General features: G+C 36.4%; 40 protein-coding genes, 1 long non-coding RNA gene and 4 pseudogenes across 78 annotated transcripts; 19 read left to right on the top strand and 26 right to left on the bottom strand.

Annotated features, from left to right (window-relative positions):
* Positions 1–100: 100 nt before the first annotated feature.
* On the top strand, positions 101–4,116 carry LOC140825017 (protein NDL2-like). The gene is made up of 11 exons (XM_073186487.1): positions 101–302; positions 1,347–1,446; positions 1,899–1,996; positions 2,112–2,200; positions 2,423–2,483; positions 2,566–2,652; positions 2,756–2,833; positions 2,913–2,969; positions 3,077–3,132; positions 3,333–3,468; positions 3,573–4,116. Exons 1-11 carry the CDS (start codon positions 243–245, stop codon positions 3,798–3,800), a joined length of 1,050 nt encoding a protein of 349 aa, XP_073042588.1. The 5' UTR covers positions 101–242; the 3' UTR covers positions 3,801–4,116.
* A 531-nt stretch (positions 4,117–4,647) lies between these two features.
* LOC140825016 (homeobox protein ATH1-like) lies at positions 4,648–8,700 on the bottom strand (annotated as a pseudogene).
* A 4,664-nt stretch (positions 8,701–13,364) lies between these two features.
* Positions 13,365–14,185, bottom strand: LOC140827950 (abscisic acid receptor PYL2-like). Its single transcript, XM_073190914.1, has one exon. The coding sequence runs from the start codon at positions 14,126–14,128 to the stop codon at positions 13,577–13,579; it is 552 nt and encodes a 183-aa protein (XP_073047015.1). The 5' UTR covers positions 14,129–14,185; the 3' UTR covers positions 13,365–13,576.
* Positions 14,186–20,822: 6,637 nt separating this feature from the next.
* On the top strand, positions 20,823–22,764 carry LOC140825015 (uncharacterized). The gene is made up of 6 exons (XM_073186486.1): positions 20,823–21,034; positions 21,343–21,413; positions 21,539–21,591; positions 21,716–22,201; positions 22,275–22,365; positions 22,445–22,764. Exons 1-6 carry the CDS (start codon positions 20,893–20,895, stop codon positions 22,529–22,531), a joined length of 930 nt encoding a protein of 309 aa, XP_073042587.1. The 5' UTR covers positions 20,823–20,892; the 3' UTR covers positions 22,532–22,764.
* Positions 22,765–22,922: 158 nt separating this feature from the next.
* On the bottom strand, positions 22,923–28,399 carry LOC140825014 (glycine dehydrogenase (decarboxylating), mitochondrial). Its single transcript, XM_073186485.1, has 15 exons — positions 26,959–28,399; positions 26,435–26,680; positions 26,278–26,355; positions 26,099–26,199; positions 25,822–26,017; positions 25,586–25,711; positions 25,270–25,455; positions 25,064–25,177; positions 24,761–24,913; positions 24,380–24,568; positions 24,214–24,291; positions 24,013–24,138; positions 23,828–23,926; positions 23,601–23,718; positions 22,923–23,139 (listed from the first exon to the last, which is right to left on the bottom strand). Exons 1-15 carry the CDS (start codon positions 28,192–28,194, stop codon positions 23,045–23,047), a joined length of 3,141 nt encoding a protein of 1,046 aa, XP_073042586.1. The 5' UTR covers positions 28,195–28,399; the 3' UTR covers positions 22,923–23,044.
* A 5,221-nt stretch (positions 28,400–33,620) lies between these two features.
* LOC140825012 (zinc transporter 4, chloroplastic-like) lies at positions 33,621–36,609 on the bottom strand. The gene is made up of 4 exons (XM_073186483.1): positions 36,353–36,609; positions 36,203–36,260; positions 34,479–35,188; positions 33,621–34,140 (listed from the first exon to the last, which is right to left on the bottom strand). Exons 1-4 carry the CDS (start codon positions 36,371–36,373, stop codon positions 33,685–33,687), a joined length of 1,245 nt encoding a protein of 414 aa, XP_073042584.1. The 5' UTR covers positions 36,374–36,609; the 3' UTR covers positions 33,621–33,684.
* A 1,027-nt stretch (positions 36,610–37,636) lies between these two features.
* On the bottom strand, positions 37,637–39,067 carry LOC140825013 (uncharacterized). Its single transcript, XM_073186484.1, has 2 exons — positions 38,008–39,067; positions 37,637–37,967 (listed from the first exon to the last, which is right to left on the bottom strand). The coding sequence occupies exons 1-2, from the start codon at positions 38,956–38,958 to the stop codon at positions 37,947–37,949; spliced, it is 972 nt and encodes a 323-aa protein (XP_073042585.1). The 5' UTR covers positions 38,959–39,067; the 3' UTR covers positions 37,637–37,946.
* A 1,150-nt stretch (positions 39,068–40,217) lies between these two features.
* LOC140828602 (uncharacterized) lies at positions 40,218–41,108 on the top strand. Its single transcript, XM_073191540.1, has one exon. The coding sequence runs from the start codon at positions 40,218–40,220 to the stop codon at positions 41,106–41,108; it is 891 nt and encodes a 296-aa protein (XP_073047641.1).
* A 17,107-nt stretch (positions 41,109–58,215) lies between these two features.
* LOC140827949 (NDR1/HIN1-like protein 13) lies at positions 58,216–59,101 on the top strand. Its single transcript, XM_073190913.1, has one exon. The coding sequence runs from the start codon at positions 58,248–58,250 to the stop codon at positions 59,004–59,006; it is 759 nt and encodes a 252-aa protein (XP_073047014.1). The 5' UTR covers positions 58,216–58,247; the 3' UTR covers positions 59,007–59,101.
* A 1,190-nt stretch (positions 59,102–60,291) lies between these two features.
* On the bottom strand, positions 60,292–62,060 carry LOC140825010 (acyl-lipid (9-3)-desaturase-like). The gene has a single exon (XM_073186478.1). It carries the CDS (start codon positions 61,806–61,808, stop codon positions 60,465–60,467), a length of 1,344 nt encoding a protein of 447 aa, XP_073042579.1. The 5' UTR covers positions 61,809–62,060; the 3' UTR covers positions 60,292–60,464.
* Positions 62,061–63,247: 1,187 nt separating this feature from the next.
* LOC140825011 (putative uncharacterized protein YDL057W) lies at positions 63,248–66,051 on the bottom strand. 4 transcript variants are annotated; one of them, XM_073186480.1, is made up of 7 exons: positions 65,825–66,051; positions 65,316–65,428; positions 65,119–65,220; positions 64,559–64,680; positions 64,055–64,219; positions 63,886–63,979; positions 63,248–63,497 (listed from the first exon to the last, which is right to left on the bottom strand). In XM_073186480.1, exons 2-7 carry the CDS (start codon positions 65,333–65,335, stop codon positions 63,257–63,259), a joined length of 744 nt encoding a protein of 247 aa, XP_073042581.1. In that variant the 5' UTR covers positions 65,336–65,428; positions 65,825–66,051; the 3' UTR covers positions 63,248–63,256. The 4 variants fall into 4 exon arrangements, 3 of the variants coding, with proteins under 3 accessions (XP_073042581.1, XP_073042580.1, XP_073042583.1); XM_073186479.1 differs by having other exon boundaries at positions 65,138–65,220; positions 65,825–66,048; XR_012116569.1 differs by having other exon boundaries at positions 63,409–63,497; positions 63,886–63,987; positions 65,138–65,220; positions 65,825–66,046.
* Positions 66,052–66,361: 310 nt separating this feature from the next.
* LOC140824996 (ATP-dependent zinc metalloprotease FTSH 4, mitochondrial-like) lies at positions 66,362–71,828 on the bottom strand. Of its 6 annotated transcripts, none has more exons than XM_073186452.1 (7): positions 71,594–71,828; positions 70,873–70,957; positions 69,657–69,929; positions 69,230–69,475; positions 69,022–69,146; positions 67,938–68,414; positions 66,362–67,735 (listed from the first exon to the last, which is right to left on the bottom strand). In XM_073186452.1, the coding sequence occupies exons 1-7, from the start codon at positions 71,618–71,620 to the stop codon at positions 66,791–66,793; spliced, it is 2,178 nt and encodes a 725-aa protein (XP_073042553.1). In that variant the 5' UTR covers positions 71,621–71,828; the 3' UTR covers positions 66,362–66,790. The 6 variants fall into 6 exon arrangements, with proteins under 6 accessions (XP_073042553.1, XP_073042555.1, XP_073042557.1 ...); XM_073186454.1 differs by having other exon boundaries at positions 69,657–69,905; XM_073186456.1 differs by having other exon boundaries at positions 69,657–69,899.
* A 457-nt stretch (positions 71,829–72,285) lies between these two features.
* LOC140825003 (pentatricopeptide repeat-containing protein At1g09190-like) lies at positions 72,286–74,328 on the top strand (annotated as a pseudogene).
* A 9,587-nt stretch (positions 74,329–83,915) lies between these two features.
* LOC140828601 (acyl-lipid (9-3)-desaturase-like) lies at positions 83,916–85,280 on the bottom strand (annotated as a pseudogene).
* Positions 85,281–90,579: 5,299 nt separating this feature from the next.
* LOC140828600 (ATP-dependent zinc metalloprotease FTSH 4, mitochondrial-like) lies at positions 90,580–92,957 on the bottom strand (annotated as a pseudogene).
* An 8,929-nt stretch (positions 92,958–101,886) lies between these two features.
* On the bottom strand, positions 101,887–102,413 carry LOC140828599 (uncharacterized). The gene is made up of 2 exons (XM_073191539.1): positions 102,273–102,413; positions 101,887–102,186 (listed from the first exon to the last, which is right to left on the bottom strand). The coding sequence occupies exons 1-2, from the start codon at positions 102,411–102,413 to the stop codon at positions 101,887–101,889; spliced, it is 441 nt and encodes a 146-aa protein (XP_073047640.1).
* A 2,729-nt stretch (positions 102,414–105,142) lies between these two features.
* LOC140825007 (NDR1/HIN1-like protein 13) lies at positions 105,143–106,028 on the top strand. The gene has a single exon (XM_073186476.1). The coding sequence runs from the start codon at positions 105,175–105,177 to the stop codon at positions 105,931–105,933; it is 759 nt and encodes a 252-aa protein (XP_073042577.1). The 5' UTR covers positions 105,143–105,174; the 3' UTR covers positions 105,934–106,028.
* Positions 106,029–107,217: 1,189 nt separating this feature from the next.
* On the bottom strand, positions 107,218–108,976 carry LOC140825004 (acyl-lipid (9-3)-desaturase-like). Its single transcript, XM_073186469.1, has one exon. The coding sequence runs from the start codon at positions 108,732–108,734 to the stop codon at positions 107,391–107,393; it is 1,344 nt and encodes a 447-aa protein (XP_073042570.1). The 5' UTR covers positions 108,735–108,976; the 3' UTR covers positions 107,218–107,390.
* Positions 108,977–110,170: 1,194 nt separating this feature from the next.
* Positions 110,171–113,043, bottom strand: LOC140825006 (putative uncharacterized protein YDL057W). 5 transcript variants are annotated; one of them, XM_073186474.1, is made up of 7 exons: positions 112,748–113,043; positions 112,237–112,349; positions 112,040–112,141; positions 111,482–111,603; positions 110,978–111,142; positions 110,809–110,902; positions 110,171–110,420 (listed from the first exon to the last, which is right to left on the bottom strand). In XM_073186474.1, exons 2-7 carry the CDS (start codon positions 112,254–112,256, stop codon positions 110,180–110,182), a joined length of 744 nt encoding a protein of 247 aa, XP_073042575.1. In that variant the 5' UTR covers positions 112,257–112,349; positions 112,748–113,043; the 3' UTR covers positions 110,171–110,179. The 5 variants fall into 5 exon arrangements, 4 of the variants coding, with proteins under 4 accessions (XP_073042575.1, XP_073042573.1, XP_073042574.1 ...); XM_073186472.1 differs by having other exon boundaries at positions 112,059–112,141; positions 112,748–113,041; XM_073186473.1 differs by lacking the exon at positions 112,748–113,043 and adding an exon at positions 112,546–112,569 and having other exon boundaries at positions 112,059–112,141.
* A 393-nt stretch (positions 113,044–113,436) lies between these two features.
* On the bottom strand, positions 113,437–118,718 carry LOC140824997 (ATP-dependent zinc metalloprotease FTSH 4, mitochondrial-like). Of its 6 annotated transcripts, none has more exons than XM_073186458.1 (7): positions 118,516–118,718; positions 117,804–117,888; positions 116,588–116,860; positions 116,161–116,406; positions 115,952–116,076; positions 114,865–115,341; positions 113,437–114,662 (listed from the first exon to the last, which is right to left on the bottom strand). In XM_073186458.1, the coding sequence occupies exons 1-7, from the start codon at positions 118,540–118,542 to the stop codon at positions 113,724–113,726; spliced, it is 2,172 nt and encodes a 723-aa protein (XP_073042559.1). In that variant the 5' UTR covers positions 118,543–118,718; the 3' UTR covers positions 113,437–113,723. The 6 variants fall into 6 exon arrangements, with proteins under 6 accessions (XP_073042559.1, XP_073042562.1, XP_073042564.1 ...); XM_073186461.1 differs by having other exon boundaries at positions 116,588–116,836; XM_073186463.1 differs by having other exon boundaries at positions 116,588–116,830.
* A 2,679-nt stretch (positions 118,719–121,397) lies between these two features.
* On the top strand, positions 121,398–123,215 carry LOC140825002 (pentatricopeptide repeat-containing protein At1g09190-like). Its single transcript, XM_073186468.1, has one exon. It carries the CDS (start codon positions 121,501–121,503, stop codon positions 122,959–122,961), a length of 1,461 nt encoding a protein of 486 aa, XP_073042569.1. The 5' UTR covers positions 121,398–121,500; the 3' UTR covers positions 122,962–123,215.
* A 110-nt stretch (positions 123,216–123,325) lies between these two features.
* On the top strand, positions 123,326–126,040 carry LOC140825005 (heat shock factor protein HSF30-like). 2 transcript variants are annotated; one of them, XR_012116567.1, is made up of 3 exons: positions 123,326–124,243; positions 124,772–125,719; positions 125,819–126,040. XR_012116567.1 is itself a non-coding variant. In XM_073186471.1 (2 exons), the coding sequence occupies exons 1-2, from the start codon at positions 123,929–123,931 to the stop codon at positions 125,543–125,545; spliced, it is 1,089 nt and encodes a 362-aa protein (XP_073042572.1). In that variant the 5' UTR covers positions 123,326–123,928; the 3' UTR covers positions 125,546–126,040. The 2 variants fall into 2 exon arrangements, 1 of the variants encoding a protein (XP_073042572.1); XM_073186471.1 differs by having other exon boundaries at positions 124,772–126,040.
* Positions 126,041–126,178: 138 nt separating this feature from the next.
* On the bottom strand, positions 126,179–129,317 carry LOC140824999 (IQ domain-containing protein IQM1-like). Its single transcript, XM_073186466.1, has 9 exons — positions 129,158–129,317; positions 128,356–128,865; positions 128,143–128,257; positions 127,972–128,037; positions 127,800–127,888; positions 127,611–127,698; positions 127,266–127,496; positions 127,069–127,170; positions 126,179–126,772 (listed from the first exon to the last, which is right to left on the bottom strand). Exons 2-9 carry the CDS (start codon positions 128,811–128,813, stop codon positions 126,332–126,334), a joined length of 1,590 nt encoding a protein of 529 aa, XP_073042567.1. The 5' UTR covers positions 128,814–128,865; positions 129,158–129,317; the 3' UTR covers positions 126,179–126,331.
* Positions 129,318–131,859: 2,542 nt separating this feature from the next.
* On the bottom strand, positions 131,860–135,258 carry LOC140824998 (U-box domain-containing protein 52-like). 3 transcript variants are annotated; one of them, XR_012116565.1, is made up of 8 exons: positions 135,004–135,258; positions 134,858–134,934; positions 134,290–134,606; positions 133,964–134,165; positions 133,789–133,878; positions 133,264–133,692; positions 132,360–133,191; positions 131,860–132,090 (listed from the first exon to the last, which is right to left on the bottom strand). XR_012116565.1 is itself a non-coding variant. In XM_073186465.1 (7 exons), exons 1-7 carry the CDS (start codon positions 135,161–135,163, stop codon positions 132,427–132,429), a joined length of 2,040 nt encoding a protein of 679 aa, XP_073042566.1. In that variant the 5' UTR covers positions 135,164–135,258; the 3' UTR covers positions 132,323–132,426. The 3 variants fall into 3 exon arrangements, 1 of the variants encoding a protein (XP_073042566.1); XR_012116566.1 differs by having other exon boundaries at positions 134,290–134,578; positions 135,004–135,149; XM_073186465.1 differs by lacking the exon at positions 131,860–132,090 and having other exon boundaries at positions 132,323–133,191.
* Positions 135,259–136,163: 905 nt separating this feature from the next.
* LOC140825000 (peptidyl-prolyl cis-trans isomerase CYP57) lies at positions 136,164–142,415 on the top strand. Its single transcript, XM_073186467.1, has 10 exons — positions 136,164–136,483; positions 137,519–137,697; positions 137,786–137,887; positions 138,039–138,136; positions 138,239–138,380; positions 138,788–139,007; positions 139,645–139,675; positions 140,583–140,775; positions 141,185–141,322; positions 141,851–142,415. The coding sequence occupies exons 1-10, from the start codon at positions 136,264–136,266 to the stop codon at positions 141,989–141,991; spliced, it is 1,464 nt and encodes a 487-aa protein (XP_073042568.1). The 5' UTR covers positions 136,164–136,263; the 3' UTR covers positions 141,992–142,415.
* A 109-nt stretch (positions 142,416–142,524) lies between these two features.
* On the bottom strand, positions 142,525–145,370 carry LOC140825008 (RNA-binding protein 2-like). Its single transcript, XM_073186477.1, has 6 exons — positions 145,204–145,370; positions 144,161–144,273; positions 143,770–144,076; positions 143,351–143,412; positions 143,095–143,176; positions 142,525–142,811 (listed from the first exon to the last, which is right to left on the bottom strand). Exons 1-6 carry the CDS (start codon positions 145,271–145,273, stop codon positions 142,729–142,731), a joined length of 717 nt encoding a protein of 238 aa, XP_073042578.1. The 5' UTR covers positions 145,274–145,370; the 3' UTR covers positions 142,525–142,728.
* A 6,599-nt stretch (positions 145,371–151,969) lies between these two features.
* LOC140824995 (uncharacterized) lies at positions 151,970–159,006 on the top strand. Its single transcript, XM_073186451.1, has 13 exons — positions 151,970–152,223; positions 153,372–153,546; positions 153,813–153,896; positions 154,376–154,617; positions 154,733–154,976; positions 155,661–155,740; positions 156,093–156,177; positions 156,860–156,991; positions 157,060–157,173; positions 157,626–157,673; positions 157,872–157,956; positions 158,337–158,387; positions 158,473–159,006. The coding sequence occupies exons 1-13, from the start codon at positions 152,078–152,080 to the stop codon at positions 158,541–158,543; spliced, it is 1,557 nt and encodes a 518-aa protein (XP_073042552.1). The 5' UTR covers positions 151,970–152,077; the 3' UTR covers positions 158,544–159,006.
* Positions 159,007–161,195: 2,189 nt separating this feature from the next.
* Positions 161,196–162,879, top strand: LOC140824994 (uncharacterized). The gene has a single exon (XM_073186450.1). It carries the CDS (start codon positions 161,743–161,745, stop codon positions 162,712–162,714), a length of 972 nt encoding a protein of 323 aa, XP_073042551.1. The 5' UTR covers positions 161,196–161,742; the 3' UTR covers positions 162,715–162,879.
* A 456-nt stretch (positions 162,880–163,335) lies between these two features.
* LOC140824993 (uncharacterized) lies at positions 163,336–167,916 on the bottom strand. 3 transcript variants are annotated; one of them, XM_073186448.1, is made up of 10 exons: positions 167,455–167,916; positions 167,257–167,371; positions 166,981–167,147; positions 166,717–166,808; positions 166,379–166,528; positions 165,233–166,284; positions 165,015–165,123; positions 164,642–164,901; positions 164,380–164,562; positions 163,336–164,302 (listed from the first exon to the last, which is right to left on the bottom strand). In XM_073186448.1, exons 1-6 carry the CDS (start codon positions 167,774–167,776, stop codon positions 166,144–166,146), a joined length of 987 nt encoding a protein of 328 aa, XP_073042549.1. In that variant the 5' UTR covers positions 167,777–167,916; the 3' UTR covers positions 163,336–164,302; positions 164,380–164,562; positions 164,642–164,901; positions 165,015–165,123; positions 165,233–166,143. The 3 variants fall into 3 exon arrangements, with proteins under 3 accessions (XP_073042549.1, XP_073042548.1, XP_073042547.1); XM_073186447.1 differs by having other exon boundaries at positions 163,340–164,302; positions 165,015–166,284; XM_073186446.1 differs by lacking the exons at positions 166,379–166,528; positions 166,717–166,808; positions 166,981–167,147; positions 167,257–167,371; positions 167,455–167,916 and having other exon boundaries at positions 163,364–164,302; positions 165,015–166,122.
* A 1,862-nt stretch (positions 167,917–169,778) lies between these two features.
* LOC140827948 (protein BIG GRAIN 1-like A) lies at positions 169,779–171,396 on the top strand. The gene has a single exon (XM_073190912.1). The coding sequence runs from the start codon at positions 169,906–169,908 to the stop codon at positions 171,133–171,135; it is 1,230 nt and encodes a 409-aa protein (XP_073047013.1). The 5' UTR covers positions 169,779–169,905; the 3' UTR covers positions 171,136–171,396.
* Positions 171,397–179,444: 8,048 nt separating this feature from the next.
* Positions 179,445–187,037, top strand: LOC140824991 (F-box/LRR-repeat protein 15). Of its 2 annotated transcripts, XM_073186444.1 has the most exons (18): positions 179,445–180,267; positions 181,347–181,408; positions 181,490–181,527; positions 181,614–181,746; positions 182,844–182,943; positions 183,026–183,223; positions 183,297–183,567; positions 183,643–183,741; positions 183,861–183,949; positions 184,027–184,126; positions 184,240–184,410; positions 184,888–185,040; positions 185,313–185,473; positions 185,574–185,772; positions 185,888–186,351; positions 186,448–186,511; positions 186,609–186,695; positions 186,792–187,037. In XM_073186444.1, exons 1-18 carry the CDS (start codon positions 179,765–179,767, stop codon positions 186,870–186,872), a joined length of 2,973 nt encoding a protein of 990 aa, XP_073042545.1. In that variant the 5' UTR covers positions 179,445–179,764; the 3' UTR covers positions 186,873–187,037. The 2 variants fall into 2 exon arrangements, with proteins under 2 accessions (XP_073042545.1, XP_073042544.1); XM_073186443.1 differs by having other exon boundaries at positions 179,446–180,267; positions 181,347–181,527.
* A 298-nt stretch (positions 187,038–187,335) lies between these two features.
* On the top strand, positions 187,336–189,050 carry LOC140824992 (uncharacterized). Its single transcript, XM_073186445.1, has 2 exons — positions 187,336–187,557; positions 188,332–189,050. Exons 1-2 carry the CDS (start codon positions 187,413–187,415, stop codon positions 188,937–188,939), a joined length of 753 nt encoding a protein of 250 aa, XP_073042546.1. The 5' UTR covers positions 187,336–187,412; the 3' UTR covers positions 188,940–189,050.
* Positions 189,051–189,608: 558 nt separating this feature from the next.
* On the top strand, positions 189,609–194,458 carry LOC140824989 (uncharacterized). Its single transcript, XM_073186440.1, has 6 exons — positions 189,609–191,606; positions 192,395–192,828; positions 192,916–193,077; positions 193,424–193,499; positions 193,803–193,958; positions 194,092–194,458. The coding sequence occupies exons 1-6, from the start codon at positions 190,275–190,277 to the stop codon at positions 194,254–194,256; spliced, it is 2,325 nt and encodes a 774-aa protein (XP_073042541.1). The 5' UTR covers positions 189,609–190,274; the 3' UTR covers positions 194,257–194,458.
* Positions 194,459–194,656: 198 nt separating this feature from the next.
* Positions 194,657–196,446, bottom strand: LOC140824990 (ylmG homolog protein 2, chloroplastic). The gene is made up of 3 exons (XM_073186442.1): positions 196,033–196,446; positions 195,125–195,324; positions 194,657–195,000 (listed from the first exon to the last, which is right to left on the bottom strand). Exons 1-3 carry the CDS (start codon positions 196,312–196,314, stop codon positions 194,745–194,747), a joined length of 738 nt encoding a protein of 245 aa, XP_073042543.1. The 5' UTR covers positions 196,315–196,446; the 3' UTR covers positions 194,657–194,744.
* A 6,191-nt stretch (positions 196,447–202,637) lies between these two features.
* LOC140824987 (LRR receptor-like serine/threonine-protein kinase ERECTA) lies at positions 202,638–208,998 on the top strand. Of its 2 annotated transcripts, none has more exons than XM_073186437.1 (27): positions 202,638–203,215; positions 203,549–203,687; positions 203,855–203,926; positions 204,021–204,092; positions 204,201–204,272; positions 204,399–204,470; positions 204,562–204,633; positions 204,715–204,786; positions 204,881–204,952; positions 205,039–205,107; positions 205,189–205,260; positions 205,363–205,434; positions 205,573–205,644; positions 205,773–205,844; positions 205,923–205,994; positions 206,075–206,146; positions 206,259–206,330; positions 206,417–206,491; positions 206,575–206,646; positions 206,740–206,811; positions 206,892–206,960; positions 207,025–207,096; positions 207,229–207,302; positions 207,396–207,524; positions 207,619–207,963; positions 208,034–208,404; positions 208,488–208,998. In XM_073186437.1, the coding sequence occupies exons 1-27, from the start codon at positions 203,119–203,121 to the stop codon at positions 208,845–208,847; spliced, it is 2,952 nt and encodes a 983-aa protein (XP_073042538.1). In that variant the 5' UTR covers positions 202,638–203,118; the 3' UTR covers positions 208,848–208,998. The 2 variants fall into 2 exon arrangements, with proteins under 2 accessions (XP_073042538.1, XP_073042539.1); XM_073186438.1 differs by having other exon boundaries at positions 202,640–203,215; positions 206,420–206,491.
* Positions 208,999–209,679: 681 nt separating this feature from the next.
* Positions 209,680–212,851, bottom strand: LOC140824988 (cytochrome b561, DM13 and DOMON domain-containing protein At5g54830). Its single transcript, XM_073186439.1, has 2 exons — positions 212,719–212,851; positions 209,680–212,615 (listed from the first exon to the last, which is right to left on the bottom strand). The coding sequence occupies exon 2, from the start codon at positions 212,580–212,582 to the stop codon at positions 209,904–209,906; it is 2,679 nt and encodes an 892-aa protein (XP_073042540.1). The 5' UTR covers positions 212,583–212,615; positions 212,719–212,851; the 3' UTR covers positions 209,680–209,903.
* A 1,432-nt stretch (positions 212,852–214,283) lies between these two features.
* Positions 214,284–221,240, bottom strand: LOC140824984 (guanine nucleotide-binding protein alpha-1 subunit-like). 3 transcript variants are annotated; one of them, XM_073186434.1, is made up of 15 exons: positions 220,808–221,240; positions 220,613–220,691; positions 220,459–220,531; positions 219,911–219,948; positions 219,716–219,805; positions 219,467–219,544; positions 219,221–219,328; positions 219,000–219,101; positions 216,265–216,320; positions 215,680–215,814; positions 215,350–215,443; positions 215,184–215,243; positions 215,028–215,107; positions 214,592–214,823; positions 214,284–214,498 (listed from the first exon to the last, which is right to left on the bottom strand). In XM_073186434.1, exons 2-14 carry the CDS (start codon positions 220,670–220,672, stop codon positions 214,646–214,648), a joined length of 1,152 nt encoding a protein of 383 aa, XP_073042535.1. In that variant the 5' UTR covers positions 220,673–220,691; positions 220,808–221,240; the 3' UTR covers positions 214,284–214,498; positions 214,592–214,645. The 3 variants fall into 3 exon arrangements, with proteins under 3 accessions (XP_073042535.1, XP_073042536.1, XP_073042534.1); XM_073186435.1 differs by having other exon boundaries at positions 220,613–220,720; positions 220,878–221,239; XM_073186433.1 differs by having other exon boundaries at positions 220,613–221,238.
* A 187-nt stretch (positions 221,241–221,427) lies between these two features.
* On the bottom strand, positions 221,428–222,885 carry LOC140824985 (uncharacterized). Its single transcript, XM_073186436.1, has 5 exons — positions 222,465–222,885; positions 222,121–222,391; positions 221,888–221,983; positions 221,726–221,793; positions 221,428–221,641 (listed from the first exon to the last, which is right to left on the bottom strand). The coding sequence occupies exons 1-5, from the start codon at positions 222,809–222,811 to the stop codon at positions 221,533–221,535; spliced, it is 891 nt and encodes a 296-aa protein (XP_073042537.1). The 5' UTR covers positions 222,812–222,885; the 3' UTR covers positions 221,428–221,532.
* A 4,086-nt stretch (positions 222,886–226,971) lies between these two features.
* On the bottom strand, positions 226,972–227,716 carry LOC140824983 (copper transporter 5.1). The gene has a single exon (XM_073186432.1). The coding sequence runs from the start codon at positions 227,556–227,558 to the stop codon at positions 227,139–227,141; it is 420 nt and encodes a 139-aa protein (XP_073042533.1). The 5' UTR covers positions 227,559–227,716; the 3' UTR covers positions 226,972–227,138.
* Positions 227,717–228,539: 823 nt separating this feature from the next.
* On the bottom strand, positions 228,540–241,135 carry LOC140824980 (uncharacterized). Of its 5 annotated transcripts, none has more exons than XM_073186426.1 (16): positions 240,708–241,135; positions 240,090–240,304; positions 237,760–237,939; positions 237,286–237,422; positions 237,055–237,194; positions 236,147–236,292; positions 235,843–235,922; positions 234,961–235,218; positions 234,432–234,542; positions 234,193–234,315; positions 233,481–233,602; positions 233,335–233,404; positions 232,736–232,828; positions 229,619–229,746; positions 229,076–229,217; positions 228,540–228,978 (listed from the first exon to the last, which is right to left on the bottom strand). In XM_073186426.1, exons 3-16 carry the CDS (start codon positions 237,896–237,898, stop codon positions 228,883–228,885), a joined length of 1,785 nt encoding a protein of 594 aa, XP_073042527.1. In that variant the 5' UTR covers positions 237,899–237,939; positions 240,090–240,304; positions 240,708–241,135; the 3' UTR covers positions 228,540–228,882. The 5 variants fall into 5 exon arrangements, with proteins under 5 accessions (XP_073042527.1, XP_073042528.1, XP_073042529.1 ...); XM_073186427.1 differs by having other exon boundaries at positions 240,713–241,135; XM_073186428.1 differs by lacking the exons at positions 240,090–240,304; positions 240,708–241,135 and adding an exon at positions 238,095–238,242 and having other exon boundaries at positions 237,760–237,937.
* Positions 229,742–232,719, top strand: LOC140824982 (uncharacterized). Its single transcript, XR_012116564.1, has 2 exons — positions 229,742–229,984; positions 232,374–232,719. It is a non-coding gene; the product is annotated as an uncharacterized lncRNA (long non-coding RNA).
* Positions 241,136–241,278: 143 nt separating the features above from the next.
* On the bottom strand, positions 241,279–245,508 carry LOC140824981 (hydroxyproline O-galactosyltransferase HPGT3-like). The gene is made up of 12 exons (XM_073186431.1): positions 245,247–245,508; positions 245,107–245,170; positions 244,308–244,357; positions 244,000–244,190; positions 243,341–243,401; positions 243,125–243,197; positions 242,630–242,753; positions 242,454–242,541; positions 242,074–242,124; positions 241,905–241,976; positions 241,709–241,821; positions 241,279–241,572 (listed from the first exon to the last, which is right to left on the bottom strand). Exons 1-12 carry the CDS (start codon positions 245,375–245,377, stop codon positions 241,550–241,552), a joined length of 1,041 nt encoding a protein of 346 aa, XP_073042532.1. The 5' UTR covers positions 245,378–245,508; the 3' UTR covers positions 241,279–241,549.
* An 8,495-nt stretch (positions 245,509–254,003) lies between these two features.
* Positions 254,004–259,834, top strand: LOC140824978 (vesicle-associated membrane protein 711-like). Its single transcript, XM_073186424.1, has 4 exons — positions 254,004–254,260; positions 254,831–255,021; positions 259,079–259,242; positions 259,463–259,834. The coding sequence occupies exons 1-4, from the start codon at positions 254,044–254,046 to the stop codon at positions 259,551–259,553; spliced, it is 663 nt and encodes a 220-aa protein (XP_073042525.1). The 5' UTR covers positions 254,004–254,043; the 3' UTR covers positions 259,554–259,834.
* Positions 259,835–261,127: 1,293 nt separating this feature from the next.
* On the bottom strand, positions 261,128–266,425 carry LOC140824977 (UDP-N-acetylglucosamine transporter UGNT1-like). 8 transcript variants are annotated; one of them, XR_012116560.1, is made up of 12 exons: positions 266,143–266,424; positions 265,236–265,312; positions 264,742–264,903; positions 264,500–264,633; positions 264,148–264,278; positions 264,026–264,070; positions 263,836–263,933; positions 262,639–262,746; positions 262,396–262,452; positions 262,199–262,318; positions 261,794–262,083; positions 261,128–261,565 (listed from the first exon to the last, which is right to left on the bottom strand). XR_012116560.1 is itself a non-coding variant. In XM_073186423.1 (11 exons), the coding sequence occupies exons 1-10, from the start codon at positions 266,282–266,284 to the stop codon at positions 262,244–262,246; spliced, it is 1,029 nt and encodes a 342-aa protein (XP_073042524.1). In that variant the 5' UTR covers positions 266,285–266,424; the 3' UTR covers positions 261,128–261,884; positions 262,199–262,243. The 8 variants fall into 8 exon arrangements, 2 of the variants coding, with proteins under 2 accessions (XP_073042524.1, XP_073042522.1); XR_012116561.1 differs by having other exon boundaries at positions 261,794–261,884; XR_012116562.1 differs by having other exon boundaries at positions 261,801–261,884.
* Positions 266,426–274,386: 7,961 nt separating this feature from the next.
* LOC140824976 (G-type lectin S-receptor-like serine/threonine-protein kinase SD2-5) lies at positions 274,387–277,531 on the top strand. Its single transcript, XM_073186420.1, has one exon. It carries the CDS (start codon positions 274,740–274,742, stop codon positions 277,161–277,163), a length of 2,424 nt encoding a protein of 807 aa, XP_073042521.1. The 5' UTR covers positions 274,387–274,739; the 3' UTR covers positions 277,164–277,531.
* The last annotated feature ends 695 nt before the right edge of the window (positions 277,532–278,226 follow it).

Below are 278,226 nucleotides of genomic sequence, written 5' to 3'. Positions count from 1 at the left end.
TCAGAGAGCCCAAATCGTCGGTGACTCAGTTAACGTTGCGAGTCGGCTCACTAATTTTATTGCTACTAGTAATTACAAATAATACAAATTATTCTGCAAATCTCGTACAAAGAGAGAGAGAGAGAGAAGTGGATTGATATATATAAGGCTATGGAGGATGCCAAATCCAATGCGCCTCGAATTTGAGAGCAAAAGAGCTTTTAGAGAGAGAGAGAGATAGATTTTGAGGAGGAGAAATCGCAATGGCGGACTCCAGCGACTCTGTCTCTGTTGACATGGATTCCATTCCTCTCGCGGGGAAGGTCTAAAGTCAAACTGCGATCACTTTTGTGTGGAATTTCTTGATAATGCTTGTGTATTTATGTCCCGTGATACTTATGCGTGTTTACGTAGTTGTGCTGTGTTTTTTTTACAAGAATTTGGACAGGAATGAGTAGTTTTGGCAACTTTCTGTATGCTTCTTTTGCATTTATGTTAGAGGCTGAGTTGTGATCACATTTGGGGAATGGAGTTTATGTTTTCGTAAACTTTAATTCAGCAGTGCTTTTGATTTTGGGCAGCTAAATCTTCTTTCATTCTTTTTATGTACATATTGTATAAAATCGATATATAACTGCAGTTTTTCTATTTGTGGATTCGGATGATGAAAGGAACTTGTTTGAATAGCACTTTGCCGTTTTTAATTTATGAGCATTTGATGTTTGATCGAAGTTGGAATACGCGTTGTATTGCATTTTTTGCAGTAAGATTTTTTTTTCTTTTTGTGTATTCAACTATTTTGTATGCATTTTGTAACTTTCTTAATATTTTGTCTCTGATCACACAGAGGTATACTTGAATATGTACCTGTAGTTGCTTAATGGTTAATCTTTCGACATTATATACCAAAGAAGAAAAGATCTTTTGTTGAAGCATGGGCTGTTGAAGTTCAAGTTGGCAAATTGTTTTAAAAATGCGAATTAGATAAGCATCAACTGTGGAGAGTATCGTGTTTCCAAGATAAAAACTCATAATAAAGCATATATGTAGTGGAAATTATATGGAGATAGTTTCTCCTTTTTATTAATAGTAATCGAGTAGATTCTTTCTGGATGGAGAAAACAACAGGGTTGACCTTTGGTCCACTAAGAAATTGTGCTAATAATGTAGCTGGAATTCTTCAAAAAGTACCCTGCACATGGGAAAATTCTGTTGGGTCTCTTCATTTCTATTCATGAGATAGATCGTTCTTCTCAGGAATTTGGCATCAGAATTTAATTAGCTGGTGGAATATTTTGCCTTGATTGGACCCTTTATTTTTCCTGTATAGCTGTTTGACTAACTAAGCTTTTTATAATGGCTTGCAGGAGCATATCGTGAAAACTAGCTGTGGTTCTGTCTCAGTTTCAGTTTTTGGAGACCAAGACAAGCCTGCTTTAATTACTTATCCCGATTTAGCTTTAAACCGTGAGTAAAACATGCTAGAAATTAAATCGAAAAATGTTAATATTTTACTCATCCTGAGTCAAGGACCCTTGAATCATTTTCGGCCCCTTTGTTGTTCTTATTGAAGCCTAAGTTTCTGACCCTCATAGTTTTGTAGTGCGTCTGTTTGTTTCAACAGAATGCACAAGGTGGACTCTTGTTAATTCACATATATAAATTATAAAAGTATTTCTTCATGAATTCCTTTTTCTATTTTATCCGAATTGGTGCAAGATACCCAAGAAAATGAACCATCAATTATTTGAAATCATTCTATTCAAATCTTGAATTTATTGTTGTTGTTGTAACCCCAAAATTATGTCGCTGGCAGCTAGTTGAAGTATTTCATTTTAGTGGTTGCAAAATGCTTGTTAGATTTGGAAGAGTGGTGTTGACATCTAAATCCTCTTTCGTTTACATGTGCCACCAACCAGATATGTCCTGTTTCCAAGGATTGTTATTTTGTCCACAAGCATTTTCTCTTCTTCTTCACAACTTCTGTATCTACCATATCAGTCCTCCTGGGCATGAGGTATGTTCCCCGATTGCTTGATTATTCATCACTGACAAGTGGTGTGTGGATCATTGCTCCTAAGTATATATAATTGAACTGGCCCTTATATGGTAATTATGTAAAATTATTGCAGTTAGGAGCTGCCGTTGCTTGCCCCGAGGAACCCTTATTATCTGTCGATGATTTAGCTGATCAGATTGCTGAAATCCTTAATTATTTTGGGTAATATAAGTGTTAAAAAATTTCCCCCTCGCTGATTATTCTGCTCTTTGTTTTCCAACCCTTGTTTCTTTATTCAACCTTGTCGCCTGTGAAATTTATTGGAATTATGTTATCTTTTTAGAACATTCAACACTTGATAGGTTGGTTAGTTTGAAGTATATTTTGATATTGGCTTGATTTGATGCGCTGTATATGTTAATTTAACACACACACTCCCCCCAGCCTTGGTGCGGTGATGTGCCTGGGTGTAACAGCTGGAGCTTATATTATTACCTTGTTTGCTGTAAGTCATTCTTCTTCTTTGACTATCTCAATGTTTGTTTCTCTCTTTCTGCTAATCAAGGTTATGTGCCACTTAACTGCAGTTAAAGTACTCTCAGAGAGTTATGGGTTTGATTCTTGTTTCCCCACTATGCAAAGCACCATCTTGGACAGAGTGGTTTTGGAATAAGGTGAATTTTTCATAACATATTCTTAAAAGGAACCGTACTTGTTTCTCGTATTTCTTTGTTAGTGACTTTGCTTTTTCCCCCAACTGGTATATTGTATTGGCAGGTGATGTCAAATTTACTGTACATATGTGGCATGTGTGGCTTAGCGAAGGATTTATTGCTTATGCGGTATTTCAGCAAGGTATTCTCAGGCATCTATTTGATGTGACAGTATTATTTGAGATGTACATGAACTAATTGGATTTTAAATGGTTCCACAGGTAGTTCGTGGCAGTGTGGACGTACCAGAGTCAGATGTCGTCCAATCATGCAGAAGAGTGAGTGCCATGCTTTTTATTATTCCTCTATATTAGATGCAATCAAACTTCCTTAGTTTGGAATTTCTCTAAGTTCTGCCAAATCTTCTATAACAATAATTGTGCAGTTATTGGGAGAGAGGCAGAGTCCAAATGTGCTGCGGTTTCTTGAAGCCCTGAATGGGTACGTTCTTCCACTTTTACGTCAGCATTGAATACGGCAATTACAGAGAAACATAGTGAACTTAGTGAAGCCTTTTCCTCCCTAACATGAGCTCGACATAATCTTGCATGTTGCACCAAATGCATACCCACATAATCTTGCTGCATAGTATTTCTACCTTAGTCGTCTAAAGAATTGATCTTATCACCTTCTGCGGGCAGGAGACCAGACATCACTGATGGGTTAAGGAAACTACAGTGTCGATCCTTAATTTTTGTGGGAGAAAACTCTCCCTTCCACTACGAGGCCCTCCACATGACATCAAAGCTAGACAGGAGATTCAGTGCCCTGGTTGAGGTTTGCGACTCGCCCTTTGAAACTCTACATAACAGATTCCGGGAGCAATTATTTAATATTTATCCTCCAAATTGCACATGGTGTAGTCTTATAAGACCTTTCAGGTTCAAGCTTGTGGTTCAATGGTTACTGAAGAACAACCGGATGCAATGTTGATACCATTGGAATATTTCCTCATGGGGTTCGGCTTCTACAGACCATATCAATTCGATGTGAGCCCACGAAGCCCCTTGAGTCCAACGAGCATTGCCCCTGAACTCTTCTCACCAGAAAGCATGGGCGTGAAGTTAAAGCCAATCAAAACAAGATTCCATGGAGAATTACAGGTATAAGAACGTCGAAGCAAATTTTTGTAATCGATGAGTAACCAAAGATCAGCAAATTACAGGAGGCTTGTAGATAAAAGAGAGAGACAAATAATCTTATATTCATACAGGAGGAGGTACAAAGATAGAGGATGTAAGGTTCCCTAATATTTCTTGAATTTTTTACATTGTAATCATAAGTGTTAGTCGAGAATTAGTAAGTTATCCGTACATTTGTGGAACGATTCAAGTATTTGTTTATTAATATCTATAATAAAGTGGCGGGCGAAGAACATATTATCAGGGGTTGAGTTCAGCTAAATGAATTTAATATTTTGTTTTCCTTTGTCACACTATTGATGGCTCGTCAGTCGTTTTCGTTTGGTGATGCTTATGATGAGGAATGTTTTATTGTTTTTTAGTTCTACGACATCCGTAAATTGGCATCGACTTTCCTGTTAATTTAGGAATTCTTTATAACATACAGATATATTTTGAAAAATGATTGATGGATTTAATTAGAAGAAGTCATATGAAATTCAAATGATTTTTATTTCGAGTGTATTTGAAATTCACGATATTTTTTATTAAAATTGTATAGTTTGACACGAATTCCACGATTTGATCACATCAAAGAAAGACAATTTTAAATTCAGCATCTCAAATTTATACATCCAAACAACACATTTTTTCTTGATTTGTAACCCCTGAAAATATATATGTTCCCAAACACATTCAAATACAAGTTACTCGTATCCTTTCATTTAGTCTTCTTCAACCAAATTTAATTCATATGCAATTATTTCTGAAAATAAATTTCACGACGGCCTCGTTTGTTCACCATATATATCCTCACAAATCCTAGAAGTGGCTTGCCTGTACGATCTTATTGTATTCTTGAGTCATGCACACGCACTGACGCACATGTACACGCACTCTCGACTCTTCACATTGGATATCAGAAACTAAAATTGCAAGTTCTAAATATACAGTAATAACAATATGCTCCAAATTTCTACTGAAATTGATGATAATATCAATATAGAGTCGATCATTTGCTAAAGTATATATATATATATATATATATATATATATATATATATATATATATTTCATCCGTGTCAATTCATGGCAAATCTCCCGTTCTCGAAGAGAACATGACTTGTGCGGGTACCATTAGACTCCGTTGAGTCTTTCTTCTGTTCATCTCTGCATACATTTCCTCTATCATTGGTTTCCACAGCCGAACACGAGCATTTATAAACCAATTCGACACCTTGGAATTTCAACAAAGAAACAGTAAGAAATTCTTCTTTGCCTAAACCTGCTCAAGAGGGGAAAACAAAAAGATGTCTTTGGAGTTAGCATACCTGACTCCTTGTTAATCCGCTTTTCAATGCAAGAAGATGTTTCTCTGTATCTTTAGGGTACCTGTAATGACATCGTTCATCATTTACAGGAATTCGAGTTTTCTTAAAACACGCCATTATAGAAAAGTCTTCATCCAAAAATGCCATTAGGATCTGACCAAACAAAGCTGATGCTGTCAAAATTTAGGTATTTTAGATATCTTGCGAGTACAAAACCCATTCAACATGGCATAAACTTCAGTCATTTAACCATAATTCTCAAGTTACTGAGCCTTTTTCAAGCCTCTCCGAGTACGTGGTATCACATGAGAGAAGTCGCTTTAGGCTTAGCATGTAAACATACGAGAAAGGGGTAGTGTCGAAGATGCTTACGGATGAAGAAAATTTTGAAACATCCATGCCCTCAAAACCGACACAGATCTTTCAGGTAGTCCTCTTTGTGGCCTCCACAGCTGAGGATCTCTCTTCCTTAGCTGCTGGAGGCCCCATTGCTTTTGAACCAACGACATTTCAAATGACTTTTCTTGTAGTTCGCACTCAGTAAAGTTCGCACTAATTTCAAGAATGCGGCAGCTAATTCTCTCCCTAAGGTTTTTGTACATCGAAGCAATGGTAGGGAGAGCAAATCGAGCATGTATATTCGGCTCCAACTGTGTCACTGCGTGAAATGCAGATATTACCTGTGTGAACCTCATCCAAGCAGTGGTTGTATTGATCATCAACCTAATGACAACACAAGATTATACATAAAATCTAAGGGAGGAAAAATATAAATTGGAATGGTACACGAAATCTTGAAATAGTAATGGCTGTTATACCACTTGCAGTAAAGCCAGTAAATGTCTCTTCTTGGCTTCAACCCCTCTTTGTATGAGATTGTTTCGGGAAATGACCCCATACCCTCGGTCAATACCATCGGAAAAATCAAGGGCCGAGAATCCTTGTTCAGATGGACAACTTGAAGAAAACGAAACATTTATTCCATTGCCAATACAGGTGGATGTATAGCTTAAAAGGGCATAACGAGCAATTTCGGCAAGAATTTCTTGCATTGCCAGGAAAAATCTTGATCCAGAAAACAGTGATAGCTGAAGTGGCTTGTCAGAGTTAAAGCTCAACGACGGATTATTGCTGCTACAAGATGTTTGTTCTGATCCCACATGTTTTCTATGCAAAGCATAGCTTGTTACCGAGCTCATTTCGGAGCAATGTTCCCGAATCGAAGTTCCAGGAGCTACAGAACGTTGACACGTTGAAAGACTCGAGCACAACTCACTGTGAGAGGCAAGTGGACTACTGCCATCCATGCCCGCTGTATTTTCAGATAAAATCCATTCATTCGGGGCAGAGTTTTCAGTTCCATTTCTTCCCACGATTCTCCTAAAAAGTTCTTGACTTGTGAATTTATTGAAATTCCATTTAGTTCTCCGGTCAAAGTGTGAACCTTCGTAACCGTAATTCATAGTCTCAAAGGAAGAACTCGCAACATTGGAAGAGTGATTAGGAACAGTACAGTTTGGGTATTCGAGGAGATAAGCACAAGAATCCAGAGTTGTTAGCTTTTGTTGATCCTCAAAGGTGCCATATCTCGCAACTGAAACGGAGTGAAGGGCTGCAGCACCAGAAATAGGGATCCCCTCCATAAATAGCTCTGGACTTCGAAAGTTTCTTACGAAGGGATATGATGTTCCGACGGAGTAATCTCTAACAGCATCCGACCCTGAATGCACATTCCAAATTTCAACAGAACTTGCTGCCGCGGGACGAATCGGTATTTGCCCACAATCAGAATTGGGTAGAGGCAGAGAAAAACCAGTCACAACATTTGGACCTTGTCTATCAACCGAACCAGAATAATTGAGGGGCACTAAGGATGATCGCAGCATGCTTACATCAGCAGCAACAGAATGCAATCCACCAGCGTCTGTCTGCATATTTTTATGATTGGTTTTCTTCCAGTACTGAGTTGCAAGTAATAAAAATCTTGAAATTAAAACCTTTGCAACGATTCTGAGAATTGATATTTCTGTTTCAGATCATCTTGAAAAAAAGCCCATTCTCACCCTTGTGCATAGAATATTCCAGCAAAGAAAAGGGTGAACTAAGAAATAATTATTTCTCTCTCTCTCTCTTTTTTTTTGAAGTCTAACAAACGTAGATTCGTAATATATTCTTGTTATAGCTAAAAGGGAGTCGAGTGCTAAGTACGAAGATAGCATCAAAATCATCATTTCGACTTGTTTTATTCAAGAAATACACGTCAATATAATGAAACATGGAAAAGGAAACAAAGAAGAGGGTTATACGTTTACTTTCTTTGTAAAAGCTTGGAAGATGATTCAGTAAGAAATCATCACAGCTAAAGCAGTGCGGTGGTACGCCAGATCATCTTCAATTACTTTTCATGTACAGCATCAAAATCATTAAAATCGTTAATATTTTCTCGAATAGAGTGAGGTCGAATGCAGATGTAGTAATCAAGAAAATTAAACAAGTTCGATCGTACGTTAATGTTTGGCATTGAAACAGAAGTCTTAACAAATCGAACTTTTTTCAATCACATTGGTATATATTCATCTGAATGCTTTATAAATATAACAAAATCCAGCAATTTTCTCAAGGACAATGTCAAAATGACCAGAGATTACTTACACAAACCTTGTTATCTATCATAGGGGAGAGAGAACGGGCAGCTGGTTTTTCTTCAAGATTTCGCTGATAATAAGATGTAAAAGAGCTGAAATATTGGGCAAGTATAACAAAAATAATACTGACTTTTGGAATAAATAATAATTTAAAGGAAACAAATGATGTGTGCCAAATAACAGAGCCAAAATGAAGGAGAAAGTTTCTACACAGAATAAGAACAGGAAGGAAATCATTGGTTACCCTTTATATCCCTAAACAGGGTAAAAAATAAAAAACCAGTGACAGCGTTGAGGTGCGCTGTTTTTTTTACCTTTGTATAATAAAAAATAAAGTAGTAAGAAAGCTAACAACGAGCAAGTTCCTCGTGCAAAAACCAGTGCAAAGTACTCACCACTCAACCCCACCACTTTCATAAAAAACTACATAACAAAGAATAAAAGGCCAGACGCAAAAGGTGAGGTGCTTAATTTTCATGCATGAAGGAAAGAAAGGAAAAGAAAAAGGAGAGATTTATTTTCATTTTATCAAAGGATTCAAAAACCAAAAAACGGTGTGTTCAGAACCTCAGACCCCGTCAAGAATCATGATCTCCACAAGTACAAGCAATTCAATCTCCTCTCTTTCTTAAAAAGTCTCTTCTTTTCAACATGAAGAAGACTAATTAACCAGAGGGTTTTCATTTTCATCTCTTAAAACACAAAATGGCCATGTAATTGAAAGGACAATCACTATACAGACCAGCCCCATCAAAGGCAAGAAAGGAACTGTTGAAAAGCAGGAAAAAAGCAGAGAAGTAGGCAAATAGGGGGCGGGGGTTTGATAAAATGAATAAATGGACCCATTAAAAATAAGAGACAGATACTAAGAGACACAAAACAATAGAGTTATCGTGACAATAATATATATATATATATATATATATATATATATATAGATATATCGTATGCATGTTTCTACACAATGCCATTAATTATAATGTGTTGCTGCAGTTCCACTCATTTCTCATGTTGCAGCCTTTGGTTTAGAGTCTCCCTTTTTCGTCCCCCCTCTCTCTCCCTCTCTTGCTTACATAAACGCAAAATACGCACTTCTGATCTCTCCTCGTTACAATTAAAGCACACACAGCTCTGCTACCTTTCAGCCAGCAGTAAAAAAAATATACGGATTCCCCACTGCTCAAACCCCTGCACATGCCAGTATTTTTACTTATAGCGGAAGCATTTTCATGGGGATAAAAAAGGGCTTTACTTTTTAACCACAATCAGAAGTTAAAGAGAGCCAATGAGAGTAAATTAAGTTTGGTAAGAAAACAATATACTTTTGCCACTTGAACCAAACAACTAAACCCCTTCAAAGATTGTTGGTTGAAGAAAAAAAGTTTTTCACACTGTTGCACTACAGATACATCATAATAAATACAGTAGAGAAACGGGAATGTTTCAGAGAGAAACAGGAGGAATCGTACGATAGCGATGGTGATGATGATGCTAGCAAATTTGGAGGGGATCTCATCGGAAGTAAGATCTTTGACGAATTTATACGCGTCCATGCAATTAATTAAGTTGGATCGTGCAGACTTCAAAAGCATATGCTTCAACTTTAATGATAGACTCATAAACAGTAAATACGACGAACGTTACAATTTTCTAATTATAACATTAAATATAAATTAAGTGTAAACATATTGTTGACTAACTTATTTTTTATGATAAATAAACAATAATTTATTGTATTAGAACAAGATGACATTATTCGTGTATTCAAGTACTCGATCGTTCTTACAATGACAATGACAAAGACAAATAGCAACACACTATTAGTGTTCATGAGTAAATATATCTACCAGTAAAGGTACTCAACTAGTTACAACAAACTAATTTGTCACTTGCTAGGACCGCTCATATTATATTAAAATAACTCTCGATCGGACAAATATAAATATATTTGTGAAAATCAACAAATCAATCGATAATATATAATATAAATATTGCACATATCATACCAACTCTCATCTAACATAAGATATTTCATCAGTATGTTGTCTAACAACTTTGGTACAAAATGGACTTTTAAAAGTACAAAAACAGTAAATACATTAAATTGCATTTAATGAAAGCGGCGGCATGTAACAGTGATGTGTTCATATTGTCGGACTATAGTGCAAAAAGTCGTTGAACAAGAAAAATTACTCAAATACTTACGTGTATATAGAGAATGCAAGCAAAAAAAGATATATTCGATGAAAAAAAATCAAAAAGAAATCTTGCAAACTCAAAAAAAATTTATCACACTTTTTATATATATCATGAACTACTCACCAGCTTCTTCTTCAAGATATAATCATATCCAACTACAAGGATCACTTAAAGCTTGAAAACAATTACTCAGATCATTTTCTGTCAAAGACAATTCTAGGAGTTACAAACATTTTGAATATTATAATTCATTCTTTTTTATATCCAAGGTGTTTTGGTTTGAATGAAAATCTTAATCGACTGAATGTAAAGTTAAATTTGGATTTGGAGAATTGAAAAAAATTTACCCTTAAAGCAAGCACAACTAATTAAACACTTAAACACAAATTTAATACACAATAAATCAAACACAAATTAAATACCAATTTAAGACAATAAATGAAATACAAAGACAATTCCGACAATACACAACTCATAAATAAACCACTATTTTAAAGGTAATATTAGAACAATAAATTAAACATAATAAATTAAAATTAATACTTATCTAAAAAATAAACACAATAAATCAAACACACACATTTAACATTAACAATAAAATAAACATTAATTTAAGAAAATAAATTAAACGCAAGGATAATTTGGATAATACACAATTCAACTCAAATATATATGCATGCAGTTACACATTCATATTATTAATGATGATACTTATTCGTACAGACTTGAAGGGTAATTTTATAAAAACACAATTGAAAATCATAAAAAATCACAATTTTAAAGGTTACATCAGAACAATATATTAATAAAAAATGAACACAATAAATTAAAAGTAATAATAATATAAAAATAAACACAACAAATCAAACTTAAAACTAATAAAAATCTAAAAATAAACATAATAAATCAAACACTTAAATACAAAGTAGACTTGGAATTGACAGATGTATATTTATTATGAAAAATAATGTTTTTGATATAAAAAAATAATATTTTTTAATGACTTAGATTGAGTCGGATATCTGACGTTTCATAAAATTAATAAATGAGATGTCTTACAAGAGTTTTTGCGAGAAAATAAAAATAAGTTATCTATGTAATTCAAAATAAAAAATATAGATGAGCTCATTTGTTTGAAGCGCGAACTACACGAAAGCAACATTCTCGATCGATGTAAAGACGCACATATAATTTTTGGGCCATCGTTATTTATTTACTTACACACACAAAATGTCAGTTATATTTGGAGTAATATTGACACAAGAGTTATTATTATTGTAATTTTTGGGCCAATTGTAATGATTACGATATTGTATTTGAATTTAGTACTCAGAAAGAAAAAGGTCTTAATGATGAGCCGTATGTGGCTTATCCTACAAAATTAACAGCAAAGCATTAAATATAGAGGCGGCCCAGGTTTGTTGACCAGTCTATTGGGCTTGTTACTATGTAAACGATGAAATCGGAAGCTTGAAGATTTCAGGAAATATGTATCCACCCCACCCACCCCCACCCACCCCAAAGCTATAGCAAAACGTGAATGCCAGCCAGCTCTTCTCTCTCTCTCTCTCTCTCTCTCTCTCTCTCTCTATATATATATATATATATATATATATATATATATATATATATATATATATATATATATATATATATATATATATATTGTGAACATAATCTCAAAGGACACACAATCGTTTGTCTAACCAATAATTTAACCATAAGCAATAATTGAAATGAACATATTAGTGCTCTCCATGATCACATTTTTCATTGATTTAATCGTATCAATGAATGAGGTCAATAGTTCGTTTAATGACTGGGGGTGGGGTGGGGTGGGGTGGGTTGTGTTTAGTCAAATAGAAGAAATTTTCAAATTCACTATATTATACTATAGGAGACATAGCATTTAAAAAATCGGCTCCAAACTCAACTGCCTGATGACTTATTGGTTGGCCAGTATTGTTGAGACGGCTAATTTTTCAAAAAGAAGCCTTAGTTTTTTGTATGAAAGAATAAATAATAACAGCCCACATGAATGGTGATGGAAGTAAAACCAAAGTGGACATGGTGCTCACATGTCCCTCGAGGCAACTCACAAGTTTCTCAACATTTTCATATCTTTTTTACATGCTCTATTTTTTATTTTATAAAAAATAATATCGAGTCGTGAAACATGTGGTATCTCGAGTAAATTGTGATGTTTCAAAGTGTTTTTTACGTTCCGTCGGGATTTAAGATAATTATCTGAATGAATCAAAAAACAACATTCGAAATCTATTACCAAAATTAAAGATTTTTGCTTCTCTTTTGGTTTTCTTATAATTATGTTTAGCCAGCATAATAATGACATGATTATTCCAAAAATATGTTGGGGGTGTGTGTGTGTATTATCACCAAAAAAAAAGAAAAAAAAATCTAATGCAAGTTGCTTGCCCACTTGACATCAAAGCTATAATTCTTTTTCGTTGTTCACACATATATACAAACACCATATATATTACTTGATGAATTCTGTCTGGCACAACACACACTGAAAACAGATTAATTACATGGGAGAATAAAGCAACTTTTTTTTGATAATTTGGAGTTTATCCGTTGTTGTAATTTCTCAGACGGATGTGGTTTTGATATATAATAGGGTCTCGAGCTACTAAATATACATAGACAAAGAAAACAGCTCCCCAAGAGGTTTTGAGACTTACTATAAATAGATTCTCTCATCTCATTCATTCAAATATTATATTATATTATTATTAAAATGGCTCCCCCAACCCAAGTAAGGTTCACGCTCTCATTCTTGGATCTCGACTCTCGAGTCCCACTATTAATTGACCCCATACATTTGAAATTTCATACTACATTCCATCTTGTATTTGGATTTACAATCTATTCAAATATTTTTTTTGGGCTAATTAGATTCATTTTTTTATATTTTTATATAAGATGGATTCGAATTCAAATAATATCGAAAACCATTTGAATGAAATTTGGATAACTAATAGATAAATAAGTAAAATATAGATTTAAGATTTCATTCATTATTAACTATAAAATTATAATTCAAATCCAATCGATCCAAATTGAATTTCCAAAGTAGCTCGTTAAGAACTATGTATAAATGCATCTCGAAGTTAATTATTTTCGAGGTTTGAGAAATATATATATATATAAATTCATGAGCCGCCATAGTTAATTACGCTAATTCAATGGCATAGAGGTAGGATATTAATAATTCAGAGATGTATCTAATCACAATCACGAAGAAAAAGCATGGACGAAGAGATTAATTTTTTTTAATTTATTTTGAAATGGAAACCCTAATTAATGCATCCCACCACACTCATCGAACTACTCTTTAACAGTAACAGCTATACAAAATAAAAGATATATCTAACTCCAATTGCATCTTGAAAGAAACCCATTTGAGTTAATTTCTCACCACTGGATCATCAAGAAATTCAAAAGATAAAGAAGAAAACAACATTATTGTACCTTTAATTTCATAGATTCATTCTCCCAGTCCCAGCCAATCTTTCTTCACACCACCAAACAAAAAAAAAAAAGTTACAAAACTATAAAATTTGATTCAGTCTTTCCCATGCAAAGATGCTGTTGCCACGACTCCGAGTTTCTGAAGATTCAGCTTCACTACTGTATCTGTAAACATCTTTGTGTCCTCCTCCGTATTCCCTTCTGGTATATCTACGATGTACGATTCCAATACGATCGTATACACTTTCCCGTTTTTCTTGAAATCATTTACAGAGGTAACCGATCGATAATTGTTCAGCCTGTGTTCTCCCCCCACGACACGAAAGCTTAGTATGTGGTTTTGATCGTCGAGGATTTCGAGTCTCTCTGTGGATGTGGAGGCGGGGAGGCCGGAGACCACAGTCACCTCGCGTATGCTTCCGACGCCGCCGTCTCCGATGAGTCTGCAGCTCTTGATGAAGTGTTTGTAGCGTTGTGGGTTGTCGAAACGGCGGACCAGCGGCCACACGGCATCGACCGGCGCGTCGATGCGTTGAGTGATGAGGGATGTGCATGTGTTGGGGATTGGGTCGAAGGTGTGGTACGTGCGGATCACGTCCTCCAGCTGCGCGTACTCTTCTGTGGTTAGGCTTTGAGGGCTTTCCATGGATTGAATTAGCAAGGAGGAGTCTGGTGAGGAGAAAATTGTATTAGTTATATATTTATTGAGAGTGTTGGGTTGAGGGGTGGGTGGGAGGGAAATTAGAGAATTTCGCAGGGGTGGGAAATTGAATTAGAAAAAGTACAAGGGTTTTTGGATATATATGTTTTTATGTATTGTAAATAGGAGGAATGGATCAACGTTATGTGGGTAGAACGAACAAATACTGTACTTAAAATTTTATTAATGCAATATCCATCTTTTACCTACGATTTAATTGTTATGGCACATTCAATATATATGTTTGTGATAATGCTGATATTATATATATATATATATATATATATATATATTATATATATATATATATATATAATATAAGTGTGTATGAACATATTTGTATGACTTTTTTAAAACGGCTGTGACCAAAAAAAAAAAAAACAATATATAACAACAAAGAGAGATGATAAGATCAGTACTGAAATTGTGTGAATCATAAAAAGGTGACTTTGGACATTTATTAGCGGCCGGAGTTATTGGAATTTGGTTTATTCTTGGGGAAGACGAAAAAATGGGAGGAAAATAGTTAAAATGGGATAAGTGTGTGAACAAATATTACAAATTTAGAAAGCCTTAGATAATTAATTTAATAATAATAATAATAATGTTTGACGGCGTGAAAGGTTTTGGACTTATTAGCTACAAACTTTCATTCGAAGATAAAGTGGGTGGAATTCATTCTAATTAATTAATGATCTACAAATTTAAAGACCGAAAAATTATAATAAGAGATAAAAACCTAAATATTATCAAAATTTTCGTGTCGTTTCCCTGTCTTAACGAGCTTTATATAGCAGCTATGTGAATATATCACCACGTATATATTAATTGGTTAGGAATGGAAAATATTGATGCTGCAATATTAATTCTTTACTTGTAAATGTCCCATTAGGATCACCCCAAATTATGGGTGAAATAAACTGAAATCCGATGTCTATTCATGATTACTTCTACTTGTACCACTTTTGGTTTAAAATATATAAAATAAATGGTGGTGGGGTATGTTGAAATGGGAAAGCATGTGGTGCTCAAAATTATATTGAATTTGTATGACGTCGGCACTACGTCTCTCCGGGTTGGATATAATAATGGAAACACTCACGCTAACAAATACAAATTTCAAATCATGAAAAATTAGCACTCTCGCATTATAATATTATATTTTTTTATGATTAATGAAATTTCAAAGGTTAACAAGTCATAAATTCAAATTAGGCTTAGTGATTCATATTCGTGGTTGTATCCATGATTTTTTAATATCAAGCAAATACTATTTTTTAGACATCTATTGGTTCTTTTCAAAACAAAGAAGTCGGAATGTGGCACTGAATCAAATGACACACAAGGGAATCAAATAAGTAAGCTAAACAATTAAATGATATTCTATTCCATAAATTGGGAGGTTTTTTTGTTCAAATCACTCATCTTCATACATTATTCAATCACAAAAAGATCAAAAACATAAAGAAAAGAGCTTATATTATAAAGATCATTCAAGCAAGTGCTTAGACAATGAGGTCCATTTGTTAAAACTTTTAACAACAAAATAAAAATCATTGTCTCAGAGATACGAGAATATTTATTATATCAAACAGATAAACTAATACGTTATGTGTAGATTAGTTGATAATGTGACAAAATTTACGGAAACCCCTACCTAATTTAAACTTCACCCAACTGGATTCTTCACCACACCAGGCCCCACTTTGTCGTATATATATATATATATAAAGTATATTGTATTATAAATTTTTGGTGGCTCGCATCATTCCATTCTGGCGGGATTATTTTATATTTATTCACCACTTGGGCATTAAACTAATCCACCAATGAATGGGCTTCAATTGATGCTCTGGTGGGCCCAAGGCACGTGAGAAATTTTGTCATAATTAACGCATTAATTAAATTATTACAACGTACTGACATAAACACCTTAAATTTCTTTTTAAAAAAATTTTCCCACTGACGTGTACGTGTTTTATTTTCCAATATAGTATTTCTATTAATTCGTTTTTAATTAGGATCAGCTGTAAAATAATTATAAAAATATATTCGTAACAAGCGGCAAGTGAAACATATATATATATATATATATATATATATATATATATATATATATATATATATATATATATATATATATTCGGCAACCAATTAAGTCTTGATCCTGGAAGTTTCTAGCAATCTGGAGAAGAAAAAAGAGACGTTTTAATAAATAATTTCCATTATTGACCATCGAAAATGATAATTAATGCAACTAACTTCTTGAAATACTAAAAAACCGATTCTTAATTAAATATTTTAATTTCCTTTGTTTTCAGAAAGATTCATGCACTGACCAAACCCTGCGGCCAAGAGGCAGGCAGACCCGAATTTCATTATATTTATTTACCCCGGAGATCGAAGAAACAAGTTTCATTCTACATTTGTCATAAAAATCACCACCTTATTTTAAAACTTCAAATTTACAACATATACTGACTGACCTATATATCACATGCAGTTTTTTATACAGTTGAATCTAATATTAAGTATCCAATTATATCTCCCATTTACCAAAATTTTCAACGAAAACTAAAATATTTAGGTACATTACATTTAAGATTCTGAATAAACAAATATATGGCCTTCGATCGGGTTCTCAATGACAAATGTAACTAAATAAATCTAGAAATAATAATAATAAAAAAGGGGGGAATAATTAAGAAGACAACCGTCAGAAGCATCCAAGAGAAGTAGAAATACAAATGTATTTTCTTTTCATGTAGATATGATTGGAGTAAATCATGTGTGCTGTAAGGGTAATTTTCGGGAGGGGTGAGAATTTGAATTAATGAATAAAATTATATTGATAGGGGTGGAAATGATCGAAAATAGAATGGTGGCATTGTTTTTTGCTTTAAAGATTGAAGATTTTTTTGTTAAAACAAAAAAATTTGCAAAGTAAATCATATATTATGCAAGAAAGTGAATATCGCGACAATAAAATAAATAAAGATTATAGGCTAAAGATATTAAAATTGTAGCTATCAATGTGAACACAATGTGGACTCCATCAAAATTTAAGCCAATTGTTGGTCTTGTTTTTTGTGATTCCAGATATTTGTTTTTTTTAAATGAATTTTTACTGAAAATATAGCTAGTGAGTTATTTAAAAAAACATAAAATTTAATATAACGATACATGATTATTGACTTTTCAATGTTAAAAAAATAACAGGACAAAAAACAATATTTTGATATTGGGGAGAAAATTAATAAAAACAGCTCAAGAATAAAAATGAGTGGCTACAGATAGGAGAAAAGAAAAGTCATAAATTAATATAAATTAATGCAAGCAAAAGGTCGTCAATAATTTTATTTTTTTTAAAAAAAAACAATATCATGGGAAGTGCCAAAATCACAGATGACCCGTCGGAGATATTATATTATAACACAAAATGTAGTAATTAAATGAAGGAATTGCAAGTTGCACACCTCATCCGAAAAATTACAATTTAAGCAAAAACCAGATCCGAAAAAGTCAACTGCCAGCATGTACTGAAATCACATTCACATCCACTCAAAATAACTTAAAAAGGTCCACAATGCCAATGCCCCATCCATTCTCCATATATATATTAGGAAACCGCAGACGAGGAGAAGACTAAGAAGCCAAGGGGAATTTTATTCATCAGCATTCACCTTATACTGCCTTACTTTTTAATATATGCCAAATTATTAACGAAGAAAAGCGATGAACCATGAGTCTTTTTATCCATGGATCAAGGTCCTAGCTAGCTCCTTTTTTCTATATAAAAATGAAGCCTTTGAAATTCAATAGAATATCGTTTGTCATCCTTCATGCTTCAAGAGATATGTTCATGCGATTCTGGCTCTGATTAATTAGCGCTGTTTGAGGCGCGGAGATTGTCTCCTTTATATCCCAGATAGATGGAGGTCAGAATTATGAGCAGAAAACAATTTAGAAGATGGGGAAAAGAATACCAAAAACATACTATGTATATATGGCTTCAAAGTAAATTCATCTACTTACCTATATATATGACAACAACGAAAGGAGTTTGCATAAAAGAAACGCAAGAAATCAACTTATCGTCTAAAGGGTACAGTCTTTATAAGAAAGAAGTTTTATTGTTGTAGCCAAATCCCTTGACAACCCACTACAAGAAAAATGATTTTCTGCAGCACGTTATCAACAGCGTGCATTAAAAGCACGCTGCGAATAGTGCTTTTAACGACGTGCATAATATGTGCGCTGTTAATATTGTTGTACTTGACAGAAATAACGGCGTGCATCAAAAGCACGCTGCGGAAAGTAATATCTGCGGCGTGCATTTATGTGTGCTGTAAATATTATATACTTTCCGCGGCGTGCGTTTCATGCGCGCCGTTAATCACATATACATTAACGGCGTGCATTAAAAGCACGCTGCGGAAAGTAATATTACATACTATCCGCAGCGTGCCATAATGTGCGCTGTTAATACCCTATGCATTCATGGCTTGCATTGATAGCACGCTGTGGAAAATGTTACGAAATTTTCAATTAGCGACGGTTTTTATATTGCGACGGTATTTAAACCGTCGCCGATCTAAATCGGCGACAGTACAATAAAACACCGTCGCGGTTAGCGACGGTTATCAGTAAACCGTCGCTCCGTGCCATAAATCAGCGACGATTATATATAACCCGTCGCTCATAGCGACGGTTATTTTGGAAAACCGTCGGTAATAGTCGCAAATTGTGTATAAATATCCGATTTCCGTTCCAGTTTCTTACACACTATTTTACCACACTTAGAATTTTTCTTTCTTAAACGATTTTAACTTCGATTTAGGTACATTTTTTTGTTTCGATTTTTGGTTAATTTTTAAGTGTTTTAATTAAGATAATGAGTTTATTTATCATAAGTGTATTGTATTTTTTAAAAAAATTTCTAAATTATAAAAGTAAATTTTTTTTTATTTTTACGCAGATTTTAGCAAACTGTCGCTACATTTAAACACCGTCGCTAATATTTAGCGACAGATTTGTCACAAACCGTCGCTAAGATTTATATGTTTTTTTAACATTAACGGCATTCATTGCACGCTGCAGATAGTGTATTAACGGCGTACATATGCACGCTGTCAATAGTTTAACTATCAACAGCATACTCTGCACGCCGTTAGTAGACTAAACCACAGCGTAAATCGCACGCCGTCAATAGTGTCAAACTTAAGACGGCTTACTCGTTCAAACATATGCTGAGAAAGCTCATTGGTTGATATCATTACTCCAGCAGCAAATTAACCTAACTCTAAACTAAGACCGAGCTTGTCAATACACTGAAACATACACAAATTATGATCTCATAGAGCCAGTCTCTCCAGAGGCCCGTAAATATAAACGTAAGTTATAAATAAATAAATAACAATCAGACTCAAAAAACATGCAATACCACCATAAACGGCAACCATTCTCTTCAAAAAAGACTAACAATACGCATAAGCTGGGTTCTATGTTTCAAATTAACCAACTTCAAATGTTTGATCACGAGTCATTCTAAATTTATTTTGACAGTGTTATCACGGTTAATACACGCATATAATGGCACACACCATAGCTAGGCACATAGAAAGGAGAATGTGGAGTAAGCCACCAAGAACAGCGACAGCAGGAACAACTCGAAGCTGCAATACAATCATATATATATATAGATAATAGATTATTAGCAACTATCCTAGCTATCTGTCAAAACAGATTCATAATTCTAAACCAGAGTATGAAGTATGAATATAGCAGCTGATCTTTCTTGCGGTGAACTCCAAATCAAAGCAAGAAGAAGGAAAATTACACCAAACTGAGCCACCGTTTCAACATAGACGTACAAAATGTGGCAATTACCAGAAATCGTGTGGTAAAAACATTATAACAGCATGGAGTCACACTTTTGCACGAGTTTTTAACTGAAACTAAACATATGCGAACAGTGCATATAATTATGTAAAGCAATTCGATATATTAGACCAAAGGAAGGAACAGTGATATATGAAGTAAATATATATATATAGCGCAAACCTGTTAATCATCTATTATCAGTTGCATGGTTGAAAGAACATAACCAAGATCGATCGAGTGGTAACTCAATTATTAACATCTTATCCTAAGCATTATGACAAAAATAAACTCCCTGCAAGGGATTTGTTCATTATTTGACACAACCGAAGTCAAACATTAAAGACTTATCACCTCTATAAGATACAAAATAACGTGTATATATATATGCACCTTAAATTTTGAGATTCTCCCAATTACATGATATGGTGAAATGTGGATATTATTATCAATAATTTAATAATATTGAGATAAATAGATAATTATCAAGTAAGCCCAAATCTTGCTAGATGATGTGAGCGTTGGTTGGTCTCTGTGTTGGTTGTACCACTAGCATAAGAGATAGTACATTACTTAATCGACATCCATTTGTTAATATGTACGTACATCAAGGTTAGTGTAATGATTGGGTGAAGCTTGCGTTATACCTACACTTTTATATAATTTATTTATTATATGCAAATAATAGCGACAAATCTTAATTTATAGGTTGGTTTTAACAATACGTGGGATTAAATTTTTTAAAGGAAAAATAATGATGATGTTATCACTTTGTAGGTTAAAAAAAAAAGGGTAACACTGGTAAAATATATTTTCCGCGTGAAAGAAAAATGGCAGACAAGCCAAGCAGAGCGTTGTTATTGTACGGAGACGGATTAGCTGGATGGATCGGCCCCGATCACACTCACCTCCATTCCTTCGCTTCTCGGGCATGCTGTGGCTTCTTAGCCCTCCCTCAGGCTCCTCCTTCAGGTCCTGCTGCAGATTTCTTGTTTCTCGTAGATAGATTAATTAGTTGAGCTTCAATCGCTGGAAGAATATTCGATGTTATGAAGTATAGGTGCTACTCGATGCTAAACATAGTCTGTTCCACTGAGATTATTTCAGGGTTGCGGATTATTAAAATTATACCTGAATTTATTGGCCAAGCCATGGTTTTATATTTTTACCAGAATAATTGCTAGGGGTTTCTGGCTTTCCTTTCTCTGTATTTATTTATTCTCGTGAAAGTCCTTTTTTCATTTGTTGTTCGACAAATTTAATTGGAGATTAGATTGCAGGAAATGAGGAAACGAGAATAATTAGGGAGTTTTTAGAGTTGCTAGATGCAAATGAAGCATTTGACAATGAGGTGAGACACTAAGACTGGTCGAGTCTGCTGTTTTATATCTGTGCTGAATTTTACCGGTCGTTGCCATGATGACATAGATGATGAAGCTACGGTGCCTAACAATAATTCCCTTTATGATTCATCAGGATTCAAAAGTGTTATCTCAAGAAAAGTGTGAATTTCTGACCATAAGAGAGAGGTGGAGTACTCCATTCAAATTCCTTCATTTAGCAATGAAATGTGAATTTGTCCTTTATGTTTTCAGTATAACGCAAAAAAAAAACCTTGTTTCCTGGAATTCACTTCTTGGTATTTGATTTTAGGTTCATGGGAATGAAGGCTGCTATGATCACTGACAATTTGAGTTTGAAAACTATTGGAGACAAACTTGGCTTAACTGTGTTCCAGTGGAATGAACTATGCAAAGACTGTCATTCTCAGGCCGGGATACCAGATTTAGCCTCGGGAATACTGGGATTGCTTGGATTCGAAGAAGGGAAGACATTAAATACCAGCCAGTTTGATCTAGTTTTTGCGCATATTGGTGCGAACAAAAAGATTCTCAATTTAAAAGAGATTGAACTTGTAAACAATTTGGCTGGTGAAGTAATGAATATTGCAGAATCTGGAATCGATATAAATTCTCGTTTGCACATGTCTATTATTATGAGCTATGGATCTACCCTTGGGGATGACCCTTTAAATTTTTCCTTACCTTGTGCTGATCCCACAATAAACAGAGAACTTTCATCGGTTGTCCCTCGCCAAAGTTTCATGGTGAAAGGAGGAAAGCCAAGGCAAAATTTTAGGTAAGTGAGGATTACCGAGTTTCATATATCATTTCCTGAGCATTATTTGTCCGTATAATGAAATTATTTACAGGCACCACTCCCCTATGCTGCTTGCTCAGTTTCAGAATGCCGTGACTCGCAAGGATATGGTAGAGATGTTTTCTTTTAGAGATTTTGAAGCGGTACATAGCAAACCTTCATTTGATGTTGGCGCTTGAAAAATTTCTACTTTGAACTAAAATTTGAATTCGTTTAATGCAGAGTGGTGGAAACCTCGTTATACCTGCCGATAGATTGTTACATGAAGTAGCTTTCAAACTTTGGAAGTCGCCAAAGTACGGAGCATAAATGTTGGTTAGGTATAAAGCTGTTGCTGGTAACAAACTTAAGACACGAGCTACCTCGCTGTCTTCACCTCTCCCAGGCCTTCGGTGTTTTTGGGATATTCTGCTGATCAGATTTTTCTCTTGTTTTTCATTTCAATTACAAATAAATGTCCTATGCTTTGAAGCGTGTTCTTAGTATATATCTGTTGGAGTCCCCCACGTGACTCCTATTTGACCTCACACTTTACCAGTTTATTTCCTTTTCATCACAAATCGCCAGGTTTAGGTGCCCTGTAAGAATGGAAAACTAAAAGTTTCCAAACCTGCTGAAACCAAGTTGAAAGCGCGTGCCTCTTTCTAATTGATGCGGCATAATTAGGTTGGATTTGATTCAACGGCATGATTGATTATGATAAAAGAAAGTTGCTATTAGCAACAATTGTATTGCTGATATTGAATGTAAGAGTAAGTATTTTAAACTTCTTATGTACAAGAATAAGACAGAGAAGTGGAACACAAGAATTATTCAATACTCTCATGCAGTGGCTGCAGCTGCTTCTTCAGCCATCTGTGATACTGGAAGGAGAGTGCAGATAAGGTTGCGATCACCGTAAACATTGTCCACACGTCCTGTTATGCAAAACAAAATTGTCATATAGAAATTACAATGCAATCTTGCATTATTAAGTGGTAGAACTCAATTATCTGGGAAACAACTGCCACGCCCCAGGACCCACAAGTTCATTACCCGTGAAGAGGGGATATGTGGGATGGGGTACCACAAGATACTGTATTACAGATTTTATATCATGTTCGTGGTAGGGTTATCAAGCGCTTGTCCTCATGATGATCTCTACCTGTATAAAGCGTGTTGAATGCATTCGAAAAATTTAAGATAAAATTAAAAAACTTTTAGGCATCAGGCATTTGACCATAGATGTATAGTCCTTGGGCCCGAAGTTCATATTTGTTTCATGTTGCATTTTCACTCTTTGCTCTTTCATTATTGTTCAGAAGTTAAAAATAAAGAAAAGAAGGAAAATCCAATCCCAAAAATACAACCAGAAAATACCAATAGCTTCTGGACACACCTGTAGTTGGCCAAAACTTGGCAGTTTTGAGCCATGCAGCAGGGTAAGCTGCGTATTCACGTGAATATGGTTTAGTCCAGGTATCGGCCATGAGCAATGATGGTGGATGAGGAGCCCCCTGGAACAACGACGTATACCATTGAAAACCAGTACCGGCAAACAAATCAAGAAGCTAATATATAAAAATGGATCCCTTTTCCATAAAAGAACCCTAAGTTCAACGATACCTTGAGAACATTGTTGTGGATGTCAGCTTTTCCTTTCTCAATCAGTGAAATTTCTTCTCTGATAGAGATAAGAGCATCACAGAACCTATCAAGCTCTGCCTGTAAATAGAATGAAGCAAATTCAGAATCCCAAATGTGAAAGATGTTCACTGGGAGATAATGATCCGTAAAAACTTTTGTTTCACCTTGCTCTCACTTTCTGTAGGTTCAATCATAAGCGTACCAGGAACTGGCCATGACATTGTCGGTCCATGAAATCCATAGTCAATTAGACGTTTTGCAACGTCTTCAGGCTCAATTCCAGCAGTATTCTACGGTAAAAAAGTGCCACTCTAAATAAGAAATTAAATGGATGCTTTACATGGATGAAGATGAGGAAGAATCACCTTAAATCCTCTCAAATCTACAATGAACTCGTGGGCAACTGTCCCGTTGACGCCTCGGAAAAGAATGGGGTAATGATTCTATTAAGCCAAAAAGGAATTTAATGTTAGTAGATATATATTTAGGGCCAACATTTTACTAGAGATGAAGGGTTCAAGAACCAGAGACCTCCAACCGTTTTGCCATGTAGTTTGCATTCAAGATAGCTATCTTAGATGCATCAGTTAACCCCTTTGATCCCATCATGGAAATATAAGTGTATGATATGGGTAAAATGAGAGCAGAGCCCCATGGTGCGGCAGAAATAGTACCAAGGGGCTGAGATTGAGGCGGTGCTGGTATACCTCCTGTGGGTATCTGCATTTATCATTTTAAAGCATGTGTCAACCATGAGTGACAGGGAACTGAGACGGGGCAGAGGTGGGAACAGTGGTTGGTTTATGTTTGGGATGTGAAAGCATGTATTTTCAAGAAAAAAATCACACTTGATATTTATAAAAAAAATCACGTCACAATGACAGATACTGATCCGTAATGATTTTTACTTACCACAGGATGTGATGGTAGAAATGGTGCTAGGTGCTGCTTCACCCCAATTGGCCCCATACCAGGTCCACCTCCACCATGGGGAATACAAAATGTTTTATGGAGATTGAGATGGCAAACATCGGCACCGATAAATCCGGGGCTTGTCAAACCAACCTGTTTAAGCACAAAAAGGATTGAATAGGTCTGGAAAAACACACCATCTTTTTTGGCAGATACGATAGAAGTTTAATAATAAAGCAAAGAGTTGTCTGTGCTAACAGCTTATGCATGGCGTATGGGCGCAGAACGTAAGGCTTACAGTACCTGAGCGTTCATGTTAGCTCCATCCATGTAAACCTGTCCACCATTGTCGTGAATTATTTTGCATATTTCATCGATGCCTTCCTCATAAACTCCATGAGTTGAAGGATACGTTACCTGTATTCAGGAAGAATATTTATTAACAATACCCATACAAAAATTACAAAGAAGCACATTGAGAGAACTGTGAGAATGATGGTTATCCACACCATAAGAGCAGCTAAGTTTTCTTTATTTGCTTCTGCAGCTTTCTGTAGCTCTTCGATGTTAATATTTCCCTTTGCATCAGTTCCAACTGCAACGATTTTCATCCCACACATGGCAGCACTTGCAGGGTTTGTTCCATGTGCCGACACTGGGATGATACACACGTTTCGGTGGTGGTCTCCTCTAGACTACATCAGAAGTTTACTTTTAAAGAAAGTCATTGATATCAAAAGTGAGGTCGAGTGCAAATAAATCCCAAGATTGACATTGTACACATTCGCTACATTTCTAATGTCTCATGGAGGTAGCCAAAAATACCATGTGATATGCCCGGATAACCATAAGTCCTGCATACTCTCCTGCAGCACCGGCATTGGGTTGCAGAGAGAAGGAATCAAACCCAGTAATTGTGCACAGCATTTCACCCAAATTTTTGAACATTTCCTGAAAGAAGAATATTATAGTTCATCGATGTGTCGTGAAAAGTGATGTATGAAATTCTACTTACTAAGATAAAGATAGAGGAAAGCCATAATTAAAATAGTTAAACTAACTTGGTATCCCTTGGATTGCTCAACTGGGGCAAAAGGATGAAGGTCTGCAAATGCAGGCCATGTCACCGGCATCATCTCTGTCGTTGCGTTCAGCTTCATTGTACAAGACCCCAATGGAATCATGCTGTGGCACAACGATAGATCCTTTGACTGAAGCCTATGAAGGTACCTTAGAAGCTCATGCTCTGTATGGTACCTACAAATTCAACGTAGACGTTAGATTTTCCCTTACAGACAATGATCCCCATGATCGACCCTTCATTTAATTTGGCCTTACGAGTTGAATATAGAGTGAGTGAGGTATGGGCTCCCCCTCACTAGCCCTGAAGGAATTAGATTTTGAACCTCCGATGCAAGAGACTCAGCAGTAAACGTTACCTGTTAATCATGATTATCAACCTTATGTACTAAACTAAAGCTTTAACCCTTGTAGAAGGAAACAAGCATCGCACTTACAGGATTACCACCGGCAAATACTTTAAACAGCTTGTCCACGTCTTCTAAGGTGGTTGTTTCGTCAAATGAAACGGTGATCTGAGTCATAAAGTGGTAGATTTTTTAGAACTAATTATACTTACATATCAAGACACACAATGATTAATGGCGTGCTTACAGTATTATTGTCCGCAATACGTAAGTTTATTTCACTCTTGTAAGCCGCATCAGCAATGGCCTTTGAGTCTGCTGATTTGATCTTCACAGTATCAAAGAAGGGAAGGTTCTGGACTTCTACAGTCCCAAGCTTTTTCAATCCAGCAGCAAAGGTTGCAGCCAGTCCATGGACCCTTTGGGATATAGTTTTAAGGCCTTCTGGTCCATGATAAACAGCATACATGGCGGCCATGTTTGCAAGTAACGCCTACATAAACAGAAAAGGATCTATTCAACGTGAGTATTTGCTGCATATACTTTTAAGCAGGAACTAGATATAGACCAATTTAATCCATCTATAAGCTGGAATAGTGTTATTTTTTCCTATCATCTCACTTTTGAGTTTAGAAGCAATTTCAGTGAAGTTGAAACACTGGCAGTGTTAAAAAACACATCTTTGCATGAATTTGAGGACCAGGGTAGGAAAAAGATTATACACAGAGAAATCTTGAAAAAACAAACACAAGGCAGAGGAAGATCACACACCTGAGCGGTGCAAATGTTGCTCGTAGCCTTGTCACGACGAATATGCTGCTCCCTCGTCTGCATAGCCATACGAAGAGCAGGCTTTCCTGAAGAATCAACACTAACCCCAATGATTCTTCCGGGCATCATCCTCTTATACTCTTGGGAAGTAGCCAAGAAAGCAGCATGTGGCCCTCCATAACCCATCGGTACACCAAATCTTTGAGCCGAGCCAACCGCAATATCTGCACCCAACTCACCCGGTGGCTTCAACAGTGTCAAAGCCAGTAAATCAGAGGCCATGACAACCTTAACCCCATTGACATGAGCATTCTTAATGAACTCCCCATAGTCCAAAATCTCACCCTCGGTCCCCGGATACTGAACCAGCACGCCGCAGACGTCCCCTGACTTATAATCAATCTCGTTAACATCCGAAACGACAACCTTAAGGTCAAATCCATCAGCTCTAGTCTTGCACACATCGATGGTCTGTGGGTGACAATTACTAGCAATGATAAAAGTCTTCTTCTTCCCCTTCTGAATATTGTTACACATAGCCATAGCCTCAGCAGCCGCAGTCCCTTCATCGAGCAAGGAAGCGTTCGACATGGGCAGAGCGGTGAGATCTGTCACCATTGTCTGAAAATTCAACAAGGATTCGAGTCTCCCTTGTGCAATCTCAGCCTGATAAGGCGTATACTGAGTATACCACCCTGGATTCTCCATTATATTCCTCAAGATTACGGGGGGTACATAAGTATTATAATATCCCATTCCAATATATGACTTAAAAATCTTGTTTTTAGATGCCAAATCTGTCATGTGTTCAAGCATCTGTGCCTCTGTCAAGCCCTTGTCAAAAACAGGCAACGCCATCTTATCAATACGAATAGATTTAGGCACAGTTGCATCAATTAGTGAATCAAGACTATTGAACCCCACAGATTCAGCCATTGTGGATTGTTCCTCCGGCGTGGCCGAGTTATGGCGGCGGGGGAAGGTGTCGCTCGGCTTCAGGGCCTCAACAGAAATGGATCGGGTGCTCGTGTAATGCACCAAACTCCTCGGATTCGAATCAGAAAACCTGAAAACATTGCCGCCACCTGGAACACCGCTCGGAGATAACGAGGAAACGTACCTGGAGGATTTGTACATTGATACTGGGCTGGTCGATACGCCGCCGCGTGGCTGCTTGGATTCTGAAACCAGGCGTTTGAGAATGGCCTGGTTCACCAGTTTGCGGGCGCGCTCCATTTTTTATGCAGATTCTCCTTAAAATGGAAAAAGGAATGCAACACCCCAACAAGGGATGGATGGAAGATGGAGAGAAAAATGATCCCCAAAGCTAGCTTGGCTTCGAGCTGTGTTCTTGTTCTAACAGTGTCTCTCTTCTCTTGCAATATGACATGAAAAATGTTTTCCTTTTTATAGTTTTTTTTATTATTATAATTATATTAATGTTCTGAGAGTGCGGAGCTGATAAAGGGTTGCTGAGGTTCTCACTTGTTTGTTTTTTTTTTTTTTCTTTATATATATATATGTGTATATATATATATATGTATGTGTGTGTGCGCATGAATATTAATATAGTTTTGAAAATATTAAAATATAAAATTGAAAAATAAAATTAATGCTTCCACAATTTCAAGATTTGGTGGAATAGGTGACTCGTCTCCAACTTGGGGAAAGGGACAAGGGGATTTTGGGGTGTGGTTTAAATGTCGAGGCTATCGCGGCCAATGGTTTTTTGGTAAAAATCCTGCCTTTAGTGAATTCACTTGTATTACTAAATGCCCAATTGGATATGTAACGAATGGAAGGGAGAGATGGGCAAAGAGATTGAGATTCAATGGATCAAAATGAATGCATTTGGGAATTGAATTTACATGGTTTATACAAATTTCATGTTTCTTGCTTGGCTGATTCTCTTTCACACTTGGCTTATCTTAATTTCTCACCTCACATGAACAAAACTAGGGATGCCAATAAAAAAAACAAAGTTATCATCTTGAATTTAAATTATATCTTATGTGATTTCTGCAAATGTTTCCTTCATAAAAAAAGAACTAATATTGGCCATATAGGATTATTAATCAATTGTAATGGGTCGAAACAAGGCTTCACTATTTGTCGTAAATTATAAGATTCGGGAAAAAAAAAAACTTTAAATTTAAAATTTGTTTTGACTCTTGAAATTATGTGTGCGTGTATAGATTATATACTTGTGTATTTGTTATTTTGTCAAAAGAATACTCATGTATTCGAAAAAAAATTTATTTACATAGACAAAAAGTTACAACATAAGCCATGAATAACTCGATAAAGGGTAAAAACCACATTTACTAAAAAAATGAAATTTTAAATAAAGGATGGATATTGCGCTTGGATACAAAAGCTTTTACTGTAAAATAATTTTTTTTTTTAAAAAAATGTGTGTTAGGTTGTGCTTTTTTCACACACACACACACAAAAGCTACCAAGAAGCCAAAAGACCAAAAATATAAATATTACGCTTTTGACTAAATTATGTGTTTTTTGCCATATTTTAAAAAATATATATATATTTTTAAATAAATTATTTAATATAAAACTGTATTTAATATTTGTTAGTACCAATTAAGAAAATACATGTTTAAATCAAATGCTTTTGCATTTCGATTCTCAAGGTCGATCCTACTAAATTTAATACTTGAAATGAACAACAAGGTATGAATCCTGGATCACAGCGAATTTTATAGACGAAAAGAAAGATAGATAGATATGTAAAAATAAATGAAAGATGTTTAATTTCCTAACTTTGGTTGGTGGCTTGAGAATCAATGGGGGAGTTGGTGGTGAATCTTGTCTTAGGCTGAAATCTGATTCTGGGCCATAGCATCACTTCCTATGAAATCTACGGGTTCCGTTGGAGCAATTTGGATCAATAGAAAAATAAAAATCAAAATCGGATAAAATACGTGTGAAGAATATGTACATAAATAACGATTGTGGTTTTCGAAATTTTAATTGAAACCCGAAAACTAAAAACAATCAGATCTAGACCAGTGTGATATCTAATTTGATTTATAAAAAATTTATCTCAGAATTCGATTCATATATTTACGGATACTAGATAAAAGCACGTGCGTTGCACGTTGAGAAATAGAATAATTTGTATATGATAATTTTATATAAATATGTTTAAATTATTTTTGAAATAAGAATAACTTTAAATAGATAAATAATTAATTATTTGGTTACAATCGAAATCATCACATTTTCTTGTCTTTGATTTGAAGACTTCTTGAAATCTTTTTGTCCGTCGGTTTTATCTTCTTATCTCTTTTTTTTGTACTCGGCAATTGGTTCTTCATCTCGAATCTCCATTTCATCTTCGTCCTCATGGATCTTCATGTTTTTGTTGCTGTTTATTTCATTTGATTTTTCTACATTTGGTGCTACACTGTCTTGTTTAGTTGTCTTGATAATCTTCCGAGATCTCCGTTTCTTGATATTGACATTTGTTGTTGGATAATTGTCATGTATCTCAATAGCTTCTGCCACAATTTTTAACATTTCATCACGTTTTTCCACTGAATTATCCAACTTGAACAAGAATGTGTGGAGCTTGGAGCTTGGTTGATTTAGTGAATCTTTATATTGGTTATTTGGTAAATTCTGCATTGAAAATTTTTATTGTTAGATGCAATATTTATGTAGATATAAAATCATTTGTTTGTTTTATCTTATATATGGTCATGAATTTGAATGAAATCTTCAATAGAACATCCAACAAAAGACGCTGCAACTTTTCCAAATAATGTTATTATTGCGATCTCATTCTCATCTTCAATTGTGATTGTTATTCTATACATGTAACATAAAGAAGTAAAGTAATGATCACATTTTTTTATTGTGATCTAAAACTTGGGTTGTGTATTGGTAATTTGTTTTACATAAAAACGATTTGAATTCATTTTTATTTCTTTTTTTCTATTCATTTGATGTATATGAGTAATTATTACACATAAAACTAATTTAAACTTATTTTGATTCTTTTGAAGTGTTTTTTTATTGTACCAAACAATTATTTGTGTTTGTCATGCATAGGGTTTTACAATTTGGCAAATTGACAGGCACGTCAATGCAATCCTCATTATGTTCACCATTTGCTTAGTATAGGCCTTTGCACGATAAATCACAATTATAATAAATAAATATTGCGTCGTGGGTAACAAATATAACTTTTGACATAAATATTAAGCAATATTCGAACTAAAAGATAAATCTTTCACTATCATTCAGTTTTGTTAGGTTAAGCGTGCAAGAGTGAGAGTAGCATTGGGATGAGTGAACTCCTGTGAAGTTTTCGTGAGTTACGCTGCTGACATTGTGTCGCTTATTTTAAATTTCATTAAAGATATAATTTTTTAAAAAAAAACTGTAAATTTCATTCCAAAAATAAAATTTCATTTTTCTTCAATTATTATAAAATTCATTAATACCTGAAAAGGAAAAAAAAAAGACATTTATTTATTAATATTATTTAACGAAAATAACGACATAAATGTAAACTGACAGTTTTATTATAGTTTTCAATTTTATTAGTCGTGTTTATTTAAGTTATTAATGTATATTAATTTACTCAAGTTTAAAATAAAAATTGCATAAAAACTTCTACGAGGCTGTTTCACAGGAACATGTCTCATATCCTACCCTAATCATGAAAAATCATTGTTTTTTCACTCAACAAATTGACCGGTGACCCATCTGAAGGATATATACTTGAAACCGGCTCTCATAAAACCAATTCAAAAATTGGAGAACTATAAAAATTCATAAAAAAAAAAAGAGAAGTCAAACAAAAAGAATTATTTTTAAAATAAGGATATAATTCATTCTGTGAAAATATATTGTAAATTTTATTATTCTTCTACTCATTTTAAATTATATTAAATATGTATTTTTTTAAAACAAATAAAGTGTAAATTTCATTTCAAAAAATGGTGGCTAAATTTAATTTTGTTCAATTTTATTTAGAATTAATTGATAGTTGGGAAAAAAAAATAACAATAGAATATGTATTTATTATTATTTCAAATTTTATTAAAGATATTATTTTTTAAAAAAAATGATGTGTAAATTTCATTCCAAAAAATGAAGGTTTAATTTAAATTTCATTCTAAAAACTGGTCGCTAAAATTTATTTTTCTTCAATTTATTTTAAAATATATTAAATAATAGATGGAAGAAAACAAACAAGCGAAGAGAAGTATATTAATTATTATTATTTACATTATTCATAGATGTTAATTTATTTAAGTTAAAAATAAAATTGACACAGAAACTCCTATGAGGTTGTTTCACGAGTGAATTTTGTGAAACATGCCTTATATCTTACTTGAATCGTGAAAAAAAAGAGTATTTTTTCACTCCTGAAATAACTGGGTCAGCCCCTCTCAGGACTATATAAATGTCTCATATAAATAGAGTACAAATTTCATCACAAAAAATGAAGACTAAATTCACTTATCTTCAATTTATTTTAAATTACATTAATTAATAGATGAAAAACATATAAAACCAATAATAATAATAATAATGGAGTGCAAATTTCATCAATAAAATGAAGGTTAAATTTCATTTTTCTTCAATTTATTTTAAATTTTATTAATTAATTAATATATGAAAAAAACAAAAAATAAACATGTATTACTGAAGAATGAAGGCTGATGCTAAATTTTTTTAATTTTTTTTCTTCAATTTAGTTTAGATTTAATTAATTAATAGATTAGAAAAGACTAAAATTCATTTCTCTTCAATTTATTTTAATTTCATTTTTCTTCAATTTATGTAAATTCACAATTCACATTTACACACTCCATATTTAATTTTATTTTAAATTTCATTAATTAATAGATGAAGAACATGAAAAACAACAAAAAAATTAAATATGGAGTGTGTAAATGAAGGTAAGGATATTTATGTAAATTAATTTTATATTAATTTATTTTAAATTTTATTAATTATTAATTAAAACAACAAAAAAATTAATATGGAATGTGTAAATGAAGGCAAGGATATTTTTGTAAATTCATTTTATTTTAATTTATTTTAAATTTTATTAATTAATTAATAGATGAAAAACATGGAAAACAACAAAAAAATTAAATATGGAATCAATAAATGAAGGTATGGACATTTTTGTAAATTCACAATTCACATTCATATATTTATATAGATATATATATATATATATAGATATAGATATAGATATAGAATAGTTGAAAAACATGGAAAACAAAAAAAATTAAATATGGAATGTATAAATGAAGGTAAGGATATTTTTGTAAATTCACAATTCACATTCATATATTTATATAGATATAGATATAGATAGATATAGAATAGATGAAAAACATGGAAAACAACAAAAAAATTAAATATGGAGTGTATAAATGAAAGTAAGGATATTTTTGTAAATTCACGATTCACATTCATATATTTATATAGATATAGATTATCTTTCTGCGAGCATTAATAAGTAAGAAGGAAACGGCCTTTTTACATATTTTTATATTTATTTATAGGAGAAGCTCCAGATGCTGTCCGATTCCTCAGCTCGCTCTTTGTCTCGCAAATCTCAACCTGAAAATATTCTTTTGAGTGCAAGTAAAGACAGATGTTGGACTGGAAGCGGGTATTATCAATTATGTCCTTGCGAAATCTGATATCGTCCAAAAACCAAAGATGAAAAGGCAAAAATTAAGCCCACAACGCAAGTAAAGACATCAGTGTGGCACCTATGAACAAAGCAAAATAAGACAACACTTGAAGCCTCACATTGCAGCTCATCCTCTTGCTCAAGAAATCAGCAGCAATCAAATCCACCAAAGCCATGTACACAAGAATTCCAGCAGATATTGAGTCGAAGATTCCTTCGATAACTAGAGCTCGAGGGCTGTCGGAATTATAAATCGAAGAAATCCCCATCCCTACAGAAATCCCGATGGGGGTCGTCAAGGCAAAAAAGCATGCCATTATTGTCGAATGAAGGGTCCTAAAACGAGCCTGTGAAATGCAGCCTCCTAGAGCGAAGCCCTCAAAGAATTGATGAAACGAGAGTGCTCCAATCAACGGTTTAACAGTACACGGGCTGTGTGAAACTCCAAGGGATAGACCGATGATCACAGAATGTGAGACAATCCCAAGTTCTAAAACCTGCAAACGATAATATTTCTCAGAAGCGACGAAAGTTTGTATCAATTCTGAAATCAGGAAATGAGGAACATTTTCTTGTCATCAAATCTCCAAGACTCCTAGTCATATGGATGACGATGGGTAGATTCATGCATATTCCCAAGTCCATCGACACCCCTAGAGAAAATTGTGAAATACAAAATTTATGAATTAAATTACTGGGAAAAAATGGATGGTGATGGAAGCGGTCATTTCAGAAATCAAAACTGACTGGTGGTGAGAACAATCCAAGCGACGAAATTTGTTTTTAAAAAGATAATAAATATTTCCATTTGGGGTGGTGCGGGTTAGTTCCATACCTGTGAAACAACTATGTGTCTAATGCCCGCGTCATCTTCTCCGTTTCCAATCCCATATGAGTGGGAATGACCGTGTGAATGCTCTGGAATGCGCCCTTCACAAGCCCCCTCTTCTTGTGAGTGGCTGTGTCTGTGATGTGCCGCATGTGCATGCATTCCCACAATGTGCATCGCACCACCTTCTTCTTCTCCAAACACTTTACTTTTCCACCCCCTTGGCTCCGCTTGAATGATCCCTGATTCAGAAATCGCATCTAACGAATCAGTCCGAGCAACAATTTGGCTTTGCCTATCCTGTTTCCTCGCATAGTACTGAGTACCGATAAAATCAGCTAATAACGTAGCCAATGCAGCCATCATTGCAATAAAACCAGAAAATGGAAACTTCGACCATGGCATTTTCGGAAGACAAGGGCTCGTCAAGGATGATGTGGCATCGGGTAACATGTGGACAAATCCTGTGGCGAGGATTACACCGGCGGCGAATGCTTTGGCAGCTACAAAGAGATTTGAATCAGTCCTGAGGAACCGGCGTTTCTTGCCAAGTAGAGGAATGGCCACACCACAGACTCCTGCAGTCAGAATGGCTGCAATCGCCACCATTTTAAGGATTAGAGCATAGACTGCATCCCGACATCCTTCCGACTCCTCGTCTTGAGGGCCACATACAGTGTTGGACATGGATTGAGAAAGCTTTTGTTGAAACAAGTCTATTAAAACACCAGGAAAAAAGACATGAGGAAAATTAAACTCGTATGGGAGACAAACGATTTAGATGGCTAGCATGGAAATTGTAACTAACAAGGGACGGAACCAGAAATCCGAGGGGGGAAGATACAAGACTTTAGAAAAATAGCACATAAAATTTCAAACTTTTTTTCTCTTAGAGGGGCCATTGGTTTAGTTCTGTGCGTTCAGAATCCTATAATTATTGGAATTCGGTCTATGAAAAGCATATAAATTTTGGAACCTCGGTAGATCAAAATCAATAAACAGAACCCCTGAGAAAAAAAAAATAGAAATGAAATTGAAACTTCGAGACTGTATAATAACACACAATCTGGACAATTTGTTCGTTGCTCATAAATGGAAAACGGCAAACAGCACATATTTGGCGAAACTGAGAATTCCCAAACAGAAACAAAAGATCTCTCAAGACCTAAATTAAGACAACAGATTTTCAGAAACAAAATCAAAGGTATGAATCCTATACTTGCCACAAACACAAAAGACTGTCGACAAACAACATCATCCGACCAAATAACTAACATACACGATCCTGAATAAGCATGTCTACGAGAAATCATTTCCAGGTGATCATAGGTTCATGTATTTTGAAAGTTGATCGTCCCATACCTGGGCACAACACATAATGCTGATAAGAAACGGGAAAATAGCACAAGAAACCTTCATTGAATCAAATCAATGAAATACAGTCCTAAACTGCTTCGAACACAAACAATTAAGCTGATTATCTTAGACAATTCGAAGGATATGAAAATTCAACCAAAATCAAAATTTGTCAACATGTAAGAAAAAGAGTGGAACTTAAACGACATTATAAAACAGTGAAAATCGAGATATTAGGCAAGTCATACGACAAAAATTTCTCTTAAATAAACCCCATTTCTTGACTCCAAGATAAAATGCAAAACCAAGAATCCAGAGATCAATCTTTTTCACGCATCCACAAACTTTAAGGTAAAAAAATCAAAAAGATTTACCCGAGTAAAACCGTATGTTCCCTCTGAAATTCCCATTCCAGATCACCGGCAACAAATCCTATAGAACAATCACCAGAATTCCCAATTAAAAATGACAGAAAGATCATATTTGAAAGCGAAACCACACTTAATCGCAACAAAAGAGAGAACCTCGAGAAATGACATGGGCATCAAACCCCTCGATTTATTTTCACCCTTTTTGAGTCTTGCGTCAAATTCAGCAGAGTGCCGAAACAAAGCACGAAACTCGAATAAATAGATAGAATCAAATAAGATTGCTGACGAGCTTATATACGTGAAATCGTGGGAAGGAACAAAAAAGGGTCATCTGAAAGAGATGTCGACATTCTTGAATGGCGGAGAGGACGGAACCACATAGTGTCGACACTTCGTGAAACAAAATTGTACAAGTCTAGTCAAAAATATGACAGCACTTTTTTTTTTTTTTTACTTTTTAAATTAAATTGTGCGCTTTGTCAATAATAATTTGTTTATTTTTTTTTAAAGTAAGTTTGTTCTCAATTAACTCAAAACTATTATTTGAGTTTGTCAATAAATATTCTTAAATGTAATATAAAACACAAATAAAAATTAATATTATTCTAAACTTTTTAGATCAAGTTATTTTTCATTATTTTATAGCACGGATTCTTACTTTTCTATAAGTTAAAAAATAATTAATTATAATATCCAATAAAAACAGAAATCTTAAAATAAAATAGCATAAAAATATAACAATTATTGCTAAAGTTATATTTTTAACTTCAGGCTCCCATTCTTATTTTTAACTTCATAGTATTTATAAGTTAAAATATAATTAATTATAGTATCCAAAATAAAACTTATATAAAACATTGTTCCACTTCCTATTTTTAACTTCAGGCTCCCATTCTTGCTAAAGTTTAAATATAAAATACATCCTTATGGGATTCCAACACCTATTTCGATCTTCTTTTCTTTTTGTCTGAAACAATTATTAAAAAGTTGTAATGAAATATCTAAAGCACGACATGTGTGTATTTTGGAATGTTTAGTGCATTGGTGGAGTGGTGGTTTCGGACAAAACAAATTTATCAAAAAATTCTTGTATCCAAGCCCTTGACCCGACCAAATCTTTATTATATATATATAACAGAAATAATTTATCGATAGGATTGCTATGAAACTTTTATTATATGGGTTTGAAATTGTAATCAAAAAATGTTTTTCTATATATGCCACTTTCTATTCAATCATTCTACCACAAGGAGACAGTTTTGGTTCATGCAAATATATAATTGTTATTTTACAATGTAATAGTTGGGTATACATTGAGAACAGCGACACTTTTATTACAAAATTGTTGATCTTCCATGTAAGTTGAGCCTCTAAGCCAACAAATGGATAACTTCTGAAACTACAAAACCAAGATAAAACCCACCAAGAAACAACTGCTAAAAACTGAAATTCCCACTATATTAATGAACACAAACCGCACATGTAAAGCATGCAAAAGTAGATTCAAAGCTGCCAAATATTCAATCAATCTAGCATGTCTCCAATTCACAGTTTTTTCATTATAAAGGAAATATATCATTAGTCATTGGCTACCACAAAATAAGGGGTGGTCGTGTGGAGTTGTCGAATATATAAACCTAACACAGACAAAAGATGTAGCAGCATCTGCGAGTGCTTTCCTTGACAAAAGGCTAATTTGAAATCCATATTGATCCCCACCTCAATACGTTTCACAATGGAATTAACTTTAGGATAATCGACTAGCGGACTTACTCCATTAACTAACTTTAGGATAATCGACTGGCGGCCTTACTACGTGTAAAGTAAAAGGAAGATGCCACGCCCTTGGATTTTGCCTCCTGCTTCCTTTGCTTCTTTCTTGATGGCTCCTGCAAAATATTCTCCCTACCACGGCTAGAAAATGAAAACTTGACGAAAGAAGCTATTTTTTCACACTCTTTGCCATCCAAAGTTACATCTTTACGCCACAATGCCAATTTCTTGACGAGGGAGGGCAATCGCTTGCCATACCCGCCAGCAACAGCAGAATCTTTCATGACAGAAACCAAGTATTGAGCCAAATCGTAATTTGAATCGCATAACGACATTTCATTGATCTCAGTAGTTGGTAACAACCCGGGTACCCGATTTTCATCATCCGAGACTCCGACCCCGAGCGACGCAGAGAGATAACACGTTTCTCGTTCGGGGGTGAAACACAGTGTATCTTGGTAGTTGACAACACATGGAGGAAGAATTTCTCGTTGTTGGACCGGCGAATCCATATGGCGTGGAGAGTCTCGGTTACAGCTGATAAGTGTTTCATGGAGCAGGGTTTCAGAATGAGGAGGAGCAGCAGCAGTTACAGAGTCACTATAGTTAAAGGAAGGCGGAGGCGAAAGTTGAGGAGAAGAAGCAACATTAGCGAGAGAAGCAGTAATATCAGGAGACGGCAGTGGTGAATCGTGAGGAGTAAAATCAGGGCAAAGTGGTGGAGAATGGAGTAGCAAAGGTTCAGGCGAAGGATGGGTAGTAGTAGCAGGGGGTGAATAAGGTATGGAAGAAGAAGGGAGTTCAGGAGACGGGGCATCGTAACAGAGATAACGGGGGAGGAGGTGGTGGGGGATTGGGCCAAAGTGTTCCTCGGGGGGGCAGGGAGGCGGCGGGAGGGAGAGGAGGAGGGGGCGGGGCGGGAGTGAAAAGGCGGCGATGCCGCAGAGATGCGAGAGGTCGGCGTAGGGGTCACTATTCATGTTCATTGCAGAAAATAGGGAAAGTGAAAGGGAAAAGCAATTTAAAATTCACTACTCATCACAAGAGCGAAATCGATGCCTATTTCCAATATATTTATGGGCCCAATATGAAATGAAACTGAAAATCAAGAAAAATGATATTTGTTTGAATTGGGCTAATAGTTTTTACCACTTATGGGCTGACTTTGGGCCCAATTAGAATGAAACCAAACAATGAATGCTATATTATATGGAAAAAAAAATAGGAATGAAAATAAATAATAAATGTGAGTGCCAATGCTGTTAAGAAGAATTTGTAATTGCAAAGATCAAATAAATTGCGAAGCCAAAATAGCTCTATAAAATGAAATTTTAGCGACTCAATTTCAAGATAATTCAGTTGTTGAAAATATAACTAAATTATTCTGGCACGAGGACAGACCATGCCGTGAAAAATGGTACAGAGGTGCATTAACCACGTCCTATGGGAACAGCACTCCCCACTTTGATGTCCTGCTGTCTTCATCGACTCGACTCAAACTCAACTCCCACTATTTTCTATTTTGTCCATTTCTCACTCCCCTCGACACGTTTGATTTAGCAACAAACAACCACATGTTCTAAGATCATTGATGCCCTTTTCAGTAAGCTAGGCTAATTGGCTTCAACAATATAACGTTGACATGTTTTATGCGCAACATTTTCAGTTAATAATCATTTTTGCAACCAGAAAAGCAAGAATTCTTCAATATAATTTTATTATTTTTCTAAAAAACATATGTATATAAAATAATTATTCAATAGGTTAAATTGTTGCCTCATCGTAGATATTAATATCATATATTGATTATCAAATTATAGAGATTAGTTATATCAAGGGGAATAAAACATCCCAAATGTAAGATAGAAAAATACACCGATCACAAAATCACATAGTTTTAATATCATATTTGACAAATCGATATTTCCTAAAAAAAATTAAAAATCGGTACAAGTGTTCGTTAACATCAACGTTTCCTAATCAAAGTCTCTAAATCCATTGGATTTGGATAGGATGCCAAATATGAATTTACATATATTAATGATTAATTAATATACCCAAGTAATAAGTTTGAGGCGCATGGACCTTTCCCTAAATTTTATCATATTTTGGGAGAGACACCAACTCCACCCACCACTCTCATTTTCTACTACCAGGCATAAAACACATTAGTTCCCACTCAAAAAGAACATATATCTTTATTTTTCTAAAAGAAGTGAACCAAACTTTTTTTTTATCACAGACAATGTTTGAAGAATCTGCATCTGCAATACCTTCTTCAATATGGGCAGTCATCAACAGTTGGTTCACTCCCACTGTTCTTTTCGTACTCTTAAATCTCACGATAGGTACAATTGCTCTTACCTCTACTTTTGCCACTCAAAAACAACCCCAAAACTTGCAAGAAAATTCATCTCAAAATGAGCACAACCATCCCAGAATCTCAAAATCATCCTCACTTCTCCAGCGTTTGAAATCTATCAATTTCCACCCGCACTTCTCATCTCACGACCCTCGAAATTTGTCTGATAATCACAAATCTAGCACAGATTCCGACAATCAGTTTCAAGCTCAAGCCTTTGAAACACAGTCCCACTATTTTTTCCAAGAGAATCCCTTAGAAAATCTTGAAACAACCCCCCCGTCGCAAGGTGGATACATTTTCGAACGAGCCCATGTACAGAATCCCCAACAAACGCAAACCCATTTCATTTTTGGGCATAAAGATTCGATCTTGGAAGATTTTAAACCCGTCCATGAAGAGAAAGGTGAAGAAACTGAGTTGCAAACCATGGATGAAGTTTACAGTCACCTAAATGGTGGTCACTTTAGCAGGACTAAACCAGATACGGAACCTGCTTCCGGCGAGATGCCGGCCAAACTTCCCTCAAAAATGAAGAAATCGACGAGCTTGAAATCCCCTTTTCGACATTTTGAAGAAGAGGATACTGTCGAGGCGCGGCGGCCGGCGACTGTGAGGGAGAACGGGAACGCTAAATTCACCGACAGTGATGAAGAAGTGGATGCAAAAGCTGATGATTTTATTAACAAATTTAAGCAGCAGTTGAAGCTTCAGAGGCTGGACTCCATTATCAGGGGCAAGGACACGGTTGGGAGGGCCACCGGAGGGAGGTAAAACGGGGTCTTGTCGATATATTGGGGTTGTTTTGTAATTTTGGATAAATACCGGCACGTGGAATGCTATTCGTGTTAAACTCTTATGTTAGTGGTGGATTAGGGGTGGGTTGTTTTGGGATTAACTTGAAATTTTTCCATGTGTGGTAGACTAAATGATATGTTGCATGTTTTAAGATCTTAATTAAGCTTATTGGATTACACAATCTAGTTCAAATTCACCATTGTTTTTCACAACCAACTTTACCAATTATTTGTTTAAAAACAAAGAAATTTGCAAGGCATTTTGGCAACCTTTCCATATATTTAATCCAAGTAGACCACATGGTAATTGTAATTGTTGGGCATCCAACTCTCTCGTCGGTCGTCAACATTATTTTGTAAACTTTTAAAGTCCGTATTCTGAAGATATTAACAAAAATAGTGGTGGGATCTTTCGAATACATGAAAGGTTACATCTCGAGTTACAATGTATATGGCCTACTCGAGATATTTTTGCAGCTAAAATTGACCTGGATCCGAGAGTATTGGGGATTAAACTAGAGCGGGCCTCAATTATTGAGTTAAGCTACATAATTTTTATAACACAAGTCATAATTTAATGAACAGGCCTTTTGTAAAACGATCTCACGAATTTTTAACGAATAATAATTTTTCATGGATTACCCAAATAAAATGTATATATCACAAAATATTATGATATAATAGTTGTGATATTTAATTAGCATTTATTTTAAAAATAATAATTACTATATAAATAGTTTAGCGTACGTTCGATCAAGAAATGTTGAAGATACGTTGCCGGTTCATTTAAATGTTAACAAATTTGTTGCCATCAACTCGTGCATATCCTTTTTTGTTCTTTTGTCCTTGGAACTCTACGTAAAAATAATTGCGAATTTTACAAAATATTAATAACAATACAATAATTCATTTGTGGTATAAAATTTCTCGAATTTCGTACCGACAGATGCATGTAAAGCTTTAATTTTTTTTAACTATGCTTGGAGATATTTTGTCATTAATATCGATAGCTTTACTTAAAAAAAATATATATACTAAATTTTCAATGATAGAATAAATTACGGGGGTGTGTTTTAAAGTTGAGTGTGTCTCATGTGACACCTTCTCACGGATTTTAATCTATGAGACGGGTCAACTCTACCCATATTCACAATAAAAAGTAATACTCTTAGCATAAAAAGTAATATTTTTTTATGGATGATCCAAATAAAATATCCGTCTCACAAATATGACCCGTAAGACCGTCTCACACAAGTTTTTGCCTTTAAAGTTTCTCTGTTCCAAAGTTGATAATATGATGGGCTTGGGCCTTTATTTAAATAATATACGATTGATCATAAAACGAGCTTGGGCCAGGCTACATCTGATACTTCCATCGAACCATACAAAGTTCAACGATAATACTGTATTATATCTTCCAATTATAAAGACCATCACCTGTGATTAAAACTTTTCCACTTCCAAACTAAAAGATACTTTGTTATTGTACATTAGCAAAATATTATATATATATATATATTTTTCCATAGAAAAATATTATAGTTTAAAATACTATCTAAGCAATATTAAATTCATCCATCTAAACCAAACGGCTGATTCTTAATACCACCCTAAATAAGTTATAATCTTCTTAGATATAGCTTGACTCCTTGGATGATATGATAAAATCAAAAACTTATGTGAGACGATCACATGAGTCGTATTTACTAAGACGAATCTCTTATTTATGTCATACATGAAAAAATATTATTTTTTATGTTAAAAGTATTACTTTTTATTGTGACTATCGGTAGGGCTTGCCCGTCTCACAGATAAAGATTCGTGAGACCGTTTCACAAGAGACCTAGTCTGTGATAAATAACTTAATGATTTATAACTCTAATTTTTTTAATATAAAATTTGAGCCAAACGCTTCTGAAATTAATATCTTATTCTTTACTATGGATGACAATGGGGCGGGCGGGGCGGGGCGGGCGGGGTGGGGGCTCCCAACCCCATACCCGTCCCGATCTCCGTTTTTTCAGGTTCGGGGAATCTCTCAATCCAAAACTTCGATGATCAACCTTTCATATATGCCCACATCCCTGTTTCAAATTTATCAATATGGTTAGATGACGGCAGATTCGAACATTTTCTCAAATAAAAACTTATTATTATCTATTATTATTAGTGATAGTATTAATATTAATAATAATAATATTTTAAAAATTATTATTATTATGGATAATAATAATGCTATTGTTTTATTATTGATATTATTTTCGAGATGAGTTCGAGAATGAGGATAGTAATCTCGTATCCGTCTCGAACTATATCGGAGATTTAAAAAAAATCCCCGAAGGTCGAACTCGAACCCAAAAAAATCGAGGATCCCTATCACCGTTTAGGGTTTTCTATGTGAGACCTCGAATCCGTAAAGAAAGTTATCATTCATATTCTTTACATCAAAGAGTGTATTATATTTCATATATGATACAAATATATTTAGGAAAAAAAGTGGATGAAATGCGATAAACAAAAACTAGCGGGCCATATCTTCAATTACCTGAGCCAATTTTTTTATTAATTTAATTTTACCTGTGTCGGTGACAACCTTGAAAATCAAACAAACAATAAGCTGTTGTTTATTGACTTATTTGTTAGAAGATTGCGGCCGCGTAATGTTTTTTCTAATGTATTAGTAGTACATGTTGTGTGTTTATACGATATTTTCATAATTTATTTATATTTAAAAAATTATCAAAATATAATTATAAGAATTAGTGAAAGGCTGTATTGTAATTTTGATAAATTAATTTTAAAAAATAAATAGAAAAAAAAACACAGTAATAATTGAACTTATAATTTGATGCTTAGGAAATAAATACTCTATCCGTTAAGCTACATATGATTTACATTAAAATTTTAACATTTTATTAATATATATATTTATTAAAATAGATCGTGACACTAAAAAATACGTACTCCAAAAGTTATATATAGTATAGATTTAAATTGAACCGGAATACATTTCTTTATGTAAGAATATGGCAAAAACTTGTGTGAGACGGTCTCACGGATTATATTTGTGAGACGGATCTCCTATTTGGGTCACCCATGAAAAAGTATTACTCTTTATGCTTAGAGTATTATTTTGTACTGTGAATATGGGTAAGGTTGACCCGTCTCACAGATTATGATCCGTGAGACGGTCTCACATGAGACCAACTAATATATATATATATATACTAAAAATTTATATATTATTTGATTATCTAAATTTTTTAAAAAATAAATAAATAATTTTCAAAATATTTAAAAAAAACATTTATTAGATGCAAATTTCGATTAATTTTTTGATTATTTTTCGTACATTTTAACAAATATTTATTCTAAAAGTTTAATTAAATGATAATAATAAAAATATTGATGTATAGATAATCGATATATCAAAAAATTACGATGACCTTGTTAATATATAGTTGAAAAGTTTAATAATATATAAACATTTTATAATGTTGTTAATATTTTAAATAATACTGATATTGCTGAAATCGGTGATGCTAGCTGGGAGGTCAGATCCCTGCTTGGAGAGCTCGGACCAAACGTTTGAACGCTGTCTGGGAGGTCGGATCTTCACCTTGGGAGCTCGGATCAGACACCTCGAAATCCAGAAACACAAACAAGAGTGTTAGAAGGGGGCCGGAAGGTTGTTCCGGCGTAGCCCCTCCGACGCTCAAGTCAGAAAACTGAGAGAGAAAACTGTGTGTGCAAAGAGAATGTGAAAAAGTATGAATGAATAAAATAATGAAATGAACCTGATATTTATAGGGAAACAATAGAGTCCTAGTTTTGGTAGGATTGGATCCTCAGAATCTTCGGAAGATTTGATAAGATATCGTGATAGATTTGCTTAGATCTCCGATGGGCTTTGCCTTTCTGGGCTTTGATCTGGGTGGGCTACGCGCTTATTGTTTGAATAAGAACTCTTGTGGATATGAGTCCGCCTGATGCTGGGACCTCCTGGGAGCTCGGCTCGGGAGCTCGGCCGGAGAGTCTCCAATTGTCCTTCTATCACCTTCTGGGAGGTCGGCTTGGTTGGAGGTCGGCTCGGTATAGGAGGTCGGCTAGGGAGCTCGGGTAATGCATCTCCAATCGTCCCGATATCTCTATGTAGGAGGTCAGCTCGGCTTCACGCGGGGAGGTCGGCAAGGGAGGTCGGCACGGGACCTCAGCCGCCCTCTCTGATCGACGGTCCTGCTGTTTTGGGAGGTCGGCTGGGATGACCTCCCGGATGACCTCCCGCTGATGACTTCAAGTGCTCCTTTGAGTGCTGGGCCTCCCTCGAGATGGGCTATCGGGAGTGGGCCGAGCCCATCCTCCATCCGGGGGTATCACGAGTCCCCCCCTCGAGTCGAGCTGACGTTGAAAACCAGAAGCTCGTAGTGGAGCGAGCTCCCGGTTGCCCATGATTATTTCGAAGTCAAAGTTATTGAATCGTGCTGAGCTTAAGATGGCTGAGCGGCCGGGTGAGCTGACGTTACAAACCCGAGGCTCACCGTCGCCTGATCTTGGTGGTCTTCGGCTGGACTGAGCTTAGAAGCTGTTTTGGCTATGCTGGCCTTTCGTGACATCATGTCGGTATGTCCTGATGTGATAGGCAAACCCTCTAGTCGAGCTGAGTCTTGGGCTACTTCGACTGCCCTGGGCTATCAGATGAATTCCCTTAATTACACCGTCATGCCATAAAAGGCTGTTCGCTGTGCTGATCTGAAATATTCTTATGAGGGCGGAGCTGAGACCAGCGGTCCCGAGCTACACTGAATTACCCATTTATGACATCTGCTGAGCTTGTGAAAAGCTGAGGCACTCCACTTTCAATTTTGTAGGTTCCCGACCTGAATATGAACCGCCACTGCCACCTGTCAAGCCAAAGACTAGTTGCACGATCTTCGAGAACATCCTAGCCGCCCACGTCACCCGAAATCAACGGTCCGATCTCCTCATGGTCCCTCTATAAATACCCTCTCAAACCCCACTCAGTCTCTTACGCTTTGATTCCTTCACCTCGGCTCCGACCCTCCACGCGTTTTCTCATTTTCCAACTCTCTGCCTTATTCCCCGACCTTCCGTAGGTACTGCTTTCATGGTTTCCCCCCGCCCCTCTTCCTTGTCGACCTCCGAGGGGATATTCCGTGAGGTGGATCAGTACGACCCCCTCATGGAAGTCGTTTCGGGGTCAGGTGAGTGTCCTGAGACTGAGGGGGTGAGCTCCCGCCTCGTTCTTGATGATGATGGAGCAGCCCTGAATCAGCTCAGTCTCAGTTACCCCGAGGAGCCAATCAGGACGTCCGACCCCTGGTTCGAGCTCCACCCTTCGTGGCTGGATACCTCGGATGAGCTCCGCATCCGAGCTATCTCGTGCGCCCCTGCCGATTACGATTTCATATTTCCTCACTCTGAGGAGCGAGCCAACAATCCCCCTCCTGGCTACTATACCTTCTATCAGGACCAACTAGAGGCTGGCCTCCGATTTCCACTTCCTTCTTTCTTTCAGGAGCTCAGCCAGTTTTACCAAATTCACCTCGGCCAATTCACTCCCAATGCTTTCCGTACCTTGTGCAATTATGTAGTTCTTTTCAAAGCCTTAGGCTATGAGGTCGACCCTATTTCCTTCTCCCATTTCTACCTCCCTAAAAGGTCAGAGGAGGGTCCCTTCTACTTCTCAGCTCGGCCTAACTGTCAGTTTTTTGAGGGGGCCCCGAGCTCTAACAAACACTGGAAAAACCATTTTTTCTTTGTTCATCCCTCCGATCAGTGGGACATCTGTTCTCAGTGGAGGGTTTCTCTTCCTGAGCTCCCGTGCCCCCTCTCGGGCTTTCGCAAGAGCAGCACCTTTCTGGGACCATTCGGGGCGATCAGGGGTCGGCGTTTCCATACACCCACTCTCTTAGCCGAGGACCTCTTGAGTTATTATGGGCTCAGCTCGGCCAAGGTCACATCCCAAGGCAACGAGGGTATGGAATTTTAGCCGGACCCCTGCTGATCCCCTCACACACACATTTTTTTTTTTTTTTTTTTTTTTTTTTAACCTGAGCCACTGCTTTTGTCTCAGCTGCCAGAGTCATGAATGCCCTTATCAAAAAGGCTGAAGCCCGGAGGCAACAGAAGGCCAGCTCGGCCGGTGCAGACAAAGGCAAAGCCGTGGTTGCTGAGGTCAACGCGGAGGAGGTTACTGTTGCTTCCATTGCTGAGACTCGAGTGGTTCCCCCGAGCTCATCCCGGAAACGCCGAGCTCCCGAGACCCCCCGTTCTCATGGGCAGTCTGGAAGCAGCGGGGAGCTCGGTCCTGTTCAAACTGAAGTCCTGCCCCTTCGGCAGATGAGGTCAGATACGTCCTCACAAGTTCTCCGCTGCCGTTCCAATCTGTACGATATGTATCGGGAGGACCTGCGCATCGTGGGGGCAGGGCCATCCCCTCTTGCTGGGGCCCTTCTCCGGGACATCGCCTCGAAGGCCGATGCGGAATTCTTGGATGGGCTGAACTGGGCCGAGCTCATCAGGAGGTCCACCAGCGCAAGTGCTGAGGTAACGGAACTCAGCTTGTTTCTTTACGCCACTTAAACTTGGCTAACACTTTTCTAATGCAGGCCGCTCTGCTGAATGCCGAGGTGGCATTCAGGGCCAATAATATCCGGAAGCAATCTTCCAAGGAGGCGAGGTCCTTCCAAACTACCTCGGCCGATTTGGAAAGCAAACTTGCTGCCCTCACGGAGGCCTTGGACAAGGAACGGGCCAACTCGGCGAGGAGGGAGGCCGACATGCGGGAGGGCTTTGTTGCCGAGACCAGGAAGCTGAAGAACGAGCTGCGCTTGGCTGAGGTTCGTCTGGATGCTGCTCAGGAAGAAACAAAGTCCGTTAAGGAGGAGCTTAACGTAGCTCAGCAGGAGATTGTTTCAGCCCGGGCTGACCTCGCGAACGGGACTGAGGTCTTCAAAGAGTCTTTTTTGAAGTCGGAGGAGTTTTTGGACATCGTCGCTGAAAAGGCCCTCAACTTCATCTATGTGGGTTTTGATGGTGCGGTGGCCCAATTCAATGACGCTGGCTATCCTCCAGAGGGGACCTCAGCTGACTTCCTGGATGCCAAAAAGGTGGTAGAGAACCTCCCCCCTGATGCCTGATCCCCCGAGTCTTCTTTTAGTTTGAGTTGTACTCTATTTACATTTTATTGTATTATTCTCGAAGCTCATCCAAGCACTGCCAGAATAATGAATTAATGAGACCGAGCTGTGAGAGGTCGGCTGGGCTCATGGAGCTCGGCCAAACACGATAACCATAAGAGAGGTCGGCTGGGCCCTTAGAGCTCGGCCGAACACTTAACAGTAATAACTTGGTAATAATTAAACAGCGATGAGCTCAGCTCGGTCTTAGGAGCTCGGCCAGCCTCTTAACCTTAATAACTCGGTAATAATTAAACAGCGATGAGCTCGGCTCGGCCATGGGAGCTCGGCCAGCAACTTAACCATACTAGGTAAAAATAAAACATCGCTGAGATCGGCTCGGCCATGGGAGCTCGGCCAGCAACTTAACCATAATAACTTGGTAAAAATAAAACATCGCTGAGATCGGCTCGGCCATGGGAGCTCGGCCAGCAACTTAACCATAATAACTTGGTAAAAGTAAAACATCGCTGAGATCGGCTCGGCCATGGGAGCTCGGCCAGCAACTTAACCATAATAACTTGGTAAAAGTAAAACATCGCTGAGATCGGCTCGGCCATGGGAGCTCGGCCAGCAACTTAACCATAATAACTTGGTAAAAGTAAAACATCGCTGAGATCGGCTCGGCCATGGGAGCTCGGCCAGCAACTTAACCATAATAACTTGGTAAAAGTAAAACATCGCTGAGATCGGCTCGGCCATGGGAGCTCGGCCAGCAACTTAACCATAATAACTTGGTAAAAATAAAACATCGCTGAGATCGGCTCGGCCATGGGAGCTCGGCCAGCAACTTAACCATAATAACTTGGTAAAAGTAAAACATCGCTGAGATCGGCTCGGCCATGGGAGCTCGGCCAGCAACTTAACCATAATAACTTGGTAAAAGTAAAACATCGCTGAGATCGGCTCGGCCATGGGAGCTCGGCCAGCAACTTAACCATAATAACTTGGTAAAAGTAAAACATCGCTGAGATCGGATCGGCCATGGGAGCTCGGCCAGCAACTTAACCATAATAACTTGGTAAAAGTAAAACATCGCTGAGATCGGCTCGGCCATGGGAGCTCGGCCAGCAACTTAACCATAATAACTTGGTAAAAGTAAAACATCGCTGAGATCGGCTCGGCCATGGGAGCTCGGCCAGCAACTTAACCATACTTTTGGACCGTAAAATTTATGCCGAGCTGAGGTGAGCTATGAGGCTCCTGAACTGACTGAGAGTGAAAACCCTTCTCATACTTGGCGTGACCAAGATGAGGTGAGCTCTGGGCTCCTGATCTGACTGAGGGTGAAAACCCTTCTCATACTTGGCGTGACCAAGATGAGGTGAGCTCTGGGCTCCTGAACTGACTGAGGGTGAAAACCATTCTCATACTTGGCGTGACCAAGATGAGGTGAGCTCTGGGCTCCTGATCTGACTGAGGGTGAAAACCCTTCTCATACTTGGCGTGACCAAGATGAGGTGAGCTCTGGGCTCCTGAACTGACTGAGGGTGAAAACCCTTCTCATACTTGGCGTGACCAAGATGAGGTGAGCTCTGGGCTCCTGATCTGACTGAGGGTGAAAACCCTTCTCATACTTGGCGTGACCAAGATGAGGTGAGCTCTGGGCTCCTGAACTGACTGAGGGTGAAAACCCTTCTCATACTTGGCGTGACCAAGATGAGGTGAGCTCTGGGCTCCTGAACTGACTGAGGGTGAAAACCCTTATCATACTTGGCGTTACCAAGATGAGGTGAGCTCTGGGCTCCTGATCTGACTGAGGGTGAAAACCCTTCTCATACTTGGCGTGACCAAGATGAGGTGAGCTCTGGGCTCCTGAACTGACTGAGGGTGAAAACCCTTCTCATACTTGGCGTGACCAAGATGAGGTGAGCTCTGGGCTCCTGAACTGACTGAGGGTGAAAACCCTTATCATACTTGGCGTTACCAAGATGAGGTGAGCTCTTGGCTCCTGATCTGACTGAGGGTGAAAACCCTTCTCATACTTGGCGTGACCAAGATGAGGTGAGCTCTGGGCTCCTGAACTGACTGAGGGTGAAAACCCTTATCATACTTGGCGTTACCAAGATGAGGTGAGCTCTGGGCTCCTGATCTGACTGAGGGTGAAAACCCCTCTCATTCTTGGCGTGACCAAGATGAGGTGAGCTCTGGGCTCCTGAACTGACTGAGGGTGAAAACCCTTCTCATACTTGGCGTGACCAAGATGAGGTGAGCTCTGGGCTCCTGATCTGACTGAGGGTGAAAACCCTTCTCATACTTGGCGTGACCAAGATGAGGTGAGCTCTTGGCTCCTGATCTGACTGAGGGTGAAAACCCTTCTCATACTTGGCGTGACCAAGATGAGGTGAGCTCTGGGCTCCTGAACTGACTGAGGGTGAAAACCCTTATCATACTTGGCGTTACCAAGATGAGGTGAGCTCTGGGCTCCTGATCTGACTGAGGGTGAAAACCCCTCTCATTCTTGGCGTGACCAAGATGAGGTGAGCTCTGGGCTCCTGAACTGACTGAGGGTGAAAACCCTTCTCATACTTGGCGTGACCAAGATGAGGTGAGCTCTGGGCTCCTGATCTGATTGAGGGTGAAAACCCTTCTCATACTTGGCGTGACCAAGATGAGGTGAGCTCTTGGCTCCTGATCTGACTGAGGGTGAAAACCCTTCTCATACTTGGCGTGACCAAGATGAGGTGAGTTCTGGGCTCCTGATCTGACTGAGGGTGAAAACCCTTCTCATACTTGGCGTGACCAAGATGAGGTGAGCTCTTGGCTCCTGATCTGACTGAGGGTGAAAACCCTTCTCATACTTGGCGTGACCAAGATGAGGTGAGCTCTGGGCTCCTGAACTGACTGAGGGTGAAAACCCTTATCATACTTGGCGTTACCAAGATGAGGTGAGCTCTGGGCTCCTGATCTGACTGAGGGTGAAAACCCTTATCTGCAATAATAATAATTTCTAACAAAAATGCATAATTTTATTAATGTATCTGAATAAAGCATCAAAACCTGACGTCCTTGCATTGAAAGTAAATGACACAAAAAAAAACTAAAGCTTCTAGCAATATCTAAGCATAATATTTGCGAAGGTGATAAGCATTCCACGGCCTCTTCAATTTCTTCCCTGTCCCGTCTTCTAAGTAGTAGGCACCCGAGCTGAGCTTTTCCACCACTTTAAAAGGCCCTTCCCATTTTGGATCGAGCTTTCCGACCTTCTCTTCCTGAACCTTCTTAAAGACTAAGTCCCCCACCTGGAAGCTCCTCTGAATGACCTTTTTGTTGTAGGACTGGGCTATGCGTCTCTTGTAAGCTTCCATTCTTATGGCCGCGGCTTCTCTTTTTTCTTCCACGAAATCCAAGTCTGCTGCTCGTCTCTCATTGTTTTGCTCATCATAGAATGTGACGCGAGGTGACTCTTCACCGATCTCCGCCGGAAGCACGGCTTCATTTCCATAGACTAGGCTGAAAGGCGTCTCCCCCGTGCCTATTTTTGGGGTGGTCCTGTATGACCAAAGCACGCTGGGGAGTTCCTCCACCCAATTACCTTTCGCGCTCCCGAGTCTGGTCTTCAGGCTCTGCACTAAGGATCTGTTGGTGACCTCCACTTGGCCATTGCATTGAGGGTAGGCCACGGAGGTGAAGTGCTGCTGGATCTTCATCTCTTTACACCAGGCTTGGATCCGGCTTCCTTGAAATTGCCTTCCGTTGTCGGATATCAACTTCCTCGGGACCCCAAACCTGCAGACGATGTTCTTCCAGAGAAATTTGAGTACCTCATTTTCAGTTATCTTAGCCAAAGCCTCAGCCTCTACCCATTTTGAGAAATAATCTATGGCTACGAGCAAAAATTTTTTCTGAGCTGGGGCCGGGGGAAAAGGTCCCACAATGTCGATCCCCCATTGGTCAAACGGGCAAGCCGCCACAATACTCTTCATTAATGCAGCTGGTTGATGTTGGAGCCTACCATGACGTTGGCAGCTGTCGCATGAGATGACGATGGCTAGAGCGTCTTTTAACATAGTGGGCCAGAAATATCCGGCCAAGAGTGCCTTCCGTGCAAGAAAGTAAGGCCCCAAGTGATTTCCACAACAGCCTCCATGTATCTCCCTCAGTACATAGTCAGATTGCTTGGGACCCAAACATTTGAGGAGAGGCCGAGAGGCTGACCTCTTGTAAAGAGTTCCGTTAACCATTACAAATCGAAGGCTTCTTCGTTTCATCCTGTAAGCCTTCTTCGGATCTTCGGGGAGCACCCCATCTTTCATGTAATCCAACAACTCGGCGCGCCAGTCATTGTCTTCGTGTTCAGGAGTTGGGTAGTGCACAGAAGGGCTTAGCTCTACTTGGACCACCACCTCTCTTGATTTCCAGCTGTGGAGCGAGCTGGCCATTTTAGCAAGGGCGTCGGCTCCCTCATTCTCCTCCCGGGGGATCTGCTTAAAAACCAATTCTGTAAAGAGTTCTTTAGCTGCTTCCACTGCTTTTACGTATTCTATCAATCTCTCATTCTTGATGTCGTAGGATCCATTCATCTGGTGGGCCACCAGCTGAGAATCAGAGAAGATGTGGACCCGAGCAGCTCCGACCTGCCGTGCTGCTCTTAGACCCGCTAAGACCGCTTCGTATTCCGCCTCATTGTTGGATGCCCTAAAGTCTAGTCTCACGGCTAACTTTAGTTCGTCCCCTTTTGGAGAGATTAATAACACACCAACTCCGCTGCCTTCATTGGTGGATGAACCATCCACATAGACCTTCCAAAGGTCTTCCATCTCCACATGCAAAGTCTCGGCCAAGAAATCGGCCAAGGCCTGCGCTTTGATTGCGGTTCGAGGTCCATATTGAATGTCATATTCTCCCAATTCGGTGGTCCACTTTACCAACCTTCCTGAGATATCAGCATGAGTCATTATCTTTCCGAGAGGGCTGTTAGTGAGGACCATAATAGGATGAGACAAAAAGTAAGGTCTCAGTCTCCGAGCCGTGGTGATCAAGGCCAAAGCAAGTTTTTCCACTGTCGTATATCTGAGCTCAGCTCCTTTGAGTGCATGGGATATATAATATACGGGATTCTGCTCGGTGCCCTTTTGTCTGACCAGGACTGAGCTCACAGCTGCTTCGGTGGCTGATAGATAAACATACAACTGCTCCCCTGCTGATGGCTTTGCTAGTATCGGGAGCTCAGCCAGATATGTCTTCAGGTCTTCGAATGCCTTCGTGCACTCTGCATCCCATTCAAATTTTTTGGCCTTTCTGAGAACTCGGAAGAAAGGCAGACTTCGGTGTGCCGCCCTCGAAATGAACCGTGATAAAGCCGCGATTCTTCCGGCAAGCTTCTGGACCTCTTGGAGATTCCCAGGAGGTGACATGGATTGGATGGCCTTTACCTTCTCGGGGTTGGCTTCAATCCCCCTCTCTGTTACCATATATCCCAGGAACTTTCCGCTTTTGACCCCAAAAGTGCACTTCTGTGGGTTTAGCTTTAACCCATAAGACCTCAGAGTGGCAAAGGTCTCACGGAGGTCGGCTATAAGGTCCGCCGGATTCTTGGACTTTACCAAAATATCGTCCACGTAGACCTCCACATTCCTTCCTATCTGAATTGAGAAGACCTTATCCATGAGCCTCTGATAAGTGGCTCCCGCATTTTTTAATCCGAAAGGCATCACCACATAGCAAAACGTCCCTTCGGAGGTGATGAAACTCACTTTGTCCTGGTCTTCTTCTGCTAGGGGGATCTGATGGTATCCCTGATAAGCATCCATCAAACATAAGTATTGATGACCTGCGGTGGAGTCTACCAGTTGGTCAATCCTCGGCAAGGGGTAACAATCCTTTGGACAAGCCTTATTAAGATCCCTGAAGTCGACGCACATTCTCCACTTTCCCGAGCTCTTGGGGACCAGGACAACATTTGATAGCCATGTAGGGAAAAAGACCTCCCTAATATGTCCTGCCTTAAGGAGTTCGTCTACTTGTTCTTTTATTACCTTGTCCTTCTCGGGACCAAAATGCCTTTTCTTCTGTTTGACTGGCCGAGCTTCAGGAAGAGTGTTGAGGTGGTGCTCCATTATCCCGGGGCTGATCCCACGAAGCTCTTGTGAGGACCAAGCAAATACATCAACATTAGCTTTCAGACAAGCCAGCAGATCATGCTTAATTTCAGGATCAAGATCAGCCGCCACCCTGACACTCCGTTGGACCCCTATTTCCACCGTTTCTGGCTCCTCTTCCGAGGTGAGCTGAACCTCTCTTCTGGAGGTCATATTTGGTTGGGCCACAATCATCCCTACCTCTGTCCGAGATCTTTTGACTTCTTGCCTTACCTCATCCACATAGCATCGTCGAGAGGATTTCTGATCCCCCCTGATGACTCCTACTTCATTCCCTACAGGATATTTCAGCTTTTGATGATAGGTAGAGCTTACAGCTCGGAAGTCGGCCAGGGCAGGTCGGCCAAGTATTCCGTTGTAGGAAGAGGGGGCATCCACCACAGTAAAACATGTCATTTTTGTGATGCGGTGAGGTCCCGTCCCTAGGGATAAGGGGAGCATGATTTGCCCTACAGTTTGGACCGCATGTCCTGTGAAGCCAAATAAAGGCGTAGAGATATGATCAAACTCGAAACCTTCCACTTTCATTTGGTCCAGGGTTCTTTTGAAAAGAACGTTAACTGAGCTTCCGGTGTCAACAAAGATTCTTGCGACGTCATAGTTGGCGATAGTAAGAGTGACCAGTAAGGCGTCGTTATGAGGTGCCATAACACCTTTCATATCATCTGGCCCGAAGCCAATGACGGGGTCATCTTTGGGGGCAAGGTCTAACCCCATATTTTCCAATCTCCGACCATGAGCTTTACGAGCTCTGCCTGAATCTCCGTCAGTGGCGCCGCCCGTTATCATATGAATTGTACCTCTGGTCGGATCATTAGCAATTTGCTGAACCTGAGGGCCTTGATGTTGCGGGGGGTCATCTCGACCCCCTCGGTTGGGTCGGTTCTCCCGGGTTTGTGGCCTCTGATTCACCCCAGGAGGTCCTCGATCTCGTCTATCATCTCGGTACCTTCCCTCTGGTCGGGCTAAGAGGTTCTTCATGTGAGGGTCTCTCTGCATGATCCTTTGGACCTCCTCACCTAATTTCTGGCAATCATTCGTAACATGGCCATACTCTTGATGGAACTCACAGAACTTATCTGAGGGAGGTAAACGTGGCCCCTTTTCAGCTTGTTTTGGGCGCTCTAACTTTCTTCTTTCTTCGCAAATTGCCATGGCTCTTTCCAAACTCATGGCCAACGGGGCATAAGGGAAAGGTCCAGGACCTCGGCTCCGTTCCTCTGTTCTTTCTGCAGGCCTTTTCCTACTTGGTTCCACTTTCTCTTTGCCCTTATTTTTATCATCGGGTCGGATATCCACTCGCCTTTGCCTTTGTGCATCCTCAAGATTCACGTATTTCTCAGCTCGGCTCAGGAGCTCATCATAACTTTGAGGGGGTTTCTTGACCAAGGAATTGAAAAATTGTCCCCCTCGGAGCCCTTGCGTGAAAGCATTTACCAAGGTTTCTGTTGCTGCAGCTGGGACCTCCAAGGCCGCACTGTTGAATCGTCTAATGAAGTCCCTCAGCGAATCTGTATCTCCTTGTTTCAAATTGAATAGGCCCAATGAGGTTTTCAAGTATTTCTTACTTGTAGCATACTGGTTTATGAATAGGGTGCTGAATTCTCGAAAGCTGGTAATGGAATGTGGCGGGAGCAAATCGAACCACCTCTGGGCGGGTCCTACTAGGGTGGTAAGGAAGACCCGGCATTTGACCCCATCTGAGTATCGATGAAGCAAAGCAGAATTATTGAACCTTCCAAGGTGTTCTTCGGGGTCAGTACTTCCATCATAATCCTTGACGGTTGGTTGGCGGAAATTAACGGGGAGGTCTTCATTCAGTATCTCGAGGGAGAGTGGGCTTTCTCTGTCCAATACGGGAGGTCGGCCCCCCATTCGCCTGCCAAGCCTCCTGACTTCCTCCCAAATGGCTTCCATATGGTCGGGAAGAGGGGGAGGAGGAGGAGGAGGAGGAGGAGGAGGAGGTTGTTGTGGCGGTGGTGATGGAGTACGATTTCGACGGAGGGCCTCATTTACAGACCTATTAATTAACTGGGCCAATTGGTCTAGACTAAGATCAGCCACACCTCGGCTTTGGCCACCTCCGGGAGCCCGGTCACCATCTGCATGACCCTGGTTGCCACCTCCGCGACCTCGGTTACCACGTGCAGGGCCTGTTCTTATACCTGTTCGTCCCCACATGTCTACGTCTTCTCAGTATTCCCACAGACGGCGCCAATTGATATTGCTGAAATCGGTGATGCTAGCTGGGAGGTCAGATCCCTGCTTGGAGAGCTCGGACCAAACGTTTGAACGCTGTCTGGGAGGTCGGATCTTCACCTTGGGAGCTCGGATCAGACACCTCGAAATCCAGAAACACAAACAAGAGTGTTAGAAGGGGGCCGGAAGGTTGTTCCGGCGTAGCCCCTCCGACGCTCAAGTCAGAAAACTGAGAGAGAAAACTGTGTGTGCAAAGAGAATGTGAAAAAGTATGAATGAATAAAATAATGAAATGAACCTGATATTTATAGGGAAACAATAGAGTCCTAGTTTTGGTAGGATTGGATCCTCAGAATCTTCGGAAGATTTGATAAGATATCGTGATAGATTTGCTTAGATCTCCGATGGGCTTTGCCTTTCTGGGCTTTGATCTGGGTGGGCTACGCGCTTATTGTTTGAATAAGAACTCTTGTGGATATGAGTCCGCCTGATGCTGGGACCTCCTGGGAGCTCGGCTCGGGAGCTCGGCCGGAGAGTCTCCAATTGTCCTTCTATCACCTTCTGGGAGGTCGGCTTGGTTGGAGGTCGGCTCGGTATAGGAGGTCGGCTAGGGAGCTCGGGTAATGCATCTCCAATCGTCCCGATATCTCTATGTAGGAGGTCAGCTCGGCTTCACGCGGGGAGGTCGGCAAGGGAGGTCGGCACGGGACCTCAACCGCCCTCTCTGATCGACGGTCCTGCTGTTTTGGGAGGTCGGCTGGGATGACCTCCCGGATGACCTCCCGCTGATGACTTCAAGTGCTCCTTTGAGTGCTGGGCCTCCCTCGAGATGGGCTATCGGGAGTGGGCCGAGCCCATCCTCCATCCGGGGGTATCAAATACTAAGAACTAAATATATAAAAGTAATATAGAACATAAAGCTTCAATCCGAAAAATAAAAATAAAAATTTAAGCTAGCAAGGAAATGTCGATAATTTATTGCTGGATATACGACTTTAAATTTTTTTTTTTGCAAAAAACTAAAATATGTAGTTTATTGAAGAATTAGCATAAAACTAATAAATGAAATTGAAATAGTCGAATTTGAGACGATAAATTTCAGTATTTTTATTTGAAATAATATTCAGATCGGACTTGAGTGTGTGGTTCCAATGAAACCTGTATATACTACAAAGGTCAGAGATTGAATTTACTGGAAACTCAAAAGCTGTGTAAATTATTCACATTTATATTACACGTATACCTACCATCATATATAACGTGAGTTTTTTGTAATAGATTATTTCACTTTGATTAACGTATATAAATTACTTTTTTAAAAGACAACATTATTTCTTGGTCCAAAAAAATGTTTGTAGAATTTAACATTTAATAGTTGGTAAGGAGTTGATGATACCGAAAAATTAAATTCTGGGGGCTAATAAATTAAATGAACTTTTTCTATAAAGAAATTGCGACTTGTTAAAAAAAATGAAATGATGGATAAATTGGTTGTTTGTTAAGAAAATACTTTTAAAAAAAATGAAAATGAAAATGTAATGCAAAATTTGTCATTCCTTTAAATGTGAAATTATAATGCATTGCTCACAGCAGATTAATTCGTCCAGCCACTACAAAATGACCGACAAAGTTCACCCAGCTACCAAGCCAAATGCCGCCGCCGCCGCGCCACCACCCCCAACTAAGACGCAGCTCCACAACCCAAAACGCCACCCCAACCGGCCTCCTCCCTCGTCAAAGCACCTTCGCAAGGACGTACGCCGCTACTTGTGCCTCGCTTGCTTCTGGTTCACCCTCCTCCTCCTGGCCATCCTCATCCTTGCCTCCGTCGCCGCCGCAGCCTTCTACGTACTCTACCAACCCCACTATCCTTTATTCTCCGTCACCTCCCTCAAAATCTCCTCCTTCAACCTCACCACCACTCCCTCCGCCTACCTCACCACGAAGCTCAACCTCACCCTGTCCGCCAAAAATCCCAACAAAAAGATCGCATTTCTCTACGGCCCCATGTCCATCACAGCACAGTATGACTCAGTAAAATTATCAAACGGGTCTTTCGCAAAGTTCACCAATTCGCCCGACTCCACGTTCATAATTCACACCACAATGGGGATGAACTCTCAGGTTCTGGAAACAGAATCCGCCAACACATTGAGGTCGGATCTTAAGAAGAGAAACGGGTTACCCATGAGCATTGTGGTGGATACGATGGTGGGGATAAAGATTGAGACGTCGAAAACGAAGAAGATCGGAATCAGAGTGAAGTGTGTAGGCATTCGGGGAGTGGTTCCCAAGGTAAATTCAACAGCTGCCAACGTCTCCAAAGCAAAGTGCATGGTTGGTCTTAGAGTCAAGATCTTCGAATGGACCTTTTGAGTAATATTATATAATATATAACATCTTCCTTGTCGGGCAATTTTTTGGGTTGTATTTAATCATGTTTATCACAAAATAAGTGAGATTTTTATGGACTCGTTGTGACTCGAAAATTAGATACATATGTAGTCAAAAAATCAATGATTCTCCCATTTTTAAATGAAGTGAGGGATGGGACCTTCCCATTCAATTTGTGTGTGAAAAGTATGATTTGGTTTGATACAAGGATCTTAAATCATTTTGCCTCCATATTGAGCATTTTTTTTCTATTTTTTTTTTTCTATTCACAGCATTTCCGGTTTTTTTCTTCTTCCTTCGGCATTAAACATATGCAAATCTTGATTTAGTACGACCAATGTAAAGAAAGATGATTGCTGTCCAAGGAAATAATAATAACAACGAGAGAAAAAGCCACTACAAATTTTGAATATGTCTCAACGGCAACGTCTATTATTATTAATATCATATTTTTTTCCTCCGAGTTGTCCGAATGTTAAAGTCATTGCCCACTCATATGATTGTACACTATTTTTCCACGTTTAATTTAATAATATATATAAAAGAAAATTGAAAAGGTTATTGATTGATTGATTGGACCAAGACAACACCGGCCCGTTATCCTGAAATATGTTTTTGATAGTTTCAATTTCAGAATTAATTATTGACAAAAATGATATTTATCGTTATTACTTGTTATGCATTCTGAATTAAAAGATTTGCAACTGTGCCTGCAAGGCATATTGAAGAATATTCTTGTTTAAGTTTGCTTGACATTCTGTGAAGGCTGAAATTTATTCTACTAATCCAATATATGTTAGAATCCAATTTCTGCTTGACAAGTAAATATCATCACAACATCTCCTAATGTTTTACGTTGGATTTGGACCACATTTCTCGGTGTACTCACAGCTGTATTCATTATTAACAAAGCAGCGGGAAGCATGTTTAAAGAAAGATTTTTTTTTTTCATCAAAGTTTATCATGTACAGGCTGTATCGGATGGAATTTGGTTAACTCTGTCCACTGCCATTGTCTAAAGAAGTTTCCCATAAAAATGCAGCCAAACTAAACTTGAACTTAACTACCAAATACTTGTTGGTGACTTACTGTGGGTCTGTAGTTGTTTGACAGAGAGCTTAAACTTAGTAGCTAAATAAAATTTGCTCAAACTATTCGTCTACTGCAAGAAAGAACTAATGAACCCAGATTATATATGACATATGATGCAACATATGATAAATTGAGAAATGTGTTCTTCCATGCAATCAAGATCAGACAGCATAGCTAATTATTGAAACAAACATTTCGAAGCTCTCAAAGTACTGAATAAAATGTTCAACATTGTTGGGCAAACAAGGATGATGCATCCTAGAAAATATGGAAACAGACTCATACTTAAAAATTGTTCAAGAAACAACGCAAGCCAATTGTGAGAAATGTGGATAGCATTCCTTGGATTCAACCGTGAGTGTTGACAGCTTCCCAGACTAGATTTTTTGGAACCGGTTTGGAGAAATCCCGAGCCTGCAGCGCAGCATTTCTAAGTGTTTGCACAGTCATAACATTTGCCTCCAAGAACGATGCACTGTTATAAGGAAATCCATGTTTCTTGCAGAGTTCCCTCACAAAGGGCGAGATTTTCCGGAGTTGGCATCGAGGCAGTCTAGGAAACAAATGATGTTCAATTTGGAATTGCAATCCACCGTGGAACCAATCCATCCAAGAAGAGCACGATATATTGAGAGTTCCAGTCGTTTGCTTTTCGAACCAGTCTTTACCATCAGGCAATCCAAGATAAACATCAGATGAGAAATGGTTCAAACAGAACTGAATATGTTGAATAGACGTGACCGTGAAGCTCGCTAAGACAAACACCACCCTTTCTCCCCAACTGGGTAAACAAGAAACAAGTAAAGGGTACCAAATCCAGAACACCAGCAATCCTAATAGCTCCTGCCCTCTATTGGGCACTTTTCTCTTAGATAACAACAAGAAGAATGATTGTGCATACAAATTAATCCTAGCAAAACACATAACGGGATAAAATGTCCAATGCTGGTAACTAACCAAGAATCTTGACAAAGTGTCAAATTCCATTTTTCTCTCGTAAAAGCAAGAAGTGATTGAGTTATATAACCTGGAAGACACGGCGAAGAACGGCATGTGCTGAAGATCTGGATCGTGGTCGAGGCTGTTGCAAGCGATGTGGTGAGCGTTATGGTTCCATTTCCACCAAGCAATGCTGATTCCTGAGAGGCAATTCCCAGACAGAACCTGGGCAACTCTGTTGAGTTTTCGAGTCATCATCACTTGATAATGACCAGAATCATGCCCAATCCAACCACTCTGAATCCAAAGGCATCCCACCAAACCACCACAGAGCAAATGCAACAGCACGCCCTCAGAGAAAATCACTCCATAAACACTGACAGCAAACAGCAAGGCCATAAAACACATTGAAATCAAAACCCCGTGGCCTTTCTTCTCGAAAAGTCCCAGTTTAGAGAACTCATACACTAGTTTTCTGTAATCCTTGGACACCTCGGACACAGAATAGTCTTCCAAATAAAACCCGTTAAAGAATTTGTCAAGATACTGCCAGGCTGTGCCTGGATGATAAGCAACAAATGCATCGGTTGCATCTAGGCCCGCAAGATTCAAGAGCGGTGACTCGCCACCAGGATGATCTTTCGCCCATTCTGAGACATCGTACACTTTCCCTTGAATTGAGATCCAAAGATCCCCTCTTTTGTCGTGGGTTTTGAGCTCATCTGATGTAATGTACCTCTTCTGGACACCCATTTTCCACTCAAAATGCAAGAAAGAGAGATGGAGGAGAGAGTGAGGGATCTGAGTGAAGAAACCCTTTTCTTACCCTTGTCCCTGTTCTCTGGTGGAGGAAAAATTTCTCTTTTTTATGCCATTGAAGTGGGCAGAGATTGATATTCTGATCCCAAAATGTGTGTTTCTGTGTGCGTGAAATGAATAGGTTAAGTAGGAAGAGCGGCGGAACTGGTTATTTTGTTTACTCGTAAACAAACAACAAGTCTCTGGCGACGTGACACGACACGGATAATACTATTTTTTAGGATATCGTTCACACATTTTTTTGTGTAAAAAACAAAAACAAAGATATCTACTTTTTTCACAAATTTATTTTTGTAAGATATGTTAATGACTGTCATGTGATTCATTCCCAGAACAATATATATATATATATTATTTTTTTGAAACGATAATATTGCGTGTGGTTGGATGATGAAAGGCGAGCATGGGTAGGGTAACTACACAGACTGCCAGTGTTTTACTCACTGTCACTGTTCAAATGATTATCATTATTATTATTATTATTATTATTATTATTATTATTATTATTTATGTTTAAATGTACAAATCCAATTATCAGTCAATGTCATAGAAAAATGAATTATAGGGATTATTATAGAATGAAATGGAGGCACTACTATTTCAGATATTTTTATGTGCAACACCATTTATTTATACTTGGATCCGAATATGCGCAAAGCATGACACCATATTCTTTCTTGTAGTCGTAGACTCCAATAATTAATAACCAAATATCTTTATTCGTATAGAAATGTGAATGAAGAATAAAGTTTCTAAAGAAGATGTACTAAAATGAGAGAAAAAAATATTGTAAGTATCATCAATAATAGACTAATGTTGTTAAATGATATATATAAAATTTCGAAAATAACAAGTCCTACATATAAAATCAAATCAACTTTTTATTATTAATATATAAATATCTATTTTTCATATCAATATCTTTATCTGAAATCAAATTAATTTGATAACTTAATATATATCTACATCTATATTTAAAACATAAAATATAACATGAATAGTAATATTTTTTAATGATACAAAAATATTAATCTATTATCAACGATGAGTACACAATTAGTGGTAAAAAAATGTCGCCTCTATTCTTTAAAAGTTTTCATAAATTTTACGGACACATAACAAATTTTTTTTTATTTATATTCATTATCATCGAATAAAGAGTGCTTTTTTTTTTCTTTTCCAACGTTAGTTTTTTTCCTGTCCATTTTGTTTTAATTGTCAGTCCATTTTATTACTACATCGAGAAAATTTCTTCTTTTATTGATACATTACCTTTTAGGAGATCCACATTCATTCATCCTCACATAAAAAATACGAAGAACCATTTCTTAAACAAGTGTTTCAATGTTCAATAATAGAGTTAGTATTTATATACGAAGAAACTAGAGACAAGAACCCGAAGCTTTACTACTTCCGCGGCAAGAGGATGTGGGGTTTGGCTTAGGCATGGATTTCTTTTTCACGAAGCCTACAACAATTGATGCTAACTCCGTCTGATGTTTTGAGTATTCGTGATCTGCTCCTTCAACTATATGTAGAGTATGGTTTTTTATTTTGGTTGATAATTCAACAGCATCTTCGATCGGTACAATTTCATCTTCCGTCCCATGTACTGTCAACACCCTACAAATAAGAGAAACATATTATTTTACTCATTAGTCCATGAGCACACACAAATGATTATCTTGTTTTTCATTCTGGATTTACCCCAAACACATTTGAGGTGTGTGCTCAAGAGGTCCCTTGAACTTAAATGCGTAACAAGATTGTCGTTTCATGGTCTCTCCTTGAGACAAGGTACAAGGATTAAGCCTCACCGAGACTTGAGTTGAGAGGTGCACGTGTTGCGAGCTTTTAATAACATTGATCGTGCATAGTTTGGAAAGCATGATTTTCTCGATATTAATTATCCAGTCAATCCAAGCTAAGATCGATATATGAATGAAACAATGTTCAACTTATTGTAAGATCAAATATGTCATCAAGTACAAGTAACACGATAATTTCCAACCTGCAGCTTAGTGGAATGGTTCGGCATGCAGCAAGTATATCCGTCTTTAATCGGTCCATCAGACTTCCCTCACTCACACGATATACAATCTCTCCTAAAGAACTTACGAAAATAAAAAAGTAAAAAATAAGCCATCACGTGGAACGGAAACAAAACATAATATACATACCTTTTCGGTTGACAACATCAATAAATCCATGTAACTTAATCTTTTCTTGGAAGTCTTTACCGAGGCGACCTTCAATTCCTCTCCTTAAATTAAAGCGGCCAGCAATATTTACTACTGTTTCTACGTAGTTATACCTCGAAGCATATAGAAGCACAGCATTCCCTCCTGTAAGATTCTCATCCAATACCAAAGAAGTTGATTAATATTTAATGATCACCAAATTTAAGCAGAAAAAAATTTAGTCCAAAGTAAGATACTGGGTGGTCAAGACATATGTAGTAACATGTGCTTGACAGCTAGTTGTTTGCCCAAATGCAACTAAAATATTTTAAGCCATAGAGCCATCCGAATGCATCGTAGGCGAATGAACAAGGCAGTCGGGGCAATTGTTACTACTTAACACAAATCATGCATCTTTTTATGCAGTTCCATGAAAAAAATATTCGGAAAGCATAAACATCGCCTCAAGCAACCTTACCAGTTAGTTAGTAGGAGGCAACTTACCTTTACTATGTCCAACAACTGCCGTGACAAAACGTTTCGCTGCACGAAAATGCTTAACCACATCACGTAGATCTTCAGCTTCTCGGTTGTAATTTCCATACTGAAATGAACCTTCACTCTCCCTGAATGCCGACAAGATTTTGAATTTTTTTAACATGAATATAACATGATGGAAGCTTCGAGCATCAAACTCCCATTACAAAATAATTTGGGATAATATGGTAGAAAATACTTCCTATCCATATAGAATTTATTTATTTTTATTTCTAAGAACAAGTTTTATGGATAGACAATCGGCCCAGGAAAAGGTAAGTAAGTACAGATAATGTCTAAAGCACAGTCAAGTATCATGTCTATTAACCATATAAGTTGTTTTAGAAAGTATCAAAGTACTTATACTTCACTTTCAATTAGATGCTTCATTAAAAAATAACTCAACTAAAATGTCAACACCGAAAACTCAAATCAGCTTCATTCAAATAAACTAAAGCATCACAAACAATTACGAAGAGATACATCATAGATTCACCAAACCGTTCATGCCTTCCTGCTTGGATTACCTGATCAGCGAACACTTACCCATTGCCGGTAAAGTCAAAGCGAAAAGCGCTGATCCCCTCTCTTTCAAAAGCAAAAGCAAGGTTCGCCATTGGGATGCGATCCTATTAAAAATCCAAAAATCAAATAAATTAAACAGGAACAAATTTTTGTAAAAAGTGAAGCCTTGATATGGTGCAATTTGACAAGATTCACAGACCTTAGAGGATCGAAATCCATGGCATATAATTACAAGTTCCTCGGACCTAGTTTCATGCAATATCCCCATCAGATTCTCTCCATAACTGTTGTGTATAATCACTCTCTTCAGCTCTATAACCGGTGAAAAAAGAAATAGAAATTAGTCAACTAACTAAATCCCATAAAATTATCCATGATCACAGGACCCATACATGAAAAAAAAAAATCTGGTTTTTTTCTTCAGTAAATAAATTCAAAATACTCAGAAAATCATAGGAGAAAAGGTACGAAACAAGATCAAATCCGTGAGCTTCAAATCAAACCCACGTCAATTTACAAATAAATTTGAGAAACAGATCATCCAAAAACCCCAATAAAATGAAGAGCGTGGGATTTTCGCTTTTTCCCATTCACTCCACTCACCATTGCTGTGAAGCAAAGTACAATGATATTTATTCATGCTGCATAAACAAAATTTGCAAAGAAAATACTGTGAGCAGCAGTATATACTGTTAGATGGAGACGCACCCGTTAATTCATTTAGTATATTTCCTGGCTCGCGGCGCGCCTTCATCGTTTCCAGGATTTGTTCGGTGGTGGCCGTTGAATGTAAGTATCAGACCTCAGACCTGTTTCAGTATTAACCTAATTTTGGAGGGTTTTGTTCGTGTCATCATTGACACGTTACATTGTGTTTTTATTGTTTTGTTTATTGAGGGAGTAAATCAATTCTCCTTCCAAGCTAGAAAATCGATAAGAAAACTTAGGGTTCTTCATAAATTCCAATCTACTCAAGAATTGTCTTCGATCACTCACACGTTTTTTATTTTTCTTAAAAATAAGATGAGTTAACTTTCTTCCAAAAAGTATTTTTCACGGAGCTGCTACAATGACAATCTAATCGGATTTGATGGAAGAAATAATTGTTCGGATTATAATTTTGGAAAATGTTCAAAAGTGATGGTAATTTTCTCTAAAAATCTTTCCCCTTGTTTTATTTAAAGAAATTTCACTTCTAAAAAACCTGCTTAATAAATAATTTGTGAACCAGCGATTGTGTGTTCATATTCGGCGCAAATCGTCTCTGTACATTGTTGTCAATGAACTGGTCCAAAATATAATTGGTAATTCAGTAATTGTTTCTAAAAAAAAAGTTTTAAGCCATTCTAATTTTAAAAGAGTGTAAAAAGTTGATTGCAAGGTTAACAAAGAGGATAAAAGTAGTTCCATGGCGACTCTCGACAAAGCGTATTCATTGCCATTTGCCTTTACGAATTTCCCCTTCATATAAAGGCTGCATATAAATGGCCACATTGGCAGGAATACGAACTGCAATTAGTGTTTACAGGACAAATAAATTTCATGCAAATAACCAAGGATATGCACATTATAACTGCTATACCAGTAAGCACTTTTTGTTGAATCGAGTTCGGCCAGAATCTTCCAAGTACAAGCTCTTCTTTCCAGGACTGCTACTATTGAAGCACGTGCATGCTAAGATCCTACAGGGGCAATCCCTTTTGCTTTGGCTGCAGCAGTTGCAGTTGCAGCTGCAGCGGCAGCCGCGGCGGCGGCGGCCGCAGCAGCAGCAGCAGCAGCAGCTGCATTTGGTGTCGTTGGGGGAGCTGTGGACTGTGAATTACTACCGTTCTGTGTTGCAATGATCTGCTGCTGTTGAGTTTGCTGAGAGTTCACTTGGTTAATTAAAGTCTTGATTTGACTTCCTGTAAGAGTCTCATGCTGGAGCAATGCGTTGGCGAGAGCGTGAAGCTCATTGTTATGTGTGGATAGAATCGTTTTGGCATTGTTGTATGCTCTCTCCAAAAATTCCTTGACTTCCTGCTCAATTAGGAGCCGAGTTTCCGTGCTCATGCTCTTACCATTATCATCATAGTTGTGAGTAACGACACCCACCTGTTTGCTCATGCCGTACTTGGTTACCATTGCTCGAGCAAGGTTTGTTGCCTGCTGAAGATCACTGGACGCACCTGAAGTCACTTCGCTTTCCCCAAAAATGAGCTCTTCAGCTACTCTGCCACCCATTGCAACATCAAGACGAGCGAGCATTTGTTTACGAGATATGCTCGTTTCGTCCTTCTCTGGCAACTGGGAAACCATACCTAGAGCCATACCTCGTGGAACAATAGTTGCTTTGTGTACTGGTAACGCACCATCCGTATGAACGGCTACAAGGGCGTGTCCTCCCTCGTGGTATGCCGTTAGTTTCCGCGATTCTTCAGAAATAACTGCTGATTTCCGTTCGCTGCCCATCATAATTTTGTCCTTCGCATGCTCTAGATCAAACATGGTCACTGCTTTGGCACCATCCATTGCAGCTTTTAGAGCAGCGACATTGACTAAGTTTGCAAGATCGGCACCTGAGAATCCCGGTGTTCCTCTAGCAATTATCATCAGATCAACATCATCAGCCTTGAGTACCTACAAGACAGTGTGAAAACTGAAGCATTGAATTTTCCGATATTTAAAATCAAACGGATGTTATCAGCAACTCATTAACTTCATCATTAAGTTGCCAATAAGTGAGACCACACAGAGCTAAAAAAAAGTCTCGGTCAAAGCCATGCATGGTAAAAACTCCAATGGTACTCAAGAAACAACAATCTCCATGGGAAGCAATTACCTTCGACATGTGAGATTCTAAGATCTGCCTCCGGCCCTCAACATCAGGATTAGGGACAACGATATGGCGATCAAACCGCCCAGGTCTCACCAGTGCCTTATCTAACGACTCTGGAAAATTAGTAGCAGCAATCACGATGATCCCCTCATTCTGTTTGAATCCATCCAGTTCAACAAGCAACTGATTTAAAGTCATTTTCATGTATTGCTGATCCTTTGGATTTCGGCTTCCTCCTATAGCATCAATCTCGTCGATGAAAATGATACAAGGTGACCTCTTTTTTGCAGCAGCAAAGAGATCTCTCACCCTCCGAGCTCCAACACCAACAAACATTTCTTCAAATTCACTCCCACTGCAAGAGAAAAATGGCACACCAGCTTCTCCAGCTATAGCTCTTGCCAACATTGTCTTCCCAGTGCCAGGTGGGCCAACCAGTAGAACACCTTTTGGAAGCTTTCCACCCAAACGGGTGAAACGCTGCAATGACAAGCTAGCTATAGTGAATATATATATTTCTATTCCTTTCGCAAACCCATATACAGGAGTTTGTTAAGAAATCCAAGAAAGGAAGGATGTGATTGGATGAAGGTGCAGGGTGTGGCACAACTTGTTTATTTTCAAGTGCTTTTATTCCATGAAAAATAGTCCGAACAACACTCATTCCAGCGCTAAATCCGCCCTCGACCAAACCCTCCCCAAATGCTTTCTCCCATTGAAGAGTTGAAAAGATTTGTGCAATGGAGAAAGAAAGCAAATGCAGGTAAAACCATAACACGGAAGCAGTGTAAAACTAAAGCCATTTTATATAATCATGGTAGCAGTGGATAAAGAAAGCCAATGCGGGTAACATCATAACATGGAAGCAGTGGAAAACTAAAGCCATTTCAGAGAATCATCTAAGTATAGCCATATACAGAACTTATTTGGAGTAAACACACAAGCGCTAAAGTAAAATCCCTTGACATCATGTTAAATGCAATTGTCCAAACCAACATTTAAATGGCATAGTGTTCAAAAGTACTTCATTATTTTTTTGGGTGTGTATTTGAGGGTTTACAAAACAATAGACCCATAAAGTCAATACCTTGGGATCGCGAAGATAGTGAACAATTTCTTCCAGTTCAGCTTTTGCCTCGTCAACTCCCTTCACATCACTAAACTTTGTATTAGATTCCATACTAGGCTGCACTTCTTCATGTAAACCAAGCCCTGTAAGGAAAATGAGAAGCATATTATTTATCATTTAATTAGACACAAACTGAATCACAGGCCAAGAAATCTGGTTGCATAACCTTTGCCGATTCCTCTATCCTCAATTAGAGCCCCAATACCAGATATTAAAAGGAACGACAAACCCAAAGCACGAACAGTCCGCCACAACTGCTCTTTGAAGTGCCCTCCTTCCGCAGTCACCATATGTATAGGTGCATTTGCGGTACCCAGAGTTCCATCTTTGGAAGATTTTCCCACATTTCTAAAAGCTGAAAGTGCTCCAACACTTTCTTCATCTACTTGCAAGCTAGTAGCACCCGAGATCCCTACATAAAAAGCCCAGTCAAAATAAAAGTTCTCAAGAAACAAACAAAATCCGTAATCACAGAAGAGGAGTTACAAAACACTGGGAAGTAGTTCATTCGATATAGCTATACCGAGGTAGGAATATATTCATCAAAAGTAGCAAGTCTTACAATTGGAAACATTTTTCTCATTGATTCTCACCTCGGTGCAAAGTTTTGAGAAGCTCACTTTCATCAAGCCTATCAACCTTCACCAAAGCCTTGACGTATTCAGCAAGAGCTGCTGGGTTAGAGTGTAGTGAAGGTTCACTCTCAAACACCCTTATGACTGACTCCGGATCATTTCGACGATATAGCTCCTTAAGATATGCAGCGTCACTTGATCCATCTGTTTCACGCAATCTACGAGCTAGACTGCTAAAGTAATTGGGCCTTCCAATCGAACCTGCTCCTGGGGTAGTAGAAAGTTTGCGCACTACATGAGAAAACTAAGGAGTGACAAGCATGAATGCAATATATTAGGTAGGAACCGACTGTAATCAAGGGAGTAGCATGACATTACTGAATATTCTATGATAAATCAATCACGTTAGTCTTGAAGTTAATATGACAACAAAATAAGGATGCGGTAGATTAAATTAATTTCAAAGTGCATTTGGAACAAAAGAGGATAAAGAGGCACTACTAGAACTCAAAACACGTAAAGGACATGGATAGGCACTGTCTTTAATAACCTACAGACCTTTTCCCCTTCTATACTCCGTTGACCAAATGGTTTTTATAAGTTTTGAGTCAATCTCAAAAGGGACATCTCCCTGGCCCAGGATTGTCAGGTTCCTACAAATCCCAAGTGTTTTCATGACGTGCATGATCTCGTTCAGAACAAGGAAACTATGTTGATATAAAAGACATAATCATTGCACAAATAATAAGTAAAAGTATCACGAGTGTAAACAGAGCTTGTCGGAAAACCTGAATGCTTTGATGGGATACAAGGATGTGCAATTTGACACATGATGCAAGCTATGGATAAAAAGCTAGTTGGCTCATTCTAGGCCAATTAATATTTACATATTCAACTCTTATGCTAATACGACCAAGTTCATGTTACCCACACATGTGGTGAGATATAATCATCATATTACACATTCACGATCAATTAGCATAGCTAAGTATTACTATAATGCAACAGAAAATCACAAGAAACAAATACTAGAAAACAAACTTTAAAGAGTACACAATTATCAGAATCCAGTTAAATTGAATCGATCAACCTAAAATGCTGCACTTCGTGTGCTACCATTCGACAAAGTCGTGAAGAAGAAAGCATCACAATCAATTTAAGCAAAATAGTGAATATTAACACATTTGCAACGAGCTGAACATAAGTTCTTAGCTGGGAAAAAAAGGTCATTTACCACCTCCTCTAGTGTATGGTGGAGTTCTGTAACTTCGAGCAGCTAAATTGCTAAATTGCCTCAGTTGACATTGTTGCCTTTTTACCTACAACAGCAATGCAAAGGGAATCACCAAACAAGAACAACAAGTTGAAGCATGCTGAATCTCAAACATCCGAAAGATACACGTGATTAATCGGTCACTTCAATTGATACACTATTCAGGTAACAAGTTGAATATTAAATAAGCTGCCACACTAAGAACCACTTGAAACCAGATAACAACATACTGATAATAAAAAGGAGAAGAAAAAAGGAGCTAAAGGGGAAGACAAATCTCAGACTTGGAATCTTTATTTACATTGCCTGGATGATGCTGATTAAATAATTAAAAAAGTTCGATGTATTCATCCTCCAAACAGCTGTCTTTCAAAATAGCCAGACTACTTTCCCCACACACAAACACACACACACAAACATACACACACTAACTCACGAATCTAAAGCAATCGACTCAGCTAAATCTACAGATCTTGCACCGAATTAAAACAGAACCAAAAAAAGAATCACAACTTGTCACGGGAAACGCATAAGAAAAGTTCCAAGATTAGGGCTTTTGCAGCCGTACGCATTTCTCAACAACAACGATAAACAGTAGGGCTAAATCGTGCAAAATTAAATTAATTTCATATAAATAAATATTAGACATGGGATTTAAGTGATTAAAACTTCGCCAACTGACCTGATAGAGAAGACGTCGCAACACCATCTTTATTTCCAAAAATGATGATATTTCTATCTTTCCGTCTGTACCTTGTGAAGCAGTTTCAAAACTATAACTTTTGAGTGATCAATTGGAAATTGTTGAGGTCGGAGGTGATCGGAACCGGTAGGGGATATGGGTTGACGAAAATAATCTGCAGGGGAAAATGGATAATTTTAATACTTAATTAATAATTGTTGTCTAAATCTTGAAACACGGATTGGAAAAGTCCGACCCGAGAACATTGTAATATAAACCAATAGAGGATTCAATGTACGCATGTTCAAACTAGGTTAAAGCAAAAAAAAAAAAAAAACTCAACCAATCTATATCTATATAATATTTAACATTCAATTTCCATAACTCAATTATTTAAATATATGAATTTTAATTAAACTAATGTTAGGGAAAAATAGATCAAATATTGAAAACTTAAAATTTGTAAAATCCATAATTACTCGTAAAATTAAGAAAAGAAAATTTTAACTCAAAAATTACATAACATGTTAATTTTGTACGACATATCTTCGGTCAGAATCAATTCATGAAAATATATTATTTTTTTATTTTAAGTAAGAATGGACGAAAATAAATCAACTGACTTTGTGCCATAATAATATCAATTCCTTGTATATAAATTTAAAACGTCTCCCAATGACATGTTTGAATCGGCCATTTATGCTCCTTCATTCATAAGAAGAAAAAAATTGAAAAGATACGGATGTTGTGGATCATCGGGCTTGCAATGGTGAGGTTTCAAAGTCAAGAGGGCTATCTTTCATTTAGACAGCGTGCTTCGTGAGAATGAGGCTACCTATCAAATTTTGAGAGGGGAGCTTGACTACTCCGAATGCCATGAGTCGAGGAAGTAGGCAAGAGGTGGAACGGAAGCTTCTCCGCCTTCTCCATGCTCGTCATACTAGAACCCGATTTGGAGAAATACATGGATACTTCCTTCGCCACCATCTCCACTACTCCAACCAACTCCTCTCCCACTTCATTTCCATATGCTCTTCGCTTAACAAAATGCCTTATGCACATCGTGTTTTCCTTCAGTCCCCTAATCCTAACATCCTTCTCTTCAACTCCGTGATCAAAGGATACTCCCTTTGTGGTCCTTTCATTGATTCCATAACTATGTTTTCCAACATGAAACGCCGTGGCATTTCGCCTGATGAATTCACATTTGCACCTCTCCTCAAAGCTTGCGCCAATCTCCGGAAGTTAAATTGGGCCTAGGAGTCTACAAAGAAGTTCTTGTGTTTGGGTCGAGAGATTTGGAAGTATAAGAATTGGGTTGTTGGAGTTGTGTGTGAATTGTGAGCGAATGAGGGACGCGAAGAGGGTGTTTGATGAAATGTGTAGCCCGGATGTGATCTCTTGGAACTTGGTAATTCGTGGATTTTGTAGGTGTGGAGATATGAAAATGGGTTGAGTTTGTTTAGGGAGATGGGTCAGCAGAGTATGTTTCTTGGAATACAGTAATCTCTTGCTTGGCGCAGAGTGGCAGACTTACAGATGCTTGGGTCTTTTCTGTGAAATGTTGGATAAGGGATTTGTACCTGATGAGGTGACAGTTGTGACAATTTTGCCAGTATGTGCTCGTTTAGGCGAAGTCAACATCGGAAAGTGGGTTCACTCTTTTGTTCAATCGAGTGGCATTTATCAAGAAATGTATCTATCGGCAATTCTCTGGTCGATTTTTATGCAAGTGTGGGGATCTTGAGAGAGCTCTCGTGGTTTTTGATGACATGCCTAGGAAAAATGTAGTCTCATGGAATTCAATAATTTCAGGTTTGGCCCTCAACGGAAAGGGTGAACTCGGAGTTGAATTATTCGAACGAATGACGAATCATAACAGCGTAAGCCCAAATGATGCCACGTTTGTTGGGGTTTTAGCATGTTGTGTCCATGCAGGCCTGCTGCAAAGAGGTCGAGATTTCTTTTCTTCAATGGTCACGAATCATCATATTCAGCTGAAATTGGAGCACTATGGGTGCATGGTGGATCTGCTTGGTCGCAGTGGTTGTGTGGAGGAGGCATATGGAATGATGCAAACGATGCCTATGAAGCCAAATGCCGCAATATGGGGTGCATTGCTGAGTGCTTGCCGTGCAAAGGGCGAAATGAAGCTTGCTGAGTGTGCAGTTAAGGAGCTTATTAATCTTGAACCATGGATTCAGGAAACTATGTAGTGTTGTCCAATATTTATGCCGAAAGAGGTAATTGGAGTGGGGTTGAGGAAATGAGAATGTTGATGAAACAGAACCTTGTCTCTAAAACAGCGGGGCAGAGTTTGATTCGATGATTATGTGTACCTATTGGCAATGCGACATGAACTGAAACTGATGGGTGTAGATAGGTCTAGCATGTTGAAGAAATGGTCAAACGTCTGGTGGATCAAGGGAATCTTGTAAAAAACTTGTCTTGTTCAATCGGGTGGTTGGCTTGGATCCTAGTTGATGGGTGTTATATCTATACATGTAGATCTCATTCAGGCAGGGTCGTGCCTATTAAGAGGCAAATGAGTCCAATGACTCAGGCCTATCTTTTTTTTGGGCTCAAAAAATTTTTTAAAAAAATTATTATATATAATACTAATTACTAGATAGCTCAAAATCAAGTATTTATTAACTATAACAGTTGCTTAGCCTGTTAACGATTTATTCCCTAATCTTCCCCAATATTCATCTGCAGACAAGTCTTAATCGACTCCAGTCGTTGCGTCGTCTCTAGGTTTGATTGAAAGACCCGTGAGAAGCTATAAGTCTATTTTCTTTGTATTTGCTTTGTTCGGGCTTCTAATTTTTATTGTAGTTTTTTACTTTCTTCGGGGCTTTATGTGACATCTATAACCTAAGCTTTTTGACCTGAAATTTCGATGGAATGTAATGCTTAATCCGGCTTTCAAATGCTCATATTGCTTATAAAATCTTGTTGACTTGTCCCGATCACAGTAGCAAGTGCAGAGCGAAGGTTTCTCAAAGATAAATTTCATCAAAACTTTTCCTCCGATCAACCATGTCACGAAAAATATTGAATGGATTGACTATGTTATCGATTGAGAAAGAAATTATTGAACAACTTGATTATACAGACTTGATTAGTATTTTTAGCTCTAAAACTGTTAGGCAGGTTGTTTTTTAGTGACATTTAGACATGTTGATATTTTTATTCCTTAGTTTTTTATATTGTCTTCGACCGTTATTTATTTAATTTAAAAAATTGTCATGGAACTAAAAAAATATGAATACATATTATGATTCAGAGATCTCTTTTTAAAGTTAGATTTAAGCCCCAAATATTATTAGGATCGATCTGCATTCATTCAGAGGCACCATAAAAGTGATATCATTTTGTTGATGTTTGTTTTATGATATACCACTTTTATTGATTGACCCATGCGTTAAGCAACTGTCCCAGGAAGGAGCGTTTGCCACAGATTTTCTTTGGGTTTTTTGTCGTCCACCGCCTGTTGGAATTTACATCTTTTGTTAATTTTGTCATAAAAACACTTAATAATATTTTTAAAAAATTGAATCTTTTTTTCATTTATTAGTAATCTCCCTCTTACTTGAGTTAATTTTAATTTCCTTTTAAAAATACTTTAGTGTGAGGTTTTTTCATGCATGATCCTATCTGCATACAGCATCTACAAAATCGATCGAATCAAAAACAAAAATTAGTAGTTTAATTTTTTGCAACCCAATGGTCCGGAATTTTACATTAACAAATACTCTGTTCTATAATTTTATCAATTCTCTTATTTCACCAGACAAATACTCTGTTCTATAATTTTATCAATTCTCTTATTTCACCAGACAAATACTGACAAGCAAAATCTTCCTTTTACAGCTTTAATTAAATAATTTAATAATTCCCTTGATCACAAGAAGTTTCTAATTCTAGAAATTGAATATTTAGAAGGTTCTAGACTATTTCCTAAATTGTAGCAAGCTACGTTGGAATCCCGAAGAAGCACTAGGCCCACTCTATGTGCTGACAAACCCGCTACAAATTAAATCCAATAGTTCTCTAAATCTCGAGAACTTTCTTTCCCGCACTTACACCCTTATAAAAGTTACTCTCACTAGAATCTACAAAACTCAAAAGAAATATCCGGCCAAGAGGCCTTCCGTGCAAGAAAGTAAGAGAGAAAGTAAGGCCCCAAGTGATTCCCAAAGCCTCCATGTATCTCCCTCAGTACATAGTCAGATTGTGGGACCCAACATTTGAGGATGAGGCCGAGAGGATGAACCTCTTGTAAAGAGTTTCCGTTAACCATTACAAATTCGAAGGCTTCTTAGTTTCATCCTGTAAGCCTTTTCGGATTCGGGGAGCACCCCACTCTTCTGTATCCACAAAACTCGGCGCCCAGGCAATTGTTCTTCGTGTTCAGGAGTTGGGTAGGGCACAGAGGGCTTAGGCTCTATTGGACCACCACCTCTCTTTGATTGTTCCAGCTGTGGAGCGAGCGGCCATTTTAGAAAAGGGCGCGGCTCCCTCATTCTCCTCCCGGGATTGCTTAAAAACAATTCTGTAAAGAGTTCTTTAGATGCTGTCCACTGCTTTTACGTATTCTAGCAATCCCTCTCATTCTTGATGGTCGTAGGATCCATTCATCTGAGTGGGCCACCAGCTGAGAATAGAGAAGATTGTGGAACCGAGCAGCTTCTCCCGACCTGCCGTGCTGCCTCTTAGACCCGCTAAGACCGACCTTAGTATTCGCCTAATTGTTGGATGCCCTAAAGTCTAGTCTCCGGCTAAACTTTATTCGTCCCTTGGGAGAGATTAATAAACACACCCAACTCCGCGCATTCATGGTGGATGCAAACATCCACATAGACTTCCAAAAGGTCTTCCATCTACAAATGCAAAAGTCTCGGCCAAGAAATCGGCCAAGGCCTGCGCTTTGAATTGCGGTTCGAGGGCCATTAATTGAATGGTAATATTCTCACAATTCGGTGGTATCCACTTTACCAAACCTCCTGAGATATCAGCCATGAGTCATTATCTTCGAGAGGGCTTGTTAGTGAGGAAAATAATAGGATGAGACCCCCCCCCCCCCCCAAAAAGTAAGGTCTCAGTCTCCGAGCCGTGGTTGATTACAAGGCCAAAAAGCAGTTTTCAACTGTCGTAATCTGAGCTCAGCTCCTTGAGTGCATGGATATATAATATACGGATTCTGCTCGGTGCCCTTTTGTCGGACCAGGACTGGAGCTCACAGGCGCTTCGGTGGCTGATAGATCAAACATACAAAACGCTCACACTGCTGATGCTGTGCTAGTATCGGAGCTCAGCCAGAATGTCTTCAGGTCTTCGAATGCCTTCTGCACTCTGCATCCCATTCAAATTTTTTGGCCTTTCGGAGACTCGGAAAGAAAGGCAGACTTCCGGTGTTGCCGCCCCTTCGAAATGAACCGTGATTAAAGCCGCGATTCTTCCGGGCAAGCTTACTGGACCTTTGGAGATTTCCAGGAGGTGAATGGATTGGGATGGCCGTTTACCTTCTCGGGGTTGGCTTCAATCCCCCTCTATGCTCTGTAACATACTATCCCAGGAACTTTCCGCTTTTACCCCAAAAGTGCCACTTCTGTGGGTTTAGCTTTAACCCATAAAGACCTCAAGAGGGCAAAGGTCTTCCCGGAGGTCGGCTATAAGGTCGCCGGATTCTTGGGACTTTACCAAAAATATCGTCCACGTAGACATCCACATTCTTCCTATCTGAATTGAGGAAGGACCTTATCAGGAGCCTTCTGATAAGTGGCTCCCGCATTTTTTAATCCGAAAGGCATCCACCACATAGCAAAACGTCCCTTCGGAGGCGGGATGAACTCAATTTGTCCTGTTTCTTCTTCTGCTAGGGGGATCTGACTGGTATCCCTATAAGAATCCATCAAACATAAGTATTGATGACCTGCGGATGGAGTTCTACCAGTTGGTCAATCCTCGCAAAGGGTAACAATCCTTGGGACAAGCCTATTAAGATCCTGAAAGTCGACGCCAAACATTCCACTTTCCCGAGTTTGGGGACCAGGACAACATTTGTAGCCATGTATAGGAAAAAAGACCTCCTATATGTCCTGCCTTAAGGAGTTCGTCTACTTGTTCTTTTATTACCTGGTCCTCTCGGGACCAAAATGCCTTTTCTTCTGTTGGACTGGCCGAGCTCGGAAAGAGTGTTGAGGTGGTGCTCCATTATCCCGGGGCTTGATCCCACGAAGCTCTTGTGAGGACCAAGCAAAATACATCAACAGTAAGCTTGCAGACAGCAGCAGATAATGCTTAATTTCAGGATCAAGATCAGCCGCCACCCTGACACTCGTTGGACCCTATTTCCACCGTTCGGCTCCTCTTCCGAGGTGAGCTGAACCTCTCTTCTGAGAGGTCATATTTGGTTTGGGCCACAATCATCCCTACCTTGTCCGAGGATCTTTTGACTTCTGGCATTACCTCATCCACATCGGCATCGTCGAGAGGCTTTCTGATCCCCCCTGATGACTCCTACTCATTCCCTACAGGATATCAGCTTTGATGATAGGTTAGAGCTTACAGCTCGGAAGTCGGCCAGCGGCAGGTCGGGCCAAGTATTCCAGTTGTAGGAAGAGGGGCGGGGGCATCCACCACAGTAAAAACATGTCATTTTTGTGAGGCGGTTGAGTCGTCCCTAGGGGATGAAGGGGAGAGCATGATTTGCCCTACAGTTTGGGACCGCATGTACTGTAGCCAAATAAAGGCGTAGAGTATGATCAAACTCGAAACCTTCCAACTTGCATTTGGGTCCAGGGTTCTTGAAAAGAAACGTTTACTGAGCTTCCGGTGTCAACAAAGATTCTTGCGACGTCATAGTTGGCGATAGTAAGATTGTGACCAGTAGGCGTCGTTATGAGGTGCCATAACACCTTTCATATCATCGGCCCGACAGCCAATGACGGGGTATCTTGGGGGCAGGTTAACCCCCATATTTTCCAATCTCCGAACCATGAGCTTTACGAGCTCTGCCTGAATCTCCGTCAGTGGCCGCCGACCGTTATTCATATGAATTGTACCTCTGGTCGGTCTTAGCATTGCTGGAACCGGAGGGCCTTGATGTTGCGGGGGGTCATCTCGACACCCTCGGTTGGGTCGGTTCTCCCGGGTTTGTGGCCTCTGATTCACCCCAGGAGGGTCCTCGATTCGTCTATCATCTCGGTACCTTCCCTCTGGTCGGGCTATAAGGAGGTTTCTTCCATGTGAGGTCTTCTCTCTGCATGATCCTTGGGACCCTCATCACATAATTGTCTGGCACAATCATTCGTTAACATGGCCATATCTGGATGGAACTCACGAACTTAACTGAGGGAGGTAAACGTGCCCCTTTTCAGCTTGTTTGGGCGCTTAACTTTCTCTTTCTTCGCAAATTGCCTGCTATTTCCAAACTCATGGCCAACGGGGCATAGGAAAGGTCAGGACCTCGGCTCCGTTCCTCCTGTTCTTTCTGCAGGCCTTTCATCCTCACTTGGTTCCACTTTCTCTTGCCTTATTTTCATCGGGCTCGGATATCCACTCGCCTTTGCCTTTGTGGCATCCTCAAGAGTCACGTATTTCTCAGGCTCGGTCAGGAGCTCATCATAATTGAGGGGGTTAGTTGACCAAGGAAATTGAAAATTGTCCCCCTCGGGCCTTGCGTGAAAGCATTACCAAGGTTTCTGTTGCTGCAGCTGGGACCTCCAAGCCGCCCACTGTTGAATCGTCTAATGAAGTTCCCTCAGCGAATGTATTCTCTGTTTCCAAATTGAAAGCCCACCCAATGAGTTTTCAAGTTATTTCTACTTGTAGCCATTACTGGTTTAGGAATAGGGGGTGCATCCGGAAAGCTTGGTAATGGATGTGGCGGGAGCAAATCGAAATCACCTCGGCGGGTCCTATAGGGGGGTAAGGAAGACCGTGGCATTTGACCCATCTGAGTATCGATGAGCAAAGCAGAATTATTGAACACATTCCAAGTGTTCTCGGGGTCAGTACGTCCATCATAATCCTTGACGTGGGTTGGCGGAAATTAACGGGGGGTCTTCATTCCGTATCTCGAGGGGAGAGTGGGCTTTCTCTGTCCAATACGGGAGGTCGGCCCCCCATTTCGCCTGCCAAGCCTCCTGACTTCCTCCCAAATGGCTTCCATATGGGCGGGAAGAGGGGGAGGAGGAGCGAGGAGGAGGAGGAGGAGGAGGTTGTTGTGGGCGGTGGTGATGGAGTACGAATTTCGACGGAGGCCTCATTTACAGACCTATTAAGTAACGGGGGCCAATGGGTCTAGACTAAGATCAGCACACCTCGGCTTTGCGGCTTTGGGCCACACCTCAGGAGGCCCGGTCACCATCTGCATGACCCTGGTTGCCACCTCCGCGACCTCGGTAACCACGTGCAGGCCTGGTCTTATCCTTGTTCGTCCCCACATGTCTACGTCTTCTCAGTATTCCCAACCAGACGGCGCCAATTGATATTGCCTTGACAGGTGATGCTAGCTGGGGAGGTCAATTCCTGCTTGGAGAAGCTCGGGACCAAACGTTGAACGCTGTCTGGGAGCGGATCTTTCACCTTGGGAGCTCGGATCAGACACCTAGAAATCAGAAACACAAACAAGAGTGTTAGAAGGGGGCCGGGAAGGTTGTTACGGGCGCGTAGCCCCTCCGACGCTCGTCAGAAAACTGAGAAGAGAAAAACGTTGTGTGCAAAGAGAATGTGAAAAAAGTAATGAATGAATAAAATAATGAAATGAACCTGCTATTTATAGGGAAACAATAGAGTACTAGTTTTGGTTTAGATTGATCCTCAGAATCTCCGAAGATTTGATAAGATATCGTGATAGATTTGCTTAGATCTCCGATGGGCTGCCTTTTCTGGGCTTTGAATCTGGTGGGCTACGCGCTTATTGTTTGAATAAGAAACTCTTGTGGATATGAGTCCGCTGATGCGTGGGCCTCCTGGGAGCTCGCTCGGGGAGCGGCCGGAGAGTATCCAATTGTCCTTCTATCACTTCTGGGAGGCGGCTTGGTTGGAGGTGGCTCGGTTATAGGAGTCGGCTAGGGAGTCGGGTTAATGCATCTCCAATAGTCCCGATATCTCTATGTAGGAGGTCAGCTCGGCTTCACGCGGGGAGGTCGGCAAGGGAGGTCGGCACGGGACCTCAACGCCCTCTCTGATGACGGTCTCTGTTTGGAGGTCGGCTGGATGACCCCCGGATGACCTCCGCTGATGACTTCAAGTGCTCCTTTGAGTGCTGGGCTCCCTCGAGATGGGCTATCGGGAGTGGGCCGAGCCCATCCTCCATCCGGGGGGGGGGGTATCCAAATACTAGAACTAAATATATAAAAGTTATATGAACAGAACTTCCAATCCGAAAAATAAAAATAAAAAATTTAAGGCTGCAAGGAAATGTCGATAATTTATGCTGGTATACGACTTAATTTTTTTTTTTGCAAAAACTTAAAATATGTAGTTTAGTTGAAGAATTAGCATAAAATACTAAAATGAATGAAAAATTGAAATAGTCGAATTTTAGGACGATAAATTTCAGTATTTTATTTGAAATAATATTCAGATCGACTGAGTGTGTGGTTCAATGAAACCTGGATATACTACAAAGGGTCAGAGATTGAATTTACTGGAAATTCAAAGCTGTGTTAAATTATAACATTTTATATTACACGTATACCTACAATCATTATAAACGTTGATGTTTTTTGTAAAATTAGATTATTTCACTTTATTAACGTATATAAATTACTTTTTTTAAAAGACAACAATTATTTATTGGTCCAAAACAAAGGTTGGTAGAATTTAACATTTAATAGTTGGTAAGAGTGATGATACCGAAAAGAAATCTGGGGGCTAATAAATTAAATGAAACTTTTTCTATAAAAAATTGCGACTTGTTAAAAAAAATGAAATGATGGATAAATTGTGTTTGTTAAGAAAATACTTTTAAAAAAAAATTGGGAAAATGAAAATGTAAATGCAAAATTTGTCATTCCTTTAAAGTGAAATTATTATAATGCATGCTCACAAGCAGATATTCGTCCAGCCACTACAAATATTGACCGACAAAGTTCACCCAGCTACCAAAGCCAAATGCCGCCGCGCCGCGCCACCACCCCAACTAAGACGCAGCTCAAACCCAAAAACGCCACCCCAACGGCCCTCCTCCATCGTAAAAGAACCTCGCAAGGACGTACGGCCGCCGAAAGCTACTTGTTGCCTCGATTGCTTCTGGTTCACCCTCCTCCCCTGGCATCCTCATACTTGCCTCCGTCGCCGCCGCAGCCTTTTACTACTCTACCAACCCCAATATCATGTATTCTCCGTACCTCCCTCAAAATCTCCTCCTTCAACTCACCACCACCCATTCCGCCTACCTCACCACGAAGCTCAAACCCTCAACCCTGTCCGCCAAAAATCCCACAAAAAGATCGCATTTTCTACGGCCCCATGTCCATCACAGCACAGTATGACTCAGTAAATTATCAAACGGGTCTTTCGCCAAAGTTCACCAATTCGCCGACTCCACGTTCATAATTCACACCACAATGGGGATGACTCTCAGGTCTGGAAAACCGAATACGCCAACACAGTGAGGTTCGGATCTTAAGAAGAGAAACGGGTTACCCATGAGCATTGTGTGGTTGGAACGAGGGTGGGGATTAAAGATTGAAGACGTCGAAAACGAAGAAGATCGAATAGGAGTGAGGTGGAGCATCGGGAGTGGGTCCCAAGGTAAATTCAACAGCTGCCAAACGTCTCCACCCAAAGCAAAGGCATGGTTGGTCTTAGAGTCAAGATCTTCGAATGGAACCTTTTGAGTAATATATATACTGATATAACATCTTCTTGTCGGGCCAATTTTTTGGGTTGTAGTTAATCATGTTATCACAAAATAAGTGAGATTTTTATGGACTCGTGGTGATCGAAAATTAGATACATATGTAGTCAAAAATCAATGATTCTCCCATTTAAATGAAGTGAGGGAGGGGACCTTCCCATTCAATTTGTGTGTGAAAAAGTATGATTTGGTTTGATAACAAGGATCTTAAAATCATTTTGCCTCATATTGAGCATTTTTTTCTATTTTTTTTTTCTATCCACAGCATTTGCCGGTTTTTTTCTTCTTCCTTCGGCATTAAACATATGCAATATTGATTGAGTAGGACCATGTAAAGGAAAGATGATTGCTGTCCAAGGAAATAATAATAACAACGAGAGAAAAAGCACACTACAAATTTTGGAATCGTCTCAACGGCCAAACGGCTATTATTATTAATAGTCATATTTTTTTCCTCCGAGTTGTGTCCGATGGTAAAGAATGCCCACTCATATGATTGTACAATATTTTTCCACGTTTAATTTCATCATATATATAAAAGAAAATTGAAAAGTTATTGATTGATTGATTGGACCAAAGACCCAACAACGGCCGTTATCCTGAAAATATGTTTTTGATAGTCTGATAGTTCCATTTCAGAATAATTAGGAACAAAATGATATTTATCGTTTTAATTGTGGTAGCTTCTGATAAAAGTTTGCAACTGTGCCTGCAAGGCATATTGAAGAAGAATATTCTTGTTTAAGTTTGCTGACTTCTGTGAAGGCCTGAAATTTATTCTACATAACCCAATATATGTTAGGAATCCAATTTCTGCTTGACAAGTAAATATCATCACAACATCTCCTAATGTTTTACGTTGGATTTGGGACCACATTTCTCGGTGTACTCACGCTGTCTTCAGTATTAAAAAAGCAGCGGGAAGCATGTGTAAAAGAAAGATTGTTTTTTTCATCAAAGGGTATCATGTACAGGCTGATCGGATGGGACTTTGGTTAACTCTGTCCACTGCCATGTCTAAAGAAGTGTCCATAAAAATGCAAGCCAAACTAAACTGAACTTAACTACCAAAGACTGTTGGGACTTACTGTGGGTCTGTAGTTGTTGACAGAGAGGCTTAAACTGAGTAGCCTAAATAAACATTGCTCAAACTATTCGTCTACTGCCAAGAAAGAAACTATGAACCCAGATTATATATGACATATGATTGCAACCATATGGATAATTTGAGAAAATGTGTTCTTCCATGCAATCAAGATCAGACAGCATAGCTAATTCTTGAAACAAAACATTTCGAAGCTCTCAAAGTACTGAATAAAATGTTAACATGTTGGGCAAACAGGATTGTGATGCATCCTAGAAAAAATTGGAAACGACTCATACTTAAAAATTTTCAAGAAACAAACGCAAGCCAATTTGAGAAAAAATGTGGATAGCATTCCTGATTCAACCTGTGAGTGAGGGTGACGCTTCCCAGACTAGATTTTTTGGAACCGTTGAGAAGAGAAATCCCGAGCCGGCAGCCGCGAGCATTCAAGTGTTTGCCACAGTCATAACATTTGCCTCCAAGAACGATGCACTGTTTAAGGAAATCCATGTTTCTTGCAGAGTTCCCGCACAAAGGGGGATTTCCGGCGGGCATTATCGAGGCAGTCTAGGAAACAAATGATTTCAATTGGGAATGCAATCCACCGTGGAACAATCCATACAGAAGAGCCATATATTTGAGAGTTCCAGTAGTGTTTGCTTTTCGAACCAGTCTTACCATCAGGAAATCCAAAGATAAACATCAGATGAGAAGAAATGGTATTCAAACAGACTGGAAATGTTGAATAGACGTGACCGTGAAGCTCGCTAAGACAAACACCACCCTTTCTCCCAAACTGGGTAAACAAGGAAACAAGTAAAGGGTACCAAATCCAGAACACCAGCAATTCCTTAATTAGCTCCTGCCTCCTATTGGGCACTTTCTCTTAGATAACCAACAAGAAGAATGATTGTGGCATACAAAATTAATCCTAGCAAAACACATAACGGGATAAAATGTCTCCAATGCTGGTAACTAACCAAGAATCTTGACAAAGTGTCCAAATTCATTTTTCTCTCGTATCACAGCAAGAAGTGATTGAGTTATATACCTGAAGACACGGCGAAGAAACGGCATGTTGTGCTTGAAGATCTGGATCGGGTCGAGGCTGTGCAAGCGATGTGTGTGGAGCGTTATGGTTCCATTTCCACCAAGCAATGCTGAATTCCCGGAGAGGCAATTCACAGACAGAACAGGGGCAACTCTGTGAGTTTCGAGTCATCATCACTTGATAAATGACCAGAATTCATGCCCAATTCCACCACTCTAATCCAAAGGAATCCCACCAAACAACCACAGAGCAAATGCAACAGCACGCCATCAGAGAAATCAACTCCTAAAACAATGACAGCAAACAGCAAGGCCATAAAAAAAACATTGAAATCCAAAAACCCCGTGCCTTTCTTCTCGAAAAGTCCCAGTTTAGAGAACTTCAGACACTAGTTTTTCTGTATCAGTTGGAAACCTCGGACACAGAATAGTCTTCCAAAATAAAAACCCGCTTAAGGAATTTGTCAAGATACGCCAGGCGGTGCCTGGATGATAAGCAACAAATGCATCGGTTGCATCTAGGCCCGCAAGATTCAGAGCGGTGACTCCGCCACCAGAGATCTTTCGCCATCTGAGACCTCGTACACTTCCCTTGATTGAGATCCAAAGATCCCCTCTTTTGTCGTTTGGGTGTTGAGCTCATCTGATGTAATTGTACTCTTCTGGACACCCATTTTCCACTCACAAAATGCAAGAAAAGAGAGATGGAAGGAGAGAGTGAGGGATCTGAGTGAAGAAACCCTTTTCTTACCCTTGTCCATGGTCTCTGGTGGAGGAAAAATTTCTCTTTTTTATTGCAATTGATAGTGGGCAGAGATTAATTCTTATCCCCAAAATGTTGTGTTTCTGTTTTGTGCGTGAAATGGAATGGTTAAATCGTAGGAAGAGCGGCGGAAACTGGTTATTTTGTACTCGTAAACAAAAACAACAAGTCTCTGGCGAGTGGACACGACACGGATTAATACTATTTTTTAGGAGATCGTTCACACATTTTTTTTGTGTAAAAAACAAAAACAAAGGATATCTACTTTTTTCACAAATTATTTTTGTACGATAGTTAATGACTGTCATGTGATTCATTCCCAGAACAATATATATATATATATATTATTTTTTTGAACGATAATATTGCGTGTGGTTGGATGATGAAAATGAAAGGGCGAGCATGGTAGGGTAACTTACACAGACTGCCAGTGTTTTCTCACTGTCACTGTTCAAATGATTATTCATTATATTATTATTATTATTTTTTTTTTTTTTTTTTTTTTTTTTTTTTATATTCTTTTAAATTATTATTTATTAATTTATGTTTAAATGTACAATCCAAATGATCAGTTAATGTCATAGAAAATATGAAATTATAGGGATTATTATTCATAGAATGAAATGGAGGCACTACTATTTCAGATATTTTATGTGAAAACACACCATTTATTATACTGGATCTCGAATATGTCTGCAAAGCATGACACCATATTCTTTCTTGTAGTCGTAGACTCCAAAGAATGAATAACCAAATATCTTTATTCGTTTATAGGAAATGTGGAATGAAGAATAAGTTTTAAAGAAGAGTACTAAAATGAGAGAAAAAAAAATCAGTGTAAGTATCATCATCATAGACTATGTTGTTAAATGAATATATAAAATTTCGAAAATAACACGTCCTACATATAAAATCAAATCAACTTTTTATTATAATATATAAATATCTATTTTTATATTCAATATTTGATCTGAAATCAAATTAATGTTGATTAACTAATGATATATCTACATCATATTTAAACATAAAAATATAAACTGAATAGTAATTTTTTAATGATACAAAAAATATTAATCTTTATTCACGAATGAGTACACAATATGGTTTAAAAAAATGTCGCCTCTATTCTTAAAGTTTTCATAAATTTTAAGGAACATAACAAATTTTTTTATTTATATTCATTATCATCGAATAAAGAGTGCTTTTGTTGTTCTTTTCCAAAACGTTTTTTAGTTTTTTTCCTGTCCATTTGTTTTATTGTCGTCCATTTATTGGCCTAACATCGAGAAAATTTCTCTTTTATGATACATACCTTTTAGGAGATCAAACATTCATTCATCCTCACATTAACAATACTAAGAACCCTTTCTTAAACAAGTGTTTCAAGGTTCAAAATAGAGTTAGTATTTATATACGAAGAAGAAAACTAGAGACAAGAAACCCGAAGCTTTACTACTTCCGCGGCAAGAGGATGTGGGGTTTGGTTTAGGCATGGATTTCTTTTCACGAAGCTACAACAAATGATGCTAAAAACTCCGTCTGCTGTTTGAGTATTCGTGATATGCTCCTTCAAATATATGTAGAGTATGGTTTTTTATTTTGGTTGATAATTCAACAGCATCTTCGAGCGGTTACAATTTCATCTTTCCGTCCCTATGTAACGGTCAACCACCTACCCAAATAAGAGAAACATATTATTTTACTCCATTAGTCCATGAGCCAAACAAAATGATATCTTGTTTTTCATTTGGATTACCCCAACACATTTGAGGTGGTGTGTGCTCAAGAGGTGGTCCCTTGAACTTCAAGGCGTAACAAGAATGTCGTTCATGGTCTCTCCTTGAGACAAGGTACAAGGATGAAGCCTCACAGAGACTTGAGTTGAGAGGAGGTGCCCACGTGTTGCGAGATTTTAATAACATTGATCGTCATAGTTTGGAAAGCATGATGTTCTCGATATTAATTATCCAGTCAATCCAGAGCTAAGATAGATATATGAATGAACAATGTTCAACTTATTTGTAAGATCAAATATGTCATCAAGTACAAGTAACCGATAATTTCCAACCTGCAGCTTAGTGGATGGTTCGATGCCGAGCAAGTATATCCGTCTTTAACGGTCCATCAGACTTACCTCACTCAACGATATACAATCTCTCCTAAAGAACTTACGAAAATAAAAAGTAAAAAATACGCCATCACGTGGATGGTGGAACGGAAACAAAACATAAATATACAGACTTTTCGGGTTGACAAACATCAATACATCCATGACCTTAATTCTTTTTCTTGAAGTCTTTACGAGGAGACCTTCAATTCCTTCCTTAAATTAAACCGCCAGCAATATTATACTGTTTCTACGTAGTTATACCTCGAAGCGAATAGAAAGCACAGCATCCCTCCTGTAAGATTCTCATCCAATACCAAAGAAGTTGATTAATAGTTAATGATCACCAAATTTAAGCAGAAAAAAAAATTTAGCCAAAGATAAGTACTGGGTGGTCAAGACATATGTAGTAACATGTTGCTTGACAGTAGTTGTTGCCCAAATGCAACTAAAATATTTTTAAGCCATAGAGCCATCCGAATGCATAGTAGGGACATAGAAACAGGCAAGGCGGTGGCAAGTGTTACTACTTAACACAATCATGCATCTTTTATGACCAGTTAGCATGAAAAAAATATTCGGAGAAAGCATAAAACATCGCCTCAAGCAACCCTAACAGTTAGTTAGTAGGGGCAACTTACCTGGCTATGTCCAACAACTGCCGTGACAAAACGTTTCGTGCACGAAAAGCTTAACCACATCACGTAGATCTTCAGCTTCTCGGATTTGTAATTCCTACTGAAATGAACCTTCATCTCCCTGAATTGCCGACAAGATTTGAATTTTTTTACATGAAATATAAATGATGGAAGCTTCGAGCATCAAACTCCCATTACAAAAAATTGGGATAATATGGTAGAAAATACTTCCTATCCATCTAGAATTATTTTATTTTTATTTTATAAGAACAAGTTTTAGGATAGACAATAGGGCCCAGGAAAGGTAGTAAGTACAATAATCTGTCTCTCTAAAGCCACAGTCAAGTATTCATGTCTATTAACCATATAATTGTTTAGAAAGTATCAAAAGTTACTATTACTTCACTTTCAATTAGATGATTCATTAAAAAATAACTCAACTAAAATGTCAAACACAGGAAAACTCAAATCAGCTTAATTCAAATAACTAAAGCATCACAAAACAATTACGAAGAGATACATCATAGATTCACCAAACCGTTCATGCCGTCCTGCTTGGATTACCTATCAGCGAACACCTTACCAGTTTGCCGGTAAAGTCAAAGCGAAAAGCGCTGATACCCTCTCTTTTCAAAAGCCAAAAGCAAGGTTCGCCATTGGAAGCGATCCTATTAAAAATCCCAAAATCAAATAAATTAAAACAGGAACAAATTTTTGTAAAAAGTGAAGCCTTTGATATGGTGCAAGTGGACAAGATTCACGACCTTAGCGGGACGAAATCCAATGGCATATAATTACAAGTTCCTCGGACACCTAGTTTCATGCAATATCCCATCAGATTTCTCTCATAACTGATTGTGTATAATCACTCTCTTCCGCTCTATAAACCGGTGAAAAAAGAAATAGAAATATGTCAACTAACTAAAACCCATTAAAATTATCCATGATCAAAGGACCCATACATGAAAAAAAAAATCTGGTTTTTTTCTTCAGTAAATAAATTCAAAATACTCAGAAAATCATAGGAGAAAAGGTACCGAAACAAGACAAATCCGTGAGCTTCAAATCACAACCCACGTCAATTTACAAATAAATTGAGGAAAACAGATCATCCAAAAACCCCAATAAAAGAAGAGCGTGGGATTTCGCCTCCTTTTTCCCTTCACTCCACTCACCATGCTGTTAAGCAAAGTTACAAATGATATTTATGTCATGCTGCATAAACAAAATTGAAAGAAAAAATACTGTGAGCAGCAGGATTATGTTAGATGGAGACGCACCGTTAATTCATTTAGTAGTATTTCCTGGCTCGCGGCGCGCCTTCATCGTTTCCAGGATTTGTTCGTGTTGGCCGTTTGAAGGTAAGATCAGCACTCAGACCTGTTTCAGTATTAACCTATTTTGGAGGGTTTTGTTCGTGTATCATTGACACGTTACTTGTGTTTGTATTGTTTTGTTTATGAGGGAGTAAATCAATTCTCCTTCCAAGCTAGGAAAATCGATAAGAAAAACTTAGGGTCTTAATAAATTCCAATCTACTCAGAATTGTCTTCGATCACTCACACGTTTTTATTTTTTTAAAAATAAGAGAGTTAAACTTTCTTCAAAAAGTATTTTCACGAGTGTACAATGACCACATATAATCGGATTTTGATGGAAGAATAATTGTTCGGATTATATTTTGGAAAATGTTCAAAAGTGATGGTAATTTCTCTAAAAATCTTCCCCTTGTTTTATTAAAGAAATTTCACTTCTAAAAAAACCTGCTTAATAAATAATTGTGAACCAGCGATTGTTGGTTCATATTCGGCGCAAATAGTCTTGTACATTGTTGTCATGAACTGGTCCAAATATAATTGGTAATTTCCGTAATTTGTTTCTAAAAAAAAAAGTTTTAAGCCATTCTAATTTTAAAAGAGTGTAGAAAAGTTGATTGCAAGGTTAACAAAGAGGATATAAAAAGTAAGTTCCATGGCGACATCTCACAAGACGGATTCATTGCCATTTGCCTTGTACGAATTTCCCCTTCATATAAAGGCCTGCATCTAAATGGCCACATTGCAGAAATACGAACTGCAATAGTGTTTACGGACAAATAAATTTTTCATATGCAAATAACCAACGGATATGCACATATAACTGCTATACAGTAAGCCACTTTGTGTTTGAATCGAGTTCGCCAGAATTTCCAATACAAGACTGCTTCTTTCCAGAACTGCTACTATTAGAAAAAAGCACGTGCATGCTAGATCCTACAGGGGCAATCGCCTTTTGCTTTGGCTGCGCAGCGTTGCAGTTGCAGCTGCAGCGGCAAGCCGCCTGGTCGGCGGCGGCCCCGCAGTCAGCCGCAGCAGCAGCAATTGTCTGTCATTCAGGTGTCGTTGGGGGAAGCTGTGGGACTGTGAATTACTACCGTTCTGTGTTGTCAATGTGCTTGCTGTCTTTGAGTTTGCTGGAGTTCCTTGTTAATTAAAGTTTCTTGATTGACTTCCTGTAAGATCTCATGCGAGCAATGCTTGGCGAGAGCTGTGAAGCTCATTGTTATGTGTGGATAGAATCGTTTTTGGCATTTGTTGTATGCTCTCCTCAAAAAATTCCTTGACTGTCCTGCCTCAATTAGGAGCCGAGTCCGTGCTCAGCTCTTTACCATTATCATCATAGTGTGAGTAACGACACCCACCTGTGTTGACTCATGCCGTACTTGGTTTACCATTGCTCGACGAAGGTTTTGTTTGGCCTGCTTGAAGATCACTGGGACGAACCTGAAGTCACTTCGGCTTTCCCCAAAAATGAGCTCTTCAGCTACTCTGCCACCCTATGCCAAACATCAAGACGAGCGCCAGCATTTTGTTTACGAGATATGCTCGTTTCGTCCTTCTCTGTCCTGGGAAACCAGACCTAGAGCCATACCTCGTGGAACATAGTTGCTTTTTGTGTACTGGTAACGCCACCATCCGTAAGAACGGCTACAAGGCGTGTCCTCCCTCGTGTATGCGTTATTTTCCGCGAGTATTCAGAAATAAACTGCTGATTTCCGTTCGCTGCCCATCATAGATTTGTCCTTCGCATCTCTAGATTCAACATGGTCACTGCTTTGGCACCATCCATTGCAGCTTTAGAGCAGCGACATTGACTAAGTTGCAAGATCGGCCCACTGAGAATCCCGGTGTTTCCTCTAGCAATTATCATCAGATCACACTCACACCTTGAGTACCCATACAAGACAGTGGTGAAAAACTGAAGCATTGAATTTTCGATATTTAAAATCCAAACGGATGTTATTCAGCAACTCATAATGTCATCATTAAGTTGCCAATAAGTGAGCTACCACACAGACTAAAAAAAGTCCTCGGTCAAAGCCATGCATGGTAAAAAACTCCATGGTACTCAAGAAAACAACATCTCCATGGTAAAAGCCAATTACCTTCGACATGTGAGATTCTAAGATCGTGCCTCCGGCCTCACATCAGGATTAGGGACACACGTTTTATGCGATCAACACCGCCAGTCTCACCCCAGTGCCTTATCTAACGACTCTGAAAATTTTTTTTTAGAGTAGCGCATCACGAGATCCCCTCATTTCTGTTTGCATATCATCCAGTCAAACAAGCAACTGATTTAAAGTTCATTTTCATGTCTTGCGATCCCTTTGGATTCGCTTCGCCTAGAGCATCAATCTCGCGATGAAAATTATACAAGGTACCTCTTTTTTGCAGCAGCAAAGAGATCTGCCACCCTACCGAGCTCAAACACCAACAAACATTTCTTAAAATTTCACTCCCACTGCAAACGAGAAAATGGCACACCCAGCTTTCTCCAGCTATAGCTCATGCCAAACAGTTGTCTTCCAGTGCCAGGTGGCCAACCAGTAGAACACCTTTGGAAGGCTTTCACCACATACGGTGAAACGCTGGCACATGACAAGCTAGCTATAGTGAAATATATATATTTCTATTCCTTTCGCAACCCATAATACAGAGTTTGTTAAGAAATCCAAGAAAGGAAGGATTGATGGATAAGGTTGCAGGGTGTGGCCACAACTTGTTATTTCAAGTGCTGTTTATTCCATGAAATAATAGTCGAACAACACTCATTCCACGCTAAATCCCCTCACCAAACCCTCCCCAAAATGCTTCTCCCATTGAAGAGTTGAAAAGATTTGTGCATGGAGAAAGAAGCAATTCAGGTAAAAAACCATAACACGGAGAGAAGTTGTAAAACTAAAGCATTTTAATAATTCATGGTAGCAGTGGATAAATAAAGCCAATGCGGGTAACATCATCAACATGGAAGCAGTGGAAAACTAAAGCCATTTCAAGAAATCATCTAAGTATAGCCTATATACAGAACTTATTTTGGAGTAAACACACAAGCGCCCCTAAAGTAAAATCCCTTGACATCATGTTAAATGCAATGTCCAAACAACTTTAAAGGCATAGTGTTCAAAAGTACTTCATTATTTTTGGGTGTGTGTATTTGAGGTTTACCAAACAATAGACCATACAAGTATACTTGTGATCGCGAATGAAGATAGTGAACAATTTTCAGTTCAGTTTGCACTCGTCAACTCCCTTCGACATCACTAAACTTTTGTATTAGAATTCCTCTAGGCTGCCTTCTTCATGCTTGTAAACCAGCCGCTGTAAGGAAAATGAGAAGCATATTATTTATCATTTAATTAATACAAACTGAATCACAGGCCAAGAATCACTGGTTGCATAACCTTTGCCGATTCTCTCACCTCAATTAGAGCCCCAATACCAATATTAAAAGGAACGACAAACCCAAGCACAACAGTCCGCCACAACTGCTCTTTTGAAGTGCCTCCTTCCGCAGTCACCATATGTAAGGTGCATTTGCGGTACCCAGAGTTCCATCTTTGGAAGATTTTCACCACATGTCTAAAAGCGAAAGTGCTCCAACACTTTCCTATCATCTACTTGCAAGCTATTAGCACCGAGGAGTATCCCTACATAAAAAGCCCAGTCAAAATAAAATTCTCAAGAAACAAACAAAATCCGTAATCTACAGAAGAGGAAGTATAAAACACTGGGAAGTGAGTTCATTCGATATAGCTATCACCAGGTAGGAATATATTCACCAAAGTAGCAAGTCTTTACAATTGGAAACATTTTTCTCATTGATTCTCCCCTCGGTGCAAAGTTTTGAGTAAGCTCCCAACTTTTCATCAAGCCTATCAACCTTCACCAAAGCCTTGACGTATTCGCAAGAGCTGCTGGGTTAGATTTATGACAGGTTCCTCTCACCCACCTTATGAACTGACTCCGGATCATTTCGACGACTAATAGCTCCTTAAGATATGCAGCGGTCACTTGATCCATCTGTTTTCACGCAATCTCCGAGCTTAGAAGTCTAAAGTAATTGGGCCTTCACAATCGAACCTGCCTCCTGGGGTAGTAGAAAGTTTTGCGCACTACATGAGAAAAAGGAGAGTGACAAGCATGAATGCAAATATTAGTAGGAACCGACGTTAATCAAGGGAGTAGCATGACATACTGAATATTCTATGATAAACAATCACGTTAGTCTGAAGTTAATATGACAACAAAATAAGGATGCGGTAGATTAATTAATTTCAAAGGCATTTGGAAAACAAAAGAGGATAAAGAGGCACTACTAGAACTAAAACACGTAAAGGACATGGATAGGCACTGTCTTTAATAACCTAACAGACCTTTTTCCCCTTCTATACTCCGTTGACCAAATGGTTTTATAAGTTTTGAGTCAATCTCAAAAGGGACATCTCCCTGGCCAGGATTGTCAGGTTCCTACCAATCCCAAGTGTTTTCATGACGGCATGATCTCGTTCAGAACAAGAGGAAAACTATGGTGATATAAAAGACCAGAATCATTGCACAAATAATAATAAAGTTATCACGAGTGTAACAGAGCTTGTCGGAAAACCTGAATGCTTTGATGGGATACAAGGATGTGCAATTTGACACATGATGCAAGCTATGGATAAAAAGACTAGTTGGCTCATTCTAGGCCAATAATATTACATATTCAACTCTTATGCTAATACGACCAAGTTCATGTTACCCCACATGTGGTGAGATATATACAGCATATTACACATTCACGATCAATTAGCATAGCTAGTATTACTATAATGCAACAGAAAATCACAAGAAACAAATACTAGAAAACAAACTTTAAAGAGTACACAATTATCAGGAATCCAGTTAAATTGAATCGATCAACCTAAAATGCTGCACTTCGTGTGCTACCATTCGACAAAGTCGTGAGAAGAAAGCATCACAATCAATTTAAGCAAAATAGTGAATATTACACATTTGCAACGAGCTGAACATAAGTTCTTAGCTGGGAAAAAAAGGTCATTTACCACCTCTCTAGTGTATGGGTGTAGTTCTGTAACTTCGAGCAGCTAAATTGCTAAATTGCCTCAGTTGACATTGTTGCCTTTTTACCTACAACAGCAATGCAAAGGGAATCACAAACAAGACAACAAGTTGAAGCATGCTGAATCTCAACATCCGAAGATACACGTGATTAATCGGTCATTCAATTGATCACTATTCAGGTAACAAGTTGAATATTAAATAAGCTGCCACAATAGAACCACTCTTGAACCAATTAAAACTACTGATAAAAAAAGGAGAAGAAAAAAGGAGCTAAAGGGGAAAGACAAATCTCAGACTTGGAATCTTTATTTACATTCCTGGATGATGATGCTGATTAAATAATTAAAAAAGTTACGATGTATTCATCCTCCAACAGCTGTCTTTCAAAATAGCCAGACTACTTTCCCCACACACAAACACACACACACAAACAACACACACTAACTCACGAATCTAAAGCAATCGACTCAGCTAAAATCTACAGATCTTGCAGCCCGAATTAAAAACGAACAAAAAAAGAATCACAACTTGTCACGGGAAACGCATACTAAGAAAAGTTCCAAGATTAGGGCTTTTGCAGCCGTACGCATTTCTCAACAACAACGAAAAACAGTAGGGTAAAGTCGTGCAAAATTAAATTAATTTCATATAAATAAATATTAGACAGGGATTTAAGTGATTAAAACTCGCCAACTGACCTGAGAGAAGACGTCGCAACACCATCTTATTTCCAAAAATGATGATATTTCTATCTTTCCGTCTGTACCTTGTGAAGCAGTTTCAAAACTATAACTTTTTGAGTGATCAATTGGGAAATTGTTGAGGTCGGAGGTGATCGGAAACCGGTAGGGGATATGGTTGACGAAAATAATCTGCAGGGGAAAATGGATAATTTTAATACTTAATTAATAATTGTTGTCTAAATCTTGAAACACGGATTGGAAAGTCCGACCCGAGAACATTGTAATATAAACCAATAGAGGATTCAATGTACGCATGTTCAAACTAGGTTAAAGCAAAAAAAAAAAAAAACTCAACCAATCTATATCTATATAATATTTAACATTCAATTTCCAAACTCATTATTTAAATATATGAATTTTAATTAAACTAATGTTAGGAAAAAATAGATCAAATATTGAAAAACTTAAAATTTGTAAAATCCATAATTACTCGTAAATTAAGAGAAAGAAAATTTTAACTCAAAAATTACATAACATGTTAATTTTGTACGACATATCTTCGGTCAGAATCAATTCATGAAAATATATTATTTTTTATTTTAAGTAAGAATGGACGAAAATAAATCAACTGACTTTGTGCCATAATATATCAATTCCTGGTATATAAATTAAAACGTCTCCAATGACATGTTTGAATCGGGCCATTATTGCTCCTTCATTCATAAGAAGAAAAAAATTGAAAAGATACGGTGTTGTGGATCATCGGCTTGCAATGGTGAGGTTTCAAAGTCAAGAGGGCTATCTTTCATTTAGACAGCGTGCTTCGTGAGAATGAGGCTACCTATCAAATTTTGAGAGGGAGCTTGACTACTCCGAATGCCATGAGTCGAGGAAGTAGGCAAGAGAGGTGGAACGGAGCTTCTCCGCTTCTCCATGCTCGTCATACTAGAACCCGATTTGGAGAAATACATGGATACTTCCTTCGCCACCATCTCCACTACTCCAACCAACTCCTCTCCCACTTCATTTCCATATGCCTTCGCTTAACAAATGCCTTATGACACATCGTGTTTTCCTTCAGTCCCCTAATCCTAACATCCTTCTCTTCAACTCCGTGATCAAAGGATACTCCCTTTGTGGTCCTTTCATTGATTCCATAATATGTTTTCCAACATGAAACGCCGTGGCATTTCGCCTGATGAATTCACATTTGACCTCTCCTCAAAGCTTGCGCCAATCTCCGGGAAGTTAAATTGGGCCTAGGAGTCTACAAAGAAGTTCTTGTGTTTGGGTTCGAGAGATTTGGAGTATAAGAATTGGGTTGTTGGAGTTGTGTGTGAATTGTGAGCGAAATGAGGGACGCGAAGAGGGTGTTTGATGAAATGTGTAGCCCGATGTGATCTCTTGGAACTTGGTAATTCGTGGATTTTGTAGGTGTGGAGATATGAAAATGGGGTTGAGTTTGTTTAGGAGATGGGTCAGCAGAGTAATTGTTTCTGGAATACAGTAATCTCTTGCTTGGCGCAGAGTGCAGACTTACAGAGGCTTGGGTCTTTTGTGAAATGTTGGATAAGGGATTTGTACCTGAGAGGGGTGACAGTTGTGACAATTTTGCCAGTATGTGCTCGTTTAGGCGCTCCTGATCTGACTGAGGGTGAAAACCCTTCTCATACTTGGCGTGACCAAGATGAGGTGAGCTCTGGGCTCCTGAACTGACTGAGGGTGAAAACCCTTCTCATACTTGGCGTGACCAAGATGAGGTGAGCTCTGGGCTCCTGACTGACTGAGGGTGAAAACCCTTCTCATACTTGGCGTGACCAAGATGAGGTGAGCTCTGGGCTCCTGATCTGACTGAGGGTGAAAACCCTTCTCATACTTGGCGTGACCAAGATGAGGTGAGCTCTGGGCTCCTGAACTGACTGAGGGTGAAAACCCTTCTCATACTTGGCGTGACCAAGATGAGGTGAGCTCTGGGCTCCTGAACTGACTGAGGGTGAAAACCCTTATCATACTTGGCGTGACCAAGATGAGGTGAGCTCTGGGCTCCTGATCTGACTGAGGGTGAAAACCCTTCTCATACTTGGCGTGACCAAGATGAGGTGAGCTCTGGGCTCCTGACTGACTGAGGGTGAAAACCCTTCTCATACTTGGCGTGACCAAGATGAGGTGAGCTCTGGGCTCCTGATGACTGAGGGTGAAAACCCTTCTCATACTTGGCGTGACCAAGATGAGGTGAGCTCTGGGCTCCTGAACTGACTGAGGGTGAAAACCCTTCTCATACTTGGCGTGACCAAGATGAGGTGAGCTCTGGGCTCCTGATCTGACTGAGGGTGAAAACCCTTCTCATACTTGGCGTGACCAAGATGAGGTGAGCTCTGGGCTCCTGATCTGACTGAGGGTGAAAACCCTTCTCATACTTGGCGTGACCAAGATGAGGTGAGCTCTGGGCTCCTGAACTGACTGAGGGTGAAAACCCTCATACTTGGCGTGACCAAGATGAGGTGAGCTCTGGGCTCCTGATCTGACTGAGGGTGAAAACCCTTCTCATACTTGGCGTGACCAAGATGAGGTGAGCTCTGGGCTCCTGACTGACTGAGGGTGAAAACCCTTCTCATACTTGGCGTGACCAAGATGAGGTGAGCTCTGGGCTCCTGAACTGACTGAGGGTGAAAACCCTTCTCATACTTTGCGTTACAAGATTAGGTGAGCTCTGGGCTCCTGATCTGACTGAGGGTGAAAACCCCTCTCATTCTTGGGCGTGACCAAGATGAGGTGAGTCTCTGGGCTCCTGAACTGACTGAGGGTGATAACCCTTCTCATACTTGGCGGACCAGATGGGTTGAGCTCTGGGCTCCTGATCTGACTGAGGGTGAAACCTTCTCATACTTGGCGTGACCAGATGAGGTGAGCTCTTTGGCTCCTGATACTGACTGAGGGTGAAAACCCTTCTCATACTTGGCGTTACCAAGATGAGGTGAGCTCTGTGCTCCTGATACTGACTGAGGGTGAAAACCCTTATCTGCAATAAATTTCTAAACAAAATGCATAATTTTATTAATGTATCTGAATAAAGCTCAAAACCTGACGTCCTTGCATTGAAAGTAAATGACACAAAAAAAAACTAAGCTTCTAGCAATATCTAAGCATAATATTTGCGAAGGTGATAAGCATTCCACGGCCTCTTCAATTTCTTCCCTGTCCCGTCTTCTAAGTAGTAGGCACCCGAGCTGAGCTTTTCCACCACTTTAAAAGGCCCTTCCATTTTGGATCGAGCTTTCCGACCTTCTCTTCCTGAACCTTCTTAAAGACTAAGTCCCCCACCTGGAAGCTCCTCTGAATGACCTTTTTGTTGTAGGACTGGGCTATGCGTCTCTTGTAAGCTTCCATTCTTATGGCCGCGGCTTCTCTTTTTTCTTCCACGAAATCCAAGTCTGCTGCTCGTCTCTCATTGTTTTGCTCATCATAGAATGTGACGCGAGGTGACTCTTCACCGATCTCCGCCGGAGCACGGCTTCATTTCCATAGACTAGGCTGAAAGGCGTCCTCCCCCGTGCTATTTTTGGGGTGGTCCTGTATGACCAAAGCACGCTGGGGAGTTCCTCCACCCAATTACCTTTCGCGCTCCCGAGTCTGGTCTTCAGGCTCTGCACTAAGGATCTGTTGGTGACCTCCACTTGGCCATTGCATTGAGGGTAGGCCACGGAGGTGAAGTGCTGCTTGATCTTCATCTCTTTACACCAGGCTTTGGATCCGGCTTCCTTGAAATTGCCTTCCGTTGTCGGATATCAACTTCCTCGGGACCCCAAACCTGCAGACGATGTTCTTCCAGAGAAATTTGAGTACCCTCATTTTCAGTTATCTTAGCCAAAGCCTCAGCCTCTACCCATTTTGAGAAATAATCTATGGCTACGAGCAAAAATTTTTCTGAGCTGGGGCAGGGGGAAAAGGTCCCACAATGTCGATCCCCCATTGGTCAAACGGGCACGCCGCCACAATACTCTTCATTAATGCAGCTGGTTGATGTTGGAGCCTACCATGACGTTGGCAGCTGTCGCATGAGATGACGATGGCTAGAGCGTCTTTTAACATAGTGGGCCAGAAATATCCGGCCAAGAGTGCCTTCCGTGCAAGAAAGTAAGGCCCCAAGTGATTTCCACAACAGCCTCCATGTATCTCCTCAGTACATAGTCAGATTGCTTGGGACCCAAACATTTGAGGAGAGGCCGAGAGGCTGACCTCTTGTAAAGAGTTCCGTTAACCATTACAAATCGAAGGCTTCTCTCGTTTCATCCTGTAAGCCTTCTTCGGATCTTCGGGGAGCACCCCACTTTCATGGTAATCCAACAACTCGGCGCGCCAGTCATTGTCTTCGTGTTCAGGAGTTGGTTAGTGCACAGAAGGGCTTAGCTCTACTTGGACCACCACCTCTCTTGATTTCCACTGTGGAGCGAGCTGGCCATTTTACAAGGGCGTCGGCTCCCTCCTTCTCCTCCCGGGGGATCTGCTTAAAAACCAATTCTGTAAAGAGTTTCTTTAGCTGCTTCCACTGCTTTTTACGTATTCTATCATCTCTCATTCTTGATGTCGTAGGATCCATTCATCTGGTGGGCCACCAGCTGAGAATCAGAGAAGATGTGGACCCGAGCAGCGCCGACCTGCCGTGCTGCTCTTAGACCCGCTAAGAAGCTTCGTATTCAGCCTCATTGTTGGATGCCCTAAAGTCTAGTCTCACGGCTAACTTAGTTCGTCCCCTTTTGGAGAGATAATAACACACCACTACTCCGCTGCCTTCAATTGGTGGATGAACCATCCAATAGACCTTCCAAAGGTCTTCCATCTCCACATGCAAAGTCTCGGCCAAGAAATCGGCCAAGGCCTGCGCTTTGATTGCGGTTCAGAGGTCCATATTGAATGTCATATTCTCCCAATTCGGTGGTCCACTTTACCAACCTTCCTGGATGATATCAGCATGAGTCATATCTTTCCGAGAGGGCTGTTAGTGAGGACCATAATAGGATGAGACAAAAGTAAGGTCTCAGTCTCCGAGCCTGGTGATCAGGCCAAAGCAAGTTTTTCCACTGTCGTATATCTGAGCTCAGCTCCTTTGAGTGCATGGGATATATAATATACGGGATTCTGCTCGGTGCCCTTTTGTCTGACCAGGACTGAGCTCACAGCTGCTTCGGTGGCTGATAGATAACATACAACTGACTTCCCTGCTGATGGCTTTGCTAGTATCGGAGCTCAGCCAGATATGTCTTCAGGTCTTCGAATGCCTTCGTGCACTCTGCATCCCATTCAAATTTTTTGGCCTTTCTGAGAACTCGGAAGAAAGGCAGACTTCGGTGTGCCGCCCTCGAAATGAACCGTGATAAGCCGCGATTCTTCCGGCAAGCTTCTGGACCTCTTGGAGATTCCCCAGGAGGTGACATGGATTGGATGGCCTTTACCTTCTCGGGGTTGGCTTCAATCCCCCTCTCTGTTACCATATATCCCAGGAACTTTCCGCTTTTGACCCCAAAAGTGCACTTCTGTGGGTTTAGCTTTAAACCCATAAGACCTCAGAGTGGCAAAGGTCTCACGGAGGTCGGCTATAAGGTCCGTCGGATTCTTGGACTTTACCAAAATATCGTCCACGTAGACCTCCACATTCCTTCCTATCTGAATTGAGAAGACCTTATCCATGAGCCTCTGATAAGTGGCTCCCGCATTTTTTAAATCCGAAAGGCATCACCACATAGCAAAACGTCCCTTCGGAGGTGATGAAACTCACTTTGTCCTGGTCTTCTTCTGCTAGGGGGATCTGATGGTATCCCTGATAAGCATCCATCAAACATAAGTATTGATGACCTGCGGTGGAGTCTACCAGTTGGTCAATCCTCGGCAAGGGGTAACAATCCTTTGGACAAGCCTTATTAAGATCCCTGAAGTCGACGCACATTCTCCACTTTCCCCGAGCTCTTGGGGACCAGGACAACATTTGATAGCCATGTAGGGAAAAAGACCTCCCTAATATGTCCTGCCTTAAGGAGTTCGTCTACTTGTTCTTTTATTACCTTGTCCTTCTCGGACCAAAATGCCTTTTCTTCTGTTTGACTGGCCGAGCTTCAGGAAGAGTGTTGAGGTGGTGCTCCATTATCCCGGGGCTGATCCCACGAAGCTCTTGTGAGGACCAAGCAAATACATCAACATTAGCTTTCAGACAAGCCAGCAGATCATGCTTAATTTCAGGATCAAGATCAGCCGCCACCCTGACACTCTCGTTGGACCCCTATTTCCACCGTTTCTGGCTCCTCTTCCGAGGTGAGCTGAACCTCTCTTCTGGAGGTCATATTTGGTTGGGCCACAATCATCCCTACCTCTGTCCGAGATCTTTTGACTTCTTGCCTTACCTCATCCACATAGCATCGTCGAGAGGATTTCTGATCCCCCCTGATGACTCCTACTTCATTCCCTACAGGATATTTCAGCTTTTGATGATAGGTAGAGCTTACAGCTCGGAAGTCGGCCAGGGCAGGTCGGCCAAGTATTCCGTTGTAGGAAGAGGGGGCATCCACCACAGTAAAACATGTCATTTTTGTGATGCGGTGAGGTCCCGTCCCTAGGGATAAGGGGAGCATGATTTGCCCTACAGTTTGGACCGCATGTCCTGTGAAGCCAAATAAAGGCGTAGAGATATGATCAAACTCGAAACCTTCCACTTTCATTTGGTCCAGGGTTCTTTGAAAAGAACGTTAACTGAGCTTCCGGTGTCAACAAAGATTCTTGCGACGTCATAGTTGGCGATAGTAAGAGTGACCAGTAAGGCGTCGTTATGAGGTGCCATAACACCTTTCATATCATCTGGCCCGAAGCCAATGACGGGGTCATCTTTGGGGGCAAGGTCTAACCCCATATTTTCCAATCTCCGACCATGAGCTTTACGAGCTCTGCCTGAATCTCCGTCAGTGGCGCCGCCCGTTATCATATGAATTGTACCTCTGGTCGGATCATTAGCAATTTGCTGAACCTGAGGGCCTTGATGTTGCGGGGGTCATCTCGACCCCCTCGGTTGGGTCGGTTCTCCCGGGTTTGTGGCCTCTGATTCACCCCAGGAGGTCCTCGATCTCGTCTATCATCTCGGTACCTTCCCTCTGGTCGGGCTAAGAGGTTCTTCATGTGAGGGTCTCTCTGCATGATCCTTTGGACCTCCTCACCTAATTTACTGGCAATCATTCGTAACATGGCCATACTCTTGATGGAACTCACAGAACTTATCTGAGGGAGGTAAACGTGGCCCCTTTTCAGCTTGTTTTGGGCGCTCTAACTTTCTTCTTTCTTCGCAAATTGGCCATGGCTCTTTCCAAACTCATGGCCAACGGGGCATAAGGGAAAGGTCCAGGACCTCGGCTCCGTTCCTCTGTCTTTCTGCAGGCCTTTTCCTACTTGGTTCCACTTTCTCTTTGCCCTTATTTTTATCATCGGGTCGGATATCCACTCGCCTTTGCCTTTGTGCATCCTCAAGATTCACGTATTTCTCAGCTCGGCTCAGGAGCTCATCATAACTTTGAGGGGGTTTCTTGACCAAGGAATTGAAAAATTGTCCCCCTCGGAGCCCTTGCGTGAAAGCATTTACCAAGGTTTCTGTTGCTGCAGCTGGGACCCTCCAAGGCCGCACTGTTGAATCGTCTAATGAAGTCCCTCAGCGAATCTGTATCTCCTTGTTTCAAATTGAATAGGCCCAATGAGGTTTTCAAGTATTTCTTACTTGTAGCATACTGGTTTATGAATAGGGTGCTGAATTCTCGAAAGCTGGTAATGGAATGTGGCGGGAGCAAATCGAACCACCTCTGGGCGGGTCCTACTAGGGTGGTAAGGAAGACCCCGGCATTTGACCCCATCTGAGTATCGATGAAGCAAAGCAGAATTATTGAACCTTCCAAGGTGTTCTTCGGGGTCAGTACTTCCATCATAATCCTTGACGGTTGGTTGGCGGAAATTAACGGGGAGGTCTTCATTCAGTATCTCGAGGGAGAGTGGGCTTTCTCTGTCCAATACGGGAGGTCGGCCCCCCATTCGCCTGCCAAGCCTCCTGACTTCCTCCCAAATGGCTTCCATATGGTCGGGAAGAGGGGGAGGAGGAGGAGGAGGAGGAGGAGGAGGAGGTTGTTGTGGCGGTGGTGATGGAGTACGATTTCGACGGAGGCCTCATTTACAGACCTATTAATTAACTGGGCCAATTGGTCTAGACTAAGATCAGCCACACCTCGGCTTTGGCCACCTCCGGGAGCCCGGTCACCATCTGCATGGCCCTGGTTGCCACCTCCGCGACCTCGGTTACCACGTGCAGGGCCTGTTCTTATACCTGTTCGTCCCCACATGTCTACGTCTTCTCAGTATTCCCACAGACGGCGCCAATTGATATTGCTGAAATCGGTGATGCTAGCTGGGAGGTCAGATCCTGCTTGGAGAGCTCGGACCAAACGTTTGAACGCTGTCTGGGAGGTCGGATCTTCACCTTGGGAGCTCGGATCAGACACCTCGAAATCCAGAAACACAAACAAGAGTGTTAGAAGGGGGCCGGAAGGTTGTTCCGGCGTAGCCCCTCCGACGCTCAAGTCAGAAAACTGAGAGAGAAAACTGTGTGTGCAAAGAGAATGTGAAAAAGTATGAATGAATAAAATAATGAAATGAACCTGATATTTATAGGGAAACAATAGAGTCCTAGTTTTGGTAGGATTGGATCCTCAGAATCTTCGGAAGATTTGATAAGATATCGTGATAGATTTGCTTAGATCTCCGATGGGCTTTGCCTTTCTGGGCTTTGATCTGGGTGGGCTACGCGCTTATTGTTTGAATAAGAACTCTTGTGGATATGAGTCCGCCTGATGCTGGGACCTCCTGGAGCTCGGCTCGGGAGCTCGGCCGGAGAGTCTCCAATTGTCCTTCTATCACCTTCTGGGAGGTCGGCTTGGTTGGAGGTCGGCTCGGTATAGGAGGTCGGCTAGGGAGCTCGGGTAATGCATCTCCAATCGTCCCGATATCTCTATGTAGGAGGTCAGCTCGGCTTCACGCGGGGAGGTCGGCAAGGGAGGTCGGCACGGGACCTCAACCGCCCTCTCTGATCGACGGTCCTGCTGTTTTGGGAGGTCGGCTGGGATGACCTCCCGGATGACCTCCCGCTGATGATTCAAGTGCTCCTTTGAGTGCTGGGCCTCCCTCGAGATGGGCTATCGGGAGTGGGCCGAGCCCATCCTCCATCCGGGGGTATCAAATACTAAGAACTAAATATATAAAAGTAATATAGAACATAAAGCTTCAATCCGAAAAATAAAAATAAAAATTTAAGCTAGCAAGGAAATGTCGATAATTTATTGCTGGATATACGACTTTAAATTTTTTTTTTTTGCAAAAAACTAAAATATGTAGTTTATTGAAGAATTAGCATAAAACTAATAAATGAAATTGAAATAGTCGAATTTGAGACGATAAATTTCAGTATTTTTATTGAAATAATATTCAGATCGGACTTGAGTGTGTGGTTCCAATGAAACCTGTATATACTACAAAGGTCAGAGATTGAATTTACTGGAAACTCAAAAGCTGTGTAAATTATTCACATTTATATTACACGTATACCTACCATCATATATAACGTGAGTTTTTTGTAATAGATTATTTCACTTTGATTAACGTATATAAATTACTTTTTTAAAAGACAACATTATTTCTTGGTCCAAAAAAATGTTTGTAGAATTTAACATTTAATAGTTGGTAAGGAGTTGATGATACCGAAAAATTAAATTCTGGGGGCTAATAAATTAAATGAACTTTTTCTATAAAGAAATTGCGACTTGTTAAAAAAATGAAATGATGGATAAATTGGTTGTTTGTTAAGAAAATACTTTTAAAAAAAATGAAAATGAAAATGTAATGCAAAATTTGTCATTCCTTTAAATGTGAAATTATAATGCATTGCTCACAGCAGATTAATTCGTCCAGCCACTACAAAATGACCGACAAAGTTCACCCAGCTACCAAGCCAAATGCCGCCGCCGCCGCGCCACCACCCCCAACTAAGACGCAGCTCCACAACCCAAAACGCCACCCCAACCGGCCTCCTCCCTCGTCAAAGCACCTTCGCAAGGACGTACGCCGCTACTTGTGCCTCGCTTGCTTCTGGTTCACCCTCCTCCTCCTGGCCATCCTCATCCTTGCCTCCGTCGCCGCCGCAGCCTTCTACGTACTCTACCAACCCCACTATCCTTTATTCTCCGTCACCTCCCTCAAAATCTCCTCCTTCAACCTCACCACCACTCCCTCCGCCTACCTCACCACGAAGCTCAACCTCACCCTGTCCGCCAAAAATCCCAACAAAAAGATCGCATTTCTCTACGGCCCCATGTCCATCACAGCACAGTATGACTCAGTAAAATTATCAAACGGGTCTTTCGCAAAGTTCACCAATTCGCCCGACTCCACGTTCATAATTCACACCACAATGGGGATGAACTCTCAGGTTCTGGAAACAGAATCCGCCAACACATTGAGGTCGGATCTTAAGAAGAGAAACGGGTTACCCATGAGCATTGTGGTGGATACGATGGTGGGGATAAAGATTGAGACGTCGAAAACGAAGAAGATCGGAATCAGAGTGAAGTGTGTAGGCATTCGGGGAGTGGTTCCCAAGGTAAATTCAACAGCTGCCAACGTCTCCAAAGCAAAGTGCATGGTTGGTCTTAGAGTCAAGATCTTCGAATGGACCTTTTGAGTAATATTATATAATATATAACATCTTCCTTGTCGGGCAATTTTTTGGGTTGTATTTAATCATGTTTATCACAAAATAAGTGAGATTTTTATGGACTCGTTGTGACTCGAAAATTAGATACATATGTAGTCAAAAAATCAATGATTCTCCCATTTTTAAATGAAGTGAGGGATGGGACCTTCCCATTCAATTTGTGTGTGAAAAGTATGATTTGGTTTGATACAAGGATCTTAAATCATTTTGCCTCCATATTGAGCATTTTTTTCTATTTTTTTTTTTCTATTCACAGCATTTCCGGTTTTTTTCTTCTTCCTTCGGCATTAAACATATGCAAATCTTGATTTAGTACGACCAATGTAAAGAAAGATGATTGCTGTCCAAGGAAATAATAATAACAACGAGAGAAAAAGCCACTACAAATTTTGAATATGTCTCAACGGCAACGTCTATTATTATTAATATCATATTTTTTTCCTCCGAGTTGTCCGAATGTTAAAGTCATTGCCCACTCATATGATTGTACACTATTTTTCCACGTTTAATTTAATAATATATATAAAAGAAAATTGAAAAGGTTATTGATTGATTGATTGGACCAAGACAACACCGGCCCGTTATCCTGAAATATGTTTTTGATAGTTTCAATTTCAGAATTAATTATTGACAAAAATGATATTTATCGTTATTACTTGTTATGCATTCTGAATTAAAAGATTTGCAACTGTGCCTGCAAGGCATATTGAAGAATATTCTTGTTTAAGTTTGCTTGACATTCTGTGAAGGCTGAAATTTATTCTACTAATCCAATATATGTTAGAATCCAATTTCTGCTTGACAAGTAAATATCATCACAACATCTCCTAATGTTTTACGTTGGATTTGGACCACATTTCTCGGTGTACTCACAGCTGTATTCATTATTAACAAAGCAGCGGGAAGCATGTTTAAAGAAAGATTTTTTTTTTTCATCAAAGTTTATCATGTACAGGCTGTATCGGATGGAATTTGGTTAACTCTGTCCACTGCCATTGTCTAAAGAAGTTTCCCATAAAAATGCAGCCAAACTAAACTTGAACTTAACTACCAAATACTTGTTGGTGACTTACTGTGGGTCTGTAGTTGTTTGACAGAGAGCTTAAACTTAGTAGCTAAATAAAATTTGCTCAAACTATTCGTCTACTGCAAGAAAGAACTAATGAACCCAGATTATATATGACATATGATGCAACATATGATAAATTGAGAAATGTGTTCTTCCATGCAATCAAGATCAGACAGCATAGCTAATTATTGAAACAAACATTTCGAAGCTCTCAAAGTACTGAATAAAATGTTCAACATTGTTGGGCAAACAAGGATGATGCATCCTAGAAAATATGGAAACAGACTCATACTTAAAAATTGTTCAAGAAACAACGCAAGCCAATTGTGAGAAATGTGGATAGCATTCCTTGGATTCAACCGTGAGTGTTGACAGCTTCCCAGACTAGATTTTTTGGAACCGGTTTGGAGAAATCCCGAGCCTGCAGCGCAGCATTTCTAAGTGTTTGCACAGTCATAACATTTGCCTCCAAGAACGATGCACTGTTATAAGGAAATCCATGTTTCTTGCAGAGTTCCCTCACAAAGGGCGAGATTTTCCGGAGTTGGCATCGAGGCAGTCTAGGAAACAAATGATGTTCAATTTGGAATTGCAATCCACCGTGGAACCAATCCATCCAAGAAGAGCACGATATATTGAGAGTTCCAGTCGTTTGCTTTTCGAACCAGTCTTTACCATCAGGCAATCCAAGATAAACATCAGATGAGAAATGGTTCAAACAGAACTGAATATGTTGAATAGACGTGACCGTGAAGCTCGCTAAGACAAACACCACCCTTTCTCCCCAACTGGGTAAACAAGAAACAAGTAAAGGGTACCAAATCCAGAACACCAGCAATCCTAATAGCTCCTGCCCTCTATTGGGCACTTTTCTCTTAGATAACAACAAGAAGAATGATTGTGCATACAAATTAATCCTAGCAAAACACATAACGGGATAAAATGTCCAATGCTGGTAACTAACCAAGAATCTTGACAAAGTGTCAAATTCCATTTTTCTCTCGTAAAAGCAAGAAGTGATTGAGTTATATAACCTGGAAGACACGGCGAAGAACGGCATGTGCTGAAGATCTGGATCGTGGTCGAGGCTGTTGCAAGCGATGTGGTGAGCGTTATGGTTCCATTTCCACCAAGCAATGCTGATTCCTGAGAGGCAATTCCCAGACAGAACCTGGGCAACTCTGTTGAGTTTTCGAGTCATCATCACTTGATAATGACCAGAATCATGCCCAATCCAACCACTCTGAATCCAAAGGCATCCCACCAAACCACCACAGAGCAAATGCAACAGCACGCCCTCAGAGAAAATCACTCCATAAACACTGACAGCAAACAGCAAGGCCATAAAACACATTGAAATCAAAACCCCGTGGCCTTTCTTCTCGAAAAGTCCCAGTTTAGAGAACTCATACACTAGTTTTCTGTAATCCTTGGACACCTCGGACACAGAATAGTCTTCCAAATAAAACCCGTTAAAGAATTTGTCAAGATACTGCCAGGCTGTGCCTGGATGATAAGCAACAAATGCATCGGTTGCATCTAGGCCCGCAAGATTCAAGAGCGGTGACTCGCCACCAGGATGATCTTTCGCCCATTCTGAGACATCGTACACTTTCCCTTGAATTGAGATCCAAAGATCCCCTCTTTTGTCGTGGGTTTTGAGCTCATCTGATGTAATGTACCTCTTCTGGACACCCATTTTCCACTCAAAATGCAAGAAAGAGAGATGGAGGAGAGAGTGAGGGATCTGAGTGAAGAAACCCTTTTCTTACCCTTGTCCCTGTTCTCTGGTGGAGGAAAAATTTCTCTTTTTTATGCCATTGAAGTGGGCAGAGATTGATATTCTGATCCCAAAATGTGTGTTTCTGTGTGCGTGAAATGAATAGGTTAAGTAGGAAGAGCGGCGGAACTGGTTATTTTGTTTACTCGTAAACAAACAACAAGTCTCTGGCGACGTGACACGACTCGGATAATACTATTTTTTAGGATATCGTTCACACATTTTTTTGTGTGAAAAACAAAAACAAAGATATCTACTTTTTTCACAAATTTATTTTTGTAAGATATGTTAATGACTGTCATGTGATTCATTCCCAGAACAATATATATATATTATTTTTTTGAAACGATAATATTGCGTGTGGTTGGATGATGAAAGGCGAGCATGGGTAGGGTAACTACACAGACTGCCAGTGTTTTACTCACTGTCACTGTTCAAATGATTATCATTATTATTATTATTATTATTATTATTATTATTATTATTATTTATGTTTAAATGTACAAATCCAATTATCAGTCAATGTCATAGAAAAATGAATTATAGGGATTATTATAGAATGAAATGGAGGCACTACTATTTCAGATATTTTTATGTGCAACACCATTTATTTATACTTGGATCCGAATATGCGCAAAGCATGACACCATATTCTTTCTTGTAGTCGTAGACTCCAATAATTAATAACCAAATATCTTTATTCGTATAGAAATGTGAATGAAGAATAAAGTTTCTAAAGAAGATGTACTAAAATGAGAGAAAAAAAATATTGTAAGTATCATCAATAATAGACTAATGTTGTTAAATGATATATATAAAATTTCGAAAATAACAAGTCCTACATATAAAATCAAATCAACTTTTTATTATTAATATATAAATATCTATTTTTCATATCAATATCTTTATCTGAAATCAAATTAATTTGATAACTTAATATATATCTACATCTATATTTAAAACATAAAATATAACATGAATAGTAATATTTTTTAATGATACAAAAATATTAATCTATTATCAACGATGAGTACACAATTAGTGGTAAAAAAATGTCGCCTCTATTCTTTAAAAGTTTTCATAAATTTTACGGACACATAACAAATTTTTTTTTATTTATATTCATTATCATCGAATAAAGAGTGCTTTTTTTTTTCTTTTCCAACGTTAGTTTTTTTCCTGTCCATTTTGTTTTAATTGTCAGTCCATTTTATTACTACATCGAGAAAATTTCTTCTTTTATTGATACATTACCTTTTAGGAGATCCACATTCATTCATCCTCACATAAAAAATACGAAGAACCATTTCTTAAACAAGTGTTTCAATGTTCAATAATAGAGTTAGTATTTATATACGAAGAAACTAGAGACAAGAACCCGAAGCTTTACTACTTCCGCGGCAAGAGGATGTGGGGTTTGGCTTAGGCATGGATTTCTTTTTCACGAAGCCTACAACAATTGATGCTAACTCCGTCTGATGTTTTGAGTATTCGTGATCTGCTCCTTCAACTATATGTAGAGTATGGTTTTTTATTTTGGTTGATAATTCAACAGCATCTTCGATCGGTACAATTTCATCTTCCGTCCCATGTACTGTCAACACCCTACAAATAAGAGAAACATATTATTTTACTCATTAGTCCATGAGCACACACAAATGATTATCTTGTTTTTCATTCTGGATTTACCCCAAACACATTTGAGGTGTGTGCTCAAGAGGTCCCTTGAACTTAAATGCGTAACAAGATTGTCGTTTCATGGTCTCTCCTTGAGACAAGGTACAAGGATTAAGCCTCACCGAGACTTGAGTTGAGAGGTGCACGTGTTGCGAGCTTTTAATAACATTGATCGTGCATAGTTTGGAAAGCATGATTTTCTCGATATTAATTATCCAGTCAATCCAAGCTAAGATCGATATATGAATGAAACAATGTTCAACTTATTGTAAGATCAAATATGTCATCAAGTACAAGTAACACGATAATTTCCAACCTGCAGCTTAGTGGAATGGTTCGGCATGCAGCAAGTATATCCGTCTTTAATCGGTCCATCAGACTTCCCTCACTCACACGATATACAATCTCTCCTAAAGAACTTACGAAAATAAAAAAGTAAAAAATAAGCCATCACGTGGAACGGAAACAAAACATAATATACATACCTTTTCGGTTGACAACATCAATAAATCCATGTAACTTAATCTTTTCTTGGAAGTCTTTACCGAGGCGACCTTCAATTCCTCTCCTTAAATTAAAGCGGCCAGCAATATTTACTACTGTTTCTACGTAGTTATACCTCGAAGCATATAGAAGCACAGCATTCCCTCCTGTAAGATTCTCATCCATTACCAAAGAAGTTGATTAATATTTAATGATCACCAAATTTAAGCAGAAAAAAATTTAGTCCAAAGTAAGATACTGGGTGGTCAAGACATATGTAGTAACATGTGCTTGACAGCTAGTTGTTTGCCCAAATGCAACTAAAATATTTTAAGCCATAGAGCCATCCGAATGCATCGTAGGCGAATGAACAAGGCAGTCGGGGCAATTGTTACTACTTAACACAAATCATGCATCTTTTTATGCAGTTCCATGAAAAAAATATTCGGAAAGCATAAACATCGCCTCAAGCAACCTTACCAGTTAGTTAGTAGGAGGCAACTTACCTTTACTATGTCCAACAACTGCCGTGACAAAACGTTTCGCTGCACGAAAATGCTTAACCACATCACGTAGATCTTCAGCTTCTCGGTTGTAATTTCCATACTGAAATGAACCTTCACTCTCCCTGAATGCCGACAAGATTTTGAATTTTTTTAACATGAATATAACATGATGGAAGCTTCGAGCATCAAACTCCCATTACAAAATAATTTGGGATAATATGGTAGAAAATACTTCCTATCCATATAGAATTTATTTATTTTTATTTCTAAGAACAAGTTTTAGATAGACAATCTGCCCAGGAAAAGGTAAGTAAGTACAGATAATGTCTAAAGCACAGTCAAGTATCATGTCTATTAACCATATAAGTTGTTTTAGAAAGTATCAAAGTACTTATACTTCACTTTCAATTAGATGCTTCATTAAAAAATAACTCAACTAAAATGTCAACACCGAAAACTCAAATCAGCTTCATTCAAATAAACTAAAGCATCACAAACAATTACGAAGAGATACATCATAGATTCACAAAACCGTTCATGCCTTCCTGCTTGGATTACCTGATCAGCGAACACTTACCCATTGCCGGTAAAGTCAAAGCGAAAAGCGCTGATCCCCTCTCTTTCAAAAGCAAAAGCAAGGTTCGCCATTGGGATGCGATCCTATTAAAAATCCAAAAATCAAATCAATTAAACAGGAACAAATTTTTGTAAAAAGTGAAGCCTTGATATGGTGCAATTTGACAAGATTCACAGACCTTAGAGGATCGAAATCCATGGCATATAATTACAAGTTCCTCGGACCTAGTTTCATGCAATATCCCCATCAGATTCTCTCCATAACTGTTGTGTATAATCACTCTCTTCAGCTCTATAACCGGTGAAAAAAGAAATAGAAATTAGTCAACTAACTAAATCCCATAAAATTATCCATGATCACAGGACCCATACATGAAAAAAAAAAAATCTGGTTTTTTTCTTCAGTAAATAAATTCAAAATACTCAGAAAATCATAGGAGAAAAGGTACGAAACAAGATCATATCCGTGAGCTTCAAATCAAACCCACATCAATTTACAAATAAATTCGAGAAACAGATCATCCAAAAAACCCCAATAAAATGAAGAGCGTGCGATTTTCGCTTTTTCCCATTCACTCCACTCACCATTGCTGTGAAGCAAAGTACAATGATATTTATTCATGCTGCATAAACAAAATTTGCAAAGAAAATACTGGGAGCAGCAGTATATACTGTTAGATGGAGACGCACCCGTTAATTCATTTAGTATATTTCCTGGCTCGCGGCGCGCCTTCATCGTTTCCAGGATTTGTTCGGTGGTGGCCGTTGAACGTAAGTATCAGACCTCAGACCTGTTTCAGTATTAACCTAATTTTGGAGGGTTTTGTTCGTGTCATCATTGACACGTTACATTGTGTTTTTATTGTTTTGTTTATTGAGGGAGTAAATCAATTCTCCTTCCGAGCTAGAAAATCGATAAGAAAACTTAGGGTTCTTCAAGTTCTTCATAAATTCCAATCTACTCAAGAATTGTCTTCGATCACTCACCAGTTTTTTATTTTTCTTAAAAATAAGATTAGTTAACTTTCTTCTAAAAAGTATTTTTCACGGAGCTGCCACAATGACAATCTAATCGGTTTTGATGGAAGAAATAATTGTTCGGATTATAATTTAGGAAAATGTTCAAAAGTGATGGTAATTTTCTCTAAAAATCTTTCCCCTTGTTTTATTTAAAGAAATTTCACTTCTAAAAAACCTGCTTAATAAATAATTTGTGAACCAGCGATTTTGTGTTCATATTCGGCGCAAATCGTCTCTGTACATTGTTGTCAATGAACTGGTCCAAAATATAATTGGTAATTCAGTAATTGTTTCTAAAAAAAAAGTTTGATGCAATTCTAATTTTAAAAGAGTGTAAAAAGTTGATTGCAAGGTTAACAAAGAGGATAAAAGTAGTTCCATGGCGACTCTCGACAAAGCGTATTCATTGCCATTTGCCTTTACGAATTTCTCCCTTCATATAAAGGCTACATATAAATGGCCACATTGGCAGGAATACGAACTGCAATTATTGTTTACAGGACAAATAAATTTCATGCAAATAACCAAGCATATGCACATTATAACTGCTATACCAGTAAGCACTTTTTGTTGAATCGAGTTCGGCCAGAATCTTCCAAGTACAAGCTCTTCTTTCCAGGACTGCTACTATTGAAGCACGTGCATGCTAAGATCCTACAGGGGCAATCCCTTTTGCTTTGGCTGCAGCAGTTGCAGTTGCAGCTGCAGCGGCAGCCGCGGCGGCAGCAGCCGCAGCAGCAGCAGCTGCTGCATTTGGTGTCGTTGGGGGAGCTGTGGACTGTGAATTACTACCGTTCTGTGTTGCAATGATCTGCTGCTGTTGAGTTTGCTGAGAGTTCACTTGGTTAATTAAAGTCTTGATTTGACTTCCTGTAAGAGTCTCATGCTGGAGCAATGCGTTGGCGAGAGCGTGAAGCTCATTGTTATGTGTGGATAGAATCGTTTTGGCATTGTTGTATGCTCTCTCCAAAAATTCCTTGACTTCCTGCTCAATTAGGAGCCGAGTTTCCGTGCTCATGCTCTTACCATTATCATCATAGTTGTGAGTAACGACACCCACCTGTTTGCTCATGCCGTACTTGGTTACCATTGCTCGAGCAAGGTTTGTTGCCTGCTGAAGATCACTGGACGCACCTGAAGTCACTTCGCTTTCCCCAAAAATGAGCTCTTCAGCTACTCTGCCACCCATTGCAACATCAAGACGAGCGAGCATTTGTTTACGAGATATGCTCGTTTCGTCCTTCTCTGGCAACTGGGAAACCATACCTAGAGCCATACCTCGGGGAACAATAGTTGCTTTGTGTACTGGTAACGCACCATCCGTATGAACGGCTACAAGGGCGTGTCCTCCCTCGTGGTATGCCGTTAGTTTCCGCGATTCTTCAGAAATAACTGCTGATTTCCGTTCGCTGCCCATCATAATTTTGTCCTTCGCATGCTCTAGATCAAACATGGTCACTGCTTTGGCACCATCCATTGCAGCTTTCAGAGCAGCGACATTGACTAAGTTTGCAAGATCGGCACCTGAGAATCCCGGTGTTCCTCTTGCAATTATCATCAGATCAACATCATCAGCCTTGAGTACCTACAAGACAGTGTGAAAACTGAAGCATTGAATTTTCCGATATTTAAAATCAAACGGATGTTATCAGCAACTCATTAACTTCATCATTAAGTTGCCAATAAGTGAGACCACACAGAGCTAAAAAAAAGTCTCGGTCAAAGCCATGCATGGTAAAAACTCCAATGGTACTCAAGAAACAACAATCTCCACGGGAAGCAATTACCTTCGACATGTGAGATTCTAAGATCTGCCTCCGGCCCTCAACATCAGGATTAGGGACAACGATATGGCGATCAAACCGCCCAGGTCTCACCAGTGCCTTATCTAACGACTCTGGAAAATTAGTAGCAGCAATCACGATGATCCCCTCATTCTGTTTGAATCCATCCAGTTCAACAAGCAACTGATTTAAAGTCATTTTCATGTATTGCTGATCCTTTGGATTTCGGCTTCCTCCTATAGCATCAATCTCGTCGATGAAAATGATACAAGGTGACCTCTTTTTTGCAGCAGCAAAGAGATCTCTCACCCTCCGAGCTCCAACACCAACAAACATTTCTTCAAATTCACTCCCACTGCAAGAGAAAAATGGCACACCAGCTTCTCCAGCTATAGCTCTTGCCAACATTGTCTTCCCAGTGCCAGGTGGGCCAACCAGTAGAACACCTTTTGGAAGCTTTCCACCCAAACGGGTGAAACGCTGCAATGACAAGCTAGCTATAGTGAATATATATATATTTCTATTCCTTTCGCAAACCCATATACAGGAGTTTGTTAAGAAATCCAAGAAAGGAAGGACGCGATTGGATGAAGGTGCAGGGTGTGGCACAACTTATTTATTTTCAAGTGCTTTTATTCCATGAAAAATAGTCCGAACAACACTCATTCCAGCGCTAAATCCGCCCTCGACCAAACCCTCCCCAAATGCTTTCTCCCATTGAAGAGTTGAAAAGATTTGTGCAATGGAGAAAGAAAGCAAATGCAGGTAAAACCATAACACGGAAGCAGTGTAAAACTAAAGCCATTTTATAGAATCATGGTAGCAGTGGATAAAGAAAGCCAATGCGGGTAACATCATAACATGGAAGCAGTGGAAAACTAAAGCCATTTCAGAGAATCATCTAAGTATAGCCATATACAAAACTTATTTGGAGTAAACACACAAGCGCTAAAGTAAAATCCCTTGACATCATGTTAAATGCAATTGTCCAAACCAACATTTAAATGGCATAGTGTTCAAAAGTACTTCATTAATTTTTTTGGGTGTGTATTTGAGGGTTTACAAAACAATAGACCCATAAAGTCAATACCTTGGGATCGCGAAGATAGTGAACAATTTCTTCCAGTTCAGCTTTTGCCTCGTCAACTCCCTTCACATCACTAAACTTTGTATTAGATTCCATACTAGGCTGCACTTCTTCATGTAAACCAAGCCCTGTAAGGAAAATGAGAAGCATATTATTTATCATTTAATTAGAGACAAAACTGAATCACATGCCAAGAAATCTGGTTGCATAACCTTTGCCGATTCCTCTATCCTCAATTAGAGCCCCAATACCAGATATTAAAAGGAACGACAAACCCAAAGCACGAACAGTCCGCCACAACTGCTCTTTGAAGTGCCCTCCTTCCGCAGTCACCATATGTATAGGTGCATTTGCAGTACCCAGAGTTCCATCTTTGGAAGATTTTCCCACATTTCTAAAAGCTGAAAGTGCTCCAACACTTTCTTCATCTACTTGCAAGCTAGTAGCACCCGAGATCCCTACATAAAAAGCCCAGTCAAAATAAAAGTTCTCAAGAAACAAACAAAATCCGTAATCACAGAAGAGGAGTTACAAAACAATGGGAAGTAGTTCATTCGATATAGCTATACCGAGGTAGGAATATATTCATCAAAAGTAGCAAGTCTTACAATTGGAAACATTTTTCTCATTGATTCTCACCTCGGTGCAAAGTTTTGAGAAGCTCACTTTCATCAAGCCTATCAACCTTCACCAAAGCCTTGACGTATTCAGCAAGAGCTGCTGGGTTAGAGTGTAGTGAAGGTTCACTCTCAAACATCCTTATGACTGACTCCGGATCATTTCGACGATATAGCTCCTTAAGATATGCAGCGTCACTTGATCCATCTGTTTCACGCAATCTACGAGCTAGACTGCTAAAGTAATTGGGCCTTCCAATCGAACCTGCTCCTGGGGTAGTAGAAAGTTTGCGCACTACATGAGAAAACTAAGGAGTGACAAGCATGAATGCAATATATTAGGTAGGAACCAACTGTAATCAAGGGAGTAGCATGACATTACTGAATATTCTATGATAAATCAATCACGTTAGTCATGAAGTTAATATGACAACAAAATAAGGCTGCGGTAGATTAAATTAATTTCAAAGTGCATTTGGAACAAAAGAGGATAAAGAGGCACTACTAGAACTCAAAACACGTAAAAGACATGGATAGGCACTGTCTTTAATAACCTACAGACCTTTTCCCCTTCTATACTCCGTTGACCAAATGGTTTTTATAAGTTTTGAGTCAATCTCAAAAGGGACATCTCCCTGGCCCAGGATTGTCAGGTTCCTACAAATCCCAAGTGTTTTCATGACGTGCATGATCTTGTTCAGAACAAGGAAACTATGTTGATATAAAAGACATAATCATTGCACAAATAATAAGTAAAAGTATCACGAGTGTAAACAGAGCTTGTCGGAAAACCTGAATGCTTTGATGGGATACAAGGATGTGCAATTTGACACATGATGCAAGCTATGGATAAAAAGCTAGTTGGCTCATTCTAGGCCAATTAATATTTACATATTCAACTCTTATGCTGATACAACCAAGTTCATGTTACCCACACATGTGGTGAGATATAATCATCATATTACACATTCACGATCAATTAGCATAGCTAAGTATTACTATAATGCAACCGAAAATCACAAGAAACAAATACTAGAAAACAAACATTAAGGAGTACACAATTATCAGAATCCAGTTAAATTGAATCGATCAACCTAAAATGCTGCACTTCGTGTGCTACCATTCGACAAAGTCGTGAAGAAGAAAGCATCACAATCAATTTAAGCAAAATAGTGAATATTAACACATTTGCAACGAGCTGAACATAAGTTCTTGGCTGGGAAAAAAAGGTCATTTACCACCTCCTCTAGTGTATGGTGGAGTTCTGTAACTTCGAGCAGCTAAATTGCTAAATTGCCTCAGTTGACATTGTTGCCTTTTTACCTACAACAGCAATGCACAGGGAATCACCAAACAAGAACAACAAGTTGAAGCATGCTGAATCTCAAACATCCGAAAGATACACGTGATTAAGCGGTCACTTCAATTGATACACTATTCAGGTAACAAGTTGAATATTAAATAAGCTGCCACACTAAGAACCACTTGAAACCAGATAACAACATACTGATAATAAAAAGGAGAAGAAAAAAGGAGCTAAGGGGGAGACAAATCTCAGACTTGGAATCTTTATTTACATTGCCTAGATTATGCTGATTAAATCATTAAAAAAAGTTCGATGTATTCATCCTCCAAACAGCTGTCTTTCCAAAATAGCCAGACTACTTTCCCCACACACAAACACACACATACACACTAACTCACGAATCTAAAGCAATCGACTCAGCTAAATCTAGAGATCTTGCACCAAATTAAAACAGAACCAAAAAAAGAATCACAACTTGTCACGGGAAACGCATAAGAAAAGTTCCAAGATTAGGGCTTTTGCAGCCGTACGCATTTCTCAACAACAACGATAAACAGTAGGGCTAAATCGTGCAAAATTAAATTAATTTCATATAAATAAATATTAGACATGGGATTTAAGTGATTAAAACTTCGCCAACTGACCTGATAGAGAAGACGTCGCAACACCATCTTTATTTCCAAAAATGATGATATTTCTATCTTTCCGTCTGTACCTTGTGAAGCAGTTTCAAAACTATAACTTTTGAGTGATCAATTGGAAATTGTTGAGGTCGGAGGTGATCGGAACCGGTAGGGGATATGGGTTGACGAAAATAATCTCCAGGGGAAAATGGATAATTTTAATACTTAATTAATAATTGTTGTCTAAATCTGGAAACACGGATTGGAAAAGTCCGACCCGAGAACATTGTAATATAAACCAAACAGAGGATTCAAACTAGGTTAAAGCAAAAAAAAAAAAAAACTCAACCAATCTATATCTATATAATATTTAACATTCAATTTCCATAACTCAATTATTTAAATATATGAATTTTAATTAAACTAATGTTAGGGAAAAATAGATCAAATATTGAAAAACTTAAAATTTGTAAAATCCATAATTACTCGTAAAAATATGAAAAGAAAATTTTATCGCAAAAAAAAAAATTATATCCTCGATCAGAATCAATTCATGAAAATATGTTAAAAATATTATTTTTATTTTAAATAAGAATGATGCTGTCCACTCTTACGAAAATAAATCAACGACTTTTTGCCAAAATTTCATAATAATATCAATTCCTTGTGAAATAATTATATAAATTTAAAACGTCTCCAAATGACATGTTTGCATAGGCTATTAATGCTCATTCATAAGAAAAAAAATTGGAAAGATACAGATGTTGTGGATCATCGGGCTTGCAATGGCTTGCAATGAGGGTCAATAAAAAATATATGATCTATTTAAAATTTAATTAAATAAAAAAGATTTTGACTTTTTTAAATCGAGAAAAAAGAGTTGAACATGTTAGTTAGATAAGATCATTAATTAGCTCGTTAAAAAAAATTGAAGAGTGAGCCACTCTTCTATTTCTAATTTTTTGTATTTTTTAAAAATAATTTTTTTTAAAAAAAAATAATGGAAGAGTGGGTCGAGAAGAGCACGACCGACTCTTCTACTTCTATTTTTTTCAAAAAAGTTTTTAAAAAAAATAAAAAAAATGAAGAGTGGTTGAGAAGAGCTCGACCCACTCGTCTACTTCTAATTTTTTTTTAATAATTTTTAAAATAAAAAAATGAAGAATGCTCGACCTACACTTCTAATTTTTTTTATTTTTTACGTTTTTTAAATAAAAAAAAAAAAAAAAAGTGGGTCGAGTGATAATGTTAGAGGTTTGGTTTAGGGTTTTGTTTGGGGTTTAGAATTTGGGTTGAGTTTGGGTCGAGTGGGTAGACAATTTTGATATTTTTGAGTTTTGATCGTTTTATAATATATAATTCGCTTTATATATGATTAGAACGTAAGTATATATAAAAAATCTATTTGTGTAAACATTAGTTATATGTTATAATTTAATTATGTTAGTTAAAAAGTTCATAACAAGTAGAATAATGTATCTCTTATTCTAATAATGTGGGTTGAATTTATACTCGACTAAAAATCTTAACAAATTTTATAATTCCACTAAAATTCATAACAAATTTTATATTAATAGAACTAAAAAAATTCATAACAAATTTCATTATATATTCACTTTAATTAATGTATATCGAAGCATATGAAATTAACGTTTATTGTATATAAACATTAACAAATTTTATAATTCTACTAAAATTTTTAACAAATTTTATAATAATAGAACTAAAAAAATTCATAACAAATTTCATTACATATTCACTTTAATGTAATGAATGTATATCAAAATATATGAAATTAATGTTTATTGTATGTAAATATTAACAAATTTTATTTATACTAAAATTTTTAACAAATTTTATAATAATATGCTTTTCGACCCATCTGTTACAATATATTATATATAGATATTGCAAGCTTTATGGGTCGAGAAGCCAAAATTATGCTTCTCGACCCATGCGACCCACCAAATTTGGGTCGCGTGGGTCGAGTATAATCTCGACCCAATTTTGTGACGAGTCATAACCCTCGACTCAGTTTTGATTGAATTATCACATAAAATTAAATTATCAAATTGAGTGTACTGCACCAAATATTTTATCTCTTTCTCATTTAAAAATGATACAATCTTCTTACAGAACTCGACTTATCTTGATTTTAAAGTTAACTTGCATTCAAAAAATTGATTCCTTCCAAGTTTAACGGGAAAGTAAATATATATAAAAAAACAAACGAAAAGATTATTAGTTATATAAATTTAAAACAAAACAAATATTATTAATTATAAAAATCTAAAATTAATGGATCGTGTCAGTGTCACGACCCATAGATCGTGAAATCTTCACGTCACCACCCTGGATCTCGTGCTTCAAAGTGTTGGGTCGTGAAGCACAAGTGCTTCAGGACCCATGGGTGGTGAAGACTTGTGCTTCACGACCCAGGGTCGTGAAGCCGTGGGTCGTGACACGACCCATGGCTTCACGACCCAGGGTGAATATCTTCATTATGGGTCATAAACACTGACGAGACCTAATAAATTTTATATCTCAAAATAATTTTTTTTTAATATATGATATTTTTTTTTTTGATTTGTTGTTCGTGGTTAATTGTTAGTCAAAAAATGAGAGGATGAAAGGTTGAGAAGAAAAATATTTTTTATGAAAATAAAGAATGAAATGAAATCGAATATTGAGTCGAAAAAGATAGAAAAATTGAGTCGAGTAAATTTTTTTATTTAATTAAATTATAAATTTTATTATATATAAAATTAAAATATATTAATGAAAAAATTAGTTTTCAAACAAATTTTAAATAAAAGATAAAAAAATAAATTACATTTACTCCCTTTTTCTCAGTAAACTCACTCTTCCGTGACTCCTTTTCCCACATTTTCCCTTGCAATGGTCAGGTTTCAAAGTCGAGGGCTCTCTTTCATTTGGACAGCATGCTTTGTGAGAATAAGGCTACCTATCAAATTTTGAGAGTGGAGCTTGACTACTCCAAATGCCATGAGTCGAGGAAGTAGGCAAGAGGTGGAACGGAAGCTTCTCCGCCTTCTCCATGCTCGTCATACTAGAACCCGATTTGGAGAAATACATGGATACTTCCTTCGTCACCATCTCCACTACTCCAACCAACTCCTCTCCCACTTCATTTCCATATGCTCTTCGCTTAACAAAATGCCTTATGCACATCGTGTTTTCCTTCAGTCCCCTAATCCTAACATCCTTCTCTTCAACTCCGTGATCAAAGGATACTCCCTTTGTGGTCCTTTCATTGATTCCATAACTATGTTTTCCAACATGAAACGCCGTGGCATTTCGCCTGATGAATTCACATTTGCACCTCTCCTCAAAGCTTGCGCCAATCTCCGGGAAGTTAAATTGGGCCTAGGAGTCTACAAAGAAGTTCTTGTGTTTGGGTTCGAGAGATTTGGAAGTATAAGAATTGGGTTGTTGGAGTTGTGTGTGAATTGTGAGCGAATGAGGGACGCGAAGAGGGTGTTTGATGAAATGTGTAGCCGGGATGTGATCTCTTGGAACTTGGTAATTCGTGGATTTTGTAGGTGTGGAGATATGAAAATGGGGTTGAGTTTGTTTAGGGAGATGGGTCAGCAGAGTATTGTTTCTTGGAATACAGTAATCTCTTGCTTGGCGCAGAGTGGGAGACTTACAGATGCTTTGGGTCTTTTCTGTGAAATGTTGGATAAGGGATTTGTACCTGATGAGGTGACAGTTGTGACAATTTTGCCAGTATGTGCTCGTTTAGGTGAAGTCAACATCGGAAAGTGGGTTCACTCTTTTGTTCAATCGAGTGGCATTTATCAAGAATATGTATCTATCGGCAATTCTCTGGTCGATTTTTATTGCAAGTGTGGGGATCTTGAGAGAGCTCTCGTGGTTTTTGAGGACATGCCTAGGAAAAATGTAGTCTCATGGAATTCAATAATTTCAGGTTTGGCCCTCAACGGAAAGGGTGAACTCGGAGTTGAATTATTCGAACGAATGACGAATCATAACAGCGTAAGCCCAAATGATGCAACATTTGTTGGGGTTTTAGCATGTTGTGTCCATGCAGGCCTGCTGCAAAGAGGTCGAGATTTCTTTTCTTCAATGGTCACGAATCATCATATTCAGCTGAAATTGGAGCACTATGGGTGCATGGTGGATCTGCTTGGTCGCAGTGGTTGTGTGGAGGAGGCATATGGAATGATGCAAACGATGCCTATGAAGCCAAATGCCGCTATATGGGGTGCATTGCTGAGTGCTTGCCGTGCAAAGGGCGAAATGAAGCTTGCTGAGTGTGCAGTTAAGGAGCTTATTAATCTTGAACCATGGAATTCAGGAAACTATGTAGTGTTGTCCAATATTTATGCCGAAAGAGGTAATTGGAGTGGGGTTGAGGAAATGAGAATGTTGATGAAACAGAACCTTGTCTCTAAAACAGCGGGGCAGAGTTTGATTCGATGATTATGTGTACCTATTGGCAATGCGACATGAACTGAAACTGAGGGGTGTAGATAGGTCGAGCATGTTGAAGAAATGGTCAAACGTCTGGTGGATCAAGGGAAACTTGTAAAAAACTTGTCTTGTTCAATCGGTGGTTGGCTTGGATCCTAGTTGATGGGTGTTATATCTATATATATAGATCTCATTCAGAGGCACATAAAAGTGATATCATTTTGTTGATGTTTGTTTTATGATATACCACTTTTATTGATTGACCCATGCGTTAAGCATTTGTCCCAGAAGGAGCGTTTGCCACAGATTTTCTTTGGGTTTTTTTCGTCCACCGCCCTGTTGGAATTTACATCTTTTGTTAATTTTGTCATAAAAAAATTAATAATATTTTTAAAAAATTGAATCTTTTTTCATTTATTAGTAATCTCCCTCTTACTTAAGTTAATTTTAATTTCCTTTTAAAAATACTTTAGTGTGAGTTTTTTCCATGCATGATCCTATCTGCATACAGCATCTAAAAAATCGTTGGAATCAAAACAAAAATTAGTAGTTTAATTTTTTGCAACCCAATGGTCCGGAATTTTACATTAACAATACTCTGTTTTGTAATTTTATCAATTCTCTTATTTCACCAAACAAATACTGACAAGCAAAATCTTCCTTTTTACAGCTTTAATTAAATAATTTAATAATTCCCTTGATCTCAAGAAGTTTCTAATTCTAGAAATTGAATATTTAGAAGGTTCTAGACTATTTCCTAAATTGTAGCAAGCTACGTTGGAATCCCGAAGAAGCACTAGGCCCACTCTATGTGCTGACAAACCCGCTACAAATTAAATCCAATAGTTCTCTAAATCTCGAGAACTTTCTTTCCCGCACTTCACACCCTTATAAAAGTTACTCTCACTAGAATCTACAAAACTCAAAATTCAATTATAGTGACTGATATTTCGAGAAAGTTTCGATCTTGAAGGCAATGGAAGGCGTCAAAACTATATCAGATGGGGAGTGTGACACCGCCAGTGCCGGAGTTGGTGGTGGTGGAGGTGGTTCGTCGTCGTCTCCTTCGTCGCCACGGCCGATTGAGGGTCTGCATGAAATGGGTCCACCTCCATTCTTGATCAAGATCTTTGAAATGGTTGAGGATTCTTCCACTGATTCTGTGATTTCTTGGAGCAATGCTAAGAACAGCTTCATTGTGTGGGATGCTCATAAATTGTCATCCTCTTTGCTTCCAAGATACTTCAAGCATAAAAATTTCTCTAGTTTCATTCGCCAACTCAACACATATGTAAGTGTCTTCAAGAACTCGGTCTCAAATTTCTGTCTTGCTTTTTATATTTACTAAATTGGTTGCATAGATTCATACAAGGTTGCTGAACAATCTTTTACATAAGTTTTTGCTTTTAGCATTCTGTAAGCTCCAATTGACTTGAGTTTTTCCATTTAGTTTAACGCTGTGATGAATCAAAATGTGCAACACACACACACACATATATTGTGTTTTATTTTTTGAAACCAACATGCGGAACATGTTTGATCATTATATGTTGGTTGAAACCTGTTATCTATGCCTTGAGCCATTGGATTACCTTTTTTTTCAATGAAAGATTCTCTCAGGCCTATATACCGATGTAATTTTTCATGTAGTTCAATGGGCTAGCTAATGGTTTTATAAGCAGGGGAAAAATAATATATTTGCTTATTTTGATAATTTACATGCTTGCAATGGATTTTTCGCTCTGGTTCTGATGTTAATCAGTTGGAAGCACATACTAGTTTGATTTTTACAAAGATACTAAAATATTGAAATCTGCAGGGTTTTAGAAAAGTGGATCCAGATAGATGGGAATTTGCCAATGGAGGGTTTTTGGGAGGACAGAGACATCTCTTGAAAACCATCAAAAGGAGGCGAAACGTGGTGCAAAGCAGCATTATTCAACCAAGTGAAGGTTCTTGTGTAGAGTTGGGTCAATATGGAACGGAGGAAGAGGTTGACATACTGAAAATAGACCGAAGTCTTTTGATGGCAGAAATAGTGAAGCTTAAACAACAGCAGCAGAAGTCGAGGGACCGAATCTTGGAAATGGAAGAAAGGATGCACCGTGCAGAGGCAAAACAGCAGCAAATGAGGAGTTTCCTTGCCAAAGCCTTTAGTAGTCCAGCGTTCCTTCAGCAATACCATGACAAATATTTAACAGATCCAAAGAGAATAGGAATTGGGCAAAAGAGGAGATTGACCATGAGTAAAAGCGCGGAGAATCTTCTAGAAGACCAAGACGAGGATAAGTTTCAAGATATTGAACTGAAAATGGAAACATTGCTTTCCACTGCGATGTTCAACGGATCGAGCAGTGGTGAAAATGATGCTTCTGTAGAGAAAATACCCTGCACAGGTGTTGCCAGTTTGAATCCTACAACAGAAGAAATATGGGAGAAGTTGCTTGGTGATGACCTTACAGTTCTCGACGTCGCTGAAGAAGTCTCTGCAGTTGATAAACAGACAGACATAGTTGCGGAAAATTTGGGTTCTGAAACTCCAGAGTGGGATGGAGATCTACAAGAGCTGGTTGATCAGTTGGAATTTCTTTAGTTGAATCCCCGGGATGTTATTTTCTCTAAGAATGTGGTGATTTTTGGCCTTCACGCTACTCTGATGGTTCTCACACATGGCATGGGTGGTGCATTTTCAATTCCGAGCACTTCTTGTTTTCTTGGGTTTCAGAGAACGTGAGCTTGGTTGGAGGCTAATAATTAATCAAACTCTGTAATATCCTTTTCTTCGTTAAATTCAGTTTATTCTTGCTCTGTAGATTTTCCAGGCGAAAGTGTAGAAGAGCTGAATCTGTCTTTTCTGGGGATGCAGGTACTAAAACAATAGTTGTGAAGGTTTCAAGAGGAAGAATCCAGCCATTCGGCGTCGCTTTGAAGCTATATCTCACTTGCTATTTTATTTATTTATTTTCATCTAGTCCACTTGATATTTTAGTATGGTAAACCTTTGATATATTTTTGGTAGCAATGTAAACATTCTTTTGGTCATACATGAAGTTCAATCATATTAGCCTTCCCGAAGTCCTTAGATAACATTTCGTCAGTTGAGTCAATATGTGAATATGGAAGTGCCTCGTTTGTATCTTTTGCCTAACTTCTTCAGGGTTCCATAGATCATGGTTTGGATAAACATGAAACCTATGGGGATTACTGTTATTAATGGGCCATGAAGTAAAGAGAGTTTCAACTAAATCATAATTTCTTTGATCGTGTAAGAATGTTGTAACAAAAATTTGATGAGAGCTCACAAGATTTATGCTTCTATGATCTAGTTTACTGCATGGCAACAAGAATCAACTAAAACAAATGCCAACCTGCTGGTAACTCAACAGATAAGTTCACTTGGTGGATAAACAGAGACAGGCACTCTTGGGCTGGGAAGCCCCATATTTGAAAGTCTTGGCGACACTCTAATCTTCGGGGTCGGCCGGGGCGAAGGGATAGGAGAACTACTCTTTGAATATCGTGGAGAAAAATTATCAGTGGGGGATAGACTGACTTTTTCAAGTGCCTGGCATTGGAGCTCCATTGGGTAGTCCCTAACACACCCAATTCGGGGGCCGACACCACTGCTCCAGTTGCGTGATAATGTCTTTGTGAGGTCGAGTTTTGGTGCATCAATGTTTTCTGTATTGATTGGCATGCTGCCTTTATGAATTTCGGCTGCCTTTGATAAATGGATATCATCTTCTGTTGTTACTGTAGCATCTTCATATTGATCATATTCTGTTGCTGGTTTACACTCATCATCATAACTGGAATATATCTGCAGGAATCATGATCAGCCAAAATCAGACAAAAACACTTGAGATATTAGGGAAGAGGGGCAGCTCATGAACAGATTGCGAGCAGCTTAGTCAACACAACTAGAGTCGTTGATATTTAGCCAAGCTTGAGCTCTCTTGATACTAAAAAAATTGAGCTTATCATATTCGAGTCAAGCTTGAGTTCTAAAATCTCCATTCGGTTGAGCTCAAGTGTGGATTTATTTTCTTAGTCAAGCTCGAGAATGGACAAGTACGCGACATCTCATCAAGAAAAGATTGCCTAAACCATATATACCTCAACATTAGTCATATCAACATGGCGTTCCTCTAGGAAGCTGATGAATAATTTAAAATTGTCTTCTGTTGGAAGATAGTGGCCACTGTAAGGCCATATTGCCTGCGATTACAAAAACATGAATTGTATTTTTGTTTCCTCTCAATTGAATATAGAGTTGCATTTGATAACTTTTACAATGAGTTCATGAGTTGCACCTTAAGAATGCCATTGCCAACGACCAATCTACCGGCTGATGTTGTAGCCCCACCAGCTAGAAAACTCGAGTGCTGAAAAACGCCTTTCTTTTTCTTTCCCACGTACAAAGTCCTAGACGTGCTGAGGACGAAAATCCATTTCGAATCTTCATCTGAGTTCAAGAGAATCCCACTTTGTTTGTACACTAGTTTCCCTTCGTCAACTCTCACTTCATATGATTCCCTCTCTTTCTACGAGAATAAGAAAGAAAAGCATGTTTTCACAAACGGATCAATCGACAAGAAATGAAATGAATGTATGACGGGGTGGTACAAGTTTTTACTCTTTAAAAAATGAGAGCTTACAGGCCCGAGATACTGGACGCATTGCCGTTGAAGGTCGGTTCGCGGGCAGCTAGGAAGATCAACTTCCTTCCCACCTCCTACGTCCAACCTTAATACCAAAAGGCGACAAAGATAGGATTGAAAATCAGGACAGCTCAAGTACGATTCATATTATTTTTCAGATTTTGGTTGGATGAGTAAAAGTCTTACCAGTAGAAGAAAGGTTGGAAACTTTTCTTGTCGGACCATACATCGAAATAGAAGTGTAAATTACGTCCATAGCGATGACGGGGATCGATCTGTGGAAAAATAAGAGCAAGTATCATGAATTGTGATGCTTAATTGTTATTTTAATGAGCTTGTGTATTCAGCAAGTGCTTACAGCTTCAAGCCAGTGATGCAGAGCTAGTTTCTGCGCTTTCTCATCCTGTAGTAACCCCTTGCCAACCTATAAGAACAAGCACACAATGCTGTTAATTTTTCTGTCTGAGTAAAGCGACCCCAACGAGTTCAAAACTAAGGCTTGTGATTCAACATAGTACGGTTGCCACACCTTAGCAGCTCTCCTCCTTGCACGATACCATCGCGACACAGCAGTTTCTTGTTGATTTTCGTTGAAGAATGAAATCGAGCTACGATCCAGAGAAGCTGCATCTAATGCTTTCCACCTACATAACCAAAGGGAAAACAAGAAGTCTATCAAATAAAACACTAGAATGGACAAATTTTAATTGATAATTATCTAGTTTTCTTATAGTAAACGGACCAGAGCTCTTCAACCACAACAGCACAGTCTGCTAGATTTCTTCGAGTCCGGTAACTCTTGTATACTTTCTGCAGCTTAATTGCAGCAGCATCAAGCTCCCTAATAGGTCTAGGAGAAGAAAACAGATTATCTAAAATCGGAGGAGAAAATCTGGGCTCTGGCTCTCTAGCCGATTCATGATCCTTCTCATTTAAAAATTCAGAATCATTATTCGACTTGTTAACAAACAATTCCTTTAAAGGAACAGGTGTTTTTAACATCCGTGTGTCTGATTTTGAGCTCCTCTCCAACTCCCCGCCCGCATTGAAGCTAAATGTTCTAAGCATCACCTCTCCATCTTTACTTCCAAAGCTCATAGATCTAGCAATCACAGTTTCTACGGTATCCGTAATATCGAATATCTTGTGTCTTAAGATCTCATTCCATGATGATAAAAGTAAAGAAATAGATAACCCCATTTGCTGTCAGTGGTAAGGAACTTCAAATTCTTGATTCATCGATGATTCAATGCTGCTTGGCAAGAAGTAACTTTTATCAGTAAAACATCAATTGATACAGGCTTATAACTCCATATTTTACAGTTTCCTCCGTGTATTAATGAATTTTGCTTCATAGAACTACTTTGTGCAGCATAATCCCAAGTTAGTAACAACTACAAATTGGAATAAGAACTAATTAAACCATTACTAACAGCTCAATGGCAATTAATATGCAAGAAAATAAGAAGAGAAATTGCCAAATGACATTTATACAAGAAGTAGTAAACAAGAAAATCGGTAAATCCAGAGAATACCCACTTCACCATAACAAACGGATATCAGGATTCTTGATTATTCTCCTCCCCTATCACAATTTATTTTCCCCGTTTATTTGCCGCTATTCAGTCTTTATCTGTGGGAGAAAAAGTCCTAAATTAAATATTTAATGCAAAGTACAACAGCCAACAACTCTGTACTTGTCCATTTATAGGGATTTATGTTAAACATCCGAGTCAGCAGACGACCATTCGCATTGATAAACAGGTATTCCACGAGACCAAAAGGTGTAGAAAATTTGGCAAAATGTTGTGTGATGAAGCTTCAGTGAAGTTCCATGGAAGGGGACTGCTAGTGAAATTGAGTTGGCAATAGACTAAAGTTCCATTAATCTAATATTTTTTGTAAGAGTGATGGGCCATGTTAAATGTCCGAGATTAGGAGGGAAAGGGACTAGAAGCTACCACCTTGAGTTTAGACTTTGACGACGACTCATTTTGATTACTCTGCCCACAGAATCTAATGTATCTAATACCATATAAACCAGTGTCCCAAGTCTCGTATACATATATTTTTATAATTTTTGTACGTATAAAAACGCAGATATTCAAATATGATATCTTGACTAGCCCTTTAATATTTTATTTAATAATATTATTATATCGGGGGTGCTAATTTGGATAAGAGTGGAACAAATCTTTTTATAATTAAACTGTCATTATAAGAATGTTGAAGTATTTTTTGTATCTTAATGAAATATATATTGAATTTTATATGAATACAAGAGATTGTTTTGTGTACTACGAATTTAAAGGTAGAGGTAGGATCTTATGATCTTTTGGAAAACATGGATATATCGTTCACCATTTTTCTTGGTTATTCTTATATCACGCATTGATAAGTAAGTAATTCTACAGAATTAACACGATTTTTTTTAATGTCTTCCAATGTAGTTACTATTATGACCTCGTCTTGTATATAATAATTATCATATTTCTAAAATAACATTCTCTAATTATCTATTCCATCTATTTTTTTTTTTTTTGGTAAAATATATAATTTATCTAATTAAAGATATATTTTTGTAGCCACTAACCAGCTGTTTAATTTAAATTTCAACTTGAAAATCCAAAATTTCATGGTCACAATATTATTAATTTATAGAGGTTTTAACATATTGATTAGAAAAATAACTTTTTTGATCCACTAATTTGTTTTCACCAACTCCTCAAACTTTGATTTTGATAATTATCTTCTATTTTGTGGCTATTTAGGTATAACGTGATATCATAAGTCACTATTTTTGATGTGATGACACATCAGTATTTTATGTCAATACTCTTATTAGATAAAATAAAAGGCAAGAAAAAATAAAAGTTACGAAAATCAAACTTTAAATAATTACTGCTTGCAATAAATCAAAGTTATTATCACTCTGCGCGCAGGGTTAATGCATGCACTATCCACGAAGGAAAGAACAAACAATCATGTTAAAGATTTTGGATCAATTGATGCGTTTTTGTTGCTGAAAGAGTGCCATACGCCTCGTGTTATTTCTCAGGTTTTGTCTGAAACTAAAATAAAGCCATGCATTTCGAAGCCTTTGTACGTGCGGACTCATCAATTATCCAATTCCAATATATATGCTGGAGAAATTATTATTATTTTTTATATCTAATTAAAATAATTATTAATCGATCCCTACACATGCACTGACCATTTCCTTGATGACAATTCTTAGTTGTGTGCCCCTAACCTCGGAGGAACTGAATCTTTATCTGCGCATGAAGTTTGCCTTGATAAAGACAAAACAGTGGGCGTTGTTCTTTTTCGGATGGTACGCTGAAATCCTGTTCCTATATTTTTCATCGTACAAAATGCTATCGTCGTCTTCGTCAGGAACTCTACATTTTCCCCCAGAATTATAGTCTTCTTCCATATCGAGTCCTCGTGTTTCAGCTTCTTGTTGTTGTTGCCAGAATCCTCCCGCCGCGACGCCGTCAGAACCCTCATGCTCAGACTTCCCAGGCGGTGGTGGGATTGCCTGCAGTTTTTTAACCTCTTCTTGATCGGAGACTGGGGGCTTGGCGGTGCTGGGCCGCTGCTCCTCTGGGGAATCCCATTCTGCAGACGGTGTCTTCACCGGGGACTAGTCGGGGTATTCTGTTTTCAATGTCTTCACCGGGCTGTGTGGCTGGGATTTCTTGCCGGTTATGGCTCCGCATTGGAATGAAACTGCATCAAAAAATTGTTGCGAGGATAATAGATGAGATTATGCATAAATGATAGGTAAGCCATGATTATATATATATTAATGAGATCTGATTGTAGATAGCTAGCTTTGATGGCCATTAACCTAAAGCAATTTCCCTTCCCATATTGACATAAGGAAATGCTAGGATAGGATAGAAATTATTTTCAAAGACATTTACTTTTTTTTTTATTTTTGGTTTTCGATCGTTCTAATATGTGTAGCATTTGATGTTATTGCTTTTGCTCTTAATCCATTCCTCAGATTGCTTTGAATTAAGGATTACCATTATAAGTAGTAGTGGCAAAGATCGTTCTATTCAAATTGTGTGGCTAGTAAGGACCTGAACTGTGTTGGGTTCTAGCTAGATTCAATTCGAATTGGATGCGTGTTTGTGTTTAAGCTGACATAAAATGAATATGATTCGGTCTCATAAATTAAATTTCAGTATTCACCCATCAAACACATAAAATAATCTTAAAACTCAACGGAATTCATCTTGCAAACTGAATCAAATTCATTGGCAAATTCTTGACAACATATCCAACAAATACAGATACTTCATGAATGACAAAGACTAGTTACATACTTACATGAGGAAAATAAGGCCACACTCTACTTAGTTTTACACAAAAATGATTCCTCCAAATCAATTCAACATATTCATAATTCGATGCTCTGGTGCACGCAACACATAAGCATATGAAATATTACTGTAACACCTGAAATCTTTAGGCCTGTAGTATTTACAAATTTCCATCAGTAAATTAGGACTTTGATCTGCAATCCGCCATCGATTTTTTCGATGGGATATGAAAAAGTTCGAGTCTTGATGAGATTTTTGGGTTTTCCATCTCGCTCAGAAATAAATAAACAAAAGGAAATGGCATTGAATGGACGGGTGTGTGATTTTCTCCGATCTTTAAACAAAAGATGTTTACATAATATATGAATATTTATTGAATTCAATAGCGAATAACTCTAAATATGATAAACACAGCGTCATCAATATACAAACCGGCTTCTAATAATGTTTTCTGGGCCTTCTAAAGACAAATCCATATTTTATTTAGTTTCTGTAACATTTGACAAACTTTCAACATGACTAGCTATGAGTGAAGAAATCCCGTGTCCTAATACATGATTGATCCCGAGTTCTTTAAGCCTGTTGAGCTCCGGCATCACCACTGTGCCAAGATCAGGTCTGTCTTTTCTTCTCAATTCAGCACATTTCAGTGCCAACTTTGCATAGATCAATGCCTCTTCAACAGGCCAATTGGACACTGTTGGATCGAGCAAGTCGGCAAACGTCCCCTTTTCGATTGCCCTCTCGACATGGTGAGTGAGTCCCATTGGTGGCCTTGCAGTGATGATTTGAAGCAACAACACCCCTAATGAATATATATCGGACTTCGTCCCTAACTTGCCTGTTTGCTGATATTCTGGATCAATGTAACAAAATGTGCCAGCAGCTGAGGTCATGTGGTATTGCGTGACACTATCTGCGACTGATGGTGGGACTAATCGAGCCAAGCCAACGTCACTGATCTTGCATGTGTAGTTGTGATCCAGTAGAATGTTCGCAGGTTTTAAATCCCGGTGTACAAGGGGTTCCGGCTTAGCTTGATGGAGGAAAAGAAGCCCTGTTGCTATATCTGCTGCAATCTTGAAACGAATCCCCCACGGAATTGGAGGGGTGTTGCCCTTGCGAAATAAACGATCCTCTAGGCTTCCATTGTTCATGAATTCATACACCAAGCATCCGTATTCAGGGCAGGCACCCATAAGTAAGACCATGTTTGGATGTCGTATGCAACTCAGGACTTCGATCTGCATTGTGTCCATGGAAACGACAGAATGAGTATGGTTTTTCTGTAGGGAAATTCAATAGCACACACCTACCTCTTGTTGGAACTGTTTTCTCCCTTGTGCAGCATCTGGTCTAAGAACTTTTATGGCAACCGCTGTGTGATCAAGTTTTCCTTTAAAAACTGGCCCATATCCACCTTCCCCAATTTTCATCGACCTTGAGAACTTGCTGGTGGCTTCCTCGATCTCTTCAATTGTGTATTTTCTGTAGCGAACATCGTTGTTTGACAAGACATCGAGCGCTCTGTTCTTTTCTTCTGCTTCTCGTTTGGCCTTCATCTCTGCGTACTTTCGTCTCTGTGTTTCCCTCTCTGCTATTTTATTTGCTTTCTCTGCCGCTTCAATGGCTGCTCTACATTTTGCTTTCTCCATCTCTACAAGTGCGAGGGCAGCCTCTTCATTTAGCCGTGCCTGCTCGATACGACTCATTTCACCTAGCTTCAGCTGCTGAAGTTCCGTAGCCTAAAAATATGAAAAAATAAAATTTAATCTGGTGGATTTTGTTCCTTCAAGTAATCTTATTATAAGAGATGGATTTCGTCACAAATCAAATACTACCCTCTGCTGGGCTGAAACTGCTTCTTTGCAAGCTGTATTGTACATATTCATGGCTTGCTTCATCTCTTGTTTTAGTCTCTGAAATTCATTCTGCCATTACCAGATAACATTTCTGTAAATTTATTGAGACACAATACTTAAGAACGACGATTCAGGTTATATTAATTATACTTACTGAAGACACAGAGGTCGCCTCCAGATCAACTAAATACCCCATTTTGTCAGAATTTTTAACTTGTACTTGTGTAATATCCATTGATCCAAGATCCATTAAATCAGTCTCCATGGAACTGAGACTAAATATATTTCTATTCCAAGTGCTGGAAGTCTCAAATCTATCTCCATTTTTCCTTTCTCCCTTTACAGAAGCAGCACTCCTGTTTCATGAATATTAAGCGCCTCAAAATGTTCCTCTTTTTTTTTAAAAAAAAAAAAAGTTAAATTCCACCAATAGAAAATAAAAACTTATGATTGCAGCAAAAAGGGTTATAAAAAAAATACACAAAACTTGGATTGGGGGACGACGATTTCGATGCTCCAGGTTGTGGAGAAGATGGGTGCGTAGGAGTTGAGCCAGTCAATTGTCGTGCTGCAGGACGCATAGATTGTGTCTTCCCTTTTGATATTACGTAAACTGAACAAAAATCGGGTGCAGCCTTGTTTATCATGGTTGGAACGTCATGAGCCCACAATTTTCTTGTCAGGGCATTTCTTGATGAGGCACCAAGAACCATTTTGGTGATATTGTGTTTGTTGATGTAGTCTAAAAGTGGGGTATGTACATCTACGCCTTCAAGAATAACTTCTTTTATTACTATCTGCGATGTCCTCCACGGCAAGATTGAGGAAAAAAATACATTTTAGCTTTAAATTTGGTAACATCCGGCCCATTTTTTATTTAGGCAAGGTTGGTAACAATAGTCAAAAGTTGTAGATCGATCATTTAACCATGTAATATGAAGAATATCATCATGCAAGACATGCATTTTTGTGATGGAAGCACTTGTTCGGAAGATTGAATGCATTGGTTTACAACAAGAATAATCGTCACGACACAAATTTGACTTACCCTTTTACGCGCACAATATGCACGAAAAGGTGAGAAAATATCCTGAATTCCTTCTGCAGCTCTACCATGTAAACCATCTGCAATAACATGAAATCAAAATTATACATTCTAATCGTCTCTGGGAAAGGAGTTTCGTGTACATGTACCTGCATGTTGTGTATTTTTGGTCTTGACGTGGATCAAAATAAGAGTAAAATTGGTAAGAAGAAGATGTTCTATTGCCCATCTGACAGCCGGTGTGCTATTCTTGTCTCTGTCAATGGCCACCGCAGTCGGGTTGTCGTCATGTAGAATCTGAGGCGCCATTCATCAGAAAGTGGAGGTCGCCTGTCGGCAGTATTGGCCCGCCACCAGTCTTCTCCTGCACCAAGTTTTTTGTGTCCTCTCGTTATATGAAGTAGTATTTATAGGATGTTATATTATCCATTCATTTTTCGATTGTTGACTGGTGATATCTTTACGATGAACCATGTATATATTAATATAAACATGACGACTTTTTATTATTACTTACGTGCATCGTCAATTATATATATACAATACAATATTTTTTTTAAAAAAAAATACAACAATATATAGATCATTTTTGTTACAATATTAATTGAAACAAATTTAAAGAAAATGTTTATCCATGCAAACATGCCTAAAGGAAAGTAATAAATTAAAAACAAATAACCGATTTTGAAAAAGCTTTAAACTAAAATTTACGTAGACGAACTAATAATCAAATAAAATTTCTCACCACTAAGTGATATAAACCTCTGCATAACTAATTAAATAAACCCTAGAATAATAATAAATTTGCATCATCAACTATAATTACAATCATCTAATTTCATCAACAAATTTTCATGGTATACGTACTTGTCGTTGCTAATATTTGAAATATAAATAAACATTCAAATCACTATCTATATATAGCCAATTATTAATCCAAATCAATTCCTATAGAATTATCAAATAAATTTTTATAATCTAATTCATCATGAGTAACATTATTTTGATTTATCAATCTCTTTTTCTTCTTCTATATATGGGTTTGCTATTGAATAATTGCACCCCTTGAAATCAATGAGAATCAAACCCATAATCTTGACTTTAATATTAATTGTAGAATCAAACGTTTGTCGATTTACCAAAAATTATAACTGGTGGTAACGGTGCAACTAATAATCGTTACCACCTGCATTCGAACAAAATCAAACTTGTTCATTTTTCGAAAAGAGGCTTTGCAATGTAAATAAATTTCTATTAATTTAAACATTTGCTTTTTTCAAAAGGAAAAAAGAAGTATATGTTTGTCTATCTGGGACGCTAAGTGGAAACCAAAAACCCCAAAATTCGGGGCATCATTCTACATCCCATCTCGCTGGCACATAATCATCCGGGTCGAAGCTTTTGCAGAAATGTCGACGGTATACGTTTTGGAACCGCCGACAAAAGGGAAGGTGATACTGACGACGTCGTACGGCGCACTGGACATCGAGCTGTGGCCCAAGGAGGCGCCAAAAGCCGTTCGAAACTTCGTGCAGCTGTGCCTCGAAGGCTATTACAATGGCACCGTCTTCCATCGTGCGATTAAGTCCTTCCTCGTACAAGGTGGTGATCCAACCGGCACTGGAGAAGGTAATTACTTTTCAGAACCTAGGGGTTATTGTATAGCTCTATGTTTTACTTACAATAGTTGGTTTCTCATTTGTATTTTAGAGACGATCTATTTAAAACAATTTATTAGCTGTGAACCTAAAAGCTCTAAACCATGTTTCGTACAATCTTAGAAAAGCTTACAATATTAGAAAAATTAGCGGCAGAGTTAAAGCACAGATTCAAAGAAGTTGTGTCATTCTAACTAATTTTTTAACATCTTATTTTATTTTTATTTTGCCAAAATAGAGAGAGAAAGAAAAGGAAAGTAGCTTGGGATTGAGGGAAAATGGTGCGAATTCAAACAGCTTATTGAATTATACATCACAATTATTCATGCATTTTTAATCGAACAAATTATTCATAATATTAATTACTTACCATTTTTTCTTATGTATTCAAAAAACTTGTCGTTTAATTTTTTTTAACGATATTCTATAAGCTAGTTTAAATATTTATGATAATATTCTAATACTAATTTATATATGAAAAACAATAAAATAAATAAATGTCTGCATTATTTTATCTTATAACATTATGTCATTTTGGTAAATATGAAATAAAAAATCACAGAATACTGTACTAATTCTGGAGTGTTGATTCCGTGACACAAACATATAAAGTGTGTCTTTGGTCTACTTGAGGCTTCATTTTTGGTTTGATAAACCTGGTTATAGAAGGAAAAAGGCCTATTCTTTTGAAGGATATCTGAAATATCCATTTCTTATGTTCTGCTCCCATGCTTTGTTGTTTGCAAAAAATCTAACTCACAGCATCGATTCAGGTGGTGGTGTTGGGAAATTGCGGTTTTCACTGGTCAAGCGAATCCTGTTTCCTCAGTCATATTGGCTTCACTGGTTATAAAATTTAGTACGGGCACACTTCTTGTTATACTAACATTTGATTAGATTCTTTCCTGGAAAAACAAAATTAAAATAATGAGTGTGCTTTATTTTGATTCTTGATTCGAACCTAGTTTTTTATTTCCCTGAATTATTCATTTATTTTATTTCTCAGGTGGGGAGAGCGTCTATGGTGGTGTCTTTTCTGACGAGTTTCATTCGCGCTTAAGATTCAAGCATAGGGGTTTGGTTGCATGTGCTGGAGCTGGCTCACCAAATACAAATGGCAGCCAGTTCTTTATTACTTTGGATCGTTGCGATTGGCTTGACAAGAAACACACAATATTTGGCAAAGTAAAATTTGTTTGAGTTAGTTATGTTTCATGAGTGGAATTGACTACTCGCAATCCTGGAGCTGATGGTGTTTCTAACTTTTGCATAGGTAACCGGAGATTCAGTATATAATCTCTTACAGTTAGGTGAAGTGGAGACTGATAAAGATGATAGACCATTGGATCCTCTTCCCAAAATACTTTCCGTTGAGGTATTTTGTGACTCTTGTTAATGCAGTGCATCAATAGTTTAATTGGTGCATGATTGGATCTTAACTCTTGGCATTTGCCATCAATTCCAGCTGGTACACTCTTGACTTGAGAATTGTGATGGCTAATTTCCTTGTCGATATCTCTATTTAGGTGTTATGGAATCCATTCGACGACATTGTCCCTAGGATCGCCCCTGCGAAGTCATTGCTAACATCTGAAAAGAAGGACTTAAAGCAGAAAGTTACTAAGTAGATTTCGCTTCCTTTCATTCCATTCAGTAATGTTGTATAGTTCTCAGATTTATGATTTTTCTTATTTGGTATGCTAATTTCTTGTTATCGGTTGTGCAGGAAACTGAATCTGCTTTCATTTGGAGAAGAAGCTGAGGAAGAGGAGAAGGAATTGGCAGCTTTCAATACAAGGATAAAAAGTAGTCACGATGTTTTGGAAGATCCCCGCCTCCTGAAGGAAGAAAACCATGATGATAATTTGGTAATGATTATTTTTTGGTAGAATATCTGATTTGTTGGTACTGCACTTTACTTTCTGAAGTGGATTGGTATGCGTGTGAGCTTAGTATCTCACATTTAAACAATTTCGTTGAGCTTATAGATGAAGAAACTTGAAATAAACACATGTACCCACCTTTTTCTTTTGCACCAATTTAAATATAGTTCCTTATTCAAATTGTATTTGATACATAATTATTAGTTGTTCGCAGTAGTATCTTATTTTTCTGCTTGTCAATATCATATGTAATATGTTCAAAATCTTGGTGATCATGTTATGGAAATTCCTGATATTGATCAAAAGCTTCAAGTGCGCACATAGCCTAAGCAACCATTTTAGCCTAATAATATTATATGCAAGGCATCATCTATTGCAGTATACTATTACAGAACTCAGGTGAGGCCTCGAAAGCAAAGGAGGTGCACTTAACTGTCAGAGAAGCTTTAAGCTCAAAGATGGAGTACCACAGAGAATTAGATTCTAAACCTCCTAATTCTCCTGATGATAGTGATGAGTATGACATTAGCTTTGATGCAAGAATGCGTCAACAGATAATTCGAAAAAGGAAGGAGCTCGGAGATTTGTCGACCAAGCAAGAGTTTCCCAATGGTGAGCCAACGATCTGTAGGTTTTCATGTATGATTTTCTTTTTAGCACCACACGAAAGCAAATACTTCTCTTTCATTTCTGCTCACTGACGTGTGTGGACAATGAATTGTTGTGAACTTGTCTCTGGGTTGCATTTGAGTTGGTTTATGTTTGGCTATTCAATGGTTTTATTCTTGATTTAAGTTAATAATATATGGGGAATTAGTTAAATGTAATAATGCTCAACTTTTTTAAGCGAAACTGTTTCCTGGCGATGCTGGTCTGATCAGTTAAATACAAGTCGTCAACGTTTTCAACCAAAATGTTTTCCCAATAATCCTGGGCAAGTCAAGGGCTTCTGTAATTGGTAATAAACATCAGGATACTATGCTCCAAATCATTTTCGTATGCACATATCATGCAGCTTGGTTGTGGTTTAATGCCTTTATTTATACCATTTCCTATGGAAATCTATTTTTTTATTTAACAGTGTTTCAATTTCAACCAGGTAATCCTGCAGGTTTAAAGTTAATAATTGTTGTTTGCTACTGAGTAATGGAACTGTTATTTTCTTCGGTAGCATGTTATCTTCTTTATATTTTCATCTGTGCAACTATGCATAGTCTTTCTAATCATCCAAGCTTGTTTTGGCATGTAGGTCCACGGAATCATGTGGCATCTCCACCAAGGTATTAATATTAACCCTCCTCTGAACAGTTTTGTTCACTGTTTATGCTCTTGTGCTGTCTAAGCTTATGCATCTTTCTTGTGGACCTATATTTAGTTACGTTCCAGTTGAAAGAGTTATATGGCATATTTGATGTCGCGCATGAATGTCCTTATCTGTTTTTTCCAATACGGGTGATGCATGCTGTCAAGGGATAAAGCTGCTGTAAACATTATGGGATTGTGATACTCTATTGATCTGACTGACAATTGTGATACTGGTATTGTTGGAAGGTTCAGAAGATGGTCTAGGAGGATGATACTTAATATTGGTTTCTTCCTTTGTTCACCTCTTATTTGATTCAATGTTCAATGCTAATAACTGGTTCCACTGCCGACGACCACTCTTCCTTGGCATTACTAGTGAAATAGAAAAAAAATATGCATCTGTGTTTTGTCTGAGCTTGTTAGCTCAAGCATTTTGATTTTTGGGGTGCATTTTTGACTCACTTTTTACAATATGAATTAAAGAGTCCAACAGATATCATTCCATATAAATTATAATAGCAGAATGAGGAGCAGCATAGTTTATATTTGATCGACTGAAAAATCCACCTTGATGGAACCTTCTTTCACATACTTGATAACTAGCTAGAAGTTTTTCGCTTCTGATGGAGCTGCTGACTAACCTAACAGGAACCGTGACCTTAAATGTGTATGGAACGCTATGTGTACATTTTCTTAACCTGCGCCGGCTCATATCACTTCAGTGATTTGCAATATTTTATCCTCCTTTGGTTTGATCGAGACTATTAACTTGGAATGCTGTGTGTACATTTTTCTTAGCCTGTGGTGTGCTCATTTCACTTCAGGTATTTACGATTTTTTGTCCTCCTTTCGAGACTATTAACTCAAATTTGTATTTACCAGATCTGATGCTGAAAATCATGATGATAAACCAAAGCTGGATAAGTTGTCTATCAAGAGAAAAGGAATAGGTTCAGAAGCAAGGTCTAAACGCTTGGCTAATACTGATTCAGACTCACTGTTGCTTGGGGTAGCAGAACGAGAGAGACAGTTGCAGAAGCAGAAGAGACGTAGGCGCCAAGGACACGAAGATGAAGTATGCTTCTAAATTCTCTTATATTTGTTGCATATATTTTTCATTAGATTTTATGCTCCTGCATAAATGACTCTTCCATTGAAAACAGATCATTATTCCGAATCATCTTTCTAGGGAATATTATGACATGGGCATTTATAATGTTTGGTCGTTAGCATACCAGTGAATTTCTTTATTGGTTAAAGATCCTTGAGGTCTAGGTAAATTAAGCAACACTTCATCCTTTTTCCCCCAACACACCCATAGAATTCGAATTTCATCTAGACAATTTTTTTGTTTGAGATTAGGCCCATAATTCATTCACACTGCATGGATGCCTAGTCCCTTTCAGGCTTCGGCTCATCCATTTTCGGTAGTTCCCTTAGTTTTAAAGCTTGGTATTGATCTACTTCATGTTTATGGGTGCTAGGTTCTAGCAAAACTTCAGAAGTTTAAATCAGCCGTCTCAACCAAATCCAAATCATCTATTGATGAAAATGCTGGTGGCGAAGATGGTTCGATCGATTGGATGGGAGTTTCATTGCAATTTGCTCCTGAGCCTGGCAAGGTATTCTTCAGCTCACTTCATGCTGTTGTGGACCCATTGCTTACTAACAGCTACTATATATATTCTGATTGAATTAAATCAATTTTGCTCCCTTCGGCAGTATCTTGTCATTTTTACAATTCTTTTCTTTTGGCTCTTCCGACAGTCTCAATTCTTCAGTAGTTTCATCAATAGTAAATGGGCAATGGTGAGAAAGTTTAGATGCTTTATTGATCTTAGGAAATGTTTCTTTCAACTTAAGAAATTCATACATCTCTCTTGCTCATTTTTTAACCCTTGATGGCACAAAGTTTTACTCAAAAACATTTCCTCGAAAACAAATGACTGGAGATTTGATCTGCCCACGATTGTCTCCCCTTCCTTTTCCATCTTTATCCTTCCTATAAATAAAAAAATTAGTATGGATTCTGTCTTCCATGTTTAAGTACAACCAAATATGTGGAAGCACACTGGAATTCATATTCGGGATTTGTGTATTTGAAACTCACGTGAGGAAGATGAATTAGTTCCGCTTGTGTCATTATGCAGGGTAATATGTCACGCAGTGATGATCCTAATGATTATGTGGTGCATGACCCTCTGTTGGAGAAGGGAAAAGAGAAATTCAACAAAATGCAGGCGAAAGAAAAGAGAAGACAACGAGAATGGGCTGGGAAATCACTCACTTGATCTTTATTCACTTATTCTTATGTATGACGTGCATTTGATGGGGTGTCACAATTTTCAGAAATGTTAGCACGGCTGTGGTGCAATCATTCAGAAATGTTTCAGGTAGTTTTACTGCAGAGGCCTCGTTTGTCGGTTACCAAACATAAAGTTCCAGGTGTGTTTTACTCGAGTACGTTCACATGAGCCATCATGCCAAATCCAACTGGGGCGTGCAATTGCACAAGCCGCTCACAAACAAAGTTTGGATACCGTAATACTCCAATTTTAGGTTAAATGTAAGTACAACACCAATTATCGCAAGTCCCTACTCAGAATCGTGTGTCCTGTACGGAAGATCTCAAGTTGCCATTTGACTTTACTTGCTTGAACTTGTACTCTGATAGTTATTATTAACATGCGATTTCTATGAAGTATTTTTTAGCCGTGTTTTTCCAGCTTGTAATAAAAGCTAATACGACCTTCAATCCCATTTCCGTTAAGTGGCCGTGATTACTCAAATGTTTTGGTTTAACAAAAAAAAAACGTTTAAGTCATGAATATGCTAAGTGAATCGAACCTTTAAACATGCAAACAAAGATATGCTCCAACATCGTGGCGTTTGACAGTTTTAAAGACAGCTTTAAATTCAAGAAAATATAGCATTTCTAGCAAGAAATGCAATGGAGTAATGTAGTGCCAATATCTTCAGTGTTTGGAGGTAAGTCTTATCGCACACCTCCAAATCGTCGCTCTTCTCCCTAAGATGGTAAGCGGAAAGGAAAATGCGCAAAATGGATTTTTAGAATATGAGAGTCTGGTTTCTTGTCATCAAATTTGTAACCTGCAAGTCCAATAGTGATATGAACATGGGCATCCATCATAAGTTCACAAAAAAAGGCAACCACGACATTGGAAGAATCGATTTCTTTTAAATTAATTTCAGATTAGATGATGAAACCTGATATCTGAATTCACGAACTGCATCTGAAGTAGTTGAATTAAACAAGTGTGAAATTAAGTCGACGATGAACTTCATTCACATTTGAGTGTTTTTTTTTTAACATACGAGGTCCGTGGATCATTCCCCTTTAATGTAACATAATTGGATGTGGTTAAGCTCTCACCTTGAAGGGCTTCCAGAGCAGTAAGCGCACACTTTGCGTCAGTGAATTCAACAAAGCAGAGCACCATGGCTTTGTCTCCGCGCTGCCAGGACATTGTTGGCAATAAAGAATAGCCAAATAAACGAAGGGAAAAAAACATTAGCATTGATGTCAATATAAATGAATATAGACTTGAGCCACTGTTTTAACATCCTGCAACAAAATTTATGGCGTGTCCTGATATCCTGATACAGGATCAAACAAGTGTAAAACTTACACGTCTTGGCTCCTTGTGAACGACTCTAAGTTCCCTAAATCCAATAAATGGCCGAAAAATATCTATCAGTGAGTCAAGGAACTTGAGACTGGAACCAGTTGAGAGCTTCCATTTCCACACACATAACCACACACAATTGTTGGCAGCGAGTCTAGGAACTTAGCCTGGAACAAGTTGAGTTTTTCAATTTCCACACACACACACACACACACACTTGTCGGCAGGAAATTACACTTACCAAGTGCTAATAATGGACAAGAAGCCAGATGATACATCTTTGCATTCTATGTGTATAGCTACCACAAGGACACTAATCCATGGTGGCTACATAATCCGAGAAGAGGAAAATGACAACATTTGATCAGGACGTTAGCTGTTTCATAAGGAAAGCATGAACAGTATGAAAGTAGCAAGGATACGTCCTATTTCTCTTCTTGAACAGTCAGTTGGAAGCCCGTCTACAAATAGAACATTTGACTGTCCACCTGGAACTGGAGGACCATCAGAGCTCCTCACAGAATTGGGCCTGTCATAATTCACATTGGGGATGGCAGAAACAGTGCCTGAATTAACATCTCTACGGTGGCCTAGAAAATTTGGATCATCAAAAGAATATGGATTGCCTCTAATGCTAGTAGCTCCAGCAGTCAATCCACTGGCACCACCCTCAGAACGAATATTAGAAATATCATTGATGCCTAAAGACCCAGGACGAGATGGTAAGATCTAAATCCAAAACAAAAAATAACAATTATTCTTCTAACGTACTCTACATAAAAGAAGGCGCTTATAAGACACGAAAAATCTCACATCTTTTTGGAGAAAATCCAAGGAGTCAATCTTGTGGTTATATTGATGATAAGAACTCAGTGTTGATTGTTCGGGCAGTAAGAAACCTGGAAAGCTTGGATTGGGGATGCTCCCTGTCACAGCAAAACAATAAAACTACAGCGAACGATAAATAAAAACGAAAAGCAGAAGAAGAAAATAAAACAATATTCACGAGGTAATGACAGACCACACAACTAAACTTTGCACAATATACTTTATTCAAGTTTCAGCAAGATGAAACATAGCTGTTCATTGGCAATGGCTCAAGTTCAGAAAAAATAATGAGCAGAAAAACTTCCAAGTTTCTTCCTTATTAAATAAAAACGAAAAGCAGAAGAAGAAAATAAAACAATATTCACGAGGTAATGACAGACCACACAACTAAACTTTGCACAATATACTTTATTCAAGTTTCAGCAAGATGAAACATAGCTGTTCATTGGCAATGGCTCAAGTTCAGAAAAAATAATGAGCAGAAAAACTTCCAAGTTTCTTCCTTATTAAGTTGAGTCGTACTTTTCATAACTGGCTATCCCATCTAAACTAGCATCTTGCTGAGCATTAGTTGACGAAATTCTACAGAAGGCTAGTAATTTGCTGTTAACAACAAAAACAAAGAAAGTCTTTTCGCAAAATTTCAGCACTAACAAAATTGCAATAGCAGATGTAAATTGTGCAGCAACAACTCCAACTCTATCGCCTCTTTGCCATGGTCCTCCCACATGCCTAAGGCACACGTATTTTAATTCTACCATACATCTGCAAACATCTATCATGGGTCTCTGAATCACTTTCAAAATAAATATATAAACATTTTTTTAAATGCTATTTGCATTTTCAAGAACCGTCTACGCAACAAAAAATCACTCTAAAAAAATCGAATTTCTCTCTCATTTCATGTTCGCCCTCTTTTCATCATCATACTCTGATCTGAAGAGGAAACTTTTCAGGTTATAAGAAACAGTAATTCGATACTAAATAAAGCATTAAACACGGTACTAAATAAAGCAGGAAGCACAAACCTCTGTCGGACGACGCGGGAGGAGGAACGGAGGCGCGGACGGCGGCATATCTCCAATAAGGATCCGCCATTCAGCAAGAAACCGGAAAAGATTAATTTTAAAAGTTTTGGGCTCTCTTGAAATATTTGGGGCTTTCGAAGATTTTAACTAATAAATATAAATTAACAGATCGTATTTGATAACATAAAATATCTTTCCAACAAAGGAAATATTAAAGGATACCTCAAAATATATATATGGTTGAAAATAAGAGATTGTGTTGAAAATAAGCGTAGTAAATTAGTATATGATGATGTGTGTAATGATATATTTATTTTTGAATTATTTTCGAAAACTTCTATAAATAGGCCTCTCAATTTGTGAAAAAAAACACAATTAAGTGGAGAAAATTTTATAAAAGTGTGTGATTTAATATATTTTGTGAGTTTGATATTTTTATTTTTTATCGTTATAAACACGATACTCAAAGGATCTCTATATTTTTTCAAACTTCAAAACACAAGAATAAGATAAAAATATTCAAAAGGAAGAATATTTGTTTTATTATTTATTTTTTTGTATATATAAATGATATTTCATTATAATAACGTGATTTGATAATATTATTACACTTCTTATATAATTTTATTGTGATATTATTTATTTATTGTGTGTGTATATATATATTTAAATAATATCATGTTATTATATAAAAGAAGTCTATCACACCTCATTATAATAATATGATATGGTTATTTCACTATTTATATATTTTTATTATGTTATATAATAATTATATATATTTGTATAATGTCACATTATTATATAAAAAGAGTCTATGACAACTCATTACAATATTGCGATGTGATATACATAATTATTTAAACATGATTAACAATATATATTATATTATTACAATAAAAATTTGCATATAGATACATTTATTTTTTAAAGATTTTGTAACGGTCATAAACAGCCAGTTTTTACACTATAAATATAATTTTACAAACACATTCAATCACTTCAAATTTATTCTTCCTCTCTAAAAATTGTCTTTTTCAAAATTTTTGAAGAAGATGATGATGATTCTTTCAAGATTATTTTTTATAATTATTTTGGTTATTACACTCAATAGTCTTGTAATTATCGGAGAATATATGTCTCGCGTTTTTCTTTATTTTTAAAGAATGCTTGTACTTATAATTTATCTGTTACTTTTTATTATCATATTAATAGATTTAGAACTTAACTAATAAAATGCATTGTTATTTTTCTAGTACCACCATGTCAAATTTGGCACAGCTAGAATTTGTTGCGCTTGACGTTACTGGAAAAAAATTATATGTCATGGACTCTCGATGTAGAAACAGATCTTCAGTCATTGGGTTTAAGTGAGACCGTTAAAGAAAATGGTGTCTCATCATCACAAAATAAAGCAAAAACTATAATATTTTTGTGTTGACATCTTGATGAAAGATTAAAATGTGAATATCTCATTGAAAAATATCATATGGCTTTATGGAAATGATTAAAAGAAAGATTTGAACATATAAAAGAAATTATACTTCCAACCGCCCGTGATGAATGAATACATTAAGATTCCAAGATTCTAAGAAAGTCAATGATTACAATTCAGCGGTATATTGAATAATCTCGCAATTAAAATTTTGTGGACATGAGGTTAAGGAATCGGAAATGCTTGAAAAAACATTTTCGACTTTTCATGCATCAAATATAACTCTACAACAACAATATAGAGTGCGTGGATTTGCGAGATATTCTTAGTTTTTCGCATGTCTTATTGTGGCAAAAAAGAACAACTAGCTGCTAATGAGAAATCATCAATCCCGTCCCACTGGATTAATAGCTTTTTCAGAAGTAAATTGTTGTAAGTTAAAATGAAATTAAACCTGGAAGCCAAAATCAAAGTCAAAGACAAAGTTTTGATCGAGATAAAGGTCGTGGTCGTAGTCGTGGAAGTGGTCATGGATGGTCGTAGTTGCGGCCATGATTTTGAAATCAATCGAAATAGTTACTTCTATAACTCATTTCAAAAGGACGTCACAAATCACCAAGTGAAAAGACATCATGAGAACATGAGTGTTAATGAAAATCGCTCAAGATAATTTGAAAGTTCTTGTTTTAGATGTGGCACTTCAGGACATTGGTCTCGTATTTGTCTAGCCATCAAGCACATTTGTAAGTTCTATAAAAAATCGATAAAGAGAAAAGAAAAAGATCAATTTCACTGAATGAAGTGACCTTTTGAGTGATTCAACTCATTTTGATGCTGCAGATTTTCTAAATGATAATCTGAAAATGATTAATATATTGGTGGAATTGAAATGTAAAGTATTTTATTTTTCATGTGCTCATATATTAATGTTTTATTGTATAATTATGATATGTCTTAAATTTTCAATAAATTACACATGTATTGTCAGTAATTGTTTTTATTGCATATTTTTTTAAGTTCAAATATGGAAACTGCTACGAACAACGCTAAACAAGGAACTAATCTCATGGAAGTTTGCACACCTGATAGTTGTACAACGCACACTATTCTCTGACATAAAAGATATTTTTTGGAACTAAAACCAACAAAAACAATGGTGAATACAATAGCAGGTCATGTAGACTTGATTAAAAATGGTGGTAAAGTACATTTTTTGTTACCTAATAGTACAAAATTTCTGATAAATGATGCTTTGTATTCACTACAATCGAAAAGAAATTTGTTGAGTTTTAATGACATATATTCTCATGGGTATGATATTCAGACAATAAATGAACGGAATGAGAAATATATGTGTCTTACAATATATAAATCAGGAAAGAAATGTTTAATTGAAAAAATATCAATGCTCCCTACTGGATTGCATTATACACATGCAAGTTAAATTGAATCAAATATGGTAGTTGATGAATCTTCAATAATAATCAATTGACATGATTGATTAAAACATCTTGGTTCAACAATGATGCGAAGAATTATAGAAAATACACGTGGTCATCCACTGAAAAACCAGAAGATCTTTCAAAATAATAAGTTTCAATGCAAAACATGTTTAATTGGAAAACTTATTATAAGACCATCACATCTAAAATCCAAATTGAATCACATATGTTTCTTGAACGTATTCATGGTGATATTTGTGGGTCAATTCATCCATCATATGGATCATTTAGATATTTTATAGTATTGATCGATGCCTCCAGCAGATGGTCACTTGTATGTTTATTATCAACTCGAAATGTGGCATTTGCAAGATTACTTGTTCAAATAATAAAATCGCGAAATCAAATTCCCGATCATACAATCAATAAAATTAGACTTGTTAATACTGGTGAATTGACTTCCCAGACTTTCAATGATTATTATATGTCAGTGAGAATCACTGTTGAGCATCTTGTTTCTATTGTATATACACAAAATGAATTAAGTGATTCATTGATTAAACGTCTATAACTAATTGATAGACCAACGATTTAAAAAATATAACTCGTTGTTTCTATATGGGGACACGAAATTTTACATGTTGCTGCATTAATTCCCATCAGACCAAGTACATATCATAAATACTCCTCATTGCAGCTTGTCTTTGGTAAAGAACCAGAAATTTCTCAAAAGAGAATTCTTGGATGTATGACATACGTGCCTATTGCACCGCCTCAACGAACAAAAATATGACCTCAAAGAAAGATCGGAATTTATGTTGGTTATGATAGCCCGTCAATAATTCCATATATTGAACATCAGACATGCGACATGTTTACAACACGTTTTGTGGATTGTCATTTTAATGAGGAAATCGTCCCAATATAAGGGGGAGAAAATAAACATATCGAATAGGAAATTCCATGGTATACATCATCATTGTACATCTGGATCCAATAACTAAACAATGTAAAAATGATGTACAAAAAATTATGGCCTTGCAAAGAATAACAAATCAAATTCAGATGCATTTGCAGACACAAAAGAGGTAACTAAATCATATATACATGATGTAAATATCCCTGCTCGAATTGAAATTCCAAAAAAAATAAATTGAAGGCACTCATGATGTCATTAAACGCTTACAACATAGAAGACTAATCGGTTCCAAGGATAAAAATCCTCGAAAAAGAAAAAACATTTAGGAACACTGATGATCACAAAATAGAAAATAATATTCCGACAAAAATGCATGATGATAAAAATGTTCTGTTACAACCACAAACTGATGAGAATATTGAAATCTATCAGTTATATTCATACTGGAAAAATATGGAAACGAAAGATATAAAAGAAATTGATGAGATATTTTCTTACAACAATGTGACATTTGACATCATAAATGATAACGAAGATCATGAACCAAAATCTTTTGGTGAATGTAAAAATCGACAAGACTGGATAAAATGGAAAGACGTCATCCGGGTGAATTGGATTCGTTAAATAAACGTAACGTTTTTGGACCTATAGTCCTTACACCTGAAGGTGTAAACCTGTTGGGTACAAATGATTTTTTATTCGAAAGCGAAACGAGAAAAATTAAATAGTAAAATATAAAGATCGACTTGTTACACAAAGTTTTTCTCAAAGGCCTGAAATTAATTATCTAGAAACATATTCTTCTGTTATTGATGCAATTATGTTTCTGTATTTGATTAGTTTGGCGGTATCTGAAAATTTCAAAATGCCTCTTAAATCCCTGAATAATTTAAGATTTCTGAAGCACACAGTTCAAAACCTAGAGAATGTTATTCGGTAAAATTGCAAAGATCATTATATGAGTTAAAGCAATCCAGTTGAATGTGGTATAATCGGCTAAGTGAACACTTAATGAAACGGGATATGTAAACAATTCAATATGCCCTTGTTTTTTCATTAAGAAAACAACTTCTAGATGCATAATTATTACTATATATGTTGATGATTTAAACATCATTGGAACAAATAAGGGAATTCAAGAAGTTGTGTTGTACTTGAAGGAAGAATTTGTAAAAACAAAGCATTGTCTGGGCTTACAAATTGAACAAAAAAATGTGTAATATTTTTTCACCAGTTAAATTATACAGAAAATGTCCTTAAACGTTTTAATATGGATACATCAAATCATTTAAGTACTCCAATGGTTGTTAGATAATTAAACATAGAAAAAGATCCATTCTGTCAATGTGAAGATGATGAAGTTATTCTTAGTCCAGAAATACTATATCTAAGTGCTATTGGTGCTCTTATGTATCTTGCAAATTGTAAAAGACCTGATATATCTTTCGCTGTAAATTTATTGTCAAGATTTAGCTCATATTCAACAAAGAGACACTGGAATGAAATTAAGCATATATTTTGTTATTTACGAGGAACGACAGATTTAAGACTTTTGTATTCAAAAGATATCAATCAAAACATAATTGGTTATACTGATGCTAGGTATTTATCTGATCTACACAAGGCACGTTCCCAAACCGAATATGTATTTACTCGTAGACCCACTGCATTTTCTTGGCGTTTACATAAACAAAGACTCGTAACAACTTCATCAAATCGCGTCGAGATTATTGCACTACATGAAGCAAGCCGTGAATGTGTGTGGTTAAAATCAATGACCAAACATATCCAAATTTCATGCGGATTATCATTCGACAGAAGCCTGTGACACTATTTGAATATAACAATGCATGTGTTACTCAAATGAAAGAATGATACATAAAAAACGATAGAACTAAACATATTTACCCTAAGTTCTTCGCATTCACCCAAGAGCTTAAGAAGAATAAATATATTAATATTCGTCACATTCAGTCAAATGAAAACTCATAAGATCTCTTCACAAAGGCACTTCCTACGACAATATTCAGAAATCATATCTATAATATTGGGATACGCAATCTACGAAAGTTGTGAAGAATTGTTCGTGTTAATATGAGGGGAAGTTTACGTGACTACATTCTTTTTTTCTTACTATGGTTTTTATCCAAATGAGTTTTTCCTAGTAAGGTTTTTAACGAGACATTATAAAAATACGTAACGAAGACAATCATTGCATCATGATCATCATCACAAGAGAGAGTGTTGAAAATAAGATATTGAGTGTTAAAAATAAGAGTTGTAAATTAGTGTGTGATTATGTATTTATTTTTGAGTTATTTCCAAAGAAATTATATAAATATGTTTCTCAATTTGTAAAAAAAAAACACAATTGAGTGGATAATTTTTTTTATAAAAGTGTGTAGTTTAATATATTTTGTGAGTTTGAGATTTTTATTTTTTACCATAAATTTTTACTTTTAACATATATATATATATATATATATATATATATATATATATATATATATATATATATATATATATATATATATATATATATATATATATACTCTTAACATTAAATTATATTTAGATCGATATATTTCAAATATATTTTTGTAGCCTTAGACTGTGTTTTATGTTAAATTGGATTAATTTCAAGTGCATTAAATAATAAAAATATTTAAAATTTATTTTAATTAATATTTAAATAAATAAAACGTGAAATTAAAATTACATTCATTATTTTATTATTAATAAATAGTTATAATCGAAATTCATAAGATTGCAAATTAATCCAACCCAACACAACATAAACTTAGGTGTGAAAGTATATAAAAAATCTGGACATAATTTTTATTTGTTTAATTAAATATATATCTATATATATTTTTAAAAATAAAATGAAATAAGGGAGTTGTTGAAGTACAATGAAACGACACCGTGCGGGGCTGTTACCCTTTTTGCTCGTTGTTCCAGTGCACAGCCACTTGAGCAAAGACAGCGCACAGCACACTACACTATATATACATACATACATACATACATACATACATATGTGTGTGTGTGGGACAATTGTAGCAGAGGATACGAAGAATGGAGGAGGAAGAGAACAGTAGCAGAGGATACGAAGAAGAGATTCTAGGTTCAAGCTTGACTATGGAAAAAGTCGCTGCTGCCAAACAGTTTATCGAGAATCACTACAAGAATCAGATGAAAAGCATACAGGAACGAAAAGAAAGGTACACTTTTGAGATGCTTTTTGTGTTAAGTGACAGCTTTTAGACTTGAAAAATGCGGTGAGTTTGGTGCTAAGTTTACAAGATCTATTTCTTGTTTTGATCCTTCCCTTTTATTGGGTGTCAGTCTGAGCTTCACGCTTTTTGGAGTCAGTCAAGATTATTTTCGCGTCAAGTTGAATTTTGTGGTCAAGTAATTCCTTATGGTCAATATTCCTAGCAATTTATCCAAGCATTGTAACTGAATTAGCTGAAACTATAATTGTCATTAAGATGATGGGATCTACGATACATATTTAACTCAATAAACCATCGTTTATTTATTATTTATTTTTTGTGGTAAAATCAACGTAGTGGTGAGGTATCAGTTCTACAAGGCAGTTCAAGATGCTCAGTTTACTAGTTGAAAATTCGTTGGGTCATCACCAGAGATTGTTTGCCTTCTGTGCTTTATCGACTGAAAATAAGAGAGTTCAGGAACCAATATGAGAGCTTTTGAGGATTGGGTGAGCAACACGTAAGCCATGGTTTCTGATTATATTATACAACATAATGTCACAGGCTGCTAACTATGATGCAGAATGTTTAAATTTCCATAATTCATGTAGCCTCTCTAATTTATTTGAAGTCAGATGCCTTCTATTGGGGGAAGAATCAAGGAAATGTAGAAAAGCATCGGCATGATGACTTTTAGGATCTAAATGTGGCAGGGAATTCAGGTGGCTGAATACTACACCATCATACCCGGTTGACTCCGTCATATAACATGCTATTATATATGTTTGTCTATTAGAATATGGTTTTTCTCTTACAAATCTGTTAAAAAAATTTAGGTTCACTGAGTGATGTACTGATGCAACCATAATACTTTATACGGGATGAAGACTTATTATTTCAGCACGTAGATATATGAGAAATCACAGTTTTTTCCTTGGTTGATCCTTGTTTCAATGTTTACTTTGTCGAATGTATTGGTCTAGGGTTGATTTCTTAGAAACCTTCTGGAAAAGGTGCTTTATGAAACAGTCTTAACTATGGAAAGTTTTATCTCTTTGACTTCATGCTGATGAAATTGAATCGAACAGTTGCTTATTTGGTTTTTCCTTCAGCTAAATCTTGACCTTTTGTGTTCTTTACTTTTTTTGCTTCAGACGTTGGGTATTAGAAAGAAAGTTAGCTTCTTCGGACGTCCCCAAAGAAGAACAAGTGAACCAGTTAAAGGATTTAGAACGAAAGGAAACTGAATTTATGCGATTGAGGAGGAACAAAATATGTGTGGAAGATTTTGATCATCTAACTATCATTGGACGTGGAGCATTTGGCGAGGTTCGTGATTTGCACACTTTTTTCTCTTCAAAGATAATATCTAACGGTTTTCCATCACATGAATGTTCATGTAATTTTTGTTTTGATATTTCAACAAATAATAAATTCTTCTTGCCTATTTATTATGGAGATATGTCTTTTAGTTGACACGATAACTTCTAAACTCTGTTGGGCTGCTCAACATCGTTAATTTGTTAAGTCTAATGGATTAGTGTTAACACATTTTATCTAGATTTCTTTGCCGATGATTAAATTCAAAGCCACAGGTACGCTTATGCCGAGAGAAAAAATCTGGCAATATTTATGCAATGAAGAAGTTGAAGAAATCTGAAATGCTGTTGAGAGGACAGGTGAGTAAATCATTAAACAGATCAAACTTCTCTTACCATTATCTTATATTGCTGCTTTTATCTTAGCTGGATCCTTAAAATCATTTTTAAATCCAATTCGAGAAGTTGGCTTGAAGCCAAAAAGATGTCGCTTCACTTTTTATATTCTATTTATATTTCTTAGCCATTGTTTGGGTGAAAAATTATGCTATTATCATATTGACAACCCACAGAATTGATCTCGTTGTTTTGGCTCTTGACGTCGAAGATACACCCAGTAATTGTTTACTTTCATTCTTATTTGTTTTAATTGATGTGAACAAATTTATGCGTCCTTTTTGGTCTGATCGTACATGTTTTTTGGTTCTTTACGGTTACAAAGCTCATTATTTAATCTCTCGAGGTTTCAATGCTTAAGCATGTTCGAGATTTTTAGACATTATTTCGCAGAGCTAGTTCATCAGCAGCTCGTCATTTCACACAAATTCTCTGCTGCACAGGTGGAACACGTTAGAGCAGAGAGAAACCTTTTGGCTGAAGTGGCCTGCCACTGCATTGTCAAACTGTACTACTCTTTTCAAGATGCCGAGTATTTATATCTTATCATGGAATATCTCCCTGGTGGCGACATGATGACTTTACTCATGAGGGAAGACACACTTTCTGAAAATGTGGCTAAATTTTACATTGCTCAGAGTGTCCTGGCCATTGAGGCCATTCATAAGCATAACTATATTCACAGGTTGTTATGATCTAAAATCTTACATGTCCGTTCCTTCTATACCAAATTTTTTAGTTTGTTCAAGTCCTATAGGAGCATCCGTCCTGCTGACTCTATCCTTTTAATTTTTCTTTAGGGATATTAAACCTGATAACCTTCTTCTAGATAAGAACGGTCACATGAAGCTCTCAGACTTTGGTCTTTGCAAGCCACTTGATTGTAGAACTTTATCTACTGTGAATGAAGATGAGGTCATGGGTGATGAAGATATTAGGGAACCAATGGATATTGATAGCCGCTTTCCTGATGCTGCCAATGGTAGTAATTGGAGAAGCCCCAGTGAACAACTTCATCACTGGCAGATGAATAGGAGAAAGTTGGTAAGAAATTATAAAATGAGTTCAGAGGTTTTATGAAGTAATTGAATGAGAGACTCTTACTCCAAAGAAGGCTCTTCTATGTTTATTAGTGTTTGTGTCTGGACCACTCTGATAATTTGATTTGTTGGGCTGTAGTTCCTTTATTCATCATACTATCTATTTGGTTTAGTCATATGATGGAATTAATATGCGTGCGGCCGTGCTATATTTTGGCCGATACAGAAGCTGATGGCATTCCGGTTGCTTTGATGCTTGTTTCACTTGAGTGTTGGTTGATGTCATTCTATGGGTGGAGGCAATTTACTGTGGGGCGAGTTTCTAAGTTCTCCTGGACCATGTTCTTTAACCAATCTCTCTCTTGAAAATTACTCGGTACAAATTATTTCACACAGATAAGTAATGTCATACCCACTATTGACTTAAACTCCCAGAGATACCAACAGTTACCAGGCCCTTCAAATCATTTAACATTGAACATATTCTTTGGTGAGTTTGTTGTTGATCCTGCCTTGGAATTCTCATTAGTTTCTTCTAGTATCTAGGTATGCAATGCAACACTCCATACTTTTCTCTAGGTTAGAAAAGGCACCATGTCTCTGTTGCTCACTTGTACCCAACTGGTAACTTATAATATGTGCTTTACTGTCCTCGTTATTTTATCATATATGTTTTGTTTTCTTCTAGGCGTTTTCAACTGTGGGTACACCAGACTATATTGCTCCTGAGGTGCTGTTGAAGAAGGGATATGGAGTGGAGTGTGACTGGTAAATTCAAGTCTCCATTCCTTCCTTGTTTATAGTTACACTTTCGTCATTCTTGTGGCGACTCACTCTACGTGCTTACAACTCCCATTTGCTTGGATCATTAGTCAAACTATGTTTGGATTCTTTCCCTAGATTTTAGATGATATGCTGTTGCATGAGTATTTTTCAGCCAGTCTACACATATTGCAACGTGCATTAAACTCTTTGATGCTTAAGATCAAGTCTTGGAATATGTTCACTCTAGAATCCAGATCTGTATTATTCTCATCAATGCATCAATTGGATTGATTGATGTGGAAGAAAATGAAATTTGCTTGTAACTTGACATGCTAATCACCACATTTGGATGCAGGTGGTCACTTGGTGCAATTATGTATGAAATGCTTGTTGGTTACCCTCCTTTTTATTCTGATGACCCAATGACGACTTGCAGGAAGGTGCATATATTAATTAAATATATTCTCTGGTTTATTTCCAGATTTTTATATCTACTTCTCATACCAAACTAATCTAGTAAATATTGCCAGTGGATATATATCACATGCGAGCACTTGGCTTTCAGATTTCTTGGGTATAATTTAACCCATAAATAGACAACAATGTCTTAGTTATGAGGTGCATCAGCCAGTTCTATAGAATTTTGTGTTGGAGTGACATAGATCCTGTACTGGAAAATTGCGTTGGAGCTTTCTTGTTAGCTTGATTGGCACTTGTCATGATAATGGACCGCATTACACTGCTGTGAAAATTAGAAATAACTTTCAATCGGGGGCAAACGCCTACGAAGGTGGCTCACTTTTTCTAAGTAATGGGGAAGAGGATCGAAACATGCCCCTGGTCTAATTCTACAGGATCCTCATTACGATGAGCCATTTGTTATTTGTTTACTGCAGCTCTTAGAAAAGATGCAAAGTAGTCATCATGTATTCCTGTGTAAACTGAAGATAACTGTTGAGTTGTATTAACTTATTGAGCATTTGCCAGTCTGATCAACAATCTTCTGTTGATAGCTGCTTGTGTCCATAAGTTTAATGTATGAAAATGCATGCAAGGTATTGTACAAAAATTGAGGCTTACTTTTGAATCTATTGTCTCTCATAGTTCACTAATGGCTTACAGATTGTTCATTGGAGAAATCACCTGAAATTTCCGGAAGATACCAAATTAAGTCCTGAGGCAAAAGATCTCATTTGTTGTTTACTCTGTGATGTGGAACATAGGCTTGGAACTGGGGGAGTAGCCCAGATAAAGGTATTTTTTGCACAAAATTAGCTTTCGGTATACATTCTCTCTCACACAACACCAATTAATTTGTGCAGGCACACCCTTGGTTCACAGATATTGAATGGGATAAACTCTATGAAATGGAAGCGGCATTTAAGCCAGAGGTTAATGGAGAATTGGACACCCAGAATTTTATGAAGTTTGATGAAGTATGCTAATTTTTTTTTTCACGCGTTAAGTCGCGGGTCAGGAAAAAATATGTAGATTTGCGGTAGTGTTATTGTTAATGTGCTAGTTTATGTTCCTTTGCTTCTTGCTAGCATGGCAGCTATGACTTTCTTATTTTGTGGCATTGGAGTGTACTAAGTATTGTTTGCTTGGTAGCAACTTGCACCCATCCCTTGAGCACCTGTGAATTTTTAGTGCCTGTAATCGAGTCTTTGAGGACATTTTTTCTGCTTCACTCTATGGCATTAAATCTTTTATCCTAGTGTCTTTGCTTGGTAGCAACTTGCACCCATCCCCTGAGCACCCGTGAATTTTTAGCGCCTGTAATCGAGTCCTTGAGGACATTTTTTCTGCTTCACGCTTAGGCATTAAATCTTTTATCCTAGCTCTTTGAATATCCTTGTTAATTAAATTGTTTCATTGGTTTGAACAGTTGGATACTCCAACACCAGCAAGATATGGCTCAGGACCCTCACGAAAGGTGTTTCCCTCTTCTTTCATTTTCTTCGATCTGTTATGCTTGTACTTGCAGGATACTCAGCTGTTGTAGATTATGTACTTCATATTGATTATGCAAACTGGATATGTAGCCTCCGATAGCGTAGTTTAGTTATTTTACGTGTAAACATGATTGTGATCTATATAAAAATCCCTCATCCCTTCTTGCTACATCTAACAGACGCATCTTTCTCCAAAGGACTTGAGTTTTGTTGGTTATACCTTCAAAAACTTCGATGCTGTCAAGGAACTGCGTAATTCCTCAGGTCAGGGTTTGCATTACTTCATCAGCACTAATAAATTAAATATTCATATTTGATGGGGCATCTGTTATACCGTTGTTAAGTACAGTAAAATTTGCTGCATGTCTGGAGCTTTCGCCTCTGAATTTTTAATTATGAAGGATTGTAAACCGCCTGAGCTGAATATTGAACTTCTATATTCTTGCTTTGGTGTGATTCTAGAGGCTTCTAACTTCCAGTTTATCTAAAAAGTAGTGCAGTACATCATTATCATGTTGCTTCGATAAAATATGGGGACCCGTATTTTGGAATTCATGTTTCTGCCAAAAGATATAGATTGCTAACGGCAGATAAGAGTACTCCATAACTTTTCCTGCTCTCATTTAAGCTGTGAAATACTGCAGATCATACAAGGAGTATGTCACCAAGTCGGCCATCAATTGGTACAATTTTTGGTGAGGCATTTCTTAGAGACATTCAGTTTCACGACTACACTGTTTTAATTTATAAATCTAATTAAGTACTACCTATATCTTCTAGGTGATTTCAAGGAAAGCCAAGTGAGAAAAGAAACAGCTGAGGAATCTGATACACATCAATGGATGATGTAATGATGTCTCCATGACAACAAACCCCATGATTAAGAAATCGGGGAACTTCACAAACTATGGCGGCGTATGCCTGTATATTTGTAGGGTTCTCGCCCCAAACTTAATGTTTCAGAATGGGAGAATTAGATGACTGCCTCTTGTTCTGCAGAACCATCATCAAGTGTACATACGGTATTAAATGCACGAACTTGTAGGACATGAACATGATTTTATGATTAGATAAAAGTGTGCAATAGGTGTCGAGAGTATAGGGTGTGTGAGACTGGTTCTGGCTGCCCAGGTTGGCATTTGAAATTGCTCTCTCTTGTGGCAATAGTTTCTGGTTCGTACATTTAGTGGAGTTCTAATTATTCATCCTGGAAGATTGAACAGAGAAACTCGGTGGCTATAATTGAAGGTGTCGGATTAATGTTTCTTATTAACATAGCAATGAATTTATGTTTGATCCGGTCCAGTGACACAATTATAGTCTTGTAACAATAACAAATTTCAGTGCTTATTAAATAACTAACGTCGATAAATTTTTACAAATACGCATTTAAACACGTGGGTGTGTCATGGGCGACTTTTAATGGTCGAACTTTCAATTCTTAAACCGTAGAGCAGCACCCCTATCTCACATACACATACAACACTATAATCGGTTCCATAAGATTAAAAATAAGATGTAAATATGCGACAATCAGCTGAAAATAATCTCATTCTCACGTGTAGCAAGTTCCGACAACAGCACCATCAAATCTTTTGTTCAAGTAGTACCACTTTTTAGTAGGCTCAACGCTTCAAGACAGCGATAGGCTGATAAATTATCAGCCGAAACTGCCTTTTCATTTGTTCCACTGTTTCGAGTTCGTCTAGGAAGTCTCAGAACCATTAGAAGTGAAAAAGGAAATACAAATATTGACAAACTCGAGCAGTTTAAAGCAATAGAAAATGGACTCATTCAGATGTAACCCAGACTCTCAACTCAAATCAAACCCACTAGAAATCTACAAACCAAACCAAAAGTCGTATCTGACATCGATCTGATATTGGGTTTATTGAAATGAACAACCCATGCCTCAAAGTTCAACCCCTGCCCGGTAAAAATCCAGACAAGAAAATCAAAGATCTCGCTCCTCGTAGCCGAATTTCATGTCACTCATCGAGTTCTTTTCTCTCCTCCCCAGATACAGGTGCCTAGTTATATTGCTCGAGGGCAATGCTTGATTCAAACTAGCAGCAGACGATTTACACAATGATTGGAACAATTACAACCACAGAATAAGGTTCAACCAAAAATGCAGAGTCCGCTTGAAATTGGTTTTAAAAATAAAGTCAGTCAAGTCCTAGCAGAACCTCATAAAATATAGGACGAACATATCCTAAAGCTAGGGGCTTGCAAGTTTTGTAAAATTAGCAGCATGTTTCATATAACCAATGGTTTATATAAAACAACCATTAAAGGTGTGGAAAAATATTAACTACCACAAAGTAACAGAAAATATATCCCATGTAGTCTCGACAAATTACAAGAATAGGAAGCTGGAAGTCGTTAAAAAGTTCAGTTGAGTAAAATAAACTCACTCTTCACAGATGCAAAACAAATACAGAAGGTTTCCTCCTTTAGCTCTCCGTGAGCAAAATCAGCAGCATGCTATGCACTGGCAATGAGAATCACAAAAGTGAACGCAAGATTTAGATAGATAGACATATTTATCGATCAGATATCGTAAAGATAAAATGAATGTCATAATTAGATAAAATCGTTAAATATTATTAAAATAATACTCTAACAACTGCCTCGTCATCCAGTCGATCTTGCATGAACTCCAAGTGCAAGTCTTCCTGCGGGCAAATTTGTATTGTATCAACTTTGTATTGTAAATGGACGAAGGAATTAGTTGTTTTGCACGGGTCAGTACTGGAGCTAGCTACCTACTCTAATTGGTACGTAAGCTTCGTATTTCGACTTTGTGCACACTCTCCTTTCCAATATAAGGCCATGTAGATCCTCTCTATCAAACCAAAAATCTGTTGCTTTTACTCCAATTTTCTAGCCAAATAATGCATATCTCAAATTAATGGATTGAAAACCATGTCCATGTAAACAAATAATTTAGTAATCTAGCTAGAATTTCAAATCTATACTTTGATACCAAATCTTCATAAAAAAATTATAATCAACAATTATTTCTATTTGTCCTATTTTACCACTTAACTCTATTCGATATAAAAATCATAATCAACAAATTCATTCCCAAATTTTTTTCATTCTATACTCGATTATAGTGTCGAGTAACATGAATGTACGCATCGATTCGTTATCATGCCATTTTTTTCTTTTTCCGGACCCTAAAATTTATGACAAGTCAATAATTTCAGGAGGAGGTCTCTTGTGAGATGGTTTCACGAATCTTTATATGTGAGACGAGTCAATCATTTCAATATTCACAATAAAATATAACACTCTTAGAATAAAAACATAATAATTTTTCATGAATGACTCAAATAAAATATTCGTTTCACAAAATACGATCCATGAGATCGTGCCATACTATTTTCGTTTAATTTCAGATAGGCCGGACAAAGAATAGTATATATCGAAATATTAACCGACACGTGTCCATCTCCTTCTAATCCGAATAACCCTCGCCCAAAATCCATTTAGGATTAATACCCCCTTAAGCACTAACGACGTTGCTCCAACCCTTCTCTCTTTTCAGCTACATGTCAAGAAATCTCCCCTGTTTTTTTTGAATCAGAACTTCTAGTTCTAATCCAGATGATCAGCTGGGAATTTCTGGTGACGAAATGCTGGATCTTTTTTGTGCTTACTCACTTTCGCTCCCTTATCTGTTTGCGTAAGCGCAAAAAATAGCTTGTTTTTCAATATGTTACGGAGTTGGTTCTAGTGTGTTTTAAGCTCGACCCATTTCAATCTTCTATAAAATACGAGTAGGGCTCGTTTTGTTTAATGTTTTTGCGAGTTTCTAGATTGTTTTTCGCGTTTTTTATTCGTGTAAATAAATAGATAAATCTGGGTTTTTTTTATGCTAGAAGCTAAGATATAGTTTTTCTATTTTTGGGGAAATTTTGAGTGTGTTTGAGTGAAGAAGTTGTTCTTATAAAGAAACTAAAAGTGGCGAAGGTGAGTTTAAGTGCTGCGGAGGATGATTCTGCATCGGAAATCCATCTTCCTGCTGATATAGATTGGGAGATGCTTGATAAATCCAAGTTTTTCTTCCTTGGGGCTGCTCTATTTTCGGGTGTTTCAGGCACTCTTTATCCTGTCGTTATGTTGAAAACGCTGCAGCAAGTGATGTTGAATGAGATATCTTGTTTCAAAATGGCGGGTTCCATCATGAGGAGCGAGGGGTTCAGGGGATTTTATCGGGGTTTTGGGACTTCCATAATGGGAACTATCCCTGCGCGAGCGCTGTATATGGGTGCGCTTGAAGTGACTAAGAGTAATGTTGGGTACATAGCAAGTGGTCAACTAGGATTTTCTGAGGCCGGGGCCTCGGCTATTGCTAATGCTGCTGCTGGCCTAACAGCTGCAATGGCTGCACAATTAGTTTGGACACCGGTTGATGTTGTGAGCCAGAGACTGATGGTTCAAGGAGGTGGTTGTAACACCAGCCCCTGCATGGCGGGCTTGAAAAAATACAGCGGTGGGATCGATGCGTTTAGTAAGATCGTTCATATGGATGGAGCAAGGGGGTTATATAGGGGATTTGGGATATCTATATTGACTTATGCACCCTCCAATGCAGCATGGTGGGCTTCTTACTCTATAGCACATAGGATGATTTGGGGTGGTGTCAGTTGTTATTTCTGTAAGAAAGACGAGAATGGCAATGGTGGCAGTGGTTATAGGCCGGATGGAAAAACTGTACTGGCAGTTCAGGGCCTGAGTGCTGCAATGGCAAGTGGAGTATCGGCGTTGGTGACAATGCCACTCGATACAATCAAGACTCGGCTGCAGGTTTTGGATAGCGAAGAAAGCGTGCGTGGTAGGTCACCAACAATTTTACAAACCGTGAAGAACTTAGTGAGGGAAGGTGGATTAGGTGCCTGTTACAGAGGGTTGGGACCTAGATGGGCATCTATGTCAATGTCTGCCATGACCATGATCACGACCTATGAGTTTCTTAAGAGGCTTTCAACCAAAACTCAAGACTTTGCTTAGTGTGTGAGTGCAGTGAAGCTTTGTGAAGAGGACGAGGAAGAAAGGGGTAAAGAAATGTTTTGTGTATTTTCGACCCCTGGGTTTAGGCAGTTTTAACTTTGCTGCCTCATAGTATGTCGAATGTAAATTCTGTATAAAATGTAGAAATGCATGGTGATTTCTTTATGCCTCTTATTATCGCACATTCTGCTATAATCAGGATTTATAATAAATTTGTTCTCATGTTTAAGAAATTTTAGGTTTTCAAACTCATAGGGTTTGAGACGTTGATTATCAAGAATATCTTTCAAGAATATCTTTGAAGTCCATGCTGTAACTGTTATTACATTATTAAGTGGGATTTAGGGCGTCACACTGATTGTTTCAGTGCTGTCGAACATAGATTTTCTAAAATAACCACATTCTTGATTTCGGCTTATGTCCGAGTCTTTTTACGTTTGTATACGATACACATACAAATGTGAAACTGAAGTTTGATCGGATGACAAATAAGACTTGTAGAATAATTCTTGAAGCCTCGAAATTTTGAAGGAGATGGGGGAATTAATTGTATAATTTTGATTGGTTTACAATGAAAACCCCAAAAATAATCTGAATTTCTTATTTAAAACATAATATTGAAGATACAAGTATGAGAAATTAAAAGATAAACAGTTGATTTTTGGTTTGATATTCATGTGCTAATACGCAGATATTCGAGTGTCGTTATTGTGAGGGGCCACCGGATTATTGGCCATATTTGAGTTGATTGCAGCGTCACATGCGTGCGACTCGGGGAGTAAAACCTCCCTGCAATAAACAACCCGTCCTACAAGGAAGAGTGCTTTATATTGTCCATGCCTGAATCAGTACCACTTTTCTTTATTTTTTCTCTTTCTTTCATAAATCCATTATTGTGATGTCTTTGAGCCGTATGTGTCACAAAAGGGGGAAGATTCTTCTGAACTTAGAAGTTCATGCTCTATGCCTGCGTCGATCTTCAAATCTTGATTTAGAAAAACGAAATCCATTATCTATTGATTTGAGAAACACGGTATTAACTTAGTACAGAGTGGACGGTCAGATATTGTTTTTTCACGCAAATGAGGAAAATAGTGCAGCCAAGAAATCTGATGCTAATGAATCATACTGCCAAGAAGTTGAAGTAATTATGAGACCAGACACAGGCCAATGTTTGTTTCACATCCCTTGGAGTCCTCTCAATTTATCCAAAGAACTTGTTTATTCCACATAAAAATAAAAAATGTAGCCAAACGTCACGAATGTTTCAAAGTTTCAGGCGGTGCTAGTTAGGAGGCCGAAGAGTTGCAGCACCAAGTTCCCTTGGGGTCTGATTAGGCCATGACATAAGATGAAGCTGAATGGTTTCGGTGTTTTCCATTGCCAAAACTATTGTTTGCTTGATTTCGGCATTGTCACAACAGTGTATATAGCCCTCCAAATCAACTGTTGAAGGCATCAAACTCTTCCCTTGTAGCCTTGAAATCACGAGCAAGTGATTTGTTCTGTTTGCTTGTTCGAGTAAGTGTTGTATGCCTGCTCGTTCCGCTGCTGTCCCATTTGTTACAGAGGAAAGGCAGATGAATCCCTGTTATACAGACATTTTGTAAATCACATTCAAATGATAAAGAACATTTCATTTCACGAGGTTCTAGACGAATCAACCTCCTCGGTTCGTTTCATGTCCATTCCGAATCGGGTTTCTCCAGGTTCTGGGATTAGTACAAGTGAAACCTCTGACACACCAGGGAGAAACCAGAGTCGGATACCTTGCAATATGTTTACTGTGGTATTGATGATTTGTTGTCTCCCGTGAGTCAACTCCTTGCCTTTCACCGGTTTGTTCTCCTTTAAAAAGGAGTTTTAATCAAACATGGAGTCGATAGGATATATTGATTTGCAGTGGATAAAGAAGAACGAAACATACAGAAGTGATGATTTGTTCGGTTTGGATGTTCAGGAAAACTAGAGGGATCCCGGAAGACACCGCAGCAGAAAACCAGGCCATAGCCCTGACCGTGGGGGCTTCGATTCCGCATTCGTGTCTCAGCGGTGTAAAGAGAATCGAGCTAACGACAGTACACCTTCGATCAGGCAGATATATTCCCACCTTCGATTTCCAGTCGTATCTCATCCCCTTCCGTTGAAATCCCTTAAAGTCCAAATTCACCACTCTTCTGCTCATCTCTATGGGATCAATATATAACAGTTCCGTCAATATTGATCAAAATATTGTGTTATTTGTAAAAATCTGAACTCATACAAACAATCAAAGAGAAAAAAAAACAGAGAGAATCTACCTTGGAGTTGAAAACATTTTTCGTAAGTCATGTCTGCAAGAACCGCGATATGTCTTTCATCAGAAGCTGCTCTGACGGTAAACTTCTTCTGAAGCTTCATATCTCGATCCTGCACAACACATGCCTGTAGTTTCAACGTGCTTCCCCCCCGTCTCACCTTTAACCACACGTATTCGCCCCCTCGGTTTATTTTACCAAGAACAGAGTTAAATTCTGACCTTATTTTTGCTGATATGAATGATTCATCAGCACAATCTTCTGCTACCCCTTCGATAATGTCACCAGGCAATGGCATGGTTTCATCCCATTCTTCTACTGACTCTTGCTTCACTTGTTTTACACAGACCACTGTCTGCAGAGGCCCCATATTCTCTTTTGTTCAGGAAAAATAGGATCGTTCCTATGTTCAGGCTGATCGGTTTCTTATGTTTGAGGTGCTTCGGCAATTACTAGGGAGGGATTTTTTAGTTCTCAACGATTGGATAATTGCAAAGATCTTCTTTTAACCGTGTCTGCGTGTGATACTATGTTTTATCTCTGTCTGTTTCCTAAGTTGTTGTCACTAAATACTAGGTTTACAATGCGAGGCAATATATTATTAAAACCAACTTGACGTGGACATAACATAAAACTGCTATTCACTGCTTCCTATTTGGTAAATGTATATATGTTTCTACATCCAATCGAACTCTAAGCCATTAACTTTTGTCAAAATCGGAAAAGTTGACCCAAATCTCTGCTTCCAAAAATCAAAATAACAGGGCAGACGACCAACAATTTTATTTCTGAATCACGGGTTTGCTTGATATGTTCCGTAAAGAAGACGTCGATGTTGCAGATATTTTGACTCCATCGAATTAAGATCATATCCCTGAGACTTTCCTTAACGTAGTTTCCCGGAAAGTGAGAGTAAACATGCTTTGATTCACTAAATATTCATCACATCCCTCTAAAAATTGATGGGAGGTTAGTAAAAAAAAAAAGTCTGATAAACTAAACGGTCTCTCCCTGAAAAAAAGGTAAAAAAAACTCTAATCTCATCTCTCTTCTATGTTACTAAAAAATTGCTTAATAATATTTATCGGGGGAAAAATATCAGGTCAACACATTGACCATGCCCAAAAAACTTTCAGCCCACATTTTCTCCACATATGTCGGCAAGACTTTGTTCAAGCTCGTGTATCTGTGTCAAAACCCGTGCCCTTTCGCATGCATTATTCGAATTCAAACTCCTTTTCTTCTCCGATATCTGCCTCTTGATACTCTTTATCTGCAACATTTTCCCAAAAAAGAAACTATTCTGAAAAAAGCTGGACATTTAACATACGAACTGTACAGTGAATAAGATGCAATGAAGGATGCACCTTCCTGTGAGGCCACCTTAGCAAGCCTTCTTTACGGCATATATTCTTTAGTGCAGTCGGGCATATATTCATTTCCTTAGACGCAGCACTAATCGGAAGATGGAAATACCCTGTCAAGTCTCGAAGTTTCATCTTTCCCGTCTTTTCCCTCTGCTCTACACATTATCATCACAAGCATGGGCAAAAGAAAATTAAAAGGGTAAATTGTGACAAAACGAATAAAATATCAGGTCATGGAATTGGACAGGTGAAAAGAATAAGAGAGCAGATGAAATTATAGTCGAGGTTTCAATTTCAAAGCCGAAAGATGCGTTCTTTCGTGGAAATTTTCTTCTAACCTGTGAAGCAATGTAGCTCTTAGTTAGTTTTGCTCCATTTCCCTCATCCACTGGTTGGTCCAAACCATCTTCTTGGTTTGGATGCGCATTCCCTGCAACAAAAGCAAAGATTCTAATGTTAATAAATCGTCTCAGGAACAATATGTCTCTCAGGTTTCAGCCTCGGCCTACATAAATAATACTTCAAATTCCACACAGCTGTATGTTTGAGAAAAAAAATGGTCTTGAGTATCAGAAATAAAATGGGTATTTGTTGTTTGAAACCTCGAACAATGTCAACATTTTGACCGCCAATTCCATCAAGTCCAATGCACAATGCGTCGTAAAAGTTAGACAGTGGATCTAGCAACAAAATATAGCCCTCTTTTTTTCGGTCCTCGCAGTACTGAACTAAGAAATGTTTGACATTGCTGATGCTTTCATGGCAGAAACTGAGAATGCAACAGAAAATAAAACCAAACCGTAAAAAGAAAGATTCATTATTGGGGATAAAGGGACCGGGTTTCATGATTATTATTTATTCAGATCTCAAAACTTTACTCAAACATGTGGTACTCATGATTTTGAGAAGATACATCAATATCATATCTCTCCTGAATTGCATGGCTGATGATTCCTAATCTTCCATGAATCTCGAGTTTCAATGTCCGAGTACCTGCATGCAGAAACAAGGAGATACAGAAAGTCTTATCTTCTATTAAGCAGAAGGCAATATTAATGAAATCACAATTTATTAACCATTGGTATGGAAAAATTCACGAAGTGTTTGGCAACAAGTGCAAGTGTATGGAGATGGAGGGAGTGGCCAAATGGAAAGCTGCATTGGATTCTGATTAAAATCATTACAATGAATCCCATCTCGATCGTTGTTATTTTCCTGAAAATTAAACATTCTTCCCGTCGTCCCAGAAAATGGAACGGCATTGTCAATATGGACCGTATCAAAGAGACGATCATCATAGTTTTCATCAAACACGAGCAAATGCTCTGCACTCGAGATGGCGTCGTAAGTGGTTTCATTAATATTGTAGGGAAAAATAGGGGATTGGTCTGCCGCCATTTGTTGTGAGTTAATTATCCGGGACGCCTGGAGTGAACCAAGCACCGGTGTGGAGATTTGGCGTTTGGGAAAAACGATCGAAGACTTGGAATGGAGAACAGTTAACAGCCTTTGAGAAAAAGAATAACCGTCAAACCAACTGTAAAAATATTATAAACGGAATATCATAAAGATCATAGTCTAAAAATCGATTTTTTATATGAGTGGGATTTTATTTAATCTTTATATAAAACTAGTAATTTTTTTAAAAATAAATCCAAAAAATGAAAAAAATAAAAATAAAAATGGCAATGCATGCATATGGATGGATACGAGTGATGACCGCGTGGGACCTCGATGTACTACTGCTAAAGATCAGTATATCAGCTTCCATGTCAATTCCGATCCCAAGTGTGACTAAGGTAAGGCAGGCCAATGGGTGTGGTCCTGGACTGCAATTAATTAAGACAATTCACCAGTATGGAGTTAACAATTGGCATTCACATTCCAACACTCTGTCCCCCTTTTGTCTTTATTTTTTTCCCTGTTTGGTTTGCATGTGTGTGTGTGTGTGTGATTCGATTAAGATTGAATATTGAGTTTAGGTATATTGTATAAATTATTAGTGTTGTTTAAAAACATAACGAAGAAGATGTTGAAACTCATAATAATATATATTAATTAACATCATGTAGCAGAGTCATTCAAGAGTAACCGAGCATGTATGGCAGTTCACGTCTATTTTTTTTTTTTTTTTGTTTTTGACTTCCCAGGGGAATATAAATGCTCAAACCGTTAGGAATATGTATGTGTGATTTTTATAGCCAAGGGAAGATGCATGGGAATCTTCAACATTCAACGAAACCCCGTTGGACAGACAAGAATTCTGCACGGAAAGTGATACATCTTAGGAAATTAGCCTTTATGTCTGAAATTGAATTAATAATCCAAAACTAAGACACGTGATCTTGAGTTCTTGACTAGGCTCATGGGGGCAGAACCATAATTAAGTTCGACCCATTATTATTATTATTATTATTATTATTATTATTATTATTTTTGGAGATTGAAGTAAAAGGCTTTCCAATGTATCTGTCAGGTACATTCTTGCATTTCAAGTTTAAATTTATGGGATCTTCGATTTTATTTACGGCCCCCTCAATAAAATCAGTTTAAACTTTGAATTGCGAAACTGCCAAACGCCTCGTTTCGTTTATAAAATTAAATCATTTAATACAATCTTTCTTTGCTTCCAAAAATACTTATTCTTTTGCTATATTTTTATTATGACCATTATTAGTTAATTAAAATTCAATCTTTATTCTTAATTACGTGTTTGTCAAATCACATTATAATAATTTAATGATGTTTGTCAATTTTTTATTTTTTCTTTTTTTTTAAAAAAAAAAACTACTTCCTCTCAGGATGCAAGTCTTAAATTTCATGGGAGAAACTAAAAAAATTGCAGATGAATTACTTATTTTAGTACTCGTCCTTTACTTTTATGATACTCTTTTATTTTATTCATAATTTTACAATACATAATAACTTTTTTCCAAACTACGATCGGTGTGTTTAGGTCGTATATATCTATCTATCTTCCCTCATTTTTTTAACGAAAAGGATTTTTATGCTTTAGAAAGCATGAAACTCTTCTTGATGCCACTCCTCTATTTCAGTGGCTATCTACTTACCTAAAAAAAAGCTTATAAATTCGTTTTTTTTTTTGGAATTGGGTAATTAGATAGATTTTCAAATGCTGTGTATTTATTGTCACATACAGATTAGTAGGATATCAATGTATGAGAAAGTAAATACTTTTGTAATATTGGCTTGAAAATGATAAAATGTAGTCTTCTTAAAATTCAAATTTTGAATTGGTCAAAAAAATCATTTAAAGACTTTATATTTCTAGATAAGTAATGGATTTGCATCCCAAATTTACGATAAAACTCATTTAATTACGTTTGACCATTATAGGAGTTAGGCTTGTTAGCCGCATGCAGACCTGTGCTCAACTCCTTTATAAATACACTCTGCCTATTCCTTTCCCTTCATCCATTTTAATCACAAAATCTTCTTACCCCCTTTCGGTTGATTTTCAGGAACCCTTTCACTTGATATCAACAATCCCCATCCAGAGTCATACAATGTACACCCGAGAAAAATCAAGAAAAAATCACCACAACGAGCCATCTTTTTCCTCCACCCTTCTTGATGAAATCTACCGATCCATTGATAAAAATGCTGATAATACAGAGGATTCGAAGTTCTTTTTTTACAGAGATAATAATAAATTGGTGAAAGGTCGTGTGAATTTCAGGGGGGGTGGTAATTATAGCAGCAGCCACCGTGTAGAAGATGAGAAGATGGCTGGTTTCAGAAGGCCTGGTTTGGTTGATAAATGGATGCTAAAAGAAGCAAATGAAAATCTTTTGGCAAGAAGGGATTCATTAGTCGCAGAATCTGAAAACAAGTCATTTCAAGACAAAGATTTGTCGTATTTCAGTTCAATTTCGAGTTCTTCAGACAGTTCTGGTGCACTTTCCTCTTCATCAGACTCTGAGTTCTTCATTTCCTCGACCAAGTCGAGAGTTTCTTGTTTTTCATCGGTCGAGAAGCCAAAACACGTCCGAATCGTAGGGAAAAACAAAGAAGATGAAGAGTTGGATGATTACAAAATGGGGGATGACGATTTGTTTAAATCCAAGTCAAGAGCTCTGAAGATTTACGCCAGTTTGAGAAAAGTGAAGCAGCCCATTTCGCCTGGCGGGAAGCTAACAAGTTTTATCAACTCCCTTTTCAATCATGCTAACGAAAAGAAGTTGAGAAATTTCGATTCGAACAGAAGGATTCAAGTTCAAGATTTGAAATCCATGGAAACATCATCAAATTGTTCTTCGGCTCGGTCGTGTTTGAGTATGAAAAGGGAGAAAATTATGAGGAATGGTATTCAAAGAACGGTCAGATTTGATCCCGTGAGCGTCATTTTTAATGAAGGATCGAGACCTTGTGGATCTAAGAGCATAATCGGTGAAGAATCCAAAGGATGTGGAAGGCATTCATCGGCACCAAATCAATTGGATGACTTGAAACTGAGGCTAAGAGTCAAGAATATGAAAGTTGAAGAAGGGGATACTCAAAATGATAAGAAGACCGATGCTTTTAGACAAAATTCGAAGACCGATGCTTTCAGACAAGATTCGCACTCGAAAGTGGAAGAAGATGACGAGGATGATGCAATGAGTGATTCGAGTTCGGACTTGTTCGAGCTCGATCACTTGTTGTTTGGACACAATAGATTTTGCGAAGACCTTCCCATGTACGAAACGACTCATTTTGGTACAAATCGTGCTATTGGGAGTGGTTTGATTACATAATAATTAAATATTTTGTCGAGTAGCTTCTCTATCTTTTTGTTAAGTTACCCAAGTTTCTTTTTGTATAATTTGCTCTTTTTCCCACAAACAATAATACACTTTAAATTGGTTGTGTCTGCCAGATCGATGTTTAGTTAATGATCCATGTGTTGGTTCCTGTATCAAAAATTCGTTTGAATATGGTTTGGTCATCCGAGAGGGACAGATTAGAAGAAGAGAAAATGGGCATCCCCATGGGAATAGGGAAAAGTTGGTGATCGAGTTTGTAATTTTTCAGTGTTTTTTATTAAATTAATTAATAAACCAATGGAATCGTAATTTCATTTGTAAACTGTGTCATTGTCTACTTTTTCTTGTGTCGTGTCAAATTCTTCACGTGGATAAGTTGGTATTTGAGACCAGTCTTCTGCCACATTTATCATTTGGATTTAATAGTTTTTTTTTTATAAAAAAAATCAATATCGTAATGTTTTGGGACCATTTTATGGGGGCCTACTGTTTTCTATAAAATTGTAATGTTAATTTTTTTCCCTTATAAATATTATCTATATATATATATATATATAAAAACGGAGTTGTCTGCTATTTTTAGTAATTTTCAGTCTAAATAGACATTCTAAAAAAAAAATTATCGCATAATGTGATAAAATATATTATAATAAATGTTTAAATATATTTATTTCAATATTAAAATTGTATATTAATATATGTGTGTATAATAACTTGAAAATTGAATCTTTTTCTAGAATTTACAAACAAAATTAAATTAGATTTCAAATCCAAAAATTTAATTTCATTCTAGGAATTATAAACCAAATTCAAAATGTTATTCAATTTTTAAATTCGAATTTTGGAAATTTGAATCATGCTTCAAAATTTGTGCTCCGAAATCAATTTATTAATTTAACTTTAATTTTTTTAATCTACAAATATATATATATATATATATATATATATATATATATATATATATATATATATATATATATATATATATATAAATTTCCATGATATCACAACACACCAAAACCAGAATCCAAAAAATTTGCCAAAAAAATACAAAGATCTATTGAAACATAAACTGCAATAAAATTTTTGCGTTGATTATATCAATCAATTTAATTTGTGATATGATTTGTGTTACTATGATATATTTAATTTTAATTACAAACTGTATAAATAAATTTTAACAAATGATTGCAATGTTCAGCAGCACTTATATATATATATATATATATATATATATATATATATATATATATATATATATATATAAGTGCTGCTGAACATTGCAATCATTTGTTAAAATTTATTTATATTTTTGATATTTTAAGTAATTTTCTTGCCTAAATTACTTACTAAAAAAATATAATATTTAATTATTTTATTTAATTTCTCTAAAAATAAAATTGGTTGAGTGTTAAAAGTTATCACTACAATAATGTTTTCTAATGGACATTGAGTGTCAAACACGTGTCATGTCACAAAATTGTTTCTGAATGTGGATTTAGACGAAACTGCAGAATTTTTAAAAAATTATTTCTCATTAACTTTACTGAATGTGATTTAAAAATATTTTTTTAATAAAATGTTAAAAAATAATAATATATATCTTCTCGGAAATTAAAGAATTAAATATTTATTAAGGTTGGTAGTCGACATCAATATACTAAACACGATGAGCATCATGTCATTGTTTTATGCTAACACAAGCTAAAATCTTGATATATAATAGTGATTATTAGCTAAAAAAATTAATTGACATGTGTTTTATTTAAGAAAGATTTTTAAAATTAGCGAAAAAATAATTTTATTTTTTATAATTATATATATATTTTTAATTTAAATATTTATTCATTTTCACTAATTTTTAATAATATCATCACGTGCATCGCACGGATTAAATGCCAGTATATATAAAAGCAGAGTTTTTGTCAAAAATAGTAATTTCCCGCCAAAATATCATTTCTAAAAAAGGAAATATATATTATACATATTGAAATATGTGTACTGCAATAAATGACCATTTCAATTATTGTCTGCATTGATTATATCAATTCATTTAATTCAATTTGAATTTAATTAATTTTTATATTAATTCAAATTTAATTTATGTATTATATGTTTTTATTTTTATTTAAATTGAAACTAATCTCTATTGAAAACATAAACTACGTTAAAAATTTTGCATTGATTATATCAATCAATTAAATTTGTGATATGATTTTGTGTTACTATGATATATTTAATTTTTATTACAAACTGTATAAATAAATTTCAAATACAAATGATTGCAATGTTCAGCATCACTCATATATATGTGTGTATGTACTGCAATAAATGATGACTTCAATTATTGTTTGCATTGATTATATCAATTCATTTAATTCAATTTTGAATTTAAGTAATTTTTATATTAATTCAAATGTAATTTATATATTATATGTTTTTTTTACTCAAACTAAAACTAAAACTCTATTGAAAACATAAACTATATTAAAAAAATTTCATTGATTATATCAATCAGTTCAATTAAAAATATATAAATAAATTTAAAATACAAATGATTGCAATGTTCAGTATCACTCATTAGGCAAATCATTCAATTTTTTTTTCTATTTTAAGTAACTTCCTACCCAAATTACTTACTAAAAAAGAAATACAATATTTAATTAGTTTATTTAATTTTTCTAAAAATAAAATTGGTTGAGTGTTAAATGTTATCACTAAAGTTTTCCAATGAACATTAATTTACCATTTAATAATCATAATTTTTTTTTATCTCAAATACATATTATTTCGAAATTACCTTAATTTGAAAGAATTAATGCGTTGTAGTTTTTTTTCAAAACCATATATATATTGTATATCTTGAATTGTCTTCTTAAAAATTCAAATAAGAGATCACAAAAAAAATTAAAAGAGATAGATTCAAAAGAGTTTCAAATGAACATTAAATTACTCTCAACAAACATGTATATTACCCTCAATAATCAGAAATATTTGACATCCAATGCATGCAATTCGATATTTCCATAATTTGAAAGAGTTAATGTATGATATAATTCTGTCAAAAACATCCAATGTATAATTTTTGTACCTTGGGATGTCTTATTTGAATTTGAAATTATAAATAATGCAATATTGCATACTATATTAGAAACCAATTTTATTTTATTTATCTTACTAAATTTATCTACTCCAAAATTGCATTCTGAAATGACCCCTCTTTTCAGCACCATATATGAGTTGAATCCTTCCAAGATATAATGTTTGTTTAAATTTAGGTTTGTTTGTTGTTATGAACTACCTACATATGGAAACAACGAAAACAACAAGACACTTTAAAGTCTATCTTTCATGATCGAGAAGTAAAAAAATATTATTCATCTATTTATACAAAATTTTAATTATTATGTATTATTAATGTGATATTTTTCTTTTATATTACAAAGTTCATGGATACATGATAGTATAAAATTTCCCGTAATGGAGGTGATTAAACGAATTCTAAAAAAAGTAAGCATCTTATTAGACGACACCTTATAAAATTTATTGATTTTGTTTTGGAATACACGTAATAAATGTTAATTAAATAACTTTTCTGATTTATACATAATTTACTTATGATCACATCTTTCATTTTTCTTTCAGAATAATAGGATGTTGTGCATATTATGTATAGATTTTGTAAATTAAATCACAACCCATTTGGATAAAGATATTGATGAAACAATTATTGTTATCATTCAAATGTGTCAAACACGTGACATGTCACAAGATTGTTTGTGAATGTGGATATTGACGAAATTTTTGAATTTTTTAAAAAGTAATTCTCATTAATTTTATTGAATGTGATTTAAGAATATTTTTTTATCATATGTTAAAAAATAATAATATATAACTTTTTGAAAATTAAAGAATTAAATATGTATTAAGGTTGTGGCCGACATCAATACACTAAACACGATAAGCATCATGTCATTGTTTTAGGCTAACACAATCTAAAATTTTGAGATATGATAGTGATTATTAGCAAAAAAAATTAATCGATTTTAGAACAGATTTTAAGATAAATTAGAAAGGTTTCTTTGGGTATAAAAGTTGTTTTTCCTGGATATAAAAAAATGGAAAATGCTATGTGTACATAATGGGTTACATAGAGGCTTACATGTAATTATTAATTAATTATTAAATTACAAATAAAACCCTCACCCTGAATTGATAGACTACCTATTTTATTAATTATTTCTTCTCATATCTCAGCCCTCACTCCAAATCGATTGACCGTATCTTTCTTCTCCTCTCCCAACCCTCGCTTCCAAATCCATATGCGGTAAAGACGAAGAAAAAATCGAGATCATAGAAATATTATATTGCTTATCGAGACGACCATCTATTCTCTTTGTTTTACATCTTTATTACTGTAAATTAAGGTTAGTTTTTTTTTCTTCCAATTTGTTGTTTCGTTTGTTTTAGATATAGATTCGTAAAAGAGATTGTAGATTGTTTCGTTTGTCTAATTCTAATTTTGGCAATATAATAATTTATTATTGTAGTTACAATCATTAATTTTTTTAATTTTAAAAATCATTACTATTAATTTTTTATATGATTTATTAAATATTGAAAAATATAATATTTATCAAAATATATTTTTTTTAAAAAAAAATTGTATGATAAATCTCAGGACTTGCATTAAAAAAAACAATTTAATATTATTGATAGGAGAAGAAATAATGAATGGAATGTGTAGTCTATCAATTTAGGATGAGGGTTTAATTGTAATTTAATAATTATTTAATAATTACATGTAAGCCTCTATGTAACCCATTATGTACACATAGCATTACCCTAAAAACATATAGTAAGTACATAACAAGATAGTAAACACATGTGTGTGGTAATTTGAACCGAATGTGAACAGATGGCCCGATGTATTAATAATTTGACAAAAAATTGTGTGAGACGCTCTTACGAGTCGTATTTTGTGAGACAGATCTCTTATTTGGATCATCCATAAAAAAAATATTATTTTTTATGCTAAGAGTATTATTTTTTATTGTGAATATCGGTAAGGTTCACTCGTTTCACAGATAAAGACTAGTGAAACCGTCTCACAAGAGATTTACTCAAGAAATAAACAAATAATCAGATTTCACTAATCACATATGTAATAACAATAATAATAAATAAGGACAAAACAACAAGTTGAATATCACAAAAGTCATCATTCACTATCCTGCGAGCATCCAAATAAAACATCGATAAATTAGTCTTATTTATCTTGATAGTTAGAAACATATCCCTTGGACGTGCAGATGTTTTTTTTAAAATAAGAAAAATAAAAAAATAAGTGTTAAAAGATAAATCTTTATTATGTGTGCAGCTTTTAAATTTATTTATTAATTAGATTTCTACGTATTGCATTCTTTACACTATTCGAAAATAATAGACATGCAGATGCGTTTTCAACCTGACAAGTTATTAATTTTTTTTAAAAAATTGTTAAAAAACAAACTTTTGATAACGTTTAGAAGGGTGTACGAACTTATAAATTATTGATTTTTTAAAAGTGAAATGTAGGAAAGACATTAAAAATCATTCAATGAAAGCTGCAGCACGTGACAATTATGTGTCCATATTGCTGGGCTACAGTACAAAGATTCATTGAACGAGAAAATGGACTTCGGTAATATATGTGGAGAAAATGAGCTACACTCGAAGCAAATAATTCAACAAGGATTGCGTACTCGAAAGATTTCTGAACACACTTATCATATATCCTACTTGCTATGCTCAACAGCTTTTTCTTTAAGATATTATCAGATCTACTAGGATCATTTAGAGTTTAAAACAAATACTCAACCATTTCTGCAAGATATAGTTCGAGTAGTTACACACATTTTGAACCTTAAGATTCATTATTTGTTATATTTGTGGTGCTTTAGTTATTTGATTAAGGGTCTCAATCGATGTAAAAGATACCAGGAGTTTCAACTTAGACAGTTGATAAGGCCTAAGATTGAAGCGGGTTGTTACAAAAGATTTGTAAAACCAAAATCTTCTAGTTAAATTGGTCTTAAGTGGAATAAACATCGACGTAGAAGAATTTTTTCCTTCGAACTTTCATATATTTTGCGTAAATAAATCAAGAGACGCAAATAATTCTGCACAAGTGTGTGTGAGTACAGAAGATTCATTAGAAAATAGTCAATTTACACACCAAAAGAATATTACTAAATAACAAAAAGCTAATTTCTTTAAGGCAAAAACTTATGTGAGACGGTTTCACTGGTCATATTTGTGAGACCAATTTCTTATTTGGGTCACCCATGAAAAAGTATTACTTTTTATGCTAAAAGTATTACTTTTTATTGTGAATATGAGTATGGTTTTATGATCCGTGAGACGGTCTTACATGAGACCCACTCTTTCTTTTAACACATCAAGAGAGAAAATCGTATTCTGAATTTCTATCACCATAATAACCAAACACAATATATGCAAATTATGTGAAACCAAATTCAGTTGAATAAACAATCCACTGGCAATACTTTAATTAAATGTTATCCTTGAATATGTTCCATATTACACGACAACATAACAAAAACACGACGAGACGTAATCACTCGACTTTTCCTTGGCAACACACATGCATGTTCTCCATTCTTCCTTGATCTCTCACGTCATCTCCCTACTTTGTAGTATATATCTTTCAATATATAGAGAATAGAGACCAGCAAAACATGAAATTTAGGGTTTTATTAGAAAATCAACTTTTTTTAAATAAAAAATCACTTGTGTAAACTTCCTGTGAATATTTTCTTTGCGATCCATCACTTGTTTCACCAATTCTTCAAAAAATTGGACAATTGGATCGATAATTTGTCCTTGCAGAAAACTTCTTATCGACGCTTCTTGACCAATGGAAGGTTGGGATCCATGATCTAAACCCATCGGAACGGGTCAGATTTCAGTTTGGTTGCACTCGGCGGCACCGAGGCGCTCGATGTACATTGCTTCCAGCTCGCATTATCTCCAAACAGGTCGTTGGATCTTCTTTCTGGTTGAATGAATCCATTAAGAATTCGTGTCTGTCTTCACTTTCCCTGCTTGTTGCTTGTTCCTCACAATCCACCCGAGTGAAATACGAATGATGATGGTGGCAAAATGGAATTAGCGTTTGATTCATGGAAGCTGCAGCTGGCAAAAGATGTTGGGCTGCGGCTGGAATATTCCTGCTGGGATATCCAAACCTGAATGCATCCCTTGAATATATATGGTTTTGCAATTAAGCAAGTTAATGATGTAACAATGCCTAAAAAAACTGATGAATTTTCATTTTCATTTTCACCAGTAAGCTAGAAAGGCTTAGATTTGGAAGGCAACCGTGTGGGAAGACGAAAGGGCTTCGTGATGTAATAATGCCTACAGAACCCGAAGAATTTTCATTTTTTATTATTGATTGTAAAATATCTTTCTCGAAATGTTTTGTGATATATGTTGATTTAGGTGAAAAATATTATTTTTTATATTTAAAATATATTGTGTGATATAAGTTAGTTTGAGTGAAAAATATTATTATTTTTATATTAAAAACATTAATTTGACTGCAAGTATAGATTGAGTTGACCCGTCTCCCGAATTATAGATCCGTGAAAACGTTGCACGTGAGTTATACTCATAGTTTTATATCTTCGGGTAAAAAACTATTTCGATAATATATTTACAAGCATTTGAACACTACATAGAAAGAAATTATATATTTTTTTTGGAAAAAATTACATCATAAATAGATGAAAAAGTAAAAATTATTCGATAAATGACATCATTTGACTCGTACGATGATAAATTTAAAGATAAGGATAATATAATTATTTTTTTTTTATTTTAAAATCATATAATGATATATTTTATCGAGTCAAATGTGGATTGATACAAGATTAACGAAGCTCAACATTCCTATACAACGATGCCAAACTATGCAATATATGATAAAGAAAGTCATGGTTAATGGAACCAATGTGTCACCTTTATGTAATGCTTTAAAATACAGAGAAGATGATTATTTTAAAAAATAATATATTTTGGGAAGTAATTATTTTATATAGAGAAATACAAATATATATATTTGTAAAACGTGTGTGTTGCTGCAGATATTCTCTATTTCAGCAAAGGGCCTGATCGAACGGGCCCAATTGACATGACCCAGCCCGATTTAGTTGTTACTCTAGACTATGTCGAACCGAGAAATTTACCATACCTTTTTTTTTTTTTTATCGTCTATATATTGGATTTTTCCTACAAAAAAAAAAAAGAAGAGAGAAGGCCAAGATTGATCAACTGAAAAAGGAAAGCGAGACAAGTATCCCCGTCGCCGCCGACCTTTTCTCCAAGAACAAGGGCTTGATAATGCTCCCGATCGGCTATACCTACTACTGTGTTTCTCTATTTAAGCGACGATTTTGAACGGACTGGGAGAAATTAAGGCATAGTATTTCTAATTTTTCTTCTTTGTGTTATGTTTTCGAATTTTGGGGATTTTATTTTGTTAAAGTAGGATTCTTTGTGGGACATTGTTACCTTGAGTTCGTGAAAATTTCAGGAGTAATTCTTTTGTCGGTGTATGAAGATTTGGTGTTTTCCTTTTAAATGCTTTGGAGCAGAAGACGACGAGGATAATAACATTGATGACGCTACGGATAAAATATACTCTTTTGGTGTTGAAAAGGGGAGAGGGCCACTGAAGGACAACTGGGACGAGCAAATGTCGAATGATGAATCTGAATTAGGGTTTTGGCCACCTTTACGCAATGTTGGCGATGTCGATGAGGGAGAGGGATTAGGGCTAGGTTTACGGGTTACAGATGCCATAGGAAGAGAGAATAATGGAAGGTTACCTCTCGATGATGATATCGTTGAGAGAGGTGAGGATTTTTTCAAGTGGGTGAACGATATGGATTCTAGATATGCTGCTACTGGTGGCAGCGGGAGTCAAGTGGACGTTAATTTGAAATTAGGGTTTAATAGTGAGCCTTCTTCTTCATCGTCTTCAGCTGTGGATATGGGTGGAGAGAAACGTGATCGTGATTTGCCAAATAAACGGCCAAAATGTCTTGCTTTTGCTCTGTAAGGCCTCTCTCTCTCTCTCTCTCTCTCTCTCTCTCTCTCTCTCTCTCTCTCTCTCTCTCTCTCCACCCGTGTGTGCGTGCCTGTGTTTTTCAATACTGAATAGTATTATGTGCTTGGATCACCTTTGAAAATGTTGTCTCCACATGGTAATTACTAATTTATTAAACGTTCTTTTAAAATAAAATTTGTGGCCATTTCATATTAAGTTGTAAACTCCCTCTACTGATGAAAATTGTTGTCCTAACTAAAAGAGGTTTTACAATAAATAACTCGGTTTTGAGATCCTTTTACGTGCTTACTTGAATCTTTAGCAGCGACGACATTATTGAGAATGTCATTGGTTTGCTCTTACTAGTCCTGTATTAGGTATGGCAGGACATGCAGGAATAGGAGCATGTTAATTGTTCTGTCATTTGGGGCGAGTTGATTTTAAGATTTGTTGGGCTGTCGAGTAATGTTTAAAGATTGAATAACTGCTTACAAAGTCTGTGAGTTAGGTTTGAGAACTGTGGCTTCTTGGTATCACCGAGAGTCCAAGACCAAACCACTTTATTGTTTTCACTTGCTTCATAAGATGTCACTGATTTATACTCACAGGCTGTCCTCATACATTGCATCCTCATTTACACACTTTTCTTGTTAAAATTTGTTATATCCCGGTTATCTGGGACTACATCTTTTGCTGTGTATTTTTTGTGTAAACTTGTTGCGACCTAGTTGTGAGACAGTAAGTTCAAAATATTTATGCGATACAAGCGGCTATTGTTCTGTGTTGAATATGCAAGCATCTAAGTGCATATTTCTTCAGAATTATTACATTTTCTTGCCAAAAAATTGGCGTAACGGTGTGAGCTACATGAATCATCTCCTTTCTGGTTTTTTGAATATTCTTTGATTGTTCACGATTGCTTTTTTCCTTTCATTTTCACAATTTGGCACTGTTATCCTAGAACCTCGATGAGAGTGGCTAACAAATCATGTCCCATCATCACTGTTCTCCTTAACTGTATCACATTAATCATTTTATGTGACATGTATGTTAACAATTAGCCTTGGCATAATTTTTTGTCTTGCAGGGATTTGGACTCGAATTTTGGGAACGAAATGCATTACCTTGCTCCTGTGCATGAGGATGTTGGTGAGGAAAATTTGTATGATTTGAGTGTTGCATCTGACAATGCTAGAAATGATCTTGATCCCTGGAAAATGGTTTACTTAGAGGTTCGAATGGATCTTACTGATGACTTGCTGCATATGGTATGTATTACAAATGACCCGAAGGAATTACATTAATTTTCCGCTGTTTTGAATGATGAGGTTTAAGTCTTAGTGTTTTGCTTTAGGTCTTTTCTTTCTTGGACCAAATTGATCTTTGCCGAGCTGGAATGGTTTGTAGGCAGTGGAGGGATGCAAGTTCTCATGAAGATTTCTGGCGGTATTTAAATTTTGAGAATCAGTTCATATCTTTGCAACATTGTGAGTTGTTCATTCGATTATTGCTCTCCTCTTATTTCTTCTACATTTTTTCTTTAACATTTTGAGAAATAAATGTATTGAATGATCCCATGATATAGATACTCTTAATCTGTTAGATTAACTTCTTTGGAATTTGGATGTAGCTTTAAAATTGGGGGTGAATCTAAATTGATGGCTAGGACCCAATTACCTGAAACCGATGCTCATGAATAATAATGATTTCTTTGTGTGTGATAAAAATGTGATACTGTACCTACAATTAACATCATTTGAAGTTAGGGAAGAGTTATCCTTGTATACTTGATGGATTCTGTATTGTCATTACCTCCATGCATAGTTGTTAAAAGCCTAAGCGCAACTTGCGCCTGGGTTATTAGTTATTACTCAGGTGCACCACTTGAAACAAGCGCGCTTAAGGCGTGCACCTCTGCCTAGGCAGGAGGCATCTGAGAGGCGCAGAAGCGCGCACTTTAAAGAAGTTAACTGATATTTTGTTGGTAAATAAAAATTAACTTGAGGCCAATCAATTTTGAAGCTCGATTAACAAAATGCATAGATATTTAATGATGAAAAAACTTTATTATCACTCTTTTATGCAATACTTTTTATCAGAAAGTTCAGAAGTCTTCTATGCAAACTTTTACTGTAATCTTCCCCTGTGCTGATGATGATGGTATAGTTTAGGAGGATAAATAGAAATTTGATGATTTAGATTATATTGTAATCTTTTATGCAAACTTTTACTCTAATTTTTTCTACACTCATTACTGACTATTGTTTTGGAAGATTACATTGATGTAGTTGAGGAAGATGATGAAGAATGTGATGATTTAGATATTTGTAGTTTTTTGCTTAATATACTATGAATTGACGACTTATTAATGAATTTTAGATGATTAATTTAATTATTTTAGTCATGATTTACGTTACATTATCAAATGCGTTTTACCTCGTTAAAGCGTGCGTTTCGCCTTGCGTCTCAGGCTCCAGGGTACATTAGCGCTTTAGTGAGTCTTGCGCCCTAAATAACTATGCCTCCATGTCTAAGTTTTTTTTATATCAAATGGAAATTGACCTGGACTAGTTTGATGTTTCAGTTGAAAAGATGTGTCAACGATATCCAAATGCTACTGCAGTCAATGTTTATGGTACTCCTGCAATCCATTCACTCGCAATGAAAGCAATCTCTGCGTTAAGGTCATTTCAATTTGATCTTGTTGGATAAATTTTTAATTTTGTGGCGTGTATGTTGTTTACTGATATGATTTACGTGGCTCAGGAATCTTGAGATATTAACTCTGGGTAAAGGCCAGTTAGGAGAGACTTTTTTCCAAGCCCTGACAGATTGCCACATGTTGAGGAGCTTAACTGTCAATGATACTACTTTGGGTAATGGTATTCAGGAAATACCCCTTTATCATGAGACATTACTCGATCTTCAGATAGTGAAATGTCGTGTGCTTCGTGTTTCCATCAGGTGATTAATCAGTGAAACTAGTTTCAGATTTTAATTTATTTTTTCTATATTATAAATCATGTTTCCTTGTCAGGTGCCCGCAACTCGAAACATTGTCTCTGAAACGCAGTAGTATGCCACAGGCTGTTCTCAATTGCCCCCTTTTACGTCAGCTTGATATAGCTTCTTGTCACAAGCTCTCAGATGCTGCAATTCGTTCTGCTGCAACATCATGCCCGCTCTTGGAATCCCTAGATATGTCTAATTGTTCATCTGTCAGTGATGAGACAATACAAGCAATAGCTGCGTCTTGTGGGAATCTCCACATTCTTGATGCTTCGTACTGCCCAAACATCTCTTTAGAAGTAATATAACCTTTTAAATTTTGTTATGTTATGTTTGTTTATACTTGTTCTCTAACATGTAATACTCCCTGGAAGTCTGTAGGACTGGCAATGTTAACAGTTCTTAAGCTTCATAGCTGTGAAGGTGTAACATCAGCTTCGATGACTGCTATATCACGTAGTCCTATGCTAGAGGTTTTACTAAACTCTTATCTTGCACATTTCCACATTTCTTTTTTTTTCCCCATGATTTTTGTGATTAAATTTATTACATAGCATCATATCTTCTGATAGGATTTATGTATCCATTTTAGGTTCTTGAACTTGATAACTGCAGTTTATTGACATCAGTATCTTTGGATCTTTTGCGGTTGCAAACCATAAGGCTTGTACACTGTCGCAAGTATGCCCTACTCTTGCACTCTGAAATTGAATATCTTTTTTTTGTTGAAAGATTAAAATTTTCTTGCTTCCTTGTAGGCTTGTTGATTTAAGCCTGCGAAGCAGCGTGCTGTCATCCATTACAGTTTCTAATTGTCCTTCTCTCCAGAGAATCAGCATTACCTCGAAGGCCCTTAAAGTATGTAGTATATTAATGAATTGTGATACTACTTTTTAAATGTGCAAGGCGTCTTCTCCTTAAATATATGTTACTAAATACCTATATGACAGTTTCCTGATGTATTCCTGTAGAAATTAGTTTTGCAAAAGCAAGAAAGCTTGACTAGTTTAGTACTGGAATGCCCATGCTTGCAAGATGTTGACCTCACTGAATGTGAATCTTTGACGAATTCCATTTGCAAAGTTTTTAGTAGCGGAGGAGGCTGCCCTGTGTTGAGATCATTAGTTCTCGATAGCTGCGAGGTTCGTCATGGAAAATTTGCTTTTTTGTTTTTTTATTTCTGATATTCCATTTATTAAATATTTGTAAAACTTAACAATAATCAGCACTAACCTTGTATACAATAAGCTAATCACACCTCCTTAGTTTATAATCATAGGTTCTTACCTTTTGACAATTTGTTTGGTTTAACAATGTGGAGCATAGCAATGGGGCACTGTCTGTCATTGAATCCCCTGATATGGGTGTGGTAAACTAGCTGTCTAGCTCTCTGTGTTTGAATATGTGCTTAGCTATCATGTGTCATTTCTTTTATTTTCAAATTTTATCTTATTTCATCGTCTATCTTTCTGTAGTTTCCTCCGTTCCTTTTCTGATTACCAATGTATACATTGTGAGCTGTTACATTTCCTCCGTCTTGTTACTTTATTTTCGTGGTTTGATTAGGTATATGTTATAAACTTGATGGTCATATCTAATTGTACCATCTCTCTTCGCAGAGTTTGACCACTGTGAGTTTCTACAGTACATCTTTAATCAGTCTTTCGCTTGGTGGTTGTCGTTCAATAACTGCTCTTGAACTTAGATGCCCTTGTCTTGAACATATCTCTTTGGATGGTTGTGATCATCTTGAAAGCGCATCATTTTTGCCTGTAAGTGACCATCTACCTTACTTTATCCTTTGTATTGGGGTTGAAGTCCATTTTAACTGACTGATGCCTGAAAGCATCCTGTGTATTTCCTTGGAAAAAATTGATGTGGGAAATAGTTTTCTTTGTGTTTTATATCTTTTTCCAGATTGTTAAGCTCTAAGAGTTAGAATGGCTTGCTGGACCTCTCTGTCCTGACAATTTTGCAAGTTTATTGCACCCTCGCTTGATTTATTTTGCTTAACGCGCTTTTGATTGTCATGATTCTGTCACAGGTTGGTCTTAGATCCCTGAATTTGGGCATTTGTCCTAAATTGAATGTACTCCGTATTGGAGCAACACATATGGTTTCCCTTGAATTGAAGGGGTGTGGTGTTTTGTCTCAGGCATTGATCAATTGCCCTCTTTTGACATGTTTGGATGCTTCTTTCTGCAGGTTATTCTACTTGTATTTGTTCAGCCTAACAACTTTTACCATAACATTGAATCTGATCTTCAAGTGTCTGACTGATTCTTTTTGTGCCTGACATGTGCAGCCAACTTGAGGATGACTGCTTGTCTGCTACAGCATCTTCATGTCCTCTCATTGAATCTTTGATATTGATGTCGTGTCCTTCTGTTGGCCCTGATGGACTGTTATCCTTACACCGCCTTCCAAACTTGACCTATCTTGATTTATCCTACACTTTTTTAGTTAACTTGCAGCCTGTTTTTGACTCCTGTTTCAAATTGAAGGTGATATTTTTTTTCATATTATTTCTACTATTTTTCACCATCCAAGCAAGGCCCAGCTTAGTTTCTTCCCATGCTTAGTCACATACTTTGTATTGTTGATTCATGCTTTATGTAGGTTCTAAAATTGCAAGCATGCAAGTATCTTGATAACACATCACTGGAGCCTCTCTATAAAGGCAAAGCCCTACCAACTCTTTGTGAACTCGACTTGTCCTATGGAACACTCTGCCAGTCAGCTATAGAGGAGCTGCTTGCTTGCTGTACGCATTTAACACACATCAGCATGAATGGTTGTGTCAATATGCATGACCTGGATTGGGGATTACACTGTGATAAAAGATCTGCGGTAAACACTTTCTACTGGTCGTTTGACTCTTCTTCAGAAAAGGGCCCCCTCCAAAAAGACCAAGCCGACCGTCTACTGCAGAACCTCAATTGTGTTGGTTGTCCAAATATCAGAAAGGTGGTTATTCCTCCTGCAGCGGGATGTTTCCATTTATCATTGTTAAACCTATCCTTGTCGTCAAACTTGAAGGAAGTTGACTTGTCATGTTGCAATTTGTTCCTTCTTAACTTGAGGTAGTGTATCCTACTTTATCTTGTTACACTATATTGGACCCAAAGACATTATTATCACTTCGTTTGATCATTTTTGTCATCATGTTTCTTTTCCAGCAATTGTAACTCATTAGAAATTTTGAAGCTCGACTGTCCTCGATTAACCAGTCTATTTCTTCAGGTGCATTTCATATGATTCTACAACTATTGTGATAAATGTACTTCAATAGCAATTAAACCTAAGTTTATGCTTTGTTTGTGCATATAATATCGATCAGTCTTGTAATATCGACGAGGAAGCTATTGAAGTTGCAATAAGACAGTGTATTATGCTAGAGACACTTGATGTCCGCTTCTGTTCTAAGGTTAGAGAATTTCATTGTTGATCCATTGGGTATTGTTATTTTCCATTGCCAGGTTAACTCTGAGATGTTGGTGATTTTTTTTTTTTTGCTCGACAGATATCTTCATTGAGCATGGGAACGTTTCGTGTGGCATGCCCTAGTTTAAAACGAATCTTCAGCAGCTTGTCAACGATGTGATGAGAGATATTAAAGCATATCATTCGATCATTATCTGCATTTCTGGGCAACAAATGTTGTATGCGTTGGTGAATTAACTTCCGCGAGTCTTGTATGGAAGCATCAGATCTTGAAATCTATTGTTAAAAGATTATGATAACATAATTTCTTGGATACATTTCCTTTGGCTGTGAACAACCGGATGCCAAGCAAATGCATATAGTTATTAATGGTTCAGATGGCATAACTCAGATTTAGTTCTTTGATGAAGCGCATCTTTTATATATTGAAACAATACATGTGCTATTGTTGTGTGTATTACATATAATCATGTTTTTGGTCGAGAATTGTAGCAAGGTTCTGTGAGATGCACGTATATATATCAACCTGGCTGGCCTGTGTCCGAAGATAATTTTCCCTTTTGTGCTCGGTCTCGACAAAAGTTTTTCTTTTTTTTTTTCTTTCCATGCCCAAGCCCCCAGGCATGCCAAACCAAATACAAAGCCAAGTTAAAACTACTTTTTAGGGGCAAAACCGTCCTTTCGAGGAGATACGATTACGATGCTTTGTATAAACAAACAAAGAAACGCAAACTATTCCTTGATTAATATTCCAACTCTACTTTCTCAGCTTCGAACGGCAATGGCAAATGTCGTATTCCTTCTTCTTTCCATTTTCTCCGTCACTGCTTCTGCCGACGTTCGAAGTAAGTTTTTCTTCTGATACGGTACTACTTTTCTTCTTCATTAGAAAAAAAACAGTAATCTTGCTTCAGTTTTATCAATGCATGCCCGACTATATCAAGGTTCAGTGGAGGGAGTCGAATCTTTCTTTGTTTTTTTTAGTAGCCCAGTTTCCATTTTAAACAACACTGATAGTTGTCTGGTTTGATTGTTCCTACATTTGCCAGAAACTAAGTAAAGAAATGGGTGGAGGTCAAATATGGACTTTCTTCCCATTCGTGTAAATTTTTTCATTTAGATCTGTGGATAAGCATTACATTGTTTGATTATCTATGCTACTGCGAACGAGGATCTTGTTTTCTCTTCTTGGTTATTTCTATCACGGGTTGGGATCACAAGACTTGGCCATTGAAAAATTTCAAGGTTATTCGATCCGTTCATCGATAAAAATAGGAACATGCGACGATGTTTATGACTTGAACTGCCAATTCTTGGAATGATTGTGGGTGATGGGGTTGTTTGGCGGTTGGTATGAAGCTGGGTTTATTGCTTTCACTTCTTTAAGTAGATGATCTCGCCGGTAATTCACTGTTTCGATAACATTAAAGTCTAGTTCCAAACTGAAGTATCTCTGGAAAATAAGCAATTTATCCAAATGTTATCTCTAGTGTTTGGGGAACATAAAATTTGGAAATAGGGATGTCTCCAATTTATCAAACTTCTATCTATTCTGATAGTTTCCATTGTCATCCTTCATGGGCTCGGACAGGATTGATTATTCTCTCATTGAAACGCAGATAAAGTTACAGATAATCCTGCTGATGAGCTGGTGTCTATAATCAACGACAATAGAACAGCTAGCAAATCATCATCCTTGTACAGCAACCCCGGCCTGGCCTGTATTGCCCTCCAATACATAAAAGCATACAATGGTGACTGTAGTTCTGTCGGTGGGCCAAATGCCAAGAAACCATCGGACTCCGAGTTTGCGGAAACGTTTGCTCCCAATTGTGGTGTCGAAGCCTCGACTCTCGCCCCAATTACTGGCCGTATACTAGCATGCCAGTCAGAATATGTGGATCCTTTACAAGCATTTTCGGGAATTCTGATGAAAAACAGTAAGACCATAGGAATGCTTCAAAGCAAGAATCACTCAGAAGTTGGTGCTGCTGTTAGCAGCTCGGATGGCAGTTCTCCTTACTTCTGGTGTGTGTTGTTTAGCAATGGAAACTCAAACCAGAGCTTTGTTTTGGAGGGAGGTGTGGCCAAGATTAGCAGGCCTGGATGCTTCAGTGGTGCTAATGATGTTTGTAGTAGTGGTGATGCTTTGGATAGAGGAGAATTTCCTGTTTTGCAGGTTGTGGTTGCATGTATAATCGCATTAGGTTATGGGTTCATATTTTGATGTTTTTATGGGTAGATTGTATTTTGGCTTGCAGTTCTTGGTATTCTTATTCAAAGTTAGTTTGTGATCATCGAAAATATGCATCTATATAGTTCTCGTTTGTTGGCTGTATTGAAGTTTTTTTGTTAAGCTGAAGATAGTTGCGAGAAACTTTGGAAGAATGGGATGTTCTTCTTGTTCTAATGTATGGTTCTGATTTAATGAGTATAGTTAGTTATTAATCGACGTATTAAATCATAATTTAATTTTTTGTGAAACGGTTTTATATGAATATATGTTTAAAATGCTGGATGTTGATTATTTTTGCTTACTTGTATCACTTTTATTTTGTATAAAAAAAAAACTTAAATTTACTTTTAAATTCGTACTATTCACAAGCTTGTAAACGATGACACTCTCAAATCCAGTTGGAACTCAAGATTTCCAAATCTTGGAAGATGACAAGCAACAGCTACAAAATGTTTAGTGAAGATAAAATTGAAGTAAAAGAAAACAGTCTTGAAAACCCTTAGGAGCACATGGTTTTTCTTTTAGTATGTATAAAATACTACTAAACGAATAATGGATAAAGTTTCAATGTGATAGTTAAAATGAATTTTTATTTACGTTTTGGAATATTATTTAGTAATTCGTTAAAATGCTAGTATAGTCTTTGTACTTGTCATCCATCCAAGCTTCCATAACAGGAAGTTGTACAGTCAAGGTTTCTCCTTTTGCCCAATTATTTGCTTTAGCTTTTTACGCTTCGTCTGGAACACAAGTCTTCGTCAATGAATTCGGATTCCCCTGTGCATACGCCTACCCATTTCTTTATTCATTCATATATATATATTGGCAGCCGCAACATCTTCGCTCTCACATTACATAAATACCCTCAAGAATCAAGTGCTATGTTACATTTCGAATCCTCTTTATCTTCACCATGGCTCTTTCATGACCCTCCTGATTTCTTTATCATCCCTATTGTCTGAGATTGAGTGGGCTTTTTTCCCTTCTTTTTTTTGGTTGTTAAACATGTGTTTTCTTTGATTTTATGGCAAAGCCTTGAATTTTTTTGCGTAGGTTTGATTTAGCTTCTGATGATGAAAGCTCTTGAGGTCAAGAGCCCTGATATTCTTTATAGATTTTTTCTTTTTCTTTTTGTTCTTTGGTTTACGGCGAAGCCCTGAAATTTTTTAATCGCTGATGTGTTTTTTCCTGATGTGAAGAGCTCTGATTATTCTTTATGGATTATTTCTTTTTAAACAAAAGCCCTAAGTTTTTATGTGGGTTTTGATATAACTTTCACTCCTAATTTTATTGGGAAGGATAAAGTTTATCTTGAAGTTGTTTGGGATGAAAAGGGTGAATGAAAATGTTAAGGGGTTTAACGAGAGTTTGGGGTTCAAGAAAGGCAGATTCTTCAGTGGGATTGATAATAGTGATGGGGTGTCAGTTACAGGTAACACTAATGGAATAGTAGATGCTGCAGAAACATATAGAAATGAGGGACTTTTTGAAGATGAAGCTTCTGGAGACTTTGGTCGTGTGATTTTTGGTGGCCTGACGCTGTCCAATGAATGGGATTTCGATGTAAACTTTGATATGCTTTTTGGGAATACAGAACAGCAGAAATCTCTGGGTTATGACCTTAATGTTCCCGTTTTTGGATCATCGGTTGATGTAACAGAAACAGGCGTTCAAGAATTTACTCAAGAAAGGCCCTTGATAAAAGAAAACAGAGTGGAAGTCATTGACATTGTATCGGATGATAGTGATGAGGAGGTGGAAATTGTAGGTTTTAACTATGGATGTAAAGAAAACAGTGAACAAAAAGGTGTCGGGATGTCTTGTGGTAATATAGAAAATTTAAACCTTGGATTGGAAATGTATAAGATGGATTGCTTTGTTGGTGAAAGCAGTTTGGTGGCAGGTTGTGAGGGGAGATATACTAGGGAGGAAAAGGGAAAGGCACATATAGATGATTCATGGTTAGCACTTGACAGCGATCATCCTTTTCTTTTGGATTTGTGGCCTAAAAGTTACTTTTCAATGGAAGCTATCGAGTCCCGAGAGGATTTTGAAGTCATTGCATGGCAGCCAGCAGCATCCCCTGCCATACCTGTAGTGGCCACCGAGGTAAGACAAGAGCAAGTATTAAGACCCAGAGTAACAACGAATTGCGTGGTCCTGCGAGAAACTGCTAGACGATTTGCTCGCATGAACTACAATATTGAAAATGGTGGAAATGGATCTAGTCAGGAAATGAAGTCAGCCCCCATAAAAGCTAATGAACTATTAGGAAAAATTCCTGGCCCTTTTGCTGAAGCTCTAAAGTTGGTCAGACAAAAAACTTCAAAGAGAGAAGCACAGGATTCAATTGAGTGGAAACCATCAGAAGAAAATCGGGGCCATAGCATTACCATGCCCCTTGTTCCTTCACTGCTGGATCTGTCCTTGAAAGGTCTTGCTCAAAATGCTGAGGGCATACAGTCACTTGAATTGGTTCCTGATTTTCTTCGTAGAAGATTGACCGACGCGTTGTGTGATGCAAATAGAATGAGTGTTCATATTCTGAAGCTCCTGGTAGAAGGATATCCAACAGAGATAAGCGTAAAGAATAGTTCTTGGCTAACAGAAACACAATTTCAGCACATATTTGGGAATTTCCAGACCAAAAATTTAAGGGTAACAGTTCTTGTTTTCCTTTTATCTTAATCACTTTATAAATGCTTTTTTAAGGTAGTTATGTTTCGCTATTTTAGGCACAACTTTATATTTAGAACTTTTGTTTGGGTATATAATTGCATTGACTTATCATATTTATGCGTGCATGGTAGTTGTTAGACTATTATTTTTTTAGCATTACAAATAATGTTCTATGGTAGTGTTGAAAGTGGATGAGGATTTGGTTGACTAATGGTACGCTGTGTTGCATGGATACGGGTACGGGTATTGTATCGAATATGATACAGATACGGCGGTACAGTAACTTTTAAAAATATAAAACGCTATACAGCTAGGATACGACAATCATTAAAAAACATATATATATATATATATAGTATTAAAAATGGTAGAAATATACATATTTATGTAAATACATACAATATACATCTTCAGAACAGTGATCTAAAAAGAAAAAACCAAAAAAAAATATTTTTTTTCCCAATACGTGTCCGCAGCATGTCCTTGCCGTGTCCGTCGTATCCGTCTCCTACTTCAGAAATTTTTTAAGGTGTCCATGCTACATAGATGGTACGAGTAGACTATTTATTATACTATTTCCTTGATCAGCCTATTACAACCCAAGAGTCCAAGTGTTTTTGTTGATCTTCTTTGGGGTATTAATGGTTTGTTTCAGAGCTGTAGAAAAAAGGCTATTCATTATATGTTAGAGTTATTACTTTCTTACTGCTAGTTTTTTTTTGTTTAAATTAGAGAAACAAGCAACTGATGATGCCATATGGATGCAGATTCTAAAACTTGACCTCTGTGGTCAATGCATGCTTGATGTAGCATTCAGGGATACATTTACTCGATCATCAAACAGTTTTTCTAGATTAGCTTCTGTATCCCTTAGAGGTGCTTGTCGATTATCAGATAGTGGGCTTAAAGAACTTCTGGTTGCTGCACCTGCTCTAAGGTCTATTAATTTGAGTCAGTGCAACCTTTTGACCTGCGATGGTATCAACTTCATAGCAGAGTATCTGGGATCAAATTTAAGAGAGCTCTATATAGATGACTGCCAAAAAATAGATGCAATGCAGATTCTACCCTCTTTTAAAAAGTTCAGATGTATGGAAGTTTTATCTGTTGCCAATGTTCAGACTGTAACCGATCAATTCATCAGTGAAGTGATTATAGCATGCGGTCAAAGTATTAAGGAACTCGATCTGGCAAATTGCTTGTAAGTTGATTCGAGTTGCCTGTGACAGATAGATAAAATAGGATATATTTTAAGTCAGTTTAGCTTCTGACCGTTCTTTGGCTACAGGGAACTGACTGACTCCTCTCTCAAAATCATTGGAAGCAGCTGTGTCAATTTATGCTCATTGAACATATCAAATCTGCATAACTTGACAGATATAGGAGTTGAATATCTTGCCAATGGATGTAGATCAATTCAAAAGCTCAAACTTTGCCGCAATGGATTCAGGTTTCTATCAATGCTCTCTATTTTCTTGCTCGCTTCATGCCAGATTCTTCCGTCCTCATGTCCAATGCAAGCAATGCACGACAAACATTTGATTGAATTTAATGAGCTTGATTGTTGGTTTTGTGATAATGTAATACATGGATTGATTCAATTATGACCATTAGCTTACCTGATCATATCAACATTCAGCTAGCAACTGACAACTGTATTGACAATTTTGGCGAATGAAAATTCACTTGCTGCTATTATTTATTTTATAAATCATCGAGGCTTGTGGGTACTGGGTAGCTTTTGTTCTCTCATCCTTCCTGAAGAGTAATCTACTCTTCTTATTTTGACATACCAGTGATGAAGCCATGGCGGCATTTATGCAAAGCTCTGGAGGGTCTTTGATGGAACTCTCGCTGAACAATGTGACTAAGGTACAACTTATCTGGTACACATATATTTAAAGTTGTTTCGTGACTGGCTGTATTCTTTGTGTTTCACTCAACATTTATGTAATATTTTTAGCCACCATGTGAGTTATATAACTCACATTTATGTAATATTTTTAGCCACCATGTGAGATATATAACTCAAATAAGCTTTTATATCAAACATGGTCACGACAGATTACCTGTCAATGGTCGTTGTCAGCACCTTGTGAGCTAGGTTTTTTTGTTCCCCTTCTTTTCTTCGTTGTTTTCCGTTGATACTTGAATCTGATTATTGATGAATTATAGGTTGGATCGAACACGGCCTTGTCACTTGCGGATTATTCAAAAAAGTTGTCGAGTTTAGACATATCATGGTGCCGCAGAATTACAAATGAGGCTCTAGGATTGATAGTCGATAATTGCTCCTCGTTGAAGCTGCTTAAGATATTCGGTTGTGGGCAGGTGTGTTTGCCAAAGCCAACTATATGTTTTGTTCCTCACAAAATTATTGTTATTTATTTTCAGCTCGGTATTGATTTGCTTACGAGCTATCATTAACCAAATTTGTCGGATGACCTATATTCTGTTTCTGCAGATCACCAGTGTATTTGTCAACGGACACTCAAATCCACTCCTGCGGATAATCGGATTGAATATGACACCAATACTGGAGAACATAGACCCTGAGGAAGTGCTGCTATGCCATTCGCCTCTCTCAGTTTGCACACTTCCTGAAATTGACTCGTCAAATGACAGTTAGACTTTATTTCTTCCACTCTGTAGATTTTCTGACAAAAGCAGAACGAAAAAGAAATAGTCAAAAGCTTGTGAAATCCCAAAAGGAGATATTTGATTACATGTTTATCCATGTTACTACCTATAAAATTGTGGATAACGAGCGAACATATTTTTCTTTGATTATGTTTGACCTTTTTTAGTTGCTCCGACTTAGTTCTTGATTCCATCTTTTGAGTTACTTCTGTTCTTTCAAATATAAAATCACAAATTGGTTAAGCATCTAAAACATATAGATATACAATCACAAATTGTTTAAGCATCTAAAATATAAACACAAGTTGACATTATTTTTCTTATTGGTGCTCGCATCAGCCCTTGGAATTTTTATCCCGAATTCCCAAGTAAGAATGTATTTACCAGACTCAAAAAGAAAGTCAAGAATATTACATGCATGTAAATATTATGACATATATTACATCTAGGATAGGACGATCGATACATCAATCAAAATTAAAAGTTGGGAGTGGATCTTGTCGACTTGTTAGCATCAATTCTTCTCGTCCATTTCTTCTGAGACGCCGTCGTCGTCTGAAATGTAATGTCTGCTGAAGATACTTCTGTGGGCGGAAGTTCAGCAGGCAGAGCAGAAGCTGTACTTGTGAAAGCATTCAAAACAAGAAATGCTAATATAGGTGAAAGATCCAGAGTCCCTCCAAGTGGTGGAATGATTCCACGGAATATGTTCAAGTACGGATCACAGATGGTGCTGAAAAAGAAACAAATCACATGTCTTGATTTCAACATTTTTCAGATTTGACATGGAGTTATGCGCTCGTATTTACATTTAAATCATTCAAAAGCATTTCAAAGATATGATGATGTCCATTTACCTGAGAGGGCTGACCACTGCTGGTGGGGCATTAGGGAACCATGTCAAAACAAGCCGGACCACCAACAAAGTGTTGTATATGCTCAAAAAATTCAAAATTCCATTAGCAACCACAATTCCTGCAACTGAATCCCCTGGTAAAATGGCTGCAAAATTTTGATTGGACAGCATATCCAACTTCCGGCAGTTTCTACGCGAAATCTGATATAAATGTTCAAGTTCGTATAAGAAACTACTGTGGTGAATTGCATGTCAACATTCTTGGCCAGAATAGAGGGCCATAGCCTCTAATGGCTCGGCATCCCTAATATCTCAAAGCTTCAAGTAAATTCAGATGCCAGTCACCAAAGTCTTATCCTAATGCTGATCAGACTGAAATTACACGACCACTAAGAATGAAATAGAGAACCAAGAATTCTACGAAAGAAGATACACATACACTTACATCACCAAGTAAATTGCTCACCAAAACTGGAAAAGTTAAAAAGCCTTTTTTCCTCCAAAAGCACCAAACCATTGATACTCAATACACCCCACCCCAAATCCAAAACACGGGGTTATGAGGGTAAAAGGAGAACGGAGAATTTTAGCAAACAAGTGTATCTTGAGCTTTTAACACCACCAACAAAGTGCCCTGAGCTACTCCAAGAAACCCAAATACTTGATAATGGTCAGTCTCATATGACAATAAAAACAATTTCGAACGTACAAACGACGAATCTCAAATAATGTATGTATCTCGAATCGACTTCTCTGCAAGACGATAAAACTACTCATCAAAATTGAAGTAGCCTAATCACAAAAATCGGTATTTTTACTTGACTAATAGCGACAGTGATCAAACAGCAGAAATTTCTCATATTTCCCCAAAACCCATCAACAAAATCTTGATTTGGATAAATATAATACCTGAAAAGAACATTGAAGATGAGAAGAAAGGGATATTATAGTATCAAGAAACCCATTTCGCGAACTGATATGATGCAGCATCTGGATGCATTTGTCGACAGTCGAAATGATGGATCTTCGGACTTGCCGAACAGCATTGGAAGTATCCGGCAACAACTGGAATTTGGGTTTCTGTCTGAAAAATGGGGCGACTTGGATGAAATTAAAAGGTGGTGATGAAAGCGGGAGTGCGAGGAAGTTTGAGGCTGGGTTTTTAGGGTCATCCGAGCAGGAATTGTTCATCTTGAACAGAGATGAGGGAGAGAGAAAAGATAACAACTTGGGATTTGAATTGGATAAATGGAAAAAAAATCACCCCCAGCTGTTTAGGAAATTCTGAATCTACCCTAGCCCTCTTATCTTCCAGTGTGTGGAGTATACAATTATTTTCTATGGATGATATCTTTTGGAATCGGGGGTTTCATTTTATTATTATTATTAATTCTATTTTCTAATGACTTCTTGTTGTGATTAATGCAATATGTTTCTTTGATGAGAAAAAAAGGCACAGTCAAAAAATTGTTCGTAGTGATAATTTTATGGATAGGATAATTATTATTTATGTTTTGTTTTAAGAATTTTTGCTAAGCTATTGTGTGCAACAAGTCTCAATATATTGTTATCCCAATTCTTGTTCAACTTTGTAGAACGTTTCTGTTGGCTGTTTGTGTGGATACAACAAGTCTGAAAGTAGCTGCTTACTACATGTTCATGTTAAAGGATCTCTCGAAATCTTGAAAGTTACAGTTATTTGATAGGCCATAAGTAACAGAAAGCAACTTCCAAGACCAACAGCACCAAATCAGTTGGGACATAGGCTACTAGTGCCTCTATTACAGTGAAGAATCCAAACTTTGATCCTTATTTTTTCTCCAATTTATTATCTCGAATCAAGAACAAGCGACGGAATCGAGGGAACAAAAGCTCATATTGCAACTCTTCTATTCTTGATCAGTAAAAGGATAGTTGCTCTCCAGCTATTTATCAATAATGACATATTGTCCTTTATGACATTACTAAACCTATCGAAACTATGCTTGCACCGAGTCTGCATGACTGTGAGATCCTGTATCTAGATTTATGTCATTCCATTTCCCGTTTGCTTTGGTCCTTGCTGCAATTCTATACACTTCATTGGGGTAACTTGCATTTGGATTGAGCGTTCTTTGTCCTCCTTTGTTGGATTATCAAATGTCATAGTAAGCAATTCCTTCCCTTTTTGTGTAATCATAATCAAGATAACATGATGAACTACTTGTACCATTTCTGTTGATATCAGAAGCAAAGGAGATGTATTACAATGTTTGGTGGGAATTTCAATTATCACACAACTCTTGGAAATTCTTCAATTTGATGCTTCTAGACAAGTTAAAGTAGTCATGGTCCTCAGAGGTTTGATATATATTATTCATATGAGTAGTGTCTTCATTTACTCAATATATGACTCATGTGTTATGTGTTGAGCGAGGAATCATGGTCACTCGTCCATATATCATAGTTGAATGAGTGACTTTGATTTATGCACTTAGCAAATGTATCATGTATTGAATGGGTCAATACACTAGCCATATGGATAACATGAACAAAACGGCTTTGACAATTAAATGAAAGGTGGATATTGAATTTAATTATAAATATGTCTTTTGTGAGACGGTCTCACGAATCTTTAATTGTGAAACGGGTCAACCCTCCTGATATTAAAAAAAAATTCTTAACATAAAAAATAATATTTTTTCATTGATGACCCAAATAAGAAATATGTCTTACAAAATACGACCCGTGAGACTGTCTCACACGAGTTTTTGTCTTTAATTATCGGTGTGATTGCAATTAATACCGGGTAAAACCTAATTACTTGCAATAATAAATGGGGCACGTGATGAGAACATTTGTTGTTGGAACCATTTTCATGATTTGCATGTGAACCTTGGCCCTACCATATCCCAAATTATCTACTTGTTTTTTAATATTTTTTAAATATTTATTTATTGTCTTTTGGAGGCAAGAAATAGCCCACTGGACTTTAAATAGGCCCAAATCCACTATCGATTTAACAAAGTACTAGTATTTAACTCGTGCGATGTACGAGATGATATTATTAAAAACTAGTGAAAAATAAATAGATATTTAAATTTTAAAAAATAATACAATTATAAAAAATAAAATAAAAATATTTTTTCACTAATTTTAAAAAGTTTCTTATATACAACGCATGTCGATTAATTTTTTTGGATAATAATCACTATCATATATCAAAATTTTAGATCGTGTTAGCCTAAGACAATAACATGATGTTTATCGTGTTTATTGTATTGATGTCGGCCATCAACCTTAATACATATTTAATTATTTACTTTTCGAGAAGTTATATATTATTATTTTTTAACATATGATAAGAAAATATTTTTAAATCACATTCAATAAAATTAATAAAAAATACTTTTTAAAAAATTCAGTTATTCGTCTGAATCCACATTCACAAACAATTCTGTGACATGATACGTGTTTGACACATTTGAATGATAACAATAATTTTTTCATCAATATCTTTATCCAAATGGGGTGTGATTTAATTTACAAAATCTCTTCGTAATATACACAACAGCCTATTACTTCGAAAGAAAAATGAAACGTTTGATCATAAGTAGATTATGTATAAATCAGAAAATTTATTTTATTAACATTTACTATGTGTATTCCAAAATAATATCAACAAATTTTAAAAGGTGTCTTCTAATAAGATGTTTGCTTTCTTTAGAATTGATCTAATCATTTCCATTACGGGACATTATACTATCATGTATCCATGAACTTTGTAATATAAAAAAAATTATCACATTAGTTACAAATAATAATTAAAATTTTGTATAAATAAAAGAATAATATTTTTATTTCTTGATCATGAAAGATAGATTTCAAACTCAATGTCTCGTTGTTTCCATATGTAGGTATTTCATAACAATGAACAAATCTAAATTTAAACGAACATTACATCTTGAAAAGATTCAACTCATATATGGTGCTGAAAAGAATAGTCATTTCAGAATTCAATTTTGGAATAAATAAATTTAATACGATACTTTTTAATAAAACTGATTTCTAATATAATATGCAATATGCATTATTTATAATTTAAAATTCAAATAAGACATCTCAAGGGACAAAAAGTATACATTGGATGCTTTTAACAGAATTACAAAATACATTAACTCTTTCAAATTATGGAAATCTCGAATTGCATGCATTGAGTGTCAAACATTTCTGATTATTGAGGATAATATCGAAAGTAATTTAATGTTCATTTGAAATTCTTTTGAATCTATCTCTTTTAATTTTCTTGTGTTATCTTATTTGAATTTTTAAGAAGACAAATCAAGCTATACAATATACATATGATTTTGGAAGAAAACTACAATTCAATAAATTTTTAAAATTAAGGTAATTTCGAAATAATATGTATTTGGGATAAAAAAATTTATGATTATTAAATAGTATATTAATGTCCATTGGAATACTTTGTTGTAATGATAGTTTTTAACACTCAACCAATTTTATTTTTATAAAATTTAAATAAACTAATTAAATATAGTATTTCTTTTTTAGTAAGTATTTTGGAGAAATAAATTATTTAAAATAGCAAAATTTATTTTTGGATGATTCACTTCATGAGTGATACTGAACATTGTAATCATTTTTATTTTAAATTTATTTATATAGTTTTTACTTAAACTGATTGATATAATTAATGCAAATTTTTTAATATGGTTTATTTTTTCAATATAGTTTATTTTTAATTTGAGTAAAAAATAAAAAAATATTTAATACATAAATTACATTTGAATTAATAAAAATTTAATTAAATTCAAAATTGAATTAAATGAATTGATATAATCAATGTAAACAATAATTGAAATGATCATTTATTGCAGTGCACATATTTCAATATTGATGATAAATCTTTCCTTTTATAGATTTGACATTTTGACGAGAAATTACTATTTTTGACAAAAACTATGCTTTTATATATATATATATATATATATATATATATATATATATATATATATATATAGATTTTTCTTTTGTTTCTTGGTGTTTAATTAATGAATGCCACTCGTGTGGATTGTATTTAAACAATAATTAGTAGCAACACACAGCTTCACGAATCAATTTTGTGATACGTGTATTTTGTTTAGATCATCTATGAAAAATATTATTTTTATATCAAAATATAAGTTTTTTTTTTAAATATAAACAAAGTTGATTTATCTTACGAATAAAAATAGATAACAAATACTCTTAGGTCATCTCCAACCCTTAGACAACGTTATGGTGCAAAAATTTACACCAATGGAGGTTACGCTGTTTTGGCAAAAATAGTGCAGCCTCCACATTGTTTTTTTTTTAAAAATTATTATAAATATGTTTGAATTTTATTATTTATTTTTAAATGTAAACATTATTTACATAATAATAAAATATTTATTTTATTATTTTAATAATGAGATATCTAAACATAAAAATTAAAAATAATAATTATTTATTTTTAAAATATTTATTTATTGATTTATGTTAATTATTAATAATTAAATAATAATTTGATTTAATGATTTATAAATAATATAAATTACAAAGATGCTCACTTACCACAACAAAATGCTTTAGTTGATCATTTTTGGGATGAATATAATCATTCAAATGTTTGGAATTATATTCTTATTATATTTGAATTTGTATTCATACTTTTCAATTTAAATAATTTTGTATATTAATTCATATTATATATAATTTAATTTATATTATATCATTAAAGTACAAATTTAAATATTATTAGTTAAATTTATTAATAATATAATATTAATTATATAATATAAACTTTAGTGATAATTAAAAATATATTAAATAAAAGATAATAATTAATATATGTAAAATAAAATGAATATTAATTATTTTGATATAAAATTTAAAATAAATGGATTAGAGAGAAATCGTATTATTTTAATATAAAATTTGTATTAAAATACATTTTATAGTTAGAAATGACCTGAAATCGACATTTCATAAATGCTGATATCATGTCTCTGTTTTCTTTCACAGACACCAACTGCCAAGCTAATTATTATGCGAGATGGTTAGACCATCATTATGTATGTAATGTAAATACCTAACCTTAACTGGGCACTGAATTGATTTTGTAGTATAATTTTACGAACAGAAACATTCCCTAGCTAGCATCGTCGAAAGTATTATTTTCGCCCGTTTAAAATGAGCTTCACAGCGATTTTTATTTATCAAAAAAAAAAAAATGGGTCCACAGTTGAGTTATAATTTAATATAATGAAAATATGTTGGCCGACAGAGGTTAGGTTATAGTATATTATATTGATCAAATCGAATCTAAGAAAACATCAAGCTTTGATTGACAGTTAGTTTTAAACATTCCTTTTAATCTTTTAACGCCGTTAAAAGCTCCGTTTTCTCAGAAGATATGGGGCCCCTCAATTAAATGATGATGATGATTCAGTGTCAGTAGTGAATAGACAGAGACAGACAGACAGACGAGTGGCCACCAAAAAAGTTGACGGAAGGGTAAATGTTTGGGGGGTAAAACTTGAAGTTATGTATTCTTGTGGTTAAATATTTAATCGAAACGATTTTTTATATCATAAATCATAATCATGGTTGTAAGAATTATGACAATAATGATAAAAGGATATCTTTGGTGGGTTATTAATTTTACACGTGAGTTTTATTATGTGATTGGTTAATCATTTAATATATCAATCAATGATTGCAATGTAAATTAATATATGCAGCATTTGTTCATGGGACAAAAGTAAATTGCCAATTTCGTATCAATATTTTAAATAAAACACAATTTGCATAGGTAGGTGGTATATATGTGAATGTGAAAGCTTTTAATCCTCGTACGATATACCCTACTCTGCCAAATGAATTTGAATCAATGGACTCTCAAAAGTTTAAAGAAACTACTTTTAATATAAATCCTTGATATTTATTTTAAACAAATTTCTCCGACCCAAATCCCACAAAAGGCTTCTAACTCCAACTGGAAAAGATAGATAAAAAAGAATAAATTTTTCCAAAGTGAATAAGAGAAACTGGAATTTCCCACTTTCAGGATTACCCACTTAACCAAATACATTGAGAATAAATTTTTATACTGTGTAGATTCCTACCTATTATCTGCATGATATGAAACTTTACATGCGAATGGATAGCTTGGTTTAATGAGAAGAAAAGTGTTATATTGTCCACTAAAGAAAGCATTGCTTTCTTTAGTCCTTTGCTCTCTCCCCTCTCTGCTTAGACAGCGACTGGTTATGGGGTTGAAGACTCGAATAAGAGATTCAATTTTGGTGCAAAAAGTTGAGGGCCCTCTGCATTTACTCACCCCATGGTGTAAAATTATGTGGCGAAGGCTAGGGAAACTCAAAAAAGATTCAATTTTGATAAAATTCTAAGCTACCCTTCGCGTTAGAGGTCCTTTTTTTGGAATTATGCATAGAGATACTTATTTGTATGTACATGTAAATATAGAGGGAGGGAGAAAGCATTCTCGAGAGAGAGAAAGCTGTCAAATGGAGAGCTGTAATGTATTGATGTAGCAGGGGGCAGGGCTACTCTCAGAGCCTTGGCAGATGGTCTTTTAACGTTTTCTTCTTTAAATAATTCTCCATTCTCTTTCACAGATAAGAGAAATGCATCTCTCTCCATTTAACATGCAGTACTCCTTTCTTTGTCTTTCTCTCACACACACCCAAGGACCGTGTGGCAGAACGATGTGATTGAACATTGCATCCAGCCATGGCCACTGCTCTTTCTTTCCTTTGTCACATTTTTCAACAATCTTTACTGGTAGTAGGAGTAATTATATTCCTCTCCACCCCTCTCTCTTTGCCCCAACTTGGTCAATCATCGCACTGAAACTGGTATTGTAGCTTTCACGTTTTAAACTCCCCACGGCCCATCTTGGTGTCCTCCTCCTCCGGTCAGGTGAACTTGGATAAAGAGCTCGAGTCATTCATGGTAGTGATTATGATGGCTAATTTATGGAAAGAATTCTTTTTCGTTGGATTTATGGTGATGTGCTTGAGCTTCGCTCTTGTGGTCTGCGATGATGGTAAGAGTTTGCGTTTGGCCCTTTTTAATTCCTGGGTAATCTTTCTTGGCTTATTGAAGTATTTGAAATTGGAGTTTTGTAGTTTATTTACTCGAATATTGCTGTGCAAATTTCACGGTGTTTGGTTTTTAATATGTGTTTCGGGGACGTGCTAAGCTTCCATAATCTTCTACTCGTCCACTTATTTCTTATCATAATAAGATTACCTCTCCTTGACAAGTTTCGTTCAAGCTCTCAACTTCAAGCTGTCCCTTGAGCTAGAAAATATATATTCATAGCTTCATCGAGGTATGCACGTTTTTCTCAAAAAATTATTGATTTTACCTGGAACAGGGGCTACTTTGCTGGAGGTGAAGAAGTCATTTAGGGACGTGGACAATGTCCTTTATGACTGGACAGATTCTCCATCTTCGGACTACTGTGTCTGGAGAGGGATTACGTGTGATAATGTCACCTTCAACGTGGTTGCACTGTAAGTTTTTCCACTTTTGGTACTTTTTTACTATTTCCCTTGTTTTAGTTAATCAGGGATCTGTCCTCTGATTCATTTTGCGCCTACGTGAAGTAATTTTTGGCTGTGATCTTGGTTTTCTTCGATTTGTCCTTTATTCCAATTTGTGTTCATATTTCCATATGCAGTAATCTCTCCGGTTTAAACCTTGATGGAGAAATTTCGCCTGCCATAGGGCAGCTTAGAAGCTTGCTGTCCATGTAATTGACATAATTTATTAAGTTTTCATTTAATTTTGAACTTTCCTTAGAAATTGCAAACATTTCTTTTACCGTTGCATGTATTTTTAATCAGTGATTTAAGAGGAAATATGATCTCTGGACAAATCCCAGACGAGATTGGGGACTGTACAGCTTTGAGAAGCTTGTAAGTTTGTATGACTTTGTAGTCTTTAAGACCACAGATATGGGAAATGTGGTTCGGTATTTCTTTATTTGCGCAATAATTATATGGGCTAATGTTCATCCTCTCCAGAGACTTATCATTTAACGAGCTCTATGGAGATATCCCCTTCTCAATTTCGAAGCTAAAGCAACTTGAGAACTTGTAAGTTAATTTGAAGTGCAGTTTACTACCTTCATTTAATTTCTTTCTGCTCTTGTTTTGTAGATAGTTTTTACGATAGTACTGTTATGTTTTATGGAGTCATTCTATGTTAACTGTGCTTGACAGGATTTTGAAGAACAATCAGTTGATTGGTCCGCTGCCTTCAACACTGTCTCAGATTCCGAACTTGAAAATTTTGTGAGTGCGGCAGTTAATGTTCAATTGGTTTTTATATGTTACGTTCGTTAACGATGGGGGTTTGAGAACTCGAGTTCTTTCAAATGGATAGGGATTTGGCTCAGAATAAGCTAAGTGGGGAAATACCAAGACTGATATATTGGAATGAAGTTTTGCAGTATCTGTGAGTTAGGTTTATTTACATGAAACTAGCCAGTCATTGAATAAAATGTTATTCTTAGATAAATTCTCACTTTCATTGTAGAGGTTTGCGGGGAAATAACTTGCAAGGTACACTGTCCCCTGATATGTGTCAGCTAACTGGTTTGTGGTACTTGTAAGTTTCCAAATCTCTGTCGTTGTCTCTTTAAGTTTCAAATTTTGTTTTCGGATCTCTGTCAAACTAAGACTTAGTCATCTGGTGTATGCAGTGATGTGAGAAATAACAGCTTGAGTGGAACAATTCCTGATACCATAGGCAATTGCACTGCCTTCCAAGTTCTGTTAGTACCGAGACTAGCTCATAAATTGAATCAAAAAGTGTGTGATACTATTGTCTGAAGCATTAAAAATGTGTTATTAATAATAGGGATTTGTCATATAATAATTTGACGGGTGAGATACCTTTCAACATTGGATTTCTCCAAGTTGCTACCTTGTAAGTGCCCTTCTGTTCTTTTCATATTTAGGTGTCGGTATGTATAGCTGTGATACAAAATTAAATTTTGATGCATACTAGGTCTTTGCAAGGCAATCGTTTTTCTGGGCAGATTCCATCAGTCATAGGCTTGATGCAAGCACTTGCAGTGCTGTAAGTGGTTTTTCTGTAGTAACCTTGAGTTTACGAAAATGACTTTCCTACTTTTAATTTCATTCTTTTATGGCTGTGTTCTTTGCACTCCCTTCCTACCAGAGATCTTAGCTGCAATTTGTTGAGTGGAACAATACCACCAATTTTAGGAAATTTAACTTACACTGAGAAACTGTAAGTACCACAACTTTTTTCATCCCAATCATTGCCGTAAAAAGTGAAAGCAAGATGTATCATTATCTGTTAGGATACTATCATTCTCAGTTTTAAGATCTTACATTGAGGTTTACTTTTTTCCATTTTCCCTTGCAGATATCTTCACGGAAACAAGCTAACTGGGTCCATTCCTCCCGAGCTTGGAAATATGACAAAGCTTCACTATCTGTATGCAAATCTTAATCCTGCTTCAACTAACATCTGAACAATCAATTTCACAATTTATTATATTGAAGAAATTATGTATTGGTTTATTAAGAGCACTTTTAACGCTATTCACTGTCTTGTTTTATCAGGGAATTGAACGATAATTTCCTCACTGGGGGCATCCCACCAGAACTTGGGAAGCTCACTGATTTATTTGACTTGTAATCTGTTTTGTTTGCTTGTCTTTCTCATGCTGCTCTTTATGGAACTGCAAAGTCATGTTGATTTACATGTCGCAGAAATGTAGCCAACAACCTCCTAGAGGGGTCAATCCCAGATAATCTTAGCTCTTGTACAAATCTGAATAGCCTGTGAGCTTTTAATGATGTCCTATATTTTTTTCTGTTTAATTTCTTTCTGGGCTATCATCCACTTAATGATTTGATAACAGCAACGTGCATGAGAACAAGTTGAGTGGAACCATTCCTCCAGAACTTGAAAGGCTTGAAAGCATGACCTATCTGTGAGCTCCTCCACTTTGATTACAAAAAAAAAATGTCATCTAAGTCTGCTTTATATTCTTCCGTTCACATGCCTTTAGCTGAGTATACATTCTGTTGAATCCGTTCCCTCAGGAATCTATCCTCGAATAATCTCAAGGGTCCAATTCCAGTTGAGTTGTCACGCATAGGGAATTTAGACACTTTGTAAGTGATAGGCTGTTATATTGAATAATCAGTACTATTATACCATATTGTTACACATGTTTAATACCCTATTCAACCTGTTGAAGCAGAGACCTTTCAAATAACATGATCAGTGGTTATATGCCTTCCTCTCTAGGTGACTTGGAACATCTCTTGAAACTGTGAGTTATCAAATGTGCGGATTTTGTTTTGTAAATTTCTTTTCTTATCTTATCTTATCTTATTTTCATTAGCCATTTGACAGGAATTTAAGCAATAATGGTTTGACTGGAGCCATTCCTGCTGAGTTTGGTAACCTGAGAAGCGTAGTGGACATGTATGGAAACTAACTTTATGATCTGGATGCTTGATTTATTTTTCTTTCTCGATGAAATTTGCATGACATGGTTTTGCGTTCTTTTTCTTGCAGAGATCTTTCTAATAACCATCTTTCAGGTTCAATACCTCAAGAACTTGGGCAGCTTCAAAATCTGTTTTTGCTGTAAGAAATATACGAATATACACACACATGAAGCGTGATGTTTTTTTTCTCTTGATGATAATGTTGTACTTGTAACGCAGGAAGCTTGGGAACAACAATATATCAGGGGATGTAATGATGCTGGCTAATTGTCTCAGCCTTACCGTGCTGTAGGTTCACCTTCAAATTATTTTGTTGTCGTTTTCTAAGTCTAATCCTATTGAGTCTATGCAGGAATGTATCGTACAATCACCTTGCGGGATATATACCAACAGGCAATAATTTCTCAAGATTTACACCCGACAGGTATGCTTTCCTGTGATTCTCTACTCGAATACACAGAAAATAAACTTGTTGAAAGTTTCATCAATGCATTTTATTCGTACTCAGTGTCCCTTTTTTGGCCCACTTTCCAATGTATCTTTCTTTCCCTGTTAGCTTCCTAGGAAATCCAGGTCTTTGTGGATACTGGCTTGGTTCTGGTTGCCACGTGGCTCATCCCGCTGAGCGAGGTCTGTGTGGAAATAGTGCCTTATTTAAATATAAATTTGCATGGGTAAAATTACTTGCATCTGGTGACCGTGTTTTTCTGTGTTAAAACTCAGTCACAATATCTAAAGCTGCTATATTTGGAATCTCTCTGGGTGCTTTGGTCATCCTTCTTATGATCTTAGTTGCGGCTTGCCGACCACATAATCCAAAGCCATTTTTTGATGGGCCTTTTGACAAACCAGGTGCCAATGAGCTCGTGTTATTATTTTTACATAGGGTTCTTTGCTTTTTGAAAATGTTTCTAACTTCTCATTGTTTCATGTTTTCGATTGACAGTAAGTTACTCGACTCCAAAGCTTGTAATTCTCCACATGAACATGGCTCTTCATGTATACGAGGATATTATGAGGATGACAGAGAACTTGAATGAGAAATTTATAATCGGTTATGGTGCTTCGAGCACCGTGTATAAATGTGTTCTCAAGAACTGCAAGCCTGTGGCTATCAAGAAACTCTATTCGCACCCTCACTGCCTGAAAGAATTTGAGACCGAGCTCGAGACTGTTGGGAGCATTAAACATCGTAACCTAGTTGGTCTCCAAGGATATTCCCTTTCTCCATTGGGAAATCTTCTGTTTTACGATTATATGGAAAATGGAAGTCTTTGGGACCTTCTCCATGGTGAGTACAATTTTGTTCGGTGTGTAGTGATTGAATTACATCTGACGTTATATGAAATTCCGAATTCCAGGAAATACGAGGAAGAAAAAGCTCGACTGGGACACGCGTCTTCGTATAGCTACAGGAGCTGCGCAAGGGCTGACGTATCTACACCACGATTGTAGCCCTCGAATAATCCATCGAGACGTGAAGTCGTCCAACATTTTATTGGACAAGGATTACGAGGCCCATCTCACGGACTTCGGCATAGCCAAGAGCTTATGCACAATCAAAACCCACACTTCTACTTACATAATGGGAACCATTGGTTACATTGACCCCGAATATGCCCGTACTTCCCGGCTCACTGAGAAATCGGATGTATATAGCTATGGAATCGTGCTGCTGGAGCTTCTTACAGGGAGGAAAGCTGTGGATAACGAATCCAATCTCCATTACCTGGTATATTTTATTATTTGATAGCTATCATTTGACGGAATAAAGGAGTGATCGATGAGGGTTAAATTCTTTCCTTTCCGTTGCAGATTTTAACAAAAGCGGCTAACAATGCTGTTATGGATACGGTGGATCCGGAAATTCTAGAAACCTGTAAAGACCTGGGACAAGTTAAGAAAGTGTTCCAGCTAGCTCTTTTGTGCAGCAAGAAACAGCCATCAGACCGGCCAACCATGCACGAGGTTGTTCGAGTGCTAGGAACCATGGTGCCTACCCCGGAAGCTAAATTTATCCCCTCCGAGTCGACAAAAGTCCACCAGTGTTACAAGGACGAGTATGCAAATCTGAAAACGCCGACTCCACACTTGCTGAACTGCTCATCCACGAGCACCTCAGACGCCCAACTCTTTCTTAAATTTGGAGAAGTAATATCTCAGAATAGCGTCTGAATTGAATTATCAACGAGTAAAACAAATTGTATAAAAAAAAGAATGATGTGGCAGATTTAAAAAAGCATGCATATGGGACCAAATGCGTGGTGTTAATCTGTACGTACGCAAAAAATTCATGCGGGCCTCGATAACTTCAGATTTGGCTTCTTGTTCTGTGCGTGAACATGTTTAGATTTGCTTGAAAGTTTATTTATCAGACCAGAAAGGACTTGCAATTTGGGGTAGGGGGTCATAGTTTGATAATCCAGCCATCCATTACTGTGAAGCCCAATGTGAAGATTTGTCATTATTATTAGGTAGTGGATTTGAGTTTTTAGAAGCAGTAATAGATATAGCGTTGCAGATCAGCCCAAGAAAATGATCTCAAATGATATTATTGATGTGATCAAACCCCCTTCCAAGAGTATCAGCCACAGCCAGAGTGGTCGAACAACAATCACAAAACCAAACCTTCAAGAATAAATGCTCTGATTTTGTTCGTTAACATTTCCAAATCTATCGTCATGTTTATTTGATTATTTCCATATATTCACGGGTATCGAAAACGTATATTATTCACCAAAATCTGCAAACTACAGTATTAGAACTTATTTAGACACTGAAAACACACACACAGCAACAAATCATGTCCTTTATCTTAACAGGCTTCATCCCGCTTTGCCAAAAGGCGTGACCTACCTCATAATGAGCCATGGTCCGGAAAGTTGAAAGTAGAAAGCTCCTATCAGAGCCAAAACCCATCATAGATTTGACCAAAAAAAAAAATGAATTCTTGAAGGTCCGGTCAGTGAAATGTACACATGCAGAGTGGAATCTCATGCTTCGAGAATGAAAGAAAAGAATAATAACCTTTCTCTGTGTAATGAATATACCAAGTATACAAGATGGATGTCGCTTGCTATCTGCTCCGAAGTACCATAAAGATGGGAGGAGAAATCTCGCAACAAAGAAATGAAACCTCAAAGCACTGAAATATCATCTCTACCAGCATGAGTATGCATTCAAAATCAATATGGATTACTAGAAAATAACCATTAACTGTTTAAGGTATCTCTATCTATTCAATGGTTCTAACTGAATCTCCATTCTATTGGAAGAATGTGATTCCTTGTCTGTCGCCACCCGACTTGTGCTCAAGAGATCAGTATCTTCCTCATCTACATTTTCCATCACAAAACTGCTTCTTCCAAATATACTTTCCCGCCTTCTCTTCATCTCACGATACTCCAAATACATTACAGTTAAGGCGCCTATCAAAAACCAAACTATCAGTGCCCAGCTTAGGCCATGAACATTTTCATCTCCATACCTCTCCCCTAAATGTTTCATTCCACTAATAAGAGCAGCAATTCCAACAAGTATCGCACATCTGCCAATTATATAATGAGCGTACTCCCAAATCTCTCGCTTTGAAGATATCTCCTCACCACTAGCTGGCTTCTTAGGTCTCACGTAAGCATTCACAGGTTGTGCTACCGCTAGCAATATAGCCAACATTCCAAACTTAACGTGCAATGAATCGAAAGTTAAACCCCGGAGCTCAGCAACAGCAAACAGAAAACCAAGGAAAATTATTGCTAATCCAGAGTACTGCAGGTAAACATGAATCTGAAACCAACCATCACCCTTTACATGCTTCAAGTACCTAGCTGCCAGAATTCCACCAGGAAGCAAAATACCCCAGGCCAGAAACATCATGAAGCCATGTACGGCTAGAACAGGCCGCAAGTCCTCCTCAGCTTCCGCAGAACCATGCATAAGCAGCACACTCATTGGTCTCTTGCTCGTGGAAAAATGCATATTTCTCACACTTAAATCATCTGACCATTGGGTTCCCATAGCCCAAATAACTTTTAGAGGAGTCGAAGGATCGATAATGTTGTTGCATTCTTTTCTTTCATTCCGATCGCACAAAGGATTAAAAGGTCGAGTGAACTCCAGCGTGATAATACCATTTTCGGATTTGCATCTCACATGTGTCAAATTCTCGTTCGTTGGATGCACATTTGAAGCTTCCCTTCCATTGATCCAATAGGTATTCACCCTTCCTTTGCCATTTCCATCAACCCAGCCCACATAAGTATAGCTGTTTACCATTCCACGACCAAAACCAATTGCTAGATAGCCACTTTTTCTCTCACCTCTAGCTGCAATAGATATTGAATTCTCTGACAATGTCCAGAAAAACATGACTTGCTGATCGTCCAAAGAAACACTACTACTGTACATATCTGGTAAACCTCCATCGACCACTTGAACTTTCCAGCCCATCTTTGGTGTGAAAAGAGACTGGTAGTAAACAAGATCAGGCGTGTTGCGATCAGGTGACCAAGTCAATTCAGTAGGACTGGCTTGAACTCCTTCAGCTTCTGGTCCACCGAAATATATAACCTCGGACATGTTTCTTGAAGTCGCGTTACCACCGATAGGATCAGATGTGATATATAACGCCACATCATGTCCAGCCTGTATTGAAAATTTCACAGGCACACCCCTCTCCACTCTCAGAAGAGGACTTTCTTTCTTGTTAATATAAAGAACTTTAGAAGGATTCGGAGGATTTGGGTAATGCAAGGCTGGGCCTGTTGCTACAACAAGTGGCTCCTTCTTATTTGCGATGACAAGATCTTGATCCTCCTTCTCTTTAGCATCCAAAGGTCCCAAGCATTCGTTTATATTCTCAGATAGGTTGAACCTCAAGTGACCATAACTCCCACCATGATTTTGCGGAAGAAAGTACGGGCGTAAACTATCAGGTGGCTTAATTGGTCCTATTGCCCATATAACATTCATCTTCTCATTGGGATCAACCTGCAGATCATATTTGTGATCGGTGGACTTCAATGGTCTCCTATATCTAATAAACGACACTCCATCCTTCCTATGCCCATAAATCAACCTTGTATTATTCATCTGTCCGGGATCATTGGCTTCATACATAGCATCTGGACAAACCCCCTGAACAGTCCCATCATCATTTGACATACATTCACTATACTGTGTTATATAATAATCATCAGCAAATGGCATTCCATCCCCCTTAAATCCTGTGACTGCTACATCACCACCAACCATAAAAGAACCCGAAGCATTGGGGTTCGCCCACCCAAAAGCCATATAATCCTGTATTTTAATTGCAGCCTCCAACCCAATATCAACAGCATCCTCCCCTTTCTTATAACTCCACCTAATCCTATAATTATCAGACAACACTCTACAATTCTCAAACATGGTTGGTTGCTCATCATATGATAAATTTGAGCTTTCCTTTACAGAGTAATTACTCAACACTAAATGTCCAAAATCTGAAGCTGTGGGGATATCCCAAACAGCAAGAACTTTAACTTGATCCCAAGTAACGTTTTTCCGCAAACTAACAATAAAGGTATTGTTTTTGTAAGTCTGATTCAATATTGAATCAGAGACGAGAAAACCCTTGGTGAGATTCTGGAGATCATCCCCTAAAGCTCCCCACCAGTGGACGTCGGATCCGGATAGCATATCAAATTGTGAAACTCTAAAAGAACAATCATCAATAAGGGATACTACACCGCGCAGCTGGTGTTGTACCATGGTGAATTGGGATGTGAAGTTGAGAAGGGAAGTGTTGGTCCGGGGGCAATCCGAGCCGGGATCCGAGTATGAGAAATGCATAAAAAACCAAAAAAGGAGGAGTCTTGATGGGGCCATGGAGAGAGATCCAGAAAAACGGACTTGGGCAAGCAAATGCATATGGGATCGAATATATTATGTATGTTTATATATCTGCAAATAAATAGAGATGAAAGAATGCTAAGTGATCACACATAAAACTGTGCGTGTAGAATAGATAAAGGGGGAAACAGGCAACAGAAGGAGAAATACAAACCTGCGGAGTGATTTTGATTTGAGTTTGAGAGTTGACGACGACGGAGAGGAGAGAAGAGGAGAGAAGAGGGGAGATAGGAGAGGCCTAGGCGGGGTGGGGCCGTGGGGGAGGAGGGTTTTCTAATTCTTCATTTGGTTAAGGTTCCAAAATATAAAGAGTGTGTTTGGAACATAGAATTTGATTGGATTTTGAATTGAAAATCCCTTTTTATTGTTTGGTAAAATAATATAAGATTGGTATTTGATGATATTTCATAAGATTTTATTTGATTAAGTTAAACTTTTAAAATTTCATTAGACTTGGATTATAAAAGCAATAAAATTATTTTTAGTCATAAATTTATATTTTTTACTTAAAAATTTTAAGGCTTTTTTTTTATATACATATTTTACAAGATATCATTTATCCAAAATCTATACAATTAAATTTCAAATTAAATTTAATTTTTTTGTCAAACATCAATTTTAATTCCATATATTTAAAATCCAAATCCATTTTCAAATTACATTTTTAAGACATTCAAACACAGTGAAAATGTTTTTAGCTTATTCAACGTCTTCGCTTTTCAATTACATAATAATGTGATGTGCACAAGTAATAATAGTGATGATGATTTACAAAAATCTATGAGTTAATAAAAATATTAATCATAGAGTTGTCATTGATTTATAGTTCATATGATATGAGATCTCAAATGTAGAACAATGTTCTGGGTTCAAGACCTAATTATATAATCTCTTATCCAACTAAAAAAAATATATAAAGGTCCATGTTGCTCTGACCACTTAAAAATTAAAAAGGTGATTTCAATAGTTTATGGTATTATTCTAATACAAAAACTTATGTGAGTTTTCACAATAAAAAGTAATATTTTTAGCATAAAAAATAATACTTTTTCATGGGTGACCCAAATAAGAGATCCGTCTTACAAATACGACCCGTGAGACCGTCTCACACAAGTTTTTGCCGTATTTCTAATATATAATGTCTTAGATTTAAATAGAGTTTATTCCTAATAAACTTTTGTTTACATTCTTATAGGATTTTGTTCTCGTGGAAAGATAATTAGGTTAAGATATCAATATCTATATATAGGTTAAGATATCAAAATCTATATATATGAAATATCGAGAGAGGAACGATAGACGTCTTAGAATTTGGTTTTATTACTTTCACTAATAATATTTTGTTTAAACTACTACATCATTTTATAATGAATTTTAACTTTGAAGTGTTGCACAAGCACTTGAACAAGTACAAATTCTTGTACATAATTTAAAAATGGTGTTTGTTCCTTAAAAGTTTACGTGTATGTTAAATAATCGATTTCCGTTGCATGTTATGCCCTCGTGTTGACAATACCAGAACACAACACTAAGTTCTGATACACATTAATTCATGTATATTTATAGTCAACAGTCCTTTCAATCTCAACCAACTATGTAAGTTAGGACTACTTTTTTTATCACGCCTTTTCGCATGTGCCTTGAACAGCTCCACATTTCCACTATTTCACCACTAGCATAGCATTTAATATTACACACCAATCACGATAAACCATCAAATTTTGAATCAAATAAAGTCTATTACTTTATATATTAAATAAAATCTAGGTGCGTTTTCATTATTCTTTGACAAATTTAAAACCATCATCACTCCTCCAAAAAGAGCTATACGGTCAAATTAATGACGTAAAATACGTCATTTAATCAAAGGATGAATGCTAAAGATTACAAATTTTAAAGTGGCACTTCATCCATCCTCCCATTCAAAAAAGCGCCTGAAAGGTTTTCAAGCAAGAAAAATCATCAACATAAATCTTAATTGGGATTTCAGACTTTAAAATTTAAAGATTAAAAGCAAGCAGGCCAACCTGAAATCACTCTTTACTGTATGGGAACATGAAATTTTGAAGTTGAGTTTGTCATTACAGTAGACCTGCTTCAAATAGATTTCTTCGTCTCAACGTCTCGTCAACAAGCTTGAAAGTCTTCTTCACAAGTTTCTGATCTAGGGCTGTAGTTCTATAGATCTTAAAAACCCGATCTACACAGTCAGGAGTAGTGCTCTGGAAATACAGTTCCTCAAATTTTTTCTTCACAAACCTGAATGTCAAGCATCACAAGTTGAATGTGTACTAAATTATGACAGATCAAGTAATTTATATGCGTAATCATGGTGTATATCAGAGTTCAAACGAGGATCTTAAAAGGCATAAAAGAAGCCTTTTTAAGGGATTATGTGTCCCAGATTAGAGCCCATTTGGAAACCTTATCCGAGTCTCAAAGAGGGTTAAAGAAAGCACTTACTCGTATGCATTCTCGATCTCTTGTTTTCCAGTTGAAACTGGCTGATAATCCTTGAACCACCCACATACATTCAATGGGACCTGTTTACAGGAAAATTATTATCACAATCACATGGATCCCAAGCCAAACAAAAGTTGAGAACCTCAATTCACTTACGTTCAGAATCTTCTTTTCAAATAAATCGAATTTGTTGAGAAATAGCATGAAAGATGTTTTCTGCAATGAAGAGGAAAAAAGTTAGCCAGCATTATATACCATTAATCGGATTGACATCAAAGGAACAAGTTCTCTTTGCAAAAAAAAACATGATATCTGGAAAAACCTCGAAGCAAGGCTGCTTTAGGACCCACTCAAAGAGTTCTTTTGTCTCCATCATCCTATTCTTGTTATCATCCTCAAAGAGAGTTTGATCATAACTGACAGAGAGTATTGCACCTTGTATAAGTAACAATATTTTCATAAAATCAAACGAGAAAACCGAACAAATACAAACTTCTCAGTAGGAGCTGTAAAAGATTGAAGTAACGAGACGAGAAATGATAATTAATGTCACAATCCTAAATAATGTCGATTCTTCAACAAGGCAGCCATCAAGATGTCAAAAATTTATTCTTTCTGAATGGTAACCGAGGAGGAGTACTATCAAACGTACTCACTAATAGCGGCACAAAATATCACAGCTGCAACACCCTCAAATAGATGAATCCATTTTCTTCTTTCATTTCTCTGGCCACCGACATCAAAGAGCCGATATATTTCACCACTTTTTTTGTTCTCTCCAACTGGGCTGCAAATGTTTAAACGATTAGAGACGATGACATAAAATAAGAAAGTACGTATGTTGAAACTCCAAGCAAGCATTTTCCACACACAATTTTCAAACCAATAAAAAGAATTTAAATAAACTTTAACGAAAGTGCATGCCATAATTAAAAAAAGAGCGTGCATTATATCATATCATCTAGACGCTAAGTGATATGCTTGACAGTAGATAATGGTATGTCCGTAAGTAAGTGTTATCTTGACATCTTAAATAAAAGACAATCTACAGAGAAATAGAAACTCTAACATATTGTCACAATGACTGCTGCTTTTACCCAAGGAAATGAAAGAACGTATTATTCACCCATAGATACTGAAAATCGGTTCAGTCATCATCTTGAGGCAAAGTTTTGTATTGATGGTTAAAAGAGAAGTATTTTGTCTATTTCCTAGAATGGAAAGAATCACTTATTACCTGAACTGGATTTCTACAACACCAGTTGTCCGAACCCTGGCATGAAGAACATCCTCCTATTTCAAGACAAAAAATTAAATAAATTTTTTGGAACATGTTGAATTTTAAATAGGAAAATATAGAATAGAGAGTATAAAAGCCAACATATAAATCACATGGTTTGCTCATAAATACCTACATCTATGCTACAATGTCCGCAGGACTAAAACTTTATTGATTTCTCAGTTCAGAAATAATAATCATATTAATTTGGAATAAATATGGTAGGAAAAATCACATTCCATGGAATTTCTCTGATATTCTAGAGCAAAAAGTCAAACACAAGACAAATAGTCATAAAAAACAAAGAACAGAATGAACGGTATACCATGCAGCCAGATTGACAAGAGAATATAAAAATTTACCGTTGTTGATTGGTTGCAGCAAAGGTTCAAAAACAGGGGGTGAAGGTTTCTCAAGGATGGTAGAGGAGAATGGAGATACAACAGCACATTGGCCTTTATCCAACTATGTAATGGTCCACAGTCCACCATATGGATCCTCCTAGATCTTTGTGCACTATCACCTATTATACCATCATCTATATTTTAATAAGCAAATCTAGCTTAATCATTATTATCCAAGTTTTGTTTGGTCTCCCTCTTCGTCTATTAATATGTGTACTAGTCATGATCTCGTATCTCCTAACTAGAGCCTCTATTGGTCTCTGTAATGATCCGAATATTTGTTTTGAATGAAATATTAATTAAGAGATAATTAATTAGTTGTTAATTAAGTTTCAAGGAATTGATAATTCGAGATTAAGCTGTTGTTATCCACCGAATTTTAAATGGATAACCCGACCTACTTCGGATTACATTATCTCGAGAAATCCAACTAGACCATTTAGATTCTGACACGTGGCAGATAAGACTGGTTCAGATTTTCTGAAATAGTTCGGATGCAGCCTATAAATGGAAGTCGATTCTTTTGTTTCCTTCACCGCATTCTTCAGAGAGAGTTCTAGTTGTACCTTAGGTTTTCTAGCCATTTTCTAGGGCACTTTGGTGTCGGGAAGTTTCGGAGCTAGTGTCGACTCGAGGAGGGTCGGTGAACTGAGATCAAGACATCATCAGCGGGCTGACGACGGAAGTAGGTATAATCCTAAATCCTTAGATAGTGATTTAAGGATCATTAGGGAGAACTTGTAGCATGTTTGTTCTAGTTTGATAGTGATTTCATTATGTTGGTAAATGTCTAGGTTCAGAGCTTTCTGTCAGATTGTTTTAGTGATGTACGTGATGTACTTACTGAGATATCCAAGCGTAGTATACACACTTATATGCTGCATATTTATCTGTTGCATAATACATGTTTTAAAGCTTTGGCATATTATGCATGACATATCATGTTGAGCCTGATATCTTTTGAGATATACCTCGTTTGTTGGGGTCGCTCAGCCCTATTCTGTATTGTGGACGATGGGGATCGAGAGCTACAGTGTCCGATGGGACCCGCGGGCTCTGATGACCTGGACATTGCAGGTCCACGTCTTGATGATGAGTGTGAGAGCCAAAACATGCCTAAGGCAGATCAGAGACTACACACTCAGGCGCCTCTAGATTGAGCATGAGATTCTTGACTTGATCCTTGATATCCGAGCATATTATTGCATTTCGCATGCATCATATCAGTTTGTATACTCGTACATTCTCGTATTGGGCGATTGTCACTCACGTCCTTGTTTTCATCTTGGGCACCCCATTCCACGGGGCATGTCTTAGGTTGGACGGTTCGGACGACCAGGGCAGTGGCTAGAGCAGTTGGGTTTCGGTGGTGATCCAGTGGAGGTTTTCTGTGGTTTATCATTTTCTCGTTCAGAATCATGTATTTGTTATAGTTGTATTAATGTTTAAGACCGCTGTTATTGTTTTGTTTTTATTTGGGTTGTAAGATGATTAAGTATTTGGTTTCCGCTGTTTAACTGTTGGTATTAAGTTTAATGTCGCATGTTTATTAGTATGTTTAGTAGTGGCTCGGGTAAGGCGCTACAGTCTCCTTCGTACGTGTCCTTACCATCTAAGGTGTGTCTCCCTCAATATCTCTTCGATAGGCACAACCCAACATTTTTTCCGATATACTCATTTCTTAGCTATCCATTTTTGTATGTCCACGCATCCACCTTAACATCCTCATCTTTGAGACTCTAATATTTTGTTCAAGTGTCTGCTTTATCGCCAAACATTCGGATCCATAAAACATAGCAGACATAACCATTAGTTTGTAAAACTTCCTCTTCAGTTTCAAAGTCATCTTACGATTACACAGAATACAACGACCATCCTACTTGTACTCTATGTGATAAATCTATAACAATTAACCATCTTTTTATAAAAATTATCTTAGATACTTAAAGGTCTCACTCGTTTGTAATTCGACATCTCTTATTTTAATTATTGTCTCATTACTCTTAATATTGCTAAACTAAAATTCCATGTATTCTATCTTTGATCTACTAAGTCTAAAACATTTGTCTTCCAACTTCTCCTGCCAAGTTTCAAGCTTGGCATTTACTCCTTCACAAGGGGAGAATGGAGAATATGTAAATATAAAATACCTTCACCAACTTGACATAAAAGGGTATTTCATTTTTAATAGCAATAAATCTATTGTTGTCATTGCTGGAAGATTTATTCTTAGATTACCCAAGCTAAAAGGAAAGAAAGAGGAATGTGAGAACATGTGTTTTCACTTACCTTTGTAGGAATGTAGTCCGAAACTGACACTCTTCGCAAATTTTCCATAAAATAATGGGCACAATCTGGAACCTGAAGTTCATGACCATGGGAATATGTTTCCTGCAAACCACATTCAAACATTAGATGTAATAAAAATTTCAACAGATTCAGATAATTCAAAAACACGTCAGAATCTAGCAAAAGATTAACCTAAGACATTTGGATGAAGGAAAATTGACCTGTATGGCACTATCTTTCCAGAGAGCTTCTATCTCATTAGCAAGTTCTTTGGTTAGAGTTGGACAATCAAACCCACTACCCATTTCTGAAACTTTCTCCCCAATTTGCTAATGCAGGAAAAAACATTGAAAGGAAACTCCATGACCAAAACGGGATGTTTCGAAAATCATAATTCATACATGGGCATCTGAAATAATCACTATCAAGCAAAAGTTTTGCTTAATATATGAAAAACTGATCCAGACCTTATTTTTATCAGATATGATGAACTTCGTGGAATCTGACACAGTTTGAGACAATTCCTTTGATCCATCGTGTAAAATCTGCGAGCGTCAATAGTCAATTCAAACTAGATAATATTATGCAAGTACAACTTCAAGAACTACATTATGTCGTTCGGAAACTTCATTTTGTCAGGCCATCAACACTAGTAAAAAATTGTTAGCGATCCCTAAAGGGAATAAACCAACACAAAACTTCCAAGTATTTCATACTTTTATTGTCTGATAAACATTGGCATGAATTACAGGGATATATCCTTTAAGCTCGGCCTCATCAAACCCACTCTGAAACAGAAGTTTTATCTGCACAACATTTAACATGCACCTACCTGAGTCGTCTGATAAGAAAAGAAACACGTGCATAAAATAAATTGTGATGTTCACAGAGGAAAAAATAGGACATTTTACCTGCTTGAAAATAGTGGACTTCCCAGAATCTCCAACACCTTAAACAAGCGCATTCCAGTGAGTATTAAATAAGATTAGAAAAAGTAAAAATACATACAAAGGCATGTGAAGATACTTTTATGATGTGTGCTTATATCACAAGAACAATCTTAAACAGACACACTTACCCTTGTAATTTCTGTTACCAGATTACTCACTAATTTGTGTGACGACAGCTTGTGGAAAAAGACATCTCACACGTTATCAGATGATATGAGTGTCTATTCAAACCATGAGAGAGCCAAAAGATATTTTTTATAATATGCTACCAAAAAACTATTCAAAACATCTTCTATCGAAATAATCAGCCGAGTGGCACAGCCAAAACTTGTGCCTACAAGGATTAGACAAAAAGTGAGATATGTTTTAAAAGTAGCCAATGAAACGTAGGTGGTTGTGCTGGGAGTAACATAATTTTTTTTTTTAAAAAAGAAAGCCTCTACTATGAACCTTGGTTAGACAAAACCCTAAAAAAACAAGCGAGAAAACATGTATTTCTCAGTGGATACCAAGTAGTAGCAGTTTCTGAATATGCGTCTCTGCCTTGGTTTCTCGGTCGATTCTCCTCTCTATTTCAGCAGTCTGGGAATGAAAGCCATATTCATGCCTAAATAACAAAGATAGGAATGCGAAGAAAGTTTAGGGTATTTGAAGAAGACTTACCTGCTCATGCTCTTCAGAATCAGCTTGACTATGTTGGCGTCTACTGCAGATTAAGCCCATGTAGAGTCAAAGTGTTGCCTAAAGATGGATTTCGACACTTGTGGCAATCTTGTACAAAGTGTCATTAACCGCCAGATAATATCCAAAAAAAATGATGATTCAAAAAGCGATAACAGAAGAAATGACTCTCATAGCAAATGCAGCTTCTTCGCAATCACATTAACAACAGGGTCAGGAGCAGCATCGAATGCGACAGAAATCTCACCTCAAAATTTTCATAGCATTCAGATCAATCGAAGCGGATGGGATATTTAAGGATGGAGATTGAAATAAAAAGAAATGAAACCCTAAAAACAAGTGAGAGAGTAAAATGAGAGTCACTACTAACTAACAGAAGAGTATAATTGAAGCTGGATCTGAGCAGAGCAACAAAGCATGTTCCTCGATACATTTTTTAAAGAGTTTTTCAAATAAAAAATTAAGAATAATTTTAAAACATATTTTTTAACTCAATTTATAGCCATCGTAGTATATACTTGTTTGACCAGACACATTTCTTCTTTTTAATTTTAATTAGAAAAATAACATTTTGGCTCTAACATTTTTTGGCTATGTCTCCGGTGCTTCCCAATAAATAACACATTTCTTCTTTTCAATTTTAATTAGAAAAATAACATTTTGCTACATTGCTCCCACATGGTTTAGATGGACAAGATTTACGCACATGTGTGATTTAAAATGTTATATATATATATATATATATTATTTTTAAACGCATCTATTATACGTATGCTAATAATGTCTTTGGGTGTATATACAGATTAGAATCGATGTTTCTTATTTATAAGACAAATACATGGATGCGAATTCATCTTCGGAAATTAAAAGGACAAAGCAAGCCTGAAAGATGGATGGAATGATCATAGTAAGAATTTTTTGACAATGTTGTTGAAACGTGGCGCGTTCTCGAGTTGGGGAACATGCGATGCATTTTTGATCACTTGTAATGTCGTCTTATCCCCCACCAATCTGCTTTTGCACCAATATTCATCACATTAATTTTAAAACCATAAAGAAGATGGTACAAATTAGTAAAGAAGATCGAATTCATACTTGCTGAGTTCTATGGCTTTCTCTAATAAAAATATCTTGTCATGCTCCCCCCACACAATCAATACTTCCTGCATTTCATCATTTTTTATATATATATATATATATATATATATATATATATATCACGTACATGCAGAATCAAGAATATAATTAATTAAATACCTGTGAAAGAGGAGATATGTTGACAGTATCATCCCGTCCAAGCCTCAATTCTCTCAAGAGTTCCAGCTTCTCTTTCCTGTTTTCTGAATATAATTTCTGCACCAACCAAATCTTTTTAAAATTACAATCTTCAACTCTCCGACATGGTGGAGAAAAAAACTACTAATTTTATTTCCACAATCAATAAACCAACAACTCGATTTCTTCTAAAAACTAAAATCAATCTCATTTACGTTGATGATATCATTGAGGAAGAAATCAGGAAGGTATGGAGGACGCCGGAAAACACACAGTCCCAGCAAGGTCCGCAGTTGCCTCGCCGCGCAAGGCAGCATCAGATCCTCAATCTTCTCGCTCTGTGCTCTCCTCATCAGCTCCACGTTGTCTCTCCGCCGCAAATTCACCCCGGAGCTGGCGATCACCACCTTCTCCACCCTCTCAGGCCACATCTCCGACATCCGATACGCCACAAATCCGCCGTAGCTAGTCCCCACAACGGAGTACCTGCGAAACGAGATCGATCAACGTCTCACCATAGATATTAATTAAAATGAATGAAACTAATTAAAAAAAAGACCTGCGAATCCCGATCTTTTCGAGGAGTTTAGCTATACAAGCTGCCTGAAAAACCTCGGACCTCTCTGGGGAATTGGAGTAGGAATTACCGAAGAAAACGAGATCGGGGACGTAGACGTCGAATTCTGTAGCGAAGAAGGTGATTTGCGGGCGCCATTGCCATATTCCGTGTGGGCCGAAACCGTGGATGAGGATCAAGGGAGGCTTGGTACTGGCAGCGGGACCCCAGAAGAAAATGGTGGTGCCGCTGTCTATCTCTACTGACTGGGAGGAGAGGCCGGCCGAGGATAGAGAACGCCGGAGAAAAGCGCCGTACAGGGAAACGATACTGAAGCAGGGGATTCCCATTCTCTTGTATACAAATGAGAAATCAACTTTCAAGAAATGAATTACTGGATTATCGAACCCGACCAACAACGACCCAACAATTATAATAAATACTAATAATTGTCATAAAAGTAAAGAAACTATTTTATTCATAGACTAAGTCTCTTGTAAGACGAGAATTTTTATCTGGATATTCACAATAAAAAACAATATTCTTAGCATAAAAATTAATATTTTTTATGGATGACCCAAATAAGATATCAGTCTCACAAAATACGACCTGTCACACAAGTTTTTGTCAGTATTCATAACTAAACTCTTATTTATGCCATATAATGATAGAATATAAATTTTCGGATAGCAAAATTAAGATATCTATCTTAATTAAAAATTTTATCTATATGATCAACTACATTCATAATCATATCATAACACTCTCCTTTAAATGATTATCTACACAATAATTTTGTTGAATTTTTTATTTGGCAAGATGGTTGCTTGAAACTTCATGAAAAGTCAGGTGTTGGTTTGTTAAAACCTTGACAATAAAACTCAGTGGGAAAAACTTGAGCGAAGAAAAAATAATACAATAATATATACTTCTATTTGTATGTTCTCTTGACGATCGATATGTCTCGTTAAAACTTTACTTATTAAATCCAATTGGACAAAACCCTTGTAAAAGGAAAAAGAATACGACGTCTCTTAATTTTGTCTAACAACCTCATCAAAATATGCTGTGAAAAATAGCTTGAGAAAATTCATAAACAAGTCATAAATAGTATAGTATGAATTACTTTTCATGTTGAATGCATCACTCTAAATCTTTAAGTCATTGCTGGATCTTGGATGATGTTTTCTCATAATTTGATATATGTAATGCCCTTATTAAAAAGTCGGTCATATTGTCTTCAATTGATGTCTATATACGATAGTTCAGGATCAAAGATCTTTTGAACATTATCAAACAACCATTAATGGATGTAATTATCTATATAAAAATATTTTATTTGTTGTGTATTATGGTCAAGTAACACATATTCCTTCTGAAAAATATCGAATTTATAACTCAAAAGAAAATTTCATATTTTCCAAGTATTTTCATCCGACATTTATATTTTCGTTACTTGATAGTTTAGTAAACTTGTGAGGAATATCTACTAATGTGAATAAATTATGTGTGTTGAGATTATTTTAATCCTTGTAATTAATTTTTTTATTTTATTGAAAAGATAATGTTGGAAATATTTTCTAATTCAATTTGTTATTTCAAATCATTAATGGATTTTTCGGTATATATCATTGTTTAATCAACATATTATGACAAGTGAAAACATCTTTTCACAGGGATTGGTATATATTTAGCATGTTCCTGTCCTAAATAATGAAAAACATTGTTTTACTAAAATAAAATTGAGAAATCGTACCATAAAAATCTCATTGTTATTTATTCAAAGATACTTCAACATAATTTTTAACATATATTCAATCTCTAGACATTAAATATAGTGCATTTTTTGCACAATCATAATTTTTATAATAAATTTTGGATCAAGCCAAAAATCAACCATAATTAGTTGATATAATATCTACCATATTTGCTGCAGGCAATATATATCACATCTCCAAAATATGACACATCATTTTTAGAATAAATGGTTTAACAATTGATTGGACGTATTCGATAATAAATCAACCTAACCATTTTACTGATTTTATATTTTGGAAATTATTATCACTAAATATCTTCGCAAACATCAGCTTGCAATTCGTGTTCCCAGAAATATAGTTACTTATTAATTCCAGAAAATATAGAGATTCAATCCGATTTTGAATGACTGATAGTAATATCAGGTTTAATAAATCAACACATAAGAATTCTTGAAATCCTAGAATCTTCTGGTTCTTTAATTCAAGAATTTTCTTATTTATCAATCCAAGAACTTTTGCTTATTTAGATAATATCTTTATATACTATCAATATTTTATTATATTATCGTGTAATTGAGATTTCATGACCAATCAATTATGTCAAATTATAAAAGTATTTGTTTGAAGGCAAAAACTTGTGTGAGACGGTCTCACGGATCATATTTGTGAGACGGATCTCTTATTTGGGTCACCCATGAAAAAGTATTACTTTTTATGCTAAGAGTATTACTTTTTATTGTGAATATGGGTAGGGTTGACCCGTCTCATGATCTCAAGATTCACTCTTGTTTCAATGGTCTATTAGAAAACTTTACATCTCTCCATATTTTAAATAATAGATCTAATATTCTTCACGTATATATATGGATCTAAATAGATTATCAATTGTTAGATCAATATACTTAAGAAATATCGATATATTGTAGATATTTGATCTCAGATCCATATTCTTGAAGAATATTGACAGGTTTTGGATTTTATATCATTATTCTTAAGGAATATTAACAATTATATTATCAAATTAAAATCATGCTGAGCTACATCAAGAACATCGACGTAAAATTAAAAGTTGTGTTATGCTAGAGAAATGCTAAAGAACAAAATAAAAGCATTCGTGTTGATAACATATTATAAAAATAATCAGAATAGATAGAAAAGAAGAGAAAAAAGTGAGTTCTGAGAAACTGAGAACTCCTATTTATAGGATATGATGGTAGAATATAAATTTGTAGATAGCTTGTCAAACAGAATTTGTCAAATGTGATTTATATGGTTAACGTGATTTGCAGCTTATTATGTTAGTATGGAGTTTACTCGGTGCTCATCAAAAAATAACGGATGTGATCTATGCTCATAAAAAAAAGTATGTTAATAAATAAGAACTGAAATTTAAAATAGCGTCAGTGTTATGATAACTTAAATGTTGAGAATATTTGATTTACCAACCATATTTCAATTTAAACTTGTGAGGCCCCGTTTGGTTTGAGGGATAAAGTAAGTTTATATTATTTAACCTACTTTATCCCTCGTTTGGTACGCGTGATTATTTAACCCACCTTATCCCTCCTATGAATGATTAGGTTATATTAGGTATGTTAAAATAATACATCCTCACCCCCTAGGATTATTTATCCTACTCTTAATCCATCTTATTTTTCCAATTTTACCCTTCTCCTTAATTCAAACTCACCACCACTTCCCGCCTAAATTCAAACTCACCACCACTTCCCGCCGCCGCCAGCCGACCGCCCCCCCCCCCCCCCCGCCGGCCGCCGACCGCCGCCGGCCGAGCAACGGCCGACCGCCGGCGCTGGCCGAAATTTCCGGCCGCAGCCCCCCGCCGGCCGTTTCCGGCGGACCATTTCCGGCCGGCCGCCGCCGCCATTGACGCCGTCGCCGTCGCCGCGAAGGGGAAGGGCAATTTCGTCTTTTCATCAAAAAATTCAAAATTATCCTACACTTAAAAATATCACCAAACATAATATTATTTTAGCCCATATTAATCCATCCTACCACAATCATTTTCTTTATCATTTACATACTAATCATTAGTTTATCCTATCCTTCCAACCAAACGTAGCCTGAGTGTTTTGGCATGGATGAATCATGTAATTATTTTCTACTTTTACACTTACTCTCAAACTAATAAAAAAAAGGAGAAAAGAAAGGCAATAATTAGAATTTGTTTGGATCATTAGTGTGGTTGAGGAAGAATAATGAATTCCAGCCTAATTCGAATTATAATCGGAGGAATACAGTACACGACCTATTCATACACGACACCATACAATACTTTTTAGTATGTGTTTGCAAATCGGAATCGAGTAAGATATTTCAAATTAGACAAGTTCGTCCGTCAAGTTTGGTGGAAATTGAAGCTGGTGGCAGATAGTGAGACCAGGGAAGGGACCTGATAAATAAATATTTAAAGATGCAATCTTTTAGAAGGAGCGAAGGAATCAATGGCGGCCTGCATTTATGATCAATCCAGTCTCGTAAATAAAAAGTATTTTTGTCTGCTGAATGAGTTCACCATGAATGGTAAAAATAAAATAAAAAATTCCATTTATCTCGCTCAACTAAGCCAATCAAGTATAAGAAGAAAGATGAGAAACCAGGGATCCCGAATATGATGTGTATGCTCGCGTTTGGAACTCTGCCAATATTCTGATGCAAAGATACAATCTTTATTTTATGTCGATAGGTTTTCATTCAATCAAGAAAATCATCACCGCAATAGAGCAGCCAGGTTGAGTTGAAAATGGCAAAGACAGTCCAATAATAATGATCATGGAAACGAACCCATATTATCACAATTACAACATAAATTTACAATACCAGATCAGGAATTCCACACAGCTTGCTTACAAAGATCCAAAAACAAAAGAAAAATGAGGAGGCCCGATTCAAGATCTGATCAAGCACAAGCACAAGGGTTATCCGCCGCCACCGCATCCTCATCACCGCTCCTGAACAACAGATACCCAACACCCAACCCCAGCACCACCGCAATAAAAACGCCCCCGTTAAACGACATAATCGCCAGCATCAGAAGATACCCGATCGCCGAGTTTATCCCGAATAAGAACGCCCCGGCGAATCTGGCAGGAGCCCACTTTCCGGAAGAGAATTTGGAGGAGATCAAGGGGGTCCCGAGGGTGGAGGACGGTGGCGTCGGTTTCTTGAATTGCAGGCGGCGATTTTCTATGTACTGGTAGAAGACTGATATGAGAAGACAGGCGGTAAGGGAGAGGAGGTAGCTAATCCATGAATCGGTTTTCCAAGAATCGAAGAGTATGGTGACCTTCCTGCCCCAATAAAATGTCATATGCATCATCTTTATTTTTTTGTTTTTTTTTTTTTCTGAGAGAGAAGTTGGACTGGTAAAACTGATTGATTCTTTCCAGGTGATATGAATGGTTGGTTGGTTGCTCTAGCTCTGATTCTCAAGTCTGACCTTTACCTTTTCTTGACACAATTGTGCAATTTTGATTTCTTAAATCTTCGGGGACAGATATGCAAATTCACTCTTTTGTACTATCAAAACTATGTACTTCACGAGTTTTTAATAAATTTATTTATTGCTTCTAGAGTTGAAATATATTTGAGTCACAGATTTTTTATAGGATTTCTGAATGTCTTTTGAATTGAATAACAAATAAGTGAGCAATAGATATCACGAAATTTTAGTAGTTAGATATATTAATCTTACTCATATTTAACATAAAAAAATATTATTTTTAACATAAAAAATAATAATAATATAAATGATCCAAATATAATATATGTCTCACATAATTGAGTAATAAAATCTTCTTATAAAAGTTTTTGTAATATGTAAATTATTTACCAGGAATATCAGTGTCATTCTTGATTTGTTGCCATCAGTAAAATGATATCAACTACTAAACAGATTTTTTTTTCATTTCATAAAAATAATATAAAATGGTTTTATTTATTCTACAATTTTTCACTTTTTGAACTATTTCGTTCACGGTGAGGGGCCTGGGTGTAAACTGGTTAAAGTATATATTTCATTCACGGTTATCTTTATTTATTTCAAATACTTAATAAATTACAAGAAAAATGAAGATGCAGTACAAGTATACAAGTACAACTGTGAACGCAGTAGTACTATTACGTAACGAAAATCATTAAAAATTGGTTTGTGTGTCACACTCTTCATTTAAATTTGAAATTAATTTAATGATCTTTTGCAATCCGTATTGGATAATGGAGCCGCCTGAGCTTACAGGTTGAAGCTAAGGTTAGATCTGGAAAGGTATAATTCACATGATAAGGCCAGTACCTAATACTAAAATCCAGGCCAAATTAGAATTGGACATTTATGCCAACTTATTTATTGCTGGAAAATGAAAAGGGAAGGCCATGTCTGTTTCACATTCTCCAGTTATTACAAATTTACAATTTAACATAGAATTTACACAGTTTCTACACTTATCTTTTCATTCTTTATCATCACATCTTGGTTGTTTCAAATATTCGAAAAATCAATTGGTTAAAAAACTAGGCTTACATATCATGATATTAACGCATCACTAGTCTGCTATATCAGTTAACTAGAATGAGAGAATCAAATCCAAATACAAACACTTGGTATATGATGAGTTCTCGAGAAGGAATGGTGTTCATACCGTCGTTTAGCTACGAGATTTTTGCCTCCCTTGGAAACATGGATGAAAATAACGAACCTCTTCAAGATACAGAGTTGTTTGCATTTCGATTAGACGTGATACCTGCATAGAGACGGCATCGATAGATTTTCCAGTATTCAGCACGAACGACATCAACCTGGTAAGAAAAGAAATGGTGGGCGAAACAAGAAAAACTTACGGCTCTTCGAAAGGCAAACATCTCCTCTTGACCAGATAAAAGGGAAGTGATCCCTGAGGGTGCACCCCCGGAACTCACGCCGCCTTCTGCCAAAACATCTCGCCGAAGCTTAGAACCTTCTGTTTCTGTTTCAAACTGAAAACTGGAAAAGGAGAACACCAATAATCAAAATTTACTTCTTCGAAGATCTGATATTTGCACAAAACAGTTGGGTAACTGTGGAAACTAAATGAAAGGTCCCATATAAATTGTAAGGTGCACGAAAAGCTATATTATATTCGCCAGTGATATGATAACTCAAAATTTTCGTACTGTATAACACCCAAAGAACTGCAAGTTAAGCAGTTATTGAGTAGAGAAAAGTGTCTGCTATCATGTATGGCTAAATAATAAAAAAAAAAAGTGGCACTTAGATTGCTAACATATTGACAAGCGATCTACACAAATCGTTCAAGGTTAAGCTGAAGTTTGAACTTAATGTCAGGATAGAGTTAACAACTTAGTTGTCATAACATACAATCATTAGGTAACTAAGATACCAACCTCTCTAAGTCAAACAACGTTCCCTCCTCAGTTCCCTGAAACAATCCTTCAATTGAAGTGGCAACAGAACAGTAGAGGCAGCAATGGTGATTGTACAATTCATCCACGAGGGTGATAAATCTCCGAGCCTGAGAAAGAAAACTATTAGCTCATGACAGAAACTAAGTATATTAGAAAAAAACGAAGTCATCAAAATCGGCAAAATGGCTGGAAGAATCATACAAAAGATTAACACTAAAGACGCAGTAAATATGGTAAGTATATTCAGAAACAAATTTCTAAATCTGACTAGCAATGGTATTGTCAAGCAAGATAGAAGATCATAGACCAGGTAAAACAAAAGGAAAATATTAACAAACCAGAAGCGTTAAAATTAAATGTGTAATGACTCAAATCCTTGTTTTGAATGAAGTATTAATTAAGAGATAATTAATGAGTTGTTAATTAAGTATTATTAAAGAATTGATAATTCGGGATCAAGCTGTTGGGATCTACCAAATTTAAAAAGGGATAACCCGATCTACTTCAGATTACATTATCTCGAGAAATCCAACTAGACAAATGAGATTCTGACATAAGATTGATTCGGATTTTCTGAAATAGTCCTGATGCAGCCTATAAATAGAAGCCGAATTCTTTTGTTTCCTTCACAGCATTCTCCAGAGAGAGTTCTAGCCATACCTTAGTTTCTAGTCAGTTTCTATGGCACTTTGGTGTCAGGAAGTTTCGGAGCTAGTGTCGACTCGAGGAGGGGTCGGTGAACTGAGATCGAGACATCATCAGCGAGCTGACGACAGACGCAGGTATAATCCTAAATCCTTAGATAGTGATTTAATGATCATTAGGGAAAATTTGTAGCATGTGTGATAGTGATTTCTTTATGTTGGTATTGTCTAGGTTCAGAGCATTCTATCAGATTGTTTTAGTGAGGTACGTGATGTACTGATTGAGATATCCGAGCGTAGATAGTATACACTCTTATATGCTGCATATTTATCTGTTGCATGATACATGTTTTACTGTTTTGGCATATTATGCATGACATATCATGTTGAGCCTGATTTTTTTTGAGATATACCTCGTTTGTTGGGGGTTTTAGTAAAACCGTCGTCGATGTAGATCGGCGACGGTTTTAATTCAAACAGTCACTATTAGCGACTGCTTTTTGAAAAACCGTTGCTAATAGCGACGGTTGTTTCAAAAACCGTCGTACATCAATGTCTTAGTCCAATCAAGTCCCGTCCATTTACAAGGATGAGACCAAATTCATCCCATATCCTCTGATCCGCCCCACCTCAATTCTACAAAATTTCTCTCCCAAGTCCCAAGCCTTTTAGCGATAGAATAGAATTGCGGACTCCCGAAGAAATCGAATTGCTCATCGGCAAGGCAACAATCCAGGTAAGAATCGGCTATACATTTTTTATTTTGTTTTTTATAGCTTTTCTGTGCGTGATTTGTGGTTTCTTGATTGTTTGTTGTTGAGTTGTTGATTGACTATTACTTGTTTATTTGTTTAATAATTATTTTATTCTTGTTTAGGATTATAACTTGAACTATTTCAAAATGGAACATCAATAGAACATCATTACCACTTTGGTGTTTTTAATGCAGCAATAGATTTCATTTTGATGGAGTTAAATACTCGGTTCAATGAGTCATCGGTGGAACTTCTTTCTCTTAGTACAGCTTTAGATCCTAAAAATTCATTTGACTCATTTAACAGTGATGATATTTGCAAGCTTGCGAAGAAGTTTTATCCTGGAGATTTCACAGCTCAAGAAATTGTTGCTTTGGAGTATGAATTGATACATTATAAACTTGATGTGATGCAGAATTTAAAGGTTTCTACACTTGTTGAGTTGTGTCAGCAATTGACCGAGAGTGGACGGTCAAGTGTTTATGTTATGTTGACTAGATTGATTCATCTTGTTTTGACATTACCTGTGTCTACTGCCACTACTGAGCGGGTTTTTTCAGCAATGAAGCATGTGAAGACGGCACTTCGTAATAAAATGGAGGATGACTTTCTTGCCGATTGTTTGACACTCTATATTGAACGAGATTTAGCTAAACATATTGATGTAAAATCTATTATTGATGAATTTTATGTTTTAAAATCTCGTAAGGCACAACTTCGTTGAACGATATAATGTAATTTTTTTTTAATAATATATAACTTATCATATTGAGTTCAAGCCCCCCCAACTTTTATTCCTGAATCCGTCCCTGGCTCTGATGACCTGGACATTGTAGGTTCACATCTTGATGATGAGTGTGGGAGCCAAAACATGCCTATGACATATCAGAGACTACACACCCAGGCGTCTCTAGACTGAGCATGAGATTCTTGACTTGATTCTTGATATCCGATCATACTGCTTTTCGCATGCATCATATCAGTTTGTATACTCGTACATTCTCGTATTGGGCAATTGTCGCTCGCGTCCTTGTTTTCATCTTGGGCACCCCATTCCACGGGGCAGGTCTTAGGTTGGACGGTTCCGACGACCAGGGCAGTGGCTAGAGCAGTTGGGTTTTCGGTGGTCATCCAGTGGAGGTTTTCTGTGGTTTATCGTTTTCTCGTTCAGAATTATGTTTTCGTTACGGTTGTATTAATGTTTAAGACTGCTATTATTGTTCTGTTTTCGTTTGGGTTGTAAGAAGTTTAAGTATTTTGTTTCCGCTGTTTAATTGTTGTTATTAAGTTTAATGTTGCATGTTTATTAGTCTGTTTAGTAGTGGCTCGGGTAAGGGCGCTACAAAATGTATACAAACATTAAGTATCAACAAAACAAAAACTCAAAAATGGATTTTTTTCAACGAGATCTGGCCATAGATGCATATAAGGACATTTGTTTGCTTAATAAACTCTATGGATACGAATAAATCAACTTCAAATTGTAGAGAACCATGAAACGTACATGAATGCAATTCAAAAAACAAATAGTACCTAAAATAATAGTGATTTAAAGCAACAAAAAGGAATTCCAGCATCCATAGTTAGTTAAGTTCTATTAACAAACCATTTGAGATTAGAATGAGATACACACACAAAGATTCTTACCAACAGATCTAGGCTTCTGACGCTAACAAGATGTCTTAAAACAATGTTACCTTATCTCGAATACGCATACTCATAACAGGAATGTCTGATATGAAGACTGTGTGATACATTTTAGCAATGGCAATATAATCAGCTGCTCCAACCTGCATGTATAATTTGCGTCCCAAAAAAAGAACCAATGGATAAAATGGATAACAATGTCGAGCAAAATAGTTGTACTAAAAAACGACCATGAAAATATGGTTGATTGCAATGATAGAAGCCAGTCAACTTAAAAAAATGTTAGATGTAGTTTTTTTTAGTCAGAATTCAATTATGTTGGTTAAGGTTAATTATAGATTCACTTTCTTAATTTAAACACTGCGGGGAAAAACAAAGCAATCGGAAAGATATAACACTTTTTCCCTTTCACTTTAGGCATGAACCTGACATGGATGCAGCAATATTACATCGGTTGCGTTGCAAGTAGGTCAAACTTCCAATTCACTATCCTAGAGTCCTCCCAAAATAAAAGGTGAAATCACACATTCATGGATGTGACTAAATGGGCAACAGGAATAGGAATTTTAAAAGAACAATAAATAGTAAAAGAACCTTTTGTGATGTACAGAAAAAATATAAAAAATCTTGTCTAAAGAAAAGGACATACTGGACGACCACATAGAAATTCAAAACTGAAACGTGCCACCCCATTGCAGCTTTCGGGGACTTCCAAAGTTCTGATCAAGGTGAGAAGAAAATTCACAACTAAAAGTCCAATAATTCTAAAAAGTTGGTATAAGAAAGTTGATGTACCTTCCAAACATCACTGGAAGAGTTTGAGAAACAACCTTCCCCCCTAACCGCCCCGTGATCATGCTCCATGTATGTTCATAGTCACTTTTTTTTATGTTATTCAGAGGCCAAAAGTAATGAGCCTGAAGATACATTAAAATAAATAAATTCATCTTCAAATATTGACCTCCCTAGCACTCAACTTTTGAATGCTAGAGCAACGGAGTGTGAAAAGGGAAAACTGAAAACAAGGGACACCAAAATAAATTGATTTTGACATGGACTAACATACATCAACACGATTCATAGGATTTGGAGACAATGTAGAACAGTAGGACAAAAAGAGTTACATGCAAGCTCAAAGAGATAGGTCTATAGAAATTCTAGAAGCATTTAAAGGGCACGTCCTTAATGGACAAAACAAAGTAAAGATAAAAGTTTCAGCAACCAGCAAATGACAATGAGATGATAACGATGATAGCAAGTGCTTATTTTCTGTTCGTTCAATAATAAACTTCTTAACTTTCACTTCCTCCCTTATTGTGTTACTTTAAAGAATATCTGCTTTATGAGAAAAAGGTAGTAAGATATCAAACACTCAGTTTAATTATGAATAAAGAGGAACAAATACATATAGCAAGCTAATATTCATGGACCAACTTACATACTAGAATGCACCCATCAAAGTTTGCATTCTAAAGAAAAGGTTATACACAAACTTTCGATTTCTTGCCTGATCAATTGATCTTTGTCCTATCTGACGTCGGTAATCAATATCACTTCCAATAACAACATTCTCACAATGCTCCTCCAGTCTGGTCACAAATTCCATGAAGATATCTCTTTGCATGCCATCCTGCAAGAAAAGGAGGAATCGTTGATGATTGTATGCAACCACTAGAGAGGGAATAATTCATAATCAATTGATGAAAAAAAAGATAATTTTCCCAAAATATTTAAATTGACAAGAACCTGATTTAAATCCCTTGGTGCACGATTACTTGTTGCCACAAGAACGGTTCCTGTACTCAATAATCTACTCAAAATTCCAGATAAAGCCACAATAGCAAATACATCAACTGTCTACAATAGAAAACCAAGATATACTGTCTTAGCTAAAAAAGAAGGGCACTGACTTGGTAAAAATTAATCATAAAGAACAAGAATACAGAAGAACAGACAAGCAAACCATATGTGGTCACTAATATACATCATTATTTTGTTGACAGGACACAAAAGTAACGCATAACAGTTCAATAATCATACTAGAAACAGACAGTTCAGCATATCATCAGGACTCCTATTGACCATGCATCAGATATGAACTAAACCTATTTTTTTGCTCTCGTAACACAAGCAGCACATGCCAGCAAAAGATGCTTTCATGGTTCTCACTATGAAGTTAAGATAGTGTAAGACAAAACCTTATATTGAAAAGATCAAATTCAATGTGGAACAAAAATAAATAAAATAAAAAATCAGAAAAAATCAAAAGTCAAACCTGTATTTCATCAAAACAAAGAACACTTGCTCCTCCTTGATGTCCTCGTCCATTAACAAGGAACTTATCAGCCACAGCTGGAAGAATATTTTTCATCATCATCTCTTGTTTATATCTTTCTTCTTCAACTAACCATTCTTTAATTTTTGTTTCAAATGGAAGATTAATGACCCACTGAGAAATGCTAGATTGAATAGATTTTTCTGTTTCTTGACTCTTCCATACTTTGTGCATTAGGTCATGTACTTGAAGCATAGCCTGACAATGACAAATTACACAATTTTTAAAAGTGCTTATAAGTGGTAACAATGAAATGAAGACGTATTTTAGGATAAGCTTGATGCCTCTTAAAGTCCCGTATTTACCCAACCATATTTCTTCACTTTCATCGCATAAGTTTTGCTTATAAATTTGATCTTTATTCTCTTTCACCATGAAGCCCAAAATAATCAGGGAAATGGCATTACACACTTAGACATTACCAGACTAGGAATTATCAGTCCAACATCGACTAAACTAAAATGAAATAGCTGGTATATACTATATACCATGTATTATATATTTTCAAATGTGTTTTGGCAAACCTAGGAACAGGAAAAATCTATAAAAGGCCCACATTTTTTTTAATCCTTTCAATGGCCTTAAAGATATAGAATATGCAACAAAATTAATAAAATAATTTTTTTTACCAACCAGGAGAGTCGTTTCAAAAAATGCGTAGATATTAATATCCAATAAAATTGTTGTTTCATGCATACTAAGGCATGATTGGTTGTTTCTATATAAGAAAGGATGATACTAACTTATTTGTCTCCTTTTGTAACATATCCCATACTAAAATGTGTTTTTCATATGCTAGTGTAAGTGCAAGGAAGCACTTGCCTCATGAAAGTGAAACCGTTTTCGATGTTGAACAATCCCTTCTGTGGCACCGTAGAACATATCCATGAGCATTGTCTTCCCTATGTAAAGTACATTGATTTAGTTCCATAATGACTAGAGTGGGCAAACAAATCTCTACTTAAAAGATTTTACAGGAAAACGCAAGGACTACAAAAGCATTATACTTCTTCAATAGTTGAGGATTGAGATAGAAGTCAAGAGATCATTAAGCGAATTCAATGTACAAAAAATACATAACATATATGTAAGGGCAATAGATGAGATTGAGAAATTTGAAGCTAACCACTTCCAACATTTCCAAATATGTATAGTCCTTTTGGGGCAGGAGGAGCAATGGGGCGCTGGCCAACCAATGAATCCAACCTCCTTTCTCTGTTGAGATAGGACACCCATTTCCCTACGCCAGGTTCAACATTATCAGGTTGTCTGCTGAGTCAACACACACTTCATTATGACATGAACGAATGAGAGGAGAAGGGAAAGAAGAGGCAATATATTCTAAAGAATTTAAACTATGACAAACTAATACCAAATGAAAACATACTGCAGCCTAGTCGCCTATCCATGAAGCCACTCAAATTCTAGCAAAATAATCACGAACGCTTGATTTATAACCTTGGATGTACAATGATGGAATGAATATATAGATATCTGGAACCTTTTAAATCAGATAATTTCACATTGGCCCTCATCCAAAGCATTCTGGAACCATTAACCAAGTCCTACTCAAGTATTTGAAATTTTAACAGATGCCATAATGCATGAAGAATTTGATTGTAACTAGAGCCGACACCAAATGGGATTTCTTGTCACAAGCAACAGAAAAGGAAGATTGTTATCTCTATTGGACCGAAGAAACCATACTAAACAAACCCAAAACTCAATAATGAAATAGACATTCTGAAAATTAGTCTGGACAATGATTAAGTTTGCATTCATTCAAATAATGTTTGTTTTGTCCTCTGTTTGGCTAGATATCTCAGTATACACTGGTCCAAAGAAAATCAAAATAAAAGGCATGCAAATTGTTATGACTACCTACAATATATGTAGGCTGGTAAACATGTAAAATTCTCAATCTACTAGTACAGAAATTTTTTACTGCAAAGATAATCCACATGCATGTGAGTTGTGAGATGCACCAAGGCAAGCAGCACACAATGACAACGGCATCATAAGGAATCGCCTCACCGTGACATCCACATCTGGAAATAAGCACGACGCCTTTTCACATATGTTATCACTCCTCTCTGTTGTTTCGCTTCTGCTTCCTCTATCAAAAGCTTCCGTCGAGCATTTTCCCGGTCCTCTTCCCATTTCGCAAGGTTTGCCTATGAAATATGCAAGGACACAAAAATAAGAAAGCACGGGCTACATGAATATAGGATTTATGTAATGCATCATCTAAGGCAAAAGTCCCACATGGAATTCTTCCATTTCTTTCTCGTATTGACACAACCTCCCAAGTAAATTATCCAGTTCAACAGCAACCTTTTCCTGGTAAGGATCGTGTTGCAACTTCCCTTGATTGACTAGGCTCTTATAATGAACAAGGGGACCTGCAACAATAGTGTAAATGAAACGTAAGGATAATTCATACAAAAAACTAAAGAAAACTACATGGTGAAGGCTACCCAAGACTTGAACGCCTAAATTCAGGAATTTATGAAAACTCCATCGGGGTATGGAAGAGAACAATTTTATTTGGTTCCGGGTCTCATTTCTTTTTGATAAAACATCAATGACAAAAATATTGACATTAAAAAACAAAAAATCAATCAAAGCACTTGATAAAGCCTGCCAGGTATTAAATTATACAGAGTCTATGATCCCCGTATATCAATCAATAATATTTCACTTAGATTTAAAGAGAAAAAAACACACACACACACTAACCAGGACGCTTGGAAAGAGAAGAGTGCGACTGATCACAAAAGAAACGAAGAAGACGAACACCAACTTCAGATGGCCGATTAACTAATGTTTGAGCGATGGGGAAAAGCATTTTCAGATTTTTTTCAGCAAAAAATTTCATCCCTTCCCTCTGCAATCTTCAGGTGTCTGTTCTGTTCCACTCTTGATTCGGAATAAGGAAGGAACAATTAAAAAATTGGGCAACCACAACCGAAATATCGCACAAAAACATAAATTTTAGCGTTAATTAAATATGTGAAATTAAACTCTTGTAATAACGAGAAAATTGTGCATATTTTTAAAACACAAAATCTCACATGAGATTATATCAATTTTGTTGGATATAGGTAGCTACGAAGAATTGGATTTGGTTGAAAATATTTGTAAAAGAAAGGCCGTGAAGAGTTGATTGTAGGCAAAGTAATATTGTTTGTCTAAACCCAACCACATTAGGATTAAATTAGCTTAGCATGATAATATATATGATCTACTTTCGTGAGATATTCATCCTAAAATATGTGCAGGATTTGCATCAGAGTTTTGGAACTTATCATTTACCAATTACCCATTACTTGTGGCTCTAGTTTCACTATTTGGACCAGGGCTGCACGTAAGCGCGTAGCTAACAAATTTTTTTGACATTGAGCTGAATGATTCGATATACAACAGTGATATGAATTAGATATAAACTACTGAATATGTGTCCAGGGCCGTCTTCAGAAATTTGGAGGTCTTAGGCTATTTTTTTAGGTGAATGTTTTATATAATTTTTTTTAAAATTAAATATACAAATATCACATAAAAACTGATAATTAAAAGCCCAAAACTAAAGCCCTAATTATATTAGAGGTCCTAACAAAAAGAGAGGCCCTAGACGCCTACCCCTAGAGCCGGCCCTGTATGTGTCAGTGGTTTTTCATCGAATAAAACTCGTCGATTGTTGATTTCTAAAATGAATATTTCAATCAAATCAAATTTTATCAGCACATGTATAGGATGAGGAGACCACCACCAATGAAAGGTGCAGAAACTATCACCAAACATTTTAAATAAGCATCAAAACTAACTTTGATAATTAATAACATTCAAGCACCTAAATAGGAGGAATGAACACATATTGAGAATTTAATAACATTAAGACAACAACATAAGCATTTCACTTTACTAAAACCCTTGTAAAACAATTTATTATCGTCTCAAAAACTCAAATTAACTCAAAATAATATGTCACAGTCACTTAACAAATAATTGAAGAATCACTTATTAACTTCTGCGTATGAACAAATGTAACATGATTTTACTTCAAAGAAAAACAAAAAATCCAGAAACAACTAAAAATATACATCATACGAAAGTTAATCTCAAGCTCTATACATAATAAAATATAATCTTCTATGACTTCATCACTAACTAACATATAAAATAACTACAAACTCAACCAAGCCATACTTTTGAATCTTTCTACAAAATAAATGGAATAAACCAATTAAGTAGCAAAAAATAATCATTTCACATTGTGCTAACTTAATCGAAGCTCACCACCGTACAATCCTTTTCAGCTCCAAGTCTTTGCTTCCAAAATTGCAGTTTATAGAGTAATTTGATTCTTCTTATGATTAAATAAGTTGAAGATAATTTTAGTGAGTTAAGTTATTAAATATAATTATTTTATGGGTTCGACAAAACTTTAATGTATGTTAAAATTACATATATACTATAGTTTCAATTTTTTCCAGGGCCCTTTGGAGTGGCTCCACCCCTGGCTGCAAGTCCATTTGAAGAGATCTAAGTGACGAATGGTGAAGGAGTGCGTCCAAGTGTATTTTTCGGTCATATTCTTTACATTTTTCATTTATGTTTGTTGTTGTCCCTTTTGTTTTATTTTTGTTTTTACTTCATTTAAAATTTTTTCAGGTCCAAAATATATGTCGATTTTGATACGGTGTTATTTATAACATAATCTATCTCTTATGTCGTTTGTGTTCCGAGTGTTTCACCCATTAAAAAATTGATAAATAAATAAGAAAATTAATAATTAGAAGAATAATAATTGTAAATTAAGAAACAACGTCAAGATTAAGCCAAAGTGTGAGCACGAGAGCTTGCACAAATATACAAAACTGGATGGAGAGCTACATTCGACATCTAAAACTCAAACTAAATTTCTTTTTTTATGGTTCTTGATACAATGCAAAGAAGAAAAGGTAATGTGTAAACTTCTTCATAGAAAACGGCCCAATTCGTTAGTGTGATATAAACTCGTACGTATTTTAAAATGTGAATCTGTATCCTCGATTGTGGATTTATAATACCTTAATCAAGTTGTTCTTGCAAGGCCACAGGAATGGCCGGTCCCCATGAGGTGCTGTCTGGGCTGTCCATGATTGTGATGCCCACAGCTGCCAAATCCTTTCGACTCACATCCGATTTTTCGTATTCTTTATTTTTCTGGTATCATTCCTCTCTTCCATCTTCTGCAAAACTTCATCTTCAGTCAACGAACATGATTCCTCAGCTGTTGCAATGCCTGGAATACGTATAAAAAGTTTACTACTAAAATCACGTTCCTTTACACTAAAAATAAAGAAAATTATGAATCTGACGGCAAGACATGAAGTTTGGAAACTGAGCAACACATTAATAGCTCATAATGGAAAGAACTGATATCACTTTAAGAAAGCAAATCAAATAATTTTAAGCAGTAGAAGTGCAGCGATGAGCAGGAAGACTCAACAAAACATCAATGCAAGAAGTGCTTAAATAATCATGAGACCGTTTTGACGAGTTTGTAACTCATTTCATAGACCAACATCAAGAACTAAATAATATTAATATTGACTTCAAAAAATTTCACTTGTTAGGAAAAGACTGACCTTAAAAAATCTACAACCCATATAAAAGAAATTATTTAACACTTGTTCTAGGAACACCTTACGTGCGAGTTTTTTATAATTTCCAACTGATAGCAGAGATGAGCAAGAGAGTCGGAACGATTTTCTCAACAGAGAAAGTTCCGGTAGAGAACCCCATCAAAAGCACCGTAAACACGGGCGTGGCCCATGTGGCTGAGATCGTACGCGGTGACGCCACAGACATACATCCCGACTTTACCCTCAACTTCAGGCATCGCATCGGACAGCCACAGATCATCATCTTTCTTAGAATCATTGCTAGAAGTGGTCGATGAATGATGAGAGTGGGAATTGATTTTAGATGTGAAGGCTCTGCGATGTAGGATGGAGTGCCTACACGTTATCTCTATACATGGTTCCGAATCGATTATATTTTTTGGAGTTAGTATCAAAGTACTTAAATTTGGTGGTAGGAAACCTATAGATCGAGTTGATATTGAAGTCGCATTTTGTAATTTGCATAATTGCACAACTCAAGATTTGAAGCAAAAATCATGTTCTTCTTTCTACCTTGGATTCACTCTTTGACCTATTATTTACTGCTTGTATCTGTCAGTTCTACCTTAATGCATCGAAAAAAATCTCGGGATAGTTGAAACTGAAATGGGTTATACAAATTGTTTTTTCCAATACATTTTTGGTCCAATTTGTCAAATAAAAAGGAGTTGTTCGCTCCACTTTCAAGCAGAGCAAACAGACACCAAGAATGCACTCTAGCATTAACGAAAAATTTATTGAAGTTGAATTTTGTGACTGTGCCACGACCAAAATAATTGACAACGGTCTAAACTATCCATGTTGCAGGCACTCCATATACCACATCCAATGAAAACATGTTTGTCAGCAGTCATCCTTCCTCGTCAGGCCATCCAACACACCTTGTCTGCGAGACCAAAAAGTTAAAACAAACTTTAGTCAACATGTCATCAGAAACTGGACTGGCGATGGAGATGGGATGCTACTGTCATTCTAAATAGTAAAAACAATGTCCATTTTTGTGCCACTCAAGGCAGATTTACCTTGGCCTGAGTAACTACAGCAGAGACGGCTGTCATCTAAATAACTTGCTCGAACACCCATCATCCATGACCCCACTGAGATATCATCATGAGCATAGGCCTTTAAAGACGCGCTGCTTATGCATTATATAAATCCACAATTAGAAAAGGCCAAGCACAATCAAATTCTATATTCAGTTGAGGCATAAAATCTAACCTGTTTATATTAATATATTCGGCCAAATTTTTCGTGATTATAAAGATAGAACCAGCTGCATGGCGAAAGTACCTGAAATAAATTTATGGATTGTAAGAAACAGCCTGAAATAAAGAAATATGCAATGAGAAAAAGAATACAATTCTTGAGATTAAATTGGTCCATTTACGATTTCTGATCACCAAATTTCCACCATTCTGGTTCATACCACGGTCTTCCCCTGAAAAACAGAAAATATATATTAAGTTTAAATAATTTTTCTCATTCTGTATCCATTCATTATATACTACCATAAAGCTACCCTTCAACTAGTTTTCATGGTACAATATCAAATTAAGTAAGTACATGATCTCACAAGTACAAAGCTGATTCATGTCACACACTCGATGCATGTTTCTGTCCAAATAACCACAAGATTTTTAACATGTTATATAATGATACCTATGTCCATCTGAACTATTAAACCAAGTAGAAATACTAAGCACCAACTATGACAAGATAAAATTTAAACAAAATCAAGCTTAGCCAGCCCAAAATATGTAGCATTACTCTTCTGATACCACTTCCCCTGACTTCATGCAACCAATATAAGCACTGTTGTGATCATGACGGCTTTGAACAAGTTCAATCAGACCATCTGCAGATAAGATTGATTTTAATTAAGTAATCATTCTACCCTATGAGTTGCATGTTCAAATAAATATAAGATGGTCTGAAAAATTTACCCATATTAAGATCAATATTGTCGTCAACTTTAACATAAAAATCTGCATCCCACATCTGGACTGCTGTACTAAAGAAATATTTTGCTTTCTTCGACAATTCCTCTTGAGCCTCCTCATGACGATCCTAACAATATTATAACAAAAATCACTTGAATTTGATAGATGTGTGCTATGGCGATCTATAAACACACATGAGTGAGTGTGTCTGTGGTAAAGCCTGCCTACTTCCCATGGATCTGAATTCTCTGAAGATGGCTCAGCAAACATTCGCCCTAACCCGAGCCCAAAACGCTAATAGAACCAGCTCATAGAAAACTATTTTCTAAGTAAATGTTGAACATATATCAGATATTGACTCCCTAGCAGCTCAACCCTCGTGGAAGAATACGAGAGATCTCGAGTAACAACATAAATATTCTAGACATAAAAGATTATTAAACATCAACAACTGATATGGCATCAAAAATAATTTCATGGTGTCATATAATGACTTACAAGAATCAAAAAATCATTTGTTACATGATTTTCCTCATCAATATTGCGGTCCAAGCTGTCACCACGATTAGGGCTGCAAGATCCAAGTTATGGACTGATGACACAATTCCTTTAGTTCATGAATGGATCATGATCTTGCATTACACAAGACCAAGCAAAAAAATGTAAAGAATAGTTTGTGTGTACAAAGACAGTTAAGAAGCAAAAGAGAAAAACCTTCTACCAATTACAAATCGCAAAACAATCCCTCTTTCTTCAAGCTTTAATAAAGCATCAGCTGCAACCAAAATAGAGTTCGTCCATGTTACTATGTTTGCACAAATCTCAAATTCAAAAAGAGAAACAAGTTGGCAAAGCTGTCACTTTGGATCTCTGTATCTTCTTATGGAGCAAACGGTAAAATATTTTCACAAAAGCTGAGGCTCCAAGTCTCTACTTTATAGAGAAATGTTTTGAAGGTTTCTTTCCACCAACTGACAGATCAATGCCAATATCAAATTTCATGGCATGACTAGATCCTTTTCGTGCAAAACAAGGGTTTTATGTCAAACTAACCAGTTGTACATGTCAGTGATGATAACGAAAAATTTGAAAATGCCATTGTTACTTTTAGTTAGATTTAACCTGTGACATCACTTATTTAATGCCGATGGAAATATATGTCAAGCCATGATTAAAAAAAATAAGCAAAAATTTAATGGCTATTTAACAAAGAAGAAAGCCAAGTATTATATGAAGCGGGAAATTAAAGATGTAAAACAGTAAAAAGAAGATTCCCGAGTAGGGAAATGCAAACTTATATTAGGTAGTTAGAGTGCAAAAAGCACGCATGCTTGCAAAATAGACAAAGCACTTCATCAATCACCGAAAATAACCTTTTGCCATCCAAGATCCTCTGATGATATTGCGTCGCAACCGACCCCCAAAACCAGTATAAACTCCAATAACAGCAAGCAACTTTTTATTAGAAGAAGGCTTTATCTGCTGCAACTGATTCTTAAGGTACCCTTCGCTCTTAGCTAATGTCAACTCCATCTCTACCTCAACAATTCTTCTCTCCAATTCCCTAAAAGGGTTATCATAATAAGCCCAAAAATATCATAGCTCAAAATTAATTACTACCATGTAGACATTCTAATTTTTATATGCATTTTCAAAAGAAGTAAGGCCGTAATACACATACTTGCATCCAAGTACCAATAGTTTATCATCCACCGTAAGCACTTTAGGCCGCTGCCATATAAACCATAAATATTCAATGGATTAGAATGCATACGAGATCACCATCAATGGAAATATACTTGAAGATTTGAATGTAGGCATGAGAAGTTGGGAACTCTCACCAGTAATTTATTTCACAACCCACCAGCCAATATATGAAAATTTGGAGTCAACATTTTCAGAAGTCTAATCAGTATAATTCTAACCAGCTTAGGGATAGAAGAGCAAAAAAAAAAAAAAGAATAACATCAGTCCCTTCATGGGAACTCAGTCAGGCCTGTGTAGTGATCAAGGTCACAAGTTTGTGAGCCTACGTAGCATGCCGTAACATCTAAGCATTTCCACAAGGCTTATTAAGAGATGAAGTTCTACCATTGCAAACTGTAGCTAGAAGTGGAGGGTTTGCACCCTCAGTCAATAGCATCTTCTAATCATAACTTCAAAAAATCAATCTCTTTATTTGGATAAATAATTTAGTGAACAAATATTCAAAGCACGGTGAAGGAAAATCTGAAATTGCTGAAAACTAAATTCAATCGAGTGTTCCATTTCAAATAAGCATATATAGATTCGTTTAAAATAATGAATGTAGTGGAAATTTGTTATGGAACCAATAATTTGTACTTAATTTCTTCATATTTTACAACCTTCGCCTGAATCACCTCTGAACTTGGCTTACATTGTCCCCATCGATTTCGAGGGAGAATAATAGGTAAGAAAGAAACTTTACAAAAAGTAAATTCGTCCAAGGAAATTCACACCTGACCAGAGATCTTCTTCAACAAGCTAGCCAGTAGCATTCTGTTATCTGCATCTTGCCACAATCTAAAAGAAAAAAAAAGATCGAACAACAAACAAATTAAGTTACAGGGCAGAAACAAAATGTAGAAAAACTACCGACCTGCCAGCAACGTAGAGCCAAGCAAGGCATGAGATGAAAGCCATGAGAAGAGACGACTTCGAGGCGCTGGAAGAATTCTTTGATTTCGATCGCCTCTCCGATTTCATGGTCACCGGCAAGCTGCTATCCATATTCGGATCGAAATAAAAATCAAATTCAACAGACGAAAAACATAAATAGAGACAGGGTATTTTCCATTTGCCAGACTCTGCTGTGATATTTTGCACACTCCACCATTAATTTATATTTTGGCATCGCACCCTTTGGGTTTTTTTAATTGGAAGATTTTTCTAAAGCTAAACTTATTTGTGTATTTTTATATCCATAGCAATCATATTTTTTTTTACGGTCAAATCTTGTAATTTTATTGACTAGTTAAGATATTTTCGTCACAAGATGAATTAATCAAAGAGAGAAATCCCCATTCTCCCACACGAAGTGAGACGAGGAAGAAATAGAAAAAAGCAGCAATCGAATGAGCAACTACATTTGCCGATTGCCTAATATGACTAAGGGTAAAGTTACTTTGAGAGTCCAAAAAAGTTCTGATATATGTAGCATAGCAATCATACTTATAATCAAATTTGGATAACATTTTTGCATTTCTTATGTAATTGATTAAATAATATCTACTAAGTATGAAATATCCATCAAATTCCAGATTTTATTAATTTTTTGGTAATTAATAATGAATTTGGGTTTGTTCTTTTTAATTTCTCCATGATTTCTTACTACAAATCCTGGAATGACGTATGGTGATATTTCTGTTTTGATTAAACCAATGTTTAAATATTTCTTGATAACAATTTACATATCATTTTCATTGTTTATTTTCATCGGTATAGACTTACATATGACGAACTCATATTCATTGTCTTCTTTTATTTCAAGGTTGCCTTGGAGTTGGTTCTTGTCTCACCATGCCAAAATATCTACATTGTAGTTTTCTTTGGTCATTTTTTTGACATCTTCTAAAGATACTTTTGATTCAAATTTTACATCCTTCTAGAGTAAAGCTGTCTTGAGAAATTCTTATTCTGGTCGAATGTTTTGATGTATTCTTAATTGGAGCATTATTTCTCCAAACAATCTAGGATTTTTCATTATTGTGTTTCTTATCTTCACCACCACACTTGCTATGAAAATGGATTATCAACTTTCTATAAAATACCTCTCTTAGTCTTTGAACTATTACTTTGTAATCACACTGTATTATGAACATTAATCTTATAGTCTCATTTTCTTATGTACGAGATTTAAACATTTGTAAGAACTGTATACTAACAAAATTTCAACTCATTATCATGAAAATAAATAAGTAGTGTTTTCATATTGTACCAAAGTGTATGTCCATCACATCCGATTAATATTTTTGTCTTTGTGATCCTTTTACATAAGAAAAAGATCCGTTTGGAAGTCCTGTAAGCAATTTGAAGTAATTTTCGTCCAATTCTTTTGCCAAGACCGACAAGGAGAAAGAGGGGAGAAATTCATCTATTATTTCTTTAAAAATAGATTTTCGGGTATAATCGAGCTTGAAAAACACTTACTTCCACTCGCCCCAGTTTACATCCTTTAATCCAATCAGAGGGTTTTTGCTTTCAACAAGCAGATGACGCTAGGCTCGTCTGGCCAGTCTGGATTGCCAAAAACATATTCCTTTATTAGCATTTATTTCCAAAGACTTGGTATTCTAGCGAAAAAAGTTGCATTGTTTTATTTTCTTCTATCCCTGAATTACATCTATATTTAGTTAATAACATAATGTATTTATCAACTAAACATGTATCATGTAATTCAAAACTATAAAGAGCTTTAGTATATTTATTTTTCTTTTATGTATCTTGATTGTTGAAATAATCTATATCAATGAATTATGCTTTAAATATGGTAGATATTATTCATGCTATCTCGCTAGGAAATTCTCCTGCTAGGACTGTCTTTATGATTTCTACCGAAGTCATGTCTCAAACAATTTTAACTGATATCATAAGACTCATTGTAAAAGTTTGACGAATTCTTCTTTGTTGAGATCAAATGTTCAAGCTACGATTTTCATAGCCAATGTTCAATAATCTATGAGATCTCCTATATTTTTTAAGTTCAGTACATCAAGGTTAAGAATAACTCCGTAAAGATCTAATTGCTCTAAAACAAATTTCCCATATGGTGTTTGGTGTAAGAAAATTAGACTTTTCCTTGATCTGGTTACTGCTGAGTGTGCTTCTCCACCAATTTGAAAATCATTTCGGAGCTCTCTCATGTTTGTGTCATAGGATCTCACACTTTCCTCGGTGGTTCTTTTGTTTTGCTAACTGAAAGTTCTTCACCACTTTCAATTGTGTTCTAAATCTATAAACTTAAGATTTGTAAAAAAAAACAAAGCTTTGCAAAGTCTTGTAGATCATTCATACCAATCTTTTCTATAGTTGTCGTCATATTATTGTCTTTTATATGGTAGTTTTGATGAGATTGATCATTTTATCATCGTTTGTTAAAGGTTTTTGTATCAATTTAGTCTTCTTTCTTTGGTGTAATAAGGGCTATGTACCAAATGATGATAATAACCTTCTTTCCGTGATCATTTTACTATAATTGAGTTGTTGTTCTACATTTTGGATTCTTATTTGAATATAATTTATTGTTAGCATAAATTTATTATTGTATTTCAAGTATTTCTTTAATTTTAGGTGATACATAGTACAGTTGATTGTCATAATTTTGTACCGTTTTTTGGATCTCTCTGAGATATCTGAAGAGTTTAGAGAAATTCGAGACTATCTCATATACATAAATTTATCTTAAGATTATGATATGTTTTTCTTTGCTCCGATATCCATTTGTTAGATCTTCTTGAAAATATTCTAAAATATTGAAATAAATCATATATATATATATTTATCCTGAACATGAGTTCAAATCCATAATCTTTGATAACATCTCCTTGTTTTGGAACTGATTTCAAAACCACACTTAAAAAAAGTGTGGCGAACAACGTGAATTTGCATCTTTGAGTTTTGTTTCTTCCTTCGTCGTTCCTGATTCACAAAGCATACGTATTCACCAATAATTTAACCAAAAAAATGATTTTAAACTTAATATTGATTAATATATAATTCATGATCGACACGTCAATATAGCTGAAATTTTTACAATAATTAAACAGAGGATACAAACAAATTTCACACACGTAATTGAGGATCAAAATGAGCGGCTACCTCACAAGCTATCGCCCTAAAATGAAATAATTAAGATACACAACATAAACAACAACACATTGAAGAAACACCGCCAACCAGAACCTAAACATTATTTCACGAACCAAAAATAAAAAATAAAAATAAAAATGGGGGAATATAATCAGCGACAATCTCATGTTCTACCTACAAATACCACAAATTATGACCCTAAAATGAGACTAGCATACGCTACACACCATATGTCACGCTCCGAGATCGGGCCCGCGCATGCATCACTACACAATGAGTCATACAACAACTACTTCATATTTGTACTCGTTTTACGAAAATGATTGATCTAAATTGCTATAGAATTTTATTATAATATATTATAAACTCATTTTAAATATTTAATTTTTACATATATGAGGTATCACATCATAATCAACACATTAATACAACAACAAAATTGACTAAGAACTAAACCATAATTTCACACACAAAACCACAAAATTAGGGAACAAATCCGCGATAATATCATACTCCGACAAAATGTTATGATCAATGAATCGCAGACTAAATAAATAATAATAGGATTATTCATCCTATTGCCTGCAGGGGTACATCCAAGGGTTGGGCTGAAATTTTTTCTGGCCTACTTTTTTATATTTTTTTCCATGAAGTGGAATCTCAACCATTGATATGAGGTGTGGGCACTGCCCCCACACCAGGATCGAACTATCTATAATAATATGTAGCGCTTGATTCTTAACTAAAATGTTAAAGATTTAATTACATAATTAGATTAGAAAGGTGATAAAAAAACGAGAAGTTTGATGACGTGTTGTTTTGTTTGCTTTGATGAGGCACATTCAATCTCCGGCCCAGACTGCTGACGTCATTACAATATTTTACACTTCTAATTTATTATTATTATTATTATTATTATAGTGATAGAATTGAGTACATTATCTCATACGTGCAGTTTTTACTATTATTATTTTTAATGTGTTTGGTGAAATATTATTATCTAACATACTTTTTAATTAAACTCTAAATGAGTAAAAATTAATAATTGTTGTTTCAATTATGATGAGACTATTGATTTAGTTTAAACGGTAATAATGCTAATTAATTAATGAGTATGTATTTTTATTCTGAGACAAATTAATATTAAAAAATAATATTTTTTATATTAAAAATATTTTTTATAAACAAATATATATTTCATATAATAAATTTGTGAAAAATTCCTATGCTACATCTTTAAATTAAAATTCAGTACTGCACCACAATTTTTTTAGATTTAGTACCTGATAATGATATAATTTTAATTTTAACTTCCCACGAATCCAAAGTTACAATTTTGCCCTTTTATTATTTAAAAATATATATAATTTTATCTACAAAAATTACACATGTCTTCTTAATCTAAAATATAATTTTAAAAAATTTATTTCTCAATTATTGTGGAATAAGAGTACATACTTATTTTGACATACAAAGTACATATTATGGGGTTTCATATGCTTGATTTCGCTTTTTGAATACTCCAAATGTATAAGAGAATACTATATTTTCGATTAATCACCACAAATTCGGTCATTGTTGCTCTTTTCATGAAAAATACATTATGATAACTTACTTATTCATGTCATTCTATTTTTTTTAAAAAAACATATTTCACCAATCATCATGAAATAATATTAGATATTTATTTTTGACCTACAAAATATCTATTTTGGAGTTCCAGATGCTTAATTTGACTATTTGAATACTCGTACTGAAAATACTAGGATCTTCGAGCAATTACCATAAATTCTGTAATTGTTAGTCTTTTCATTGAAATTGCTTTAGGATTACTTATTCATATCATCTAATTTTTGAAAGGAAAAAAACACAGTTTCTCACTAATCATATAATTAGAAAAAATACTTATTTTGACCATTAAAGTACTTATTTTGGTGTTTCAAATATTTGATTTGGCTATTTGAATACTTCAAATGTATAAGAAAATACTTGAGTTTCAAGTAATATAAATTGGCTTTTGATGGTGTCATTTGTGAGGTTAAAATGTGATACATGAATTGGTATAAATAGTATCTAATTAGAGTCTACAAATATATGACCATGGGCTATCCCGATCTTGGGCTCCCTCGGGAGCCTTGTCTAATCTTGGGTTTCCACTGGAGCCTTTTCCCTCACGGGCTTTCTCATGCGTCATTACTCATAGAACTTCTCCAGCCCAGACACTTGAGCTTTTTACCTTTCCAAGAGTATAATCCAAGATCTCCTGGACTTATATACCACTTGGCAATTCCCTGGATCGCTACATTTTCCATGAGAAAAGGCCACAGTGGAAACCCAAAATTGGACAAGGCCTCCGAGGGAGCCCAAGATCGGGATAGCTCATGATCGTTAAAAAAAATGATAAAAAAATAAATATGCATTTTATGCTTTAAAAGAATTTAATAAAATACCAAATAAATTTAATAACTTGCATGTATGTGGTTTACGTGAACCTTCAAATTTCGGCACATTACAATTTTACTCTCTAAATACTCATATCCAATTATTTGAAGATGTCAAAATATAGTTTAAAGTTAATATTGAGTGACACTGATGATGATATTCACGAATTAAAAAATTAATACCTAAATTAATACAAACAAGACATTATTTGAGTCCACAAATACTTGATTTTACCCTTTAAATACTCAATTTCTATTATTTGAGGATGTCAAAATATATAATTTGAAATTAATTTTGAGCGACCTTGAATGATGAGATTTGTAAATTAAAAATGTAGTACCTAAATTGGTACAAATAATATTTAATTCGATCCTACATATACTTGATTTTACCATTTGAAGACTCAATTTTGATTATTTTGGCATAAAAAAATATTTCAAGTAATATCGAGTGACTTGGATGTGTCATTTGTGAAGTTAAAATATGATACCTAAATTGGTACAGATAATATCTAATTCGAGTATATCAATAATTGATTTTACCCCTTAAATACTAAAATTCAAAAAAAAAATTATATCAAAATATATATTTTGAAGGTAATATTGAGTGGTCTTTGATGAATGATATTTGAGGAAAAAAAATGTGATACATAAATTAATACAAATAATATCTAACTCGAGTCACGAAATACTGGATTTTACCATTTAGAAACTCAAAAAATTTGACTATTTGATGATGTCAAAAAATATGGTCTGAAGTTAATATTTTTTATGGTGTTGAAATAAAAATGTGATACATAAATTGATACAAGGATAATCTAGTTCGAGTTACAAATAATTGATTTTACCTCATAAATACTCATATCTGATTATTTGGGATGTCAAATTTTACAAATAGTTGATTTTACCTCATAAATACACATATCTAATTAAGGGGGAAATCAACTATTTGTAATTCAGGTATCACATTTTTACTTCACAAATGACATCATATAAAATATTAATTTCAAACTATATTTTTTGAACATCATCAAATAATCAAATTTGAGTCTTTAAATAGTACAATCAAGTATTTTGTATTAATTTAGGTATCACATATTTACTTCATGAATATTATTGGGTTCAATAATTGTCCCTGCTTGGTAGAGCGATCGAACCGTGGTGCTTGAGCTAGTGTGCGGTTTAAAAGATTTGAGTTGCACAATTACTACTAGCTATAACTTTTGATAAAGCGGCAAGCGCTCGATCCTACAATTGGTATCAGAGCCAATATCACAAGTTTGATTCACATTGATTGCAAAAAGTGCAATTATTGGGAAGGAGACTGTTGGGTGCAATAATTGTCCTTGCTTGATAGAACGATCGAACTGTGATGCTTAAACTGTTGTGCGGTTTAAAAGATTTGAGTTACACCATCACTACTGGCTATAGCTTTTGGTTAAGTGGTAAGCGCTCGGTCCTACAAATATCATCATCAAAGACCATTCAATATTAATTTCAAACTATATATTTTGACAGAAAAAATTAATTGAATTTTATTATTTAGGGAGTAAAATCAAATATTGGTACACTCAAATTAGATACAATTTGTACTAATTTAGATATCATATTTTAATTTCACAAATAACACATCAAAAGTCACTCAATATTACTTGAAACTATATTTTTCATATGCTAAAATAATCAAAATTGAGTCTTAAAATGGTAAAATCAAATATATGTAGGACCAAATGAGGTAATATTTGTACCAATTTAGATACAACATATTTAATTATAAATCTCATCATTAAAAGCCACTCAATATTAATTTCAAATTATATATTTTGACTTCATCAAATAAGCGAATTTGAGTATTTAAAGGATAAAATCAAGTACGTGAACTCAAATTATGTCTTATTTGTGTTAATTTATGTATCATATTTTTACTTAATGATGTCATTATCAAAATACACTTTGACATACTCAAATAATTAGATATGAATATTTAGGAGTAAAATCATGTATTTGTAGACTCTAATTAGCCCAACTGGTACCAGGATTGCTGCCAAAACTTATATAAGTCCAGGAGGTCTTGAGTTCTAATCCTGGGAAGGTAAAAGCTCAAGTGCATGGGCTGGAGAAGTTCTATAAGTAATGACGTATGGGAAAGTCCGTACGGGAAAAGGTCCCAGTGGGAACCCAAGATGGGACAAGGCCCCTTAGGGAGCCCAAGATTGGGATAGCTGATTGTCATATATTTGTAGACTCTAATTAGATACGCTATGTATCAATTTAGGTATCACATTTTAACTTCACAAATGACACCATCAAAAGTCACTTGATATTATTTAAACTCAAGTATTTTCTCACACATTTGAAGTATTCAGATAATCAAATCAAATATCTGGAACCCCAAAATAGGTACTTTATCAGTCAAAATAAGTATTTTTTCTAATTACATGATTAGTGGGAAACTTTGTTTTTTTCAAAAAATAGATGAAATGAATAAGTCATCCTAACGCAATGTCAATGAAAAACTAAAAATTACAGAATTTATTGTGATTGTTCGAAAATCCAGTATTTTCTTACATATTTGAGGTATTCAAAGAGCCAAATTAAGTATTTGGAACTCCAAAATAGATACCTAGCTCAAAATAAATATCCAATCTTATTTCACGTTGAGTAGGTGAACTATATTAAAAAAATTACATGAATATGTTATCATAATGTATTTTTCATGAAAATACTAACACTTTGAATTTGTGGTGATTACTCGAAAATATAGTATTTTTTTATACATTTAGAGTATTAAAATAGCGAAACCAAGTATCTGAAACTCTGTAATATGTACATTGTATATCAAAATAAGTATTTATTATTATTTCATGATAATTGAGAAATAAATTTTTTTTAAAAGTATATTTTAGATGAAGAGAGATGTGCAATTTTTGTAGATAAAATTATATATTTTTTAAATAATAAAAGGGCAAAATTATAACTTTAAGTTTGTGAAAAGTTAAAAGTAAAATTATATCATTGTTCAAAAGATTTTTCACAAATTTACCTACATATCACATGAATTTTTACGTAAATTAAAATGATAAATAAATGAATTCCCAGAAACTTCTCTTCGCTTCAAAAGTCAATCCAACTTTTTTTTAGAGAAGGATGGCGATTCTGTACGCGCTAGTGGCGCGTGGTTCCGTGGTGCTCGCCGAGTTCAGCTCCGCCTCCACCACGGCGAATTCCATTGCTCGCCAAATCCTGGAGAAAATCCCTGGAAACAACGACACCAACGTTTCTTATTCCCAGGATCGCTACATTTTCCATGTCAAACGCACAGATGGACTCACCGTTCTTTGTATGGCGGACGACACAGCTGGACGTACGCGAAAAGTTTTCATCTTTTTCTCGATTTTATTATGCTTATAATTATCTTCACAAAGATTGCCTCTCGCCGGAATTTGGAGATGGATGTTATGCTTTTTTTGTTTCAGAACGTGGAAATAATTTGAATGCGATTCATGACTTAGCTTCTCATCTCTGGCTGCACATATGGATCTTGAATTGTCTAGTATTGTTCGAGCCTTGAGGTTTTCAGTTATGCCTGATTTTTCTGGGAGTTGATACTTCTCTCATTGGGCTTGGTTTTTATTTCACCAGCCACTAGATATATGGTTTGGCATTTGCTTAGGATTTGGTATTTTTTGCAATTAATTGTGAAAATGCCTGAAGCAGCATGATAGCATTGGTTGCTATATGGCATTCTTTTTTTGTAATTACTTCAAATTTCTATTCAGTTGTGCATCCTAATCTGAATAATTGGCAGTCCCAACACTCGCATCATTGCAATGAGGTTTTTCATGTTATTTGGCAATTTCATGATTTATATGTCCCGCAACCTTTATTATGTGCTTGAGCAAACCTTTTTTGTTATACTCTGACACCTATGCAGGAAGAATTCCTTTTGAATTTCTTGAAGACATTCATCAAAAATTTGTGAGGACATATGGTCGAGCTGTATTATCTGCCCAAGCTTATGCCATGAACGATGAATTTTCAAGGGTCCTCGGCCAGCAAATGGATTTTTTCTCCAATGATCCAAATGCTGACAGGATAAACCGGCTAAGAGGTGAAATGAGTCAGGTAACTAAAGATATTGGAATCATAAACAGGGGATTCGTGCTCTTGTTGAGATGTCTTCTTAGATTTCTTTTTTGCACCAAGTTTTATCCCCCCAAAAGGTTTACAGGACGTTATCATTTTAAAGTTTCATTGTTTAAATCATACCAGTTCCGACCAGTCGATCACTTAATTAATGGTGAAATACCTTAGATGTTTGATTTGAGAGTTCTCTAAATGGAATAACAAATGAAACTAGATTATGACTAGTGTACGTATATTTCCATGCCATTAATTTGCAAATTCTTTTAGATTGGGCCATGGGCCATGACCTGCAGGTTTTCTGGTTGGAACTAGCAGGTCGAAGGATAGGGATTTCCAAGCCCTTAATCATAATCCGCCCTTGAAATGGTGGTTTATGCCTTATGGTAACCATCGTTCCAGTTCGAACTTTGATTTTTAATTTAATATTAAAATAATTATCAATAATATTTAACCATCCAAATTTTAAAAACTAAAAAAAGTTTTAAAGACTTAAAATTTTGAGCTCGAGTATGATAAAAAGATAAATCAGAAAAAAAAACTATCATCAACTAGAATTTAATTCTGCAAATTTGAAAGGGAAAGAACTGCTTGAACTTAAAATTTAAGTTACCCGCGTATCCTCATAAGATGTAGAGGAATCAGAGCTCATGTAGTTTCGTAACTTAAAAATGGCATGACGTGTCAAATTCACCTTGCTTGCCATTAAGAAGTGCCTTGCCTTGTATTTGTTTAGCGGCTGTTGTCCAGTCATTGAGGAATGCTTGAGAGAAATGGTTAAACGTCTTCCCTCCTACAAGTTTTCTCCAGAACTAAAAATTTGTCCCACAGCAACTCTTGAGACAAGGCAAACTTGAAAATCTTCTCAGATCTTTTGTCCAATTCTCTTACTAACAGTCAGGTTTTTGTAAGTTTAGAAAAGCTACTCATGCTGCTAGTACTTTATGTTCATGTAGACTAACACGTCCCCATGCTTAAAACAATACTTTTTCATAATTATCATGTAAATGTTCTCTAATATCATGTAGGATAAATGAAGGATTAGGAGAATAGTTATCTGTAATCAGAACTACAGCATCATGATATATGGTTAAGTTCCCTCACAAAACATCAAATTTAAGCCTAGGATCTAACGCAAAATCAAGTAAATAATTTCTGGAAGGTAATAATGATATAATATCTTACTCAGCTTTCATTTTTAAAACACAATCAGATTGAATTTCATCATTAGAGTCTTCATTTAAAATTAATGCAACGTGACAACAATTCGTTAGAACTTGGATAATTTAAAAAAAAAGAATTTGGATAATAAACTATAGATAATTGTTCAATAAAGTGAATAAAACTTTTAAAATCTTACAAACAGTACTAAACATATCTGTTGGTGGAAAAAATCAAAAAGATCTTGTTATAATCATTTTGTAAAATTTGCCCCTTTGTTTCATACTATTATGATGTGACTGTAAGTAACTGTTGTCATAATGCACTTAATTTAATATTCTAAAATTTTTAGCCCATTTTGAGCGCAAATTTAAGACACAATATATGTTTCAAAGTAATAAAAAAACTATTATCGTTTGATGGTTGACATACAAGTTTAACAGCTTCAATACCAGCTTTGTCAATTGAGATTGAATTTTTTTTAAGTTAAACGGTATTCTTCTAATACTAAAAAAATTATTTGAGAAATGTTGTTGACTCGATGCGCTTCATCGATCACTATATGAATTAACCAGTGTTCTAAATGGCGGTCGAGGCGGCCGCCTAGGCGGTAGGCGGCCCTCGACCGCACTGCCTATGCACGAGGCGGGTGTCGAGGCGGGTTGAGGGGTGTCGAGGCGGGTCGAGGCGGTCGAGGCGGGCGAACAGGCGGTCGAGGCGGCGGGCGAGGCAGTAGTCAACAATTTTTAAAAACCAAGTCAAAGTCAACTAATTTTAAATATTAGGACTATTTAAAGGTCTTACTTGGAGAACGGTAGTGGAGGCCTCCGGAGTGGATGAAGTGCTACATCCAAGAGTAGTGCAAGGAACATCCCCATTAGAGAACTTAATGAATATTTAGAAACATAGGAGGAGGAGAATGAAGAAAATGTTGATTGAGTCCGATGATGAGAGGATCATGGATGTAGTAGACACTTGGAAGATTAGTTATGTTTAGTCTACTACTTGTTCTAATGATGGATAATTGATTGAAACTTTAAAAATTTAAACTTAGTTTTTTGGTAAAAAAAAATATTGCTTCGTTAGCATAATAACATTAATATAATGATGAATCTTTATTAATTGCACATTATTATATTTTTTGCTTAAACATTATTTAATTGCACATTTTACATAAAAATGATAATATTGCATGATTATCTAGAAAAAATTACTTAAAAAAATCCAACTGCCTAGGCGCCGCCCAGGCGGCGCCTAGGCGGTAGGCGGTCACCGACCGCCCCGCCACCGCCTCCCGCCATTTACAACCTTGGAATTAACTTTTTGGATTGACCAAGAATAGTCAATCTAGTGACTATTGATACCGATTTACGAACAGTTTGAATATGATCACCCTAAACATTAGAACATTGAGAAACTTTATGCAAATCTATTCTTTAGTTAAAGATTTTTTTACCTGCCTGAACAATTTTTTATAGTATGTACGAGTGTTGTTCGTGGAAGACGTTTAGCAGTAGAATTTATTACCCTCCAACAAAAATATTCGAACGTATATTTATTGTCCAAAGTTCCAAACCAAGAGAATGATATACACTAAAGACAAATATAGCTAATCTTACTCTCAAATAAGCGAGAATCGTTAATTCCACTTGATGATGTGTATCCAAAGATTTGAATTTGAAATCGATCAACTCCAATTTTCAACCGGGCGATACATGTTTCGTGTCATCAAGGATCCATATCCACCTCTTATTTGAAATTCATATGATCTATCACAAAACTTACATTTTGCGATTCATTTATCCGTATGAAACTTCACCTTATCAAAATATTTGATGAAAATAGAAGAATTGAGAGCGGGAGGAGGTTGAACATTGGCATCGCTCATTATTTATCGAGTTGGAAATGTATGGTGTTGCTTAACATCAGTTAATTCGATATTATTATTGGGGTTGAGGTGAAGATGTTCAACCAAAATAATTAATTGCCAACTTTCCCTTATCTTTGTCGGATGAACTTGAACTTTCTATTTGATTATTTATATAAAACTAGAATTTAAGATGAAAGAAGTATGAAGTTGAAAGAAATGAAGTAAGAAAGTAAGATATGAGAACAATTTTAGAGATTTTGCACTTGAGTTGAGAGGATTGAAAGAGTTGAGGGTTTAAAAGTTTGAGACAATTAGAGAGCTTTTTGTAACAAAAAATGAAATAATGCGGTATTTATAGACTTTTTAAATAAATATAATTTAAATTATCAAAAAAATTCTACAAAAATGGCACATGACTGATTTTTAATGGGCGTTTATTCTTGGCCATCGATAGAAAAATGGTCAAGCGACCAGGCTCTTTGTTAAAAAAACGGCTGAACCGGATGGGTAAGACTTGTCAACTCGACCCGACTGGTTTTTGACTATTAACCAACAACCACTTAATCTTGGTGGTTTAGAAAAGCTTTCAAGAAATTGTGGCCATCCACAAAAAAAAGGCTGAACCATGGGTTAAGCAGTTAGTTCCGAACTGCTCGATTGAACCCTGTGGTTTGAGGGTTGGGAATGTTCCTTAATCGCACTGTCTAAAGGCGTGCCCATTATATATTGGGACCACCTACATATTGACCCGGTTAATCGGACTGTTGAGCGTAGTCAAGTTTTGGGTTGGTGTGTCGGTTAAGGGTTGGAACCACCAACTTGTAGACCTCGTTAACCAAGCCATTCAAACATGGTCCGGTTCATTCTTGAATGTAGCCTGCTCTAGCTTCTTCGCACTAATATAGCAAAATGTTCGACTTAACAGCTTTACTCTTTTGATTCCTGCTTTTTGGTCTCTGATTGGTGTGAAGCAGTGAAGGTTAAAATTTTAATTGTGACCTGTAACAGGTGCGGAATGTCATGATAGAGAATATCGATAAAGTCTTAGACAGGGGTGATCGGTTAGAGCTGCTGGTCGATAAGACTGCGACTATGCAAGGAAACACTTTAAGATTCAGGAAGCAGACACGACGATTCAGAAGGAATGTCTGGTGGAGAAATGTTTGGCTCACGTAAGTTGAATGAACTTGGCAGTTTCCTCTTTGAAAGAATTTGCACGATTTATTGTAACAAATGCACTTCTAGCTCTGTATTAAATGATTTTGATAAAATATCCTTCTGTTTCCACTTGATATGTAATTCACACTTTGTGAGTGTGCCATACATTTCCATATCATGATCTGTTATTTCTACTCCGTCTCCAGGCCAGTTATCTGTGATTGTTTTTTGCAGGGTTGCGTTGGTGATACTCCTGCTGGTAATTGTGTATGTTGTTATGGGTTTTGTTTGCCATGGACCCACTCTTCCATCTTGTCTGAAGTGAGATTTGGTGCACGCCCCGGTTCAAGTTATCGATTGTTTATATTTGCATTCTTTTGATTAGATCTCCTGGGATATGTTATAAAGAAATCTTCGAAATGTTTGTGATGAAAACTTGATTGTTAAGGTCGAGTGTTGTTGGTTCTGTGACAGAAGAAGTTATTGTGCGTGAAGCTCTTGTCGGGGATCTCTAGCTTTGCATCTTGATCTGGGAAATTTTTTGGTCAGTTATGATAAGAGGTGTTGTGTGAGCGAAAATTCAATAATATTTAGTTTGATTTGATACATATTATTGTAAGTAGAAACATAAATCATACAAACTTTGAAAATTATACTCGTGCTCTCTCCTGCTAAATCCGCTAAACTCAACTTCTTTCACATGTAACCACTCTCTTTTCTGCTCGTTCTCCGACAAACATACCAGAAGAAAATATTCGTAAAGAAGAACACGTCATCATAGTGGAGCAAAGTGCAATAGAAGGGGGCATAAATCAAGGATGGTAGATCGAGCCAGCATCAAAGATAAATGTCTGAGGTTTCCATCATGTGTCCCCGAGATAAATTCAAAAACTGCTCTATAAAATTTTATTTCTCACTTTCCTAATAATGGATAAACAGCGAAAAGAGAGTTCTCACACCTCAAAACAGGTGGCATAAATTTTGAAAAACATGCATTCAAGATGAGGCAGATTTTCGGCAGCTTCCGCAAAAAATACATGGGTTACTCTACAGTCATTAAACTCGATGAAAGGACAATTTAAGCACAGCGACGTGAAATATTTCAAAAGTAATTAGATTGACGGCAGACAAAGTCTCTCTCTCCAACTTTTGATCAAGGACTATGAATTCGTAATTTGGAAGGGAGCACGCCGGAGGCTCGAACAATTCGATAAAATGCACTCTACTTCCTCGGAAGTTAAAGCAACATTATTCAATTCAAGAATTTTGAGAGCATTTTGGTTTGGTGTATGGGGAGAACTGTTCCATACACACAGACGATTCAGAAGAAAAAACGGGAGGGTATCTCAATTGACCAAGGGAACAATCGCTCATATCAATGATAACCTGTTCCACTCCCGTCTGATGATAGCACTCGTCCATTTTCAAAATATCCAGCGAAACAACAAATCCATATCTATATATTATGTCTATAAAAATGTGTATATGGATATTACATTGATATTTTTGTAATTATATTTATGTGTGAGGAAAATACATGGTAAAACATAATTGTCCATTTAAATAGAATTACTATATTTCAATTATTGACTGTCAAACCGGTTGATACGTAATGAACAACGATGATTAAGGAATTTAGTAATAATAAATAACTTTCCGATTTTTTCCATTTTAGCAAAAAAAAAAAAGTTTTCACTTTATTTATAATATAAATATAAATGTAAATACTAATAATTTTTAAAATGATATAAACGCATAAAAACTACAGAGAACTCCCCATGGTTTCATTTGGATTGATAGATCTGAGTTATAAGGATTTACAATCAGTCATCCAAATCAGCAAACATGTTTGGCAAAATTAAAAGTTTTAAAAGTACCATTCAAATACATTACATTGGCTTTTCTTTGTTTGTGATATTTGAAACTCGCGCTAAAGCTCGTCATTTCAGATCTATCAATTTCCACAAATTTGTCATTTAAATCCAAGTCAAATCTGAATCCAACCATCCAAATGGAGTATAATGGTATTTATTCCAGTTTGCAAGTTTATGTTTGAGACTCATACTTACTGCTTTATGATCTTATCACCTTCCAAAAACTTCCTAGCCCTCTATTCGAAATTTTTGAAAAAGTAGTTCCATCTCCAATTCTCATTGGGGCACCATGCAGCTTCCGGTATGAAACCACCCTCTCAACAAGTGAGTTAACTTGTACTCCCACTATGAATGAATGCCGCTATCTAACTCCACGTTATCAACATGCTTGTCGTCTACATTCTGTCCACCATTAATATCATCCTTCTCACCATTTTGTTGTCTTCCCTTGTAGCCATATGAACTGCAAAGTGAGTCAACTTGACACATCAGACAGAGATTGAGTCTTGGCTTCAAAGCCAAAAACTATCGATGAGAGGACGACACAGAAAATTGATGTTCAATTCCAATGAGCGGGCTTCTGTAATTGACTAGATCTTCTCGGAACCCAGCACATAACTCATGACGGAGCTGCTCATTAATATAGCCCCCACAAAGACTACATAAGAACCAAGAAGATACAAGCATAGACAACTTACTTAATTGACTTCATAATCCAAATCATTTTCCTCTTTATCAAGCACAGTGAGTAAATTGTAGCAACTGGACGCATGGAGATCAAACTGAAGCAAATGATTTATCAAATTTACTTCAGACAAACAATAGTTTATGAAGGAAACATCAGCAGTTAATATAATTTATAATGTTTCTATTGTTTTTCAAACAAAGGCTATCGCAGTTGGACTTTAGACTGCTTGCTTCTTCTACAGCCCAAGTAAAGCTTTTTTCCAGTTCAAATCAGGCCAATAATTTGCAATCCTCCTACCCAACAGCTTGAAGATCTCAAGAAAGAAGGGAATGGAGCATTCCGTGTTTACATGGGAAATTAGTACAAATGATACAACAATAAAGTACGTGTAGCTAAGCTGATTCCTACCAAACTAAAAATCGCCAAAATTTTGACTATTCTCCGCACAACAGCTCACTTCCCAATGAGCTTATGAAACGCATACAGTCCCGAGCCAATGAAGCCAAGAAGTTGCCCGATGACATTCAACTGCAAATATAACGAAAATTATCGTCGTATAATAAATGAATAGCAAAACAAGGTAACAAGATGGAGACTGCACTTACTAAATCAAATGGGAGACCACCAAAAACTACCCATCCAAGTGAAATCGTAAAAAAATCCTGAACAAACAGTGCACCAGGCAAAGTTAGTATCGAGTACAAAATGCAACCTTTATGCATTTGGCCCTTCCAAGTCATTGCACAAATGAGCAGATATTACACACCACAGATACTCATCAGAGCATTATCCGAGAACCCAAGAAAATAATCAGAGGAAGATAGATGGAGCAATTATCATGAGCGAACCTTCAAATTACCGCAGATCGTCTGTGTGAGTGCTGAATTCAGAGTGGTGTTCAGGAATATACTATAGTTCAGGAAGAAAGCCAGTATGCAGGACAAACACAACACTGCCTGCCATCAGAAACAATCTCAAAATTTGTAATAAACAAGTCTAAGAAAAACGATTACAGACATGATTTAGGACGCCGGAGAAGCCCAGATGACATTTCGTCATGTACTAGTAATGCCACAAAAACCAACATAAACCTGTTTGGCTCTTTAAACCTTGTTTCCTGCTCTTTGATGTGTGTGTGTGCCAGTGCTCTCATGAGTGCAAAAGAAGAGAGTGACGAAACAGGAAGACCCGACTTCTGGTACAGCAAATAAACATAGACAGGGCTAAACCTCCCGTAATCCTTTTCACTAGAACTGGGTAATTACGCTTGAGTGATTTACCAATGAGTATACAGTCCTTTTTATTTCAAGAATACAATAAATATGCTCATGAAAGATTAAAAATAAGAACACTTTTCATTATCCACACTCATGATGATTATTACAGATTTATCCAAAACAATAAGCTGGACCGGTTTCTCTCCCAAGAACAGTTTGAATTTTAAAATATGGAAGAGGATCTTTACTAAATCTATCAGAGATGCTGACTCTCACTACATCAACTTCTCTAGCTTGTAACGATTCAGGGGTCCATTCATCTCTATAGAATCTCTAATAGGGCTCGACTAGCTCGTCAAATCTTCGGGGAACCATCGAAAGTCCTTGGCATGTTCGCTTTCTACTGGAAATGCCTTATTTTACCTTCTAATACATTTGAATATAATTCGAGGAAATTTCAATTAGAAGCCAAAATAGGCTTGAAGTTATTGGTGCTGTATCGGGATTGATTAGCTGGCCCATCTTTCTACTAAATACTAATGGTTCAACCAAATTCTTATTCTGATCTTTTTCTAGGACATTAATCAAATGAAAATGAGTTTGTATATACAAGATGAAAGGGCCAAGTGAAACAATATGAAGAAGCAATCAGCAAAAACTGGCTAGAAACCTGGCCGTAGAGAATGATTATTAATGCTTGGTCTTAATCAGACGATTGAAAACTGAAAAATGTAATTTTGTCTGTGCGGTAATTGACAAGAAGCCACACAGAGAAATCGTAGAATAGAGTGGTATATCATCAAGTTCATGTCAGTAGCAAAATATTACCAGGAATCCAGGAGAAAACAGATTTGGAAAATTCATTGTGATCTCCAAGTCACCTCGAAAAAGAGTCCACACAAGTAAAACAGGTCCACACAAAATTCCTACATCGGAAAAAGAGTGTGATGATACTTCGAATGAAAGAATAGACATGTAAATGATTCTGAAAAGGAAAGTATTTACGGTAAATACTCACCATTGCACCACATGAGACCAAAACTATTGAGCCCACTGGATTTTCCTGGGTATACAAAATATCAGCTTGGAGACAAATAAGCAAGGTGCAAAGCAGCATGTGGACACCAAATGAAGTACTACCAATGCGAGCTATAGTTGCAAGGTATATGGCAGTTGTGATGTTGGATACAAAAACAATTAGATAGCCATATGAGTCAAATGACAAATCCCGGGATCCCGCAATAAAAGCACCCAGGACGATCAATGCTACACTGGAAAATATTCATTTGTTAAACAAAGGTATACAGCATTGATCATGCAGAAGAAAGTGGAAGGAGAGAATAAAAAAAAATCTGTATTACATTTAAACAAGTAATTACAAATTTCAAATTAATAGCAAGAGCCTTCAATCCAAACCCAAAACGGAGGTGTTCATAATTTGAAAGAGTAAGGCCCCTATGAAGAGTATCGGTAGGATAAAAGGGACAATTACCTCCCAAGGATATGAATGGTGTACTTCTGCTTCACGAGAATATACTCAACTATCATTGTAAATACAACTGTAGTCCTCCTTAAGGTTGTATACATTGGTACATTTACACCTCGGACAGATTCCATGGTGGCTAACTTTCAGAGTGATCCGGAAAACATGTGAGCAATTCATTTTTATGAGGAAGAATCTTACTATTTACGACAGACGAGCAATCGAAGATCAGCAAGGAGAAAAATTATCACCATGTAAAGCAAATAGGTTAAAGCGAGAGGGGAAGTGTCAAACAATGTCTTCATTGGTACCAATGCTTTGGAACTATCATTGATGGATACTGATTCATTTGCGAAAAAAGAAATGATCTTTAAGCGTCGTAGTGCATGAAGAAAACAGCATGAACTTATCATCTGCAGTAGATGACAGCATTAAATGTGAGAATCTTATATGGCAATTTGTAATTACCAATAATTTACAGAATATCGAGTAACACAAGACACAATAAAGAAAGATAAACAAAGAAGAGCAATCCACCGAGAATTATGAATCAATTAAGGATCGATGATTGCCATAGTTTTAAAGCATAACATCAAAGAAACAAGTTTTTGGAAGGATCAACCTATAAAATACTTATTTCACCCTAAGAATATGCTGACACAAAGATAAATTATGATGAAAAAATTGAATCGCGACTAACCAGCCACCGCTGGACACAAATGAAAATCAGGTTTGTTACATATACCTGACAAAGGGTGATGACATTGGCACACGGAAAGCCATAAGAAGATAGAGCTGCTTTATTGAACATTACCAAGAGCACTGCAAAACCAAGTCAACACGTGTCTTTGTAATTGTTGATGAGGAGATTGACGAGTTGAGTAGATTCCAAATACTCGGTGGGACTAAATTTTAGTGAGGCTGTAAGTGGAATCCAACTAAAGGATCTCATGTTTTACGAGTATGATGTTCATTCAAGCGTAATAGCTCCAAGGTTAACCCTACGTATGGACAACTTCAGGCACACTGATAGCAAGAGTCCAAAGTGCCCTAACAAAGATTAAGGTTTGGAATTTTACCATCCTTCTGCCCGCCAAACTGAAAAATTTGTGGTTTCAGTAGCAGCTGAGCTAGGAAAATGGATCAGTGGGCTGGGCGAAACTAAAATTTCAAAACATTTGACGGGGGCAAAATCATTTATACATACACGAGGAAATTTCAGACGGTCAGCCACTGTTTCATCTAGAAACTATAAATTTCGAATATTCACAACTGGAGTATTTCTCATTCTGATATCATGTATCACAAATAAATGAGTGTAGACAAATAATTGGATCTGCTTCCACAATAAATAAGTGTAGACCGAGAATTGGATCTACTCAGCAACGCTAAATTCATGATCGGTGCCCAAGTCAAAATTCCATAGAATCACCATTAAATTATTTCGATAAAAGCCCTAATTAGTTATTAATAAAAAAAAATTAACAAAAGACAACTCCAAACGACGTCCCTCAAGGCCCAAATAAAAAAAAAAAAAAAAGCAAAAACAAAACAGACAGACTTGAGAACAAAACGCAAAAGATTGAATTCTTAATCCCTCTCGTCAGCAACAAATTCAAGTCTTTAAACAAATAAAATAAAGAAAAAAGTACCGGCACAAGTCATGTACGAGATGGAAGCTTGAGCGCCACGCTTAGTCATGGCGGATCCTTTGAAGAGCTTCTCCTCCGCCTTCACCGGATGATCGCCGGCCGTTAAAGGCAGAATCGAACTGGTGTTGGCACTCGTAGCCATTGATTTTGATCGTTGTTTGACCCCCCAAAACAATTATGTGTTTTCTTCAAATTTGTCACGGGATTTCCAAATGGAACCAGCTCGAAAGATGCTTACGATGAATCCATTCTGGGTAATAACATAGAAAGCCAGGGCCAAAACTGAAATTAACATAACATAAAAATAATAAAATAGAAGGAAACAAACTATATATATTTATTACATAATAAAATAATCATAATATTTTGTGAATAATAATATTTAATATACATAACAACAACGAATAATTATTCTAATGTTTATTATTATATATAATTATTGATTTTCTGCCTCACGTACGACACATTGGGACGTTTATGTATGTGTCTCTCTCATGGTCTTAAAAATTCAAGGATGCAAAGAGAGACATTTTTCCTGCCAATGCAATTTTGTTCCAAAAGTCTTTGCTTTTTCGGTTGTGGTCTTGAGCTAGTTTGGACCTCAATTCATTTAGTCATCGATATTTATTGGTTTTAATTAATTGCTTAATATTGTATCTTGATACACAAAATAATATGAAATTTAGTTACAAAAATATACTTTTCCTTGAGAAAATAAGAATGATAATACAATTGAACACACCTTTTGTTTCTATTGTTTGTCACTAAAATATTTCTACTGAATACTTTTTAGTCCATATAATTTTAAAATGTTAGTGTCAATCGTTTACCATTAGATTAAAAACAATAGATGTTAGTCAAGACACAACTTTATTTACTTATACTTGTGACAATATAGAATGCACATACTTGAGTGCTAATTGATCGGGTTGTTAGGCTCATGAATCTCGAGAGTTACATGTCTATCTCTTGGTGATGTCTCGTATCTCTTAGAGATCGGTCTTACTTTTTTTTAGAGTTGGTCATATCCTCAACAGAAACATTTTTATCTTATAAAATATGGCATCACTTTTTTACGAGCAATCTAACCAACCAGATCAAGCGGCACAACGTTAACAGCTTGGCACACAAGAACTTCATAAAAATTCGTTCGCCTCAATACCACTCTCACTTATGTATGTTTAACCAAACATCACTCCTCTCCAAGAAAATATGGGTGGTAGCCAAACACGACTTTATTTCTTTATACTTATGGCAGTGCATAATACACCTACTTGAGTGCTAATGGCTCTGGATGTTAGACTCATGAGTTTAGGGATGTGTCTGTCTATCTGCTGATATTGCATCATATCGTTTAGATATCATTATTACTCTTTCCCTACTGCTGATCATTTTCCCAGCAGAGACAGTATTACCCGGTAAAATCTTACGTCACTATTTTTACTCCAGTAATAATCTCACTCATATACGCTTAATCCAACAATCACTAAAAAAAATATTTTAAAAATAAAATTCATTACATAAACTCAACGCATAATATTAGTTTAAACGCACACCAAGTGTGTGCTGCTATTATTATGCGTGAACACAAACCTAAGTTATAGGATTATTATAGTTTATATTTAATTGACCAAATATTGTAATATAATTATTTTATAATTCGTACCAATATTTTATAAATTTAATAAAATAATTTAAATATAAATTAAAGCAGTAATTTTTAAAAACAAAAATTTCATTTGTAACAAATTTATCTAAATCGGTGAGATATTTAAAATAAAAGGTGATATTTCAATAATATAATTCGAAATGTCATAGAAATAAATTATAATTTGGTAAATTAAATATATTAGAGTAACATTAATCAAATTTAAAAGTTTATCCCAAAAAAAAAATTTGCGCATTTAGTCATTATAATAAACTTATATTTTTGTATGACTGTTATAAAAAAAGTTGTACGTCAAACCGAAAATTACTCAGGAGGGTGTATTCGTTGCAGGATTTGCTGACTTTTTTTAAAATAACAAAATTTTGTGAAGTTGATAGATTTCTACTTATTTTTGCAGAATCTCACAATTTTTAAATATTTTCACAGAATCTTGCAGATTTATTTTGCATGATTTTTATTGATATTTGTAAAATTTTTATAAAACCCTATGGATTTTATATTTACTATTGTGATTTTTTAAAATTTATTTGAACTAATAATTGAACGTTGATAACTTTTATTTATTTCAAATATTTTTGTCTCTCAATAAAATATTTTTTAAATATTGATTTTACAAAACATAATAAATAAGTCAGTACTAAATTTATTACAATTTAACTTAAAATATTCAATTCAACATGTTTATTTAAATAATTAATATTTTTAAAAATACATAACAATAATTTTCAAGATTAATAGATAGTCAAACTTAAAATAATTTCATTTATTTTAAATAAAATTTTGTATAAAAAAATATATCAATTTTGTTTTTGACAATATGTCAAACAAAAAAAATAAACAAGATAATTTTATATATATATATATATATATATTATTATTATACATATTAATCAAAATCAAGATATAGATTAACAAAAAATATAAAAAAATAATTAAATATCAAATGCTATATAATAATTAATAAAAAAAATTTAATTGTAATAATTTTTAATTTTTTTTAATAAATATAATTTTAAAATTTATAAATTTTGTGACTGGAACTCAAGAAATAAAATGAACGATGTTAACATATTTGATTTTAAACTATTGTTAGCAATAAAAAAATATATTTTTAAAAAGTAAAATTAAAAGGAAAAATAAATGGATGAGAAAAAAATTAAAATTTTAATGTTTGTATTGAGTATGTGAGTTTCAGAAAATTTTCAATAAATTGTATATTCAAATATTTAGGTTGAATCAAATATATTTTTTGACATTTTATTGTTGTACTTAACCTTTACATTTTGTGCTTAATAGAATTTCATGGTCTTACTAAAAATCTATTGATATTTTAAATATCTATAGATTTTTGTAAAGTTTTTAAAAGACAAGTTTGAATATCACATGACTTTTTAAAATTCTAAAAAGCTTAAACTGAATATCACTAAACTTTTATAGAAGTTTATATTAAATACCTCCTCTACATTATAAATTCCATAAAAATTATTAAAAGTCTAGAATCAACACACACTCTTAATTAAGTTAAATTATTTTTAAAAAATGAATCTATTTTAGTTAAGCTGTAATTTGGGATTCAATTTTCCTATTTTTGGTTTTCAAATGTTTAATCAAAAAATCAAATCATTTTGTTTGGATATGTTTTTCCTTTTTTTTTTTTTAAATCATGGTTTGATTTGTACATTTTTGGTAATAAGAGAGTTAAAAATCAGGTTGCCTAACAAAAAACAATAAATAAGTCATTACTAAATTATTACAATTAAACTTCAATTATTCAATTCAACATGTTTATTAAAATAATTACTATTTTTAAAAATACATAACAATAATTTTCAAGATTAATAGATAGTCAAACTTAAAATATTTTCATTTATTTTAAATAGATTTTTGTATTAAAAAAAATATCAATTTTGTTTTTGGCAATATGTCAAACAAAAAAAATAAACAATATATATACAAATATATATATATATATATATATATATATATATATATATATATAAATGTTGGGTGCAATAATTGTCCCTATTTGGTAAAGCGGTCGAACCGTTGTGCTTCAGCTGCTGTGCAGTTTAAAAGATTTGAGTTGCACCATTACTACTAGCTATAGTTTTTTGTAAAGCGACAAACGCTCGGTCCTACAATATATATATATATATATATATATATATATATATATATATATATATATATATATATATATTACATATTAATCAAAATAAAGATATAGATTAACATAGAAAATAATTAAACATCAAATGTTATATAATAATTAATAAAAAAATTAAATTGTACTTATTAAAAATTATTATTATTTTCAATTTATAGGTCAATTAAATATATTAAATTTTTTTATTATGCAGTGTAATAATTTTTAATTTTTTTTAATAAATATAACTTTAAATTTTGTAAGGTTTTGTGACTGGAACTCAACAAATAAAATGAACGGTGTTAATATATTTGATTTTAAACTATTGTTAGCAATAAAAAAATATATTTTTAAAAAGTAAAAATAAAGGAAAAATAAATGGATGAGAAAATAATTAAAATTTTAGTGTTTGTATTGAGTATGTGAGTTTCAGAAAATTTTCAATAAAAATAAAATGTATATTCAAATATTTAGGTTGAATCAAATATATTTTTTGACATTTTATTATTGTATCTTAACCTTTAATTTTTGTGCTTAATAGAATTTCATGGTCTTACTAAAAATCTATTGATATTTTGAATATCTATAGATTTTTGTAAAGTTTTTAAAAAGCAAGTTTAAATACCACATGACTTTTTAAAATTCTAAAAAAGTTTAAACTGAATATCACTAAACATTTATAGAGTATATAAAAATTTATATTAAATACCTCCTCTACATTATAAACTCCATAAAAACTATATAAAGTCTAGAATCAATACACACTCTTAATGAAGTTAAATTATTCAAATTATTTTTAAAAAAATGAATATATTTTAGTTAAGGTGTAATTTGGGGTGTGCAACCGTCGATTCAATTTTCCTATTTTTGGTTTTCAAATGTTTAATCCAAAAATCAAATCATTTTGTTTGGATTTGTTTTTCCTTTTTTTTTAAAAAATCATGGTTTGATTTGTACAGTTTTGGTAATAAGGGAGTTAAAAATCAGGTTGCCTTTTTAAAATATAATTGAATTTCTTGTAAAAATTTGAATACTACTTTAAAATGTCGAGTAATGTACAAATATACTCTCAGCGTTAATTGGTTTAATTATTGCTATTTCTACAATCAAATCTATTTTAAGTTGAGCTTCAAAATTAAAAATCACATTTAAATTTTTGGGAATGATATTTACTCATTTATTTTATAAATGCACGCATCTTTACTTGTATAAGTTGACAATAATAACATTTTGTTTGTTGTTTCTTATTAAGTATGTTTGTTAATGACTCTCAATTCCTAAATTAGATAACCATAAATTTTATTACTCAAAAATACATTTAAAATTTCAATATCCTTAAATATAGAATAAAACACAAATAAAAATTAAAGTTGTTATACACTAAACTAGTTGCTACTTTTATAGCGTCACAAATCTCTCCATGTAATCATACAACATGTGACATTATATGAACAAAAATTTTCTTTTCAACGACGTAATAATAATTATCACACTATCTACATCAGTGTAGCAGAAACAATATAATAAATACATACACAACTAAAATAAGACAATAAACTATATTGTCTCTATTTACTATCAACTACATGACTAGACACGTACAGTCCTTCACATTTATCATGTGAAGGACTGTAACCTGTCCAACAGAAACATCCCCTAAAAAGTGAGCATATACAACAATCATCATCATAATGCATAACAATCATATTAATAACAACATAAAATATAACTGAAATCATAACAGAAATACCCTCTTTGCTGTTGCTGAACAATCAAACCATCAACAATATCAGCGACATCATTCCCATACTATACTAACATCCACGATATGTCGCACCCCTACTCCGGCGACAGTAATATCGTCGATCGAACAACATCAACGAGACGTCTCCCAAAAAACGACAGTCAGTGTAGGACCGAGCGCTTGTCGCTTTACCAAAAGCTATAACTAGTAATAATGGTGCAACTCAAATATTTTAAACCACACAGCAGCTCAAGCACCACGGTTCGATCGCTCTACCAAGCATGGACAATTATTGCACCCAACAATCTCTCTCCCAATAATTGCACTCCTTGCAATCAATGAGAATCGAACCCACGACCTTGTCTCTGATACCAATTGTAGGACCGAACGCTTGCCGCTTTACCAAAAGCTATAGCTAGTAGCAATTGTGCAACTCAAATATTTTAAACTGCACAGCAGGTCAAGAACCACGGTTCGATCGCTCTACTAAGCAGAGACAATTATTGCACCCAACAGTCAGCAACATCAACAATAATAAGCAACGACAAATATAATACCAAATAACTCATTTCCGATTATTTACCATCATTCAACACAATAGTATTTATCAATACTAAACAATAACAATATATGCTCGTACATCAACACGTACCTGATAATAGAGTGTGTATATATATATATATATATATATATATATATATATATATATATATATATATATATATATATATATATATATATATATATATCATGAGGCTTGCGACGTATCTAAATAATTCAACACAAATTATCATATCATTGTCACCGTTTCAACACAATCATAACACCCCCAATATATGACATCAAACAACCCAACAAAAATTAATTTACAAAATATAATACTCGATTATACAACTTCATCGTTCAACAATTAATATTATGATGTATTTAGTTATCAATACTAATATCAAATACACCCGAATAACTTAATTTCAAATAATAGGCTATTTTACAACATCCGTTAAATTACAAAAACTTTATATCAACATGTAACATATACTTAATAGACTCCGAATATATAATCATAATAAACAACTATTGACAAAAAAATCTCCAATTTCAATTCAACGATTAAAATACCTAATTTTAACAAATTAAGAATAATTCAAAACTCCACCACTTAATTTCAATCTCAAATTTTAGTTTGTTTCACATAGATTTGTTAAATTAAAAATTGACATCCCAAAATCCGAAAATTATTGAAGTTTTTTTAATTTTAAAAATACAACTAATTTTTTTTACACCCACCCCTCTATATTTAATTATAGTTTTGTTATTTTTATATAAAAAAATTATGACTAACATTTAAAATACAAATAAATTTTTACACGTTTTGGATTTTTTGGGGTAAAACAACATTTTATAATAAAGGAAATAAATAAATGTATGATCAAAAGAAGGAAAGTAATTGATGAAGGTAATATTGTCAAATATTAAATTAAAACGAATTCAATCATATTTGGTGTGATTTGCCTCATATCATTAAAAATAAGGTAAATATTTGTGTGAAATGGTCTAATTTATGATATGGATCTATTATTTGGGTTATCCATGAAAAAATATTATTTTTTATTGTGAATATCGAAAGGATTGACTCGTATTACAGATTAAGATTCTTGAGACGTATCACATGAGACCCACTCCAAAAATAATTATTTCTATTATAGAAGGTATTGATTTCAATCATTTAATTATATGAGTCACTTTAATTGATCATGGCCCATATGAGTATAGTAGTACCCGACACTAGTATCATGTATATATTGTATATTAAGGTCGTCAGATGAATTTAACATATTGATTAAAGAATTAGTTTTTTGTGAGATAGTCTCACGAATTTTTATCTGTGAGATATATTAACCATATCGATATTCATAATAAAAAGTAATAATTTTTCATGGATAACCCAAATAAGATATATGTCTCATAAAATGCGACTCGTGATATCGTCTCACATAAATTTTCTTTGATGAAACTAGACCCAATCAAAATTTACACTCTCTCTAATCAGTTATAAGAGTTGTCTATGTACGTTCAAACGGCAAAACCCAATAATATTTCAAACCTAATTTCCGATTGTTTTAATGTTTTTGGTTGAATAATATTTAAAAAAACGCTTTTCAACAGCTACACACGGGAGTGGTGACTGAGTAGTAGAATTACAATCGACATGGAAAATGACAATGACAAAAACTTGTGTGAGACGGTCTCACGAGTCGTATTTGTGAGACATATCTTTTATTTGAGTCATCCATGAAAAAGTATTACTTTTTATGCTAAGAGTATTACTTTTTATTGTGAACATGTGTAGGGTTGACCCGTCTCACAGATTAAGATCCGTGAGACGATCTCACATGAGACTCACGGATCTTAATCTGTGAGACGGGTCGTATTTGTGAGACGGATCTCTTATTTGGGTCATCCATGAAAAAGTATTACTTTTTATGCTAAGAGTATTACTTTTTATTGTGAATATGGTTAGGGTTGACCCGTCTCACAGATTAAAATTCGTGAAACGGTCTCACATGATACTCACTCTAGATTAGATTAGTAAAAAAAAATAGATTAGATTAGATTAATAAAATTAAATTAAATTAAATAAAAAAATAAAATATAAAACGTCTTAATTCTTTCTTTCCTTTCACACGTAATAAGGTATTCTCGTTATCGATCGAGGAAAGAAAAAGATCAGGCAGAGGCAGGTATCCATGTCCATCTCTATTTCTTCTTTAATTCTCCATAACTACCGCTCTCGCTCTCTCTACCAACTATTGCTTCATTAATCGATGCTTCTCTTTCTTCTTCACCCGCTTATTCAACCCTATTCATCTACCTCCCTGCAGCTCTATTTTCTTCTTTGACTTCCAAATCCTGCTCCATCTCAACTTTCCTTCGTGGGCTTTCTTGATTTTTCCCCTCTTCCGTTTCCCCTTGTTGTCGTGTTCTGGGATCCCCAAGTCGTCATCTTTCTTTTGGATCTGGTCGTTCTTAATGCTGTCATGGCTGGTGCGAGGGGATTCATTTGCTTTTTGCTCCTGTTTCTGCTCGAAACTTGTCGTGCTAGTGTCCAAAACTTTGGGAAACTCAGTCCTGGCTTCAACGGCTCTTACATGTACTGGATAGACAATGATGGCTTGTTCCTCCTATCCAACGATTCCAATTTCGCCTTCGGATTCACCACCACCCAAGATCCTACTCTCTTTCTTCTCGTGGTGATGCACAAAAGCAGCTCAACTATAGTTTGGTCTGCCAATAGGGGCTCCCCTGTTCAGAATTCAGATAACTTTGAATTTGATCATACCGGAAATGCTTACTTACTGAGAGGGGGATCCGTCATTTGGTCCACCGGCACTGCTGATAAAGGGGTGTCCTCCATATATTTACTAGATTCTGGGAATCTGATCTTCATTGGGAATGATGGGGCTGTTGTTTGGCAAAGTTTTGCCCACCCCACTGATACCCTTCTCTCCAATCAAGAGTTCTCTGCAGGAATGAAACTTGTCAGTGATCCTGGCTCCAATAACTTGACTTATTATCTTGAGATTGAGTCCGGGGATATGATTCTTTCCGCAGGTTTTAGTCCTCCGCAGCCTTACTGGACCATGGGAAGCGACAGCCGAAGAACCATCAACCGAGATGGCAGTAATGTCACCTCTGCGATTCTCAGTGCTAATTCATGGAAATTTTATGATCCAGACGAGGTGTTGTTGTGGCAGTTCATTTTTTCTGCAGGTAACAATGCGAATGGAACTTGGGTGGCAGTGTTGGGGAATGACAGCTCCATCACTTTCTCCATGCTTCAAGGAAGTTCGACCAATCCCTCGTCTACAAGAATACCTCAAGATCAGTGTGACAGACCTGCAGCTTGTGACCCATATTATGTCTGTTATCCTGGCAACGAATGCCGGTGTCCATCGTCCCTCCAGCCTTGCGAGTCGGCGATGTTTCCTTCGTGCGATACCTCAACCGAGCCAGTGGAGCTTGTAAGTGGCGGTGATGGCCTCAGTTATTTCGCTCTCGGATTTGTTCAACCGTTTTCAAAAACCACTTTGGATGGCTGCAAAGATTACTGCATTGCAAATTGTACTTGTGGTGCTATGTTCTTCGAGGCCAGTTCAGGAAGTTGTTTTCTTTTCGATCAAATAGGAAGCATGGATGCAGCCACAAATGGGGCTGGCTTTACTTCCTACATCAAAATTTCAAGTAGTGGAGATAGAGGTGGAGATAACGGACACAGTGGTAACAAGCGCTTCCCTATTGTCATTATCATCGTAATTGTCACTGTCATTATTATATTGGCTATGCTTTTTGCCGGTTACAAGTGCTTCCGTAAGAGCAAGAAAGTGCCCGAATCTCCAAAAGTGAGTTCGGAAGAGGATAATTTCTTGGAAGTCTTGTCGGGGATGCCAATCCGTTTCAGTTACAAGGATCTACAGACCGCGACAAATAACTTTACTGTGAAACTTGGTCAAGGAGGGTTTGGCTCGGTTTACAGAGGAAATCTTCCCGATGGTATACAATTAGCTGTGAAGAAATTGGAAGGTATTGGCCAAGGAAAGAAAGAATTTCGAGCTGAGGTTAGCATCATAGGCAGCATACACCACCATCACCTGGTAAGGCTCAAAGGCTTCTGTGCTGAAGGAACTCACCGGCTACTGGTATACGAGTACATGGCAAATGGCTCTTTAGAAAAATGGCTTTTCAAGAAAGACAAAGGAGAATTCTTGTTGGACTGGGATACTAGATACAATATTGCATTGGGTACTGCTAAGGGCCTGGCTTATCTCCATGAAGACTGTGATCTAAAGATAGTTCACTGTGACATAAAACCTGAAAACGTGCTTCTTGACGATCACTTTATGGCTAAGGTTTCAGATTTTGGGCTGGCTAAGCTTATGACTAGAGAACAAAGTCATGTTTTTACCACATTAAGAGGCACTAGAGGGTATCTTGCACCAGAATGGATTACAAACTATGCTATATCAGAGAAGAGTGACGTGTATAGCTATGGTATGGTGTTGCTCGAGTTAATCGGAGGTAGAAAAAACTATGATCTGGCAGAAGGTTCAGAAAAATCCCACTTTCCTAGTTATGCTTTTAGGATGTTGGAAGAAGGGAAACATAAAGATATTATTGATGCTAAACTGAAGATAGGGGAAGAGGATGAAAGGGTTGACATAGCAATAAAAGTTGCTTTGTGGTGCATCCAGGATGATATGTACCTTCGTCCGCCAATGACAAAAGTAGTGCAAATGCTTGAAGGGCTCAGCCCTGTCCCTTTGCCGCCTACAGCTTCTCAAATGGGCTCTCGTCTTTACTCGAGTTTCTTTAAGTCCATAAGCGAGGAGGGCACTTCGTCGGGGCCATCGGATTGTAACAGCGACGCATATCTTTCTGCAGTTCGGCTTTCTGGTCCAAGATAACAGCCACTATAGATGAGGGATCGATTCTAACCAAATTTTAGGCCTCTGCAGATGAGTCAATCATACCCGTGATGGTGTGTTTTTTGTGATTTTTCTTGTTTGTAATCATTCGGAGCACAAATTTTGTGACATGATTGATTATGAAGCTATATATGATATTTGCCATTGTATTCACGAAGGGTAAACGATTGTTATAAACAATGGGAAGTTAATTAAGTTGGATAACAAACATTCAATCAATGACTTATTTCTCCATGGTGAATTCTTGTAGGTTCCACTCGAGAAATTTTAGTGTCCGATTTTGATGCGTTTTTGTGCTGCAATGTGAGGAATAGGTGATTTCTTGTAGTTTCAGTAGCTCAAGAGTAGGCACAGTTAATCTGTATTATTAATTTCTACTACCAACCATATGGTTTCTTATAATAAATTTTTGATTGCACCAAAGAAATTTAAGTTAATTAGTCATATGGATTAATGGCAGAACATTCTCTCTTCTCTTATGAAAAGGGGGACTGAGTCAATTTTGTTGAAGCAGAATTTGGTGGTGAATAAAAAGTAGTTGAAATTGATTTGGGTTTGGGAGTTGGGTTTGGGACACCAATCTTGACTAATTTGTTGGATGTAGCCTACCTTTTTCTTTCCTTTTCAAGTGAAATGCGGAATTTTCCTTTCGTGTGTTTTTCTCATATTTTTTGTTTGAAACAAAAGGCTATTGCATTATTGGTGTTTTTATTTATTTATTTTTATGAATATGTTCTTCTATTATATCACATGCATTATTCTTTAAATTATCTAGCACAGATATGACACTCTAGAAGACCAAGGGGCCACCATCGTGTGCGCGAGGGTTTACACAAAATTCAAAGTTTTCCTGTACTAATTTCTTGATCTATCATTCGTGAGTCTATGTTACATGGGAAGTTGTGTTTGTGTATAAAACAAAGATCAGGAAATAGATTTCCTGGTTTTTGAAGAATTTTCTTTAACGGGTTAAACACGACAGGAGTAATTTTGCAATGTCTATTTCTTTCTATATGGGTCCTATTTGGAAAACTCGAAAGCA

Source organism: Primulina eburnea, chromosome 3, assembly GCF_022965805.1.
Source record: "Primulina eburnea isolate SZY01 chromosome 3, ASM2296580v1, whole genome shotgun sequence".
Classification (NCBI taxonomy): Eukaryota; Viridiplantae; Streptophyta; class Magnoliopsida; order Lamiales; family Gesneriaceae; genus Primulina; species Primulina eburnea.
Note: the sequence above shows the minus strand (reverse complement) of the source record. Positions and strands in the feature narration are given on the sequence as shown.

Excerpts from the sequence above, each read along its gene's own strand:
- LOC140825017 (XM_073186487.1), top strand. The coding sequence starts at position 243 with ATGGCGGACTCCAGCGACTCTGTCTCTGTTGACATGGATTCCATTCCT. Across the intron at positions 2,970-3,076 it reads TCGTCCAATCATGCAGAAGA|TTATTGGGAGAGAGGCAGAG; the intron begins GTGAGTGCCATG and ends ATAATTGTGCAG. Across the intron at positions 3,133-3,332 it reads TTTCTTGAAGCCCTGAATGG|GAGACCAGACATCACTGATG; the intron begins GTACGTTCTTCC and ends TTCTGCGGGCAG.
- LOC140827950 (XM_073190914.1), bottom strand. The coding sequence starts at position 14,128 with ATGGAAAGCCCTCAAAGCCTAACCACAGAAGAGTACGCGCAGCTGGAG.
- LOC140825015 (XM_073186486.1), top strand. The coding sequence starts at position 20,893 with ATGGCAGACAAGCCAAGCAGAGCGTTGTTATTGTACGGAGACGGATTA. Across the intron at positions 21,592-21,715 it reads TTTCTGACCATAAGAGAGAG|GTTCATGGGAATGAAGGCTG; the intron begins GTGGAGTACTCC and ends ATTTGATTTTAG. Across the intron at positions 22,202-22,274 it reads AAGCCAAGGCAAAATTTTAG|GCACCACTCCCCTATGCTGC; the intron begins GTAAGTGAGGAT and ends AATTATTTACAG.
- LOC140825014 (XM_073186485.1), bottom strand. The coding sequence starts at position 28,194 with ATGGAGCGCGCCCGCAAACTGGTGAACCAGGCCATTCTCAAACGCCTG. Across the intron at positions 26,200-26,277 it reads TATTTGCCGGTGGTAATCCT|GTAACGTTTACTGCTGAGTC; the intron begins GTAAGTGCGATG and ends CATGATTAACAG. Across the intron at positions 23,719-23,827 it reads TCCACAACAATGTTCTCAAG|GGGGCTCCTCATCCACCATC; the intron begins GTATCGTTGAAC and ends TCGTTGTTCCAG.
- LOC140825012 (XM_073186483.1), bottom strand. The coding sequence starts at position 36,373 with ATGCCCATGTCATTTCTCGAG. Across the intron at positions 35,189-36,202 it reads GAACATACGGTTTTACTCGG|ACTTGTTTCAACAAAAGCTT; the intron begins GTAAATCTTTTT and ends GTGTTTTAATAG. Across the intron at positions 34,141-34,478 it reads GACACATAGTTGTTTCACAG|GTTTTAGAACTTGGGATTGT; the intron begins GTATGGAACTAA and ends TATCGTTTGCAG.
- LOC140825013 (XM_073186484.1), bottom strand. The coding sequence starts at position 38,958 with ATGAACATGAATAGTGACCCCTACGCCGACCTCTCGCATCTCTGCGGC. Across the intron at positions 37,968-38,007 it reads TTTACTTTACACGTAGTAAG|TCCGCTAGTCGATTATCCTA; the intron begins GCCGCCAGTCGA and ends TAATGGAGTAAG.
- LOC140828602 (XM_073191540.1), top strand. The coding sequence starts at position 40,218 with ATGTTTGAAGAATCTGCATCTGCAATACCTTCTTCAATATGGGCAGTC.
- LOC140827949 (XM_073190913.1), top strand. The coding sequence starts at position 58,248 with ATGACCGACAAAGTTCACCCAGCTACCAAGCCAAATGCCGCCGCCGCC.
- LOC140825010 (XM_073186478.1), bottom strand. The coding sequence starts at position 61,808 with ATGGGTGTCCAGAAGAGGTACATTACATCAGATGAGCTCAAAACCCAC.
- LOC140825011 (XM_073186479.1), bottom strand. The coding sequence starts at position 65,870 with ATGAAGGCGCGCCGCGAGCCAGGAAATATACTAAATGAATTAACGG. Across the intron at positions 63,980-64,054 it reads TGATGTTGTCAACCGAAAAG|GAGAGATTGTATATCGTGTG; the intron begins GTATGTATATTA and ends TAAGTTCTTTAG. Across the intron at positions 63,498-63,885 it reads ACCATTCCACTAAGCTGCAG|GGTGTTGACAGTACATGGGA; the intron begins GTTGGAAATTAT and ends TCTTATTTGTAG.
- LOC140824996 (XM_073186452.1), bottom strand. The coding sequence starts at position 71,620 with ATGGTGTTGCGACGTCTTCTCTATCAG. Across the intron at positions 70,958-71,593 it reads TGCGACGTCTTCTCTATCAG|GTAAAAAGGCAACAATGTCA; the intron begins GTCAGTTGGCGA and ends TTGCTGTTGTAG. Across the intron at positions 68,415-69,021 it reads ACTATCTTCGCGATCCCAAG|CGTTTCACCCGTTTGGGTGG; the intron begins GTATTGACTTTA and ends TTGTCATTGCAG.
- LOC140828599 (XM_073191539.1), bottom strand. The coding sequence starts at position 102,413 with ATGGCCATGTTACGAATGATTGCCAGTAAATTAGGTGAGGAGGTCCAA. Across the intron at positions 102,187-102,272 it reads GAGATCGAGGACCTCCTGGG|CAAATTGCTAATGATCCGAC; the intron begins GTGAATCAGAGG and ends CCTCAGGTTCAG.
- LOC140825007 (XM_073186476.1), top strand. The coding sequence starts at position 105,175 with ATGACCGACAAAGTTCACCCAGCTACCAAGCCAAATGCCGCCGCCGCC.
- LOC140825004 (XM_073186469.1), bottom strand. The coding sequence starts at position 108,734 with ATGGGTGTCCAGAAGAGGTACATTACATCAGATGAGCTCAAAACCCAC.
- LOC140825006 (XM_073186472.1), bottom strand. The coding sequence starts at position 112,793 with ATGAAGGCGCGCCGCGAGCCAGGAAATATACTAAATGAATTAACGG. Across the intron at positions 112,350-112,747 it reads TATACTAAATGAATTAACGG|AGCTGAAGAGAGTGATTATA; the intron begins GTGCGTCTCCAT and ends CACCGGTTATAG. Across the intron at positions 111,143-111,481 it reads AGTTGTTGGACATAGTAAAG|GAGGGAATGCTGTGCTTCTA; the intron begins GTAAGTTGCCTC and ends AGAATCTTACAG.
- LOC140824997 (XM_073186458.1), bottom strand. The coding sequence starts at position 118,542 with ATGGTGTTGCGACGTCTTCTCTATCAG. Across the intron at positions 116,077-116,160 it reads GGATAGAGGAATCGGCAAAG|GGCTTGGTTTACATGAAGAA; the intron begins GTTATGCAACCA and ends TTTTCCTTACAG. Across the intron at positions 114,663-114,864 it reads TAGAATCTCACATGTCGAAG|GTACTCAAGGCTGATGATGT; the intron begins GTAATTGCTTCC and ends ACTGTCTTGTAG.
- LOC140825002 (XM_073186468.1), top strand. The coding sequence starts at position 121,501 with ATGAGTCGAGGAAGTAGGCAAGAGGTGGAACGGAAGCTTCTCCGCCTT.
- LOC140825005 (XM_073186471.1), top strand. The coding sequence starts at position 123,929 with ATGGAAGGCGTCAAAACTATATCAGATGGGGAGTGTGACACCGCCAGT. Across the intron at positions 124,244-124,771 it reads TTCGCCAACTCAACACATAT|GGTTTTAGAAAAGTGGATCC; the intron begins GTAAGTGTCTTC and ends TGAAATCTGCAG.
- LOC140824999 (XM_073186466.1), bottom strand. The coding sequence starts at position 128,813 with ATGGGGTTATCTATTTCTTTACTTTTATCATCATGGAATGAGATCTTA. Across the intron at positions 127,497-127,610 it reads GCGTCCAGTATCTCGGGCCT|AAAGAGAGGGAATCATATGA; the intron begins GTAAGCTCTCAT and ends TTATTCTCGTAG. Across the intron at positions 127,171-127,265 it reads TTGGCAATGGCATTCTTAAG|GCAATATGGCCTTACAGTGG; the intron begins GTGCAACTCATG and ends TTGTAATCGCAG.
- LOC140824998 (XM_073186465.1), bottom strand. The coding sequence starts at position 135,163 with ATGGCGCCTCAGATTCTACATGACGACAACCCGACTGCGGTGGCCATT. Across the intron at positions 134,935-135,003 it reads CAAAAATACACAACATGCAG|ATGGTTTACATGGTAGAGCT; the intron begins GTACATGTACAC and ends ATGTTATTGCAG. Across the intron at positions 133,693-133,788 it reads CAGTTTCAGCCCAGCAGAGG|GCTACGGAACTTCAGCAGCT; the intron begins GTAGTATTTGAT and ends TCATATTTTTAG.
- LOC140825000 (XM_073186467.1), top strand. The coding sequence starts at position 136,264 with ATGTCGACGGTATACGTTTTGGAACCGCCGACAAAAGGGAAGGTGATA. Across the intron at positions 139,676-140,582 it reads CATGTGGCATCTCCACCAAG|ATCTGATGCTGAAAATCATG; the intron begins GTATTAATATTA and ends TGTATTTACCAG. Across the intron at positions 140,776-141,184 it reads GCCAAGGACACGAAGATGAA|GTTCTAGCAAAACTTCAGAA; the intron begins GTATGCTTCTAA and ends TATGGGTGCTAG.
- LOC140825008 (XM_073186477.1), bottom strand. The coding sequence starts at position 145,273 with ATGGCGGATCCTTATTGGAGATATGCCGCCGTCCGCGCCTCCGTTCCT. Across the intron at positions 144,274-145,203 it reads TCCCGCGTCGTCCGACAGAG|GGAGCATCCCCAATCCAAGC; the intron begins GTTTGTGCTTCC and ends TTGCTGTGACAG. Across the intron at positions 142,812-143,094 it reads TGCTCTGGAAGCCCTTCAAG|GTTACAAATTTGATGACAAG; the intron begins GTGAGAGCTTAA and ends TTGGACTTGCAG.
- LOC140824995 (XM_073186451.1), top strand. The coding sequence starts at position 152,078 with ATGGAGGAGGAAGAGAACAGTAGCAGAGGATACGAAGAAGAGATTCTA. Across the intron at positions 154,977-155,660 it reads AGATGAATAGGAGAAAGTTG|GCGTTTTCAACTGTGGGTAC; the intron begins GTAAGAAATTAT and ends GTTTTCTTCTAG. Across the intron at positions 156,992-157,059 it reads GGGGAGTAGCCCAGATAAAG|GCACACCCTTGGTTCACAGA; the intron begins GTATTTTTTGCA and ends TAATTTGTGCAG.
- LOC140824994 (XM_073186450.1), top strand. The coding sequence starts at position 161,743 with ATGCTTGATAAATCCAAGTTTTTCTTCCTTGGGGCTGCTCTATTTTCG.
- LOC140824993 (XM_073186446.1), bottom strand. The coding sequence starts at position 165,381 with ATGGGGCCTCTGCAGACAGTGGTCTGTGTAAAACAAGTGAAGCAAGAG. Across the intron at positions 164,902-165,014 it reads AAAATGTTTTCAACTCCAAG|AGATGAGCAGAAGAGTGGTG; the intron begins GTAGATTCTCTC and ends TTGATCCCATAG. Across the intron at positions 164,563-164,641 it reads CCGAACAAATCATCACTTCT|GAGAACAAACCGGTGAAAGG; the intron begins GTATGTTTCGTT and ends TCCTTTTTAAAG.
- LOC140827948 (XM_073190912.1), top strand. The coding sequence starts at position 169,906 with ATGTACACCCGAGAAAAATCAAGAAAAAATCACCACAACGAGCCATCT.
- LOC140824991 (XM_073186443.1), top strand. The coding sequence starts at position 179,765 with ATGAAGATTTGGTGTTTTCCTTTTAAATGCTTTGGAGCAGAAGACGAC. Across the intron at positions 180,268-181,346 it reads AAATGTCTTGCTTTTGCTCT|GGATTTGGACTCGAATTTTG; the intron begins GTAAGGCCTCTC and ends TTTGTCTTGCAG. Across the intron at positions 184,411-184,887 it reads TAGTTCTCGATAGCTGCGAG|AGTTTGACCACTGTGAGTTT; the intron begins GTTCGTCATGGA and ends CTCTCTTCGCAG.
- LOC140824992 (XM_073186445.1), top strand. The coding sequence starts at position 187,413 with ATGCTTTGTATAAACAAACAAAGAAACGCAAACTATTCCTTGATTAAT. Across the intron at positions 187,558-188,331 it reads TGCTTCTGCCGACGTTCGAA|ATAAAGTTACAGATAATCCT; the intron begins GTAAGTTTTTCT and ends ATTGAAACGCAG.
- LOC140824989 (XM_073186440.1), top strand. The coding sequence starts at position 190,275 with ATGAAAAGGGTGAATGAAAATGTTAAGGGGTTTAACGAGAGTTTGGGG. Across the intron at positions 193,078-193,423 it reads CTTTGCCGCAATGGATTCAG|TGATGAAGCCATGGCGGCAT; the intron begins GTTTCTATCAAT and ends TTGACATACCAG. Across the intron at positions 193,500-193,802 it reads CGCTGAACAATGTGACTAAG|GTTGGATCGAACACGGCCTT; the intron begins GTACAACTTATC and ends GATGAATTATAG.
- LOC140824990 (XM_073186442.1), bottom strand. The coding sequence starts at position 196,314 with ATGAACAATTCCTGCTCGGATGACCCTAAAAACCCAGCCTCAAACTTC. Across the intron at positions 195,325-196,032 it reads ATCTTCAATGTTCTTTTCAG|ATTTCGCGTAGAAACTGCCG; the intron begins GTATTATATTTA and ends CATTTATATCAG. Across the intron at positions 195,001-195,124 it reads GCAGTGGTCAGCCCTCTCAG|CACCATCTGTGATCCGTACT; the intron begins GTAAATGGACAT and ends TTTCTTTTTCAG.
- LOC140824987 (XM_073186437.1), top strand. The coding sequence starts at position 203,119 with ATGGTAGTGATTATGATGGCTAATTTATGGAAAGAATTCTTTTTCGTT. Across the intron at positions 203,927-204,020 it reads CTTAGAAGCTTGCTGTCCAT|TGATTTAAGAGGAAATATGA; the intron begins GTAATTGACATA and ends ATTTTTAATCAG. Across the intron at positions 204,634-204,714 it reads AATGAAGTTTTGCAGTATCT|AGGTTTGCGGGGAAATAACT; the intron begins GTGAGTTAGGTT and ends CTTTCATTGTAG.
- LOC140824988 (XM_073186439.1), bottom strand. The coding sequence starts at position 212,582 with ATGCATTTGCTTGCCCAAGTCCGTTTTTCTGGATCTCTCTCCATGGCC.
- LOC140824984 (XM_073186434.1), bottom strand. The coding sequence starts at position 220,672 with ATGGGCTTAATCTGCAGTAGACGCCAACATAGTCAAGCTGATTCTGAA. Across the intron at positions 215,108-215,183 it reads TTGAAAAGAAGATTCTGAAC|GTCCCATTGAATGTATGTGG; the intron begins GTAAGTGAATTG and ends TCCTGTAAACAG. Across the intron at positions 214,824-215,027 it reads GAGATCGAGAATGCATACGA|GTTTGTGAAGAAAAAATTTG; the intron begins GTAAGTGCTTTC and ends CTTGACATTCAG.
- LOC140824985 (XM_073186436.1), bottom strand. The coding sequence starts at position 222,811 with ATGGGAATCCCCTGCTTCAGTATCGTTTCCCTGTACGGCGCTTTTCTC. Across the intron at positions 221,984-222,120 it reads TCCTCAATGATATCATCAAC|AAATTATATTCAGAAAACAG; the intron begins GTAAATGAGATT and ends TGGTTGGTGCAG. Across the intron at positions 221,642-221,725 it reads AAAGCCATAGAACTCAGCAA|ATTGGTGGGGGATAAGACGA; the intron begins GTATGAATTCGA and ends GTGCAAAAGCAG.
- LOC140824983 (XM_073186432.1), bottom strand. The coding sequence starts at position 227,558 with ATGATGCATATGACATTTTATTGGGGCAGGAAGGTCACCATACTCTTC.
- LOC140824980 (XM_073186426.1), bottom strand. The coding sequence starts at position 237,898 with ATGAAATTTTTTGCTGAAAAAAATCTGAAAATGCTTTTCCCCATCGCT. Across the intron at positions 229,218-229,618 it reads ACGTTGTTTGACTTAGAGAG|TTTTCAGTTTGAAACAGAAA; the intron begins GTTGGTATCTTA and ends CTCCTTTTCCAG. Across the intron at positions 228,979-229,075 it reads TGTTTGCCTTTCGAAGAGCC|GTATCACGTCTAATCGAAAT; the intron begins GTAAGTTTTTCT and ends GTCTCTATGCAG.
- LOC140824981 (XM_073186431.1), bottom strand. The coding sequence starts at position 245,377 with ATGGATAGCAGCTTGCCGGTGACCATGAAATCGGAGAGGCGATCGAAA. Across the intron at positions 245,171-245,246 it reads TGGCTCTACGTTGCTGGCAG|ATTGTGGCAAGATGCAGATA; the intron begins GTCGGTAGTTTT and ends TTTTTCTTTTAG. Across the intron at positions 243,198-243,340 it reads CGATTTGTAATTGGTAGAAG|CCCTAATCGTGGTGACAGCT; the intron begins GTTTTTCTCTTT and ends TGGATCTTGCAG.
- LOC140824978 (XM_073186424.1), top strand. The coding sequence starts at position 254,044 with ATGGCGATTCTGTACGCGCTAGTGGCGCGTGGTTCCGTGGTGCTCGCC. Across the intron at positions 254,261-254,830 it reads GGCGGACGACACAGCTGGAC|GAAGAATTCCTTTTGAATTT; the intron begins GTACGCGAAAAG and ends ACACCTATGCAG. Across the intron at positions 255,022-259,078 it reads TAAGAGGTGAAATGAGTCAG|GTGCGGAATGTCATGATAGA; the intron begins GTAACTAAAGAT and ends GACCTGTAACAG.
- LOC140824977 (XM_073186421.1), bottom strand. The coding sequence starts at position 266,284 with ATGGCTACGAGTGCCAACACCAGTTCGATTCTGCCTTTAACGGCCGGC. Across the intron at positions 263,934-264,025 it reads TGGTCTCATGTGGTGCAATG|GAATTTTGTGTGGACCTGTT; the intron begins GTGAGTATTTAC and ends TTTCCGATGTAG. Across the intron at positions 262,747-263,835 it reads TGTTTTCTCCTGGATTCCTG|GCAGTGTTGTGTTTGTCCTG; the intron begins GTAATATTTTGC and ends TTCTGATGGCAG.
- LOC140824976 (XM_073186420.1), top strand. The coding sequence starts at position 274,740 with ATGGCTGGTGCGAGGGGATTCATTTGCTTTTTGCTCCTGTTTCTGCTC.